This window comes from Mastacembelus armatus, chromosome 7, assembly GCF_900324485.2.
Source record: "Mastacembelus armatus chromosome 7, fMasArm1.2, whole genome shotgun sequence".
Classification (NCBI taxonomy): Eukaryota; Metazoa; Chordata; class Actinopteri; order Synbranchiformes; family Mastacembelidae; genus Mastacembelus; species Mastacembelus armatus.
In genome coordinates, this window is record NC_046639.1 from 17,487,679 (window position 1) to 17,772,327 (window position 284,649).

At 43.2% G+C, this 284,649-nt stretch overlaps 11 protein-coding genes and 2 long non-coding RNA genes across 26 annotated transcripts; 9 read left to right on the forward strand and 4 right to left on the reverse strand.

The window, feature by feature from the left end:
- Positions 1–732: 732 nt before the first annotated feature.
- plxna3 (plexin A3) lies at positions 733–81,913 on the reverse strand. Its single transcript, XM_026331907.1, has 38 exons — positions 81,665–81,913; positions 63,570–64,009; positions 63,270–63,460; positions 62,383–62,930; positions 61,773–61,937; positions 58,057–58,239; positions 30,462–30,602; positions 29,702–29,802; positions 28,487–28,610; positions 28,227–28,383; positions 27,917–28,016; positions 27,578–27,692; positions 24,582–24,782; positions 19,848–19,944; positions 19,158–19,348; positions 18,755–18,903; positions 18,558–18,678; positions 17,857–17,993; positions 17,601–17,771; positions 17,409–17,502; positions 16,424–16,543; positions 16,115–16,234; positions 15,892–16,035; positions 14,252–14,486; positions 13,600–13,742; positions 12,902–13,057; positions 12,576–12,676; positions 12,373–12,439; positions 11,955–12,101; positions 11,144–11,303; positions 10,242–10,345; positions 9,687–9,783; positions 9,532–9,609; positions 9,042–9,154; positions 8,099–8,268; positions 7,805–8,017; positions 7,117–7,267; positions 733–6,816 (listed from the first exon to the last, which is right to left on the reverse strand). Exons 2-38 carry the CDS (start codon positions 63,884–63,886, stop codon positions 6,721–6,723), a joined length of 5,718 nt encoding a protein of 1,905 aa, XP_026187692.1. The 5' UTR covers positions 63,887–64,009; positions 81,665–81,913; the 3' UTR covers positions 733–6,720.
- Positions 81,914–90,701: 8,788 nt separating this feature from the next.
- ptpn18 (protein tyrosine phosphatase non-receptor type 18) lies at positions 90,702–103,058 on the reverse strand. Its single transcript, XM_026333419.2, has 16 exons — positions 102,894–103,058; positions 99,770–99,878; positions 99,564–99,640; positions 99,062–99,157; positions 98,577–98,615; positions 98,194–98,262; positions 97,585–97,647; positions 97,175–97,317; positions 96,580–96,646; positions 95,913–95,990; positions 95,397–95,495; positions 94,136–94,179; positions 93,058–93,174; positions 92,704–92,876; positions 92,035–92,193; positions 90,702–91,919 (listed from the first exon to the last, which is right to left on the reverse strand). The coding sequence occupies exons 1-16, from the start codon at positions 102,963–102,965 to the stop codon at positions 91,846–91,848; spliced, it is 1,479 nt and encodes a 492-aa protein (XP_026189204.1). The 5' UTR covers positions 102,966–103,058; the 3' UTR covers positions 90,702–91,845.
- A 967-nt stretch (positions 103,059–104,025) lies between these two features.
- gripap1 (GRIP1 associated protein 1) lies at positions 104,026–133,536 on the forward strand. Of its 4 annotated transcripts, XM_026332201.2 has the most exons (30): positions 104,026–104,166; positions 106,195–106,261; positions 106,801–106,862; positions 106,996–107,022; positions 107,232–107,339; positions 107,546–107,708; positions 107,921–108,087; positions 108,792–108,831; positions 108,963–108,986; positions 111,206–111,276; positions 112,819–112,866; positions 113,030–113,061; positions 113,243–113,290; positions 114,382–114,481; positions 114,650–114,727; positions 115,812–115,904; positions 117,140–117,274; positions 117,582–117,677; positions 117,798–117,908; positions 118,231–118,332; positions 118,458–118,571; positions 119,538–119,615; positions 121,932–122,027; positions 122,836–122,892; positions 123,138–123,237; positions 124,488–124,618; positions 125,224–125,340; positions 125,725–125,818; positions 129,330–129,502; positions 130,986–133,536. In XM_026332201.2, the coding sequence occupies exons 1-30, from the start codon at positions 104,119–104,121 to the stop codon at positions 131,064–131,066; spliced, it is 2,661 nt and encodes an 886-aa protein (XP_026187986.1). In that variant the 5' UTR covers positions 104,026–104,118; the 3' UTR covers positions 131,067–133,536. The 4 variants fall into 4 exon arrangements, with proteins under 4 accessions (XP_026187986.1, XP_026187985.1, XP_026187988.1 ...); XM_026332200.2 differs by lacking the exon at positions 108,963–108,986 and having other exon boundaries at positions 111,110–111,276; XM_026332203.2 differs by lacking the exon at positions 108,963–108,986.
- Positions 133,537–160,068: 26,532 nt separating this feature from the next.
- Positions 160,069–195,441, forward strand: kcnd1 (potassium voltage-gated channel, Shal-related subfamily, member 1). The gene is made up of 8 exons (XM_026333650.1): positions 160,069–160,625; positions 163,475–163,720; positions 165,982–166,694; positions 186,224–186,386; positions 187,299–187,382; positions 188,700–188,795; positions 189,624–189,874; positions 190,182–195,441. The coding sequence occupies exons 1-8, from the start codon at positions 160,470–160,472 to the stop codon at positions 190,387–190,389; spliced, it is 1,917 nt and encodes a 638-aa protein (XP_026189435.1). The 5' UTR covers positions 160,069–160,469; the 3' UTR covers positions 190,390–195,441.
- Positions 195,442–196,306: 865 nt separating this feature from the next.
- LOC113146179 (suppressor of tumorigenicity 14 protein homolog) lies at positions 196,307–210,928 on the forward strand. Of its 2 annotated transcripts, none has more exons than XM_026333493.1 (19): positions 196,307–196,783; positions 200,406–200,568; positions 201,278–201,408; positions 202,116–202,186; positions 202,694–202,887; positions 203,824–203,859; positions 204,121–204,349; positions 205,110–205,246; positions 205,525–205,622; positions 205,711–205,811; positions 206,014–206,147; positions 206,373–206,477; positions 206,744–206,851; positions 207,016–207,132; positions 207,757–207,882; positions 208,003–208,186; positions 208,301–208,572; positions 209,417–209,553; positions 209,892–210,928. In XM_026333493.1, the coding sequence occupies exons 1-19, from the start codon at positions 196,325–196,327 to the stop codon at positions 210,051–210,053; spliced, it is 2,964 nt and encodes a 987-aa protein (XP_026189278.1). In that variant the 5' UTR covers positions 196,307–196,324; the 3' UTR covers positions 210,054–210,928. The 2 variants fall into 2 exon arrangements, with proteins under 2 accessions (XP_026189278.1, XP_026189279.1); XM_026333494.1 differs by lacking the exon at positions 196,307–196,783 and adding an exon at positions 199,223–199,606.
- An 8,321-nt stretch (positions 210,929–219,249) lies between these two features.
- On the forward strand, positions 219,250–225,411 carry LOC113146101 (polymeric immunoglobulin receptor-like). 5 transcript variants are annotated; one of them, XR_003297315.1, is made up of 8 exons: positions 219,250–219,355; positions 220,283–220,585; positions 220,721–221,056; positions 221,276–221,320; positions 222,976–223,074; positions 223,395–223,435; positions 224,033–224,214; positions 224,345–225,411. XR_003297315.1 is itself a non-coding variant. In XM_026333376.1 (7 exons), the coding sequence occupies exons 1-7, from the start codon at positions 219,316–219,318 to the stop codon at positions 224,162–224,164; spliced, it is 996 nt and encodes a 331-aa protein (XP_026189161.1). In that variant the 5' UTR covers positions 219,250–219,315; the 3' UTR covers positions 224,165–224,295. The 5 variants fall into 5 exon arrangements, 2 of the variants coding, with proteins under 2 accessions (XP_026189161.1, XP_026189163.1); XR_003297314.1 differs by having other exon boundaries at positions 224,396–225,411; XR_003297316.1 differs by lacking the exon at positions 224,345–225,411 and having other exon boundaries at positions 221,233–221,320; positions 224,033–224,133.
- Positions 225,412–226,610: 1,199 nt separating this feature from the next.
- On the forward strand, positions 226,611–232,830 carry LOC113146100 (polymeric immunoglobulin receptor-like). Of its 2 annotated transcripts, XM_026333374.1 has the most exons (7): positions 226,611–226,760; positions 227,982–228,284; positions 228,420–228,755; positions 228,939–229,064; positions 231,514–231,612; positions 231,937–231,977; positions 232,574–232,830. In XM_026333374.1, the coding sequence occupies exons 1-7, from the start codon at positions 226,721–226,723 to the stop codon at positions 232,697–232,699; spliced, it is 1,071 nt and encodes a 356-aa protein (XP_026189159.1). In that variant the 5' UTR covers positions 226,611–226,720; the 3' UTR covers positions 232,700–232,830. The 2 variants fall into 2 exon arrangements, with proteins under 2 accessions (XP_026189159.1, XP_026189160.1); XM_026333375.1 differs by lacking the exon at positions 228,939–229,064.
- Positions 232,831–235,142: 2,312 nt separating this feature from the next.
- LOC113146102 (uncharacterized) lies at positions 235,143–236,797 on the forward strand. The gene is made up of 3 exons (XR_003297317.1): positions 235,143–235,543; positions 235,867–235,907; positions 236,561–236,797. It is a non-coding gene; the product is annotated as an uncharacterized LOC113146102 (long non-coding RNA).
- Positions 236,798–239,812: 3,015 nt separating this feature from the next.
- Positions 239,813–257,651, forward strand: LOC113146097 (uncharacterized). 3 transcript variants are annotated; one of them, XM_026333370.1, is made up of 8 exons: positions 239,813–239,970; positions 242,823–243,125; positions 243,261–243,596; positions 243,823–243,906; positions 254,135–254,218; positions 255,104–255,256; positions 255,580–255,620; positions 256,272–257,651. In XM_026333370.1, exons 1-8 carry the CDS (start codon positions 239,931–239,933, stop codon positions 256,401–256,403), a joined length of 1,173 nt encoding a protein of 390 aa, XP_026189155.1. In that variant the 5' UTR covers positions 239,813–239,930; the 3' UTR covers positions 256,404–257,651. The 3 variants fall into 3 exon arrangements, with proteins under 3 accessions (XP_026189155.1, XP_026189156.1, XP_026189157.1); XM_026333371.1 differs by having other exon boundaries at positions 255,227–255,256; XM_026333372.1 differs by lacking the exon at positions 255,104–255,256.
- On the reverse strand, positions 250,763–251,174 carry LOC113146095 (uncharacterized). Its single transcript, XR_004463121.1, has 2 exons — positions 251,052–251,174; positions 250,763–250,831 (listed from the first exon to the last, which is right to left on the reverse strand). It is a non-coding gene; the product is annotated as an uncharacterized LOC113146095 (long non-coding RNA).
- A 1,948-nt stretch (positions 257,652–259,599) lies between the features above and the next one.
- LOC113146098 (polymeric immunoglobulin receptor-like) lies at positions 259,600–265,383 on the forward strand. Of its 3 annotated transcripts, none has more exons than XR_003297312.2 (8): positions 259,600–259,728; positions 261,031–261,333; positions 261,469–261,804; positions 262,029–262,112; positions 263,083–263,241; positions 263,565–263,605; positions 264,252–264,433; positions 264,564–265,383. XR_003297312.2 is itself a non-coding variant. In XM_026333373.1 (7 exons), the coding sequence occupies exons 1-7, from the start codon at positions 259,689–259,691 to the stop codon at positions 264,381–264,383; spliced, it is 1,095 nt and encodes a 364-aa protein (XP_026189158.1). In that variant the 5' UTR covers positions 259,600–259,688; the 3' UTR covers positions 264,384–264,514. The 3 variants fall into 3 exon arrangements, 1 of the variants encoding a protein (XP_026189158.1); XR_003297313.1 differs by having other exon boundaries at positions 264,615–265,382; XM_026333373.1 differs by lacking the exon at positions 264,564–265,383 and having other exon boundaries at positions 264,252–264,514.
- Positions 265,384–265,469: 86 nt separating this feature from the next.
- Positions 265,470–273,776, forward strand: LOC113146096 (uncharacterized). Its single transcript, XM_026333369.2, has 8 exons — positions 265,470–266,977; positions 269,965–270,267; positions 270,403–270,738; positions 270,925–271,041; positions 271,362–271,487; positions 271,668–271,705; positions 271,779–271,940; positions 273,289–273,776. The coding sequence occupies exons 1-8, from the start codon at positions 266,938–266,940 to the stop codon at positions 273,484–273,486; spliced, it is 1,320 nt and encodes a 439-aa protein (XP_026189154.1). The 5' UTR covers positions 265,470–266,937; the 3' UTR covers positions 273,487–273,776.
- A 2,734-nt stretch (positions 273,777–276,510) lies between these two features.
- Positions 276,511–279,630, reverse strand: LOC113145803 (bryoporin-like). The gene is made up of 3 exons (XM_026332887.1): positions 279,501–279,630; positions 278,180–278,332; positions 276,511–278,089 (listed from the first exon to the last, which is right to left on the reverse strand). Exons 2-3 carry the CDS (start codon positions 278,323–278,325, stop codon positions 277,633–277,635), a joined length of 603 nt encoding a protein of 200 aa, XP_026188672.1. The 5' UTR covers positions 278,326–278,332; positions 279,501–279,630; the 3' UTR covers positions 276,511–277,632.
- Positions 279,631–284,649: the final 5,019 nt, after the last annotated feature.

The following is a 284,649-nucleotide window of genomic DNA, read 5'->3' on the forward strand; positions in this document are numbered from 1 at the left end:
TGCTCAGGCCTGAGGAACCTTTCAGTTCAGCTGGTTTGTTAAGCATAGGCTCTTTTTACTGAACTTCATCCTACTAAACGAAGCCTCGCGATCCAACACATGGAACGGCACCCAAATGAACAATCCGCCCCCCAAAAACTAAGACACAAGATCCAGAATGAGCGGTGCTTCTCACCAGGTGGATCGTGGACCCAGACAGGGACCGACTTGGTGAGACCTGGGAGTTTGGTGTGACTTTATTCAGAAAAGTGCTTAATTAGAAGGTGGTGGATCCTGATCCTGCAGCAGCTGAGAAGCATCTGCTCAGATTAAAAATTAGAACAACAGCAATAATTAAATACGGTACAATAAAACACATCTGACTCCCTGTTTAGGTTCAGTGGGGGGGGGGCGTGTCCAGTGACTTACTGTTGCTATGGTACAATGAAGCTCGCTGGGATTCATCTGTCAGTCAACCAATCATCTGTCAGGAGCCTGCAGGTGTGGGAGGGGCTTAACAAGAGGCTGTCAACTGTCATTGATTTCCAATCAGGGATCAGTACAACTGTACCTGCACCTGTAGACGTTTAGGTGCTTTTCATCTGAGGCCCCATGAGGCCCCCACTCATTCCAGATGGACTCCCACCTCCGGATATAAAATGGGATTTTCATATTTCCCAGGAATTAAAAATAAAATTTCAGTTCAACAACCTTCTGTCAGAAAACGTCAATTAAGGGCTTTACAAGCTCAAATAAATTCAAGCCCCATTTATTTCTGAACATTCATTCAATCCCAGTGGGTGAGATTGACGTAACATGGAATTATTCTAATTTCTCATTGTGAACCAATGGAAGGTTGACTGATTTCCACTGTGACCTGTTTCAGAAGTATCAGTGTGTTTACACAGGGACATTTATGATGCTGCCACTGGTTTCAAATGGGAGACAGAACAGTTCTCACTTCAGTGGGGGGTTTTAGTTGATTACAAATTTCATTTAAAACTGAGGGGGAGAAACCAGTGGAACCAGTAAACATGCCAAACCTTCACTGAGAGTACTGTTTTGTTTTTTTTTTTAAATATATGACAAAAAATTAAATTTTATACCAGTGGCAGAGCCTTGTTTTCCTGCTGTTTTCCCATCTCTGGTCTGAAAACATCGTCTGGAAGGAGAGTCAGAGGAGTCGTATGATTCCGACTGTTGGGTCTGATTGATGGTTCTAATTGCTCAAATTGATCGATCAGTCCACGGCTGTTCAGTTATGGACAGATCACTGGGTCTGATCATGGACAGGATGGGAAATGACCAACCTCAGTTCAACTCTTCCTTCATGTCTTCTTCACCAGATTAGGGGACCCAGCTCCACACACATTAGTCTGTTAATGTGCATTTCAATCGATCAATAAACAGTTCTTTGCTGTCGCTGATCACTGATGACATCTAAAGGTTTCGGGCAAAATGTCTGACCCTGCACTGACGGACCTGATCTCAGGAACTACCAGCAAAATTAAATGTTTAAACTACAGAACAAGCTGATCACAAACCAAAGGTAACTGATAATCTGTCTCCCAGCCTGCAAATGGATTTGTTGTGTGATGACTGGTAAAACGTGTGTGTGTGTGTGCAGTAAAAATCTGATCTGAGCTCTTAATCTTCAATTCTGTACAAGCTAATAAAATCGTGTACATCCTCCCACAATAAATATAACTCATCGTAAAAATAAATTAACAAATAAAGAAAATGATCAATAAATATCTCACTGGGGAGAAGGTAAAAAAACGCTGAGCTGTCGCTGTGTGTTTGTCAAAGTCCTGTTTGCTGTTCCAGGAATTAGACCCGGCCCTCTACCTGTAGGCTTGTTGTCCCAGCTGTGTGTATGTGTGTGTGTGTTTGGAGGGTGGATATGTGTGTGTGTGTGTTTGGAGAGTGGATATGATGCTAATGTGTGTGTGTGTGTGTGTGTAAACAACACTGAAACACACACAATCACACGTCGCTTGCTGCCCCAGTGGAAAATCATCCCAACATCGATTAGCTCAGGTTCAACTGAAACTCGTTGTGTTCACACCCTGTGTTTACCTGGAGGACGACAGGGAGATTCACCGGGGCCCAGGACAGAAACTGATCAGGTCTATACTGCTGCTGAGTTAGAACAAAAACATTGAACCATGTTGACTCAGCAGTCAGACCATCAACAGACACCACCAGACAGGCTGCTGCTCTGTTCCTGCTTCTTCTCTGGGAACAAGGTTTGCTTCTTTGGGAACAAAATAACTGTGCAGGTGTTTTTAAGAGCTTTAGCAGAAGCCAGCTGTAACTTCATCATAGGAACTGTTATTTTATTTGTTCCCAGCAGCCACGACCCGATTTCAGTTTCACATCTTCCTGTGGTTCATTTAATACACGAGTGACTGAAAGGTTTGCCAGGTCCCAACTCTCCCTCCTCCCTCCTCTCGGGCCTTTCCCTCCTCGGCCGCTGTGATGGATGATGTTGCCTCCGTCTTTCTCCCCCCTGATCAGTATTCTCCCTCCCTCCTGCCTTTCCCCTTCCTCAGTATTCCAACAGCATCTCTCTCCATCTCTGGTCCTCCTCCTCCTCCCTCATATTTCAGCATGCACAATGAGCCTCCTCTTCTCATCCTCCTAACATTTAATCCGACCCTGCATTTGAAGAACATTGGGTTTTCCTCTTCTTCTACATCTTATGAACCACAGACCCTCAACATCTCCTCTTTCTTTCTTTTCAGCATGCAGGAGTTTCCTCCTCCTCCTCCTCTACATTATCTAGGCATCATCTCTGTCCCTTCCTTTACGTTCTCATCTTTCTCCCCGTCTTCCTCCCCTTTGCTCTTCAGCATGCTGATAGAAACTGTTCTGCTTCTCTGAACTCCCGTCACATTGCACCCACTAAAAGGTGAACTGATAAAAACGGCGAGCACGACGTGCTGAATTCGGTCAGCTTGTTGCCTCTGTTGACTTTGGGTCTAAAGGGCAATCGGGGATTTTTACTTTTTAAAAACAGAGACCAAAGAGCCGATCGGAGATTTGAAAAGTGTCAAAGATACAGATCGGACGATTTAAACAGCGCAGTTTTAAAGAGAACAATTTTAATTGAGCTGCAGATAGCATCAGTCATTTAACGGCTGAGTTTCCACTACAGCAGCAGCAGGATGACACACACACCCACACACACACACACACGTGGGGGAACAGTGGCATTGGTGTGGTAGTGGCTTCCCTCCCTGTTCTATAATTAATCATCTAAAAGGCAGTCATTTATCAGGACCCTTCCTCATCTTCCTCCTCCCTCCTCCTCCTCCGCTCGGGTCCTTTTGGCCCCCAAGATTCAAAAGACAGTGAAACAACAGCAAGAAAGAAACAAAGGTGCTTTGTAGCTTCATGGCATCGCAGAGAGCCGAGAGAGAGACGCTCGAGCTGTGGCAGAACATTTTCACAGCGCAGAGCTGATGGTGTTTTAGACTCATTAACTACAGACCATTGTACAGAGCCCAGAGTTCGGGTGCTAAAATAACCTTAACAATATTTGATGTGGTAAACTGTATGGAAGAGCAGTTTTATTACTGGTGGAATAAAGGGAAAGTGAAGGTCTTTTAATTTGAAGGAAATGACTCTGTAGGCCGTCTGCTTGTACCAGGGCCCTACCCTGAAATTAAGATGTGACGCCCATGAAGTATGGTGACACCACGGTCCGAGGTAACGCGTGAACAATCACGTTTGGGGGATGTGTTCTGTCAATTATTACCGTTAACCTGAACTAATGGGAATGTTCAAATCGCAAAGCTGCGTGCACGGTCTGCTACTCAGTGTGCACTTTCATTTGGTACATGGTAAGGGAGGGCCGCCACTGAATCCGAACCTTTTCTCAGGCTGTTCTGGTCTGATCCGTTCGTTCTGGGAAGTTCTTCACTGTAATGGACCAATTTGTCAGAGAAATCAAACAGTTTTTAATCACATTACTGCTCTGAATGGAGGCGCTGTGTACTTTAAACCTGCTGAGCAGAAACTAGTTAGTGTCTTTTCAAAACCACCATCAGCCATCAGGGACATTGGAACAATAAATATGACCCAGTTATGCAAAGTGAAAATGTTCGACACAGGAAAAAAAAAAAAAAGGAGGGGGGGGGACAGCATTGCCAAGTTACAAACTCCATCCAATATTTAACTTTCATTTAAACAGATAAGAGCGTTTCACACTGGGCTTAGTTTTTTGACTTACACTTGCTCTGAACTCTGTCTGTGCGTTTGTTTTTAACGTAACTATGCTCCAGCGTCCGGGTGGACGAAGGTGCAAGTCCTCCATTTGCACCCGAGTTCAGAAAAAGGTAAAGGCTGTAGAAATGAGACTGAGCCGGCAGTGTGGAAGCACCCACGTCTGTCTTCAGGATGTTTGAGTGCAACAAGAGCTCATTAAAACAAAGACTCCATCTGAAGCTGCACATGCAACAATTCAACCCCTTCAACCTCCACCCAAACCTTCAGGCCGACCCTCTGTCCAGCACATTGCAAAAACAAACGGTCCAAACAAACATCCAGTACCAAAAAGTACAGATTGTTTCTCCACCTTTGACATGCAAAGCTGAGATGCACTAAAGTGCATCTCCTTCAGAGTTCAGACAGAAATCCAGTTAAATCCAGTTTGGTCCAGTCCACTCTGGGCTCTGGTGATGGTGTGAGGATAAGGTGGGTCGGGTCTCGGTTGGATCCATCAGTCCGTCTCCTGGCTCTCTATCTTTCTCCAGACTCTGATGTAGAATAACGTTCAGCTTTATACAAGTTCAGCTCTTAAAAACCCAAACTGTCAAAAAGTCACAAAGTTCGTATTACATGTTAACATCTCAATATTTCTTTTTTTCCTTTCTTTTTGTTCTTTTTTAACTTTTATACTTTATCATCATCACTATTATCTTTCTTTTTTTTTGTTGTTTACAATTACGGCCACAAGTCTTAAGTGTTCTTGAGTCCGGTCCGGTTCAAACTTGATTCCGGTTTGTTTTTGATCTAGGTTTGGTCCAAGTCCGGTCCAGTTCTGACATGATCTGGTCCGGTCTTTACATGGCACTGGGCTTGTAGCTCTGCACAGTATTTCCCCCTGGGCACGATTAGCATGGCGCTGTAAAGCATGGCTGTATGTAGGTGTATGTGCAAGGTCCGACAATAAAGAGATCTGCACCAACCAGCATCAAAGTTTACCGACTGGTGCTGAAGCCAGAACTCCATTTCCCAGGTCATTCTCGTCCTGGAAAATGCAGATCAGTCACTTTCGGAAGTTCTTCACTTCCAAAAATCAGCAAGTCAACCTGCTCATTTACAGACCTTGCCTGTGTGCCTGTACTGGAATGTATTTAAAACATAACTCTGTATTCGTTGCTATTAATATCTACTTCATTGTTCTGGCAAAATCCACAGTCTTAAATGGTCGGGCAGTACATTACTAAAGAGTCTTCCTGGCCAATAGGAAGGCCAGAGGCCAGCATGACTGACCAATGGTAGAGCAGGGTTGAGGGGGACAAGGAATAAAAGGTGGAGTGAAAAGGAAAGAAGGGAAGGGAGGAACAAGAAGGAGGTGAAATTCTGAGGGGTTGAGGATAGAAGAAAAGGAAAAGATGATGGTGGGAGGCGAGGGTGGGTTTATGGACACAGGTACTGGTCGGTCAGTAGGCATTGGGCTCAGTGTGCTGTGGTACAGAGTGATTGTCCAGAGAAAAAACATTGAGCGGTTATTTAAAACAGAACTTAGAAACTTCTAGATCCTGACAAGTCTAAGGTCAAGTTAAACGGTCTTGAATCACAGAGTCCCCGTTTCTTGCTCGTCAAAGATGAATTCCTGCCATTTTCCACCTGGCTTCCACAACATTTGAGACTAATCTGTGATTTCAAGGTCAAGTCATCAGGTGGGGCATCGGTTCACTTGCATCCTTCTTCTTTAAAGCTTGAAACAACCTTACCAATCCTTTGCAAACAGTTTAAGGTTGGGTCAGATACCTCAAATGAGGACTTGACTTTGACGCTTCCATCCTTAAAGCTTCAACTGATCTTTTAACAGTCAATCCAGATTGTTGCACACAAAGGGTTTCAAGGTGAGAACAAAAGAGTCCAAAGTGATGACATCAGTGAGAAGCTTCAAACTTCTGCAATTAGCTTCAACTTGACCGTTTAGCCAGATTCTTCCAAACTACAGTGAGGCCTTTAAGGTAAAGTCAAGCCTGTTGTGATTTTGCTGTGATTTTCTGATCACTAGTTGGTTTCTTGAGCCATCAGCTCAGACCAAGCATTTTATTGACTCAAGCTTCAGCCTAGTGTCCAGGTCCATCTGAGGCCACACACCCCACGCTTAAACCTGCCGTGATTTTCAGCCCGAATCCAAACGGGCAGAGGCATCTAGAAGCTTTGTGGTTTTTTGCCCCGAAATGACTCCATTGCATTTTGAAGTCATGTTGTAAATGTATTGAAATTAGTTTGAAAACTAATTTTCTGCCCCAAAACCCACCGAACGGAGGTAGTTGGGGTCCCAGCCAGTCAGTCTTTATCAATCAACACATAAATAACTGAAGGACTGATTGCAAAAGGGCTGGAGCTGTGAAGGTCAGTTCGGTCCTACATGGAGCAGTTTAGCTGACTGTTGAGAAAAACAAAATCCCCTCACTTCCCTGTCCCCAGTTTTTCTTCCCCATCCCCCCATCCATCTTTAAGTCCATCGGTCCATTCGTCCTTCTCCTCCTCTCAGCTGCTCCCTGACATCAGGTTGATGGCTTGCTCCAGTTTGTGCCTCAGTTTGTGTTTGCGACAGTACCCGTCCCGGTCCAAGGCTGTCAGGATCTGTAGACACAGGAAACATGAGACACTGTAGCTAGAAAGAAATGACAGTATATTTGCATACAGTCTCCAACATTATGATGAACATGTGTAGTCTCCATATTCAGACGTTCCTGTTGTCTGTTCCACAACAGAGCTGAATGAATCCCAGACTATTAGTCGTTACTCTTCCCCGGTGGAGCATCATCTAGCGTGATGACTCCAGGCTAATCACTGAGTTAGCATTAGGCCTTTTCCACACCTGGACTCTAGCAACTACTGAAAATATATCAGTCAAACTGAAACACCACCACCCCCCCTCACCTCTTCCTTGTACTTGTTGATGTAGAAGTAGAGCTCACTGAGTGCGCTCAGAGTGTTGAACTCATTGCCATGGAGACGGGACTGCTCAACCAGGTAGGCATCCATGTCTTGATCGCTGATGCTTGGCATCTTTGCAATATCCCTGTAGTACCTGCAAGACACGCAACAGGATAATGTGCAGGTTTAAGGTTTGTTCATCCAGGGAAGTCTCTAATACTGACGTGTAACTTTGTAACAGGAAATTCTTTTTTAAATGAACACTAATTCATATAATTTCAATAACTATCTGACCACTTGTCTTGTTGATGGAGTTTAACTGAAACATTACTGAGCCCCTCACAAGCGCTAGTTAAAGTAGATAGCACTTCGTTAGGGTTGCTTCCTGTGTCCTGTGTACTTTTATCTTAAACGTTAGCTACTGATGTGTTAGCAGGCTACTCTTAGCTCCTTGACTTCTTTAACCAACTTATAACAGTTAGCAGGTTAGCAGCTGAGAGCTAACTATCTGTTCACCTAGCTTTTGTAGTTTTGTTTCACATACATAAATTAATTGTTTGAATCCGAATCCGGCTAGCTGCCACTTCTCCAAGCTCTCACTGTTTAGTTTTATATATTTATATTAGCTATTTAGCCTATTAGCGACCACCATCCACCAGCTCTTATACTTCTCCTTTAGCATTTTAGCTACCTCTCCACCCAGCTCTTGTAGTTGGGGATGTCTTTAGCATAGAGCAGCTTGTTGGACGGAGAGTCTTTGCCGAGTCGGTGCTCAGACGTCGAGCAGGAGTCCATGAAGGTCTGAGCGACGACCGACAGGCAGGCGTCAGTGATGCTGCTCTTGTGGATGTCAAACACGAACTGAGGATTTTTAATGACGTTCACCCAGAACCTGAGAGGAAGGCTGCAAACACGGGAAACATGGGTAAATTGTTGTCCTCAGTTTTGTTTCAGGAGTAAAATCTTTACTTTGATTTTCTCTCACCAGTTGCTCTTCCAGGTGTGTCGGACATCCGGGTCGCTGATCTGTCGTTTGTCAGCCTGCTCGTCCAAGAAGTCGAACATGTATTTGATAGCCAATGGGAGCGCAGAGCCGCGGTGGGCGGTGCTAAACACTGTCTCAAACAGGTCGTCCACAAACTTCTGCAGCGTCCCCTGGTGGTTGGGAGCACCAAAAAAATTGTATACAATATTTAAGCAATCATGTTTCAAATGACTATATACCCTAATCAGAGAATAATTAACAATTATGTGCTTGTGAAGGTGAAACGGGACTATGTAAAGGAAAGATCTTTCTCACACAAAAATAAATAAAAGACGCCCAATAGTGTTGATGCTTTAAAGATAAACTGCGTATCTTCGGTAGTAGTGTTTTAAGAAGGTCTGATTTTTTAAGGGTTTCAGTCAAACGGCGACAGCCTGAGAAAATTATGTTGGTGTAGAATGCATATAGCAGCCGCACACAGACTTTGATCCACAAAGATAAATACCACAACAGGAAACCTGTTGGATTTTCACATTAAATGTCTTCTATTAATTTAAATGAAAAATGTGTTACTGTGTACTGTGTTTTGTCTCATGGTGACTGAAGTATTGCATGAATCACAAAACTAGCTAGAAGCATTTTGTAGTTTTTGTCACATTAATAATTATTTACTTGTATAATGTGTGGTGGTGTTTGTGTAACTTGTGTATAGCTGTGTGATTTTTTTCTATTTAAACTTGTGAGCCTGAATGCTGTATGCAGACTTGTGAGAATTCCACACGGGCAGCTCTGAGGACACCAGACTGACACTGTTGATGCGAAGTTCCAAGGACCCGACATGAAAGTGAAGGACTGTTGTGCCGTGAAGAGGCTGGAACATCTGTGCTGATGTGACCGCTTGAGCTGAACAAAAAGGAAACAGCGTGTTGTGTTTGTGAGTCACCTTGGTTGCCAGCAGTCTGGTCAGGTAGATTTCAGAAACCATCTTGCTGCCTCGGTCTCCTTCTCTCTGGTCGCTGTGCTCGTGATTCTTCACCAGATGCCACAGTTTAGTTCCTGAAAGCACAAAAACATGACACATGTATAGCACAGTACACACTATGACTGCTCGACAGAGGAGGAGGAGGAATTCAGATCCTTTTCTCTGGAACTTTTAGACATTTATTTGATGCTGTACAACACTGTCAGTACATAGGACAGTTGTACTTTACAGTGTTGTGCAGTGCTGTGCTTATTATGTCTAGATCCTTTCAGTTAGTGCCAATTTCTGACTGTTTTTTGTGAATATATTTTTGCACTATTGTGTATGTATGTACCAGTATGCATATTTATTTTCTGTATATAATAATAAAGTGATCCATCATTGTAACACACTGTACAGTATTTCTGGAGCCTTGTACTACTGGCTTATACTACTGCTACTGCTGCAGTACCTGTCTCCTGGTCAGGGGTGATCATCGGGGCTCTGGATCTCAGGCTGTCAGGACTGCTGGATGTTCGGAGTAATGACTCTGAGAACATAGAACGATACGTTATCTCCTGTGGTTCGTGACAACATGATAAGATTTAAAGTGAGTGTGTGCTATACCGTATCTGCTCAGGGATCTGGTGAAGGTGAAGGAGTTGGCGATGTTGTAGGCAGAAACCTGCTTCTGGACCAGCGCCACCAGAGAGCCGTCCGTTACCTACAACACACAGCCACACATCAGCTGGTCAGCCCATTGCTTCATCAATCAGCTGACTGACTGTCCACTCAGTTGATTTTTATCCACAATCTGAGTCCACTCTTGTCGCTGCCAGAGCTGATAAAGCAGCAGAGCTCAAGGACCAAAGCTACACAAAGTTAAATTCAGACAGTTCTGAAAAAGTAAAGTGGTGTGGACACAGGTCTGGCAATCCCTGCACAGATGACACATTTAAGTTTGGGTAAAGGAATTTCCCAAAAATCTATATTCAATCTTTAAGATCTTTGTATTAATCTTTAATCTGAAAGTTGTAGACACTTGACATTGCTGCCAAAATCCAATGAAGTCTCACAATGTTGCGACTGCATTCCTGGGAGATTCTGACTTTAATCTTAGAATCGTATTTTATTAATTTATTTCTGAGGCGCTAAACAATCCGAATGCGTGTTCATGTGTACCTGGTAATGTGCCAGTGTGTTCAGCCTCTTCCAGTCGCTCTCTATCTTAGTGGTCACATCTTCATCCTGCAGGATGATCCTGGTCAGTCTGCCCTGACGCCACTCTGAAACAGATGAGACAATGACAAAGACAATGACAGAGGGCTGAGTCAGGACTGGACGAATGGACATTTGGGCACAGGTCTGCTGTGAATATGGGTTTTGTCCTAAAACTGCAGCTGGGTTTAACAGTTTATAATCAGGGGTTCTGCAGCGTGGACCAAGTTAAAGTTATGACTTAAAATAATGACTTGTAATAACACAGAGAATACCACTTATCCGAGGCCGGGTCACAGGAGCAGTAGCCTAAGCAGGGTTGCCCTGGACACTTCCTCCAGCCCTCCCGGGGGCACACCGAGGCGTTCCCAGGTGTAAGGCCAAGAAACTGGCTTGGGAACGCCTCGGTGCTTTCTCCATCTGCTGCTTCCAGTGTGTCCTGGGTCTTCCCCAGGGCCTCCCCCCGGTGGGACATGCCCGAAACACCTCCCCAGGGAGGTACCCAGGAGGCAACAGATGCCCAGGCCACCTCAGCTGATTCCTCTCGATGTGGAGGAGCAATGGTTCTACCCTAAGCTCTTCCCAAGTGACCAAGCTCCTCACCCTATCTCTAAGGGAGCGCCTGGCCACCCTGCAAAGGAAGCTCATTTCAGCCGCTTGTATCCAAGATTTTGTCCTTTCAGTCATGACCCAAAGCTCATGACCACAGGGGACAGTAGCTCCTTCTTCACCACAACACAGACCAATAAGCTAAACCAGGTTCTGGATTCACACACATTCAGCACATTCATTGTTGCTGTCAGTCTCTGGATGGGATTTGTAACACACATCGAATCAGCCGCAATATGAGTTGCGTTTGTTCTTACCGAGATCCATGTCGTCGGCCTGAGGTCTCTGAGAAAACGGGATTCCTTTGTAAACGGCGTCCAGCAGTTTGTCTTTGACCTGAGTCACCGTGTCACAATTCAACACCTTCACTGGCACTTCCGTCCCAGCCTCGCCCTCCGGAGGGATACACATCAGAGTCTTACAGAGGGAGAGAGGGGATGGAGTCATCTGTCTGCACAAAACTTTATTACAGTGTTTGTGTTTGTCACCATAGTGAGAAAAGCATCATCCATCATTATCATCGAGCAACAAGTTATTTTTATCCACTGGCAGAGAAGAAAAAGAGGAGAAAAAGACATCACAGCACAAAACAAGTCACACAAACATTCATTTGCATAGAAACACTGAGTTATGGTCTGTGATTCAGTGACTGGTTGCTTGTTCACAGTCAGAATGGTTTATCAATAACTAATAATAATTATCAGCTGACAGGAGGGCAAACACTGAACATCAGTCACACCTTTACTGCTCAGTCCAAGTGATGGAGCTCGACAGCAGTTAATCGGACATTAATCCTTTCTAATACCCTTACTCCGCGTTTATTACTGTAGCCATGACGATAAGGCCCAGCCTACTGAGCCAATGCTGAGCTGCTGGAGCCAGGCCTGTTAACCTACAGCTTTACTCCTCATGAGTTTCATCCAAAGCCATGGAAACATTTACACTTTCATGTTTTTGGGCCACTTCCTCCTGTGCAGCACAAAAGATGTGAACTGAACACCCGACTGCTCCAGATCTCAGATGCAATGAACTGGACTTCAGTTTGTCTTTATTCATTGTGAGTGTTACCAGCTGTTTGTAGTCAATCTGCTGTCGGATGAGTTTGTCCTCGCTCAGAGAGTAACGTGCTTCTCCCGTGATGGCGTCGATCGGCCCTTTCTCCATCTGCTGCTTTATGGCACAGTACAGCATGAAGAGCGGCTCCCCGGCACATTCCTGGCAGACAGACACATTCGAGCATGTCACACCAGAGTCCTGCACCTCCACACCTTAATCCTGAAAACTCAGTCGCAGCTGTATTTCGCCAATCCCCTTCATTTCTCATGAATAAATTAACTGCAGCCCTGATCTGATTGGTTACGGTCAGAGGAGAGGAAGAGCTTAACGAGGTCAATGAGGGGGAGGATGATGGAAGGATGGAGGAAAGGGAAAGCTAGAGGGGGAGGAAATGAAGGAGGGAAGGGGAGGAAGGATGTGAGGAGATCACCTTCAGAAATCGGTGCAGCAAGAAGGTGAACCAATTTGTCAGCATCTTCTCAGCAACAGACTCCGTCCTGAGCACACAGAGGTCAAAGGTCAAAGGTCCTGCTCTAATACTACCAAACTTTAATTACACTTAATGTTGAAAATGTACATTTACATTTAGGCTGTTGCGTCAAAGTACATGTGTAAAAGTAAAGGTGCACCGACCTCCGCAGCAGCAGTTTAGGATGATTTCTGTTCTCCAGGTTTTTCTCTATCAGATCGGCCAGCAGCTGCTTCAGCACCACGGTGGCATATTCCATGCGTCCCTGAAATATCAGCATCAAATCTATTACCTGCAGACCTACTACCCCGTTATTAACTTTCTACTACCAGGTACTATCCACTACTACAAACCTATTAATCCGTTACTAACGGATACTATCTGCTACTACAAACTTATTAACCTTGGACTACAGCCACAGGTATAATACCAGCTCTCTGTAATTATTATCCAATGCCACATATTACCAAGCTCTGTACGAGACAGGTACCTGCAGAGCAGCCATCAGCAGCGAGGCCACATTTCCCCGGTCTCTCATGGAGAAGGACCTCTGAGCCTCCAGGGTGTGGATGAAGGTCAGCAGGAACATCTTGTTGTTCAGAAGCTGGCTGAAGAGACGCAGCGCTTTCTCCACGTTAGCTGGAGACTGAAGCATGCAGGTTACAGTCAGTATCTGAAAACCGCTTGAAATAACTCATAGTACTGAATAATTAGTGTCCAGCTCTAATTTTCAATAAATCTAAACCAGGAGAAGGACTAAAACTGCAGAACAAAGTAAAAGTTCTTTGAAAATAAAGATTTGCAGGGAATTAAGTCAACAGAAACACTCAGTCCACAGAGACTAGAGCTCCAGACCAAAACAAAACAAACAAACAAAAAAAGTTCTGCCATTTTTCATCAAATTCGTGGAAATCTCTCCACCCGGGGACTGATCTATTTCATACCTAGGTATTGGAACCTGAGAAAACCTAAATCATAGTTGTGGAGGCAGAAAACAGAGGCTCAGTGGCTCCGGGCTTCCTGCTGGGTTCATTTAATTAAAACTGCATGGATGCCCAGACCCCGCAGATCCCGTGGAGGGTTGATCTGTTTCACTGCGCGGAAAGTTACTGGTTTTAAAACAGCTCTGGTGATTTCTGAAGCAATGCTGTAATTTTCTGTGTTTGATGCTATCTCTGTTGTACGTACGTCGAGCTCTTTGAGGACCGGGTGTTCTTCAATTCCTGGGAACATGACTCTCATGGTGTAGGTTCGATACTCCAGGAAGGGAATCTTCACTCCGTCCATGTCATTGGTCAGCTCCTGGATGTCGGTCTGCAGCTCTGCAAAGGCTGCAGGGAAAACAGAACCAGTCGGTGAGGATGACGCAGTGGTGTTACACACTGTCCACTTCAAATACAACAAATCCTACATTAAAGCTCCTTTTAATCTAATTGTAAACTGGTGTGACTATCAGAATAAACTGAATTTTGCATCAGCTGCTCAAATAATTTACTGACTGTCTGGTTTAGGAAGTGTCAGTCTGAGAGTTAATTAATAATTAATTAATAAATCATCTTGAATTTTGAGCTGTAGTCCACTTTTGGCATATGTTCATATAAATTATGAGAAGATGACTTTCTTTAAATGAAGTAGATGCTCATCATCTACTCATTCTTCTCTTTTTTTTCTGCACCTTATTTCCTCTTTATTCTTCCTCTGATTCCTTGCTGAACTGGACATACAGCGAAGGAAAAGTCTCTAAAATAAAACACTCCAGCAGCAGCTTTGGGCTGTCTGTAGAAAAAAAGTGTTTTAGGGGATCTTGGGTTTTCAGGAGCTACACTACAAACATACGTACCCTCCTTGCACTCTAGAGCCACCCGGCTCTCCAGGTTGTCCATCTGCAGCTGGAGGCGTTTCAGAGTCCGGTCGGCGTCGCGGGTCTTCCTCTTGTAGGCGATAAGCACGGCGATAATGGCTATGAGCAAAACACCCCCGCCTGCTCCAATACCGATGATGGCGGGCAGCGTTAGGGCGCTGTCAGAGTAGATATGGAGCATCCCTGGGGAGTACTCCAGACCACCAACCATGATCTCCAGAAACAGACACAGAGGAGGTCAACATGAGAGCCGAGCTGGAGTAAAAAATAAAAAACACCCAAACATCCTCCGCACATTTACCTTTTCATTTCAGCCTCACGTCAATCAGAGAGTGTTTTTTTTTTTTCTTACATACATCACCATTTTTCTCTCCAGGTTTGGGTCTTTTATCTTCTTGTGTGTATTAATTATTAGTTGTCTGTTGTATTAATGTTTTATTAAACTGTTTCCTTTCTGCAGGTCATAAATATCGATACTACAACAGATCAGAGCTCACATGACCAAACTGCTGAATAAATGATGAAGATGAACTGAAAGAGAAGTGAGGAACATGACATTCTCTATTGATTAGTAATCCATAGCTTTAATAATGTATCAATAGTTTGTTTGGTAGGTTCATTGATGCAAACTTCACATCACTGTGTTCACGTCTTTCTATGGTTGTTAGTTTTATAATGACAACAATTCTTCTGTAAGTGTAGAAACGTCCTCACAAGGACACGAACGTCCTCACAAGGACAGAAATACCTGTGTGTGTGTGTGACCTGTGATATCAGACCAATTACCCATGACTCCCTGCAGCTGCGCTTAATGACTGTCACCTTTCTACTGTAAGGACCTCCTCCTTCCCTTTTCTTCTCCTGTTTCACCATTTTTTTCCCTTGTCTCCTCCCTCCTTTCTTTGTCTCCTCAGTCCTTCTCTGTTTTCTTTCCTCTTTTCTTCTCATTTCATCTTTTATTTGGTTTTCAGCTGTATTTTCTTTGCCTGTATCTTTTCCTCATGGTCTCTCCATCTCCACCCTCCTCTAACTTTTCTCCATAAACCCTTCCATCCACCCTTCTCTCATTTTCTTCACTTTCTTCTCCTCTTCCTTCCCTTCTACCCTCCATTTCTGTCATCCTCTCTACTTCCAATCTGTTCCTCTCTGTCCTTGTTTCCTTTCCTTCTCTCTTTCCCTTATTTCCTCTAAACCTCCCATTTTACTCTCGTCCCTTTCCTTTATGTCCCTTTCATTTTCCTCCTTATGCCTCGGTTGATTCTCCTCCACTTCCACCTAATTCTTCTCTTCCTCATTTCCTCTCCTTCATCTCCTTCTCTCCTCTTATTTTACCTTTATTTCATCCTTTCCTCTTTTCTTCCCATCCTTCCTTCGCTCCTTTCCTTGTGTTTTGTCCTTGATTCCTTGCCCTTTCCTTGCTTTTCTCCTGGTCTTTCACTCTTTTCTTTATTTTAGTTCCTCTCTCTTTTCCCCTACTTTCTCATTTTTCGTCTCCACTCTTTTCTGTCCAACTTTACCATTTTCATGGACTGATGTTTCAGTTTTTTTTGGTGTGAACTAATCATTTCAGTCTCAGACAGGTAAAAAAAAGAGAGCAGAGTTTAGATACCATCACTCACCAAGACTCTCTGTTCTCCGGTGAGATCTGGAGAATCACAAAGCAGCTGGTTCTCTGACACGGTCAACAAGCAGGGGGACTCTCCAATCAGGACTGTGTAGTTCAGACGGTTGTTGCCGGGAGCAGGGGGGATCAGGTTTTTACCCTGCAATACACAAACACACCTGTTAAGGCATCTGACATCTCAGATTCTTCATCTAAACTTCCTCTGGGTTTTCTCTCACCTTAAGGATAATGGGGGACCCTGGTTTGACCTCAAGGATACCAGAGTTCCCCAGGGGGTCAAAGGTTGGGTTGGGGTAGTGTGTAAAGGGGGTGGAGTTCAGGACCAGCAGAGAGGACACCTAGATGGGACCAGAAGATTCACAAAAAGTCAAAATTTGTTCTTATATTTGTTCTTAAATCAGCAAGGAAAATGTATTAACAACAAGCTAATTCTTCAGGTTTCACAGCTGGATCAGTGCTCATGTCTACTACTGCAGCTTCTGAAACCAGCGATATAAACCACTGCTGCTGTGGGGTCTGTGTGTTACCTGGTCAAAGATGAAGCCGAACTCGTCAGGACGCAGCGCCCCCTCTGGTGGGTTGGGTTTACTGTAGACCAGACCAGGAGCCAAACATGTCATGGTGCTGTCGTTGACCACAGTACAGAACTGAAGAGGAAACACAGAGGTTTGTTGAGGACATAATGTATGGGTACTATGCCTGGTTGGGAAAAACTGTCCAGTCCAAAGCTAGCATTAGCTGACTAAGTAGTAAATGTGTCAGTCCAGTAGAACACTCTGTTTCCTGCTGATGTGATATAAAGCACCAACGTTACACAAAGCTCCAATTCCTCCCAAATTCAAATCACTGTTTCCCACTTTTAGCTGCAGAGAGCTCCTCCATGACTGGCTGTTGGTGGAGTAATAATAGGCCTAGAAGCATCCCAAAGTCTCTGAAGTTTTAATGTCCCTCGTGAATCCTTTAATGTTGGGCATTTGCTCATACTATGTCTGATCTGAAGTTTTTATTTACTTAAATTTGTATCTGCCACACTGTTAACACTGTGAAGGTTATTAACTTCAATTATTGATCTGATCTGAATGTAAATTTAACTCAAACTGTGTTGATAAGATCCTCTAAAGAGAAGATGCCTCACTCTGTTGGAACTACAGAAACAGTCCACTCTGGTTGTACAGCAGAATTACAGAGTGGGGCATCTTTCCTCACAGATGATCTTTGGCTGAGTACAGGCACAAGCTGACACCAACCACCAACAGACAGTTTTAATCTTCTTCAGTAGTTAGATCCTCACAGAGTGAACATTAGTGACAGTTGGACCTGGTGTCATTACAAAACACAGTAAAGTGGTTTTAGATCAGGTTAAATGCTGATCCATAAACCTCACCCCGCCTGGGGACTGAAGATGAAAATGAGTCCACCATTTTGTTATTTGATGATGACCGAATGAATGAAGTGAAGAAAAATCAGTATGCCTGTGTGAAGTGTGAGGGGTGAGGTTCATGTTTTTCTTACATTATTTGTTTCCACTCCTCCGTACTTGGCCCTGACTTTGGGTTCCTGGATGGTCAACAGGTTGGTTCCTGTTACTGTGATCACCGTACTGCCACTGTACGCACGCACACACAGACACACACACAGGTTATTAATCAATACTTTGATTGATTATCTCTGAGGAAGGCTTGGATGTGGATCTGGGGTATTTACTTGAGGATGGTCCAGTTTGGCTCGATGCTGCTGATGGTTGGGTCCTCAGTGTAGATATACTTGGTCTCAGAACTCATCACCTCAGCTCTGTCAATCATCAGACGTATGGGGGCAGGGCCAGAACCCGACAGGGAGGCCGGCGTTATGCAGATTATTTCCCGATTGGATCGTCTGGGAAAAGTACAATATTCTTTAATAACGTGTTTATTTATTAAAATATGAATTTACAAACCGGAGTGGATAGATCCAAACTGACTTGACAAACAGACACTCCTCCTTGTCAATATAGACAGTCACGGTACTGCCGGCGTCCAGGTGTCGACCCGTTACCGTCAGTCTGGTTCCCCCAGAAACAGGACCCCTCTCTGGTCGGACCCGACTGAAACTTGGGCTCTGCAGGAGGAAGAGAAAACATAAAGATCATCATATTTTGTTTTTTGTTAAAAAGGAAAACTAAAATTTACACAGGGATTCAGTCTTTGCTGTGGCTAAAAGAAAAAAAGGTTTGTGTGAATCAAATCAAATGTTTTGAAGATGCCTGTGATGTTTCTGAGGTGATAACTTTAAAATGAACTGGTTTTACTACTGTGCTCACAAACATTAGTCGTGCAAATAGAGGTTCAGGACTCTCAGGCTCAGAGTGATGGCTGTTTTAACGCTGAGGGACCAGTATGCCTGTGGACCGGGATGAATAAATTCATCTTAATACTCTAAATAAAACATAATACAGTTAAATCTTAATCTGTGTTTAGTCCACATGTTTTCCACTAAAATTAGAATAAAAACCGGACAAAGCTAAAAATTGTGCCAAAGCCAACGTTCTACAATCTCTGAAAATCTGTACTGATGTCAACTACTTTCAAACATTTCATTCTTGATTGGTCTCTGCAGATGTGTGTTGTTTCAGCTACCTGGAGGTGAGTTTGAGGTGAGTTCTGTGAGTGCTGTGACACTCACCACGAAGGAGTAGGTCTGTGTAGACAGGGTTCGATACTCGGCGCTGCAGACCCCTATGCAGAGCTCGACAGGACCGCCCGGGGAGTGAGGGAGCAGGGCTTCGGCCATGTCGCACACGATCCTGCAGAAACACGTGGTCAGAACACGCCTGCAATGCGCTCTCTAATGCACACACCAACATATGAACACATACTGACTTCTCAGCGCTGATGTACTGCGAGGGGACGGGGTTACAGCGGACTCCCGCCACCTGCACGTGGGAGATCTCCTTCACCTGCAGACCCAGGTTCTCCCCCTCGATCGTCACCCGCGTCCCCCCCTCCCGAGGTCCTGTCAGAGGGTCAATCTGTGTTGGGGGGGGGGTGTCAAGAGATCAATCAATGTGTGTGAACAAATAAAAACTTGTAACCATAGTAACTGTACACAACACAAAGATGGGAATTCAGTATATTTAGAAGGTATAAATATGGAAAAGAGAAACATGAGACCAAAATAATGTAATAATAATGTTTTTGTGAGTAAAACAAAACAAAAGATGAAGAAAATATTTTCATTGTCATAAAAGCAGAAGCAGGTTTGAACAGTAACACTTCCGCCCACCTTGCTGATGCGTGGATGGCTGCAGCGCAGGTTGTGTCGACCGTGGTGCATCCAGTTCTGTTCGGGTGACGGACAGTGTTGTCGCAGGAGGCACTTCCTGGTTTCTGTGCACCAGCCGCACTCGAAGGGGGGCGGAGCTTTGAGACACTGACCACAGCTGGAGCGCTGAGCCTCACACTTGTACAGCAGAGCTGGCAAACACAGCACAGACACGTTTGATTACAGAGTCCACATCCATCAGGAAAACAAACATGGTATCATTGCAACAAAACATTCACATTTTCAAAAGTGACAAAAGGCGGACTTTTAATTTTGATTCTGTTGATTATCACTTTATCTGATAAGTGCTTTAGGCTACAAAATATGCACCAACACTCAAAAGACCAAAATATATTTAGATATTCAAGCGGAAAACAAGCACTGGCCTACTGCAGGACCAATGACTTAAATGAAATGACTTAATAATTGATCAATTATCAAAATAGCTGCTAATAGTCCAGCTTGTTCATTGTCCATATGAACTGCATAGTGCAATAGGAGAAACCACATGTTTCTGGAGACTGTGCAGAATAAAATGTGAATGAACAGTATTAAATCACTTAATGACGTGAAATTTGTTTCCTCTTCCTCCTTAGCGACCGTGAACGACCCTTTCTGAGGTTTTTTTGCGTGCTCCCGACAAACGTGTACCTTTCATAGACGCCGGCTTGTCGATGAAGAAGTCTCCGTCCCAGACGATGGAGAAATCCACCGAGAGATCTCCAGCTTCGTCCCCTTCGTACCAGTACTACAGACACACAGACAGCGTCATTTAAATAGTCTGACACTTTTTAATTGGGAAACACAAAATTCAATTTTGTGTTAATTAGGATCTAGAAGCAGGAAGACATTTTAATTAAAGGAGAAGAATTAGAGGAGACATAAAATATAGCGGGAGCTATAACTGTAACAGGGAGGGCAGCTTTTCAAAAACACAGCCAAAGTCAACTTCATCATGATGAGCCACAGTCGATATGTTTAATAAATGGAACAAATGTATTGATAAAGTATCAGCACAGATCAGTCTTTATGGCACTGATCAATATTTTCTTTAGCTTCACCCAGGAGCCGTCAGAGTTTAAACTGAAGTCCCTGCAGGTCGATGTTGAATTTACTGATAAACTCACTATGGACACTCGGTATCTGAGACCTGCCAGATGTGGAAATTAGCGACAATTGTGCATCCTGTTCATACAAACCACATTCAGCTCAAGCACAACATATTTTCTGTTTGAGACCGTACTGATTCGTATTTTTTTTAAAAAATAGAGGCAACAGAACTTTTAGTTATTGGGAAATTATCTGTCTAAGACTGAAGTCGAATAGTCCATCAACACAAAAACAACTGTTTTGGTAACTGATAACTCAAAAGTTTGATAAAATTGATTTTTTTTTTAAATTTGAGCATCTTAAATGAGAAAATTTGCTACTTTTCTTCATCATGTGTCGCAGTAAACTGGTTATTTTTGGTTTTGGACGTCACCTTCAGCTCTGCGAAGTTGTGTTCAGCATTTTCGCACAGTTTTTGATATCAAAGAAAAGAAATTGGCAGATTAATCAATAATCAAAATAACTGCTAGTTGCTTTTAGCTGCTGTACATCTATAGTACAGCACTCAGGGGTCAATTTATTAGGAATTATCAAGGTCACAAACTGCAGCCCCCTGAGTGTCATATTGAAATATACAGAAACTCCTCGTCCTCGATCAAAACATCAGCTGAGAGAAACCTCATAGAAGAAAAGGTTTAGTTTATTTGAAAAGCCAAAATGATATGAAATCATCTGTGAAAGAGTCTGAGCACAAACTGAACATTAGCACCATCAGGAAGGAGGATTTACTGTAGCCACACACATTCACAGTGCAGTGGTGTTGTCATGGCGGATGCAGGTTGCCATGGTAACCGTACAGAGAAACAATATAATGGATTCAGGGCTGATGGGAACCTAATCTGCCCGCAGGTTTCCATGTGTCTTGCCTCAGAAAAACAGTGACTATTTATGGACCAAAAGGTTCAGCTGTGTCTTTCTGGTCCTCATGCTGTCAGAGGCCCGTTTGAGGGTTCACACCTGGTTTTAGGTTGAGGTTAGAAGCAGGTTTAGGTCGGGGTTAGGGTTAGGGGTGGGGAATGCATTGTGTCTGTGAGTGTCCTCACAAAAACAGAAAGGCAAATGTGTGTGAGATGTCGGATGGCAAAGTCATTTTTGCTGAGGAAACTGAGGCGAATGTGACTTAATGAAATTCGTTAATTTCAGCCCAGGCCTGTGGTGTGGTACAGTGGGTGTTTTTGCTGAAGTAAGGTTGTACAGCTGCCGTGTGTGTGTGTGTGTGTGTGTGTGTGTGTGTGTGTGTGAGTGTAAGTTAATGAAATGAGCAGCAGACCAGAGCCATTAAAACACATTGATTTTCAATCTTTCAGAAAACACAACTTCTCTCTACTTTCACTAAACCTTTGTGTGTGTGCGCGTGTGTGTGTATGTGTGTGTGGGGCATCGGATTATCTGGTCGTGCGGCCCAGGAATGTTCTCTCAATGATGGTTTTAAATTAAAATGTGTCCACAGAACCATATAACAACATGTAGAGAAACCCACAGGGCGTTCTTCATTAACAAACTGTTGATATTAACATGATTTTTCTGCAGAGCTGCAGGAATAACACATTAATAACTGTGTGTGTGTGTTAAAGTGATGACCGCACAGCTAAAAAATGTGGCCAACCAATGGTGTGTGTGTGTGTGTGTGGCTAATGCCCTGAATTTCCATTAAAGGCAGCAGCTGAGCCCAGCTCGCCCATCAGGCTGCTGACCTCTCAGGAAGAACGCAGCTCCTGACGCCAAAACTGAACCAGCCTCCATCTTTACTGAAGTACTGTTCTTCACTCCATTTGTGAGGTATTTGTACTTAACTTAATATTACCATTTTGTGTGACTTCATACTTGTAAGTTCACTACATTTCAGAGACAAATCTTGTACTTTTTATTGCACTACATTTATCTGACAACTGTATTTATGCTTCCAAATGAGACGGCAAATTAAAACAACAAGGAGGTTATAAAATAGCTAAAATATGAGCTTCAACAATGCAGAATCTATTTTAGAACCCTCGTTACAGTTAGGACGTTTCTGACTTAGTGATTCTCTCTCTTGCCTCCATTCATCATCTCAGCCTCCTTCAGATTTACCTAAAGACCGACCTGTGAAAAAGAGAAAACCAGCTGCACATTTCACATGAATGTACATGATATTATTAGATTCTAATTATGAGTACTTTCCATACTCCTGGGTAGCTTGTGAATTACCAGGGATTAATAAAGGTTGATGATTTTGTATTTTGTTTGATATATCTAGTTGAGATGTGCTGTTCTGCACAATGAAGAACATTTGGATGCTGATACTCCAGTTTTGAGTGTGTGCATCCATCATCGCCATGGTAACCCCTGCCCGGTCAATAGGCCTGTTGCTATGGAGCTTGAGGTGTGTGTGTGTGTGTGTGTGTGTGTGTGTGTGTGTGTGTGTGTGTGTGTGTGTGTGTGTGTGTGTGTGTGTGTGTGTGTGTGTGTGTGTGTGTGTGTGTGTGTGCGCGCGCGCACGTGCATGCGCGTTGCTCTTCAAAAGCTGATGAACTCCAACATGGCTTCCTGGTGTATGCTGAGCTCCTCGTGAGCGCTGGTTGTGCACGCTCAGTACGGCACCAGTGGGGCAGGAGGTGAGATTGCAGCAGTGACTCGACAACGGTGAGGCTGACACACAGATGCTGTCTGGCTGAACTTCTGCCGAGGAGTAAATCTCCTTCACATGCAGCCTCATTTTTCAGCTCTCGTCGGACCAATGCTAATGCTGCTATTACTTTCATGATACAGTTTGTACTGGAGCTGTTTTTGGCACCAATAATATTCCTACTATATTTGCTTCTCCTATATTTAGTACTAATACTAGCGCTGCTTCCTGTACTACCTTTGGAATTAGAAATGATACTGCTGTTACTTCTTCTACTACTACTTTTTAAGTAGAGCTCCAAACAGCTCTGTGATTGGCTGAACAACAATGCCTGAACTACTGACTCCCACTAACTTACTTTCTACATTCAGTTCTAACCACATTAAACTGTGAATCCTGTTTCTGTCTGCAGGAAACAAATACAGACCTTGTGCCTTTATTTTGAAGGCTGAGCAGCATCTGTGTGAAGAATGTAAAGACAGTAGGAACACTGTCTTTGTGTGTGTGCTGTTGTACTTAATGACTACATTCCTCTGGGAGTATTAACTTAATTAAATGAAGACACTGACCATCTGTATGCATGTGTGTGTCTGCATTAGTAACAATATGTCAGAGCATCATATGTTTGTATGTGTGTGTGTGTGTGTGTGTGTGTGTGTGTGTGTGTGTGTGTGTGTGTGAGAGGCGTCTTCGGGACGGGCTTGCCGACAGGAAGACAGATGATGAACAGGAAATGAGAACGAGCAGACGGACGACAACAGTTGGTGTGTTTGTGTGTTTTCTGAATTCAGGCCGGCGGATGGTGAGTGTCGTCTCGGTAAATGACAATAATCAATCTGTGGGGGCTGTGTGCCTGTGTGTGCATATGGCCATACACGATGTTTCTGCACCGTGAGGAAGATTCTGCAGCCTGAGGACATGTTTTGGTCACACATCTTCACACCTGGTTCTAGGTTCAATTTAGGACCAGGCCAACTGTTGTGTCTCTGAACATTGCATTCGTCTGGATCAAAAAGTGTCCCTCAAACGCACCGCAAAAAACACTCCAGTCAATGGCCTATCAGCACTTAAGTTTGGCACCTGGGGATGGGAAATAGCTCTCCACACCGGCAGGGGGTGGTACTCTGTCCTGGTTATTCAAAAACGGACAGTGTAAGGAGGCCTGATGTGGGCTTGGTGTGTCAGGGGCCTTGGATTTAGGGCTGGGGGATGTGAATGACAGTCCTCACAAAGATAGAAGTACAAGCATATACTAGCGCTAATTGAATTGGATACATCAGTACGAGTTGTTGACCTGAAACCTAACCTTTGACCTCTGGATATCATCAGGTCACACACAGGATCAGGGGTGGGGGGATGGTGGGCATCAGGGTGGAGAGTCAAATGTTATTTCTGCTTTCACTTCAGATATGAATACATGTAATACTTAGAGTACTACTACTTTCATTAATAATAATACTGCTGTTATTTTTACTGCTACCATTACTGTTAATGCAGAATCTACTACTACTACTGATACTGCTCTGCAAACACTGTAAATACTGCTACTACTGTTGCATGTACTATTACCACTAATGATACACAAAGAAAACTACTTCACTATCTAACACACAAAGTACCAGCACCTGTCTAGTGTGGAGCACTGCATGCTGGGTAGTGTAGTGGCTCACCGAGGTGTTTTGACACTGGATGCAGGATGAGTTGAAGCGGACGGCAGGAATTCGTTGGACTTTGCCCTGGATGTTAAACACACATTCGTAGTTTTTCTGGCCCGACTGAGGCTGGGGGAGGTTCCGAGCTCGCAATGTGATTGGACGAACCATCCCAGCCGGGACCAGGATGTCAGAGGTGGGGAGGATCTGAGGGCATCCCTGCAGAGAGAGAGAGAGAGAGAGAGAGAGAGAGGGAGGGAGAGGGAGAGGAGAGGGAGAGAATTACAACACAGTCAGTATTAAAGGTGCAGCTCCCAACAATCGACTGTTTCCCAACACATCCAAACTGAAAACGTCCAACTATCCTGCCTTAGACAAAAATCTGCCTCAGTTTCAGTTTCAGACAGACATGGATGTGAAGGAACAAACACACAAATTAGCAGATTTGATGGAAACAGCAGGACATTAATGGGATGTGGACATAAACTTTATTTCCACACCACATGGTGCCTGTTCGAGGACCATGTACTTGATTATCATCAGTATTAGAAAACCCCCACAGTCTCCGCCCCCAGCCACTGATGGACCTTTGTCAATGTGTGTGTGTATACACATCTTTCTGTGGTTGTGTGGACACGTTTTACTCTGATACCATTCTTGTGAGGACATTTTGGCTGGTCTTCACCGCTTCAAATGTTTTTTTAAGGGTTAAGACTTGGTTTTAGGGGTAGGGTTAGAATGAGGGTTAGATTTAGGTTATGCATTCAGTTGTGATGGTTAGGCTCTAGTACAGTGAGACATGACTGTGGATGAGTGTGTGCTGTAATGGACAGCTGGTGACAGATCTGAGCTTGGGAACTTCCTGCTGGAAAGACACACACACACAAACACACAAACACGCACACTGTGGGTGTGCCTCTCTGTTGGGTAAAACCTTCATTAACGAGCGTTGCCACAGTAATTAATTGCCTTGTGACTGACAGGAAGACCATTAGCTCCACAGGAAGTGGACCAGTGCTCAGTGGATGCCGGCAGCACCTGTGGAGACTGTGTGACAGTGTGTGTGTACTGATTACAGTGTGAGGACCAGTCTGAGGTTTATACCAGGGATGTGGGGACATTTTGGCTTCGTGACACGCCTTCTACCTTGAGGTTTAATAGCAGCCAGCACCCCCTGGCAGCTCTAGAGGTGTGTTTCACCTTCCAACCAAAGCTTATTGTTATTGTTAGTTGATTGGTTTATGAGGAATCAGGGCTTAAGGAACAGGAACAGGAACATTACTACTGCACAATAATTGAAAAACAGAAAAGGCTCACTAAGAATTATCACAAACAGAAGCAGATAGAACTCAAATGTTTAATTCTGAAAAAATTTTCCTACAAACTTTAGAAATGTAATAAAGTCCACAGTTTATTACCTCTGCCTTTCCTCTTTCTGCTGACATATCAATTTTATTTTCAGCTTCTCTTTATACTTTTTCATCTTTAAATCATCTTCTCGCTCTGTGTTTCCAAAAGACTTTTCATTTGAAGGCCATTTTCACCTGGCTGAATATGGGTTAAATAGAAAATTAAAAAATTGTCTGTCTCCTCCTCTTTTTCTCTCCTCTTTCTCCTCTGTCCCTCTTTACTTGGACTAATTGCCTGGTAATTAACATTAATTGCTTTGATTGGACGCTTTCATGTCAATTAAGTGGCTATTCATCTTCCATTAACTAATTAGCCAATCAGAGGTTGTTACTGTCACCCTGTAATGACACCGAGCACCAATCACGTCAACGAGATGCCCAAACAACTCGATCCCCGCTCGCTGTCGTCCCCTCTAACGAGATAAGGAGCAGACAGAGAGCAGCTCGTTAGTCGCAGGGTGTCTGTTACCGCCTGACATTGGCATCAGTATGAGCCTGCTTTCTGAAGTCACACAGGATGGGATTCACCTGCCGAAGGCCCTCAGGGAACAGTGCCTTCCATCAAGTTACATTAACACCTTCTAAGGCCCGTTTCAGGCCACTGTGAACACAACCTGAGAAAACAACTGAACACTCAGGTTGATGTGCCCCGTTTTGCCTTCTGACCCACCTTCTCATGAATTCTTTAGCTTTTCTACACTGTAGATTAAAAGCGATGACATCAGAACAGGTTCTTCTGCTGCTGAACAGAATCCCTGTAAAAAGCTTCTGTTTGATCGCCGATCGTCCTCTCAGGTGTCCTTTCTGAAAACCGGTCTATGCAGCTGAATTTTAAATCTCAGATGTCACAATGTCCTTGAACGCATCAGCAAGTTTTAGAGATGGTGTGTGTGTTACTGCCCTTCATGTTGACCTGAAGCTTTACTGCTGTTTACTGAACCATGTAATGACAGAGAGGGAGCTGCTCTGACCTTCGTGCTCTTCACTGTCAAAGCAAAAAAAATGATGGAAACGCTGTGGAGAGCCAAAATACCTGTATTAACAAACTCACAAACATGAACAAAGTGTAAAAAGAACAGATGTCCTGGCCCATCCACAGCTGTATCAGCTAAAAACAGCTGGTGCTCCTCACAGCCATGAGAACTCACCCAGGATTGAGGACGTACGCCGCCGATGTCCACAACGGTAAAAATAAGACTAGTCCAAGTAACACACTTCTACAGTGTTTGCCTTTGTTGAGAGCACACAGAGGAAGATCTCAGAAAAAGGAAAACTACTCTCCACAACAGTCCAAAGAAAAGAAAGAACTCCTCTCTATATGCAGATAATACCTTGATTTATTTCTCTGTTTTGGTGAAATTCTGGTTGGAACTGGTGAACTTTGATTGGTTTGGTGTTTCTCTTGTCAGATGTTTACATGTGGGTCCAGACCTGAAGTTTAAAGGTCTTAGTCTAATTATTTGATATGTGTAGTCTGAGCCATGTGTAGTCTCTGTACATCAGCCAAACAGCTAAAAGCTGGCCAGCCGAGCCAGAAGGGCTGGACAGAGCAGTATTCTGCAGACGGAAACAGAGACAGGACAAACATGAAGTGAGTGTATGTACCTCGATGGTGCTGACTTGTCCCTCCAGGAAGGAGCAGTCCTGCAGGTTGTTGGTGCAGACATGACGGTATTTACACCAATGACACGGAAACAGGCTCCTGACACAGGAAGTACACCTGAGACAGAGAGAGGGGCATCAGACCTCACTTGCTTATCTTAGAAGGTAGGAAACATGGCAGGAAAGGAAACAAGGACGGGAGAGAAGGAAGGAGGAGAGTAAACAAGAAGAGGAAATAAGAAAAAGAGATAGAGGAGACAGGAGAGGAAACAAGGAATGAAGGACAGAGCAGAGAAAGAATTAAGATGAGGACAGAGGAGACGAGGAGATGAGGAGACTTACGAGCTGAGCACAGAGCAGTTGTAGTAGATGAAGTTGGTGGAGATGAACTGAAGCCCAGTTTCTGTGGAGCGAAGGCTGAGCTGAACCACACGTTTCTCTCCTGAAATCAATAATCAATGATCAATAAAAGATATCACACTACGATAAATAAGAAACATCACAGTCGAACAGCAAACGTGAGAGAGAAAAAGGCTGAAAGACTCAAAAAGCTCAGTGTGTGTGTGTTGTACCGTAGACGTGTGTGTGTCGCAACTAAGGTGTGTGTATGTTTGTTTGTGTGTGTCGTAGCGTAGGTGTGCGTGTGTCATACCATAGGTGTGTGTGTGTGCCGGCAGGTCTCTGAGAGACGGTGACAGACAGGTCACCTGATCTTTGGCCACCACCTGTCCGGGAGTTTCACTCAGGTCCTCAAAGACACAGGAAACGCCGCCTGACAGCGCCGGCACATTCTGCACTTGGACGGTCACCTGGACAAAAGAGATAAATGACATCACCAGAGGTCAGATGTCAAAGGCTGGACAGAAAACAGCATCAGATGACCCAGGGCTCGGGCTCCTGCAGGTCGCCTACCTGTGTTGCCGGGGAGGTGATGGACATGCTGCTCGGGGTAACGGAGATGTTGACGCACTGGTCCAGTCGGGTGTTGAAGTGCTGAGGCTCGTCCCATTTGTCACATGCTTCCTGTCTGGAACACCTGTAGGATGACAATCAAAGGTCACTGCATGGTCACACAAATGTATTTTTCTTATTTTTGAAAAAACATTATTTTTGTTTCAATATAACTACTGTTATTGATATTATTGGCTAAGTTCTGTTTTTACTGGAATATATTTGCTGATGAATCACCTGGGAAATGTCAGGAAATGGTTAGAAAATGTTCATCTTAGTCTCCCAGAGAAACAAACAGATGCAGTTCACAGTGAAAGAAAAGCAGAAGGTTTTTGCTTCGAACTTCAGATTTATCAGCCGGTGAACGGAGGCTTTTACTTTGAAGGGAATGCTAATTGGTGCTAATTTAAAGAGGAACTTCCTGTACCTGCCTGGACGCCGAACATCAAAGACGCCGTGACGCCGACTGAGCTCGTGTGAAGCATTTATAGAAACAGTAATGACGCCTCATGGGAACACACACACATACACACACACACACACACACACACACACACACACACACTTCCTGTTTCTTCTTCTTTATTTATGTTCTTCTGTAATATCTGACCTCCCACTTCAGCTGCTCTGTTTTCTCCTTCACTTCATAAATACATGTGGCCAAAGGTTTGTGGACAGCTGAGCACAGGTAATGGTGTGTTTACATGTGCTGTAAAACGCGACACAGTAGATTAATGCATCTTTTCTCGTTTGATTAATGCAGATTTCTGATTTTCACACCATGTTGCCTCAAGAACATGAACAGAGTTCACTCATTACATTTTTAAAGAAGCAAAACAAATTCCCAGCATGCATTGGTTTACTTAAACACTCCTAAATAAGTCCTTTTGACAATAACAAGGGACAGTGTTGAAAATAACACACACAGACACACTAACACTGGAATAGCACAGAGTCCTCACACGTGTTTGAGTCCCTAGTTTCTAGTATTTACATACTATTCTATAAGTTTCTGTCTTTAGCACCAAATTCGCTCTTTCTGTTCGTGTTGTTCCAGCCTGAGGGACGAAAACCAGAAGGTGAAGTAATTTCTGTTCGTGTTAGTGATGACATCTGTGCTCTGTGTACGTAATAAGTGAACGTTAGCCACGTTAGCGGCTGGACATAAGCTCTTACTTGTTGAAGAGGACACACCATCCACAGTGAGGGTCTCCTGAGCCCAGGCAGTCGGAGCAGCTGCTGTACTGCTCACAGCTCTCCACTGGGAGCCTGCTCACCTGAGACACACAGGTTTCCATCAGACAGGTAGGAAATTTATTCAAAAGGTAGGTGCTTTCCTAAAACATGGGGGGCTACATCGAAATACACACAATCACCACACTTCTACTGCGAATCTTAGAAAACATGAAGTGCAGACGTACAAATAATAGTTTCGGTTTTATTGTGATATACATATTACACTGACGTGAAATTGATGTTGTGATTGTTCAGCCTATAATTCGCGAAGTCACAGGGATCCCTCCCACATCATTTATTTGTGTGTGTATGTGTTTGTTATCTCGGTGTGATTTGGTGGTTTTCTGCTGACAGTAACACAGCCGGAGGCCTGTGTGTAACACATCTGTCTTGGTTTTGCAGACAGTAAGTCACTGTGTCAGTGTGTGTGTCGTATCATTTACCCAGAAGTCATTGCAGCAGGGAGACAGTAAACACAGAGGCTGCTCTGTCTATGTCTCATTCAGATGTTCACACATGAATTCATTCATTGTCTCTCTCTCACACACACACACACACACACACACACACACACGCACACGTAACTGCAGTGCCTCGATAATGTCTTGAATAGAATGATGTAAATATATAACATCACATATCTAATTACATTATCAGAATTTGGTACAAAACAGGAACCTGTCCTTTTCTTTTGGTTTACCTGTCTGTCACTCAGCAGGTAGATGTACTGGTGGTCTGGACTGAACACCATGTCCCTCAGGATCGGCTTCCCTTCCACCACTGTCACCGTCTCGTACAGCAAAGCATTCTGGGCCGGCGGCGGGATCCCATCCACACGGATCTGAAACACACACACACACACACACACACACACACACACACACACACAGGGAACAGCATGTTGGTCTGATATAACACTGTAGAAAACACACCTCACAGAACACAAAATGACACCTTACTAGAAAATATATTAGTGTTTGGATAAACTCAGCTTCAGTTGGAACAATCAATCGAGCATTACATCAACAGCAATCCAGTCTGAAATTTCTGGGCTAAAGCAAAAGCAATGAAATATGCCACACATTTTTCAGATTGTTCATTTAACTGAAACTAACAATAATCATGTGTGACAAAGTTAATAACATAAATACGAGGCCCATCTTTTCCGAAACCCAGCTCTGCTCTGCTGTGAGCAGAAGCAGTGGATTTGGACTGACACACAAAACCAAAATCAGCGGCTGCTGCCTGTAAAATAACTGATTTGATGCAATAAGATGAAAAATCAGGAGATTCTTTCTCGGTGGAAAACAGAAATTTCATAAGAATCTGCAGCAGCTGCAGAGATCTCTCACTCTGAAGGAAAGTGTCGGACCATTTCTGATTAGCATAAAAACAGGCGCCATTTCACAGCCATGAGACCGAGGAATGGGATTAGGTTTTACTGGAGAGGAGGGATGCTGCTGCTGCTGGTGATGATGAGGGTGATCATGAGGATGACGACGACGATGATGATGGTGTGTGAGTGTGCAGCATTAAATGCAGCAGAGAGCTGATGAAGAGACGAGCAGGATGTTTGAAAATGTGGAGCGACTAAAATAAGATTCCCCCAAATCTCCCCAAATGTCCCACCTCCCTCACTGTGTCTGACCCAGAAAAACACCACAGAGGAAGAGGAGGGGGTGTAGGAAAGACAGATGGGGGGAAACTGAGACGAAGGAAGGAAAAAAGGAAGAAAGAAGGATACAAGGTGGGAAACAAATACATGCATAAAACCCTTAGGAGTAAGGACAAGTAGGGAAAGGAAGTGAGGACAAATGGTAGGAAGGAAGAGAATAGGGAGGAGGGCAGGAAAAAAAAAATTGTGTATGTGTTTTAAGTAATTCATGGTGAGTCATACAATGCAGGATGAATGCAGCTTTTTATTTTATTGCTTTTACAGTAAATATGAGTTTTTAAAAAAAGTAAAGGGTTTAGCTTAGCTTAGCATAAACACTGGAAGTCGGGGGAAGGTGCTAGCCTAGGACCATGAAAGACAACAACAAGGCTAAAGCTCCCTTTCACAATGTGGCTATTTTTGTTTTTTTCTTGCTCCGTGGGAAAAATACACATGACAATGTTACAACCTGTATGGACCTTCTATTTGGGCCTTTTATTTTGTGAGGTTTCCTCACTTCCTGTTGTCCCTAGTGTGTTTCCCCTAATTTTAATTCTCTGTTCTGATCATCTTGTGTGTATTTATACCTGCCACTTGGCCGTCACATTGTCCAACTCCTGTTCCCGTGTTCCCTGATTGTTGTAGGTTTTGCCCTGTTTGGTCTCTGATTTGGCTGATTCCCTCTGAAATCACCTGGACTCTGTCTGTCCCTGCCTTGGACTCTGGACTGAACTACACTCCAGACATGGACTCTGTTTCGTCTGTCAGTGCTTGTGTTTCATATTCAGCTCCTGGGTGCTGTGTTCTCACTCCCTGGTATTAACAGGTCCCTGTCTCCTCGTCTCTGTCCTGTCTGCACCCAGGTCCTCCCCTGATATTGGCTACACAGCCCTGACACACAACTTTAAATATGACACACTTGCACAGATGGGTTTGGTGCTTCAGCTTGAGACTGACTGCTTCCCCACTATATAAATTTTACAGATTGCACCTTTAAACGTGTGGTTTTAGCTCAGATCTGTGTGTCTGCTGCAGTGTCCTACTTTCACACCTCCACCCTCGCTCTATTGCTGTGTGAGCGTCCATGAAACACGATTGTGTATCTGTGTGTGTGTGTGTGTATCGCTCATCAGCTCTAATTAAGATCGGCTGCTTAACGAGCAGACAGCTAATTAACACACTGAGAACTCAGAACTGCACACTCCTCCTCCTCTATCCCTCACTCAGATTTCTCAAACTTTATTTTTATCTGCACCCCCTCCTTTCCTTCCTTCTATCTGCCCCTCCCTCTGTCCTTTTACTATTTCCTTTCCTCCTGCCTGCCCTTCTTACCTCCTTTTTTGATTCCTGCCTTCTCACCTTCCTTCCTAACTTCCCCTTTTCGTTCCCTGTGTTCTTCCTTCCCTCCCTCCATCTTTCCTCCCCTCTTCTCCTTCCTTCCTTCTTTTTTCCCCTGATTCCCACTTTCTCTTCTCTTCCTACCATCAGTCAGTCAGTAACTGAATGAAGACCTGCACTGAAGTGATGATGACCATGGACACTGACTGAAAGAACAGAGGCCTGTGACTGACGACATTTGTCAGAAAGGCCTCATGTGACGGAGGAAGTGACCTTTGATTCCCGGCTGGTATTCAAACTGTCAATACCTGCTTTGTTCTGTGTGTGGTAGTTAAATCAGCACATTTCCAATGGAAGTTCTGAATGGGATTCTTGTAATAAACCAAAATTATCGCCGTGAGGTAAGATGTGACTAAAATCACATCTTAAATTTCTAACACAGGTGGACAGCTCAAGTTGTTATTGTCACATGATCCTGTCAGCAAATGAAAAGAAAAGGATTGATCTGACAGTCGGTGCACGTCTGACAGCACACACACAAAACATCTTTTTATATGATATTTGGAACTTTAATGTCTAATCAATTAAAATTGTTTTATACACACACATTCAGCTTTAATGCTTCTGATGGCCAGCTGTCTTGTAAAAATAATACTCACAGGTAATCTGTTGATTTAACAGCTGTCTTTGTTCTGCAGAAAGCTTTTTTTTTTTGGAACTTTCATTGGGAATTTGCCGCTTTAACATCTGTAGGACTTTTAGATACTGATTTATTTTAGAATCAACTATGATCACACTGATTGGATTTCCATAAAAAAAAAAAATTAGAACATCAGTTAAAAATTCTGCAGTTAAAGACATTTCAAGTCAAGACTCTTATTTTAGTAGTTGTGTTCATCCTTCCTGTTGCGTTACAACAGAGTCACGACAAAACAAAACAATTTTAGTGTGAACATCTGCTGTAGTGCCGAGACGTTTTCTAGATGACCTCTGACCTCAGTGCTCATGTATTTTATAAGGCATATAATTACTCATTTTCTTTAACAAATCAGTCTGGACACAAGTCCCAAGGTCCAGAATAGTGTTGTCTTGTGCAGGCTTATTTTAGTTCACTGTGACAGAAAACAGAGACGCTGCAGAGGGTTGATTTTTCTTAAATTAGCAAAGAATTTAAGTCAGAACCTCCATTGAAAATCTGCTAATTTTAACTCTGAGACAGTCTGTGGCGACTGCTCCGTGCCTGGTTTCGGTTTGTGGTACAAACTGAAGACCTGCAGCAGCTTCTACATTTCAGAAAACCAATCACACTTTTTCATTTCCATGTTTATTCTGCTCAACTGGTCAGCTATTACTGGAAACCTGATATTAGCGCACACAGGCCTGCAGCCAGCTGCCTGAAATTCCACTGTAATTCAACACCTCCGAGTGTGTGCGAGTTCGAAATAACTATTAAATGTGTGGTCCAAGCTTCCAGTTCACCAGAGATAAACCAACTCTATTACTGATTATACTGACAGGGTGTATTATCAGCCTTAAACACACACACAGCAGCTGTATGATCAATGGCTCTGATAAGTGATCTGATTAGTCACACACACACACACACACACACACACACACACACAGTCACTAAGTACTATTATTACTTGTTCAGTGCGGCCCCACTAACTGTCAGTGACTATTAACGCACTGCAACATACTGATTAACGCGCTCAGACACGCAACATGGCCAAAAATATAAGGACAGTTGAACATGCACGATAGTGTAACATGTGACTGTGACAACACGTGCATTTATGTGTTACTGTAACAGGCTGCATGCTTTGATTTTACTCAGATGACCAATATCTGCTGCTTATTTTATTTATTCATCAAAAATCCAAGTCAGAACTTTCATTGGAAATCTGCTAATTTGAATCTCAAGTTTTATTCCTGTATGGAGCCAATTTCCTTTGATCATTAAAAAAAAACATTAAGTAAAGATGAAGTCTTTTTTCTATACTTTTTATTTCTATCACTAATTTTAGATCAGAATTTCCCTTAAAAATCTGTTGACTTCATTTTTTAAGTCTGGAGCACCGTTTATGAAAAACACCTAGTGCAGCACATCCACATGATTTTTTTATAGGAAATCAATCACCAATTCTGCTGGTTTAAGTCTATTAAGAATTTTGTTGCATAATGATAATTTTAACATGAACAAATTCCAGTTCAAAATAAGTCAAAACAATCCAATAATTCACAAGAAAATATAAAAGTGAGCATGCAAAAAGTCTAAATGGGCCTTTAGCTTTGACATTTTCTGTTTTCATTTCATTTTATTTCAGATTTTTTGCTCTTTGTGTTATTACAGTAAAGACCTTGAGCTTGTTTTTTTTTTTTTTTTTTGTAAGGCAGTCTTGTTCTGTCAGACACATTAGTGTCTGTTAACACACTCATTGAGTTCTCATTCAATCTGTCTGCCGCTCTCTCATTCACCAACACATCACAGCCGCCTGGACCTCCTGAAACTCAACACGCACAGGCTGTCTGTTAGCACGCTGCGCTCCGGTTTCATTCAGCTGCTGCTGCTTCTCTGCTGCAGACTCCCCTCTCACTAATGTGAACAAATTTGAAAATGATGTTTTCCTCAAGTTTCCCTTTGAAACCGAAGAACCCTGACAACAGAGGCGCCGACCGTGCAGCTGAGGCCAAGATCTGTGAACATCTCAGCTGGACATGACTGTTTCTACGAGACTCTGTTAATTAGTCGAAATGATGTCGTTGAACTAAAGCTACGTCCCATGCTTGCCGTCTTTAAGCTTCTTCAACAGTCAGAACTTCCACTGGAAATCTACCGATTTTATTTTCATTGGTCTTTCCTCTGTACAAAGTTGATTTTCTATTCATCCAAGAAAAAACTCATTGGAAACCACGACTTAAATCTGTCTTTCTTCTGTATTCATGCCGTTTTCACCATTATTTCCCTGTTCTGTATTTGTCAAAAGAAAAATTTCTACTGAAAATATTCAGTCTCTACATCTTTCTTGTTTTAGCTCTGACACATCTGCCTACGTTTCTTTCTTTTAACCAAAGATAATGTTTAAAGACTGAGTGAGAACTTTTTTAGTGAGGTAGTTTTCAAGAATTTCAGGTCAGAACTTCCATTAGAAATCTCCTGATTTCATGGTAATGAGTCTGGTCTTTAAAAGTTAAAGTTTATAAAGTTTAACTTTCAGAAATCTTTCTTCTGTGATGAGCTTATTTTGTTTATCACGAACCCTCAATTAAAAACTCTATGACTTTACACGCCTTAGTGATGATATCGATCTTAGTTTGTTTGTTTATATCAAGAAAATTCATGGACAGAAAAGTGCCTCATCTGCTTTTTTTATTCCTCCGAGTTCAGTGATGCCTGACTCATTAGCGCCACCATCAGTTCAAACAGTTCAACAGCTCTGTACCTCTGTTGTCATGACAACTGCACGTCATTAAAATGGGGTGAATATTAACCATAAACTGGCAAATAAAAATAAAAACATCACCTCCTAATTCTCATCTGACACCAGACAAAGCGGAGGACTATCGTCTCCATTTAGCTCCTTCACACAGACGCTGAGCATTGTTCAGTCAACCATCAGACCCTGAGGGAGGCTGAGGAGGAGGAAGGGCAGCGAAGGGTAAAACTGGCAGGGGGGAGGCAGTTAAGCTTATTAGTTCCTCCCCATCCCCCAAAACACACAGACACACACAGTGCAGACAAGCCTGAGCCACCAACTGATGGTTTTAACCCTGAGGTGCACAGACACATTCGTTGCCTAAAAGTGACACATGAGGTGAAAGCAGCACACGCACTTTCTATCTTTCTACTCAATGAACAAATAAAACCACTTAGGGTTCTGTGGTTAAAAGAGGTTTCCATATCTTTTTATTTGAATTGTGGCAGCTGTGTCCATTCTTCCTATTACAGTTTTACAACAAAACAGGTTTCTGTGGTCAACATCTGCCTCAGTGCAGAGCTGCTTTCTACACCAAACAGTGGAAAGTGGGCTTTCACCTGACAGTGGAGTACATTTATTTTCTTCAGCAAACCCAAGTCAGGACTTCCATTGGAAATAAGCTGATTTAACGATGTTGAGTGTCTCTTCTGTCCTGAGCCTGCATGCCTGTAAAGCCCAGTCAGAACTGCCTTTAAAAATCTTCCCATTTAACTCTATTAATTCGTTTTCTCCTTGTTTTCGTTATTTATCAAAGAAAATAAGACAGAACTGTCTTGGAAAATGCACTGGCAATAAAACCCATTCTCAGTGTGTTTAAACAAATCCAAGTCAGAACTGTCCCTGAATATTTGCTGATTTTACTTTATAAAACCCATAAGCTCTACAAAACTTTATTTTTAATTTCACAGAAAATCCAAGTCAGGATTATCACTGGAAATATGCTGAATTAACTCCATCAAGTCTTTTTTGTCCTGAGGAACAACAAGGTTTGAATCTATGGATGATATGTTTTTCTATTCATTCTATTTGAAGCATGTTTCCAACAAAAACACACAAATCAGAACACTCACTGGAAATCTGCTGATTAAACTGTTTCTTCTCTATGTAGAACAAAAATCCAGGTCAGAACTTCCTTTGAAAATCTGCTGATTTAAGTCTCATTAGTCCTCCATGTTGAGGGAGCCGTTTTCAAGAACATCCAAGTCAGAGCTTTGAGAGGAAATTTGCTGATTTAACTTGACACGTTAAACAAGCTCACTCCAGAGCAAGTGTGGCATTTATTTCTTTATATTTAAATGATTAATACCTTATCAGGAGTTGTTGAATTAATAACTGACAGATTAATAAATTAATAAACCGCTTTCAAAATATGCGACCAGGACTAAGAGGACTGGGAGTATCACATTAAAACCCTCTAAGGCTCTGACACCATCACCATAGTAACAAATACACATGATAAAATAGATATTATTTAACCATTTACCCCCTCAGTCCTTCCTGTATTGAGTGGTAGAACAAGAGAGTCTCCAGTGTCTTTGGGGAGCTGACAGATTTGCTCGTTCTTCAATTTTCTCCCTGGTAACGGAATAATAATGAATCCACCTCTGATTCTCTGTGTGTGTGTATTTTCTGCAGTGTGCACATGATTTTTCCTTGTGTGGCCTGTGGTGATGCAACAATATCTATCCTTCAATATGTAGGGCAGCTGTTGGCGGGAGGGGCGGATGATGAAAAAGGGAAAACAGACAGAGGGGGGAGAAACTAGGACGGGAGACAAACAGGAAATGAAATCCTGAAACTTTTTGCCTGAATTTTCTAAATTGAATTATGACCAAAAATACAGGTTTCCCAGAGAGAAAAAAACAAACAAACAAACAAAAAAACAACAGATTTTTCCTTCAAAGTATTAAACCACGTAGATAGGTAAACACTGTACTTTAGCAGGACTTCTACCAAAAACAAAAAAACCAGGAAAAGCAGGAAGAACCCTTTCATATGCACAATGTCCAGACCAGTGTGAAAAACCTAGTGAAGATAATGCTGGTCACTTACCACAAAAGTAGAAAAACACAACGTGCACAAATGCAAAAACCTATCACTAGACCATAGAAGAAGTAGTTGTGGTACAAAGACACATATCAACAACATGACTGAGTTCCACAGGGATCACTACTGGTCCCACTTCTTATTTTGTTTATTAAATAACAAAAACAATCATCATACTTGTAGTGGCAACACACATCTATATATCTGTGCTAAAGACACAACTGATTTCTATTTTATAATCTGATCATTTAAATGTTTTTTCTACTTACTAATTTCATAATACCAATATTTCAACATTACATGTGACAGAAGTGGAACTACAGCTGATAGTACTGTGTGCTGTTAGCAGATTATTAAATCGATAAGTGTGATGAGTCAGGTTCAAACAGAATTAGAAAAACAGATCAAAATACTGCAAAAACCCATAAAAGCTCAGAAACAACTCCAGCTGACCAGCTGGAGTTGTTTCTGAGCGGTACGGTGACGAGGGAAGAATTTCAGTGCACTTTGTTTTGGCAGAGCTTGTGTTATTGTTGTTGTGCAAGACATAGAAAGACAAAGAGCAGAGCAGCTCTCAGCGGTAAATACATGAAGTATCCACTCAACCCAAACACTGTGCATATGTCCTGTACTGATAATACTGCTTAAAATACTATTAGTAGCAGTACTACTAGAGTTTTTTGTGGTTTCCAGTGGTTTCTACACTGTGGGCCAGGACCTGAACATGATTCTGAGGGTCACAAGATGAATGTTCATGGAAACAAAATGCAAGGAAAGAAAAAAAAGAGACCTGCCTACTGTTTATGTCTCCGACTTTATCTTTGCCTTTGTGTTGTGATATTAAAGGTGTTTTTCAGGCAACTGAAAGTTAAATATTACAGCTGTGCAGACAGGTGTGGCCTTTCTATCACGGCAATTCTGTATTAACTGATGGACTGACATCATTCTTGGCTGCTGAGAGTTTTAAATGGTGATGTGTTTGCAGATGCCGCTGCACAGAGACCCGGACTCACAGTGTCTTGAGTGGGAAACTGCAGCACACGTGTCCAAAGCGTTCTGCGTGGCCAAAATTAAATCAAGTTAAATCAAACTGTGCCCATTAAAAGATGCTGAATCAGCTGAATTGGCTTACATTGCTCCAGCTGTGACTGGCTGGGCTGCACTGGGACAAAATGGTTTTAACTCCAGTCCTGTCCAAACACATCGAGCTGCCAGTAAGCTTGTTACTGTCCACCTGCTGCCTGAACATCCATCAGTGTGTGGGCAGAACATGCTGAGCGTCTTTGTTTGCTCAGCAGTAACTCTGTGCTTGTTCATAGTGTTGGTGCTGAGCCTTATTGTGCCTACTTCTATGTCACTGTGTGGACAAAGTCTGATTTCATACTGTACTGAGGACCTTTCTGCACCGCGAGGACGTTACTGCACGGTGATGAAATTAAATTTACCTTCCACACTATTGCTTTTTATTTAAATGTCTCATCAACAGTAGCAGAATTGACTGTGATTAGCTGTTGATTGCAGTGAACCCATGGATATACAGACAACTGTCATTGGATTACTGTGATACTGAAGGAAACTTAAAAACAGCAGGATTCTGAATGAGGTTCTGGAGTTTTGGAGGATTCATGGACGTCAGAAATAATAAGACCCTCAGGAAGTGGAAGTCACACTGAAGTGGGCCAAACAAACATATTTAAGAGCAGAAAATAGAACGAGGTTGTGGCCCGGACCACTTCACTGTATCTGAGTCAAAGACCTTTGGTTTTTCATTTAGCGATAGAAGGAAACTGATGAAATCGGGCCGTTGGAGACAGATGTCTTCACACTGAGAGATGCCCTCAGACCAGATTTAATTCACAGGATCTGTTTTCTTTCAGCAGCTTTATCGAACATCCACCACAAACGTCAGCGGCCACAGCTGCTACCAAAGGACTGGGAGACATCCGAAAAATAGAAACACTGCTCAGTGACTCTTTGACTGACTGATTGGTTGTGGTTATAGTGGTAGAGTATGAAGTAAATGCTGTTAGCTGCCATTCACTTCTTTCTTTGTTCGAGTCCACTGTTTTTTGGTCAGATTTGGATTTGACAGCAGACAGCGGTGAAGTCAGCCATACAGAACCAGGTGAGACGCAGAGAGAGAGGCAACAGAAAGCTAATTAATTTCTGCAGGAAATAATTGTCACTCATTTCAGTGTGTGATGAAATACGAGGCAATAAGACGCCGTGTCTCTGAAGTGGGTCACGACGTTTCACGCTGGAGGAAACAGTAATTAAAGGACAGACCGCTAACGAATCGACTGAAAACATCATCAGTTACTTCAGTCACAACACTGTTGGTGCAGTTCTGAGGGGCGAATGTAATTTACTTTAGAATTTAGACTTGATACTGCTTCATACACTGCACATAAGAAACTCATACTGTACTTTTTTTTTAACTGCATTACATTACATATTGTTTACAATGTGGAAAATCAGGTGTGCTGGATTCACTATTTGTGCTGGCCCAGAACCACTGGATTATCTGTGAACTACTGTGACACTGAAGAAAAGCTAAAACATTATTCTCTGTGTGTGTGTTACTGAGTTAAAAATCCCATCCACAGACTGACAGCACCGAGAGGGGATGATGAAACTAACTTCCTGTTGTTTTGAAATCACCTGTGCTTGCAGGTAGAAACTGCTAACATCAAACATATCAACTGTTACCTGCAGCAGGGAGAAGGGTCTGTTCATTTGGAACACTGGACCTGTGTGTGTGTGTGTGTGTGTGTGAGTAGGAAATATTTCTGAAACACACACACACACACACAAATCCTTACTGGACCTTGCTGGTCTCACTGGTGAACATCTCTGAATCAGGCTGCTGCATGTCTATCTTCACTGTCTTCTCTCCGTGTTTCCTGGCAGTGTGACCCACTTTCAGGTGCTTGATGGATTAAATCTCAGCACTGCAGCTTCAAACACTTTCTCCATGTTCTTCTCCTCCTCCCATTGTACCTCCTCTCTCCCTCCTCCTTCTCATCTCTTTCCTGTGTCCTCCTCCTGATTTTTTTCCCCCATTTGTGAAAGATCCTCCCATCGCTCATCATCTTCACCTCTTTGCGTTTCTCTCCCTTCACCCCTCATCTTCACGCTTCCGCTTCTTCAAAAATGTCTTTTCTTCTTTTACTCCTTTGTTTCTCCCATTTCCTTTATTTTCTGTCTCCTCTTCCTTTTCTATTCCCTCCTCTTCCCTTTCCCACTTTCTCCACATCTTCCTTCCTCCTGCCCTCCCCCCTCATCTCCACCCCCTCCCCGGTCTCCTCCTGCTCAGATCCTCCAGCTGAGCTGATGATGCTGATAAATATGATCATCACATTTCCTGATTACTGCTCTTATTCTTCTTCATGACTTAAAGATGTGAATAATTCTGGTGCCGACACAAACAGCCTGAAGAGTAACTGCTGCTGCTCGCCGACGCGCCGTGCTTCATAAACTGCTTCTTTATTGCACTTTTTCTCCAGCGCTCAGATGCTTTTCTGCCAAATATGCTGGAAAATGGAAACTCAGTCATGCAAAACTTGGATGTATTTACTGAACGTGAACAATCTCTGGCTCTATTAACACAGTTCTCTTGATTATTCACACAACATGCACACAGACAGCATGACTTGCAAAAGCATTTACAATAATTCTTCGGGATAAAATTTCATAAATCTGCTTAGACACCATGTGTAGATGCGTGCTTTTATTCAAACTAATCGACTGCGCCTGATTACCGCAATTTGCTGGAAATAAAAAAAAAAAAAAAAATCAGACCCTGTTTTGAAGTTGAAACCAAATCTGAACAGGCAGATATGAACCACATATTTACAGATCCAGTGTGACTGACACTTCCCAAGGACAACAAGGTCTCTGGTGCTTAAAATAAATGTCAATAAATCTGCTTAGAAATCAGAGAAAGAGAAGACACTGCTTTTACCCGCAGAACTTCGTTCAGAATCCTGCTGTTTTTAAGTTTCCTTCAGCATCATAGTAACCCAGTCACAGTTGCCTGTATATCCATGGGTTCACCGCAAACAGCAGCTGATCACAGTCAGTTCTGCTGTTTAATGAGACACCCTGACTAAAAATAAACAAACAAGGGCAAAAAAAGACGAGCCTGCCTCAGCTAATTTGCTGAATCCATGACTTCTACATCCTGCGAAGCATTATCAGAAATACAATTTCAAAAACATTGATTACCTTTCAGACAAAATAAATAAATGGGTAAATAAAAATATAGACTGTACATGTAGTTAAATCTGTTTTTAAATGTATAATATTTGTACAACTACGATATTTAGTGAGCCTGAAAGTTCATCATTGACCTTGGAAATAGCTTACATCTGAGAGGTTGAAACTGTAATAATAAGCCTTAAATAATGCATTATCATAATCATTTCTTCCAATTAACAAATGGGTTAATTAACTACTCGCTTCACTAGCTGTGACATTAGAGGTCACACACACACATTAAAATACAGCCAGGTCGGAAGGGGGGCACATACTGGCTCAAAATCCAGACTAGATCACAGTTTATTCTGGACCCAACCACTAGTAAAGTTTCTTCTGCTTATTTTCCATAACCATAAGTAACAAACTGTTAAATAACACTAATTTGTTGCTGGGTTTTGTCATTTCTTTGATTCCAAGATCCAAAGGCAGAACAACATCTGGATTTACCTGATTGTATCTGTGGACACAAATGTCTTCGGGGAGACACATTCAGTTATTCCCAACTTTCTCTGAGCTCAAAGTCAAAATATCAATACGGCGGCTGCCATCTTGTTTGTGTGACACATTTTCCAACCAGCAGTGACTGGAGGCGGAGCCACAGGCCACCAATCAAAGCTGTCAATCATCTGAAATCGAGCTGTTTTTATAACTTATTAAAAACAAAGTGATCACAAATGACACTTGTACACAGATTAATGTGATCATTGTGTTTGATTTCCACTTTGAATTTCTAGCTTGGCTCATGTCCCATCCACTAACATGGAAGGGGCGGGGTTTATGACCTTTATTAGAACCAGCCACCAGGGGCGATCGACTTACGGCGTCCTCACAATTTTTGTTTACGGTTGGTGTGGGACAAATGTGACATCTGGTTCATTATTCAAAGCTGAGTCATCGTGAACGTCCTTATGAACGACCGGGGTCAGACCTGAAATCTGCACATGACACCACACAAGGATTTCTAGGAAATTTAAAGTGAGAGTGTTGTTTTTCAGTGTCCAGATTTAGGCTGGGTGTGGCAGCACTGCCTCACCACACACAGACACACACACAGTTATAGGAGAACTTGTAGATGAGCCATAAAGGAGTGAGAGAGGACAGACAGTAGACCTGTTCCTGTTTTACTGCTGTGTGTGTGTGTGTGTGTGTGTGTGTGTTTCTAACACACCTGTTCAGGATGACATAGTGGTCCTGGTACTGGAACCAGTCTGAAGCTGTGTGACTTGCTGTGGCCATACTGATAAGTGTGGCATATCCCTCCATAGCTACCAAATGCTTAAAAGTGTCACTCCTGTCCTTCCTTTGTCGTACTTCTTTGACACTGCATCATATTTATCAGGGTCAGTGTCTCTGACTCACAATCAACAGGCTGTGTCACTCTGTCATTCACCTGGTGATGGACACATGGAGACGTCACTGATCCACAGAGTCCAGGTGATTTTGGCCTTGCAGCTGTTACAGAACTAATTTCTTCAGGCAGAAATAAAGCAACTGCATGAGACTGGACCGAAGGTGTTCAGGTTAGAAGCAGGTTTAGGTCGAGGTGAGGCACTGTCAGTGAGGGTCCTCTCAAAGACAGAAAGGCCATTTGTGTGTGACGTCAGGCTAAGACACGTCCTTTGGGACAAATTTTATGGATTTTGCTCTAAAACGTTGTCAATACAGAGAGAGGGAGACAAGAGGATGAGACAGAGAGAGGGATGAGGGTGAGGAGGACAAACAGGAAGAGAGAAATGAGATGAAGTCATTTCCCAAGGTGAGGGGGGGCACACACACACACACACACACACACACGCACACACACACACCCAATGCTGTGATAAACTGTGTGTGTGTGGGATAGTAAGTATTTATCTGAGACTCCCGACTGAGAACCAGGAGTCATTTATCAGCTGCAAGGACACACACAATCTTGTTGTTTCTGTCTCTGTGAGGACCCTTATTGACATCGCCCCCTAACCCTGACCTGAACCTGGTTCTAACATGAACCCTAAAACCAGGTCTGACCCCTCCAACAGCCCTTTGACATTGTTAGGATCAGATGACCTGTCAAAAACCAGTTCCAGCAGCTGAGAACAACTCCTCTGGAGGTCTACAGCCTAGACCAAAGAGCTAAACCAGGTACTGGATTCACACACATTACGCTGAGTGGGATTTGGACTCGGTGACACAGAATCACTGACTTTTTTTTTTTTTTTTTTTTTACAGGACTATTTCACAGTATGTAGCAGAAAATTATAGCGATCAGTTGAATTTTGTGACAACCCCAAATCCATAAAAGCTTGGAAACAGACATGCGGTGCCCAGGTGTTTGAAGGTGCCTCCTGAACACCTGCATTTATTACAGTGGCAGCTAAACCATACAGAGACGGGGGAGTGAGTTACGAGTCACTGCATTAAATAATTACAGGAAACACACACAAACACACACAGAGCACAAGCAAAGGCCTGGAAAACTGCCACACACACACACACACACACACACACACACACACACACACACACACACACACACACACACACACACAAGGGTCAAACAGTCAGGTAAACAGAGTAAATCATGACTGTGCTCCGCCGCAGGTTCAAAGCTGTTAGCAGCGGCACTCACACCAAGTCGAGGCGTATGCATGGGCGAACTGGATAAACATGACAACACAGACGCACTGTGGCTTGGTGCCCTTATTCAGTAGATGAACTATCTCCAGTGACTGAAACAGCAGAACGTAGACGGACAGGACGACATCAAATCTCCACTCAGTAATCCAGCTCATTGTTCAGAACATTTATTTTAACCCTGGTGAAATCACAGGATGGATCTCATTATTTCTGTTGTCCCTCCAGAATAAACCTCCACAAATCCACTTAGTAATCAGAGAAACAAGAAGCTCCAGAACAGCAGCAGCTGCTAATTCAGCTACTTTTAATTTGATGTGCAGTCGTGGTAAAAACTGTACATTTTGAGAGTCATCACTCTGTACAAGCTGAACACACAGATATGATACGTATCTGTATTTTTTTAGATTTGCTGTGACTTACACTTTGTGAGAAAACCATTATCTCTGATGTCGTCAAAGAATAACTGTTCAAGAAATCCTCCCTGTACCTGAAGATCCTGCCTGAGACTCCAGCTGTTTTTCGTTTTTCTTCATTGACGGGTGCCTGTACACCCGCGGTTCACAGAGAACTCTACTTCTGATAATGGAGATAATTTGACAGTATATACTAAACCAGGGCTCATGGGATAGAGCAGAATTACTGACCAGCGCTGTCGCTACGGCAGCACACGTGATGCGCCTTCACAAGGTCTCGCTCTCCTGCTGGTTTTACATGTTCCTGTCACATTGGCTCCCGACAGGCCTTTGTGTTGGTGTCAGCATGTTTCCATCTGTCAGATTAGCAAAAACAGTTCAGACTGTATGCTCAGCTGAGAAAAAGAAAAAAACTACAAGGCCAAGCAGTTGTTTGACTTAAAGGTATCTCCTCAGTGTAAGCTACAGACATGCACATATATGTTCCTCTGTATGTGGTAAATGAGGCTATTTTTAGCATATGGGTTGATCCCATCAACAGGTTTTTCACCACATGCTGCACAGAAGCAATAGAGACTGAGACACACCAACACCAGCTGCTGTCACCAAACCACCGACGAATACCTTGGACTGCTCAGTAACATGCTATTTAGGACATATGCACCTTTAATAGGGAAACTCTTCCAAAAACGATGGAAAAAAACTCCGACCTGGACACCATGATGACTAAAACCTTCATCAGTGATCAGCACAAAGTCCAACACTCGTACATTATAGCTCATCTAAACTGAACTGCAATGGACGGGACATTGGATTGCACCAGGCGCAATGCATCCTGGGTGTTGTACGACTTTTCACCCTAAGAGCTTTTGGGACTTCGACGTCTTTTTTTTTTCCTCTCATCTGTGGAACAATGAATTATTCCTTTAAAATAACAGCACATTACTCTGAATCTGCAGGTCCAGTGACAGAAGTTCTGTCAGTGATCTACAGGGTGGGAGTTTAACCAGTGACAGCAGGTTCTGACTTCATCACAGGAGCTGATCTGACATCTGCTTTTAACTATAACATCTGGAAACAATCACACACACACAGTTTGTACTGTAAGTTGACATTTTAACACCTCATTGATTCCTGTCTCCAAAGCCTGACCCCCCCATTCTTACAACACACAGAGACACACTCACACACACACGCATACGCACGCAGCATAATGGCCGAATTATTATGGAAATAAAACAATGTTCTGGATAAAGTACACGCACACACACACACAGACACACACACAGACACAGGAATATACAAGCAGGCAAACAAATGCAAGCAAACAAGAACCCAACCTGAGGCAAAGGCATCAATAACCACACACCCACTCCACAGCCTCTCAGTCACCCTTACACAACAATGCCTCCACTTGCCAGACACAACCATCAACCCAGTTTAACCAAGAGCCCCTGGCACTGCGACACACACACATATATATATATACACACACACACACACACACACACACACACACACACACACACACACACACACACACACACACACACACACACACACACACGGTGGTGGTGGAAGGGGAATTTATGGGTGGCTAGTTGGCCCCTGACAGCAGCAGCTCGTCCAGACAGAGCCATAAATCTACATCCAGGCTTCAGCGTCGGCCTGTACAGCCTGATCTATTTAGAGCCTATTAGAGGGAGGGAGGGTGGTGGAGGTGGTGAGGGAGGAAAGGGGGGGGGGCATCAGGCTGCTGTTATCAGGCTGAGACCTCATGTCACAGACAATGACTTCAGATTATTGTGACTAAAACCCAGAACAAAAGCAGAAACTGGAGGTAGGTGCGTGTATGTGAGTGTGTGTGTGAGGGGGTCCCAGTGAGACTGGGGGGGGGGGGGGGGGGGGGGGAGTGGGACAGGTGTACACAGGTGTTCTGAAAACAACAGGAAGTCATTTGCTGTAGTTTGGCTACTTATCAGCACAATCAAACAGCTGCAGCAGTGGCACAGCTCATGGATGGCCTTTAAAACAATTAGCAGCTGTTTCTGGCATAAAACTATTAAATATGGATACACAGAATGTGGTTATCTCTGACATGCATCACAAATAAACAGAAATCTGCTTAGAAATCATAGAAAACAGACTGGCCTCAGAGCTGCAGAACTTCATTTAGAATCCTGCTATTTTTAGCGTTTCTGCAATATCACAATAATCCAGTGATAGCTGTCTGTACTTCTGTGGGTTCACTGCAAACAGGAGCTGCAAATTGTTAATTCAGCTACATGTCTATGCATTGTGTTATTTTTAAAAGGCTCCACAACAGTAATCTTTGCATAGCTCCTTGTTTGTCAAAGAACTGTTTGGAAGAACTCACTTTAAAGCTCTGAATAACTCAGAGCCAAAATACATTCTACGTTTCTACAAAGTATCCAGACCTCTCAAGGTGATGCTGACAGTTTCCTACACATGTTTTTACTTTTCAAGTGTTTGGAGACGAGATGACAGCACAGTAAGGGAGGAGGGAGAGGAGTAAATAAACTTGGAAAGAAGGCGTGAGCGTAAAATGTCCTCTCCTTAAAGAAACTATGTGTGTGTTTATTTTGCTTTGTGTTGTTTACTTGGAGGAGGAAAGAGGAAGCAGTGGTTGCTGCATGTGCCCAGTGGCAGACAACTTCACAAATGCTCACCATGAAAGCAAAGTCTGGGAAGACAAGGGCCTGACCAACATCCATAAAGCTGCAAACTTCCTCTCAGGTATCTGATTGGCTACCTGTCGCTATCATCAAATCAGGAAGGGCGGGAGGCGAAGGAGGGAATTGGCGTTGATTCCTCAGTTGCTGCAGTAACCGCCAATTGTTTCTAATCTAATTTAGAGCCAATTGAAACAAAAACACCAGCTGGTCCTTAACACAGCGCAAACATGGAGGGGAAGTGTGTGAGCTTACGTCTTTAAATGTGTGCCTCTGTGTTTCTTCATTGATGTATATATAGATGTGTGTGTGTGTGTGTGTGTGTGTGTGTGTGTGTGTGTGTGTGTGTGTGTGTCTCATGAGCACAGGTGTACGGTTTCCTCCTCCAATCACACACCAATCAACCTCAGTTAATATCCAACCAAGAAATCTCACTGCTTATTGGCTAATTTGTTTGTTGTTTATATTGGCGAATTCACACTTTAATTTCTTCTCACTACATTTAACCAATCAATGGCCCCGCCCAACTGACAAGGCACTGTGATTGGCCGAGAGCCTGCAGTGACAATTAATCAGAGTTCCCCACAGTTCAGGTAGTCTTCTAACGATGATCCAGAAACAAAAAAAACAAACAAACAAACAAAAAAAAACAAACAAGGTGAGACACCACCTGAGGGAGCAGCCACATCACTGCTCAGTGCTTCTCCATCCATCTCGATCAGCCAATCAGATTTCAGATCGATTGCCCTCCAGCCAGCCATTGGTTGAAGTCTTTTGTATAGAAATCCACCTGCAGCTAATTTATCAACGTGTTGTCAACTTTTTTGTTAAAAATAAATGATCAGCATGTGTTAAAGGCTCATTTAAGCTGCGTCCTTGAACGCACCATCTCACAACAGTCTCTAGGCTTTAAAGGAGAAGTGTCTATCGACCTCCGTTGCAGATATTTGGGGAGACAAGGACTCACGTAGAACAATGGAGCTTTCCAAATACACATTATTTAAAAACACTCCTACCAGACTGAAAAACAACTGGAGGAAGCCTTTAATGCAGGTGCTTTCAGGAACATAATAAACGGGACTTAAAATGTAAGAAGTGATCACATTCTTGCATTAAATTCAGGTCAAATCTGTCTCCATGTCAGCAGATCCATCTCTAAAAGTAATGAGTCAACATCCACTGGTGAAGACTGCGTGATCTGCAGGTGAACTACCACAGCTGGAGGATGAAGCCTGTGCAGAAGTAGCTTAAAGGTCAATGTCACTCACAGCTGCGAAATGCTGGCACTGAAAAATCCACCGGAGTCATGTTCAAAAACCATCTCTGAACAAACACTAAGTCGGGAGATGTTATGGTATTGGTCTCTTAATCCAGAGCCTCTAATAAATTGGACGTTGTTGCTGCATTAATCGGATGTTTGGGTTTAAGGAAACTTTGATGATTGACAGGTGTGATTGACAGATGACTGCTCTCTCCAGCTCCTGGACTCAGTTTTTACCAGACACACAGTTGGACTGGATCCTCAGAGCTGCTCCAATTTTAATGTTACCTGGCTGTTAGCATGGTTTAGCTAACTTAAGCTAATGTTAACATTGAGTCAGTGTATATGCTTGATTAGCATGACTATGCTAATCAAGATATGTCACTGTATCTGCTGCACAGGTGGAGTTTTTGTAGGTTTCCACAATAACTCCCATGATCCTATGAATAACAAATCTGGACTTTGAACCTCAAATCATTTTATAAAGCACAAGAGTAAACACAGGTGTACAGATCCTTCCCAGGAAGATATTTCAGCAGGTGAAGGTGAAGACATAGGAGTGTTAAATGTGCTCTCCACAGGTGAGATAAGCAGGTGCAGTCCTGTGACATCCCAACAAGCGTCAATCAATAATCTCTAAATGCTGCTTCACTGCCTCTCACACTGACTGAGGTTTGGTTTGCCTCCAGAATTCAGCTCCGCACTAAAAGAGAGAAACAGGTGCCAGGCGTCTCCTAATAATAATCATCTGTGTGAATCTAAATCAGCAGATTAATTTCCCTCTCTGGCTGTGAAAATCCATTCCCCTGTCGCTGCCGGAAAAGCAGGAAAAAAAAAAAAAAAAAAAAAAAAAAACGAGCGAAAGCAGAAGATGATGTTGGGGAGAAGCAGGTGCAGGCAGCTCGGTTACAAACAGACATTACTGTTATTAGAATAAAAGCTTTAATTCCCCGTCGCCTCATTAGCCAATAATGGCTCCGCTCCCTCTGAATGCCACAGCTGATTGGCTGACTCATCTCTGCTAATTCACTTTGTGCTAATGGAAAAGAGGAAGAGGAGGAGGAAGTCTTCATTTTAAGAAAGAAAAAGCTTTCAGTCTGCAGAGATGAATAAGAAAACAATATTTTATCATTTTTCCTGTTTGACACAAAGACGTGAGCCACACACCAGCTGCAGACATGGGCCCCAACTCAGGGAGGGGTCGAAATGTAGAAATGTCATACACAGAATATCCATCTGACATCTGTTTGAAAGCCTTATTACCCCCATCCTGTTTCGTGCACAACCTCTGAAAATGGTGTGCCTAAATTAATGTGAAGCCTAAAGGATCTTGTTCATGTTCCTGAAACCAGAAAGCAAAACAAACTGGAGAATCTCAAAGTGATGATGAGCTTGTTTGTTGGACTGATGCACAGTAAGAATCGCACTCCACAAAAAATGTAAGAAATCATCGGTTTTCTCTGCACGTGCCCTTATGACAAAACAAGCGATCGATTTTTCTGTGATATTAGCATCTTTACGTGGCTTACGCTTTGAAGGTCCTGAAGTGTTGTGCTCTCAAATGATGTATGTCAACATCCATCTGTGCCATTCAGCAGATATGACGGAGCGGATTCACTTGGTATGTGGGTGGGCCAGCTGAGTAATAGAACAACAGCCAGGGGTGCCGAAACAGGGCGTTCTTGTAATAATTCCTCTTGTTTGTAGCAGGTGTTGCCTTCCAGACAGGCTGATGTGACAGGGGACAGGAGTGGATCCAGGTTAACAGGCTGCATGTTGCTAATGCAGCTGTTTACTGTTCATGTATCAGCCTGTTCATCATTGTTCCAGCAGCAGCAGACAACTGTCGCTGATTCACTGTGTAGGGATAAAGTTTAAAAATGTGAAGACATGACAGAAATGTCTGCAAACAGCCCAGTGCATCCAGCAGCAGTGACTGTGCATAGAACAGAGTCAGGACCATAGTGAGTGAGTCCAGCAGACGTTCAAACACACCGTGCCCTGTCAGGACTCCTGCAGGGACAGATTCCACCAAACCCGACTGACGAAGCACCACGTAGAATGCAGGACCCATCTGACACAGACCTGTGGAAAACCTGCTTGAAATCAGCAGCATGGATCAGACGGAGGCCTGATCAAAGTGACTGGAAATTGAGAAGAAATGGCTGCCACTCTGTTGGTTGTTGTCATTTTCTGTCTCTTTCAATCTGAGGCTCTTGCCCCAATGTAAGAGGGGTGGGGGCCATTCACATGGCTCTGCCAAGGGGCCTAATAGGTGTCTTTAGACTGGCTCCTCATGGGTGGTTGTCCCTAAAACTGCAGATCCAAAAGTGTCTTTTGTGGAGTTAGGCAGATTCTTGTTAGGAAATGAATGTAACTCAATATAATGTCCCCATGAGAGATGAAAACGTGTGTGTGTGTTGGGAGGTGTGGTCACTGCAGCGTATCTCCTCTGCTGCCTCAGGCCTGTTTGTTTTGGCAGCAGAACAAAGACCTGGCACACACACACACACACACACACACACACACACACACACACACACACACACACACACACACGTTTCTTTGTGAGGACCTTTATCAACATACGCCCCCCAGCCCCTGACACTGATCTGAACCTGGTTCTGACCTGAAGTTGGTTCTAACCTGAAGCCTAAAACCAAGTCAGAACACTCAAACAGGTGTGAGGGTCCGACAAAGTGTTCTCATGGTGCAGAAATTCCTCATAAGATGTAAAACTCCCACGGGTCCTCACAATGATAATCATACATGTAACCACACACACACCCCAGCTTCCTGTCGCCTTGTTTTCTCCTGATGTGCTGATGACATCACCCCCTGTGAGCCAATCAGCTATCAGATCAGCTGATAACAGAATACTGACGGACGGGAAACCCATTATTACAGTTGCCACAGTGACGACTATTACTATACTACTACTACTACTGTTGCTGTTGCTTTGACTACTATTAGTACTACTGCAAGTGCTACTGATATTACTAATACTATCCAAAAAAACTGCTACTGTAACTATACTTAAAATACTACATCTACTACAGTTACAACTTTCACAACAACTACTTCTATTAGCGACTGTACTGCCATTACAACAGCTGACTGTTACTACTGACATATTACATCCACTACTGCTCCGACTAGAGCTACTACTAATATTAAAACTTGCAGTACTTGTACTTGTACTGATGATATTATTTTAGAACATCTAATTGACCACTGACCAGGGTACATTTGCGTTTTCAGGTTTTCTGCGGCTGTGTTAGCTTATCGGTGTGACCTCTGATTTGGATGCCAGTTCAACCAAAAATGCATCTTGAAACATTCGACAAACAAATGAGGCAGAACGATGGTACAGCACATGAAACCTTCTTGTAACATTTTTGTTTGTATTCTGATTAAAGAAAAGAGATGCTAGAGACGTGCTAATCAGTGGCTGGGGTTTTTGCTAGTGTAGTTTTGAATTAGCTGTGCCCAGACCTCATGCTATGCTATAACCAGAAATTGAATCGAAGTTTTAGATGTTCTTTATTAGAAGCTATTAAACAGGTTTTACTGACCAGGGACCATTCGAGCTGAGAATGTGATCCAAGAATATGATTTTTGCCCCCATTAAAAGTGGTTGCATTGTCTCCTAAGGCACGAACCCACGGTGTTAGTTTGACTATGAGGACGCATCTTTACATGTACCGATCTTTCAGATGGGTCATTAAAAATGTTTTAAATCTTTGAAGATACCAGCTCATTTCTGTTGCTAGGAACCGAAAGACTCTGAGCCCAGCAGGCCAGGCTGGTTTAGGCGGTATTTTTTCCTTCAGTGTTTTTCCACTGAAGTCCAGCAGCAGGCTGAGCGTGTTGCTGGGACTTGGGCCCAGTCGGCCTCCTCTAACAACATAATCACATCAGCTCCGACTGTCGACACACCGAGCTGGCAGCATGATTTCTGTCTCTCTGGAAGCTTCACAGTGAAACCTGCCGGAATCGCATGACTCTGGCTTTTAAGTACCAGCTCTGAATGTTAGAAAATGATTTAGATTTAGATTTCTCTTCTTCCAGACTGCCCTGATTTCCGTGCATTTCTACAGTCAGCTCTCACTGTCAACTCAGAGGACGCTTTCATTTTGGGTTTGCTTGTTGACTGAGACTCTGTTCATGTTGATGTTTTTAAGATGGTCAGACCTTCCATACATCACAGGCCATATTCACTCTATGAACCGTGCTGAAGTTTGCGAAGGAGTTAACCTCTGACCTCTGGGAGGGTAAATTAGGCACAAAGAAGAAAAGATGGGAGAAACAGACACGTGTCAGATTCCTGAAGAGAAATGACAGAAAACCTGCTTGGAAAGTCGTCGATTTGAGCTCATTTCTGGCTCTATTTCTCAATAAGACTTGTTTCCTTCTGTTCTTATTTTATCTTGTAAGTTTATGACTTTGCTTTAGTCCACATTTTAAAAAGCGATTTCTTAAAGTTACAACCTTATTCCCTGAAAGTCAACAAAGCCTTGGCCACAGTGAGGCAGAGGAGGGAGGACAACAGTGACAGATGGAGGCAAAGCAGCAGAGAATCTAAGTTACGACTTGTTGTTTTTCCGTCTCTGTGAGCACACAGCGAACAGTGAGAGTGTCCATGTAAAACGGACCAGGAGGACTGACAGTACCGCTCTCTGTGGTGGGTCTCCACCCATCACAAACTAAGAATTATGGGCTCTTCCTGCTTCACTGGTGCCTCGCTGAACTTCTAGTGTGTGCTTCTGTTTTACATATCACTCTTTGTGATGAACGCACAATGAGTCTTAATCAGCGCACGCTGTTCATCTGCATGTCTTATTGTGTGTTTAATGTCATAATAGTTTCCTGATGATGTTTTTGACATTACTATTGACTGCTTTCAATGAGTTTTATTCTTGTATTTGTATTTAAAGGGTTGTGTCTTCATTACCAGAATTGACTGTGAGAAGCTGCAGTTTGCACTGAATCATCGATGTACAGACAACTGACACCGGATTACTGCGATACTGAAGAAACTGAGAAACGGCAGAATTCTGGATGAAGTACTGCAGTTGGGAGGAGTGTCATTTTTGCCTGAATATAAGCACGTAAGTATACAGGCATGAAAGGTACGCGACGAAGCATTGGTATTCCACCCTGTGGGACCAGATCGTGTTTCATTGAACCAGCAACATGGAAGAATAGCGGGAGAAACCAAGACAGCTCTTCTGAGCTCAGAAACCTGGTGCAAATATCAGCTGGTGCTGATGAAACTGCGACCATCAAGGTAAATCAGTGCAAAAAAACCAAAAAAACAAACAGGTGATTTAACACTGATCGTCGTGTTTTGTTGTGTCTTATCTTTTACAGATGAGTTGAAATGCTGCAGCCTGCGTGCTTCCATTTTCACACTAGTGGATGAAATGCTTTTGAAAGGAGAAGAAACTGACATCTGTGGAAAGACTGATTCAATTCAGCACTGATTAATCAACTGATCATTTTTGATCAATTATTTAGTTTATGAAAAAAAATTTTCAAATATCCAGAAACTGTTTAATTTGATATGTGACAGAAAAAAGCAGCAGATGTTCAGAGGCTGAAACCTGTACAACCATGACATAATACACACAATTTATTGATTGATAAGATTGACTGTTTTCCTGCTTAGTGACTACACTGATCCACCTCTGCAGCTGTAGATGAACTGATGTGAAGATGCATGTGTGTGTTTCAACACGAGCATAAAAACTGAACTCAATCCATTTCGGTTTCTGACGTTATTAAAATCGACACGTTGCGGTTTTATTTGCAGGGAGCGTCTGAGGTTCACATCCTCCAGCAGGTCAGTAAATGGTCTGTATTCTCTACGTTCACTCGTTCAACAGATGAAGCAAAGTCAAAGTTTGAAAGTGCATCACCATCCACCATCCACCCACACGGATCTGCATCAGCACCATCGTTTCAAACCCGCTCTCACGTTTGACCACACAATCATCTCCATTTCCAGCCTGTGAACGATGGATTTTAATTGCCTGAAAACTAAAAATGGAGGCCGGGTGATGTGAATGAATCCACTCGGCGTTCGCCCCGCTCACCTCTCCTCCCACACAGCTGCTGCTTTAATATTCACCCACATGGGGAGAGGCTCCAGTGAAAGCCGGCCTGGCAGAGCGGCGGAGGGAGAGCGGAACGGAGGGAGGAACAGCCCGCGGTGGAGCGTGGAGTGAACAGATCGGTGGAAATGGCTGCTGTGGGTTTTACATGTTGGTGTGAGTCGGAGTTGGCACTGAACACTTGTTTCTATGTTTAGTGAAGCCTCCTCCTCTGCTGAGAGCTGCTGCAGCAAACGCTGTGTGCCGCCAACCACACGGCTGGAAACGGACCTGGGTTAAAAACCAGCCCGAGCTCATCAGGCCCGAACCTCAGCACCAAATCCTATTCACGAAGGACCACAGTCAGTCGTTCCAAAGACTTTCGTGCAACTGATTGAGCATTAGTGCTGAAAGCATTAACAGCTCGGTCAGAAAAGAATCAGTTTGATTATTGCTGCTGATTTTATGAAGTAAAGACTTCATGTGAGGTTAAGTAAATAAATCTACTGACTCCAACGAGCTGCTCCTTTGTTTATCTCACCAGTTCTCTAAGCAAACCTCTCCTCAGCAGCTCTGTGAAAGTATCTGGAAACTCTTGGGCCAGTTTAGTGTGAGACCTCATGAATGGGGTAAACACAGGACAGTCAGGACAGAACTTCTGCATTCCCCGTCACTGTGGCTTTTAAATAAGACGCACAGAAATGACGTCAAGCAGAAGAAGCAGCAAAAGAAAAAAAATTTCCAGTATCCGAGCTCTATCAAGAGTCAGACGGGTCGTGATTCCTCTGGGTTTTTTTTTTTTTTGGCTGTTTCAATGCAGTTTTCACCAAAATGTCTGTTTTCTGTCAGGGCTGTTCAGGGGCTGGAGGACTCACAGCAGGACAGCCTTCAGAGTGCGAGCTGTCCTGTCCTATGGGCCTCCAGGCTGGACTTTAAACAGCACTTCAAACCACTGTTAGTGAGCTGTACCCAGACAGCGGACGGCAGCTCACACTCTGAAGTCCTCTTGAGGGGACAGAGTCTGTCCTGCTGCGAGTCCTCCAGCTGCTGCAACAGCCCTGAAGGAGACAGAAAACAGACATTTTGTGCTGCTAAGTGGGACATTTTTCTGACAGCAGCAGACAGCCGGGGCGTCTGCAGCTCTGGGAGATGAAGCGATGCTGTCGGACGAGCCGAGGACGTCCCCGCATGTGCTCATGTTTCTGGCTCGTGTCTCAGCGCCCCTCTGCTCTTTATCTGTCCTGACTGTGGCTAATACTCCGAAATGAACAGGCTGTTTGCTGTGTCATGAAGCCCAAACAGCGTTCAGCTTATTTTCAGCTCCAGATAACAATAATAACAACAGCACCGCGGGCAGACAGCGCACATATGGAGGAATGGCGAGGACGGCTTTTAGTAGCAGGAGAAAATATGTAAGAGAAATGAAATATTTATGATCATTATTATTATTAATCACTGCCTGTCTCCTGATTCTGATTCCAATCAGTAAAACTCAGCTGATACAGGTCCAACAGCAGCCCCCGTTTATCCCGCACTGCAGCTGTGTGCAATACTCAACTCCTGGAACCACTGGAATCCACATGCTGTGTTCAGAGTCGGGGTCTCTACTGACCCATGGGTCTAGATGGGTCTAGATGGGTTTATACTGTCCCTTAAAGATGCTACATTCTAACATTCTAACTTCATCCTTTCAGAAATTCAAAGTTTGTATGTGGAAAACAAGAAGTTATTAAAAAAAAAAAACGAAAACTCACTAAGATGGTGGAAAATGAACAGCAAAGTGTCTTGAGATGATTTTATTGGGGTTTGGTGCTAAACAAATAAACTATATTGAGATTTCCCAACCGAATAAAGCTGAACTGCACTGCAGACTGTGTGTGATATAACAGAATAAAGGTTCAGAGAAAAGAAATGATGCCAGCAAAGACAGTGGTCTGCTCGGATCAGCTGAGAACCAGGTGTGATTACGTGGCACCATGGCGAATCCGAACCAACCAGACAGAAACTACGCAGCTCCACGGCTGCCTGGCTCGCCCCATCCACACAGCCCCCGCCGACAGCCACTTTCTGACAGCTTTAACAACAATTCGGCCAAAATCGTAGTGACTCAGGACCGTCTACAGTAACCTGAACATCAACAAAGACGTGATCAAACCTGAGAGACAAGCAGGAAAGAAACGACACAAACTTTCTTTCTTTCCTGCAGACCGAAGAGCGACAGGAGCCCGCAGTGATTTTAAACATGAATAAAACAATTTTCTCTGCATCTTCTCTCCTGTAAGTCTTCGAACGGAAACACTAGAAAGCAGCTGAAATCCCAAAAGCTATTTTAAAACATTCATGCAGTCGGCAGCTCCCAGACACACTTTTTCATTTCCCACTTATGAAATACCCAGAATGCAGCAGCACCACCTCCACCAGCTGTTTTGCCTCCTCTTACCTTCTTCAGCTGTCCACTGCGGGTTCCCACAAACACCACCGTATGCTCTCCGTAGGTGTAGGCGGCCACGGCGCCCATGCCCTCGGTCCGGTCCTCGTACAGTGGGTTTCCTTCGATCACCCGCAGGCCTCCGAGCGGCTGGTTCAACACCAGGCCACAGAAATCATCCCCGATCTGCTTCGGCTGTGAGGACAGAGGCGATACGACGGTGTGTTTTATCGACCTATGGCTTTGAACATTTTTAATCAAAGAAGCAGTTATTTTCTAACACAGCTGTTCATCTTTTGAAGAGTTTCACGTCCAGAGTGTGGTATACTCAGCGTAATGTGTGTAAATCCAGAACCTGGTTTAGCTTATTGGTCTGTGCCGTAGACCGCCATTGTTGTCCAAAAACTATTAAAAACTCAGCAGGGAGCCACACCCCTGCACTGGCTCACATGGTTCTTCCTCATCAACAATGGGAGGCCGTCTTTTTCCAAAAACCACCTCTAATCTAATTTGGTGTCATGGACTAACTATCCCTGACACCCACTCTGAACTGGGACAGGCTGGTTTTCAGTAACCCCTCACTACTGGAATGTGCTGTTACAAGTTGAAGTAACAGGACGTGTTCACACGGATTCAAAGGACTGGATCAGCGTGGGAGCCAATCAGGTTGATTCCAACAGAAAAACAGTGGTTTTCTGTCCCGCTCCACTACATGAAAAACCTATCATGGGCATTATCATGTGACTTCGTGACATGAATACAAGAATAACAACATGCAGAAATCACTGAGAGCAGTCCATTAGAGACACTGGCTCCGCATCTGGGGCTGGTTTAAATGCATGTCACACATGTAAGTCTCGTAGACCGCCTGGGAGCTGTTTCTAAACGTAGCTGTGAACAGGGAGGAGCAGAGCCGTTACCGGGCCCACACACACCCTGTCATTACTGGGTTATGGCCCTGATGCATCAGAGCAACAGAACCGGGACACACAGAAATGTTCGTTTGACCGAGATCAGCTGATACTCAGATCAGGTTTCAGGAGTATCTGTCAAGTCCTGATGTGAGTCCAGTCACAGGTTTAATCTGGGTCTGAATGCAGCTGCTGAACATGAACATGTTTCTCTCGCGGTCTGATCCAAATGCTGATTCAAAACTATAAAACCGATCAGCTTAAATAATATATCAGCTCTGAATGAAAGTTTAACTGGAGTATGTGAAACCTGAAACTGATGCGATGAGATTCTCCAGAGAGATGTCTCACTCTGCTGGAACTACAGAAACACTCTGGATCTCATTTCCCTGATTTTATCCCTCCTCGGTCATTGTCCGACATGGACACTGTACAGGTCCGCCATGATGAATGACATCATAAAACTCTTTCTGTGTGTGCCCTGAGGAGTGGGGAGGCTGCCTGGAGCAGAGATAACTAAGGACACACATGTGCATCCCGTCTGTTACAGACTGACACACCCCTGTATTGGAAATCAGTTTGTTGGGATGCTGCACATTGAGGATCGGGGGAAAGGACGTCTCTTAAAACGTTTCCTGGCTCCTCTGTCATTCAGTCTTTTATTTGCTTCTTATGTGGGCAGGACTAAGACACAAAGAAGGAATCACAGATGCAATTGGTGGAACTGGGATTTACCCTCATGGTCCATTCTGTTCTACAGAGCAGAGCTTCTTCGTGCACAAATAATCTTTGGCTGAGTACAGACACTGGCTGCAGAGACGCTTTAACCCGACAACAGACGACTTCACTTTTGACCTGTTATTAGCTCCTCAGAATTAGCAACAGCTTGACAGACTGTCACTCTGGAGAGCAGCGTTGTTCTGGCTGGTTTTTGGGAAAAGATGGGCCTCCCATTGTTGGTGAGGAAGAACCATATAAGCCAGTGCAGCGGAGTGGCTCCCTGCTGTGTTTTTAATAGTTTTTGGACAACAATGGAGGTCTAGGACACAGACCAATAAGCTAAACCAGGTTCTGGACTCACACACATTACGCTGAGTACACCACATTCATTAGTGCTGTCAGTCTCTGGATGGGGTGTGGACTCAGTAACACACACACACACACACACACACACACACTGAATCAGCTGCTGTGACCTTTAGCTAGAGATACAACACACACACACACCCACTGGACAGACTGTTACATGAGGTGCAAACAGACAACCTGCTGGCGACGCTTAATGAAAGACAAACACACACAGACACACTGTCGTGCTGCTAAAAACCACAGTTTCTCTAATTTTTCAGCACAAACTTATTTTTGATTGAACTTTTTTTGCAAATACACAAACAACAGAATCTAATGCAGCACATGAAACACAAAAAGCAAACCAAAAAGAGAGAAGAGAGCTCTCGCTCTCTGCCGTGGGGTTATTCTAGGTCGGGGGTAGATGATCACATCAGTACAAACACTAGAAAGGGGCTTTGTCATTGTCCATCCAACAGCTATGCATGAACACACACACACACACACACACACATACACACACACACACACACACACACACACACACCCTGCTGTTTTTGATAAAAGAAGAAGGTCAGAGCCTGGACATTCACCCCTCCTCCACCCTCTCTCTTTTAGTTTACCCTCAAATCTCACAGACACACCCACACGTGCGCGCGCGCGCACACACACACACACACACACACACACACACACACACACACACACAGGGCTGGTTAGTTGGTTGGTTAGTTGGTGGGTTTGGTTTCCGAGGGCAACCCCTGCCCCTCCTGCCGCCCGCCCACCATCCCTTTCCCAGTTCCAAGCTCGGCCCTGAACTTGTCTCCTGGCGGGTTTCCCTGCTCGGTTGCCATGGTTACCACTGCAGGCCATTACCGCCATGAATAAGAACATCATCTACCCCCGACCTGGAATAACCCCACTGCAGAGAGCGAGAGAACGACAGGAAGGTTCCTCTCTACTTCTTCTTGTATTTTGTGTTTCATATGCAGTGTTAGATTCCGTCGTTTGCGCATTTGTGCAAATAAAGTTAAAGCAAAATAAATCTGTGCTCAAATGTCAGAGAACGTGTGGATCTGTGCAGAGCAACAGTGTGTGTGTGTGAGCAGCCGCCTGAAGGCAGCCCGTGGCCACACGATGTAACGTCTCCACTGAGGGACGGAAACAAAACCAGAAACTGAGAAGGAAGGACAGACTTCCCTCCATTGCAAACGTCGCTGCTTGTCCTTTACCTCCAGGACTTTTCTACCGAGTTTCTGCATTGGTTGAAAGTTTTTACTTGTTTTAAAATATTTTATCTTGTACCAGCAAAATCATCGACTGCACTCGTCTTTGCTCTTGTTGCTGACAATCTTTTTTTACATTTTTGGTGCAGAGTTTAAAGAGAGTGATGGAAACGATTCAGATTTTTGACTGAGAAGAAGGAAATACAAAAATAAAAGATAAAAATTTACACATTACAATGATTTAAGAGGAACAACTGAGACAAAGAAACAGATCGCTGCAGAGAGAAATCTGCAGAGAGCTGTGGAAACGAGGACAGAGAGAAAAGAGAATTTTTTAAAAAATACATTAATGTACCTGCTGAGCCATAACTCAGGCTTCAGGTGGCATCAGATCCAAACCAAGTGTTGTACAAGGTGAAAATGTGTTGTTACTACAGGTTTACCTGTCTGTGACTGTCAACTTCACTCTGACGTGCATTCAAATGTATTCAGTGTAAACAGTCTTCTTCATGGTGTAACTCACCGTGTGGATGCAGGGCAGCTCCTTGTTCAGTAACCACGGTAACGAGAGGCGGCCCTCTCCACGGTAACAGGAGCGGATCCTCTCTCTCATGGCCATGTTGATGTCGTGGAGGGTGAACAGGCAGAGCACTGTCTCTCTGGGTGGGTTGGAGCGATTCTTCTGACCCTGAAAACAAAAAACACAAGCTGAGTCTGAGAGACGCCGGATGAAATCCCAGACGCAGCAGGTCACTGCCACACACATCACACATCAGGCTGTGGACAAACATTTCCTTTCTAAATAATAAGAAGGGAAAAACAAATGAGTGCATGAGACAGAAGAGTGGGAGGACAGGAAAGAAAGGACGAAAGAAACAGGACACACAAAAAAAATGTAAATAAAGAAACAACCTAAACAAACTTACAAAGAAAACACAAACACATAAAAGTGTGGATATACATGTGGACAAAAGAAATACAGTTACAAAAATGAAAAAAAAATGAAACAAAAAAAATAGAACAGAAAAAAGAAAGAGGAAGAAAAGAGAAGATGAAATAAGAAAAAAATAAAACAAAGTTGATGAGAAAATGAAGAACAAAAGATTAAAACGAACAGAAACTGTTGACATTACCTGAGAGAAGACGACAAACAGGACGTCATCGTCCTCAGACAGGCCGAGGGCGTGGGCCAAGCGCTGCCCCGGCTTCTGTTTGTAGGCGGCCTGGACCAGCCGGTACTCAACGCCATCTTTGGTGCAGCCCAGAGGAAACTCCACGTACGAGTAGAACTCGGTGTCATTAGAGCACATCCTGACGATCTTTGACGTGAAGAACTTCTCTCCGCCGGCATCCATCTGCGTCAGCTGCGTGTCAAGCTGCAGCGTCAGGAAGTACACATACGTGCGGCTGGAGAAGCCGTAGACATAGTAGATGTCGAAGGCCGGATAGAGAGACAGTGTGTCTGACGGGATCTTGATCTGTGAGGAAACAAACTCGTCTTGGTAGACCAAGGAGAACATGTTGACGCTCTCCTCGTCTGCCACCAGCTTCCTGCTGGACAACGTGGGGAAATACTCTGACTTCCCATCGATGGCGGCGCCGATAAAGAGTCGGTTCCCTCCCTTCACCGGCTTCTTCCTCTTGGGGTCGGCCGTCCAGTCATCCTCACCAACCACCACACCTGCAGAGGACGAGTCAGAGCATGTGGTTTCAACTTGAACCCAAAGTGCAGCTACAAAAAAACTCTAGCTCTTGTGTGTTAAACTGGGCTAAACATGACCTGTACTGATCTCTGTACTGGACACAGTGAAAATTCCCATCAAACCTTTTGACAAGACGAGCAGAAATTTACTTTAGCATTAGTTAGCAGTTAGCTTTAGTGCCATCCCAGTGATTAACTTAAACCTGGGCTAGCAGTTAGCTGGGTTAACTCAGGATCACTGCTGCAGGTTTGGAGCCTTCCTGCTAATGTTCTACCTGTTTAGAAGTATCAGTCTCCACCCCCTCAACCCCAGTTTACCTGCCATCCCATCAGCCTCTCTGGCTCCAGACAGGTAGTGCTCCTTGCGGTGATGAGGTTCTCCCAGTTTGAAGAGATCCTCCAGTCTGAGGAACTGACAGACACCCTGCCAGATGGACCCACAGGCCACCAGTCTGTTCCCAGTATAATCGACCAGTAAGAGCTTATTGACGTTATCTGACAGTTCCAGTCTGAGGGCAGATAGACACACACAGGTGAGACGGGTGCAGATAGACAGAGAGGTGACACAGGTGTATACAGGTGTAGACAGATAGACAGGAGACACAGGTGTATACAGACCGATGAGCGCAGGCTCTGACGCTGGGTGGAGGATAACACTTGGCGTTGTCCTCCACAGGTCCGGTCATGTGACTCCTCAGCTCCGTCAGATTGGCCGACAGCTTCAGCACTCTGTTGACAGCGCCAACGAATACCTCACCTGTCCTCCGGTGGATGGTCAGGTGGGTGAGGGAGGTGTCGAAAGCTCGGTACACCGCCCTGCCCGACGTCACGGAGGGAGGTGGAGGACCAGCCGGAGCTGAGAGGAGGGGGGAGGAGAAGAGGAGGAGGGAGAGGAAGAGGAAAACAAGGAGGATGGGAGAGGAAGAAAGGAGCATGGTGGACAGAGAGGCGAAGGACGAGGAAAGGATGGAGGGAGAGAGGAGGAGAGGAAGGGAGGAGGAGGAGGAGCGAGGAGCTGGCTGCAGGTCTGCTGAAGAGTCAGCTTCACTGGGTCATGACTGCAGAGAGAGAAGCACATAATCAGGAAACCTGCTCAGGTTTCACACCATCATCATCATCATCATCTCTACAATCAGTATGTGAATCATCATATGGTATTTATACAACCAGTCCATAGGTGGTTTATAGTTTCTACAGACTGGTTTCCAGTTTACAAGCAGCAGAAATAGCTTTTATAGAGACAGAGAAGCCGCTGCTGGAAAACTTTTTTAACACTAAACGAGGCTAAACATAATGCACTGGTCCACAGCGAGTGGTCCACAGGGTGTCCTGCTGTTTCCATGAGATCTGCTGCTAGTGTGTTTGTTCCTTCCCATCCATGTCTGTCAGATTAAACTGAAATGTGAGCCACGTGCTACAAGAGGAACAACAACGTCATTTGTGCACAATTTCCTCCAAAGCTGCTTGATCCCATATCTTCCTTCCAGTTTGGCTCCATCAGAAGCTTCTCCATAAATGTCCAACAAATGTGAAGTGTCCTGGTCTCTCCACTGCCCCCCCTCCTCCATGTGGGTTTTTCCCCACACTGAATGATGACAACACATGGACCACATGGATTCTGATCTGACCGTTCTGACAGCGCTCACACACTCACACATTGGATACGAATCAGATCTAGGTCTCTGCTGTTTACATCAGTACAACAAACAGACCGAGACCAGTCTTACTGTCTATTGTATGTTTTTATGTTGCTTTGTGTTTAAAAAGTAGGATTCTGACCTGGTTAAAATGAGACTACAGTCAAATATTCACCAGGTTCCTCAGATCCTTTACCTGCAGTGTGACCAGGAGCTTTAAATCCTGCAGACAGTATTATTTACAAGAAGCTCTCTAACAGCACTGAGTGTAGAGATTAGCTGTGTGTGATCGAAGCAGATAGAGTTATTGATCTGTTTCCGTCTGTCTTCTCACTGATTCTCTCATAAAGCGTCAGCAGCTCCAGCCACACTGAGCTGGACGGAGACTCCACTCTCCTGCTGGCAGCCATTTCTATTCTGTTTACGTTTGACTGACAGCTCTGATTACACACACACACACTCACAGAGGTTATCTATTGCTGAGAATGTTTCCACCAAAAACCCAGTGAAAGGCTAAAACTCTGAGCTGAAACCAGAAACCAGCTCGATTTTAATCTACAGTCACAGAGAAAAAGACAAAATGGAGGATTTTCTTGCTCCGGCGGAGCAGCGTTTGTGGTCGCCCTGTGCATGGTCCACAGTAAAATGCCTGCTGCATATGCTGTGAGTGTGGGCGTCCCAGTGGGAATTGAACCCTCAGCTGTAGCAGTGCTGCGTATCATCTCTCCCAGTTTTCAGCTCAGACACATTAATCAATACGAGAGAAAATGAGAAAGCCAACGTGGAAACAGAGCTGGATTCATTTTGTCTCTCTAATGTTTTTATTTCTCCTCTCTCTGTAAAGTTTCCATTTCTCCGCCGTTCAGATCTTTCACGCTGATTAGTGCGGGCTCACGTCAATCAAACCTCTGAAGTCGATGAAAGACAAACTGCAGCATAGCAGAGAGAGCCCACAGCTTTGTGGCCACTGATGTCCTGGGCTGGGTGGGACAACTTGCAGTTCCCCTGTTTCATTCGATTTAGCTAATTATATATAAATGTAGTATTATGCATACTTGCAATTAATGTTGCCATCTTGCATTTGTGGGTCATTGTTTTGTGCCTGGTCACATTGTGCCTCTTTCCACATCTTTTTGTGGTCGTTTGTGTAATTTGTCTGTTTTTGTGTTTTTCTCTATGCAGTCGTCTCGTTTTGCGTCTATTTGTTTTATGTCTCTGTGATGGTTTTTCCCCCTCTCTCTTTTGTTTTCCATGTGTTCGTCTTGCGTGTCTCTTCATGGCCATTTTGTGTCTTTGTTATCTTGCTTTTTCCTTGCGGCTATTTTGCATCTCTGTAGTCGTTTCTTGTGTCTTTGCATCCCTTTTGTGCTGATACGTGGAGGTTCGGCTCAGTTTGAATTACCGACGTGTTCATTCATATGATGTATGATTGTGTACCGTGTATCTGTATCTTATGTATGATTTTCTTGATGTTCCCAGCGTTCACTGATTCCAGAGAGAGAACTCGGACACATCGTTCAGAGTGAAGGCCCATTTTGTCGTCTTCTGATGTGACAGCAGAGGAAGAGAAGTCAGAGCTGGAGTCTGAATGGAGGGATAATAAAGTTTTCACTCGGCATGCAGACGAGAGGTACAGTAAGCCGAGTCCGACAATTAACCCTGTGACACACTCGGAGGGGAGCGCACACACACCGGAGTGCACAAAGAGGCAGTGAAAGATCAGCACATTAGTTAATTAGCCCGCTGAGCTGAGGGTGAGCGCAGAGACGAAAGGTCGACAGATGGACCAGAGAGAGTGTGTGTTACTGTGAGTGTGTGGACAACAGACAGCTGGGCAAAGCAGACAGAGTTTCTCTAAGTGGACTAGGATTTCAGCGGGCCATCCATCACACCGGGAACCCACGATGTGTGTGTCTACGTCCTTTTAGGGCTTGCGTGGACACATCTTTGTTCGAAACCACAGTACAGTCAATCAGCATGAAGAGTTCTGTGTTAAAGACTGAGCAAAGACAGAGCATCGATAATTCTAAAGCTCTTAAGTCAGCATGTAAAAAAAACTATATTACTGTGTGCAATATCAAAAATGGGAGCGCAGAAGAATCATAAGGTAAGAGCTACAGTTAAGAGAAAAAAGAAGGAGGAAAGAAAATCATGGAAATGACTTTGTCCTTTCTGTCCTGCATTCAAAATCCTAAATTAGTGTCATCAGCAAAATGTACGTATCCAGAATGAAACCACTCAAACGCAAAATGGGCCCTGACTTGCGATGTAGACCCTGAAGCCCCCGAGAGATGATTTATTTCTCATAGACCACTTTCTTTCTTATTTTCTGCCTTTTTTCGGGCCCTGTCTTTGTGAAGTTACTGTGTATCTGTGGTCATTTTGCATCTTTATCATTTTGTGCCCATTGGGCTCTCTCACTAATCCACCCATGTAAATCCCTGAAGCGCTCACCCTCAGCGTTTCATGAAGTGACTGTGTCTCAATGGGACGGGACTTGCAGAAGACAGAACCTGTCAACAGCTACATTAACCCTCCCCAGCAGTGATTCCAGACGGACGGCTGAGTCAGTTTACAATGATATAAAACAGAGAAAAACAGCTGATCCTCACACCGCAGGATATTTGCTTGATAGATATCTTCTGAAAATGTTGGTTTCTGTCAATCATCCAATTGATTACTGCGCTGTTTGTTTCAGCGGGAACCCTAATGTGTCCTGTCTCCTCTTTCTCAGTCCATCTCTGAAGCAGACCACCCTGAAGCTCTTCCCACCCAAACCAGCCCTGCAGCCTTTTCTACCCGGAAACCGCAGCACAATGCGTCTTTGTTGTGTGTTTATTGGAGCCTGTGATTCAAACAGAGCCTCAGTCAGAGCGATGGAGGGGGTGAGAGAGGGTCAGGGAGGGGGACACGGATGCAGATGGAGGTGATGGAGGGGGAGGAGGGGTTGGTTTAACAGCTCCTCGGTGGACGGAGACGCAGCAGCTCCAAAGATTAGAGTGAGGTCTAACACTAACCCTAACCACTTCCAAAGAAAGGTACGTTTAAAATACACAAACTTTAATTGAAGCATAATAAAATATAGAATTGATAGTAAATGAGGATAAAGATCATCAGGACGGAGTTTTATCCAATCTGCAATTGGGAATAAATCCTCTGGGATGTTTAAATCTTCTCTGCTTCATGTCTCCTCAGCCTCTAGAGGGTCTAAAGAGTCCCCACTGACTCCCACCATAAGCCCCTCCTTCCTTCTTTGCCCCTCCCATCCCCATCCTATTTCCTGGAGCTATGACACGAACTACAAATGCCAGGTTGGGACAAATGTCAAAAAGGCAGCCTCCAAGGTAAGATCCACTGACTTTTGGCTGATGGAAAAACGTTTCTTCTAACCTTGGCTAGGTGGCAGGCGGGGCTCATTTCTGGAGCGGACTTTGCCAACACAGGGTAGAGAAGCTGGAATAACAACAGAAGGACTGTAGGTAGCAGAGAATCATGGAGGGGGATAGTATAGCTGAGAGACACCACGGCCTGGCTCTGGTTACCTGCAGGTACCACACTGGGTGGAACATCCTTTTCATCTTTAAGGGTGCATTCACACCAGCCCTGTTTGGTTCGATTTAATCGAAAGTCCAGTTCATTTGGGGAGGGGTGAATGCGCAATTGAACTCTGGTCCCCCTAAAAACATAACGATTCAAGTGAACCAAAAGCAGGAAGCAGAATACAATACAGGGCACTGTGGGTAAACAAAACCTAAACAAGCGTGTGTGTAGAATGCTCGCCATCTTGTATGTTGCCTAGAATATAACGCATTTATTCAAAAGGTTTGGCGAGGTGCAGTGTGAAACTCGGACCAGCTTAAGAGTTAACAAATGTTGCAGCTTGGTCTCCAATCGAATTGCATCTACCGGACTATTAGGTGTGAAAACGACCTAAGAACTCAGGTTTTCTGATCCAGTCTGAACCAACTGGTCCCAGTAAGACTGAAATCAAGACATTAAGACCAGTTGGTGAGTCTCTAGTATCCAGTGTAGTATATTTAGTTAAAATGTTTACTTTATGAGTAAAAATAATAAATGAGTAATGTCATTCCAATGAAAGTTATTCCATCACTGCAGCTCAGTTATCCTACCATTCAATGGCCCATTATCACTCATTATCTGACTATAGTTACAGCTCAGTAGGTCCCTCCTCCACCTACTAGGTTAATCAGTAGGTCATTAGTATTTCACAGACAATAATAAACAGGCAGCGTTCCTGCTTTACACACAAAACTACAGAAAAGACTGAAGGCTTAAACATCTGGGGAAACTCTAATTGTGACTCTGGGTAATGATGTTCATGTTGTTTATTTCCAAACTGATGGATCCAGTTTGCTTTTTAACTGGGTTTATGCTACTGGAGGTCTCCCACATACCACAGGTGCACAGCTATCCATGATAACAAGCTGCTGCCCTCCTGGGAGGTGCAGGAGGCCTCTCTGAACCATAATTAAGGCAGTGATAACAAGTGATAATGGCCAGGAAATGTTCTGACATCATTCAAATCGGATACTTGCAGTTGGATCAGTAAACCCGAGGCCTGTCGCAGTTCACGTTCAACTGAGGAGTCCAGACCTCAGCCACCAAAGGTTTGTTTCCAGCATGTGACCGAGGCTGACGTTTCAGGTTAGACATGTAAAATACCTGAAACCTGGAAAAACTGATGGTGTTTAATTCTGCAGGCCCAGTCAGCATCTTTGTTCCTGAACTTTCAGCCATATGACACGGTCTTCCTCAGTGGATGTTTGTAGGGTGTCACCATACCAACATGAGGTGTGAAAGTCACAGCTGAAAGCTCGGGAGAAGCCAGTCATTCGCCCTTGAGATGGGACTAATATTTCAATATGCAGAGCGAACCTCAATGGTAAATGCTGCTATATTTCTGGGCCTTTAATTTATTACATGTAAATTGAAGCTGACAGCTAAAATGTCACGTGTGAAATGATCCATTAACATGTTTATATGTGAATTTCTCACAAGAACTAAAGTGCCGCATGTTTCTGTAACAAAAAAAATGACAGACTAAGCCTTTAACTGTGACCCATGAATGAGTGTCCACTTTAAACCAAGACCATAAATTGAATAAGTTGGCTTAACAAAGGCTGTGATCTAATTTGGTTTGATTGTTGTGTCACTTCCTGTAATTACATAAACACAGTCGACTGTAAACCGCTGTGTACTTTAATACGTCCACTTTAATTTTACTGCATCTTCCTCTCAGCCGGCCTCTATAATTACCAACCACTGTAAACTCTCTGACTCTGCTATTAACAGCTACGACGCTAACGTGCTAACAGCGTGAGCACTTCACTGCCCGTTTGTAAAAGTGAGCTCCACCCTGCAGCTGACGGCACCGGCTGCTTGTGGGGGTGAACAACAGCCACTAAACCGAGGTGCTTAGTTACACACTGTGGTGAGGTGGACACAGGAGACCGACTGCGCAAACTATTAAACCACAACGAAATATTAAGTACTGGGCGTGACTGGTTGTAAAAATATGACTCAGAATATCGCCACAAATAAATAGTTAAAACCCAAAGATGCTCCGTGAAAGTGCAGAATCATCAGGCTTTAACACAAATGCAGATACTGACTGCAGTTGCACAGACTGACTATCCATTTCATCATTCTTGTGAATAAGTGTCCATACATCCACTTAAGAACCATATACCGACATATGCCTTCATTCAAAAGTAAACCACTACTCCATTCTGCTGTAACGTGCAGGAAAACGTATGAAAAATCAGTTGCTGTCAGAGTCAGGACATGAAAACAGGAACCACAGTTCTGCCTGATGTACCCTTTACAACGCTGTCATTATCTCTCATTTCCAACACAAACAAATATCGATAAATCCTCTGAGAAATCATTGAGATACAGCTCCGTCCTTTCAGCTGCAGAACGTGTCAGAGAAATCTGGTTTTATTCGACATAACAGGAATCCAGTGATCCGGGAGCTGCTAACAAAGAATTTGGCATAATTATTTCTCCAGAATTAAAACAAATATTCCTAAAAAGCTGGATTTATGTTGCAGCTCACAGTGCTGAATCTATGGCAACATTACACCCGGTTGATTCACCATTTATGATCATTTTGCGCTGCAGACCTGTCCTGCATTAAACAGCTGCTTCTCTTATCTAGCACAACCTCTCCAAGAGACATATGGTGAACAAAATAATAGAAACCCCTGTCAGTTTAACAGCTGCCAAAACAAGCTACAAAATCGGTTTGTTCTGATGTGAGGACTTTGAATGCAACAGCAGCCTCAAGACTTCGATTTTAATTAACCTGCGATTGTCTCTCAGTGAAATCAGTTCTGATGTTCGCCACTGGCGCTGTAGCAAAAACCCAAATCATCACAGATCCATTAGCTCCGAGCCTGAATAAAAACAGTCCATCTAGTAGGCCTCCATCATGACCACAAGGTCTCAGACCACACACACACACACACACACACACACACACACACACACACACACAGAGTATTTGCTATTGTCAGTTTATCATTTCATTAGAGGGAAATGCTGTTTATCACGCTCTGATGGTGGCTGAAGTCTCCTTCTATTTAATGGATCAGCCGAAGGAAACCAGAGACCCCGAACATCTAAACACGTCTGACCCTGAGCGGTTACAGAGGCAGCCATGCTGGAGTAGAGCTAAACAAACGTCTTTCAGGCTGCTGTGATCTGATTGGTCGAGATAAAACAGGTGGGACAACAGAGCCACAAACAAAGGAGTTGACAGGAGTTGCGTGAAGTTCTGGAAATAAATATGAACTGTTGAGGGCAGGAGGTTCAGATGCTGTTAAGAGAATAAATAGACACTTTGGTCCTAACTCAGGTTTCCCAACCCCAGTGTGGTACCTTCAGGTAACCAGAGCCAGGCCGTGTTGTCTCTCAGCTACTAATATCTGCTACTTCTGACTGAATAATAAATGATCTTGGTAGAAAAAAATACTGTACATGATCCGTCAGACTTTAGCCAGTCCTTTCCTGGCACACGGAAGCAGAAGTTCATATTTTGGGTTCGCAATGTAAACACACCGTTCTGACAGGAAACACATTCATCATTCGGATCTGGGGACCTTTGACCTCTGTATACATCATGGTTGCAGTGAACAGTGAGGCAAAAAGTCAAAACGCAGTGAGTTCTCATGCCCGACTGGCGTGTCACGCTACATTTGACTGTGCTGAGGACTATATTTCTCCTGAGCAGAGGTCACGACGTGAATGTTGACGGGATACATTAACCAAGACTGTGCTGGACTTCATCCATCATGAACACAGAGCAGATGAATGGACATGATGCTTTCTGCACAGAAACATGCCTGTGAGCACTACTGACTGGCCCCAGTCCTGCATGACCTAATCTAAAAACCAACTCATTGGCTGAGCAGCACATAGAGCACACGACTGATCAGCACATCTACCCATCCTCACTTTAATGGAGTCTAGTGCATAGAGGTGCACTGTTGTTACATTGGGACGCCACCTTTCTACAGGTAATACTGTGAAATTTGAAACTGCCAACAGCAGCTGAGATAAAAGATGATGGATGTGGGGAGATGTAAGACTAATCAATAAGGAAAGTTACAGCAGACATGTAGAAGCAGGAGGCTTGTTTATTTTTAAATCATGTGACCATTGCGCCTGTATGGACTAATGATCAGTTTGTGTAGCGTACATGATTCCCCAATTAATAATAACTAATAACAACTGGTAACCTGCAGCAAACCAGGACGTCTGCGGACTGCCTGTTCTTACTGACTGCTTTTTCATCTGCTTAACATTCCTCTGGTTTCTAACTGGGCTGCCGTGATTGGCTCAGACACTAACGAATGAAATTAAATTAAGGAGAAGAGGCTGAATTGCTAATTTAGTGAGACTAAAAACAGAGACGACCTGTCCATGGTCAGTGAAAGCAACACACTACAACACGTAGTGAGAGGTTGTGAGTTACAGCTACAGGACACACACACACACACACACACACACACACACACACACACCAGGCTCTAACACTCAGGCAGCTGTGCTCTACATGCTCCTGCTGCTGATGTGCAACAGTCTGAGCAAAAATGAAAGGAAACCTGGGGATCTGTGCTCAAAGCCGATTCTTTTTTCTGCTGTAACCTCGGGCTAAATAAACGGCTGGTTAATGTTTCTCACTGTAAAGGCATCCACTAATTTACTGGTTTATCTGCTAAACACATACGCAGCTGAGAAAAGTCAGGAAGGACAAAGGCATATAAAGTTTGTGAAACAGATTAAGCTGCCAACAGTAATTTTAACTACCAATAGAAAGCTGATTATTATTATTATTAATCACAGAATGATGTGACACATATTTTCTCTGACAAACAGTGAAATGTTCTGCAAAAATCCAGCGATATTCAGTTGAGATAAAACAGTGAAAGCAGAAGTAGGTGGAGGACATAGTTTGGTGTTTTCACAATGATTCATTTTACCAACAAGCTATTTCTGACTTGAGCCAGAGGTCATATGCACAGATATTTCATAACTGATATTACTGCACAAAATAAAAATTCAACTTGTAGAGGAGTAAAACGTTCCACCCAGGCCGTGGGAGCGGTTACAAACTGCTTCGCGTGATTTAATGTGGATCTGAAAAAACTGACGCTTTACTTTGAAGAATGGTCTGTATTCATGTAAAATATACACGCTGTGTGATAAATGAGCTGAAACATGCAAAAACACCGGTATGCTCCTTTAAACTTCATGCATTACAGGATTTTATCTCCCAGCTGAGACAGAAAGGGCTCAGTGTGCGAACCTGAAATCCGGGTGTTTTGAGTGGAGCCGGCGCTCTCCTTGCGTCTGATAAAGCCCATTTACCCGACGCCTTAAACTGCGACATTAACAGCAGCTGTTCTGAAGCCTGTGAAGCGTGTCCAGAGCAGGGCGGGAAACGCTCCACTCCTTCCCTTCCATGAGACGCTGGGATTCAGCTCCTCTCAATGTGGACAAACTGCTGTTTTGACTTCCAGGCTCCTGTTTGTTCCAGTCCAAGGGGGCACTCTAAATGTTCATCAGGTCTGGTTTCTGTTGATACTGGGACATCTGTTGATAGAGCTTATGTCTTTTTAACAGAGTTATTTCCCACAGCAGAAAAACACAAATGAAACCAGAAGACAAAACAATAAGCAAACATGCGCACTGTGAAAAAAATCCAAAAAGTGTGAGTGTGATGGTTCAGATGTCAGAGGACGCGACGGCAAAAGCAGCCGCGTGAAGCGAAGCTCGGAAACATCCATCTGCTCCTCTGAAAACACTTAAAGTGGAGCAGAAGTGCTGAGGGCTTTGCAGCTCTTATTTTGGAATTTCTGGCCCTTCGGTTCTGCAGTTCTGAGTGAAGAACAGCAGGCTGAAGAGGGACGGACTAAAAATAAGAAGTGACTGAGACTTCTGCTGTGTATATCTGATGTAAACAGATCGCTCAGTGCCGGGATCAGATCTGGGACTTTAAAACCCACGGCTGAATCTGGATCAGAAAAGGTCTGTCAGCTGGTCACATGTCACAGCAGTGGTAAATGATCTTATATAACACTTTTCTCCACGCTAAACTGCTTCTACACTATTTGTCCATTCACCCATTCGCTCACACACTGATACACCAGGGGCAACTTGGGGCTCAAGACACTTCAACCTGTGCACCAGGGAAAGCCAAGGATCAAACCACCAACCCTCTGGTTTTATGATCGACCTGCACTACCTCCTGAGCCACAGCCGCCCCGGAAAGGTGAACTACTGGTTCTGCTCTCTTGTTCTGCTGCATAGCAGTAGAACAGCTGGGTCCTGTGACCCCATGTGTGATGGGCCATATGCCTGAAATGACACAGAACTAAAACTGTAAAGTTTGTCGGTGGCAGAAAAATGTACCTGATCATCGAGAGCATTGTGTTGGCAGAAAAAGATAAATATACCATGATGCAGAGGTTTTGTTTTATATAGAAGGAAGAACAGAGCATGCTTTGTATCTATAGCAGTAGGGGGTAATGATTGTGCTGTGATTTATTCATTCAAAACTGAGATGGACTTGTAAAACCCGTAGAAAACCTGCAGCCTTTCCTTTGAGCTTCTGGTCTGAAGATGTCCTCGAGGAACACGCTGTAACTTAGCAACTGGCGCAGTTTGTTTTCCGAGTGGTCCCAGAAAGAAGCAGCTTTTCAGGCTCTGCAGGCTCCGTCTTTAAACGACGCCGTGGAAACACAGTAAGAGCCCAGGTTTAAAATAGCAGCTGAGGCCCAAGAGTCAGCTGCTCTGAGGGGAACTCAGCATGTCAGATTATTCCACAGGTGAAAATCAACTTCACAGCTAAAACCATTGATGGATCGTTGATCATGTTTAATACTCTGCTAAATGATCCTTTCACCTTTTTAACATCTTCCACAAAATATCTACCAAGCTGACTCCAACCCACACGGCTGCTTTTCGGACGACAATGGAGGTCTACAGCACAGGCCGATAAGCTAAACCAGGTTCTGGATTCACACACGTTATGTTGGGTAAACTACATTCATTGTTGCCGTCAGTCTTCGGGTGGGATTTGGACTCAGAACCAGAAGATTCAGTGATTCAGAAGATTCAGATTCAGTGTAACAGAAACACTGAATCGCCGTCTGCTGTATATGACATTTGAATTAAAGACTTTCCACTGATTCGTTATCTGAGCTCTGTGACCTCCTCCTCAGTCAGTCCAACATGGCGACGTGTCTCCAGTCCCGTTCGGCCTTTCTGAGCTGATTATTAAACATGTCTGGATAACATCTCTGAGACTGAGAGCTCAGACGGGTACGCACTTTGTCTCTAATGATTCACAAAAAGCAAACAGAGACATTCAGGGCAGAGAAGTCTGAAGGTTAAACAGCCCAAACTGGCGATAAGGAACTGAAACGTCCAAAACAGCCTGGGTATCTCCACCGAAGAGGAACAAACTACTGCTTTTGTATGTTTTAATTCATTTACTACAAATCACAAGCTTAACATTCCTGTGGACCATTAAACTAAAGGCTCTGCTCTGTCTGAGCCATGTTTATACAGCGGCGACCATGAATCCCCAAACCGAGCAGGAATGGAAACTCTGGAATCTGTACTCAACGTGTGGAGTGGTCCTTTAAAGGCTATACAGTGATGTCCAACACACACACTACTCAAAGGATAAAAACATACTAACACACACTAATGAGCAAGGAGTAGAAGTTAGAAGTCCAGTCCAGTTCGAGGATCAGTCTAGTTCGTGTCCTTTCAGACAAGTAAACCGGCCTTTCCAGAGCCGGGTCAGTGGAACAAATGGAAGAGAATAATGGCAGGAAAGCCGCTTCACCTGCTGATACACTACTACTCATCACATGACCAATAACACATGTATGGGTTTGACCCAGCTGCTCTGAGGACCAACACACTGAGGAGGCTTTGAGGAAGGAAGTGAACAGTGTGTGCCAATTGTTTCCTGCCTGTCTCTCACCCCATCCTGAGTGTGTGTGGACATGTCTTTCTATAGCTGTGTGGGCACATTAAAGCTCAAAACCATCACTGTGAGGACGTTTGTGCATATGGTGTGTGGTCCTCACAGCTTCAAAGGGCTATTTGAGGGTTCAGACCTGGTTTTAGGGTCCGAGTTAGGACCAGGTTCAGGTCAAGGTTTGGGAAGTTCAATAAATGCTTTAATAAATAAATGATAAACTGTGGGACCAAATAATCGTGATTATGATCTTTTCAATAATCAAGCAGACCTAACCCCTACAGACCTACAGCTGCCATGTTCAGTTTCTGGTTTTGGGTTGTGCTGAGGGGTCACTGGCCCCAGGGCCACAGCCTCCATCTGAAGGGATTTAACATTTTTTGTAAATTGAACTACTATAAGGAGACTGAAAGTGACCACAAACAACAACCTGAGTGTGACTGACCACAAACAGACAGAATACAATAAAGACAGAGTTCCAAAATGACCACACAGAAGACAGAATACACCCACAAAGACACGAAGAGACGCAAACCAACAAAGACTTTCAACCTGTGGCTGTTTGCTGAAGTTTATGTCTGTAGCCTGCAGCCTGTTATCTCATGACCTGTCTGTGAGGTCATGTCGCCGTTCAGTAAACGTTCTATTTCTCTGGTAACAAACTGAATCATCGAGCCTTTTAAAAGACCCTGGTTCTGGAAAAATTCAGCTTCTTCATAGAAAAGAGAAAACGCTTGTTGGAAAGAAGAGTTTCCAGATTTCACCAGCACTAGGTGGTCACATCTGAACACACACACACCATAAACACACTACTGACGTCACTGCTACAGACGGACAGACTGTAAAACGTCTTCACAGAGACTCAGGGATGAAACACTGCAGGCTGAAAATACCATATCAGAGTCAATGCTGCTGACTCAGCCTTTCTTCAGCGCTGACTCTATTACTGACTCAGCATATATGTGTGTGTGTGTGTGTGAATGTGTGTATTTTTAATTGTATACTAATAAACCATGATGTGTGAATGTGTGTGTGAGATAGGATGCTTCAGGTTAAACCAAAGATACACATGCAGGTGGCATGTTGAGCTGATGTCACCCGAATTATAATGAAGCACACATTGATCAATAACCTATGACAAGCAGCCCTGGTGGATTTCCAGTAGCAGAGTAACTGGGTCGTTCTCCAATTCTCTCCAGATCTGTGGCTTCTCTCACACTCACACACACACTCACTCACACTCTCACACACACACTCTCACACACACACTCACTCACACTCTCACACACACACTCACACACACACACTCACACACACACACTCACACACACACACTCACACACACACACACTCACTCACACGAGACCAGACTGCCACTGGTGACCACAGAAGCAGATGTATGGAAAAAGTGATGTGTGATAGATCTGCAGGCAGGAAAGTGAAGCTCAGTGGGGAAACACGTCAACGGCTCCAGGATCTGCAGCTGAGTCGGATACATCACCACAACAGAGCGAATCAAGCAAATTATATGATCCATCAAAGGCCGAACAGACACTTTCTCCTGAGGAACAACAATAACGCTGGTCAACAACATTCTGCCCACAGTTTAATAAATGCAGGTAACCACAGTCAGGCCATGGTGTCTCTCAGATATCCCCCCCCCATGATTCTCTGCTACCTACAGCCCTTCTGTTATTATTCCAGCTTCTGTGTTGGCCAAGTCCGCTTCGTAAATGAGCCCCGCTTGCCACCTAGCCAGGGTTAGAAGAAGAGTTTTCCCAAAGGCCAGTAGTCATTTCCAACAGCCAGCCATGGAGGAACTCTCTGCAGCTAAAAGTGGGAAACAAGAGGTGGCGTTCTTTAGCACAGACAAAGAGGGGGACAAAGAAAGAGCAAAAACCAAGATTAACATGGTTTTGGCTTTTTCACATGGAGAGTGTTCAAAGCAGCCAAAAGACTCACATTGGATTCATATGTGGCCTTCTTCCTTCTGGATGTGTTAGCATCTAAAGCTAACCTGCTGGTTTTGGTAGCATTAGCCACCTAGCATGGTCATGATTGGATCTTTGGATTGAATGAATTTGGGAGGAATTGGAGCTTTGTGTAATGTTAGTGTTTTGTGTCACATTAGCAGGAACCAGAGCGTTTTACTGGACTGACACATTTACTCCTTAGTCAGCTAACGCTAGCTTTGGACTGGACAGTTTTTCCCAACCAGGCATCCGTAGTTCATGTTGTAGCTTTAAGAAACAGGACGGGAGGGGAGGGGCAAAGAGCAGGAAGGAGGGGCTTATGGCAGGAGTTAGCTTGGACTCATTACACCCTCTAGAGGCCGAGAAAACATGAGGGGGAGCGGCTTTAATTAAATTAATTATCACAGTCTGATTTTTGCCTGTTTGGCTGGATAAGCTACATCAAATCCAAACTTTATGACTCAGAGAATCAGGAGATCAGTGCCAACACTGTGGACCAACAGGGAGGAAACACTAGATGCTCTTTAGGCTCCCTGCATAGTCAGAGCTGAAAAACAGTTTTATCTGTTCCCAGGTATAAACAGATCAAAAATCCTTTTTCTTCCTTTAAAAACATCTAGATGGATTTCAATGGATTTCAGAGCACAACACAGGCAAAAGCTTCTCACAGTAAAAGCAACAAGAAATGTTCTTTTATGTAGCAGACCCTAGCATGTAAACAGTTCTGCTTCTTCACCAACACTCATTTTCAGCAGGTGAGCTGAGTGGTTACCTATAAACAGAGGCGTCCTCAGACCTCCCTGGCTGAAAATCCCTTAAAGACTCAACCATCACAAAACAAACTCAGACATTCCCAGAGCTCAAAACAAAGGAAATAACTAAATTACACATTTGATTTTTGAACACCCTAACCCTGTTATTCTGTCCTTTACCTTAGTGTTCACCTGCTCAGCATGTCAACTGTGTAAGACTGGGATCAAGAGTTTTTGATGGTTTCAGAAACTCCCCCTCATCAGCATCCCTCCATGGGACACTGGGTCCCTAGCTGCTCTGCTCAGGTGTGTTTCAGTTTGTCCTGGACTCACAGGCTCCTTTCTGTTCCTAACCAAAGCCCAAAGCTCATTGTCAGTGTCATCATGAACAACTCTGACCCAGAACTGGTACAGACTCCAAAGTGTTTTCCAAACCAGAGCTTCTACCACACGCCTGATTTTCTCTGTATTCTGACAACAACAACCAAACTTCCATCTGGACCACGTTTGTGTCTCCGTGACCCTGGTTCAGTTTCACTGCTGCTCATTTGGACTTTTGGTTGTAAAATGTAGAGTCAGTTTTCAGCAAAGACCTAGGTGATGGCTGAATCAGAAGAATTGGAGCAGCTTTTATTTTGGAGCTGGTGCACCCAATAATCAATCACAGAAACGACTGACAGACTGACCAGGTGCAGCTCTTCATCCAAACCATCCCTTATGTTTTAATAAAACACACGTGGTTATGTGACTGTGTGCACACTTTGCTCCACTGCTGCTGCGCCTGCTGCTGATAATGTTATTGACTGACCCAAATATGCGGCTGGAACGTGCGGGGTAACAAAACAGCTGCACGCGGCTCTCGTTCACACCTTGCTGTAGCACAGCGTCGTCCTGAGGTGCAGGTGAGGGTGTGAACACACCTGTAAAGCCTGAATCCGCATTACAGCTCATTTCTCCATCCAGTCCCGTCTGTCACTGTCAGTTGGCCGATGGATCATGAACCTAACAGCGCAGTGACTGGAGTCTTGTGCTGGTCTAAGCTAAAGATCAGGTCGGTCTACAGGGACAGCTTATGATGGAAAAAAGACGATGAAAACAGTTTTTTTTTCTTTTTCTTTTTTCAACTTCTGCTTGAAAATGTACTGAAACGCCTGATCGAAGTTTCCATACTTTTCTTATTCCCGTTAGATCTCATCCCATTCTCTCTAGCTGCATGTTATTTGATCCGGAACCTACTGGACCTGCTGTCTCGGTGCACAAGTTAAATAAAGTTTCATTTGAACTCTGAGTTTATTGAATAAAATGTCAGAATCAGTAAAACAAAGATGTTTTTCCATCTGATCTGAGGGAAACAGAAAATTCCCACAATCCAATGGCTTTTTTTTTTTTCTTAAAATGATTACCATGACTAATGACATCGATTACCATGACTAATCAAACGATGATCAATCAAAACACACAACTGATCATTACTTTCCTTTCCATCAATGAATAAATTCAGAACTTCAGCTCTGACCTGAAGCTGAGTCTTTTCACCTGCACTGTACAGCTAATCACCAATCGATCCGATTATTGATAAGCTGAACACGCTGCTACTCTGGACTGTTCGTCCACACACACAATAAATCTGCTGCCTTTATTTATTCACCTGAGTCTAGATCCATGAGATCAGTAAGATTATTGATGAGGTTATTGATGAGGGAGCACACATCCCATCAGGTATTGATTACAGGATTGATGACTTGAAGTCACAAGGCAGGATGTGTTTTTGGAGTTTGGTGAAAAAAAAAAAAAAGATTATAATGTTGAAATAGAGACATCACTGATCAGGTCTACGTTTGTCTAGTATCATTTTAATTGATTAGCACGTGACTGATTTGGTTACATGTGTTCTTCTGATCAATGGAGTCAGCTTGGAGGTGAACTAAATCTAATCTAAAAATCATGTCGTCAAACTGAGTGGATTCCTGATTGATGACCTTCCGCCTGGATGGATATGATCACGTAGTATCGATCACAGCGGGATTAACACGATCGTGTCTTTGGATCGATCCCGGCCGGTTCGGCTGGGATCGATCGATCGGTTCTGTGAGCGCAGCTGATTCGGAGGATGGAGGCTCCTCTTCAGCACATGGACGGACGGATGAGGGCAGATTTAGGAAAAAACACTCATCTGAATTTTGTGCGCTAATCGCGGGCAGCAGCTCGCGGTTTGTCCGCAAAGGTCGGAGGAACGTCTGCGCGCTTTTCGGCGACTCGGCTCCGATTTTAACCGTTTTTCTGCTGCCTCCCCCCTTTGTTCTTTAATGGATCGGCGTCTGGAGCCTTGCTACCTCCCAGACCCCCTCCCCTCCTCGCCCCCTACATCCCCCCCCCCCCCCCCCCCCCCCCGAGCCACACGCTGAAAAACAGATTTGCAGCCACAAAACGTCTCTTTTACGCACCGAATTTACTGTTGAAACTGGCGAAAAACGCAAAACGAACCTCGGCGCCCGGTGCACACACCAAGGCCGAGCGTGCCTCCCAAATACCCCGAGGGGAAAAGCAGTCCTACCTGGGGTATCAACCCCAGCCCTCACTGTCTCGCCCCACTCACTACGAGTGAAAACAGTGGGGAAAATGGCATTTCACGCGTAAAAAAAACACGGAGCAGCAGCGGATAGAGATGATGCGGCGGGGAGGCGAGGCGTTTTCCCCCAAAACATCCACACACATACACCCCCCACCCACCATCCTGCTAACCCCAGCTCTGCCACCCGGACCAGGAGAACTAACCCCTCCAACCTCCCGTCTCCACCCAAACAAAAACTCCAAAACCCTCGGAACCTACCTGGACGGAAACACGCAGAAAAGTCCACTCGGTTATTTAAATCCACGGTCCCACGCGCTGCTGCCTTTCTTCTTCTGCTTCTTCTCTTCACGCACAGAAACCCAAGTGAGCGGAAAGCAGGTGTTGGCAGCGGGAGGAGTCCGGACAGGTAAAAATCTCATGCATTAAAAAGCGAAATAATAATCCGGAGTAGAAAGATCGCAGAGCAAAACAGCGTGGTGCGTCTCCCCCGCTTCATACACAGCCTACTTCGGCTTGGCTCGGCTCGGTCTGCCCCTGCTCTGCCACAGCCAGCCCCCCATTTGGACCGTACCACTCTGCACCCGGTTGGGAGGGGCAGACTTTATTGTAGAAGGCAAATAAAAGCGATGAGACCTCGATGAACCGTCTCTTCGTTCGGACTGAAAACCTGTTTTGTCCACCTAAAGGACAACTAAAAAATGCTGGTTTGATGAAACACGACTAGACGGTGTGTGTCATCAGAGAAACAGATGTTTCACCACTGCCCGCATTGCGCTTTGGTTCAGTCCAGTCCCTTAATCTGCTTGGGTTTTTCCTCCCAAAGCCAGATGTGAAGAGAGAGACTGAGTGGGAGACATAAGCGCCCAGTGAGAGAGACCCAGGGAAGATGTACAGGACAGATACATAAACACGGAAAACTCAGGACATGCTCGAAAATAAAGGAAGGTGAAGAAAATGGAGACAGAGACATTGAAATCTAAACATACTACTCAATACTGTAGTAGACAGTAGTAGTAGTAGTAATAGTAGTAATAGTATTTTTACTGTGTAGCAGTAGTGTAGTGTTAAGCAGTACTGGAAGAAATACACAGCTCCTTTACTACAGTAACAGTAGAAATATCACAAGGTTCCTAGTAAAAGCCCTGCACTCCAAATGTTACTGCAGTAAAAGTCCAAAAGTATCAGCATCATAGTCTCAATCTGAAGTAACCAAAGTAAAAGTAGACAGACACAAACAGACAGACAGACACAAACAGACAGACAGACACAGACAGACAGACAGTGTGTCTGATTTCTGAGCACTGGACAAACTCACACTGCTTTTTTTGTCTGTCTGTCTGTCTGTCTGCCTGTGTCTGTCTGATTGCCTGTCGGTCTGACTGTGTCTGACTGTCTGTCTGTCTGTCAGGCACAAACAGACAAACAGACACAGTCAGACAGACAAACACACAGATAGACACAATCAAACAGATAGAAGTCAAACAGAGGCAATCAGACAGACACAGTCAGACAGACCGATAGACAGACAGACAGACAAAAAAAGCAGAGTGTGAGTTTGTCCAGTGCTTAGAAATCAGACACATTCAACAGTCAGGACTTTCCTAAATACTGAGCAGCTGAGCGTGTCAGTTGGGTCAGAGGAGCATCCTCACCGCCCACATGCTGCATCAGTCTAACACTTAGAAACATTGGCCTCAGTGTTTTGTTGCACAGGTGATTCCTGGGTCTTACCTGTGGCTAACAGTTGCCCACAGCTTCACATTACCTGCACTCACATTTCTCTTCCTGTGGCTAAAGACATGTATTACTACTTTAATAATACTTTACCTGATAAGGAGGCTCTGGGGAGACAGTGAACTGTATCCCTTACACTGTCCATTACTGAGCAAAGTGACCACATTAGTATAAGGACTGAGCAGAGGAGGATTGTTGTGTGACATAAAGTGAACCGAAAACTGAAGGTGAAGAGAAACTAAGCGGACTCAGTGTTTCCAGCAGCTGCAGCCTAAAATAACGTGGACTCAGGGCCGGGTTCAGGTTCAGGTTTAGACTGGGGCTGGATCCTGCAGGCGCACGCTTCACCCTGTAATCATCTCTTAGTTTGACAGTTCTGGGTTTCTCTGTCTCTGTAATTTTCTTAATTGAAGCCACTCGAGGGGTCGAGCCCTCTCCTCTTTTCATCTTCGCCTTTACTGTTCTTTCCACTTCTCCTGTTTCATCTCCTTTTACTTCCTTTCTTTTTCTTTTTGCTGTTCTTCTCCCTTTAGTTTTTCTTTGCTATTATATCCTCTCCTTTCCTTTACTGTAAAAGTGTTCCTGTCCTCCTGGAGATGAAGTTAGGAGAGAGACAAAAAAAGAGGAGGGTGTAGAAACAGAGGACAATATGGGAGGAAGGAGAAGAAAGTACAAAAGGGACGATGGATGGACGGATTGTGGTGTGTGAGCTGAGAGGAGAAGAAGAAGACTGTGGTTTGTTCTAGAAAAAAGCAGAAACCTCATCAGAGAGATTCAGTGAAACAAGTTGTTTATAAAATGATTTCATCTCAGAGCATCTGTCTGTGTTTGCCTGTGATGTTCTCTGATCAGATCTGGGCCACTTGCATATGTGGTCCTAGATCCGAGTCCAAACGGAGCCAAAGCCATGTCACTGACAGACATGGATGTGAAGCATCGACACACAAACAGTAGATCTGGTGGAAATGGCAGGACATTGAGTTCTGGGATGTGGACGCAGTATAAACACATCAATGAAAGCTTTGTTAGTGATTCACTCGGCTACAGAACCCCAGGTATTTCACCTAACCTGGATCCAAACTGAATCCACATGGAACCATGAATCAGAACTTCTTAAAATAAACTGTGATTTACAACTTAATCATGTTTGAGTATAAAAAAAGCAGTGTCCTGTAACTTTCTCTTTCTCTGCCACCAGTCTTGTTTTTCTCTCTATGTTTTTTGGCAGTTTTTGCTCCCCTCCCCCCATTTTCCCTCACACCTCACCTCCCCCTCTCTCTCGCCTCTCTCTTCAGTGTAAATGGATGCTGATCACCCGTTAATCTCTTTAAGTCGGCGTGAAACAGCCAACATCATGCATGACAACGGACCTCTGTGTGTGTGTGTGTGTGTGCGTGACAATGGGCTTGTGTTTACGTGTGTGTGTGTTGCAGGACCTAATGCATGTTTCCTTCTTTCCATCCCTGCTACTATTACAAAACACATCTGGATATGAGTGCAGCTGTTGGTGCAATCCTGAGTGAAGTTTACGAGGTAGAAGCCACAGCAGAGAACAAACTCTGTGTCTCTGTCTTTATTTTTACATCTCTGAGGTTTGTCTGTTATCGAGCACACTCTGTGTGTGTGTGAGAGACATAGTTTTATTATCCAGAACCCAAACACACTGAAAGCAGAAACACACTGATCACACTTGTGTCCTTCTTAAACCCCTTTCTTTGACAGCTGCTGTGAAATCTGCAAATCACAGTGAAAACATAAAATTTACTTCACTTAACCTTAGTATTATAAACTGCACACAACAAACCAAATAGTGAACACAGCACTGAGATCGCCTCAGTTTCTTATTTCCACCTCCAGCAGGGAAAGACCAACCTGCTGATCTGTGTGCACCAGTGTCTCCTGCTGAGTCTCAGCCCATTGTTTCCTCACTTTGAGCTCTGGCTTTGGTCTCCACCACCTCCTGAGGGAAATCTCTGGCTTGGCTCTTTAGCTGCTAAATGCGCCACTGTGTTCACCAGCTCATCTCTAACTGCGAGTACATTTTCACTGAAGTAACTCAGCAAAGGCATATTTCCACAGGTCCTTTAGGAACACACCTTTTGTGTAAAGTAAAATAGCCTTTAGTCACAACAGAGGACTGAAACAGAGAGAAAAAATGGGTTTATTGAGACATAGTCGTAGACACTGCCACTTCCTCATGAGCCAATACTAAAGATTGGTATCAATGCTGATTCAGCATATTGTAAAGAACCGTATCGGCTAAAAAACACTGATTAAAATCTTGTCTTTAATGAACTTTACAGTGTTTATTCACCTAAGCCTTCGAGAGTCATCACAAATTAATTACTCCCTGAGGAACAGAAACTCAAAGTGTCTCTGAAGCTGGTGTCTGTACTCAGCCAAACATCATTTGGCAAGCGACTCTTCCTGCCTTCAGACACTGTAAAAAGTGACAGTCGTTCTCAGCCACTAGAGCTGGTTTTTAGAAAAAGATGGGCCTCCCATTGTTGGTGAGGAAGAACCATGTGAGCCAATGCAGCAGTGTGGCTCCCTGCTATGTTTTTAATAGTTTTTGGAAAACAATTAAAGTCTACGGCACAGACCAATGAGCTAAACCAAGTTCTGGATTCACACACATTCATTGTTGCTGTCAGTCTCTGGATAGGATTTGGACTCAGTAACACTGAGTCACCGTCTGCATCCTTAGATGTCAGTGTCAGTGAACTGTGAGCAGCCTCGCAGACTGAACTCAGGACAAAAAGTTCTGGTTTGGGTGATCCTACCTCTCTCACTTTCAGGGGACGGGATGGCCGCCAGGCGTGGTGCTGAGGAGGTTGCCATGGTTACCGCTGAGCCTCTCTCTGACCTGATTGTTAAAAAAAAACAATGAAGGGAAAACTTCAAAGAGGAGCTGCGCAGTTGCCTAGCAACACAGCTCAGCCTCTCTCACGCACGCAAATCACTATCTGTCGTTTTTCATCACTCTATCAGTCCGTTCCCATCTCTCTCTCTTCCTCACTGTCCCTCCATCTCTCTTTTTTCCATTAACTCTCTCACACTGTCGCTTTCTTTCTCTCTCTTCCAGCAGTCCATCATCAGATTCCCACTTCTCTCCATCTCTCCTCTCTCCTCACTGTCTCACTCATCTAACGTTACTCTCCTCTTTCTCCCTGTCGTTCTCTGTTGGTCTATTTTTCAGTCACTCTTTCCAACCATCAGCTTTAAATTTTCAATTTGTTTCACTGTCATGACCGAAAGACTTTTCTCAGGTTAAAGCAGAAAAAAGGAAAACAGTGAATAAAGATGTTAAAGTTGTGTGTTATACATTTAATATTTCTGGACAGGTGGGTGCAGGTTGACTTCACATGTCTTTCCCTGCACCGACTCTTTACAACTGCACATTACACATCTTTGGATCCTAATATGTTTCAAGCAGCCAACTTAAGGGTATAGTTACAGATTTTGGGCAATACATTTATTCCTCATGTCTTAAGGTGATGATGTATCATATTTATTATGATGAATATAAAGCACCTAATTAGCAAGAACTAGAGCCTTCTACTGGCATGAGACATTTATTCCTTAGAAAGCTTTGAACTGGATAGTTTGTCCCAACCAGGCATCCTTAGTTCCCGGTAGTAGCTTTGTCAAACATGACAGGGTGGGAGGGGCAAAGAGGGGGAAGGCGGGGCTTATGGTGGGAGTTAGTTTGGATTCATTAGACCCAAGCTAACAAGCCTATTACAGCTGACCTTATCCTACATGGCTGTACATTGTCAGATCAGACCAGTTTTGCAGCCATAAAATCTTTCACAAAAAAACTGTAATAACCACGAATCCAAGCAGCTCACGACTTTTTAGCTTCATGATTAATGAATTTTTCACTGTATGAAAAAGAAGGAAGGTGTTTCCCTACATTTTTCTAGTTCACAATCTTGTTTTTGTGGCTGCTTGAAAGGAGAAAGCTGCTTCACAAAGGTGTGTGATCTGGTAGGGCAGGACAGTCTTCAATAAATGCTGACTGACAGAATACTGAGCTTTAATGCACAACAGAAATGATGAGAGCGGCTGTTGAAGTGAATGAGCTGTCAGGATGAGAGCCCCAGTAACCAATTACTGAGAATCGCAGATCTGATCTCTAATCCAGCCACAATAATTATGCAGAGGTGCATGAAATACGCACATGAAAGCAGCTCATGAGCCGTCAGAAATAATAAACACTCCGTGTGTCAGGCACACCTGCATTTAAACCTGTAGATGGCATGTTATTAGACATGAAGTATTTCCAGGATTATTCAGTTCTAGTTATTGTTCCCCTATGATTTTAACGCTGGATCTAAGTCTCCGACAGTTGTTCCAAAATGTTGACACTTGTATTGGTAACATTTTAACCTGAAATCTGGTCATTTATTTATTTTTGTGCTTGTGATCAATAAAATAGAACTTTGGTAATTCAAAGTGAGCTGGAACATGCTAACAGGATAATATGGGGAGGATAAGAGTGAGCTCCTAGCATTAGCAGGTCTAATTAGAGGTGAATAGTTATGATGTACATGAACAAGATTTATTCCTCGGCAGAGGCAGTAAACGCAACACACAAGTCCAGCAATAACTCTGATGAAGTCAGAGCGGACGCACATATTCAGGGTGATGAACAGTAATTACTTTAACAGTGATAAACAGCAGCATTACTCCCACACACAGCAGAGAGTCCGTCTATAGAAGCAGCAGCTCAGCTACATCCCAGGTGTCCACAGGTGACTCGAATCATGGAAAGGTCCGACATATGGAAGAAATGCACTGTGGTTACGGCCTGTGACAATAACTTTAGCAGGGGTTTTTAAAAAGTACCAAAAAAGTGATTTATGACCTCAAGCTTGGCACCTCATCGCTGAGGAAACGCACGAACAGCTGCAGGGGAGTTGGTGCTGTGCTGACCCACGGACACTTTTCCAAGAACGCAGCTCTCAAACTGCCAAAACTGGCGGATGAGGAGGCCGAGTCTGTTCACAGAGGACACAAATAAAAAGAAAATTCACGTAATTTAATTACAGGTAGATGTCAGGTTGTATCTGGTTATTTGAGGGTGAAGTTACTCTTTAAAAATCTGAAATGAACCTTTAATATCCACTTGTGCTCCATTAAATTCAGCACTCTCCTCTTTCATCCCTCTATTTCTGTCCCCTCTCTCTCTCTGGATGCCTGTGGTCTCTGCTCTATAGCAAGAGCCAACACCCAGGACTGTGTGTGTGTGTGTGCATGTGTGTGTGTGTGTGTTGGTAACTACTGGCAATAAGTGGCGTGTGCTTTGTGGTAAAGTAGCTGCACACACACACACACACACACACACACACACAGACACGCATTTTTGTTGTATGTGTTTTATTCTTTGCAACCACAGGACCTTCCTGTACTCCCATCATGCTTTGCTGTAATCATACAACTCACATGCACGCACATACTCGTACTATCTTTACGAGGACGCTCATTGACATAATGCATTCCCTGCACACTTCCCCTAACCTGAACCATCATTTTATTCAGAACATGTGTCACCACATCATCAGTGGTGGAAAAGAACAATTGAAGGTATTTGTACTTTATTTGAGTATTTCCATGTTGTGCTACTTCATTCTTGGACCTCAATACGTGTCCGAAACAAATCTTGTACTTTTTAGTACAAGTAGTTATCCATCTGATAACTTTAGCTCCTTTTTCATCATTTTAGTGTGCAGGGAAAGACAGTGGGGTTTTGACAGCTTCAGATCAACTGAAAGGTTATTGCTTTAAGGTGCTGACATTCCACCGATATCTTTAGGAGATTTAATTAGTTGGAAAAAGCATCAATGCAAAGCTGGAATCGCAGGTCAACTATTCAGATATGTGTTTTTTTTAGGACAAACATGAGATCTTGTAGAATATGATGCATTTGTGCTGATGAAGCTGAGTTCATGGTTTTCTTTAGTACCTTGATTCTGATCTGATGAAGTCACACTCCTACACTCCTACACACACACACACACACACACACACACACACACATTCATTTTCAGTCCTTAGGGGTCTTTATATTAACTTACATTTCCTTGACTTTTCTCCTAACCTTAACCATAACCAGTACCTGCTTAACCTTAACTGTTCCCTTAACTAAAACCTGATTTATGTTATGATTGCTGGCATCTGGTCTCCATAATATGAGTGTGTAAAATGGTTTTGGTCCACACAAGTACAGAAAAACATGATCTCTCTCACACACACAGTGACCACAGTGCATCTGTGCCAAAGGTTTAATTGAAACCATCTTCTTCGTCTCTGAGTGTGTGATCCTTCGCCTTTATACTGGTCTGGGCTCTGGATACTGCCCTGCTGTGTGTGTGTGTGTGTGTGTGTGTGAGAACCAGTTTTCTCTCCTCTGAAATGAAGCTGAATCTTCCTCATCATCATCACAACTACACACTCAGACTTTGGGCCTCCTGCTGGTTTCGTGTTGCTCTGTTGCCTCCTGGTGGTCAGCTCTGAAGCTGTGGAGTGAAACTCCCTGCAGAAACTAAACTGGATTTACCATAGTGTTTAAAAGTACAAGTTTGTATTTAAGTGGAAAGTAACAGTAAGAATCTCACAAAGTCAGGAATAAATACACGACTGTAGCACAGAAACAGAGCTGAGTGTGTCTCAGTTTGTTCTGTGGTAATAATCAGACCATCCATCCTTTCTCTGTACTGCTTAATCCAATTCAGTGTTGCTGGGACCTGGAGTCAATCCCAGCATGCAGTGGGTGAGAGGCGAGTCCCACCTGGACAGATCTAGACCTAGCAGCCTATCACAGTCAGACACACACTCACAATTTAGAGTCACCAACCAACCTAACCTGCATGTGTTTGGACAGTGGGAGGAAGCTAACCTGCTGGTTTTGATAGCATAAGCCACCTAGCTTGATCATGATTGGACCTTTGGATTGAATGAATCTGATTGGAATTTGGGAGGAATTGGAGCTTTGTGTAACGTTAGTGCTTTCTGTCACATTAGCAGGAGCCAGAACGTTCCACTGGATTGACACATTTACTCCTTACTCAGCTAACATCAGCTTTGGACTGGACAGTTTTTTCCAACCAGGAATCCGTAGTTCATGTTGTAGCTTCAGGAAACAGGACGGGAGGAGAGGGGCAAAGAGCAGGAAGGAGGGGCTTATGGCAGGAGTTAGCTTGGACTCATTAAACCCTCTACAGGCCGAGGAAACATGAGGGGGAGCAGCTTTAATTAAATTCATTATCACAGTGCCTGTTTGGCTGGATAAGCTACATCAAATCCAAACTTTCTGACTCAGAGAATCAGGAGATCAGTGGAGATATGAGGGTGAGGAATGTAAATGCTTCCTCCAGTGTTTTCACCTGGTTGGTTCAAGCAGCCTGATCTAGATAATGCATCCAGAATCAGACCTCCGGTGAGTCAAACAGACTCATAGACAGACCTTCAAGGACAATAATTCTAAAAAACTCTGGCACACGATGAAGAGGATGACAGGAATGTCTTCCACTAACAAAGTTATTCAGATGGACAATGATTTGACTTTTGCAATGTTTTATCTTGTTTTGATACAGGTGACACGTTAAAACAATGTGCAGATCTACTTAAAAATATTACAGTGACTGATGCGGATAGGATTGTCAGAACTGTGGATGAACTCATGAAAATCTTCCAGAGGATTAAGTTAAGGGAGGCCCCGGACCCTGACTTCAGCGGTGCATTGGTTTGGAAATATTTCACCACAGAGTTGGCTCCTGTCTGCCAACCTATTTTCCAATGTTCCAGTGATCCTCATATTATACCATTAGACTGGAAGACATCTACCATTAAAGCTCTTCCCAAAAAACAATATCCCCAGGAATATAATGATTACCCACCAATAGCAGTTATATTTGGCATGATGGAATTTGTGGAAAAAATAATGGTCTAACATCTGAGAGAGGCATGGGAAAACACGGCTGATGATTTTCAGATTGCTTATAAACCAGAAGGAAGCTCAGAAGACGCAGTGCTGACACTTGTGCATCTCATCTACAAACATGTGGATGAGCTTTAAACTTCTGTTAGAGCCTCTTCTTGGATTTCTCATCTGCATCGATCCAATCGACCTTGACTGACTTGGAGATAAAATGTTTCAGTTTCTTACCAGATTCTAGTTCGTAAAGCTCAGCGATTGACTGTCCTGTCCAATCAGAACTGTTTGGGCCTCAGGGCTGTATTAGTTATTTCCTCTGTACACTGCTGATTGGGCTACCTGCCATTGAATCCACTTCTTATGTAAGAAGTGGAATTAATAGCCGGTTCTTATGTAATTGTATGTACTTACAATAAAAGCACTGCATGGTATTTCCAAAGTGAATTATTTCTTACGTGCTGCGGTGAGTTCAGACTGTCTTCAAAAAACCACAACAGACCGTTTCCTACATCGCTCAACCCAGATGTTCCATTCCAACATCTGGTAGACCATCCAAAACACTGTATTAATAACACACACACGCTTGCACTGAAAATCAAACTTTTAAATTATTTATAAAAACAAACACATACACACGTTTGACATGAAGACCTGATAACGTACACATTCAGTCAGCAGAAGAGACAACAATAGGTGCGATGTTAATTCACTGACTGAGGCCAATTTAATTCAGTACTAGAAACTAGTTAAGTCCACTTTGACCACCTCATCTTTCTAGTCGGCTCCACTCAGCAGGAGGATCTCTGGGTCCTTTTGGTTTCTGAATACGGCAATTAAACCCTGAAAATCAACACAATTGCGTTAAATTGCAGGAGTAACACATGGTCCACAGCAAGTCATCAAATATGTGGACTGTTTCATTACAGGTGAGGACCACATGCTCAGGCGTACTGACCGATGCCACCAGGTGAGCAGAAGCTGGTCACGTCTGTCGCTGAAGGGGAGAAATCTTCATAATCACTGTTCGTTTGTGGGAGATGTTCAGCTGCAAGAGACGAGAGGTCACAGATTTCTCTTTCCACTTCTATTGATCCTGTTTCTCTTACTTTCCACCCTAACACAAAAAGATATTTTTAACATTGTTTTGGACCATGGGTGATGATGGGTCACCTGAACTCGTACACATACAGCAGGAAGAATAAACGTGTTGCTATTTGTCTGCAGCTTTGTGTGATTTTCAGCATGACAGTTAAAGTGCGTTGTGCAGTAAAGCTGGACAGGTTCATATCAACAGCTGAGAAAAGCTGCGCGTTATTTCTGGTAACAAAGGTGCTATGAACAGCTCTTAATGTTCGACCATCAGAAACAGAATTTATGTGACTGTTCATTCGCAGTGTGGTCAGTAATTAAACGGCAGTGTGTAAGATATAGAGGGATCTAGTAGCAATGGTGGAACTCAAATAAGTACATACTCAAGGATATATACCACTAAAGCTAGTGGGAACACACCAGGGAGAACAGGAAGTACAGAAGCATAACAAAACAAGAGTCCAGCAACAGGAAGAGCAGCCAAGACCAGGAAGAGCACCCTGGACTCTGAATTATCCTTCCTTTCCCCTCCTACCTAACTGTGGCCCCTCTCCCAGCCTGGGATTGGCTGGTATAGCTGTGTCATAGATGGGTGTGGCAGAGAGCGGCAGGGTGTGCGGCTTAGCCCGGGGTTTGATGGAGGTGTAGAGTGGAGATGCTGCTGCTCCTGCAGGGTCATTATCGTAGTGGTGGATTGAGGGCAGAGTCCTGTGGGCAGGACAGCAGGTTAGTAAGCAAGTAGTGGCCGTAAAATGGATCGTGACATACAGGTGTGCAAATCACACCTACAGTTGGTTGTTGATGTGCAAAAAAAAAGTAAATCCAACCCTTACAATTAAACAAATCCTTCTTTGAATGTTACCACACTTCGCACAAGTTGTTTCTTTACCTCGTCGAACTGGGCAGGGCTATATCGTCATAGGCGGGGCTTGTTGGAGGTGGCTGTGGATGTTTGGGCTTATTGACCACAGCGTACGTGTCATTCATGGCAATCTGCTCTGGTAACCTGTAGCCAGAGAAACTCGAGTTTAATGCAAAAGAAAACTGAGAAACTGGAAAATATTCACAGTAACTCTTTGCTGTTTTTAACATTTTGGCTTGAAGGGTGAACAATCAATCTCTTATCGTCATTCATTTTCTGTCATTTGATTATTTAACACCCTCCATTGGGCACTGTGTCCCTGGCAGTTCTGCTCAGGTGTGTTTCAGTCTGTCCTGGACTGTCAAGCTCCATGATGCATTGCAGAGGTGGTGCCACACGTTAGAAGCTTAAGGAAACAAAGTGAGATGGGTGTAAAGTGTCACACATGCTGCTGCATTTTCATATCTCAGCAGGAAGTCCTGCTGTTCTCCACTTCCTGCTCCAGCCGTTGCCATAGTTACCAAGTATAACCAGTGTGGGTAAACCATACCAGCTGACTGGCCCAGTATGGTCGGCCAGGAGGTTGACTGCTTACACACTCATCTGACCAATCTCTCCTTTTCCCTCTTCTTCTCTTGTTTTCTTCTCTCCTTGTTTCCTCTCCTCGACTTTTTCTGCCTTCCTCTTTGTTTCTCACCTCCCCCTCCTTTCTCACCCTTCCTCTCTTCTTACACTTCCCTTTTCTACCCCCTCCTCAGTTTCTAAATATTCTCCTCCTGCTTTCATGATCTATCACTTCATCTCCTCTTCTCACCTCTCATTTCCATTCTTGATTCATTCAATTCAATCCATACCTCATCGTTTCTTCCTCTACTTTTATTTATGTTCTCCCGTTTTCTCTCATTTCTCCTCAAAACCTGTTTCTCTTCCTCCTCTGCCCTCGTTCTGCTCAGTTTCCACGGTAACATGGTGACATATGGGGATGGAGGAACGGGAAAGGAGGCGAGAAAGTGTTAATTTAACACGATGGAGTGAGACATCCTGTCTGTTTGTCTCTTGGCACAGGGATATAAACACGCGGACAGACAGAAACACACACACATACCTGTTGGAGGAGGAAGCCAGCGTTGTGCCTTTCGTCTGTGGTTTCTTCAGTTGGTCAAAAACAAAAATCTGAAGTAAAGAAAATGTCTTAAATTTTTTTTTTTTTTTTCAAATTGTTCATCCATCCAGGTTTAATGACGACTTAATGGCAGTATCAGGAGCTGTGGTTATATCCAGCTGGGGAGCCCCGATAAAAATGTGATATGGAAATAAATCCATGCACTGAAACAAACCCAGGCTTTTCTCTTGTACTTTTCATATTTTCAACAATACGACGGTGAATCGTTTAAACCATTCAGCAGTGTGAGATGTGACTGGTTTACTCTGCTTTCTAACGGCAGGCAGGCCGCATTGATTTCACAAGAGCTGATAAATTGTAATTGCAAAAATTTTAACCCTTTCTACCCAAGGGTCTCAATCTCAGTGAGACGACATCATTAAAGATGACTCGGTCCGGAGAGACAACTGATATTTTCTAACTAAATATTCTGCTCTGGTCCTCTCAGCTCCTAATCCTCTTGCTTCAATTTAAAAAATATCTAGAATGTTTTTAGTTGTCAGTATAATCATTTATTTCTGCAATACTGACTTCATTGCCAAGTTCTGACTATTTGATGTTGAAGTTAAATAAAGACAAAGCTAAAAGGACAATGCAAAGTGTCATGCTAGAGGTGGATTTCCCACAACCTGGCAACCCAAAAGTTGATCTTAACCTGGTATAAAAAAAACCATCAAAGTAAATGATTTACTTGAACAAGACAGAATCAACCATTACATTTAATAAAGTGACATAATAATTGAGAACTTTATATACCTTTAATTTAGATAAAGGACAACTGGTGGAAGAGAGCAGAACGTTTGTAAAGGCCAGTTTCTCGTTTGGATTGAGTCATTTCTGTAATCCTGTCATCTCACCAAGCACAGGTCTGATATTCTGGCTCTACTCTAGAGAGTGAAATAACACCCACGGATTAATCCAGAAAACTCGGGTGTTTGCTTGCAGCGATGATGTAGGTCTGCAGGTGAATGTGGTGGTTTTGCTGAAATGAACCTACCTGTCAGCGAGTGCCCTTCATTAGCTCCACGTTAGTTAAATGTTGGTCAGCAAACCCTTGTTCCTCTGTCTGTTCTCAACAATCTGCTGTCAAAGCAGCTGCAGCAGCTGATTTACATACAGGAAATCAGTGTTGCTAAGCTCTTCCTCTTTGTCAACTTCCTCTATCGCTTGTTTATTCACAGTTGGCAGCTAACGTAAATGTGACATTTACCTTAGACACGTTACTGTAGAGCTGATGCTCGGGCAACTGCAGGACTTGTTCCAACATACAGGCGACAGTGGTGAAGATGAACTGATACTGATCCTGCAGAGAAGAAGAAGAAAGCTGTTGTATTTGCACTGTCATTTTTTTTTTTTTGTTTATTTGGTGGTTACTCCTATTTTCTTTTTTTTTTTACCTTTCCTTTAAAGCAAAGCGAAGTGAAGCTCTGTGTTCTGCTTATTTCACAATCGTGCCATTTTTGATCTTATTTTGGGGAAGCATGTGTGTCATCTGTGCTTTTGAAATAAAACTGTCACTTGCTATAAAGAGTGATCAGTTCATTGTGCTGGTTTTTACTGTGCGCACAAATACTAAAGGAAAAGACAGAGGACTACAAATTCAAATGGCAACTTTTTATTAAGCATAACTGAAATCCAGTGGTCTCTCTGGATATTTGTTGTTAGCTGAACAAAACAGCACAGTGTCTCAAAAGCGTCTTCATGCTGTACAATCACCTACTTTAGTCTGGACTGCCGACGGTCTCTGTCTCCTGAGCTCCAGGACGATTTTCATGATGCTGAAATCTGTTGTGATCTGCTGCAGAAGCAACAACACACACCATGGTGAAATAACACACACCACGCTGGAACAACACACACCACATTGAAGCTCTTTTGGTCGACAGACACGTAAATCAGCTTTTTGTACAACCCACGATCAGGAGAATGAGCCATTAAAAGGCTGCCAGGCCAAAAGTGAGGGCATTCAAGGATATGCACCATGTAAAGCTTTAAAATCTAAACACACTTGTTCAAGCACTACACTTAAGTACAGTCTTGAAGCTATTTATAGTTTTATAGGAGTATTTGCATTTTTGTGCATTTTGCTCTCAGAGCCAAATCTTGTACTTTTTATTGCACTACATTCATCTGAGTACTTCCTGTAATACTGATAACAGTATCCATCCATCATCTATACCCACTTATTCCTATTTATGGTCACAGGGATCTGCTGGAGCCTATCCCAGCTCTCTTTGGGTGAAAGGCAGGGGTACACCCTGGACAGGTCACCAGTCCATCACAGTGATAACAGTATCAACTGCACTAATTCTCTCCATACTCTTCAATGTTGCACTGAAGTGGTTTTGTAGTCACGTGTTGTGTTATCATGTGTTATCATGTGTTACCTTGGTAACCAGCAGCTCATAGATGTAGTCGAGAGCGCAGATGACTCCTGTCCTCCCACAGCCTGCGCTGTAACACACACACACACACACACACACACAGCAAATGTAGCATGCATGCTAGCTGTGCCATCATTAGCATGTGTTAGCTGCTGCATATTCACAGCCTCCTGCATTCTGTGTGTGGGTGCGACGTGTGTGTGAGATCAGCTGCCATATGTGTGCTGTGGCCTGTTGAATGTTCATGACCATCTGACCTGTGATCTGCACTGCTGGCACAAACAAGGCCTGGCAAAGATGTGGAAGCAACAGCGGCTTAGAGGACGCTGCAATTTGTGTCTATGTGTGTGTGTCTGCGTCTGCGTGTCTTATTGCATGTGGTTGTGTGGACAACTTTAAGTTCAGTAACATCAGTGCAAGGATGTCGGTGAGGACATGTTGTCTGGGCCTCACCCCTTCAAAAGGCCTTTTGAAGGTTCAGACCTGGTTTTAGGTTCAGGTCAGAACCATGCTCAGGTCAAGGTTCAGGTGTGGGTATGGCGGATGTGATATGTCAGTGAGGGTCCTCACAGAGCCGGAAGGATGTGTGTGTGTGTACCTGCAGTGTACCAGCAGAGGCGAGCTGTGAGCTCCCTGACTCTTTCGGACTCTCTCCAACAGGTCCAGGACTCCCGCAGACTCATAGGGAATGTCGTGATCTGGCCATGACAGAAACTGATACTGTATCACTGCCCGGCTGTCCTGAAGGAGTAGGGGGAGGAGGAGGCGGAGGAGAAGGAGGTTCACACATTGAATATTTTCGACATCAAGCACAGGCACAGTCCAACATTATTCCATAAAACAGGGACTTTCAGCAGCTCTACAGGATCTGTTTCCACAGTTTGTGGTTCTGTCTGCTTTTCAATGTTTTTAATTATAGTATAATATTCATTATTTGGTCCATATTTATATTAACATTTCCTCATACATCCCAATCTCATCTCATGTCATACAGTGTGAAGATGTTACCTGCTGGTATGTGACTGACAGAGTTCTGACCAATATGTCTTCATTTGGATGTGTCTCCCCCTGCTGCAAACACACAGCAACAACACATTTTAAACAGACCAACCACGTTATCCCTGTGTAAACTTAGTAAAAACAAACCTCTGTCACAGAAACACCAGTGCTTTGGATTTACACCTTTTACACGTGGACAGACTTATGAGCCACAGTGACATACAGCAGAATACTGTATGTCACATACAGCAGAATACTGTATGTCACTGTGAGTCTTTGTGGCTATTGTTTGTTGTCTGTGTGTAGTTGCTCCATAGATTTTTTTAGTCCTCATCATCTTGCATCTTGTTGTCACATTTATGGCCCATCTGTTTTTATTTAGCATCTGTTTGTGATTATTTTGTGTCTTTTCCGAGTCATTTCATATTCTTATTAACAGTCACTTCAAACAGATGAGCCCCTAAACCCTTGGCCCCCTAAATCTGTTTTTAAAAAGCCCATTCAATGATCCCTGTCTAATAAAAAAAAAAAAAAAAACAGATATTCTTTGAGCCTTTACTTTAAACAATATTTATCAGCAGCACAATGCATTTTACGCAGAGGTTGGTTTATTCTTACGTTGGAGACAGTAAAGGGTCCGAATGCAGTCGACTGATGAACTGGAGCCCAGTAACACTCACACTTCTTCTGCAGAGGACAAAATATCAGCACAGCTCATTGTTAGCAAAGACACACTCAGCTTTAACACCAGGGACAGATCTTTTACGTAAATATTATCTAATATAAAACTATTTGTCTGTCTGAAAAAGAACATATGTACAAAATAAATCTTTGCTTATAGTAAACACACCAAGTTGCAAATGTTCCTGTTTATGACCAAAATTATGATTTTTGTCATAATTCAGACTTTTTAAATTCAGGAATCTGTTTCTTTTCTCGGCACAAAGATCAGTGAGAAGAGATGATATTTGTGTGTTTCGGTTGTTGCTGTTTGTTTTTACCTTTCCCATCTCGATCTCTTTGCAGGCCATGACTATCACCTGGAACACACACACTGCCAGACATTAGCCGGCACCAGTATTCTGCTGTACACATTTATTTTGGTCAGTTTCCTGGAACATGACCTTAAATGAAAAATTCTAAATGTTTGTTTTGAAAAATATGCAATCACACACATATACGGAAAATCTACACTACTATAAAAGGATCCACTGGAGCTGTTTGATGATTGGCTCTGATTTTTGTTCCCTTATCCACCAAACACAGGTCAAATATTTTACCAGGACGACATAAGAGCAGTATTCGTTCTGATGTTTATTGTGTATTTATGATGTTCTGACCTTTATAATGATGATGATAATATATTGTCTTTACATATTTGTATTTCTTGTAGAAGCTAATAAGGAGGACTGATGTGTACAGTTTTATGTATATATGTGTCTCAGGCTTATTCATGGACATGAACGTCCGGTTTTGAGTGTCTGACCTTGACATCCTGTTGCCAGATCATCCTCCAGAAATCCGTCACAGTGGACCTTAGAGGACCCTGAGAGGCGATGTACCTGTGGTTTCCTATCTCCCCCTGCAGGACAAACACCGGCATTACAACAATAACCATCCTCAAGCCCCCAGATACTTTCAGATAAAAATAGATGAAAGTTAAGTTGCTCATAATTCATATCCTGTATGAATTAACAAATATTTTAATAAATAAAGTGATTGCTGTCATTAAGACATCCATTGTGAACGTGGCTGACACATCATAAAATACTGAACTCAGTTACTATCTCTGCCCCCTGATTTCTGTAAGACCTGCTCCTTCTATTGCTCTAATAACAGTGACTTAGTGTGCTGCTGATGGCTGCTCAGCTGGTTGTCAGACTGTTAACGTCTGAGTGCTGTATAAAACACTGAGTGGGGCAATCTGTGTCTTTATCTTCTGAAATGAAACATTCGCTAATAAGGACCAAACCAGAAGCAGCGGTCACCTCGATGAAGCTGGCGTTGATGTAATCAGAGTCAGAGTCTGTGGTCCCCAGAGAGAGCACCACCCGAGATTGGTCATCTACACACACACACACACACACACACACACACAAATGTGACAAAATAAACCAAAAGTCAGTGAGGATGAAAAGAAGGACACAAGGGGGAACTAAAGGAGATGAGGACACATAGTAGGAGGTGTTCGTACATGGCAGGATGTCTTTGTATCTGTTCTTCTTGATGTTTTCCTTCAGAGCTCCGGCCTCAGTGGTCAAACCCAGATTTCTCTTTAACACCGCGGTCTGTGAACGCACCGCCTGTCACACACACACATTATTATTATTATGTACAAAGAGTGGGACTCATGTGAGCCAGTGCAGCAGTGTGGCTCAGTGCTGTGTTTTTAATAGTTTTTGGACAACAACGGAGGTCTACGACACAGACCAATAAGCTAAACCAGGTTCTGGATTCACACACATTACGCTGAGTTCACCACATTCATTGGTGCTGTCAGTCTCTGGATGGGATTTGGACTCAGTAACACACACACAGTCACTTGAGTATTGAGCTTTTTTCTTCTCACGCGATGTTGGTCTTTATATATAAACACCTGTAGTGATAAACTATTTCTGGGAGATTGGTTTGTACAGGTCAAGTTCATTAAAGTCTCTTGACCGCATGAATATGTTTGAAATCTCTAATTTTAGACTGATCACTGCATGTTTTTTTTCTAACATAGCGAAGTAGACACCGTATTAGCTCGGGACTATTTTCAGCACCGGATGAATCCTCATGTGGTCTGTAGTGAGTATTAGCAGCAGCAGGTGATGTGCGTGGGACTGGGTCAGAATAAAGGTCCAGAGCAGGTTTCTCTTTCAGTCTTGAGGCTTTCTCTGGATGAGCTGTTTCAGGAACAACAACAGGAAGCGTTACAAATAGACCAACCTGAGTGAGCGTCTGCACACAGAATGAGGAAGCAGGATTATTGACTAACCTCCCCTGCCGCACAGGAACAAACAGCCAACCTGTGTGCTCACCTTAGCACACAAAGAGTGTTTGTCTGATCAGGCCCTCTGCTGTCACTACAGTCACTGCACTGATAACGAGGACTGTGACACCTCAGGTAACTGACATTACAACAACTACCTGCTGCTGTGTTTGCAAACCGAAGAACTACCTCAGTTTGTTTCTTCATCTAATTTTGACAGTTTGTAGGAAACAGGAAATGAAAATGACGCAAATTGGTACAAACTGGGCCAGACAAGGGGAGATGACATAGATGAGTTAAACCGGAGTTTGTTGCTGTGGTCAAACTGAAACTGAGGCAGGTTCTCCTCCTTTAAAGCCTTTTCACTGTAAACATCCAGCTGCAGAGTTACTTTAACTCTCTAAAGGCTCAAACCACACCTCCTGTCCAAAGTGCTGTTTCTACATGTCCGTGTTGTCCACAAAGGGGTCCACTTAGGGGGACTCAGAGCCGATGTAAAACCTCAAATCTTTTATCAAACATTCAGCTAGCGAAGCAGCAGAAGCAGACACAGCTGTATAATGATGCTGCAGGTTTTATTTGTGTTTCTTTTATGTGGTCCTTGCTTGAAAGGCGCTACACAAACACAACTATCATTATTATATGTGATTATATAACACAATACAGACTAATTCAAATATTTCAATTTCCTCTTTCTGCCCCTCCACTGCAAAACCTTCTGCTCTATTATAAACCTGTTGTGCCTATTAACATAAGAACCTTTATAAACTTGACATCTGTGGAAAATATGCACATGATCAGATACATTTAATCCTGCAATCATGACAGATGAACTATTGAACAACGCTCTGTGTGCAGCACTTTTAACTCCTGCGGATCAGGTGTTTATCACAGAAAGCTTCTTTTAAAATCAGGTTCTGAGTTTGTTTTTTTAACTAAAATACAAATTAAGATTAAAAAAAAATATCTCAAAACGACAGTCATATATATAGATACTGTATATACATATATGATGTAGACATGAGAAAGGAAGAGAGACAGGCTGAGCTAAAGTTAATCAGCACTGATATTTTAGACAGTTGTGGTTTAGTGTCGCTGCATGTTGGGCCACAGATGTCCGGCTGGTATCAACGTGTACGGGCCACAGGCTGATGTGTTCACACAGCGACTGTTATATTCACACTGACTCAGCATTGGTAGTGTCTGTGCGACAGCAGTGAAGCTTCTGCTGTGAACTTCCACAAAATACCTCAGCAGAAGTTGTCTTGAAAAAGGAGCAGTCACTGTATATTTTCTGTTACTATGAGAATATTATCATATTATTAGGATTTCTATTATAAATTAATGTGATATTTTGACTGAATAAAGTCACCTAAACGCCACGTTAGGAGAAGATTGAAATTTCCCCAGAAAAGAAATGGGGGAAATGTTAGTGCTCAGACGCGAATCATGGTTTGAGATTTTTGTATCTCTTTGAATCTTTCACTATTATGAGGCTTTAACGCCAAGTAGGCCTGATGCAAAATGCTGAACATACTGCTTTCAATAAACAAACCACTATGTGAATAGTGGACAACCTGTTCTACCGCCTGAGTCACATGCTGCGCTCACCTTATTTTAACTGTATTTCCAAGGAACTGAGTGGCACAGCTGTTAAACACCAGCTTCCAACTTTTCTCTTCTTTCAGTTTTGTGAACAGTGCCTGAGTGTAGCGTCAACCACCTATCATGGTCCGTAAATGAACAAACTCATCTTTATCTACAGAGGCATGCCCTGCCCCAATATGGGAGAAGCAAACAGGCTTATTTTCCATTTTTGATCCTTTAGATGAAAACCTCCTGATGGATGAATGTCGTTAGAGCCAAACGTTGGGCATCGTCAGTGGAATGTGCAGACCTCATGTTTGTAATAAAACACCTTAATTTTCTGAATAATAAACAGTAGCAGCTTTCTCTGAGAAGGTAAGAGACAGTGGATGAGCAGCAGGAAAAGAGTGGAGGAGTTAATAATCCACAGAGGATGAGCAGGTGAAAAGCACCGAAAGATATCAGAGGCCACAACATACAGACATTTGCATGTTAGCTGAGTGGACATCCGCACCAACCGCAGCCCTGAGCCCAGGATTACTCAGATCTTTCTGAGCTCATCCTAACTTTAGAAACCCATTTATTCTGAATTTATGTGTTTCATTAAATATTTGACAGTAAAATATCAATGTGTTAGTCAAAGGAATTCTCTGAAACCCTGCTAATGTTGTGGATTATTAACTGACCACTGACCTGTGGTTAGAGCTGAGTTTTCCAGAGTGGTTTTCCAGAGACAGAGCTATGAAAACAGACTCACGTTGTACTCCTGGTTCAGACTCTTTGAGTCCAGAGTCTTCAGGGTGGACAGCAGTGACAGCAGAAGCTCCATGTTCTTAGATCATCTAGCAAGCATCAGAAAACATCCAGCACCTGAGCCGATCTCCTCTGACTGTGGCTACAGTGTCACCGGCCAAATCTGAAACAGAAGTGACACTCTCTCTCTCTCTCTCTCTCTCTCTCCCTATGTGTGTGTCCACTGCTCTCTCACTCTTCTAGTTCTCTCTGTAGCTCAGTGTTTTAGTTCTCCATGTTTAACAGTTAATAATTTAATAGAAGACAATTTAAACACCTCTCTGTGAGTACTAGAGAACAAGGAGGAAGTGTGAAGAAACTTTGAGTGGTAAAGCTTAACATGCCACGGTGCATCACAGAGCTGCTCCCTTCCTCAGGGCACAAAATGCCTTATGAACCACATTCGCAGCACTTTACACACTGTGGACAACCAGGTACTGCTGTGTGACTCTGGAGGCAGCACAACGACATAGATATACTAGATCTGTGGTTACTAGCCGCATTTAGCCCAGACATGGACATCAAAAATCCAAGTAGCCTACATTTAGACCAGTACTGTACTGCAGTCCAGTTCTTAGGTATTTGTACTTTGAGTATTTCCATGTTGTGCTACTTCATCCTTGGACTTCACTGCATGTCAGAGCCAAACCTTGTACTTTTTCCTGCTCTACATTTATCTGATAACTTTAGTTCCTTTTCAGAATGAGACGAATCAAACAAAATACAGTCTGCAGTCTACAATGTCTGTGTAAGAGACACGTTACATCTCATTGGTAACAAAACAGCAGTTTTGTTAAACATAGCAGCTAGATCAGAAAATGACTGGTGTCAAACCTCTCCTACATCCTGTTTTCTATGCTTGGGGATAAATACCACAAACATTCATGTGAAATGGGCCATTCTGCACAACTTTCTCTGACTTTTGGACTTTCACTGCAGTAGCATTTGGAATGCAGGACTTTTACTTAAAACACAGGATTATTACATTGTGGTATATCGACCCTTACTGCAGTAAGGGACCTGAGTACTTCCTTCCTCTTACTGCTGTTAAACTAGGAGACAGGCTGTGTTTTGTTCTCGGAAAAAGAGTCCGAGTGAGACCTCTATCCTGCCTCCTCTTCTGTGCTCTTCTCTGTTGGCAGCGTCGTCTCCTTCGCTAGCTTAGCCTGCTAGCTGGCGCCCAGGTAAACATGGCTATGTCGCAGGCTCTGTCAGAGGAGGAGTTTCACCGTATGCAGGTAAGAAAAACGAGGTGGCTGATGTTTCAGGTTGATGTGCTCACACATAGTTAGTTGTCAGGGCACCTGTCGGTACGACGGCTAGGTGCAGCATCACCGTTAGGAGCGTTAGCTCATCGATGCTAGCCGTTAGCGTTTAAAGGGTGGGGGTAGCTAACGGTGATCAGCGTTAATTTGAAAATGTCCGGAGATGTCACAGCCGGTGTCACCTCGGTTCTGAGTGATACCGAACTGAACAAGACGATTCTTTCACTGACACCAGCTACAGTTTGCTAGTTAGCGTATAGTTAGCTTTCATGCTGCTAACCCAGTGTGTAGCTATGGTAGTTAGCATCCACGGGATAGTCACGGGGTCTAACGGCTTGTTCATTCGCGGTGGCAGGGTTTCCTACCGTCAACGGAAAGTTTCAGCTTTAGCCACGTAAATAAAGCTCCGTATACATCGACCCGGACCCGGTGTGAACCGGGGCACAACAGGCTGAAGGTGCATACTGTTGTTGTACTGTAGGTGCTGCATACTGTTGTTGTGCTGTAGGTGCTGCATACTGTTGTTGTGCTGTAGGTGCTGCATACTGTTGTTGGGCTACAGGTGCTGCATACTGTTGTTGGGCTGCAGGTGCTGCATACTGTTGTTGGGCTACAGGTGCTGCATACTGTTGTTGGGCTACAGGTGCTGCATACTGTTGTTGGGCTGCAGGTGCTGCATACTGTTGTTGGGCTACAGGTGCTGCATACTGTTGTTGGGCTACAGGTGCTGCATACTGTTGTTGGGCTGCAGGTGCTGCATACTGTTGTTGTGCTGTAGGTGCTGCATACTGTTGTTGGGCTACAGGTGCTGCATACTGTTGTTGTACTGTAGGTGCTGCATACTGTTGTTGTACTGCAGGTGCTGCATACTGTTGTTGGGCTACAGGTGCTGCATACTGTTGTTGTGCTGCAGGTGCTTCATACTGTTGTTGTACTGAAGGTGCTTCATACTTTTGTACTGCAGGTGCTGCATACTGTTGTTGTACTGTAGGTGCTTCATACTGTCATACTACAGGTACTTCATACATCATTGTATTAAGTCTATATGTCTAAAGTCTAAATCCCTTTGAATTCACATTAGACTGAACGCTCACAAACTAGCAGCACCTACACTCAAAGATTCTCAGGTTGTACCGACCTCTGTGTGTGTGCGTGCGTGCGTGTGTGTGCGTGAAGCAGCTCGACTTCGTCCTCTTCATTATTTAAAACCACCACATCTTCAGTTTCTCTCCCGGTTCAGTTCATTTGGTCCAAACCAAAGAAAACAATTATTTGCAGGTGTTTTTTTTTTTTAGTTTGTTTTGGTATCTTTCCTCATCAGATGAAGAGAAATCAAATTTGCAGAGCTTCCAGGCTGTACGTTTATGTTCCCTGAGAATTAACAGATTAGAAATATTATTAGACATGTGGAGATGGGAGGAAATAGGGGTGTCTTGAGAAATATTCCAGGGCTTTTCTGTCACGCATTTTTACTGCTTGTTACACTGAGCACGAAACAAACAACAACAGTAACTTTATCTGACTTTCCTCTGATTGGTCAAGATAAAAATGTGCATGTAACTGAACATAACCACGTAACCTAGAAGAAGAAGCCAGTTTAGCAGTTTCTTAAAGCTCAGTGTCACTGTCGGCCACTTGATGGTGGTTCTAGAAAAAGTCCAACTGGTTTTCCAAATTTTTTTGAGAAACGAACTCAGCTCTAGCGTGCAGCAGCACCTGCTTCTTCTGCCTCACATCGACGTGTGCCAGGTATTAATTTAGATCAGTTATTTATAGAGTTTCAGGTTGGTCATATTGACAATGGTCACACCATGATTAAATCACTGCCTAATATATTCCATTGTTAGCTGTTTACATTTCACTTTGGTCACAGGCCAAATGAGGTGTTGGCGATTCTCAACACAGCAGCTGTCCCACTCCTCACCTTAAATGCTGGACTCAGGTTTACAGTGGAACACAATGTGCAGTGATATAAGGTGATAATGTGTAATGTGTGTGCAGGCCCAGCTGTTGGAGCTGCGGACTCAGAACTATCAGCTCTCTGATGATCTCAGGAAGAACACAACAGGTAAGCTGAAAATGATGATGAAGATGATGATGATGATGATATTTGGGTTTTTATTTGCAATTTTTTTTGTCAGGTACAGGAAAGTGACACAAATGAGACAATAACAATGAGATAATTTCTGTAAATATCCTCAGAAAATAAAAACAAGACAAAAGCAAATGGCCATAGCTGTTAAACAGACTTCTACTACTATATACAGACACCAGCTGGGCTGTAACAACCAGCAAAGGCTGGCAGCTGCTGCAGAATCATTTTCATTTAGTACCTGAACTTTCTTTGTGTTGAGTAATGACAGATGGCGCAGGTGCAGCGACCACCATTTAGTCTCCTTAATGGCATAAATAATTAATCTGTGTTTAAACAATAAATGGTTGAAACTGCTGATTTAGTCAGGTTAAACAGCACCTGCAAACTGTTCACTTTTCAAGATTAATTGTTTAGTTTGTGGCTAAGTGTTATGGATTAATTATTGATCAGTGATGTGGTTGGCGATAAAGGAAATAATTGGTTGCTTGTTTAATGATGACACTGTGTTTCAGAACTGAACGCCGTCCGTCAGAAGAGTGTGGTTTTGGAAAGAGATTTTGTCAAAGCACAGAAGGTAAAAACATCCTCTGTTGTTAAGAGTTTATGTGAAATTAATTAATGCAATTGTTTTATCTAAATGTGAACGGTTCAGTCTAGAAAATTATATATTGATTGTTTATTCATCACAATTTATTATTTTTTTTCAGGCTCTCAATAAGAGTAAGAAAGCTCAGGTAAGTTTTATAAGGTTCATGTGATTGCTCAGCGCCCCCTGCTGGTTATCACCTTTCTACAATTTTCAAGAACCTGTTTTTACTTTTCTGATTTACTCATTTATTTAAGGTTATGTCTTTTAATATTTGATGGTGTAAATTTACTCATTGTTTTATTGAGAATATGAGCTCTAAGTGCTTATTGTATGGTTGGCTGTTGGTTTGTGTAGGAGGTGGATGCATTGCTGAGTGAGAATGAGATGCTTCAGGCCAAACTCCACAGTCAGGAGGAAGACTTCAGACTACAGAACAGCACACTGATGACTGAACTCTCCAAGGTAGCGCTGACACCTTTACTTTAACCAGAGAGATTGCAAATCTGTTTCCCATGACATGGCCTGAGACGGCAACACATCGAACATGAAACTCATCACCTTTTTTTTTTTTTTTTTTTTTTCTTGTTCGACACATCTCATGTCTGTGATTCCTACTGAAGATAAACGGCCTACCCTCACGTTGTAACGTAGTCGCTGTTTGTATCCAGCTTTGTACACAGATCGAACAGCTGGAACAGGAGAACCAGGGCCTGAAGAAAGGAGGAGTTTCTTCTGTACCTAGCCCCCCTGCCAACACCAGCTCCAGTCCTGTTGATGGAGAACTGCTCCGCCTCCAGGCTGAAAACTCCACCCTTCAGAAGAAACTGAAAGGTGTGTTGTTTGAGGTTGTTCTGCAAGCGGTGCCGATTCTCACAGCAAAGCCACTTAAATGAAGAACACAAGGGAGATGTATCAGCTTATTATCAGCTGGCAGTGAAACCAGAACCCATGGTAGATGGGAATGCATGTTGGATAATTGTGCAGCTCGAGAAGACCCCTACAGGAGCAGCATGATTGTGATCTCAGGTGTGATTCTCTTGCAGCGCTCCAGGAATGCCATGACAAAGAGCTGCAGAAACAGGCTATCACCCAGGGCAACCAGAGTGCTACCACAGAGACCGACGGGTCTGCCAGTGCCAACGGAGTGTCTGAGGTCACAGGAGATGGGGAGGAGCCAGCAGCAAAAGGAACCAGTGAGAGACTGGAACAGGTGACTAAATTTTGATTGAATTGCAGTGTCAGCAGACGTAGCCCCTTAACAGCTGTAGCAACATCTTTGCAGTGAATCTGCTGAGCAAACTCTGTTACTGTTGTTTACAAGTTCTCTTTTGACTTTAGAGAAATTTATCTGGTAAAAAGATCTGGTGGTAAAAATATTAGGCATCATCATCTTACTGCTTAGTAAAATCGACTGTTCAGATTGAAAAATATGGCTCCTGTTTGATTTGTGTAGATCTGGAGTAGTTTATATATTATTCTGGTGAGAGTAGTGTGGCTGAGAGCTTCCCCCTGGACTAGACAGACATGGGCACGTTAATTCTGCAGAAAAGCATCAGTTTATCACATGTGGCACATCTGAGCAACTGCAACCTGACTGCTGCTTCTGCTGGTCAGCAGTCCTTCCCACTCCCTGAGTGGGAGAGAAGTGATTGAGGATAAAGGTGCATCCTGAGAACAGACAGCATTTTAAGTCTTTACACAGGCCAAGCTGCTTTACATAGGCCAAAACATGTTAGGGCAGCAGTGGGTCCGTCTGTAAAATGTCAGACAACGGTGGGAAATCCCTCAATGATTTTCCACAGCCCATTAATGTCTTCAAACCTCTAAAGATGTTTAAATGATATAAATCATGTACAAAAATATATTTAAATATACATTTAAATATGTCATCAGTTTGATTCTCGTTTGTGGCAGATGGAAGCTCAGCTGCAACAGAGAGAGAAACAATTACATGGTGAGTTTCGATTATCATTATTATTATTATTATACCATCTCCCTTAAGAAGAATAACTCCTGTTCTTCCATGTGATGATGATGATGAAATAAAAAATAAAGCAGGGCTGGAATGTGCCTTTTTTTTTAAAGATTTCAAACATGCTGGTAATAAAGGTAAAAAATTGCCTGTTTTTTGTTAATATTTGCCTTGATTTAACTAATAATTTCAAAATGCTTCAGTTATTGTTGTTATATGGATTTCACATAATGAGAAACAGGAGTTATTTGCTTTCTGCTGATTTGGCTTTATTCTTTCCAAACTCAAACCGTTCTGATGAACTTTTAAATAATCACACTGGAGTTTATTCTTTCTGTGTTTGATTGTGTCTGATTGGTAAATTGTCAGACCAGTTTCATTTTCTTTTCTTTTAAATTACACATGAATACACATGAAGAATTAAAGTCATGCAGCCATTTTTTTGACATTTGGCTTTGAGAACAGTCTAGTTTATATCAACTTACAGCAGAAGTCTGGTGTTATTCTGTGTTTGTCTATATTATTAAATTATCATTATTTAAAATGTATTAAATCTCATATGTTAGGCAGTTTCAAATAAAACACCCCTCAGATGTAAAGCTGTATTTTTAAATTTCATTTTCTGAAGCAGCTGCTCACTGTAGTTTTATCAAACAGGAGGAAATGGGTTATTAGCTGGGGACTATCTTCAGCAGCGGATGAATCCACATTTGGTCTGTGGTGTGTGAGTGTGGGACTGGGTCAGAATAAACTCCAGTGTGTATTGATGCTGAAAAGCAGCAGTGTTACAGTTTTAATGGTAAACAGTGGAGCTTGGAGGTTTGGGGATGAGGGGATTGGTTGGTTTCTGTGGACCGTGGCTTTATTGTGGCACAAATGAATTGGTGTTAGCTTTGTTAGCGGGACATTCAGAGCTGGTTTGACTTTGCACCTGAGATTTAATGATTCTAAGAAAAACTTGAATATCACCCGAGTTCAGCTTTAACATGCACAGTGCACCGAAGGATTGTACCTCAGTGAAGAAAAATGATAACCAGGCTTCATTTGCACATTAATTTACTTCACCTGCTCACTAACACTTCTAACTAACTAACTCTTATGAATTTCCCCCATGGGGGATGAATAAAGTATCTATCTATCTATCAGCTTCATTAAATCCTTAAAGGACCAGGCTGGATTGTACAGTCATCATTCAGTTTGTTCAAAATAATCAACCGAAACATGAATCCACCAGTTTTGCCCTTTAAGGTGCTTGTCGCTGTAAATTCTCAAATATGAGTCTTTATTTTAGCTAATTCCACCTCTCCTAAAACGTTCCTGTGTGGGTTTTTATTTGAGAATTTCTGGTGAACTCGCAGCCTGTCTTTATTCAAGCGTAGAGCAGCTAGCTGGCTCAGAGCAGACACACACTACAAGCTGAAGAACAATGTAAACATCAGCAAACCAAAGGATAAAGTGGCGAAGCTGCAAAGCCAAAACCAGTTTGAAGAAGAGAACTTAAATATATTAGATATACTTAAGTCTCCAACAAAAACGTCGTATCAGCCCCAGACCAGGATGAGATCAAGTGTTTCCATTGCCAATATTTTCCTGTTGAACAGATTATTAAAGGCTTTTTGTTAAAGGCAACAACCATAAACTTTTTACTGAAGTCACATATAAAAAATGGCATTGGTTAGGTGCTGAAATGGAATTATTTTATCTGCACCAGCACAGAAAAATAATACCCAGCTCAGTTCTGCCTGAGATAAGGCTTGTGAAGACCTCAGTGTTTATTTGAATTCAAAGTATATATTAGAAAAATCACAACATGATGAGACAAAAAGTTAATCTAATTAGTCATAATCAAATGTATGCTTTATTCTAAACCAACAGAAGTTTTCTGTACATTTAGTATTTCTTACTGAAACCTTGTGCATCCGAGCACATTTCAGTCGGAAATGTTCCTTATGGTAACATCAGATGAAGTGAGTCATTGATCTGTTTTGTGAAATGTTAAATGGCCCTTTCACAGCTGGACAAACAAACTGATCTGCATGTCAGAGCTCAGATAAACTTGTGGTCAGTGAATGCCCCACACATACCAGTTACACAGATGTTTTGCAGTCATGTTTGACTTTGCAGCTGAGCCAGAAAATGCCAGATTCTGACCTGGTCCAAGGCCTCCAGAGAAAACCCTCCAGACGTGTAGCGAGAGGAGCTTGTGTAGTGTGTGTCTGGCCTAACAGACTGCCCCTGCTGTGTGCGGCGCCCCCTTTAGGCCTGTCAGAGAAGAGCGTAGAGAAGATTGTAGCTAAGCAGGCAGCGCTAGGCTGGTCGGCTGCTCTCTGTCCAATAACTCACTGCTTTGGACCAGAGCTGGAGATGGCACTGAACACCGAGCAGGAGGAGAAGAGGCTGCTGAGGGAGCAGATCAACAACCTGGAGGTACAAATACACACACAGTACACGCACTGAGCTAGACAACACACAGTCTCAGGTTCAGGCAGCTTCACAACAACATGAACAAACTGCAGGAAAACACTGCTACAGGTTTTTGATGAACCTCATTCATTACTGAGTGTGTTCAGTAATGAAAAAGCCGGCCCAGTATGTAGTTCAGTGCTCTTTTCCTTTCACCGACATTTTTAATCTTTTTACAAAGATTATGTACACAATAATGTGTTTTGAGCCAGTTAGACATTCCGCCTGTGGCCAGTGTACAAGAAGTTAACGTTTAGCTGTTTTTCCTGTATTTATATGTGGTGCCCCTACATCAGAACATCCTAGAATATGTCATAAATGAATCCAAACCAGAGGACCTCATGACTCCACTCAGTTCTGAGGGACTGATGTAGCTCGGGTCTTTCATCTGGCCCGTATAATCAGGTCAGGCCTGGGTCTGTTGTCCTGGGTCTCAGGGCCTGTATAAATTTGACTTTATAACTTTACATTTGTGTATTACTAATACTATTATTATTGTTGCTGTTTTCCACCATAGCTGCCCTTTATCTGATTGAATTAATTGATAGGGCATTGATCCTCTTGCCCCCGCTGGTCTTCTGTGTTCGGGAGATCAGGTCTCATTATCGCTGCATCCCCCTCAGGTCAGATCTCTGTTTTTTCAAAATTAGCTTTGCACCCTGTGTTTTCCACAGGCCCTCCAAACGTTACGCTGATACAGAGCTTTTATATTCACCTGGGATTAAACCATATTCCAAGCTGAACTGAACCAGCTGCTGGTGGTGAAAATAAAGCAGCCACTGCTCATCTGCTGCCTCAGCTGAACACAAAGGGCAGAAAATAATGAGAGAAGAGCAGTGGTGGCAGATGAAATGGCCTCATGTTGTCAGTGAAAGAGGAAACTGATTAATTGATGACAAGAACAGAAGAGGCAGCTGGGGAGCAGCGTTGTCCTTTCCTTAATGTTCACTGAGCACCAGCTGCTGGAGTCCTGTTTTAATGGTTCTAAACTTTTCAATGTAAACACACCAAAAGATAATTAGTCATTTGTTCTTTGGATTTATCAGATGCCACAGGTTTGACACACAATCAGAGAAACTTTTAATAATCTGAGACAGACTCGTCACCTTTGAAAATGAGATAAATGTACCATTAGATTGGTAATGTGTTGCTGATTTATTAAAGAATGCCCTCTGTGATATCACATGTAGAGACTAAGCAGGCCCAGTGCAGCCCAGACTATTAGAAACATCACTGCTAAAACCGAAGTGTCCACACAAACTGTTGACAGTTTTCTGCCAGGCAGACTGTTTGGCAGAACAGCTGTTGGTTTGACTGTCCAGGTGAACAGCGTATGAAGCAAAACCTGTTTCTCTGTTCAGTCTGAGCTCTTTATAGAGCTCTTTTCAAATGGGTCCATTCATAGGGTTTGATGGATAAATGTGAACAATAAAATTTAAACAACAAAACAACAAAAGTTTGTGTTTATTCCCTGGACTGTGCTGAACATCTGTCTCCTGCCTGCAGGCGTCCAAACAGGCTGAAATCACCAAACTGCAGGAGGAGATAACAAAGGTAAACTTCATCAGACAACATGAAACCTGACAAGTTTGATTGATTCATTTATAAATGTTTGGGGGATCCACAACCTGTGGATTTGAACTGCTTTGTAACAGCTGTTTCTGACGAATGAGTAGCAGCTTTTAATTCAGATTACCTGCCTGTGTCTCTCCTCCAGCTGTCCGACAAATTAAAGAAGAAGCAGGAGAGGTGAGACGCCTGGCTGCACACACTCTTCAGCAGGGTGTGGGAGCTCCAGCTGACCTCCTGCAGGCGGTGTACAAGTCAAAGGAACATGTGTACCAGTCAGGCAGCTGTCAGTGTTCAGTCTGCAGTGTAGACAGAACAGGCACCCATGGGTGATGACATATGTGTATTTGTCTTTCTGCAGTTTTCAGCGTCTGCAGGGAGAGAAGGAGGCTCTGTACAACGACAGCAGGTCAGAACTGCAGTTACACTGTTGTACTACTAACACTGCTGCTGCTACTTCTGTAATATTTCACCTACTATGGTTACTGCCAGGGTGGACTGTAACTCAGCCCTTTATGTGCCAAACACTAAAAATGTCCTTAACTCCCTGTCACTTGAGAAAACAGTGAAAAAGGACATCTTATTCCCAAAAGCACTCAAGGTGAAAAATCCTACAAGACCCAACTGGCATTGCGCCTGGTGCATCCCAATGTCCCATCCATTGTAGTTCAGTTTAACTTCCTCTTGACGAGAGATGAGCTGTAATGGATGAGCACTGGATTTTCTGCTGATCACTGAGAAAGGTTTGAGTCATCATGGTGTCCAGGTTGGAGTTTTTTGTCAATTGTTTTTGGACGAGTTTCCAAAGAGCTCTGCACATAGGTCATACAGAAGAAAGATCACTGTTACTCACTGAGACACACAGCTGACACACAGCAGGCTGGCTGGACGTCAGTGACGTCTATCTTTATTAAATCCTGGATTTTTACTTTCAACGCAGTATTTCTTCACTGTAATATTACTGTTTTTACTTACAGTAAGTAACAGAACTGAATACTTCTCTACCACTGGTTGTCACTTCTGTTACTGCTGATACTGCTGTCACTAGTACTGCTGCAAATTGTGTTATTTCTGCTACAGTTTCAAAATTTTTTTTGTTGAAACTGCTGCTTCTACTACACCTCCACTATTACCACTATTGCTGTTACTAGAAACACAGCTACATCCTGCATGTCTTTCTGTGATTATGCAATTGCTGCTACTGATACTATTGCTATTTCTAATGTTACTACTGCTGCTACCACATAAACCAATATGACCTCTACTTGTATTCTACTTGCTGTCTCTAAAACACTTTTAATGCTAATGCTAATACTACTACTGCTAATACTTCTAAAACTGCTGGCATTAATGCTTACTCCTAAGTTACTGCAGTTTGTGTAATGCCAGTAATGCATCTGTTATTGCTGCTATGACTAACTTCTATATAACTTCTACTACTTCTTTACAGTTGCTGTTAGTAACAGTACACTTCCCTCTGCCCATTTTATTTCTATGTAGAACAAAAATCGATGAGATCAACCAGAGGAAAGAGGAGGAGTTGAAGGCCGTGAACAGCCGTGTCCAGAAACTGCAGTCAGACCTCGCAGCAGCCAATCAGGTCAGATCTCAGTAACACATGACCCCTTGACAAAAGTTCCAGCCTCCACTGTAACTTTACTTTTCTCCCAGTACTTGTAAAGATTATGATAGTGAAGCTGTGACTCTATTGCTGCTGTGCTGTAACTTTAGGCCTAAAATGACTGACGCAAGTCTGTATTTGGTGCAGGTGACAGCCGAGCTGAGAGAGCAGCTGCAGACCAAAGACAAGGAACATGAACTGGCCCTCCATGCTCTGAAAGACCAGGTAACACACATACACGCACACACCTAATGAGAAAGACGGAAGAAGGAATCAAAGATAAAAATGTGGCAAAAAAAAAAAATCAGGAAAAAGAAAAGACATCCAAAACTAACGGTGACCAGAGAGAAGAGTGGAGGCAGAGAGCACTAGCATAAGAGTGAAGGGGTAATGGAGGCTGGGGGAGGGAGGTGCAGTTAGTGGGATGGAGGAATAAAAAGTGCCAACAGTGATTCACCTGTTGGTACCTGATGTACTACTGGGCAGGAGGCTGTGAGCCTCAGACACACCATCGCAGAGTTCAGGTATGATTGCACGTGAGACCATGTCTACCTGTTTTCACTCACTGCATCATGCCCTACATCTGGTTGGGAGTGAGACAAACAGCTGGCAGATAAGATTATTATTTTATGGTTGAGATGTCATCTGACAAAATCACTGCTGTGTGATCGGCCACATCCAAGTTTAATATGTACGATCACTGAAAACAGTCACAGTCGAAAGTTTTCTTTTTAACTCCACTGGTCTGTTAAAGTGCGGAGCGCCTATTACACCTGTGCAGTCTGCAGTTTGCCTAATCAAACTACTACCATGCACAGACTGAACTGAAATGTGAGCCACGTGCTACAACAACAATATCATTTTTGACGAGATGTGGTGGGATGAGTTTTACAAAAAACAGTGACCATGGAAACAGCTGCTCTGTTCTGTCACTTTTCTGTGAAGATGGTTTAATCTATGCTTGTGAGGAGGGAGGGAAACAGAGCTCGATAAAGATTTTTCTTTCTCAGGCCTTTTACTTGGTGGGAAAAATACAAATATGTCTTCCAATATCACTTTGGTATTTGAACTGCTGCTGGAACTTTGAACTGTTCTGCCGGTTGCTTTGTGTTTCTGACCTGCCGTTTCTTCCTCTTTATCCCTTTTTCCTTCTTGTCTTTTTCTGGTTGTTTCTTTTATTGCCGTTTTTGTTTATATTGATTCCTTTTCACTTTTATTGGTTCTCTCTTCTTTCCATCTCTCTGTGATTTTGGTTCTTGGTGTCCTGTTTTCCCTGCTGCCCCCTGCCTGTGGTGCACTGGTACTGCAGGCAGCCAGTCAGAGTGCAGTCAGTCAGGAGCAGGTGGACAACATCCTGCAGGAGAACGATGCTCTGAGGACAAACCTAGCTGCTCTAGAACAGGTAACAAACCTAAAGAACGTTGTCTGGAGAGTTTACTCTGAAATAGAACAGAACATCGTCAAAACCACACAATAGTTTTCTGAGAAATAAACTGGTTCATAGATCACCGGCTCTCTAGAATCCTAGAGGCTCTAGAACAGGCCATCCTGGTGAAAATCGACATACAAACTATGACTCTAGAATAAAGTATTGTGAACTGGTACCACTGGAACAGTTAAATATACACACACATATGTTTGCAGATGGTGGACCTGTCCAGATACTGTAAAAATTTTTTTTTTTTTTTTTTTTTTTTTTTTAGCCCAGCTTCCAAACCCACTTGCCAACTCAGATGTTGAAGTGGTGTTGGTGAGAGAGCACTGTTATTGGCTGTTCAGCTCAGTGAATCAGTGTAGTATCCAACTCAAAGATCAATGGCTGCCAACAGCAGCTTCACCTGCAGCTTCTTCTCCTAGTTGTTCTGGATTAGAAACAGCTATAAACTGTCTGTGATGTGAAAATGGTCAGCAAACGCTGTTTTGGTTATGCTTTGTATATCTGGAGTATAGATCTTCCACTGTCCCGCGAACAATACAGGCTACCACCCCCTGCTGGTATGGAGTGGTGTTTCCCCTCGCACCAGTTCCTTATGTCCTGGGTGGCCCCTGGCTGGAGTCTGTGTGGTGCATTCAAAGAACATTTTTAGGTCCATATAAAAACCACATTTAGAGACACAACAGTTGGCCTTCATCGCTGCTGGGTCTTGGCTCTTGGCTCAGTGTATCTCTGCATTAAACCCTTAATTCTGTTTTAAATAATAAATGTTGTAAAGATTGAACCTTAAACTGCTGCTGCTTCGAGTACCAACAGAACATTTAGTAATGTCTAAAATTCAGTTTTCAGGACATTAAATTAGAAAGCAGTCAACTGTATGAGTCAGACCTCTCCATCTGCTTCACTGACTCTGACTAGTTCAGTAGATACAAGACGCTATTGTTATCTACTGAACAGTCCAAATGGCTTTAAATAAGATCATTTGTTTTCTATCATTCGACATCCTCCTTATCTGTGTTTATCTGCGGGCCTCACACTCATGTACTGTTACCCACTATCCCCTGCCCTCTGTGGCTTCACTGCTTGTACTAATCTACTCTCACCTGTACTTGGCTGTATTACTCATCTGTAACCCCCATCATAAAACCCTGGTGTCTGTTGTGTTAAAAGCTGAAGGTAAATAAACTTTTTGAATCGCGTAGATCCAGACGGTAAAGACGCAGGAGATGAATCTGTTACGTGAGCAGCAGGAGGCACTGACCGCCGAGCTGCAGCAGAGACGCTCTGAGCAGGAGAGTCTGTTAGCTCAGAGAGATGACCTGGACTCCCAGTTGCAGGTGACGCACACATCAATACATGCACTCAAGTAGCAGTTCCTTAGGAAGACCAACAAACTATTTCCTGCAGTGGGTGTTTTATATGTGCATGAAATATAAATAAACAGAACACAAACACTGCAAAATGAGGTGAGATCCATATGAAAACACGTCCAGCAAAATGAATATGTTCTAAACCTAAATTCAGTTTGTCGTTTTGGCACCACTGTCCATGCTAGTACAAAGTCCAAATCAAACACATTTTAACCATACAAAGCAGTTCTTACTATCTGTGTTTCCCGTCTCTTTTTCCTTCCATTTTTTTCAGGAGTCGAGTTTTGCAAACAGGAAGTTGTTGGAGCAGTTAACAGAAGAAGGACAAGAGAAAGAGCGGCTGCAGAGAGAGCTGGATGAGGCGAAGAAGGTACGCACACACACAAAAAACACAAGCATCATCTCATGTCTACATGCCACATACACGTGAAGGCGTGAAGCCTGTTAACAGTCATGGTCAGCACAAAAATAAATCCATGTGTGTGAGCAGACAGCAGAGAAAAGGAAGGCCATGCTGGACGACATGGCCATACAGCTGAACCAGGAGAAGTCCGACCACAAGGAGGCGCTGTCTGACCTCAAACTGCAGCATGAGAAGGAGGTGAGACACTCCGACTCTAGGGACCTGCTGCGTTTTACTCTGACTGCAGGGACTCATGGTTTCTGTTCATGGGTAGAACTCATACACCATCTTTATTTTCTCTTTTATTCTGTTTTATTCCTTTAATCTCATCAAATTTCCTGATTCCTCCTTTCTTTTATACCTTCTTCATGTGTGTTTTCACATTTTTAAAATGTGTAGGAATATGCACCAGAATAAAATGTCAAGTATTTCACTGGTTTTGTGTCCTCCCCTCTCCTTCTCTCCTCTCCTTGTTTCCTCTCCTCATTTATTCTCCTTTCTTCTATTTGTTTCCTCTCAGGTTCTTGGGGTGAGGGCTCGGTATGAGAAGGAGCTCAGAGGACTCCATGAAGACAAGAATCGCTCAGAGGAAGAGCTCCGACAGCAGCTTCGAGATGAAAAGGTATGGGGGGGGTAAAATGGGGGTGAAAGAAGCACAGTAGTGAAGGAAGTGGAGAAGACAATCCTCATGTCTTCTGATGTCCGGTCTGTGTGCACTGCAGCTTTATTCTCTGTGTCTGTTTTCAGGCTCGTACAAAGGAGCTGGAGGGTCTTCAGCTGAAGGTGGACGAGCTGCAGGCTCAGGTCCAGTCCATGGAGGGAACCAAAGGCTGGTTCGAGAGACGACTCAAGGAGGCAGAGGTCAGTCTGACAGTTAACTAGTTACCTGCCTGACTGGGTCCCTAAACATGCTGTTTTGATATGAACTGAAATAAAATAAGGTTTTCTGAGGTGAGCCTGGGCTTCAAATGTGGGAAAAATTGCAGCAATCACAACTAAACATTTTTCAGTTTACACTCGGCCGTAACATTCTCATCCCATTCTCATCTCAATTAGTCATATCAACACCAGCTAATCCCCAATATAGGGAATTTGTGGTTGTTGACAGTGCCCACTCAGATTTAAAGCTTCCTGAGCAGTGGACCTACTGGAACCCTTTGTCTAGAGTAGGTCCTCGTTTGGTTTCCATGGTGACAGGAAACAGTCCAACCAATGGTGTTCCACTGATCTACAGGTGGCGGTAACGTGCCAGGACTCACTGCAGAGAAGGCAAACACTGTCAGCTAATTAACATGGATGTAAACAAGGCTGGGTTTTAAATTTGTTCTAAGTATTTTTAGTTTGTTAGACCTGAAGGAGTCACACAGTCTGTTTCACTCTGGATGTAAACACAGAGCAGCTTCAACACATGGAGAAATTAATCCACAGAGCTCCATCATCTTGTCAGTCTAATCCTAAATGTATCTGATATTATTGGATTATTGATGCATTATTATGTTCATCACTTTAATGTTGCAGCTGGTAAAGGTGGAGCTAATGTTAACTAGCATATATACTTGAAGTACTTTCCATATTGGGTTGCTTGTTGAAATCCAAATGTTAAGTAGCACAAAATCGAAGTACTCAAGTAAAGTACATATACCTGAGAACTGGACTGAAGTGCAGTGAGTAAATGTATTGAGTTACTTTCTACTGCTGGCATTTGTCAGCAGCTTTGTTTATTTATATGACTGTTTATTTGACTGACTGAAACCTGTGGGTGTGTTTGTGTCTGCGTCTGTGTGTGCGTGTGCATGTGTGTGTGTTTGTCTGTCTGTGTGTGAGCAGGAAAACATAGAGAAGTTGTCTCTGGAACATCAGGACAACGTCGAGAGGCTGCAGAGAGAACACACACATCAGATGGAGGTACACACACACATTTTCAGGAAGCTTCTCTGAATATAAATATATGTGTGTGTGTGGGTGTTTGTTTATGCATGCTGTCTATGGAGGTGTGCATTGTGTGTGTTGACTCTGATCCAGCTCTAATTGAATGTGTGTTTCTAATTAAAGCGTAGTCGTCTCCATGGTAACATGCGGAGGTTAAATCGCGTTAACGGTGGATCAGAGTGGAGGAGGTCCATGTGAACGCTGATGGTCTGGTACTGACTGAGCAGTCACACAGACTGTTGGAGCTCAGTGCACAGACAACACTCAGCACGGACACAAAGGACACACACAGAAAAGGCTTGTGGGTCAGAGCGCGTCGGAGCTTTGAGGGTCACCACGTACTGTACAATTCAGATGGTGAAGATACTTATTAACCAATCTGCACACAGTTAGTCCAGGTGCTCCGCAGCTTGTCCTCAGACTGTCTCAGTGTCTCTGTCTTCATGCGATCCCAAATGGACTCCATGATGCTGAGACCAGTGCTCTGCTGCAGGACTCCTGCTTCTCTTGCTCTGAACCCAGTTCTGTAGGCCTCTGCTGACTCTGGGTAAGGCTGCAAGCTCAGTCTGGGGCCATAACATGAAGAACCAGAACAGATAATGAACCTAAAACTTTTGCACAGAACAAGATGACAAACAAACTCAGAGCACATTTCTGAAGCCACCTGTTACCATTAGAGTCTGACACAAGCCAATAAAATGCTGTGCACCATGGGACATTTCTCTGTGGATGTAAGGAGCTTTTTCAGCCAATCAGATTAAGCGTCTGGTGTTTTGTCTTCAGAAATTCCTTTGAGACTGACTTGACTGATGCCTGTTTCTGTGTGTTATCTGCTGGATGACAGAAGCACCAGGAAACCACAGTGGCAGAGTTAATTAATGATGGAGGAAGTCTAATTAACAGGCAGGTCGAGTGTTAGGCAGGTAGCGTGTGTGTTGTGACTTTGAATTTCAGTTGTAAGGTGTCTGAGTGTTGTGTCTGCACTGTTTTAACCGCTTATAAGAAAGAATCATGTTCATTTTAAGAAAGATATTTGTTTCTTTTGTTCTTCACTTAAACTAGTTTCAGATTCAGTTTCAGAAGTTAAAAGCATTGCATCCTAAAAGCATATGAACAGTCTATCTGGAGCAAAGCACAGAATTTCCTAAAAGGCCTTAGAAGCTATGGAAAGGTATTATATTTGATTTACAAAATGTAATTTAAGTTTTAAATCTTGTCTTTTGGCTGGTTTTGATGGAAAATTATGAAATGTGTGGCGCGTGTGTGTTGTTGGGCAGTCAGGAGACTTTTTGGAAAAACATGAATGAATAATTTTTAATCCACCTTCCCCATCACAATCTGCAGCATTCACACCTGTTTACTGTGTTTCTATGTAAGATAGTCTGAAGCTCGGTCCTGCCCGATGACCTGTATGCTTGGGTTTGAGACGTTAAAGAGAATTAACAGATTGTAGTTTTCCTCCAGAACTACATGTTTTTTCGGTCGGCCACCTGCGGGTGTTTTAATGTAGATTTTAGTTGAATTAATTACCAGAAGAAGATTAAAAGAGAATTAAATACATATTTTTTTCTAAATTAATCCCCCAGTCAGACGGATTAAGAGAGAGGGGGCATCACTGGAGGTTATTTAAATATTTCCTTTAACTTTTTTTCCACCAGAGACCAGAGCAAGAGAAGTTTCTGAGACGGGTCACTCGTTCACACTGAATCCACATCCCAGAACTTACTGTCCTGCTGTTTCCATCAGATCTGCTGTTTGTGTGTTTGTTCCTTCCCATCCATGTCTGTCAGGAACATGCATCCAGCTCCGGTGTGAACACTGTTGAGCTCCTAAACTGCCACCATGCAAAGACTGAACAGAAATGTGAGCCACGTGCTACAAGAAGTACAATAACGTAATTTGTGCCACAATCAAATCACACAATTTCCTCCAAAGCTGCTCGGTTCCCATATGTTCCTTCCAGTTTGAATGTGAAGCGTCCTGGTTTCTCCACTGCCCACCCTACTCCATGTTAGTTTTTCCTCACACTGAATGATGACGACAGGTGATATGTGCAGAGGAGGGAGACGTTAAAACAACCACATGGATTCTGATCTGACCGTTCTGACAGTGCTCACACACTCACACATCAGATCTAGGACCACATATGCAAGTGGCCCAGATCTGATCTGAGAACATCTGATATGGTCTGTTCACACTATGGGAACATCAGGTCTGTTGGGGTGGGGTTGAAACTGGTTGAACTTCTGCTGTTTCTGAAACCATATCCTCTCCTCCTGGTGTGTCCTGCAGCAGAAGCAGTCAGAGATGGGAGGGTTGCAGCAGCAGCTGGTGGAAGTGGAGAAACAGAGGGATGAACACAGCAACGCCATCGAAAAACTCAAGCAGGTAACAGCTGCTGGGAGACGTGCCGCACACACTGCAGGTTATTGTGAATTAGTCCCACTTGTCCTGCTGTCATGAGGACTCTGCAATCCAAATGTGGAATCCCCCGCTGAAAATAGTCCACAGCATATTTGGATGGTTTGGTCTTGGAGCTAAGGCCCACAGACAGTAGAAAAATTGAGATAACACCAGACCTATAGTTTAGTTTCTCAAATACACATCATGCACAATTTACATTAGTATTTTTTTTCCAGTACATGCTGTGACATGTTCATGGTTTGCATTTATTTCTGCATTTTGTGAAAACAGGAAAATGCCGATACTTTTGACCTTATACAAACCAAAACACCTTTATCCCGGTACCTCAGGCTTTTGTGACTGGGACTTGCTGTTGACAGGTTTTGAGCAGGCTCTGTGAAAGCTCTGATGTGACGTTCACTGCCCAGAAAATGTAAATGGCAGTGTTAGATTATTGTAGTGAAGGGTAGAGCTTTAAAGGTGACGGCACCTGCCTACATAGGAGACATGAGGAGTGGGTTCCTAAATTCTGCAAAACTCTTTTTAAAACCAGGCACTGAAGCATCTGTTTAGACTTGGTTCACATAGTTTCACTTATTTTTCTTTTTATTGTTGGCAGCTTTGCACTGTCCGCTGCAGTAAATAACAATCAGAGACTCTATAGCAACATGATTATAGGTCGCAGAAATCTGCAAGCTCTCTGATGGGGGTGTTTAAGCTGCATCAGACCAGATAATTGTTTGGATGGTTGTTTCTTCGTTGTGTGTGACCTCCATCACTCTGTCCTCGCTAGGAGCTGAAGGACACAGTGGACGGCCAGAGGATTTTGGAGAAGAAGGGAAGCGCGGCGGTGAGTTAAATGTTTCCCTGACAGATGGATGGATGGACTCTGAAGTGATAGACAGACAGACGGACAGGGGGGATGCAAAGACAGTAGAATTTGAATAGAGATGAGACAGAGAGAATATATTTTTGCAGAGTAATTTAAAGGCAGTCATGCATGGAAAATAATAATTAGAAAGTAAATCCATGACCGCATATGTGCGTGTCTGTGTGTGTGTGTGTCTGCGTGTGTGTGTGTGCGCCTATGTGCAGCTTAAGGATTTGAAGCGGCAGCTGCAGCTGGAGAGGAAGCGAGCAGACAAGCTGCAGGAGAGGCTCCAGGAGATACTGACCAACAGCAAGACCAGGACAGGTACATCCACACCTGAACCGTGACGCAGACGGTTTATTTTAAGGTCAGAAGTGACTCCAGTCTGGTCTGTGCTTCATCACGTTCAGACAAGAACAGACAAACGAGATGGTGCTTGCTTGGTCCATTTTACCGAGGACGCCTTGGGAGCGTGTGTGTCCTAAGTGGCTGGGATGTGATTGTAATGTGGCCGATGGGTCTGATAATCAACGGCGTGCTAATCCTGCATCAGGGGGGTTCTGGCTCAGCCCGGAACCTTCTGCTCAATATTTAATGCAGCTCTCTGATTCCCAGAGCTGAGGTGGACACAGTGGCGTCTGCTGGCAAAACACACACACACACACACACACACACACACACACACCTGGGCAGCCAACCTCCATTAAATATATTTTTCAATTTTTTTTCCCCATTCAATGTTGTTGCATTTCTATTTGTGAATTTTTTTCTTGGATTTTTCTTTATTTAACAGTCCTTCAGTCACACTGTTTACTCATTGTGCGTGCTCACACACACTCAGCAGTGCAAGGCAGTCCTCAGCTTCATGTATAATCTATGAGCTCTGATAAATCTTTTAAAAGGCTTTTTTGCGCAAACCTGAGAATCAGACATTTTAAAGTAGCCCACTTCTCTCTGCTCCTGCCTTAAAGGGATGGTCTTAAAGGGACAGGCTGGCACAAGCAGCTTGTGCCAAATTTAAATGGAACAGAGACAATGCTGCTCCAGCATAAATCAGCACTGTGCAGGTCTCTTAAAGGGACAGTCCAGAATCTTAAAGGGAGAGTCCGGACGGGTCAGAGCACAGAGCGGTGTTCAAAATCCACATTTATCAGGGTCATTTATCACTTATCAAGTCTGCCAAACAACCACCAAGTCACCTGTTCCTAACAGTCAATGGTCCTTTTCTTAAATCATTGGTCCTGCTGGTTCCTGTAATCAGTTGCGGTTACAACAGACAGTATATATTTTAATGGGATACTTCTCTGACTTGATGGGACACTGTCCGCTAAAGAGGTGCTCCACATAATTATAGAAGTAGTTTGTCTTTAAAAGACCGAAAACTTGAAAAATTGAGTTTTTTTGGCATGAGGTAGAAATATAATTCGAATCTCAGACCATGTGACTGAGACACCAGTGCGTCGTCTGACTGTCGCTCTCACGCATTAGTCTGTTTTGACGCAGGGAGATGCCTTTATAGTTTTTAGTTTATTTTCTGCAACATCCATCATGATCCTCTTCTTTTCTGCAATCAGGTCTGGAGGAGCTGGTTCTGTCAGAAATCAGTAGTCCCAGTCGGACTCAGCAGACCGGAGACTCTTCCTCCGTTTCCTCCTTCTCCTACAGAGACATGATGAAGGAGGTGCCACCAACCAGTCAGAACAAGGTGGGTGGAGTGACCTGGAAAACACTGTGTTGCTATTTACTAAACTGTATTACACATGGTGCAGTTCAGCTGCTTGTGATGCGAAGCGTCTTCCAGTATTATCCATTGACAGTTTCAGTTGAAAAGGCAGCAAATTCACTCCTGCAGGAGGAGATGGGCCTGTGCCTTGACTGCTCTCCTCCACTAACACTCCCTCCTCAGCATCATGTGACCTGTTGTTGGGGTCTTGACCTCCCTGTCTGTCTGTCTGTCTCCCTGTTATAATAGGGAGACACTGGTAATGAGCTGACGTAGTGGTCAGATGTTAGATTTATGATTTTGCACCTTCTCTTCTTCTGAAGAGTCTGATGTTTGTCTGCAGTTATTTTTAACTCCTTTATTATCATAGTGATGCTGTTTCTATTGATAGAAACACTGTAAATAGATCTGACAGTCCACTGACAGGTCAGTCAGCTCTTTGGTTTGGTCGTCATCAGAAACAGTATCCTGTGAGTCATGAGATGTTTGAGTGAAAGACTGGTCCCCATCCAAACCTGCACCTGTAAACCTCATGACCTGATAATGGATGAATCCCCCACTCTCGTAACATGTTGTGTGTGTGTCAGTCTGGAGGAGGCAGCCCTCAGTCGCAGCGCCCAGCTGATCTGTCTGATGACGAGGTCGGGGAGCTGTTCCAGCGACTGGCAGAGGTCCAGCAGGAGAAATGGATGCTGGAGGAGAAGGTGGGTGATCACCTGTTTCATCTGTTTGTGTCCAACCTGAAACAAATCTTCACTGTTTGTGTCTCAGTTCTGCGCTTCGTCCCATGAGGTAACAGCCAGGTCAACAATACAACGTTGAGCCCGTTTTAGCAGATTTCTGTTTGTTGATAATTATTTATGACCGCAGCCATATTCAGTATTTTTGCTGGTTCCACTGTGGACTCAGGGCACGTTTGCTGATGCTCATGTGTTATGTGTTAGCTGAATGTCAGAAACCTCTTAGATTCTCATGGTTGATAACTTTCTAAAGTTTGATTGGTTTTATTTGTGTGTAAACGAGCGAGTCCATCCCACTGTCCTATAACAGATGTTTGATTGACAGCAGACCATTTTCTTCTTCTCCAGGTGAAACATCTGGAGGTGAGCTGCTCGTCAATGGCTGAAGACATCTGCAGAAAAAGTGCCATCATAGAGACTTACGTGATGGACAGCCGCATAGGTAACAAACAAACACACACACACACACAATGGTATCATGGTGACATATTGACACTGACCTCTGCTGTTCTGTCTTCTGACATCACTTTGTACATTTTGTAGAACAGTTACTGTAAACATTGTAAAACTGATGATGTGGTTGATGAGTGAGATAAATGTGTGGAACAAACTGGGCGGCAAGAGAAAGTGCGTCAGTCAGCAGAAAGTTCCCCGGCTCAGCATGTCGTTTATCTGACAGCGACACTTTAATCTGCTGCTTCAGTCGCCCTCACACGCAGGTTTCCACCGGATTTGTCTTTATACATTAACATGGCGCGTTGTTGTCCGTGAGACTATGCCAACTTTCGGGTGAAATCGTCTTCAGGTGGTGAGTTCTTACATTTCAAATGTGTTCTCTGTGGTAATACCTTCGAACTCTGCTGCGTCACTGCTGTTATTTTTAGCTGCTTTCCTCTTTTATCACCATCATGCTGAGTCTGTGTGTGTGTCTTTTACTGACTCCTCTAATTATCCGATGATTTGTTTGTCTATTAAATCCTTTCGACTTTGTGCAGGGTCCCTGCAGACGCCAAAACACTACACGTACAAAAACTGCATGTTAACCCAAACTCTGACGCTTTATTTCTTCTTCTCGTAAAGATCTTTTTTTTTTTTTGTGAAAATCAGAACATTAAACAGGGTAAACGGGGCAAAATGTTAAGAAAGAACCTCCTTCCAGAATGTCCATCGCAGTATGCAGAGCTTATATGATGGTGGAGGCGCCAGAGGACATATTTATTAGGCTTCTTCAAAATGAAGTATCAAATCTAATCTAATCATTGAAAATATTGATTAAATACAGATCTGATGCACTGGAACAAGTGTAGATAATAAACTCAAACCACTTTGTTTTTTTCACAAGCTGCTTTGATCCAAATACAGAAGGCTCTGGTTCAAAATGAAAGTGGAGCTTCTTTCCTCACAATCAATCTTTGGCAGAGTGCAGACACACAGCCTGACAACAGAGAAGTGAGATTTTGTTCTGTCATTGGAGGAGCAACAACTGCTGACAGATAAATTAGGCCTTTGCCTTTTTAATCGGAGTTGGCGCCAGCTAAAGTGAGGAGCGGTTACCTGAAGCTTTTCTACACTCAGTTTTTCTGATCACTGAGGGTGAGAACAGGTTAACTAACAGGTTCAGTAGTGTCTGACATTCTAATGAAAGCAGGTTTAGGTGCTTAAGCCAGGGTTTGCTCCTTTCCGATCTCTGTTTTTCCTCATGGCAATCTGCGGCACTAATGGCTTTAGGTCAAGTTCCTGGGGAGATGTGGACTAGGTGTGGCCCTCAGAAGAATCCCCAGAGATGTTCATCTACAGATGAAAGCAAGGTTTCTGTTGGGCGGGTGTAGTCTGGAGCTGGAGGTGTGACAATGGATATGTAGTTTTTTTTGGGGGGGCTGCCCCTGCTCCTGCAGCCTCATGACACCGGTGAACATATTGCAGCAATGTGCAAAACTGTCATTAAGACAAAGAGCAGCTGCTTATATGAAATAATACGTAAAGCATAATTTAATTTCTGTTCTGTGATAGTTTTAATGACTTCATAGTTTTGATGACCCCAGTTTAATGTAGAAAGTAACAGAAAAGACCAAGTGCAGTATGAAATATTAAACAGAAGCAGATACACAGAGTCCAGTGTGCAGGAGACAGCTCAGCTCTCAGTTTTACTGCCCATTAGATTTACCATTAGTACAGTGTTAATGGGAGTGGGATGGAGGAGGGGGGGTTAAACCAGTCGAACATGAAATTGAAAACAGCAGGAGAGACAAACAGAACAATGAGAGAAGGGATGAAAGAAAAGTAACTGTACAGCAGATTTCACACCGATAATTCAGTTTTACATTGTTGAATTTTTAGATGGGATTTATCAAACCTGAACCAGCTGGTGCCCTGCAGTCACCAGAGACTGTTACCTCTGGTCATTCAACATCTGACACACAACACAAGACATCACGGTGTGCTCTGGGATACAGTGATGGACGTCAGTGTTGATGTCCAGCATAAACTTAAATTTTCTTCAGCCACCGCTAGTGAACATGTTTAGGAAATAATTTTGCAAAAACTCATCTAAACGTTTACTGAGAAAGGCTTTATACATTAACACGTCGGTGGAAGTCACCTTATCACTCGGGCGCCACAAAGATGAAAGAACAGACAGCTGTTAGCTGTTTGAGGCTCCAAAACAAACATGCAGGTAAAGAGAGTTACAGCTGTTAAATGTTGATACCACACACTCAAAGTCAGCATCTAGCTCTGTGTGTGTGTGTGTGTGTGTGCGTGTTACTCACGTCTCTGACTGCAGGCACTCAAGCACAACACTGAAAACAAAAACAATCGTGAACAACAAACAGTGAAGGACAAAAGTGTTACGTCTGTCGAACGACAAGCACTCGGACTGATCACTGGTCAGTTTGTGGTTGATTGAAGGTTTTCTCATAATGACAATCAGGTGCTGATTCATGTGTCAGCTCAGGAGTCCATGGTGACGTCTCCACGTCTTTAGTGCAGCTCAGTTTGTAAATTGATGGATAGTTGAGTAAAAAACAATAACTGAACAATATTTTTAAGTAATGGCAATGTTCAGATTTCTGTTTCTGCTGAGTAGGTAACAGGAAACTTCCCTCTTTCTGTAGGACCTGGAGGTTTTGTCCCAGGAATTAGTCCGTCTCAGTAAAGGGAGCAGTTCAAGTGGCTGTGCAGCCGGATCGGGTTGACACTATCACCTGGATCCAACCATCCATTCCGTGACGACTTAAACTGCGTGTGTGCGCGTGTGTGTGTGTGTGTATACAGCACCATAAAAACCTTGTCAGCTCAACTTCTCTGCTGTTTTTTTTTTTTTTTTTTTTTTTTAATCAGTGTCTTTCTTTCTCTTCCATCAGTGTTTTCCTCAAATGTGTTTAGTCTTGTTTTTCAATTATTGTGGGGTCCCAAAATTAGGAGCCTGCTAACATTGCGGGGACTCACCTTCCTTATGAGGACCAGAGGCTGGTGATTATGATCATATAACTCAGATAATCAGAGTTTTGAGCTAAAGACTTCTTTTCAGACTGAAGTTAATTTAGGGTCAGGCAAGTTACGATTCTGGTGAGAGGAACTGCACCTCATGTCGCAGAATAACTAAAACCCTGTCCGAGGTTTTTTTTTTTTGTGTGTGTGTGTGTGTGTCCTTTTCTGTCTGCCTTTCCTCTCATCTCCTCCCCAGTTTGTTTGGTGTGACTGCTGTTAGTTTGTGTCAGTCGGCTCTGGCACTGACATGTGACTGACAAGTGGCTGCAAACTAGACCAGTCAGGTGCTCTGTGAGGCAGTTGTCCTCTCAGAAGGTGTGTGGTCAGAGCTGTGTGCTGCTGCAGCCTTGCCTCCATGCAGCCTGTGGAAACATCTCTGTGGAGCAGTTTGTAGCTGTAGGGTCTAAAACAGATCATAGTTGACCAATGCACTCAAACAGTAAATCCCCTCCTCATCTTCTCAGATGTGTCAGGTGGTGCTGTCGGAGGTCACGGAGGCTCTCAGGGAGACAGAGGAGGTCTGGGTTCGGTCCTCAGAGATTTGGTGAAACCAGGAGATGAGAATCTGAGAGAGATGAACAAGAAGCTGCAGAACATGTTGGAGGAACAACTGACAAAGAACATGCACCTGCAGAAGGTAACAAACACACACACACACACACACACACACACACACACACACACACACACACACACACACACACACATGTTCTGCACCTGGTGAGAGTGACTACCGCTCCATACCAGCAGGGGGCGGTAGTCTGTATTGGTTATTCAAAAAGGAAAAATGGAAGACCTATACTGCAGATATACAAAGCATAACCAAAGCAGTGTTTGCTGACCATTTTCACACTACAGATGGTTTATAGCTGTTTCTAATCCAGAAAATGTTTGAGAAGAAGCTGCAGGTGGCGCTGCTGTTGGCAGCCATTGATCTTTGGTTGTGCAAGAAGAAATGAAGAGGTAGAAAGAGGTAAAAAATAGGGAGAAACTGCACTGAGCTGAACAGTCAATCAGAGCGCTCTCTCACTGCATGGCTGATTGTTAAATGAGCCTGGCGCACAGAGGTCTTCTTTAAAGTCCATCTGAGTTACAAAATGTATTTAGGACCTCCTGCTCACAGGAAAGTCAGTGACACAGGCTTCTTGTGTGGTGAGGTGCTAAAACATTCCTCCCATCAGGACACTCCAATCAGGCATCAGACGGTAACACAGGGTACCAGTGGAGCCAGTTTACCTGCTCCTTTCTGCCATGGCCAACATGGCGAGCAGCTGCCCTTCAATACATCGCAGAGCTGAATGTGACGCTGTTCTAATAGCTGTTATTCTGCCATGTGAGTGTAATGGTATGTTTTAGTTGCATTTCACTGATTATAGGTAAAATATATAAAAACTGAAATGCAACATCAGCCGCTGACTATAGTTTGTTTTAATGAAAAAAAAGAAAAACATTCAGTTGCTGCGACAAATGAAGAATCCTCAGATTCAGTTTCTCTTAAGGGACATGGACTGAACACAGCAGTGATGATGTTACAGCCAGAGGTTTCTGGGTAATGTAGTCCACACTGTCAGAGAAGATGTACCACAGCATTAAATTGGTGTGTGAAATGAGACAGTGGCGGGAACTGTTGCCGTGACGACTTAAACTGGCTGCAGCGCTCTGGGGTGGCTCCACATCAACTAACGACCAGGACACACAGTCGGTGTGCAGCTGAACAGTTCTGATACTGTCCAGACATTACTCTGATGTTAAACCGGTTACTCACGTCTCTGACTGCAGGCACTCAAGCACAACACTGAAAACAAAAACAATCGTGAACAACAAACAGTGAAGGACAAAAGTGTTACGTCTGTCGAACGACAGGCACTCGGACTGATCACTGGTCAGTTTGTGGTTGAAGGTTTTCTCATAATGACAATCAGGTGCTGATTCATGTGTCAGCTCAGGAGTCCATGGTGACGTCTCCACGTCTTTAGTGCAGCTCAGTTTGTAAATTGATGGATAGTTGAGTAAAAAAACAAAAACAATAACTGAACAATATTTTTGAAAATAAAGTAATGGAAATGTTCAGATTTCTGTTTCTGCTGAGTAGGTAACAGGAAACTTCCCTCTTTCTGTAGGACCTGGAGGTTTTGTCCCAGGAATTAGTCCGTCTCAGTAAAGGAAGCAGTTCAAGTGGCTGTGCAGCCGGATCGGGTTGACACTATCACCTGGATCCAACCATCCATTCTCTTCCTTCTCACTACTGTTATTCACCTCAACTGGAAAGTGTTGGCTGAGCTCAGACTAACACCTGGAACCAACCTCTTATGATTTCATCATTTCAGTCTCCCTGCTGGGCTTTGACTAAATGCTGGGATATGTCCACCTTGTGTAAGTATTAAAAGTGCAGAAGAAGAAACTAAAGGCCAGGAAATGGAAAATCCTGATAATGTTAAGGTGGGTTAAGCTCATTTATGTTGCTACTGAATGTACTGTAATTACACTGCACCACTCTGCTGAGTCCTGACTACAACCTGGAACTTCTGTAACTGACTAAATGTTGGTCTCTATGTATTAAGATTGTGATGTTTGTTTATTGGCTCCTGGCTATGTCCTGGATCACAGATGCCCAGCTTCTCAAGTGACTGACTTGTTTAATTGATTTCTATGTGCAGCAAGTAACTTGTGATCTGACTATTTCCTGGGCTTCCTGTGGGAAAAACATTCACCTTGTTACTGGACCTCTGGGGCTTCAATTGAGTTTGAAGGTTCACTCTTCACCTCAGAAATAGTTTGCCAAAAAAAAAAATTTTTGTCATCAGGTCAACTTACATGTTTCTTGCCTGAGCTTTCAGTCAAATGTCTTGGTCTTCAGCAGCTGCTCTTTGCTCTTTTTTTCTGGATGAATTTTTTTTTGTCATGTAACCAAAATTTCCTCTGTATGTTCGATGATACAAACAGTGTCCATGGCAAATGAGTCAAGGCCAGCTGTAGATGGAGGCCATGGGATGTGGCTGAGAGCTCTGCAGAAAAAATGTTAAAGGAACAGTTTTTTTTCCCCCTCCACGACTCCGTTAACAGAGCTGATCACGTGAAGGTTTCCAAAAAATAAAGTCTCATTTTTTGAATTACAGTGGAGTCACGTTATATCAGACCCCTCTCTCCTCCCCCTTAAATCTACCACGCACACTGAGTCTTGATTGAATATGTTGATTATATAGTTCATAACTATATTATGTAAAGGTTTAAGAGAAATAAAATGCAGATTGTCACTGTGACCAGACATCAGTGATCTGATTTAAAGAGATTAACGAAAACAGAAAAATCACATCCAGGACTTTGGCCTGGTCTTAGTCTGATTAGTTCAGGTCTGGTTCCCTGATCAGAGGTCTGTAAGCTGACTCCCTAAGCAGCTGTTGCAGGTGGACATCCCATTAACTGCCTGACAACATCTAACAATGCAGATCAGTTAGAAAACTAAAATCATGCTTTCATACACTGTCATTTAACAGTGACAGGGCCCAGACTATTCTCTGGATTTTCTGACTTATACTGTGATTAGAGCTGTTCATTTAGGGATTTAATTAAGACATTTTCAAAATGTCAGAAATGCATGTAAGTTCCACTATATAAAAATCACTATTACAAAAAATGGGTAAAACTCAATCATAGAGACAGGCTAAAATCAGTTTCATGTGTTATTTAGTTTCCTCATTGTTTTGCATTCAGGAAGATGAGAGATTAGGGGGAAATTTCTTTTAAAGTGATTCACTGCTTTTAAATATTTTAGTGAAAATTCGTAAAAACCTGAAGATGACGAGTTTTAGTTGTAACATGGTTTTTGCTTTGACATAAGTTTTTTTTATTTTGGCATTTGCACCTCATATGCAGCACTCTAACTGGAATGTCTAACTGAAGATCTGTCTGCTTATTATCTCCTGGGACATGTCTATGTCTTGGATTATAGGAACTGTCATTTTTCTTACACTATCATTTTTTGAAACTTTCCATCCTCATTAAGGAAACCAAATGGTGCAGAAAAAAAAGTTTAATACTTTTATGACTGAGCTTCAAACAGCACATCTTTCATTATTTTTGATTGTATCTTTAAATCTACTTTTCTGTGACTGTATAAAACATGGATTTTGAACACTTGTCTGCCTTTCCTTTTCATCTTGGACTCTGGATTTGTTGTTTGCTATGCCTGGTTATGTCCTGAATCACACTGCACCAGTCTGGATATCTGACTAAATCCTGGACTTCTTGCTTGTGGCAGACTGTTTATGTTGTTACCGCCTGTACATCTCTGCTTTGTTTTCTTGTTAAACTGCAGCGTGACTTGTTTACAGCCGAGACCTACTGGTTAATTTTGGAAGGTGGGGGTCAAACTGCACAAGATTGAATCTGAAAGCCACAACACCCTCCACCCTCAGTCAGTCATTATAAAATATCAAAATTAGTTGAGCTTCACTGATCACAAGCAGACTGACTGTCTGACCGGGATCGGTCTATGTGCTGGGCAGTGACTTGGCCTTTTGCTTTGCTTCTGTTTGTAATGTTTAAATCTGTACATATCCTCTGTGAAACGACTTCTAACTGTACGAAAAATCAATGCACCTATTTATGAAACTGATGATCATGACGCTAATTATTGTAACTACCAGAAAATATCATAAACTATTGTCCAGAGACGCTGTGTCTGTGGTTTTCTGTGCTTTTATTCTGCATGTTGGCCTGAAAGATGCTGAAGAGACAAAATGCAATGTAATATTTACTGAAGTCAATCATGATTCTGGCTTGGTCTGTATCCTAGACTATATACTTGAAGTGGAAAAGGAGAAAGTCTCTTTACTGTTCATGTCTAAAAATTAACTGCACATTTTTCATTGAACTCTGAATCTGCTGAATTTCAAAAAAATGGATTGTTTTGTCTGCAGGCGTCAAACTATTCGGACATAAAGACATCAACGCCATGTCTCTGTCTATGTCCTGGACTGGATTTACTGGAACACATATGGGTTGTGCTCAAATTATTCTCCTAAACCTTGAATGGAGTTTGGTTCTTCTGTCTAATCTCTGCACTGACCCGCTGAGCACAGGGAGCCAAGCACTATGAGGAAGACTCACTCACACCAGCCTTCCCACAATCCTCTCTATTACTGTTTCTTTCAGAATAAAACTCTTCCTGCTCTCAGAAAAGTTTAGAGATGAAGGTCGGGCTGGGGGCTCAGCACTAATTAGCTGCTTGCTACTTCCTGTCCCACAGCGAGAGACAGATTAGAGAGGTGACCGCACGCCGTTGATGGGGTCCGCCATAACGAGATAGTGCCTGACTGGCCAGGCCGAGGGTTAATTAAAAAGAAGGAAGTGATGAGTTCTTTCAAACGTGGTTTTAATTAAAAACATAGCTCAGAGAGCCTGCCCCTCACCTGTCTGTCTGTTCCTCACCTGTCCATCTCTCACCTGTCTGTCTCTCCACCACCTGTTTGTCTTTCACCTGTCGTCTGTCCCCCACTTGTCCGACTGTCCCCCACATGCCTCTGTCCGCCACCTCTCTCACTCCCTGGTTTTAACTCATGTGGTTGGTTTCCATTTAACTTCTAGATGGATTTGTTTGTTTAGACGTTGAGCTGTTTATATGCAGATGATGATCTTCATTACAGCGTGTCTGTTTCCTTTTCTGTCAGTAGGTGTTCACAGTAATTTGCCACCTGCCTGCATGAATTCAGCTCAGTCACTTTGATTTGACGTCTTTCACCCCTTGACTCTTCAGCTCTGACGAACGACAGAGAGAAAACAGATCCCACTGATGGAGGAGTTTCACCTTCATTTCTTTTTTCATTTTAACTCCAATTTATATCAACCCAGCTTCAACAACTGAGTGGGTTTTTTTTCCAGATTTTTGAAGGTGTGGACTGAAAGTAAAGGATGACATGGAGAGGAAGAAACACGAGCAAAGGAAAATGAGAAATGAAAGAAGAGAAGAACCAAAGGAGGGAAGGTAAAAGGAAAAGGACACAAGGTGATCAGAGAAATGTGAGGAGGGGTCAAAAAGAGGACAGAGGAGATGGAAGGAAAGAGAGAAGGGACAGGAGTGACAGGGAAGAGGAAGAGTTCATGAAAGATTAGATGAAATGAGAGCAGGGGAGACAGGTGAGATGTGATGAAACAAGAAGAGGAGGTGAAACAGTAGCAGACTGGAATAGAGGAGGTGAAAGGTGAGGAGGAGACGGGAGTGATGGATCACCAGTGGGGCTGTCACTTTTTATTTCCAATCCAAATTCTCTCCCAACATGGGACAAAACATGATCATTCAATGTGTAAAGACGTGCTCACGTCCAGATGTCCTGGCCACCCAGGTGGTGTTTCTCCATCACACCAGTATTTTGACCAATGACGTGATCAGAGTAAATTAAGGACAGTTATTTGAATTAATAATTAAACAGCAAAACTGATGGAGTTCATGTAAAATTTGTTAGACCAGACTTAACGTTGGACACGTGACAGTTGGAACAATCTGACACATTCCCTCTGTGGAAACAGCAGCAGCCTTCAGCAATGAAAAACCTGTTACTGAATAAACCATCAGCCTCTGGTTTTATAGCAGATAATACACAGACATTTTCGACATGACAGGAGTGATGTGTCGTCACTGCAGCTGATGTTGGTCCAGCTGCTGGAAACAGTTGCAGGCAGGAATACTGTCGCACCAACTCTATTAGTGCAGGACGTCTTTTCAACGTTTACAGTCCCCTGAGAAATGTATTGAAACAGAGCACAAAGTGTGACCTGCACACTTCACCTTCATGCTGATTAAATCCAGTCTGCTGTGTGTCAGCTGTGTGTCTTTCCTCTGTATGACCTATGTGCAGAGCTCTTTGGAAACTCTTCCAAAAACAATGGAAAAAGAACTCCAACCTGGACACCATGATGACTCAAACCTTTCTCAGTGATCAGTAGAAAATCCAACGCTCATCCATTACAGCTCATCTCTCATTAAGAACTTGATGTTAAGCAAACTACAATTGACGGGACATGCACTGGGTGCAATGCATCCTGGGTGTTGTAGGATTTTTCACCTTTTCAACCTGAACATCTGGAGAAGCTTCTGTAACTAAGACGCACAGAAAACTGCGTCTCCACCTGCAACGTTTGGAGGGAACCAGAGAACCAGTGCGCTTATTAACAAACTCCAATAAGCTCCACGTGGTGGTCATGTGATCTGTGGGGTGGGGAAGAGAGGCATCCACATGTCTCTCTGAACAGGGGAAACCAGGGGGTTACCATGACGATCCCGACATGGCTGACAGCGGAGGGGAGAGTGGAGGTGGAAGTCGGTTGCAGAGTTTAAAAATTCAGGAGTTTTCTTCAGCAGAGGTCGGCTAAATATAGCCTGAGCGTGATGACAGAATCCGTCTTCACCACTGAAATCAACATGTACAACAACACACACTTTACTCTTCACTCATCACTACTGGGAAGGACAATGAACACAGTGTGTGTGAGAGCAGTAAACACATCACCAGAGAGGATGTAAACACGGAGAGGAGAGGTTATTAAAGGCATCATAACAAAGGGCATTCAACAAAGCACCAGGACATTGAATACATCACCAGAGATGACAGTCAGCTCATCACCAAAGGAGATAGTAAACACATGATTTCGAAGGACAGGGTATGCAAAGAAGTGTCATCATGATAGAGGACAGTAAACACATCAGTGAGAACTCACTTTGAGACAGTAAACACGTCACGAAAAACATGGTGAACGCATAATTCCAAGAGTTTAAAAAAAACAAAACCTTCACTGCATCAGACATTTAATGCATCACTAAGAGGAGAATCAATGCATTGCAAAATATGCATCTCCAGGCAACACAATAAACATACAGCTAAGACAGTAAACACACCATGAAGAGGATGGCAAATGAGAACAATAAGCAGCTCAGTAGACGGAACAGTAAATACATCACAAGGGACGACAGAAAGCACATTTCCAGAGAAGACCGCCAGGGAAACAAGTTTGTGGAAGAAGACAGTAAACGCATCATGAGAAGGGACGGTGAATGCAAACGCAAGGAGATAAAAGCAAACAGTGAACATACTGGTGGAAAATGCAGTGAACGCATCACCATGTGGTGTTTTGTTTTGTGGTTTGTTGTTTATTTCACTGAAGCCAAACTTTGGACTCGCCGCCTTAAACGGACTGAAGTTATAGCTGACTGTTCACAACGCGCACACACTCTGAGTGCAGGTGGGCCCCCAGGGGCCTTAGGGTATTGATTGGACTCTGAGTGTGTGTAATGAGAGCCGCTGTGTTTGTTTTTAGCTTTAGAGTGGGAGGAGAGAGATGTGGCACTGCGGCAAGACACACACACACACACACACACACACACACACACACTAATGCACAAAGACACACACATGCACAAAGACCGCACACACACTAATGCACAAACAAAGACACACATACACTCAGAAATGTACATCTTTATGCAGACGCACACACACGGCGTGGGAGGCTGTAATTGAGAAGAAAGAGCCTGAGGTCTGATTACACCACACTCTCCACTTTTCTTTTTCTTTCTGTGTAATTTGTCTTTTGTTCATTTCTTTTCTGTCTCAGCTCCATTAGTTTGTTCTTTTATACCTTTCAACCTGTTTCTCTTTGTTGTGTTTGTTGTTCTCTCTGTTTTCAGCCACAGTGTGTTAGTGTGGTGTTCATTGTTCAGTCAGTCTTCCACTTCGGTCCAGACTGAAATTTCTCGATCTCTTGACTAATGGAAGCAGGATGTATTTATGGTCATTTTAAGTCTTTATTATGAACTACAGAGAGATGGCTGGAAATCATGGAGAGCGATGCTGTTTAGAATCTGTAAATCCATCTTCAGAAACAGTCCAGACTCCTCTTGTCCTTTAGCAGTTGTTTCTGAAGTTATTAACATAAAACCTACATTATTCATGAGCACCTGCACTGATTGGCTGGGGTTAATGACACCTGTTCAGCCGCAGCCAATCAGAATAGAGATCATAGACTGTAAAGAAAGATGGCCAACTTGACAGCTCCCAGAAGGTTGCAGTATAGGTCATAAGCCCCGCCCCCTCCATGTTCTGTCCTTTTAGGTCGACACTGATTTGTGTCCAAGTGTCTTTTTCTGATCAGTTTGTTTTTATTAAGTTATAAAAACAGCTGGATTTCAGATGATTGACAGCTTTAAATGGTGGCCTGATACTGTGGCTCCGCCTCTGGTCACTGCTGCGAGGAATGTGGTTGGAGATGAGTCACAAAAGCAAGATGGCTGCCACTGAACATTTGAATAGTGAGAGAAAGTGATGACACATCATCCGTCTTTATCTACAGACTATGATGGACAAGAACCAGTCTGATCCAGAATGGGGAGGAGAGGAACATGCTGCTGTAGACAGAAGGCTTCACTGGATGTTTCAGAACAGTCGCTTAAGTTTCATAGCAGGCACTTTTTAAAAATGTAGCCGTAGACAGCTAGCTTCTCTTTAGCCTCGTGGTTGTATAGCTGACACAGCTGTATTAGTTTGTGGTGACATGAACCTGTCTGCAGAAATCACAGCTGCAGCCCTTGTCTCAGTTTGTTGGCCCAGCTCAATGTGTCGTCGGTTCTTTTGTTGTGTTTTCAGACATCAGCGTCACACTGACCCACATGCCGGGTCACATAACCCTGGTCTGTTTACCCGGCTCACCCCTCTCTGTCTATGCAATTGTTATGTGATCTGATTGGTTTTAATGAGGCCTCATTGGTGCAGCGGGATCAGGTTCCTATTATAAAATAAACCTGCTGGAACACATACCCAAACTTTACAGGTCACTAAAAAATATATGGTAAAACTAACACGAAGCCAAGATCCTCCCTCTTTAACCAGCTGTTAAGTTGAGACCTGAACTGATCGACCAGACAGGCGTCTCTGTTGGAGTCATTGGAAATATTTGTTAAAAAGATCAATCGAAACAGTTTGGATAGTTTAAGAGTTTTCCAGGTGACCTTAATGCAAACTTGAGGTCCATATATAAGACAAAAGGTCTTGGTTGCTAAAACTATTTTCACGTGAAATGTGACTAAACCGTAAGAAATGAGGGTGATGGCTAAACATGAAAAGTTGTTTTCTGATTCGTTACTGTCAGATCACAGTTCACAAACCTGATCAAAACAGCCTAATAGATTAAATTGTAAGGCAAATAACCTTTAAATGCGGCCCGCCACTATCTCGTCTCCATCGGTGCAGCTGACAGCTGGTTTTTGTGTCTAGTAGAACCAAACGCCGCGAGCCTCCCAGCTGGCAGACAGGACTTGTTGTTGTTACGTCTGACAGCCAAACACAAACTGAATCTGGGGCTGAAGCCAAAGCTGGGCAGCTCAGAGACAGGCTGGCAGCTCGGAGTGTCACTGACTGATGCACAGGTAGATAAGGACGACAGGTAGACTGATAGACACACTCTGAACATAATGAAGGTGCCAGTGCCTGAAAAAAACAGTGGCCCTGGAACGCCTCACACACACACGCATCCACAGCTGATCAGAGAAGCAAGACAATTAATCACATAGGGGTTAAAATAAGCTCATTTAACCCTTTAAAAGCCAGTGTCATCCCCGTATTGATTTCATCACTTTTAATGTTGCAGCTGAACGTGAGAAACGCAGCATCATTTTATCTCACTAATCACGAGAGCAAATTCTCACCCCAAAAAAACAGAAATTCCTTTTGATCAGAATCGTGCAGGTCCTTTTTTTTCTTACATGATGTCTAATTTTGGAGGGATGGTTGGAGTAGATATGGAAATGGAGTGCAGCAGCGTGATTCAATCATTAAAATCCAAATGAACGTAGGACTGATGAGCGGAGGATCATTCAGTCAGTTCAGCAGCACAGACTGATGCCCACAGCCACGGTCGAGTTACATCAGGAACACACAGAGATCTGAACAGGGAGATGCACAGGTAGATAGTGCGGGGAGGACAGATGGACAGGTGAAGTGACAGGTAAGACTCAGCACACACACACACACATACGATCATGTTGCTGTGGTGTGTGGCAGTACAGGCTGATATAAAGGAGGGCAGGCAGGCACAACCAGGCAGTGTCAGGTTTCTACAGGCCCCCAAAGTTTCCATAAACACAGACAACGAAAGACTAAAAGCCCCCACACCATCACCTGTTCCACCGCACCTCTGTTGGTACACTTCCTGTCAGGGTAACAGAGTTCAGTCCAGCGACAGCAGCACAAACCGCAGCCTCCAGGTGAATGAACGTTAGCATGTTCATGAAGGAGGATTTACTGCAAAATTGTTGGATTAGACTGACTGGGTGCGACACAGGGGTTCCTAATAAACTGACTGTGTCCGACACGGGTGTTCCTAATAAACTGACTGCGTCCGACACGGGGGTTCCTAATAAACTGACTGCGTCCGACACGGGGGTTCCTAATAAACTGACTGCGTCCGACACGGGGGTTCCTAATAAACTGACTGCGTCCGACACGGGGGTTCCTAATAAACTGACTGCGTCCGACACGGGTGTTCCTAATAAACTGACTGCGTCCGACACGGGTGTTCCTAATAAACTGACTGCGTCCGACACGGGGGTTCCTAATAAACTGACTGCGTCCGACACAGGTGTTCCTAATAAACTGACTGCGTCCAACACGGGGGTTCCTAATAAACTGACTGCGTCCGACACGGGGATTCCTAATAAACTGACTGCGTCCGACACAGGGGTTCCTAATAAACTGACTCTGTCTGACACAAATATCTGACATCTTTTTATTTAATTTTTCTATTTTATGTTTTTATACAGTCTTTCTCTCATCACCGACTCTCCACATACAAATCTTAGACTCATTATGCTTTCCACTGGACTCAGTTCTAAACAACACACGGTTTCTTAAAGCCTTAAGTTCTTAAAGCCAAACTGCTGTCTTCCTGCTGTCATCATTTCTTTTCTCCTGTGATCCTGGTGACACTGTAAGACATCAGGACTGGTCTCTGAGGCGAGCCCTGTTAAGGACCTGGATTCAGGTGGAAGCATGTTCCATCAGCTCTGTTCATCCATCCATCCATTATCTATACCCGCTTATTCCTTAACCAGGGTCACGGGTATCTGCTGGAGCCTATCCCAGCTCTCTTTCGGGCGGAAGGCAGGGCTACACCCTGGACATCCTGGAGTCACCAATCAACATGCATGTATTTTGGACTGTGGGAGGAAACCGGAGTACACAGAGTAAACCCACACAAGCACAGGGAGAACGTGTAAACTCCACACAGAAAGGCCAGGTTGCGAACCCAGGACCTTCTCACTGTGAGGCAACAGCGCTAACCACTCCCCACCGTGCCGCCCATCAGCTCTGTCATGTAAGTAAATATACTGCACATACAGTGTGTGTGTGTGTGTGTGTGTTTGTGTGACAGTAGCTGCTCGGACAGGAAGGAAAGTGTTGTGTGTCTCATGCAGCTGCGGTCGGATCCTGAGGACGACAGTTTAATTATAGAACAAGCATGTCAAGATGATATCGGCCTCTGTCTGAGCACCGGCTCACTGTGTGTGTGTGTGTGTGTGTGTGTGTGGTGGAGTTGTTAACTATAGATCCTGATGATCTGAATTTCTTTTTTGAACATGCTAGTTTGTTCTGACACACTGCGGAATTGCACCTGTTTGTTGAGTTCCAGAAAGACCTGCCTGGTCTACGTGGCTAAAAATAAACGCCTGGACAAGTTTTTCTAGGTCTTCTTCTTCAGCTATAAACTATTTATTCTCATTACACTGGTGTAATGTAGGTCTGAGTTCAAGAATACACCGAGATTTTGGAACTGGCTTGGACAAACGTACCACTGCACTAATCACAGACCCATGATTATAATGAGTGAATATATTCTGACATTTTTAAGATCCAAATCTGAATACGCTCATAAATTCTAAATCAAATCCAGGGCAGGCTTTAAAACTGAAAGATAGAAATGAATTTAAAAAAAAAAAACTTTAGCATTTCAATTTGAGAGTTTCTCAGTTTAGGTGAGTCTCTTCTTTCTTGTTGACAGTGAAGTGTTCATACAGATGTTAGCTTAGCTTAGCTTAAAGAGTAGGGGAAGCTGCTAGCCTCACTCTGTCCCCACAACAGCTGTGCACATTGTTAGTCACATGACTAATCAGACTCTGGGTTCAAGAATCGACCTACAGCCTGACAGGAAGGATGACCCTGCTAGCAACTGCATGAAGACTTTGTTCTAATGAAATGTATTAGTTGAAAATGCTGCTGCAGGAAGTCCGGCAGGCTTGGACTTCCTGTTCTACACGATGCATCTTCATAAACTGCGTCCTTCAAACCTCAATGACCCTGAAGTGAGTTGAGTGTGTTGAATGTAGTGTAAGGTGTGTGTGTGTGTGTGTGTGTGTGTGTGTGTGTGAGGTAGAGGGTTGCGTGAGAAGGAAATACCGACGCCCTCTCTCTAATATAAGCCGAGGACCAGCTGAGCTTCTGCACACAGCAGCGGGTTAACTCTCAGCTTGACTGTGACTCAGACACACACACACACTTTTTTATCTTTATGATGATTCCTTGGAGCATGAAAACACAGGAGGAAATACACCTGTTTTTTGTAATGAGAAGTGAAAAGGAAAATCTACTGCCTTATTATTAAAATGAAACAGGGAAATATGTTTGGTCACATGATGATTCCTGCCTCTGTCCCGACTGGGTTTCTGGAAGGGGGCATGTTTTAGCAGCTTCTGCTGTTGACATGCAGCGTCAGCCTCAGAGGACTGCTCCTTCATCCTTCTCCTCCTAAGACACTTCCTTCCTTCACTCTCTCCCTCTGTTAGTGTCTCTCTCTATCGATCCAAACCTTTCATCCTTTCCTCTTCCTTGTTCCTGTGCTCTCTTCCTCTTGTCTTCCTCCATCTCTCTCCATCTTTCCACTTGACTGTCTCCATCTTGCTCGATTCCTCCCTTCTTGTTTCCTCCATCTTTCTTCTCTCTGCCTCTCATATTGCTCCTCTTGCTTTTAAATACATAAATACAGACATACCCAGTCACGCTGCTCCTCCTCCCCCCTCTCGTTCCGCTTACCGTCTTTTTCTCCTCCACTCCATCAATATATTCTCTCCTCTGTTTTACGATCCATACTTTTTTCCCCCTTCAGCTTTTAAATGCAGAACTTTCAGTCTGAATTCAGCCCATTCTGTGTGAGTGTCTCATCTATCATGCATGAGCGTTAAATTATAAACCCTGGGTCACCGCACCGCCCACAGCCAACATCCTCTGCCTCTGAGAGAAAGAGACAAAGACAGAGGAAGAGAGAGGGACTTAAGAGTGGATGGGCGTCAGATCTGGGTGGTTTATCCAGTCTTCTTGCTGTTCTCCACTGTACCTGTGGGGTAGAATTAGGCCACAGAGCTGCTGGACTCCATCGCTGATCCTGCAGAGCCCGCAGAGTCCCAGAGTCAGTTTTAATACTGGACTGTATACACCAGATAGGAGCAGTAATAGTCTAACATGTAAGATAATAGGATGTTGAACTGATCCACTGTAATTTATCTTTAAACAGCAAAAACAAGCCAAAAACTGAAACCTAGATTTAAATATTTCTACACACAAACATACGTCCAGTCACTGAGGAAAGAAAAAATTGAATTTGCTTTTCACAGATACATCCAAGGCTCCTGAGTTGGTCCTCTTTAGACCCACCTTGTTTGGCCCAGACCTTCAAACTTTTCAGTTTAGCCTGAATTAAAAACGCAGGTGTGGAAGGTGCCTGGGGGTATCATTCAAGATCCAACTCGACCATCTATCCATCTATCCATCTTCTTCCGCTTATCCGGCGCCGGGTCGCGTGGGCAGTAACCTAAGCAGGGATGCCCAGCCTTTTCTCTGGACACTTCCTCCAGCTGTTCCCGGGGGACACTGGGGCATTCCCAGGCCAGCCCAGGGACATAGTCCCTCCAGTGTGTCAACCATGGTTTGTTTTTTTCTACTGTCAAAACACATTTTTGATACTTGAACCAATTACAGGAAGTTGAGTCAGACTGCAATAGTCCAGTCCGTTTGTTGGTTAAAGTATGATGTGGAGAATCAGGAACCAGCTCAGGTGCAGGAAGGTCACTGAGCCTCCTGTCTCTCAGGTGAGGCAGCATGAATCATTCAAGGAGAAGGAACTCCTATAAATTAGACATGAAACAAACTTAGCTGCTGGCTACATGCTACATTAGCACCAGTTCCTCTGCAGGGATCCACAAACCCACCTCAGGGTTTAATTTCTATCTAAAACAAATGCACTGATTGGTTAAAACCCATTGGACTGGTTGTTGTCGGCTGCACAGAGGATGGAGCAATAGGTCGCATTATGGTTCTTTTCAAAATAACGTTATCTTTTCATACTCCTTAATGTCCAGAGAAAAATAAGCTGCACTTCATACACCATCGTTACATTATACTGTATACATCCACACAGTCGGTGAGTTTATTAGATTTTCCCTCTGAAGGCTTCAGACCAGACTATTAGACATGGAGGACGGAGATGATATTGGACGGGGATGACGGAGCAGAGTCGTGTTTGTTGATGAGATGAGTTTTAAACCTGCCACTGATGTCGGGCAGTGACTCTTTGTTTTGGTGGCAATCGAAGAGCAGGTGGTTTTTTTTTTGTTTTGTTTTTTTTTGGACAGATCAGTAGTATCCCCCCAAAAATATAAAATCACTCTTACGAGAAGACACAACGTCAACATAAGCCTGAAACATCTAAACTCTGAAAACACTGACCGGTGATTTGTTTTATGATTCTATTAGTTTCTACAAATCCCAACCGATATGCTACTCAGTGCTCACAGCAACGTCTGGAGCTGGTTTTTGGAAAAAGATGGGCCTCCCATTGTTGGTGAGGAAGAACCATGTGAGCCAGTGCAGCGGTGTGGCTCCCTGCTGTGTTAGTTTTTGGACAACAATGGAGGTCTACAGCACAGACCAATAAGCTAAACCAGGTTCTGGATTCACACACATTCATCGGTGCTGTCAAGCTCTGGATGGAATTTGGCCTCAATATCACACACAGAATAAGTGACTGCCTTTATTTTAGATAAAACCAAAATCAAGAGCAGGTACCAATGAGCAGAATCACAACTGGAACCACAACTGATGACATTTGAACACACCCAGCAGTTTATCTCAGGGCCCTGGGCGTCCTGTGTGAGAACGTCATGGGGCTTGGATGCTCCAACTCAGGGTTCTTGGCTGAAAGAAGGAGGTCAGAGGGGACGGATGGAGGTGAGACACTTCACACAGAAAGGGCCCTTCCAGGTTTGTGGAACCTTCTTGCTGTGAGGCGACAGTGCTAACTACCAAGCCCCATGCTGCCCCAACTGCAGTTATCATCAGTGACAAATGTCTGTGTTTTTCTTCTCTTGTGTTTAGCTTTTTAATTTGTGCATTTGAGGGCCAGACATCACGTGAGACTGGGGCTTAATTCTGAAAATAGATGGTCTGATGTTTGGATCCAAAACCCTGTTCGTGTGAGTTTCAGTTCCTCTTTAAATGAATGAAGCCAAACTTGAACAGGTGAACCGGTGTGACAGTTTAATTGGTGTGGATCATTTTCTGGATGAATCTGGTTTTGACACATATTAAGATGTTTTGAATCCAGATTCATTGGTTGAAGCAGCTGTTTTGTTGCTGCGAGTTGGATTAATCTGTAGCTGATTTTGCAGCTCTGCCTGAACTGGACCCACCTGAGACTTTAGTAAGATCAGATCCTTTTAAAGCTCTCTGCTGAGTGCACCCCATGCTGTTTTAGAGACTGGTTGTGTCATGCAACAAGGGCGCCTGTTTGTACTCGAGCCAGGGATGTTGGGGTTACCCCGACATGCACTCTCTTCCTTCATTAATTATTTGATCCTTCCTGCAGAGTGGAGGCCTGTACCGGCGAGTGGTGTTAGGTCTAGAGCAGAGGAGGAAGGTACCATGTTAAGGTGGATTCACAAAAACCTGTATTCATCTGCCACTACTGCACCTTCCTGTGTGGACAGGTCAGCCTGTCGGACAACCTTGCTGCAGGATTTCAGATTTTTGTAGCTTTGTGTAGAAGTTCAAGATATTCATAAAAACAGGGCTGTTATTTTAAACCCTGATGGTGTTGGTTGACCAGTCAGTTAACTGGTGGGTTAAACTGGAGTGTGGTCTCCCCTCTGCGAACTCTGAGGGACATCTGGGAGTTCCCTGTTTGTCTGGTAAATGTCAGTCCACTCAGCACCGCTGCCTATATATAGACACTACGCACACATATACCCCCGGGGGCATATCATCATTCATGTGTGTTCATCTGTCCTCCCTTTTTTCTCTGGATTCCTCCAGCTTTTCTGTCCTCCCTCCTCCTGTCTTCTCAGCCTGCACTGGGCCACTCTGAATTATTAATGAGGTCTCCCACACACACAGTAAGAGTCTCCTCTTACGATCAATACGTCCACAAAAAGCCTTTCCTCTGACCCTCTCTCCTCTTATTCTTCTTTTACTTTTCTTCTGTCCTCCAATGAAGGAAAGACCTGTTCTGTCCTGTGGCACTGTGCTCAGTGATGCTGTTGGTTTAAAGCCCGTTCTTTTGAATTTCTAATCTGTCCGGTCTTCACTCTCTCCTCACTGGTGTTATGGTAAATGGCTGCTGGTTGGGGATCTTGGCCAAGGACAGGGGCATCTGGGAAGTGAACTATCTACTTTGAGATCAGTGGAAGACCTGCTGAACCTCCTGAACACAGAGGATACATTAACAGTTAACAGTTGAATATTTTAGGAAACATAATCTTAAGTCTCTAAAGGCTTTGAGTGAGCTGAGAAGATATTAAGTTCATGTCTGTGTGTTAATGAGAAACTCCACACCAAATTATTTTTTTCTACTGTACACGTAATCACATAGATGCTGGCTGGCAAATTGTTTCAACACTGGGCATTTTCCCAGGAAAACACATAGTGAGTAAACAAAGACTGCCTCAAAGACACACAGAATGACCACAGAGAGACTCACGGGGACCACAGAGAGACTCACGGGGACCACAGAGAGACTCACGGTGACCACGGAGACTCACGGTGACCACGGAGACTCACGGTGACCACGGAGAGACTCACGGTGAACACGGAGAGACTCACGGTGAACACGGAGACTCACGGTGACCACGGAGGCTCACGGTGACCACGGAGAGACTCACGGGGACCACGGAGAGACTCACGGGGACCACGGAGAGACTCACGGTGACCACGGAGACTCACGGTGACCACGGAGAGACTCACGGTGACCACGGAGAGACTCACGGAGAGACTCACGGAGACTCACGGTGACCACGGAGACTCACGGTGACCACAGAGAGACTCACGGTGACCACGGTGATTCGCGGTGACTACAGAGACTCGCGGTGATCACAGAAACTCGTGGTGACCACAGAGAGACTCACGGTGACCACAGAGACTCACGGTGACCACAGAGAGACTCGCTGTGACCACAGAGAGACTCACAGTGACCACAGAGACTCACAGTGACCACAGAGACTCACAGTGACCACAGAGAGACTCACAGTGACCACAGAGAGACTTGCAGTGACCATAGAGAGTCACAGTGACCACACAGACTCACAGTGATCACAGAGAGACTCGCTGTGACCACAGAGACTCACAATGACCTCAGAGAGACTCGCGGTGACCACAGAGACTCACAGTGACCACAGAGACTCACAGTGACCACAGAGAGACTCGCCGTGACCACAGAGACTCACAATGACCTCAGAGAGACTCGCGGTGACCACAGAGACTCACAGTGACCACAGAGACTCACAGTGACCACAGAGAGACTTGCCGTGACCACAGAGAGACTCACAATGACCACAGAGAGACTCGCCGTGACCACAGAGAAACTCGCCGTGACCACAGACAAAATCCCTTAAAATTAAGTGTCTGTCTGGATTTGAAGAGTCATTGAAGGTAGTTTGCCCCCCTCCCTAACAATTATCTGATAGCTGAGGTTAATTTCATTTTTTGACCCTTACAGTTGGAAAGAGTGGCTGACACAGTCAGTGGGACAGCTAATGCTAAAACATGTTTGGTTTTGATGTCATCTTTAGTGCAGGATAAGAGCAGGAAACAGCTGTTGGATCTCCATGGACTCACTCACCTGTGTGATGGCTATAACCTGGCACACTGGATCCTATTTTTCCTGCAGTGTGACTGAAAAATGTGTGCACTGACTCTAAACAATGAAATGTATTCACATGGATTCAAATTGGAAATAGAGTCTTAGTCCAGATGAAGTGGTGAAAAATAGGTCACATAGCCATGAAATGCTGCTGACTTAAATGCTGACATTAAACTGTTTCTTCTCTTGGACTAAAACATGAACTGTGGTTAACAGCCATTTAAAAATTGTTTCTTGTCTCATTTCTTCTGTTTTCATATTTTTTGATGGGACTTCTCCCTCCTCTCTCCTCGCTTCCCCTCCATCCATTCCTTCTCCGTCTTTATTTCTTGCTTGTCGGCTTTTCATCTCTCTGGTGGGAAAATTGAGCTGTAATTGAGTTGACTTATGCTGTATTGGAAAGACGGGAAATACACACGGGCAGTGGAAAAATCAATGGTTAATCCGGTAGTGAGGGGGGCGTTCTGACTCAGGGGGACAGTTTGTTTAGGTCCCCCATTACAGCAACATTCCCCAGTTGAACTTACCACAGCCATGCTGATGAGAATGAAGGGTGAGGCTTCATATATCTGGTGTTGATATGAACTAGTAAGTTAGTTAGCTGAGCTAAACAGGTATTCACATAACTGCTGTCCTTTCATGGGATTATGGGATGGCAATAGTGCCCGTCTGCTGGGTACAGATGTGCATATTTTGTTATACTGAAAATCTTTGCTGCACTGACCCAGACCTGATGTTCCCACAGTGAGGAACAGTCCAAGATGTGTGAAGGGACATGGACTCATGACAGCAAATGCACATGTGCTGTGTTTGTAACACCGAGCTTTAAGAAAAACAGACACAAGTCAACAGTGAAGCCCAGAAGAAGAGAGCAACTCGTCGTGGCTGGAATAAAGTCCTCTGGGCCTCAGGGCAAAAAATGTGTTGCTGGGTTTAAAAGTGTTGACAGTACATGGTGGTTTAATTACTTCCATGGAAACCAACTAGTTCTCTGGAGCTGTGGTGATTAATTTGATTAGTCTCATAGTTCCGTATATTTAACAGTGTTAAATTGTGTAATTTTCAAGAAACAAATCTCCAAAGCCCTCTGGTACCAGCTTCCCACTTTTTTCTCTGACTGTAAACTCAGCAGTTTTGCGTTTCTGACTGTAGCCACGTCAATATGTTTCCAACTCTGTCAGATAAAAAATCGAGGAATCTAAAGTGCAGCAGGAGGAAATGTATTTGCCTAGTTTTCCAGTGAACGAAAATAAACAGCAGGTGGATGGTGGGTGAACCACAGACCTGAGTCCGACTCCACAGACCTGCGGCTTGGGTGTGGGTTAGCCAACCACATCACTGTGGTTAGGGGAAGATGGTTTGGGTGAAATGGTTTTAAACCAGGCCGCCATATTTCTCCATCCTGAACCACAGAGGTTTCACAAAGCTGCAGGCGCTGCAGGTTTTCAGACAATAATAAAATATATTAAATATTAGAAATAATAATATAGAAAATATAAAATGAAGAAGAGTCCAGCACCACAATAAGTCTGAAGGACTCAATATATTTGATATCTCCATCCGTGGACATGATGTGATTGATCGGTTCTCACTGGGACCCATTTCCTACAACATGCCTGGTTTTTGGGTGAACTGACCCTTTAAGGATTAATTCGAGCAGAACTGAAGCTTGACAGTAAAATGTTGTCACCACAGTGGCATTAACCTTTGACATGGGGCAGTCATGACCTAATGGATAGAGAGTCGGACTTGTAACCCCAAAGTTGCGGGTTCAAGGATTGCCGGTGGGTTGGAGTGAATAGCCAGTGCTCTCTCTCCACGACTCCACGACCGAACCCTCAACTGCTCCCCAGGCGCCTCAGCATTGGCTGCCCACTGCTCCGGGTGTGTGTTCAATCTGAACTCCAAACTGTCGTGTTCAGACTCAAACTAAACAAGATTCATGAGCAAAGTGATGATTTTATAGGAACAAAAATATGCAAATAAAGTTGGAATTTAATGAGAAAGAAAGAAATGAAATCATCAGAAAATTGTGATTTTGTAAGTAAAATGGTTTGTAAGTCAAAAAGCACCAAGAAGTAACCTTCATGACACATTATTATCATTGTTGTTGTTGTTACAAGAGTACGGTCTGTACTGTGCAGAACAAGTTATGATTCTGCAAACAAACGGGAAATGTTCCAATACTTTTCTGACTTGTTGAACTTTTGTGAATAACTTCTGTCTGATATTCTGCTCTTTTTTTTTTTTTTAACGTTTTTTTCCGATCAGGTTTCTGTTTCTTCGCTTTTCTCGTTCCTGTTTGTTCTGTTGCAACAGATGCAGTGATGCCTCTCACTGTTTCCTTCTCTCCTCCTGCCCCCTGGAGCCGTGTGTGCAGAGCGAGTGAGGAGGGACAAGAGGAAGAGAAAAGACAACGAACAGAGAGAGAGAGAGAGAGAGAGAGAGAGAGAGAGAGAGAAAAGGATGGGAGGGTCGAGCAAACAAATGGGATGTGGTGGAGCTGGAGAGAGAGTGTGAGCAAGCGAGCATGTGTGTGTGTGAAAGAGAGAGAGAGAGAGAGAGGTGGGATGACAGGAGATGTGGCTGTTGCCGCGGCAGCAGAGCAGGACAGACCTGAGACAGTAAAACAACACTCATCCTCCTTCTCTTCTTCTTTTCTCCTTTTTGTTATTAGTCCCGTGTTCCCCTGCGTCCACCTGGCCCGGTTCCACCTGGAAACGTTGCCTTCCTCATTCTCTTCTTCCTCCTCACCTTCATCATCATCAGCTGTGGTAAGTAGGATGAAAACTGCTCCAGTTACAGCGCTACTGCTGAGAATAGAATAAGAAGGGAAGAGTAGAAGTCGAGCGGAGAACAGGAGCAGGATGGGATGGAGGGGGAGAGGGGAAGAGTTCAGAGAGAGGAGAAGAAGAAATAGATTCACAGCAGAAAACAGAAATTGTGGTAGAAAAGAAGAGAAACCTGTTCACGGGAGATTTAAAAGAAAAGTAGAATAAGAGGACACAGAGGAAAGAATAGAACAGAGAATAGAACAGAATAGAATAGAACTGAACCACTTGGGTTGAGAGCAGCCACAGCAGCTCACAAGTGAAAAAGAATAAAGACTATAACCACAGAAGTGTGTGTGTGTGTGTGTATATGTGTCTGTGTGTTCACAGATGAGTATGTACATGTGTGTGTGTGTGTGTGCACCAGTGTGTTGAGGTAATTGAGTTGTATGAATTAGTGATGATGTTTTGTATTGTCTGCTATTAACTGTTACAATAACCAACACATGTACACACACATACACAGAGGTCATTCATATTCACACCTGCTGTTTCACAAGCAACTTAACACTTTTTCTCGTCCGTCCTAATTAAATTCTCTAACGGTTTTTAATTTATGTTTAAATCTGAATTTATATTTTGTACTGATTTTTTTTTTCTGAATGTAAATGATACAGTTTGTACTGAGACCTTTTTACTGCCTTAACAGTAGAAATACCTGAGTAAAAATCTGCTGTAAACTCTGCTCCGCTGAGAAACAAGTCCTGCATTTCAAATGTTACTGCAGTACCAAAGTATCATCCTCCAAATGTACTTGAAGTATCCAAAGTAAAAGTAGTCATTGTGCAGAATGGCCCATTTCACATGAATGTATCTGATATTATTGGATTCTAATTATTGATGCATTATTGTGTTCATCACTTTAATGTTGCAGCTGGTAAAGGTGGAGCTAATGTTAACTACTCTATATACTTCTAATTTGAAGTATTTTCCATACTGCTGGGTAGTTCGGGAATTTCCCACCAGGGATCAGTAAAGTTTGATGATTAGACTGTATTTTGTTTGATTCATCTGATTCTGAAAAGGAACTAAAGTGATCAGATACATGTAGAGCAGAAAAAAGTACAAGGTTTGGCTCTCAATAGTTTTATTTTTAAAAGTTCTCAATAGTTTCTTAAAGCAGTTGCCACTGTAGCTTTGATCAAACCAGCAGGAGGAAACAGGTCATTAGCTGGGGACTATTTTCAGCGGTGGATGAATCCACATTGGGTGGTATAGTGAGTAGAAAGCAGGACGGTGTGTGTAGGACTGAGTTGGAGTAAAGTCCAGTGTGTGTTGATGCTGATGGAGGAACATGGCAGCAGTGCAGCAGAGTGAACACTGATGGTTTTTGCAGTTTTGATGGAACGTTCAGGTAGAAACTGGACTCCAGGGGTTTAAACTGCAGCATTTGCCTATTTTTGGTGTATTTCACATCAAAAGGTGATGGATTAAAAGCAGGTGGCAGAAGTGTTTAATAGTTTTGAAATGTCCAAAACCCCCCCCCAAAAAACAGACTAAACCTGCTTAGTTTAAAGAGTTTATACAGTAATTCTAAAACCTCTAGGGTCCAGGGTTCTTTTAAAAAGCATCTTCAGGACAGGACACAGGGGAAGCTGTTAGCCTGTAGGTCTGTCTGAAGAGAAAGTCTATGTGGAGCTGTGCAGCTCAGCTGCAGTAGGACATGAACTCCCTTGAAAACATGATGTGCAAATTATGGGGTCTCTCTCCTCGCCACTCTCCATGCCACCATGGCAACCTGATCTCACCCAAATGCATGCCAAAACACTCTGGAAATACTGTGCAGTGCGTTCGCCCACTGCATGCTGGGATTGGCTCCTGCCCCTCCACCCTGGATAGCAGGAAAAGGAGGTAGATGATGGATGGATATGATTATTAACAGGAATAATGTAAGATCAAACAACATCAGGTGCTTTGTAATCCTGTGTTGCCGTTCACACACAAAGGTGTCCCTGAATCTGGATTAGTGGCTGATGCGAGTATCTGTGAAGACTCTGCAGTGAAGGCTGTGGGCTGACGTCCAATGTGCGACTTCCTCACCTCTGTTTGATATCACTGACACTTTTCTTTTCAGATTACATCCCGTTGGTGGAGTCAGGATATATTTGCGTGAGCACAATAACTTTTTTATAAAGAAAAATTATAATGAACATTTCTTCAACGAGGCAAATTTGATCTCGGAGCAGTTGTGTCTCCTGGGTCTGTCTGACCAGAGAGCTGTGCTTCCTCTTCATCGACCAGGGCCCAAAATTCTGTTTTCTGTTGCATTGATCAGTGATTGAGACGCGTAGTTGTTGATGAACGTCACAAACGGCAGAGCGGAGGCAGCAGGACTCTGATTTCACGTTTACAGAAAGGTATCGTCAGATCGGCAGCAGATCAGGTTGGATCCTGTTTCCGTTTTTAAAGCAGTCATAAAAATATGGCCACTGTAACATCTATATTTTAGAAACAGTAAACAGAGTTAGTCTGTCAGCAAAATGTTGTTTTGAGTTCATTTTTTCTAAGGATCCAAAAGACATGAAATGACTGAAAGTGGCCCTAAAACCTGCAGTGCTTTGCTCTAATGTTAATATGGTAATCTAAGTCATTTTCATTACAAACAGAGTAAAGTGATAAAAACAAGCCCTCATTTTATGGGGACGAGTCAGTATTTCAAGTATAAGGCTTAAATTTTCTGGAGAAAAAGTGAAATCACGTGAGATAATTCTGACAAATTATTTGATAAAGTCATTATTATGACAAAGTAAATTCATTAGGAAAAACGTTGAGACCATCTACAGAAATTTACAAATTGTCAACGTAAGAAAAAAGTCAATAAACGCAAGAAACTTATAAATGATCTTAACCCCAAACTGATGAAGTTATTAAATATTCGTCGTTTTCAGGATTTTCATGGGTCTTCTTCAGTTTGATTTTCCCCATATCAACACAAACTAAATGCAGCTTTATGTTAAAAATTGTACTTTTGCTTAACATTTATTTTATCATAAGGGTCTGGATGTCAGCACATTCAGGCTGGAGACCAAGGCAGCGTTTCCTCACTAACTGTTAAATGTCAGATATTTCTCACCTTCCCCCCACAGTCCAAAAACATGTATGTCAGGTTGATTGGTGAGTCTAAATTGCCCATAGCAGTGAGTATGAGTGTGTGAGGTTGTTTGTCTCTATGTGGCCCTGTGATGGACTGGTGACCTGTCCAGGGTGTACCCCTGCCTTTCACCCAAAGAGAGCTGGGATAGGCTCCAGCAGATCCCTGTGACCCTGGTTAGGAATAAGTAGGTATAGATAATGGATGGATGGATAGATATTTCTCACCTCCCATGTATTTTCCTGCACTGAACTCAGACACGTGACACCAAAATTCAGTTTATTTGTATAGCCCCAAATCACAATACAATCATCTCAAGGCACTTTACAAAAGCCCAACAAATCCCTCATGAGCAGCACTTGGTCACTGTGGAGAGGAAAAACTCCCATTAATGTGAGAAACCTCCAGCAGAACCAGGCTCAGTTGGGGAAGCCACCTGTCTCGACTGGTATTAAATAATGCTCTGAACTCAGACACACGACAGCAGGAACAGTATTAAATAATGCTCTGCCTATGTACTTCATTTCATAATCACAAACAGATGAATGTCGAAGGCTTTTTATGAACAAACACAACGATCCTGAACCCATTAGAGGACAATGTCTGCCAGGTTGGTTTGAAGGGTTGTGTTGACTGATGGGAAATGAATAAGACATGAACAGAGTTTACTCTGCAGCCTGGATGGAGGCGATGCAGCTGACCTCATTATACGCTGCAGAACCTACTGTCACTGCTCTTTTGCGCTCAGCTCATTGGTCAGTTTCATCTTTTAATCTGAAAACGTTCAACTGTAAAACTGCTTGGACTGCATTTGTAAAAGCTTTGTCCGTTTCGGTACCTGGGAAGGTTTCAGTCTTTCACTCAGCAGGCAGACAGGAAATTCACAGACACACAGTCATAACCATAAAACCAGCAGCCGTCCCATTACCGGAAGCTTCCAGGGCTGAAGCCGCAGCAGCAGCAGCAGCTCGGTGTGAGGGAAACGGTCCCAGAGCTGTGGATTGAAAGCATCAAGTGGATGCTGTGAATATCTAATGTCTGCTCAGAAACACATGATGTCAGCAGGGATTCCCACACACAGGACGGACACATAGACTTACTGGAAGCCTGCAGGCAGACTCAGCACAGAGCCGAGGCTAAAACTGCTGTCAACACTGCACACATGACCAAAAACTTCAGCGTTTAGCCCAACAGGTGAGAAACAATAAGTGCACAACTCTGAGAGAAAGTTCAGTCTTATTAAAAACATCAGAAGCTCAGGACATTCTTCTGCTAAGACAGTCACATTATCACCCCTACAGGTGGCAGGTCCTCCAGCTGAGTCGACCTGTACATGTGGCAGGTCCTCCAGCTGAGTCGACCTGTACATGTGGCAGGTCCTCCAGCTGAGTCGGCCCGTGCATGTGGCAGGTCCTCCAGCTGAGTCGACCTGTACATGTGGCAGGTCCTCCAGCTGAGTCGACCCGTGCATGTGGCAGGTCCTCCAGCTGAGTCGACCCGTACATGTGGCAGGTCCTCCAGCTGAGTCGACCCGTGCATGTGGCAGGTCCTCCAGCTGAGTCGACCCTTACATGTGGCAGGTCCTCCAGCTGAGTCGACCCGTGCATGTGGCAGGTCCTCCAGCTGAGTCGACCCTTACATGTGGCAGGTCCTCCAGCTGAGTCGACCCTTACATGTGGCAGGTCCTCCAGCTGAGTCGACCCGTGCATGTGGCAGGTCCTCCAGCTGAGTCGACCCTTACATGTGGCAGGTCCTCCAGCTGAGTCGGCCCGTACATGTGGCAGGTCCTCCAGCTGAGTCGACCCTTACAGGTGGCAGGTCCTCCAGCTGAGTCGCTGAGTCGGCCTGTACAGGTGGCAGGTCCTCCAGCTGAGTCGGCCCGTACATGTGGCAGGTCCTCCAGCTGAGTCGACCCTTACATGTGGCAGGTCCTCCAGCTGAGTCGGCCCGTGCATGTGGCAGGTCCTCCAGCTGAGTCGACCTGTACATGTGGCAGGTCCTCCAGCTGAGTCGACCCGTGCATGTGGCAGGTCCTCCAGCTGAGTCGACCCTTACATGTGGCAGGTCCTCCAGCTGAGTCGGCCCGTGCATGTGGCAGGTCCTCCAGCTGAGTCGACCCGTACAGGTGGCAGGTCCTCCAGCTGAGTCGACCCGTACAGGTGGCAGGTCCTCCAGCTGAGTCGACCCGTACATGTGGCAGGTCCTCCAGCTGAGTCGACCCGTACATGTGGCAGGTCCTCCAGCTGAGTCGGTCCGTACAGGTGGCAGGTCCTCCAGCTGAGTCGACCCATACAGGTGGCAGGTTCTCCAGCTTGGTCGGCCCATATAGAAACTATTCATTCAGGTTTGCGAAGAGAAACTAGTTGGTCAGGGTCAATAAGAAGATGCAACAGACAGTATCAAATGACTTGGCAGTTGATAACAACCCAAGTCCTCTGCTGTGGAAAAGCAGTCGCTGCTGAGAAATCTCAGTCTGGGCCAAAGGGCTGAACCAACAGACTCATCATGTTTGAGCCTCACCGACTGTAAGACACACAGAAATAAAGTGAACCAATGCAGCACGGCTCAACAGCACGGTGTCTGTATGGCGCCTCATGTGCAGCTGAAAGCAGCTTGTGCCCACAAAAATCCCCCCCCCCCCATTGGAAATTATTGTAACTCACTGAAACGTAGATAGAAAGTGTGTGTTTGTGTGTGTGTGTGTGTGTGTGTGTTCCTGCTACGTCTTAATGTAAAAAGAGCAGGGCAGAGGATGCCTGTCTGTGTGTGTGTGTGTGTGTGTGTGTGTGTGTGTGTTTAGTGGTAACTGAGGCAGGGCGGCTGAATAAAACCAGTCATGCTGAAAGTTAATTCATAATTTATCATAAGACTCACAGTGAGGGCTTGACTGAGGCGGGTCAGGAGCAGGAAGGTGTGAGAGTCTGTGACACAAACAGTTTCAACGTGAATGTCCACATGTTGGTCTAGCTGTGTCCTGCCCTGTTGTCAACCTGTGGTCTGTATTTAACCAGGGCCACAGCCGAAACAGAAACATCCAAATATTCCTACGTGCTTTAGTGACGTTTTCAGCTGCATTTAACATTTTGTGACTTAACACATGAATTTTCTCATGTGATCATAAATATTTTCTTTTGAGAACCAGTCAAATAGCTTGTAGGAGACAGAGCTGTGAAAATGTCTACTTGTTGTGGCAGCACAAGTACGACTGACCACAGGAAAAGTACCTTAAGTAGGAACAGTATTAAATACAACTTGTAAACTTCAGGACCTTCATTAAAATTTTAAATCAGATTCTTAGAGTTTGTAAAGACGGAGCTACTGAGGCTGGAGGTTAAACCTCCTGAATCAGACTCGGTGATTCAAACCAAACTTGAAGGAAGGAAAAGTTTAACTGCTCCTCCGTGGACTTCATGCAATAACCTATGACAGTAACTTTTAATCTGACAAAGAGCAGCTTCACTCGAAGCTTTATTGTGGCTGCTTTATTGAATGAAGGTCAGGGAGGGAGAAGAAATAAGGAGCAAGACCGGCTGTGTTTTTCCTCAGAAGACTGAGAAACATCTTTAATAACCTGCAGTTTTCACCTTAAACACATGAACATGGTTTCAGCTGCAGGCACAGAACCCTTAAACAATAAGACTGGAGTGTTTTCATGTCCGTTGTTGATTATCTACAACACAAGAGACATCAAATCACTTTTAGAATTTATTTACTTCTGTGCTTCATCACTGGTTTTTTAAGCTGCATCCACATTCCAGCTGCTGTTTTCTCTCCACTGACTCAGCCCCGATGTTCCCACAGTGTGAACAGACCAAACCAGATGTTCTCAGATCTGTGCCACGTGCGTATGTGGCCATAGATCTGAATCCTATCGATGTGTGTGTGAGAACGGTCAGATCAGAATCCATGTGGTTGTTTTAACATTTCCCTCCTCTGCACATATCACCTGTCGTCATCATTCAGTGTGGGAAAAACCAACACGGGGGAGGGGGTGGGCAGTGGAGAGACCAGGACGCTTCAGAATGTTGGACATTTATGGAGAAGCTTCTGATGGAGCTGAACTGGAAGGAACATATGGGAACAAGCAGCTTTGGAGGAAATTGTGCACAAATGACGATATTGTTCTTCTTGAAGCACGTGGCTCACATTTCAGTTTAATCTGTACAGTAGTTCAAGGCAAAACCACATAAAGTATTTGAGTGAAACCAGTCCTGACCTTGACCCTTAAAGGATAAGTCTGATATCCATTAATCCTAAATACTACTAACCTGTACCTGTAACATTTAGACCTCTGCTGTTATCCACTAAAATCTTCCCTGACCAGTGTTTCCTCATGTGTGTGTTTGATGACAGCTGTAGGTTGGAGGTGAAATATCTGGGAGGTGTTTTTCAGGAAGACTGACCCGTTTGTTGTGAGTCTGAACATGAGATTTATACTTTAAGCATCATGTTACTCTGCAGTGTCCTCGACTCCTCCTCCTCCTCCTCCTCCTCATTTCCTCACGTCTGTTCTCTGCTCTCCTGTCTTTCCTTCTCCTGTTTCAGTCTCCTCTTTCTTTCCTTCCTCCCCCATACACACCTGAACTTGTACCCAGGACCTTCTCTGTGTTTGCAGCTACTTTCTTCATAACTTCCTGCGGTTGGCTGGAAGTGTGGAAAAGGGATCGGTTTTAGGAAAACTCATGAACTGATGAATGTGGTTCAGAAACATTTGATGTTTCCTGGAATAAACTTTGCTTTTCTCTTCTCCCTCCTTTCCTCTTCTCCTTTCACCATCTTTCCTTATTTCCTCCTGATTTTCTCCCCCTTCTCCTTCTCTGCTCCTCATTATTCTCCTGTTTTTCTTTGCCTCCCTCCCTCAGTTCTTTCCTTCTTTCAGTCACTTATTTCTCCCCTTCATCCTTTTTACTCTCTTCCTCCACTTGTTCTCCTTTTTCTCTTCTCCCACTTTCACTTCTCTTGTTTCTCACCTCTTTCCCATTTCTCCTCTCCTTTTTCCTCTCCCATCATTTCTTTCCTGTATTCCTTCTTTACCCCATCTCCCTTTTCCCCCATGCTTCCTTTCTCCTTGCCTCCTCTCCTCACTTCTGTCCTTCTGAAACTTTCTTTTTTTCCTTCTCCTTTTTACCTCTGATCCCTTTGTCTCCTCACCTCCTTCCCATCTTTCCTCCCTCCGTCTGTTCACATGCCTCATTTCTTTTTCTCCTTCCCTTATCTCCTCGTTCTTACCCTGAAACAACTTGTTCTTTTCCTTTTCCCTCTCTATTTTAACCTCCTACTTTTCCTCCTCCACAGTGTTTCTTTCTCCACTTTCCTCTGACAACTTAATTCCTCCTCTCCTCCCCCCTTCCCCGGTTTGTCTCTCACTCTCTTTTCTGTTTGTGTGTTTTCTGGCAGGACAGCCATACATGGACATGGACTAAGGACGCCTCCTTCCTTCCTCGTTCTCCAGAACCGAGCCGGTGTCTCTCCACCACTAATGTTTCGCCGACTTAAACAGGAGAGAGACGGAGAGAGATAAAGGAAAAAGCAAAAAGAGGAGAGGAAGAGAGAGGCTGCAGATCCATAATCTCCACAGCAGAGAAACACTTAGAGGGAGGGAGGCAACACAGGCAATTCTGTCTATCTTGCAACTTCAGGGACCATCATCACAATTTAATAAGAATTTGAAAGGCTGCAGCGCTGCAACAAATCTGTCTTCTAAGGGAGGCAGGGCGGGCGAGAGAGCTAGAGTCAGACAGACAGAGAGAGAGGGAGAGAGAGAGAGAGAGTGGAAGCAGTGAGGTGGAGGCCAGACGCAAATGTGTTAGCACTTTCCTACCTGGATTTATATCTTTTTGCTTGGTGTGGTAAATCCCAGCAGCAATAAACCTGTGACGGCAATATCAGAGCATAACCTTCTTATTATTTTAGCATATTATTTATCCTCCTGTTTCAAAGCTGCAGAGAGTTTTCTGTCAGGAGAGTCTGTGTTTAAAACCCGAGCATTTTGTTTAGTGCTCACAGGCTGAAAGTTTTTCATCTGCAATCAGAACAACAGCAAAAAAAAAAGGAATATTTCAGCTCAGCCCCGAGATTCCTGAGAGCTTCCCGTTTTGAAAAGTGTCAGGTTTACTCTGAGGCGTGTCCCACAGGGCAGCTGCAGCTGTGCTTTTATTTTGGAGAGCAGAAGGAAGGCTCGGTCCACTCCTGCCAGAAGGACGTCTGAAACTCACCAGAGTAAAGACGGGCCACGTACCTGTCAGATGCATCGGCTTTCCTGGTTTTTTACAGCGTTTTTTTCATGGCTTGACACCTAACTGCCCTCTGACCCTGCCCTTTTCCCCTCCTCCCCCATCCTCACCCATCAACATGTCCGGCCACCTTGTCTCTGGCTGCCCCGACCGCTCGAGGAAATCAGGGCAGGAGAAGAAGTGAGTGAGGACGTAGTGAAGGCACTTACCTCCTGTCCTTTAGCTCCGTCCTCCCTCCGGGACACAACTTGATTCTCTGCAGGTGGGACTCCCTGATGCAAGATGGCGGCCGGCGTAGCCACGTGGCTGCCGTTTGCACGGGCGGCGGCGGTGGGCTGGCTGCCACTAGCCAAGAAGACGATGCCCAAACCTCCGGTGGACAACTCGTCTAGATCAGATGAGATCCTGTATGTTAACGTCAGCGGGGTGAGGTTCCAGGTGGGTGTCTACTGAGCAGGGTCACAAAATTTAGTTTTTTAAAAATGGGTGTGGCTAGTGTTTCTAGAAACTGTGCGATTTAAGTAAAGGTCACCGGTTATGAATGTTTCCCCACCCATCCCAGCCCAGCGTCTGTAGAAATTACATGAATATTTAACGTGTCTGTAGCTTCTGATTTATGTGTTTATGCTAATGCACGAAGCAGTTTGACTGTTATGTAGACAGATGACTGCACAGAATATATCCCCACTGAAAATATCTTCTCGTGTGTATGATGAGGGGGGTTTTCCCTCCCACAGCTCTGCTGGATGATTCTGTTCTATGTCAGCGTTTATAAAAGCAGCGATTTGTGTCCACTGAGCAGAGGGATCCACACTGGGAGTCCCGGAGAGCTTAATGGACGTCATTCCCCATTTTTCTACCTCTCTTCATTTCTCATCTTCTGTCAGCTCTTAAATGACGGCAGAAAATCCTAGACTGAGCGGGCTGTGCTGCTCAGTCTGTTCCTGTAAACAGGGCAAAGTTCTGTTTACCTTCAGTGCTTCTCAGCAGAGCTCAGTTTGTGTTGAACAAATGTGTTGAATCTGTTTCCTGCCCCATCACACATTTGCAAAGCTCATTACAAAAATACTCTAACATTATATGCATGCATGTTTTTTTTTTGTTTTTTTGTTTTGTTTATCTCAATCCGTTATTGGTGTGTTGCTTCTTCTTTTTCCCCGTTTTCCTTGGGGGGTTAGTTCGTAATGAGCAGCTTTCTTGTTTCTAAATGAAGACACAGGGTTGCAGGTACTTTGGTGCTTTGGGTGAAATTTAAATTTACATTAAGCCCCCGCTGGCCCACTTTGATGGCAGGAAGCCTCTTTAATTTTGTATTTCTAGAACTGCTTCAGCAGCAGCTTCATATACAGTGCGATTACAGACGTCTGTTAATGATCATTCTGTTGTAATCACTCTGCCTTAAGTTGAATTTAATTGTTTAAAAGAGCAGATTTCTCCACATCCACAGTTTTAAGAACAACACCAGGGGATAATGTGGACAATAACTTTCATTAGATCACCCTCTACGAATGACACCGAAGTGGTTCTGTGTCCACTATGACTCTAATGTCAAACCACTCTTTCTTCATCTCTGCTTTTAGCTTAACTTTATTGTCTGTGATGTTTGTCTGCCTCGTCTTTCTCACTTATTACATTTGCCCACAATCAATCCTCCTCCATTAAAGCTACAAGGCTTTGAGAGGAGACGTGCGTGACCCTGTGTGGTTATTTGGGTTTGTTTCTCTATGCAATACAGCTGATTTGTGCATAAGTTACATACACAAACAGCCACAGTCTTACACACGTTTGAGAAGCACTGCCTGTCTTGTATGTCCAGGGAGAGTTCATGCACAGATTAAAACATTTGTCTTTGGCATTGATGAGCCTGAAGAGTGTATGAGATGACTTTGAATACTACACAACCCATGAGCCTCAGAGGAGCTCCAATATAAAGAGCTGTCCTGCACAATATTTGGAATGCTGTGCGGCTGCAATCAGGAACTGCTGCAAGATGTTTCCTAAAATCCAGATCATTTGCATTTCTCGGTTTATCCAACAGATTCTGCAAAGGTTAAACCACGACTAGAAGCCTGCCAAGCTCTCTGATTTGATATTTCTTACCGCAATGTGCTCGGGGACTCCTAAAGCTGTCGTAGACACTGGCTTGCACAGTTGCCTTTGTTAAAGAAGTGACGATATTATAAGTTTAGCATCTGTCCAAGAGTTTAAAAATACAGTCACATCATCTACGAAGAAAACTACAAAGGCTGTAGATTCCAGAATTATTCTTAGAAATTCACATGGATCCTCATGTGCTTCAGCTCTGCTCCTACTTCTACAGCTAAAAGCTGTAAATACTGTGTGTCTAATCAGCAACTGATGTGCATTTGGGCAGAAATAATAACAAAATGGCTCCATAACAGAAATGGATTTGGGTGGCTTTCTGCTGTGGCTGCAGAACTTGAAGAAAGTTCTTGTCAAGTATCGGAGTTTGTCCTAATTTTTAAAAACCAAAAGCAGCAGTTTAAAGTTCCAGTAAAAAATAGGGAACATACAGTAACGTTTGCTTTGAATGCAGAATGCCAAACAACAACAGTGGCATTACATATTTCACTGTTACCGTCTGTTAGTGATGCTTCAATGCTCCCATCTCCTTCAAATGGAACTTGTGTGTTTGTGTTTTTAACATGATGTGGGAAGTTTCACGCTCTACATGACAGGTACTGAAGTGGTTAAACTGCCTTGTTCTCATGGTGCATCATGTTCCGTGTTTTAAACTACACAGAGAAACAGCTGGCAGTTACAGTTCTGGATGTAAACAAATAAGTAAAATTTAAGATCTGCCTGGTGACCTTTCCAGGGGAATCTGTAAGAATTTATAATGTGGGAAAGAACAATCACCATTAAAATCTCTTACTGCAAAACTTTCCAGTTAATAGCACACTACAGATGTTGACAGCTGTTGTAGTTAGTCGTCTGACACCAAAATCTCTTTTCACTGAACTTGAGAATTCAAATTTCAGTTCAACCCTAAATGTCAAAGTATGTCCCAAAAACCTCACTTTTCAGAAAACCTTAATATAATGAAACATCAGTGGATCCTTTATGTGGACCCAATCAAATGCAGAATGTAAAGTGTCGTTAATTACAGCTGTTCTGACTGTTTTCCAGCTGTCGTGATGTCTGCATTGTTGAGAGGTTTGTAATTCAGTGCCATGGATGCATGAGGGTCACATGAGAACCAGGTTTAGATTCTCAAAAGTTAAAAGGGTGTTTTTTTTTTTTTCTTTTCTTTTCTGTTGTTCCAGACGTGGAAGAACACTCTGGATCGATATCCTGACACCCTGCTGGGCTCTTCAGAGAAAGAGTTTTTCTACAATGAGGACACGCAGGAATACTTCTTTGACAGAGACCCCGAAATGTTCCGGCACATTCTGAACTTTTACCGCACTGGGAAGCTCCACTACCCGAGACACGAGTGCATCCAGGCCTTTGATGAGGAGCTGGCCTTTTACGGCATCGTACCGGAGATCATCGGAGACTGCTGCATGGAGGTAAAGCTCCTCTTTCTCTGCTGGTTACTGTCTAGTGAAATAAGGAACTGCAGTATTTGTTTGAAAGGCACACGTAATCACTCGCACACTCATTCAGATCTAAAATACACCAAACTTCCAATGTGAGACTTTTGTGACATGGTGCATTATCCTGTGAGAAGCGGCTGTTATTTGATGGTATACTGTGGCCATAAAGTGATAAACATGGTCAGCAACAATCCTCAGATATGATATGACAATCAAACCAGGATTGATTGGTGTTGAGGGGCCTGACGTGCGCCAAGAAAACTTTCTCCAAACCATTACAGCACCACCATCATTCTGGACTGCTGACACAGGCAGGCAGAGTCCATGTACCCAGGTTGTGGAGGCCAAATCCTGCCCCTTTCATCAGCAAAACCCGAGATTCATCAGATCGACGAGCTATTCTGTGCTCACGTTTTGATAGGTCGTGCTACCTGGTGCGTTTCTGCTCAGCACAGTTGTACAGACTGGTTACCAGTCTGGGAGTTCTGGTTTGATCCGATCAAAAAGGTGTTTCTCTAATAATAAACCATGGGTCTGCTGTGTGTGGAAAAGGAGCTCAGAAGTTTCAGAAAGACTCACACCAACATCCACATCAATCAGATCAGGTTTTATCTTCAGAGCTGTGTCTGCAGGATGTGCTGTAGAATCACTGGCTGATGTTGTACGCAGCACTTATGTGGATGCTGTGACCTTTGACCTTTGGCTCTTCCTAATGGCCACTGGCTGTTCTCATTAGGTCTCTCTGGAGTAGAGCATGATCTGCTAAATGACTAAAGTGTAAAAGCATTGATGGATCTGTGGGGGTTACTAACCAGCACTGCTCTCAAACTCCATTATCAAACTCAAACTCATTAAGGCAGCAGTGATGAGCCCTCTGAAACTGCAATCTGATTTGGGTCTTTATTGCTACTGATTTTGGCAAGCTCCGCACCGGCCTTCAGGAGAGTGATTTCTTCAACAGGTCGTAAACAAGTCATTTGTTCCCTCCTCACTCCCTGAGCAACAAATCACCTTCACAGCTCTTTACATTATCTTTCTTTCACATCAGCTCTGTCTTCAAAGGCTTTTATATCTTTATAAGGAGCCTGTCCAATGACTCACAAATGAGTAATTGTTCTGTATTTCCTCAGAGTTGGCTCACAAATGTTGATTCAGCTGTGAGAGCTTTTAATTTCAGGATTTTTTTTTTAAAACTCACTCCACACTTCCCCCACAGTTTCCCATGAGAAACAATCCATTTTTATTTTTGCTCCTCTAGTAATTTCACATCTCCTGTTGCTTTTCTGCTGCTTTTCGTCACATCCACCAGCTTTTTGACCGACTGCTCGTCTTGGGTTCCCAGCAAACTGTTCTGAGGAACCTTTAAATGATCTGCCACACCAGTTTATTAGTCGGTGCGGTGATCGCTGGCTGTGGGCCCACTTTTAATTTACTCCCAGTCTTAGCTCAGAATCTTGTTAACAGCTAACAGACAAAGTCTCAGCTGTAGTTAAGCTTAGCGAGCTGGAGCTAATTGCAAAGCGTCCATTGAAAAGAGGCAGCTGGAGAGAGCTGATGTTGCTGCAATGGCTCATTGACCATCAACATTTCATGGCCACATCTGTGACACTTCACTGGTAGTTTGATGTTCCCAGTCTTTACCAAACCAGCTAACAAAGCAAGAAGCTAACATGGTGCTGTTATAACAGTGCTATAACAGTACTAATGCTAACATACTTTAAAGGGTCATTCCACAAATTGCTTCTAACAGATGATATATTAATTATTAATTAAAATACATAAGCTTGGACTAGCTACCTCACCATGAATAAAAAAGAAATAAATAGCTGATGCTGTTCAGGACAATACATGTTATTTATACTGAAGTGGAATAAATGGCACTAAATGAGCTGCGCAGTAGTTTTATTTTTTTTTTACTGTTATTGCAGTTTAGTTTTATCACCACCTTTATCAATGCTTTGCATCAGCAGCTGAAATATAATTCCATTGTGTTAAACTGTGGCAATAAAGCTGATTCTGGATCAGTGGTTGAGAAACCACCACTTAAATAACAGTTAGCTGAATATTAACCATTAGATTCAGTTGTGGTTTTCTTCGGCACATATTAATCTTTGCATCTCTTCCTTCTGAGCACGTTCAGTCAGGGACGTATTGTGAGTGTAAGTGTTTTAACAGCATTAACATCGTTGATGATGATAAATAAGTTCCTCTCCCTTCCCTTCCGCTCCCTGAAGGAATACAGAGACAGGAAAAAGGAGAACCAGGAGCGTCTGGCAGAAGACACGGAGGCCAACGAGGCAACGGACGCCCCTCTCCCTCCACACAGCACCCAGAGGGAGCGTCTGTGGAGAGCTTTCGAGAACCCCCACACCTCCACCATGGCGCTGGTCTTTTACTACGTCACTGGCTTCTTCATCGCTGTCTCTGTCATCGCCAATGTGGTGGAGACGGTCCCCTGCCGACCCCCCAAAGGTCATGTCAAAGACCTTCCATGCGGGGAGAAGTACCATCTGGCCTTCTTCTGCATGGACACGGCCTGTGTGCTCATCTTCACCTTCGAGTACCTGATGCGTCTGTTCGCCGCGCCCAGCCGCTGCAAGTTCATGCGCTCGGTGATGTCGGTGATCGACGTGGTGGCCATCATGCCCTACTACATTGGCCTGGTGATGCCCGAGAATGAGGACGTGAGCGGCGCCTTCGTCACCCTCCGGGTTTTCCGTGTCTTCCGGATCTTCAAGTTCTCCCGACACTCGCAGGGTTTGAGGATTTTGGGCTACACGTTGAAGAGCTGCGCCTCCGAGCTCGGCTTCCTGCTCTTCTCCCTCACCATGGCCATCATCATCTTCGCCACCGTCATGTTCTACGCTGAGAAGGGCACCAAGGGCTCCACTTTCACCTCCATCCCAGCCTCCTTCTGGTACACCATCGTCACCATGACAACGCTCGGGTAAGTGAGCATCAGTTTACTGTTGTGATGTCTGACACTAAACACATCTTATTTTGCTCCTGGTGATTGTACCACTGTTAATTCCATCACCATGACAACGTGTCCTCTTCGCTGTAATCTCCCTGTTTTGTGTCGGGACACGGATCCATCATTGTTATTGGTTATGGAGAGTTTACCGTCTGTTTCCACCATAAAAACAGATGAAGTGTGAAAAACCGTGTGTGTGTGTGTGTGTGTGTGTGTGTGTGTGTGTGTGTGTGTTTGTGTTTGTGTGTGTGTGTGTGTGTGTGTGTGCCTCCCACTCGTTGCTTCTCCTGTACAGTGGTGTGTCTTCAGCCTGCTGCCGCCCACACACGCTCTTGGCTGGCATGTGGATGGAGTGTGTGTGTATGTGTGTGAGGGTGCTCTGTCTTCACCCTGCAGCTCTGCAGCACTGATCTGTTATCCGCTGCTCAAAGGGCCTTTGCAAACATCAGAAACAGAGTGAGTCAGGAATCTGCCATAAACTCTGACCGAACCACACACACACACACACACAGCATCTCCTCTCTATAGGCCTCTAAACTCCTACCTGTCTGTGAATGGAGAGAAAGAGCGAGAACATGTTGAGTCAAAGGGTGTGAATGGGAAGGTGTGAGTTGCAGTGAATGACTCAAACAGCACAGTAGTAAATACAGAGATGCAAACATTGATGTATTTCAGAGGTTGGCTTCTTTTATTGAATGGAGAAAGAAGGATTTCACAGAAATTTAGTTTAGTTTAGATTCGGGGGAGTAGGGCAGCACAGTGTGGATGTCGGTTTCCATTGTTGTCTTTGAACTCTGGTCCTGTTCTTGTTCTTCTTACAAACAAATCATGTGGACTGACAGGTTGGACGTTATGATGAAGGTTAATAACCATAACCAGATTTCATGGAAGTGCTGATGATTGACAGGCATGATTGACAGGTGGCTACTCTCTAAACCACCCCTCCCCCCTCGGAGTTGGACATTCAGAGCTTCTGTGTTTCTAATAAACCTCGTTGTTTCCAGACAGATGCTTGGTACAACACATTAGCACATCTACACATGTGTCTCTGCTGCACAGCTGGATTTGCAGTGTTTTCTCCATCAGGTGAACTTGACTTTACTGTCATCGAACACAACTTTGTGTGTGAACGTTTCGCGAGTGCTGGGATCACTTGACAGTGATTCTCCATTTCTCTCTCCTTGTTTCCTCTCAGGCTTCAGGTCCATTAGTTATCAGCAGGGAGAGGCCGGTCTCTAAATGGATTCTCCAGGCAGCAAAACACAACCCAGGCTTTTACCGCCCTTCTCCTCCTCCTCCTCCCTCTGCTCCCCGGTTAGTCTCCGTTTCCTTCTCGGGACTGAGCCTCCCTCCTGTAGCTCCAGAAGGAAGTTTTGCTTCCCCAGTAGAAAGATCCACATCAAGTCAACACATGAACCAACCCCTTGTTTCCTGTCACAGCCGTCACACCGAGTTCGATCTTTGTCGTCTCTCACCGCCTCTCAGGTGTTACTGACTGGATTGTTAGTAGTAAATGATTCCACAAACTGTCCTGTTCCAGTAAAATATTGATTTGGTTGATTTGCAGAACACACAGATCCAGATGTTGCAGATGTTCAGTGGGACACCTGTGGGACAGCTCCAGTCTACAGGCCTTTAGGTTTAGGCCTGTTTAACCTGTAAAAATCCTGCTCCTTTCTAAAAACCCTTCCCGGGACATGTGCAGTTGGCTACAGTCCACAACAACCAACAAAAACAGAGGGTTTGTAAATATTTAAATTTAATAAACATTAAAACGCTGTTGCTGTTTTAGAGCACTCAGGAAGTGCCGAAGAAAATAAAACTCTAATCTGATCATTCAAATGACTAATCCTGCCCAGGTGATTGTCTTTGGTGTGAGCCCCTGTTCCCTGCTGTCGCGCCCAAACACAGTGAAGCCACAGAGCTACGCTGCACCCAGCATTTTCCCTCATTCCAGCTCTGACGTTCAAACATGACAGAACCACAGCAGCCTTCATGTGTGCTGTAACACACTTGACACGTGTTGGATCACGCTGTCTGAGCTGATTACAGCACTGTGGCGGTTACTTTACGAATTATTTCAAAATATTAATTATCCCATCACAGAAATGGTAAATGAGTTTCTGAGGTTTATTACAGAATAAAGACGACGTCCTGAGCTCTATCAAAGCTGTCAGGACGTTTTTAGCTTTTACTCTTAGTTTTTACTCTTAATCTGATTCAGGATCAGGCCAACGAAGATGAGTATGCGTGTAAATGAAAGTGTATAAAAACAGATTTGCCTTTAATCTGGATATGACACATGAAATAACAAATGCCGCACAGATTCAGTCATTTTCTCATTCTGTTAAAAGCAGAACACAGACGTGACTGCTGCTGTTTCCACATGAACCCCAAAATAAAACATGTCGAATGTCTGCTTCTAAAGTGCCTGTATAGAAGGAACTCCAAAGACTGATGGGTAACGTTTTTTTGTTTTTTTTTGTTTTTTTTGTGGTTTATCTTAAAACAGTTTTTTGATTTTTCTTTCATCTTCACTTCTCACTTTCTCCTCCTCGTCATCCTCCTCTTCCAGCTTCCCGCTCCTCCCCTCCCTTTGTGCTCCAATCTGCTCATTTGTTTCTCTTATCGCTCTTCTTCATCATGCTGCTTTTATTGCTTTGCTCCTGTGTTTTATCACAGTGCAAATAAACTGGAAGTGGAATCAAAAACCTATTTTCAGCCCGTCCACAAGCAATATATGCGTTGGGCAGGAGTGGGAGGGTCGGGGGGCGCTGCTGCTGCTGCTGCTGCTGCAGGGAAACCAGGTAGGCTGTTTGTGTCGGAGCTCCTGTTCCTTCAGGTGGACTGATAATAACGTTTCAGTTGAACAATTAATAGTTGGTTTCACAGGGGAAATCTTTCATTCAGCCACCGATGAGCTAAAATAATATTTTGATGTGCAGCTGGAAACACAGGCTGGTACCAAGCAGATAAACTAGAATTAGGATAAATAAAATACATAATGACTCCGCAGTGCAGTTTCAAATGCAATAAATGAAATGATTAGCCATAAAACTCAATTGAAAATATTAGAAAAACATAGTTTGGTATAAAGTACCAACACTCTGAGGATCTGTGGTCGTACATTGGAGGATTTTTTATTTGCAACGATGCTGTGCTGAATATATTTTCTTTAAACGCCTGTCAGACTGGGCACCTCTTTGCTTTTCTGCAGGTTACGCTGCCTCACACTGGGTCAGCAACTCTTTTTTTTATCTGGGATGTTTTCTGTGTATTCCTGTCTCTGTGTGATGAACTGAGGCAGCTGTGCAGGAATTCATCTGAAGATCGTTTTGATGGAGAAGGTTAAAGTCTCTTCTCACCTTCCCTTCGTGAGCGCAGGTTTGGTCTCCTATCGGTGTTCTGCGGCTGCTGCAGAGCACTTTACCGTTAAACATTATTTATAAGTAGAAGAGGGGAAGCAGCCATTTCCTCTGGATGCTCACAGGTCGAGAGCGAGAGCAGCCAGCGGCCTGATAAAACAGTCGGGATGGAATTATAGGGCCTGTGAATGCATGGATCCCATAATGTTTTAATAGACAGGGAAGAGTAAAACGTGACAGGAGGTAGAGGTAGAAAAGAAGCCCAACAATCAAATCAAAGAAGGGTGTTACAGAAATAGTCAGATGATTTGATGCTGTAAAGTTTCACGGTTCATCGCCTCCATTTCCCATCAGAGGACTGCTCCTGCTAATGGAGTGGAACACAAAATGGCTGCTCAGACCCTCTTCAGACCATCAGACATCTGCAGAGAAATCCGTGATGGAAGTTCAGTTCAGAATAGGAGTGTTCTTTTTCTCTCCATCCATAGTCCTGCTCCAGCTGTGGCAGGGGTCAGCCAGCACTGTCAGTGAGCTCTGCCTTTGGTTTTTGAACAGACATGATGGTACCACACCTGCAACATCACGGTGACAACAAACCTGCAGGAGGCTGCACCTCAGAAACTGTTCCAGCATTTGACCGGTAGTTTGATTCCAACAATCACAGCTGTCAATCATCTTGTTTTAATAAGCCATTAAAAACAAAATGACAGCGTGATAATATTGACCTGAAATGACAAATTCATAAACATTAGAAAAAAGTAGGAGAAGTTTAGTTCAAGCACCAGGACAGACACAGAGAATGAGTTTAAGCTTAAGCTAATTAACTTACTATCTTAATAACTTACTAATTTACTAACTTAGCAATTTACTAATGTACTAACTTACTAACTTAAACCCTCCACCAGACCATGAGCTACATTTGGAAAAGCTGAGCTGAGCTTTATCAGAATGAACTTTGACCTGCACGTCACTGCTGGTCCTTCATTACTTTCCAAGCAGTCTCGTGAACATAAAATTTCTTCAATGGGGTTGAGTTGGTACCAGTGTTTCAGTGATAAATGAACCCTGGGGTTTCATGGCCTCAGTGCAGCAGAGGGTATACAGCTTAGTCATTAATCCCTCTGAGGCTGGTCTGTAAGATAAAAATCAAAGCACTGAAGGTATTATCTGAAGAAGCTTGACTTCCTCTTCTTCTCTACCTAACTGGCAGACGGACTTTAATCCCTGCATCACGTTCGATCCCCACTTCAGTATTTGTCAAGTTAATCACCTGCAGATTGGTCTGTTTGTGTAGACTACAGCTCTATTACTCCTCCACCTTTTTATTATATATCGACATCTGCAATAACAATCAGCTCAGTAATGAGTCTGTATGTAGCTTGGACATATGCAACTATTCATTTCTGAACCGCAGACAGACACTGTTGCAGTTACTTAGTTAGGAAGTTAGTAAATTAGTAAGTTAGTAAGTTAGTAGGTTAGTACATTAGTAAATTGCTGAGTTAGTAAATTGGCAAATTATTAAGTTAGTAAGTTAGTACATTAGTAAATTGCTGACTTAGTAAATTAGTAAGTTATTAAGGGCTCAACTGTCTGGGTACTCTCCAGAAACCTAACAGAACTGCAGAGTCCCCTAGTCCCCTTTTCAAACCCAGCTGTTGTTCCCAGATTGGTGTACTATCCCTTTAATGAGAATACAGACAAACTGGCACTACTAAAGATTATTTTTAAAGGAACCAGTTTTCAGAGGCTTGCATGCAGACTGAGGTGCAGTAACACTGGGGAGATGGAAATAAAAGAGTGTGTGTGTGTGTGTGTGTGTGTGTGTGTTTGGGGTGGGGGGGCGCTCATGTGATCAGCAGGTCAGGGTGTTGCTGATCTATGTGACTGTACATCTATCCTCTCGTCCTGTAATGGAGCGAGAACTCCCCCCACCACTGATCCATAATGGGAGAAATCAGCGGCGTCTCTGTCGGTGGAGAGCTTCTGAGGGCCACAGTGTGCAACCGATCAATAACCTGCGATCGATCGGGCTCTGGCAGTCGTGCTATAATGAGTCACTGATCTATGCTGCTCTAGATCTATGCCAGAGTGGAAACTACTTGTTCAGAGCGGATCTAGCAGAGTACAGCTGTGCTGGAGTAGATATTTTTTGACAAATTTTGATAAAGAGTGTAATCTGAGTCCAAATTGCCTTCATACAAACTGATACAAGCTGATGTCATGTTATGTAAAAAATGATGGACCAAATATTCAACCTGCTCCTCAGAGGTCAGTGATGTTTCATTTCCATCTTCAGTAGAAGCTCAGACTCCCCCCGTGTCATTGGGCGTTGCCATGCTGCACAGTTCTTCCAGTGTGTGTTATTTGGGATGCACATCTGTCTGACTGTGTCTGTCATTGGGACATGTGTCGAGTCATGACCTCTGACCTCTGAACTGGTTCTTACATCAGGACCAAATCTTTCCTCCGGCTGAACTTAACTGAGCAACAGGAATTGAAAGGCCGGCGTGTTTCTTTTCTCCTGGGGCATCATGGGAATGTGAGTCTAAACATATGCCCTGTGTGTATGTGTGTGTGTGTGTTACATAACAGGTCACACTTGTATAATAGAGCACCATGACATTTCCACAGCCCAGGTCGTTATGTAATATGGTAAATATCACTTTATACTAATTACCAGAATATGTAAAATGAGACACACTGTACAATTTTTATTCCATAAAAATCTACTGAGCTAAAAACCATCTTCACTTCCATCCAGTGTTTGTTTTAGTGGCTCCGCGACAGAAACACGTCCGGAGCAGGTTGGACCCAGCTACTTTGTAAAGTCAAGTTGTGTTTTCAGTTTTTTCTGCGGCTGCAGTTTTTGTCCTGTTTTTACATCGAGATTAAAGAGCGAGGCCTCAGGTTCATCGTTTCAGCACTGAAGTAACAATGTTTGGGATGAGTTATATTCGTACCTGTCGATACGCAGAATATATGTGGAAAAGTTTGGCTTAATGCAGGAACCCATGTTTTGGCAGGAAACATTTTGTCCTCTGTTAGTGAGGAGAAACCTCCGACCTGCAAATCCTCCATGACATTTGCAGCTTTGTGTGTGTGTGTGTGTGTGTGTGTGTGTGTCTGATGATGTTAAATATTATTCACACACAGGCGATAAACATGTTGTTTTGCACAGCATCACCCTGTGAACTGAGCTCAGCACCCACAGCATGTCCTGCTGTTAGAGACCAGTCGGTCGTCAATCCACCTCTGATTCTTCCTCTGACTCGGTCCCAGACTCAGATAATTCTCTAAAATATAAAACAAAATGCAGTATGTGTCTGAACTGAGAATAAAAACACCCTTCACACTGTCCCTCAGCATCCCCAGGATATAATTTATCTTGTTGCGTGATAAGGAAATCCTGGTTTCGTCACAAATCCCCCAACACACACACACACGCACACGCACACACACACACACACACACACACACACACACACACACACACACACACACACAGACCCACACACAGAGATATGTCATGTAAAAGACCTGGGGTGGTTGCTCTGTCTTTCTCAGGATGTCATGTTGTTCATTTTAAGATGTGTCATGTGAGGGCCTAATTTTTAGCACTGCTGTGGTTCTGATCCAAGCAGGATTACAGTGCAGGATTCCTGGGGTCGGTCCGCTAGGTTTCAGGATTAAGATTAAAACGGAAATATTTGAATATCAAACTCGCCTCCTGGGATTTGAAAGGTGGCTCTGAAATATAAGTATGTTCTAAGAAAAATGAATTCTTTAAGCTGTGCTCGGACTTTATCTGTGACCGAGTCTGGTCTTACTGACTGGTTTAGTTTGACTGCTGGAGTGATCAGGATACAGCAGCATCCAGACATTTATTGTGACATTTTGACATAATGACATAATAATATAAAACACATACTAACACACACTGTTTGGTTCTGATATAATGCTGATGTAAATGTCCATATATCCCCCTCAGAAACAGGGAAAACATGCTGCTTATACTTGCAGAACTTCATTCAGGATTCTGCTGTTTTAAGTTTGGTCATTGAGAAATCTGCGTAATTGAAACTTTACATTTGCACAGAGGATGAGGGTTGTGGTGTCGCTGCTTTAGACTAGTCAAGCTGAGGTACCATCAGGTCAGGAATGAATTAATTCAGTCTCATAAAAACTAATCTCAGATTTTGCTTTTCTTAAAACAGACAATGATGTTTAAGGTGTTTAGTGTCACATACACAGTGGAGGTGATACACACACACACACACGAGTGCAGATGATGGGAATACTGTTCACTTTCTGGGAACAAAATCAAAGTTCAGCATTTTCTGTCTGAGTCTTTTCTCTGCTCATTGTAGGTTCAGTACTTTCCCCTGGGACTAATGGACTGACTCAGTGTGAAGCATCTTCATTAACCTAAGGCCCAAATACGTTTTTCTTGATCTGTTTATTCTTGGATGGTTCATAAATTCATTAACAGCTCGTGGGAATAAATCACCAAATCAAATCGATTAGACCGATGTTATCAGGAAACAGCCCTTCATTTTTCCTTTCTCCGCTCTGTTTCTCCTAGCCTTACCTCATCTTTCTCCTCCTCTCCATCTTCATCCTCCTCTTCCTCTCCTTCTCCTTTTCCTCTCCTCCTCCTTCTCCTCTCCTCCTTCTCCTCTTTCTCCTTCTCTCCTCCTCCTCCTTTTCTTCCTTCTCCTCCTTCTACTTCTCCTACTTCTCTTCTCCTCCTCCTTCTTTCCTCCTTCTCCTCTTCATCATCTTCCTCCTCCTCCTCCTCTCCTGACCCTTTTGCTGCAGCTTCGCTCTCTGGCCGAGCGAGACTCAGATAAACTGATTAAAAAAGAGCAAGAGACAGAGTGAAGGAGAGAACTTTTCCTCTCATCAATTATTTCCTCTCACCGTCTGAGTGCATCCTCCCCCTCCTCCTCTTCATCCTCCTCATCCTCTCATTCTCTTTTTTACACATTCCTTTCCTCTCATCCTCTGCTCTGTCATCTCCTCTCTTTCCCCTCATCATCCTCATTCCTTTCTCTCCCTCTTTTTTTTAATTTTACCTCCTTTCTTCCTCCCTCCTTCCTCCCATCTCACTCCTTTCTCTACCTCCCTGTCTCCTCCATCATAAGTGGATTAAAACACTGAAAACAATAGACGCGTTCGTTCTGTCACGTGTGTGTGAAGTAAAAATAAACTCAGAAATGTGGATTATGCAAAATGAAGAAATACGACACATTAGAGACAACGTGAGCATCTTCCCAGCGACAAACAGACGAGTAAATAATGGAGAGAGTGGCAGGAAGGAGAGAGCGTGGGAGATGTAAATACAGGAGAAGATGAGAGGGCGAAAATAGGAAGAGAGCGAGAGAGAGGCAGCTTTACAATAGAGAGAGAGAGAGAGAGAGACAGAGAGCTGTAGAAACAAAATGAGCGGAATTTATTCTGAGCTGGACGAGTGTTCGTCTCCCCGAGGCCACTAGAAACACAGTACCGGACTGGTTTCAGTGTTAAACAATACGTTTAGGTATTTTAAGACTGTTCAAACCCCTTGAGGCATTTTTGTGGAAATTCTGCCAGAAAAAAAAAGAAAAAACATTGCACCATCAACTCTACAGAGGAGTCTCTTTATCTGTTCTATAATTCATATATGTAAATGCATTATTGATCAGGATGGGAATGACAAAGATCCTGCATACTATAGACGTCTGTTGTGTGTGTTATTGATCAGCTTTCTGATTTGATAACAGACTTATTTATAATTGCTGACATGATCTTACACCCAGTAGAGTCCAAAACGTCATAAATCTAATATTTGGATTTTTACTGATAAATATGATCATACTAAGTAAAAGCACATGAATTAGACAAAATAACAAAAAGGTTATTTTAAGAACAGAACCTTAAATGCTGATTATACAAATTTTCATCAGTACATCAATATACACATTTACATTTTGAAGCTCTTTATTATTTACATGTGTTATTTAATTGACCACGGGCCTCCATGGCACGTTACAGCAGTCAACATGCTGCTTCTGTGTTTTTTTTGTTTTTTTTTGTCAGCTGTTACCTGTTTGTTTTGATGCGCTCCGTTTTATATGTTGAACATAAAGTTGGTCCAGTGTGATCCACAAGCATTCAGCACAGTATGTTATTTTGGGAATAGTCTCCCAGTTTCACAGTTTTATTTTCAGTGTTTGGAGTCTAATATTAGCCCTCCTCAGCTTCTTGCTCACATGTCAGATTGATTTGTAGTTCCTATTTTTATTCCAGGCTGTGGATCAGAGAACCTGCTGTGTCACAGGGTTGAGTCTTGGTCCGGACACTGTTTGGCTTTCTCAGCTGGTGTGGGTTTGTTTCACCTGCAGGTAATGCCCTCAGCGACGTGCATACCGAGAAAAGGGGAGTTTTGTTGGCAGTAGGATTGCTGACATGCAGTGGGCTTGTGGTCTGGATGTCTTCTGGGTCCATTATCATCTCTTATGTTTTATTCACATCTAGTTATTGTATTTGCACCAGCCTTACCTCCGGTTTGTTGCTGACTCGCTGATACAAACAGTGCAGTGTCATCAGCGTATGTGAGGATGTGGTTTGTGTCTGTAAACAGTGTGTCAGCAGTGAGCTCAGCACACACACACACACACACACACCTGTGCATTACCTGCGTGTGGTTTGAACATGATGGTTGAGCCTGTGGTACACAGTGGTCTGTTCCTCATCTCTCCCTTCATTTCCACTCGCCTATGGTTCATGATCAGTTACAGTGAAAATGGAAGGAAGCACAAATCAAAACGTGTAAAAACATCAGATTCTCTACTCACTGCCGTCTGTTTTTCTTATTCAATGAAATCAGAAATCAGTTGATTATTTTTTTCTATGTTTATGAGTGTTGGATTATTATTATTGGAAAAACCAACCCTGGAATTCGTAGATTACACTAAAGACACCTGCTGTGAGCTCTTGGCAACAAAATGGTGATTAAAGTAACATAAAGTTATTTTTTTTGATTTACACAAACACATCTCAAACACCTGTAATACAAAAATACATTCATGCCTTGAAAACACTTTTTCGGAGGAAAGGAAGGCAGAGTCCAGAGTTCTCAGAAACAAAAATAAAAACAGTAACAGAAAAATCACCTTTAACATGATGAGACCTTGGACTTTTACAGAGGTGCTTTCAGAACAGCAGCTGAAGCTTGAGATGAACTTTGCGTCGACGTAATTAGATCAAAGTTGGATGAGTGCGTGTTTTTGTTCTAGCTATTCTACTAATGTAGTGCATTTCTGAAATGACGTCACAGCCTCAATGCTCTGTCCGAGTGTCTGCAAACTGCAGATTTAAATAACACCTGAACTGCTCTGATGTTGAAAATAGACTCATACTCTGACATTTATTGTTTCTGTTCTTTTTATTCTATTCATCCGCTTTTCCATTTTTTAAACCTTTTTCTTCCTTTCCTTTGTATTACCTTTGTTTTTTCTACTTTGTCATGTCTTATTTAAGCCCAGTATGCTGACTTAATGCAGAAATAAACAGCTTCAGATTTTGAGCTGCCTGTTCGACTGGAGCTGGTTTTTGTTACATCTGAAATCTCCCTCTCTGGTGGGGTGGAGCAGTGGTGCAATGGTGCCACGGGTTGTGGGTTTGAGCCCCAGGGCCTTTCTGTGTGGAGTTGTCCCCGTGTCTATGTGGGTTTTCTTCTCCCACAGTCCGAACACATGCAGGTTAGGTTGGTTGGTGACTCTAAATTGGCCATTGGTGTGTATGTGAGTGTGTGTCTGTCTCTGTGTGTCAGCCCTGTGATAGACTGCTGATCTATCCAGAGGGAACCCGCCTCACACCCACTGTATGCTGGGATTGGTTTTAGGCTGATACATTGCTAACAGACTGGAGCTAAAGCTAACAGGTCTCAAGTGAAAAGTCTCCATCCTGACTAGTTCAGGTGTGGAAGTGAAGAAACTTTTGTGTGCTGCAGTTTCGTGCCAGAAAACCAAGCAGAAAAAAGTGAACATGACTTTACAGAATTCTGTGTTTTAGATTTTCATGTCATGTCTATCATCATAGGGCCACTGTGAGTTATCTGGTGACCCCTTCTCTGGATCTGTCAGCAGCTTCCAGCCTCATGTTGACAGTGATATTGTTCAGACCTGAATTATACTTAAGAAACACAACTTTAAGAAATAAGGAGAAAGCAGGAGATTTAGGAGGACGAAAACAAAAAGAGGTGATACAATAAGAGAAGATGGGGGAGAAAGGAGGCAGAGGCAGGATTTCAGATCTCCTTCAGCAGAGGAGGAGAAAACATGGAACAACCATCCCTCCTCCTGCAACTTTCATCATTACGTCATCAATTAAACATGGCCGTGGATTACATTGGGGGAGGAGGAAAGAAAGGGAAGGCAGGGGACAGAGGGAGAGCTGATGGAGGAGGTAGGATGGAGGGGAGGAGGAGGAAAGATGAGGAGGAGAGCAGGGAGGCTTTTAGCAGCCTGCTGTAACCCAGAATAGAAGTTTTCGAAGAGGAAAAACAAACTGAGCTGAGGATCAAACTCGTCCGATCGATACTGGTGTCCTTGTGAAGAACAATCCCAGTCCAAACTGTTTGGAGGCAGAATTTGCCCTGAAAAACCTTTCACAGAGTCCACGTGATGTTCACTTGTTCCAGCTTCTCCCTCAAGAACTGAGGCACTTCAATTTTTCCTTAGAATTCAGTTGCAGAGTGCACTTTAAGAAATCCTCTTGGTCTTTTCCTTCAGGCAGAGATTCAGTGTGTGTGGTAGATTAGCTTAGCATAAATACTGGAAGCAGGGGGAAGCTCTTAGCCTCTAAACCAGTTAATGTGTTAGATCTCAATTGTTTAGTCTGCACTGAGACAGAAAAAGTCAAAAGACAGTTCCTGCTGTTGGTCCTCCTACTGCAGTAACATTAAAAATACCACAGAGTATAAATACTCTGTTCCAAGTAAAAGTCCTACATTCCAAATATTACTGCAGTTAAAGTCCAAAAGTACCACCATCCAAATGTACTTGAAGTATCCAAAGTAAAAGTAGTCATTGTGCAGAATGGCCCATTTCACATGAATGTATCTGATATTATTGGATTCTAATTATTGATGCATTATTGTGTTCATCACTTTAATGTTGCAGCTGGTAAAGGTGGAGCTAATGTTAACTACCTTATATACTTCTAATTTGAAGTACTTTCCATACTGCTGGGTAGTTTGGGAATTTCCCACCAGGGATCAATAAAGTTTGATGATTAGACTGTATTTTGTTTGATTCATCTGATTCTGAAACAGGAACTAAAGTTATCAGATAAATATAGAGCAGGAAAAAGTACAAGGTTTGGCTCTGACATGTAGTGAAGTCCAAGGATGAAGTAGCACTACATGGAATTACTGAAGTAAAATAAATAATTCCTCAGATTTGGACTGAAGTACAGTACTTGAGTAAAAGTACTGAGTTACTTGGTATCACCACTGACTTACTACACATGATAATGATGTATAGCAGTCGACGTCATTGGTGCTGTCAATGTTCCTGTCAGTCCCATATCTTTGTGCTGCTGTCAGAAGGAATAAGTCAGTTCCAGTAGGGATGTGGGCAGCTGACTCCTGATGTTGGCTAAAAAAATCTCTGTGTTCACATTGTTCTGCTCTCAGGCTGGAACAAACAAACTGCAGAACCATCAGAAGGTTACGGCCTCTGTCTCTGAGATGTTGTGAAATTCTGTGGAGCTCAGATTTTTCTTCTTCTTCTCTGGTCGCAGGGATCGCTCTCAACTTTAATTGTCCTTCCTGCTTTCCTCTTTAAACTAATTACCATTGGCTGTCTCTTCGTCTATTAGATTGTGATTGGCTGGCGTCCGTCTTGCAGGTGAGAGATAAGGATCAGGCTGGACGCTCGATTGGCTGACTTAGCTCTAATGGATTCCTATCAGCTCCAATCAGGAAGCAGCAGATGACCATCTCTCTGTCTGTCTCTGTTTTTCTACTTTCAGGAAAATTCAGAAACTGTTCTTTAAATGTGAGTCGCTGTTTCTCTGTGCAGGATGACATAATCCTGACTATGAAATATTTAACACACTGCGAGAGCAGCTCAGAATAACCAGGCTGACCTGGGCCTCCTGAGAGTTTGCCGCCCTTTTGTGAAACCTTTATTTATTACAACGGTTGACTCTGAAGCTCGGGGGTCAGATGACTTGCTCAGAGAAGAGGCTTGTCAGCAGATTTTGGTTCAGTGTGTCTGTGAAAACTCCAGTCAGTCAAGGGAAGGACATTGTGGAGCTGAAGTTTAGGTTTTCTGCTCACAGAAACTTCTTCCATATTTATAAGTCAGTGTCTGACAGTCAGCTGAGTCCAGATCCCAGGCCTGAGTGTCCTGCTGTTTCCATTAGATCTGCCGTTTGTGTGTTTGTTCCTTCCCATCCATGTCTGTCAGGGACATGTATCCAGCTCTGGTGCAAACACCACTGAGCTCCTAAACTGCCACCATGCACAGATTGAACTGAAATGTGAGCCACGTTCTAAAAGAAGAACAACAACGTCATTCGTGCCACGGTCAAATCACACAATTTCCTCCAAAGCTGCTTAGTTCCCATATTTTCCTTCCAGTTTGAATGTGAGGCGTCCTGGTGTCTCCACTGTTCCCCCTCCTCCATGTTGGTTTTTCTGAATGATGACGACAGGCGATATGTGCAGAGGAGGGAGACGTTAAAACAACCACATGAATTCTGATCTGACCGTTCTGACAGCATCACATATCGGATCTAGGACCACATATGCAAGTGGCCCAGATCTGATCTGAAAACATCTGGTTTGGTCTGTGGATTCAGTTTAGCTACAGGTTTACACCTGCGTCCATCCCTGACCTTTGTTGTCTTCATCTCCTTCCATCTCACTCCTCTGGCTGCGTGTCAAACTCCCGCTCGATGTGTTGTCCTTCTCTCTCCTGTCCTGCTACAGGACGCAGACTTGGCTCCAGCAGCTGCAGATAATGACCTCAGGAGCAGGGGGAGGAGGAGGAAGAACGGGAGATGTGAAAGGAGATAAAGGAGAGAACAGAAAGGGCATGAGAGAGGAACAAAGTAAATGAGGATGGAGAATATAAACTTTCTCCTTCCTCTGTGTCTCCTGCTAACCAGCTACAGGCCCTGTTATATTGCCATCCATTATTTAACATTAGCAGACACACACACACACACACACACACACACACACACACACACATATACACACAGTCTGAGCTGCTTTAAGCACCTCTGCAGCCACAACCTCCGACATTTTAAACAGTAACTTAGCTCTGAGCTGAAAGTGCAGTGACCTCTGCTGGTCAAACATCAGTCTCAGCACAAATTTTCACTGTGTTGGAAACAAAAAAAACTAATTTGCATTTACATAAAATACACAGACACACACACACCTTACAAATATAGAGTTACAACTCCCCTGACCTCACTCCTTCAGCTATATAGTTAAAAAGAGTCTGTTTTAGATATTTGAATGCATTAATTCGTGTGCGTGTGTGTGTGTGTGTTTGTCTTCAGGTCAGAAAAGATAAATCAGTTAAGATCGAGTTAAATAAAGTTGGGTTAAATATGAATTTGTGGTGACTGTGTATGTGTGTGTGCGCATGTGTATATGTGTACTGTGTGTGTTGGCATATGTTTACAGCACATATGGGGTTTGTGTGTGTGCATGTGTGTGAACTCTTGACCTTTTCTTCTTCTGCTTTTATTTTCACACAGATTTTCTCAGTTAAGCATAAAAATAAATTTACAATTTCAGTCAAATCCTGTCCATCACACACACACACACACACACACACAAACACACTGAGCATCACAGTTAATTTACAGGCCATTAAAGGTGCATTGCGTGTAATGTTTGGCTGCAGACAGAAAGCTGCTGCAGATTTACCACTGCTCTCTGATAGTAAAAACACACAAACAGCAGCAGGATGCTTTATGGCTGTGTGTTTGTGTGCCTGTGTGTGTGTCTGTTAGCATTAAAAGTGGTAAAAGCTAAAAGTGTCCAGGGTTATAAATGAAAGCCTTGTTTTTGTGTCTCTGAGGTCCTTGATGTTCAGGTGTTGTTTGTATTGTGCTCGCCCACGCCAGTCAGACTTGTCGTGGGTAACATTTAACATTTTTAAATAATTAAAAATAATTTGACAATGATTTTTAAAGGACTTCGTTTGAGTCACAGGTTCAGGGTCAGCCTAGTTAGCACAAAGGCTAGGATTTCTTTTTAATTCCTAAAGTCTGATGTAAAAACCTGCAGGTAACTTTGACATTTATCTGGAGCCGACTCTGCCAAAAGACTGTGAGTAAAGCCCCATCACCTCTCTACGTCTGCCAGTGATCAATATAGAGAAATGATCCACTGATCGGTAAATACAGCACAGTCCCAGTTTTAGTTTTTCTGATCAGATCAATATGTGGAGCTCATGAAGCTACAAGCTGTAGATCAGGAGCTTCAGAATGTTGCAATAATCAATAGTTTGCATCTTCTGCTTCTCAGCTCATTTTCAGGCTGGAGCTAAAAAATTGTCAACATTAATCCTGCAGCTTCATTAACATTGATCCATTTAGTAGCTGCTACTGAAAAACTCACTGGAACGTTTATTTAGACTTTTTTTTTTTACTCTTCAGCAAATAAAGTCTGAGGCATTTCCCAGTCATTGAGGCTTTTCTCTGTTGAGGGTCACACACCGGCTGTACTGGTTCAGTGTTAGAGCAGCTGTGTAGAGGAAAAGCTTTACCTGCTGTTTCTGTCTGATCTGGTGTCAGGTCACTGGGATTCTGTTTGATGTGGGTTAGGCTGTTTGCTCCGCTGAGAGCTGAGCTATTATAGGATCAATGAGGCTGACAGGGACACACAGAAATATAGGAGGTGAAAAAATAACATGTTCAATAGAATGCAGCAGAACAATCCTGCTATAAATACTGCGCAGCCTTTGGGAAGCTGGTTTCGACTCCTGTTATTTAAGACTCGTAGTTTCTTTTTATGTAACTGAATGGATTGACTCAGTTTGTCACTATGGCACAAAAACGTGAAGGACTTATTTCCACTGTGGTCCTCAGGTCGATCCTGGACCCTCAGCTGACCTGAACCTGAAAGTGTTCCTTTGGCTGAACTGAACCAACAGTTGCTGCCGAACTGAGATGTTGACCAATCAGAACCTTTTTCAGCCTTTTAGACCCAGGTAATCTATACCCGGGTCAGGATTTAGGCCCAGTTGAGGTCCAGGGTCCAGCACATGACGTCTTTCATTCAGCAGTTATTTCAGTTCTGTCATGCCTCCTCCTATACTGATCCACTCCCAGCTCCCACTATCCCTCTGCTGAAGGCGCCAGGGGTCCAAGCTCCCTCACATCCCAACACACTGACATTCAGCAGGTTCCTGCCAGAGATGGACTTCAAGCTCTAAAACCCAGCATGCAGAGCTTTTCTCACTACTATCATCCTGTGGACATGAAGCTGAGAGCCTTTTTTCTCTGCACTGTTTCCTGGTGACTTTTCTGTGGACGGACTGAATAATAGTATTAAAGAGTTAATAAATAAATGTATATGAATGTAATGCATAACATTTATAAATAGATTCAACTTTAAAATGAGATTCTTCGTATTTGGAAGAGCAGCAGGTTTCACGGGGTCGTGCAGATTCAGTAAAAAGTGATGCTGCGCAGCTTCCAAATGAACTTCACAGTTTCAGAAAAAGTAAATGACTTTACAGATTTGAGCATTAACACGGCAGACGGGCCATGGCCTCATTTTCTAAAGGACTGAGACATAATCCAGCTCATCACCTGCATATCTGATCCAGCATACAGCCTGAGGCCCCTGGAGTTTAATTCCACAGTGAGAAGTCATTTAATCACTAGGAAAACAATGTCTGGACTGATCTGACTTAAGCCTCTTTCAGGAAATATTTTCTAAGGAAAAGTAAAGCAGCAACCTTAGCAGAGAGTTTGCTGGTTAGTGCCCAGTTTGCTCCCAGTTTGTTGGATGAGCTGCTGAGTGCAATGAAGCTGAAACCAAGTCATTTCTAGGGACTCATTATTTTGAAATCGCAGCTTCATTACTGTCAAATAGATTTTTGCAAATTCAGAAATGAATAAATTTTTTACATTTCTTGCATTTTTTGGTTGGATTTCTAATTTTCCAAGGAGAAGAGATATTTCTTTATGTTAACGTCCTGACGCTGATATTGGTCAGAGAATTTGCAGGTCTTGAAAAGTCTGAAAAAACAGGATATGCAGTCTTTTAATTTGGCTTTAGCTGCCAGTGAACACCACAGGGGTTCTGCTGTGCTTCCACTGTGGTTCTGCTCTGGCTCTGCTGTTTGCTGCAGGAAAACAGACACGGAGGTTGTGGGTCTGTGTTGGTGGGTGGGGACACTGTATTGCTGGGTTCTTACACTTTAACACACAGGCCTGGATCCACCGGTGGAACGTCATTATCCAACGTTACCTATATCTGTGGAGGGAGGGAGGGATTGTCTCGGCAAACAGCAGATAAATCACATGAAAGGCTGTACTATGACTGCACTGGATGTGCACTGTCCCTGGCTGGTTGTAGGGAAGAACAAAGTAAATCTGTCTGCCCTGGAGAGGGGAGTGGCCAGTTACATGCAATCAAACAGGTGCACCTGTGTTTATGGCCTGAGAAACTCAGAGACCCTGAGTCAGTTCAGGTTTCCTTCTTTAGTTCCTCTCATAGGCTCCAAACACACTGAACATTTGTATTGCATTCATGAAGCTTCAGCTTTTTGAGGGGTGGTGGTGCTGCACTCCCTCCAGCTCTGTGTGAAATGATCTCATCACTTTCTCAAACACCAACAGGAAAACATGTGACTGGGCTCAAATCAACATCTGTTAGTCCAGGTGCTCAGCAGGTAGGTTGTCCTCAGTTAGTCCAGGTGCTCTGCAGGTAGGTTGTCCTCAGTTAGTCCAGGTGCTCAGCAGGTAGGTTGTCCTCAGTTAGTCCAGGTGCTCAGCAGGTAGGTTGTTCTCAGTCTGTCTCAGAGTGTCTGCATCTTCACTGATCCCAGACTGACTCCATGCTGCTGCAGGACTCCTGCTTCTCTGCTCTGGACCCAGTCTTTAGGACTCTGCTGCAGGTCCGGGCTCAGGGTCAGGCTGCAGGCTCAGTCTGGAACCATCACATGAAAAACCAGATAGTATCTTTTGCACAGTTCAGGGTTTTGAGAAACTGGTCTGTGACAGTGAATCTGAGCAGACTGAAGTCCAGGCTGATCAACAGTGATGGAGTTTGAATCTCCAGCAACTGAAGTCAACAAACTAATCTTTTAAATTTTTATGTTTATTTTCTGATCATCACCTGATCAGAGTGAGAACAGAAATACACAGTGTGTGTCCTCAGCTGTGGTGCAATGGAAAACCTATATAAAAACACACCATCAGACAGAGACAGGATGGTGGCTTCGTAATGTTGTCGTTCAGTGAGATGTGGATCGGTGCAGCAGGAAAATGTTTCCTTCTCACACAAACCACCCTGGACTCCTGCCCACCCCCTAATCTCCTCCTCCTCCTCCTCCTTGACCAGCTACCTTTGATTTATGGCTCTGTGCAATGAAAGGTGAAGGCTGCACAAGGCAACAACCACACACCTGTGTGTGTGTGTGTGTGTGTGTGTGTGTGTGTGTGTGTGTGTGTGTGAGATGAAATGCAGCAGTGGAAGATGAACATTTTTCATTTATATAAGTATAAGGATCAGTATGAAAGTGTAGAAATACTCCTGCTTTAAGAACTGTACTTAAGGAAAAGTACACAGTATACAATATGCAAAATACCCCAAATAGAAACACTCATTATGCAGCGGCTCATTCTCAGAATAATTGGTTTTAAATTACTGTGTTTTGCATGAATGCAACAGACTGTTATTACTTCATATACTGATCCCTGTAGGATCCCTGCTTCTTTACCTTCAAAATACCTTAAAATAATCGGTTTATATTTTAATTAATGTGAATTTATAACCAGAAGTTATATAAAATGTTGAATATTTGCAGCCGAAGTGTAGTGGTGGTACACATCTGTATGTGAATCCTCTCTGCTCTTCACTGAAGATGTGCTTGCCTCCTTTTGCTGCAGGTACGGGGACATGGTTCCCAACACCATCGCCGGGAAGATCTTTGGATCGATCTGCTCCCTCAGTGGCGTGCTGGTGATCGCACTGCCTGTGCCCGTCATCGTGTCCAACTTCAGCCGAATCTACCACCAGAACCAGAGAGCGGACAAGATGAGAGCACAGCAGGTCTGAACCGTTTGTGGAAGTCCGCGAGTCAAAGGTGCAGTCTGTAAAATACGGCTCTGTGGAGAGTTAGTTAATAGACTTAATACCACAACACAAACACAAAAACAAGCAGTACTGCGAACAGCAGGGTCAGGTTCCTGCACAGCCTTTTCTAAAATTTGTTTTCAGGTTTTTTAAAACATCCAATGTATGTGGCCCGAAACCAGCAGTTCCAAAAAGTGTCCGCACACTGACAGTGGATTTATTTATAATAATGTGAATAAAAGTGAATATTTTAGCCAAAGGACACACTAGACAGGCCACATTTCTCCTGGGGACTGGGAGAAGCAGGGATGGGCCCAAATATCAGTCTTCCTGTTATTTTCTATACACAAAACACAGCTCGTGTTGTCAGTTGGATTTAAAAAGGCCAGCAGGACAGCAACACTTTGTATTGACCTGCGATTTTATTATTCTTACTTACTGTAGTTTCCAGACGTCCTTTTCAGACGTGGAGTCATTATTATCTTCAATATTATTATTACTGTTTCATCTACCTCCACGCTAAGTAAGCTGGTCTTGAAATTTAACACAATAAATATGATTCAAACCTTAACAGACATCTTGAGAAGAAGCAACAATGCAGCTTAAACTCGTACATGTGAACCAAATTGTGCTGGTCCCTCTCCAAGCTCACACAGTAAAATTTTACTGAATGCACCTTTAAACACACAAACTCGTACAACAGCTAAAACTGGCAGAACTGCAGTTCACTCAAAGTGTCAAGTTTAAGGAGAGACACACAAATGGAGTAAACTAAAGTAAAACTTCGCTTTAACCTTAATGCTCCAATTCACCGCCTGAGTGAGTGTGTGTGTCTGTGTGTGTGTGTGTGCTGACGCTGCTGTTCTCCTGTGTGTTTCTGTCCAACAGAAAGTGCGTTTGGCTCGCATCCGCATGGCAAAGAAAGGAACAGCCAACGCCTTCCTCCAGTACAAAGAAGACCGAGGGCTCGGGGTGAGACGCACACACACACACCCATGATCGTATTTCTATCTTGGTGAGGACCATCCAAAATGTCCTCACAAAGGCAGAAGTGCGAGTACACCCATACGTCGAGAGCAGGAAGATTTGATCACAGTCATTAATTCAGTTGGAGGCTTAGAAAAGGAGTGTTTGACAGAGTTAACACGTAACTACCACCAATTTCAAAGGTTACATGACTTCCTGTCACTCTAAATGCACGCCCCTCAGCAAACACAGCTTCTCCAGTGTCTCTGAACCAGACCACCTGAGTGGGCGGGGCTACTGCCTGGTCAGTCTCACTGTGGCACCATATCACTTCTGGACACCTGAGACACCTGTGTCTGTTGCCCCGCCCACTGATTTGCACAGTGCTCCGACTGCAGCAGAATGCAGATAACATGAACTCTGATTATTACCAACAAGATCAGGAGTCACAGTTTAAACCAGGTGGGGATGAAGTTATCCTCATCATATAAAATACAGGGACTTGAAATCTTGGGCTGATTCCTGATTCTGATGTCAACTTTTCTTCTCATTTTCATAAGATAACAAAGACGCCTGTCAGCTCAGCAGATCTGTTCGTTCATTCCAGCAAGCAAAACACCGTATTCTCCGGGGATCAATAAAGTTTGATGTTTAGACTGTATTTTGTTTGATTCATCTGATTCTGAAAAGGAACTAAAGCTATCAGATAAACGTAGAGCAGGAAAAAGTACAACTACTCTGATGTAGTGAAGTCCAAGGATGAATCAGTGCTACATGGAAATATTCAGGTAAAATACAAATACCTCAGAGTTGTACTGTAATACAGTACCTGAGTAAATGCACTTCATTACTTCTCACCACCTATTCAGTTTGTACCAAATGCTGCTGGGTTTCTCAAATAAACTGGGAAAAGCCACCATGTGTCCCAGCTCTGGCCCTTTGCACTTTCCCTGTGGCCTTTAGAAATGCAGGTTCAGCTGTTCCCAGCTTCACCACTAACAGGTCCATCAGAGATGCTTTTTCCCAGCAGCAACAGGGTCAGGAGGGTGGAGGGATACAGTTCCTCTCTGTGGGGTGTGGAGGCTAGGACTAGCCTGGGAGGAGCAAGGCTGATTAAAACCCTGTGCAGTGTCAGTGTGTGTCCAGGCGACTGCTGGCATCCATCAACCTGCACAGTAACTGCAGCTGTTTTGTCTGCATAATATATCACATCTTAACATTGAACGTGTTATGATGTCTAATAATCTATTTTAGTGAAGGCAGCAGGAGATGTATCTGTTCTGTGCGTGAATGTGTGTTTCTGTCTGTGCTGTGCGTGTTCAGGAGCAGGACAGCGACAGCACGGCTCTGTGTGTGAAGAACAGATCAGCGTTCGAGCATCAACACCACCACCTGCTGCACTGTCTGGAGAAAACAACGGTAAGGATCCTGCAGCAGCCCTTTACATCAGCAGGTCCCTTAAACCACCCCAGGTTTCAGGTTCTCTTGACTTCTAAAGCTTTCTAAACCTGACCTATAAATCAGCCAGGCTGAGATATCAGAACCAGTGTATATGGTTATTTCATGTTAAAACCACTTCAGGATGTGGTTTATGTCCAACACACTGTAGAACGTACTGGAATCAGCTTCTCGTGTTTACTTGCTGTGAAAATAGACCTTTAGTTCATTTAAAGTTTATTCCAGTTAGAACCTGTAATTTTTATTCTCAGACCTTATTCACATACTTTGTTCTGACTCCATGATTTGAAGGTTTATGAGATGAATGAAAGTGAAAGTGAAAAAGTGAAAGTGACTATTTTTGTCAAGTATGGTGACCCATACTCGAAATTGTGCTCTGCATTTAATCCACAAGAAGTGCACACACACAGCAGTGAACACACACACACCTGGAGCAGTGGGCAGCCATAGCTGCAGCGCCTGGGGATCATTTGGGGGGTTTGGTGCCTTGCTCAAGGGTCTCACCTCAGTCGTGGTATTGAAGGTGGAGAGAGCATTGGCTATTCACTCCACCCCACCGACAATTCCTGCCCGTCCTGAGACTCGAACCCGCAACTTCCGGGTTAGAACTCCCTATCCATTAGGCCACGAACTGAGTCCAGCTCATTTAAATGGAATTTTAAAATTTAGCAGATTTCCCAGCATGCACTGTGTCAGATGCAAATCTTCATGATGGAAACTTTCTGTGTAGAGACAGCACAAATCACTGTGTTTCACTCTGACTTCACTCCCCCCTCATTCTGCTCTCAGAACCACGAGTTCACTGACGAGATGACCTACAGCGAGCTCTGCATGACCGAGTCCGTCGGCTTCAGGACCAGTCGCAGCACCTCTCTGTCCAGCCAGCAGGGGGCGCAGAACAACTCCACCGGGTGCTGCCCCCGTCGGGCCAGGAGGAGAGCCGCCATGCGATTGGCTAACTCCACGGTGTCTGTCAGCAGGGGCAGCGTCCAGGAGCTGGACACCCTGCACATCAAAACTACGTCCATACCGTCGCAAACGTAAAGAGAAACGCATCTAAATACACAGCTGCAGTGCTGATACAGACACAAACACACACTGACACACAAACACACATTGCGATGACCAAAATCAGAGTCTGGTGTTCAGCAGATGAGCCACCACCAACAAAAATCACTCTAAACTTAAAAGTTTTTTCTGAGTTTCAGTTTCATGAGTATGCAAAAAGTGTTGACTGTTTAGAAAATATGAGCAGTTACTGTAGAAGGCATCACTGCAACACAGCTGCTGTTTTTGCTTCTGCTAGTCTCCTGTCTGCATCTTTATTCTGTTTCTTTCTTTCCCCAGTCGGTCCAGTCTGAACGCCCAGGCGGACGACTTGAAGCTGAACTGCGGGGAACAAGATTTCACCGCTGCCATCATCAGCATCCCCACACCCCCCGCCAACACACCTGATGAAAGCCTCCCCCCATCGCCCGCCCCCATCCCTGGCATCCTGCGCAATGCCCGGGCCACCGCCTACACCCATGACACCTTTAAAATCTCTTCCTTATAACCTTCGACCACGTTTGTGTCCTCCCCCATCACCCGTCCCCTAGTGAACTCTGAACTTTTGTTTTTTTGAAGCCGGGGCACTGCTAACTGAGACTACTCAGATGGATACTGGTTGCTTTCCCTTCCTCTCCCCCTTTTTGTGGGTTATGTGTCATGAAATGGAGACAAAACGGCGTCTCATGTAGGAGACAACACAAAGCAAAGCAAGTGAACAAAAAGCCCCCCCGCACAAGTTGGACTTTGATCTTTGCACAAATCCTGCAGAGTCGTCCCCCTGGTCCGATGGAAAAGAATGCAGGACTCCCACCGTCTGACATTCAACACCGACATTGATGGGTGGCGCTGTTTAATTTAACCAATGACAGCTGAGGGTGGTGGTCCTGTTTTTGGTCTAAACTTTGTATGAATGGACTGTGTTGACGTGTTGGTCTGGCAGTGAATTTGAGGGGCTCCTGACTGTTAGAGGATCATTGAGACTCAGCTGGTTTTGGTCCAATTGATCTGATCTAAATAACCTTCAGAGGCCATGACTGAACATTTTGTAAAATTTGGGTGTTGGTTGTGAGAAACAGGTGACGAGTATCTGACCAGTCCTGCTCCTAAAATGATAAGTACGGATTGTCAGGTCAAACCAGGAGCATTTCTTAAAGATAAGTTTGTTTTTTTCCAGTAATATATGTAACTCTCAAAGCCTGATTGCAGAGAAAATACTCCTCAATGAACCTTTGGACCTTTTGAGCTTGAAAGAAAATGTTGGAGATTTAAACTCCAACAAAAAGTTTTTCAGAGGACCAAATGGAAGAAATCCTCAGAGTGACTGCAGAAACCGCTTCAGGTCACATGCTTAAGAAAATAAAAGTCATGAGTGAGAATGTCTGAGCTGTTCTCAAAGTCCAAGAGCTGGAAAAGTGTCTTCAAACAATGATTTGGAAGCTGCTGAAATCGTGAATCTGACACACAAACTGACCGAACTGATCTATACTGAGCCTCAATACTGTTCACACGACTACACTGAGCTGACTGAACCTTTCAAGGACCTGAAGCAGGCTGAACTGAGCTGGTCTGAGCAGAACTGGACTTTAACCTCAAACTGTGGAGAGGAGGGGGTTACATGAGGGGAACCTGGACCAGATTAACCTGGTCCTGTATGAACTGTGTGTAGCTCAGAAGTGTTTCTCAGTAAAACACTGACGCCCAGACTGGGAACGAAAGCCTTTTACTTTTCAAATATGCAACAACAAGCAGGAAAATAGCATTAACAAATGAACAGAATAATAACAAAACAATGTGTGTTTCAAAACTACAGTGATTATTGCAGGGAACAAAAACGTAAAGCAACTAAGAAATCCATTTGTTATGTGATCTTTTCATTAAGAGAACATAACTATTCTGCAATAGATTTCAATGGGAAAGGAAAAGCAACGCAAAAAGCTCTAACATTAAATTGTCCCGATGACGTGCACTCTGGGAACCAAAAGGCCGAAAGAGCCACATGCGGACATTGGCATGTTTCAGAATTACTGTCATTTACTGGTCATTGGTCCTCCCTAAGGTCAGAACCTCTAGAACTTCCCATGGAAAACACATAAAAGATATTCATCAATCTTGTGTGCACAAAATTTTATCCTCACTTTCACTGATCAGTTACTATTGCAACATTTTAGTCACAAGTCCACTTCTTTGACCTTAAGTCCCACAATGACAGTGTTGACATTTGGAAAAATGAGTAGACAACCATAAACAATCCGTGTGGAAGCTCAAGCTCATTTTAAGTGGGTCTGTGTTCCACTGTTCTCAGGCTCTCACTGTGTTTTTCTGTACCTATACTGAGATAAATTAGCATGCTAGAGTAGACAGTGTATCTGAACACCTCCTCAGCTTTATGTAACATTAACTCCTACTCTGTGGGAATACAGCAGCCATAGGTCCTGCACGATTGTTCTTGTTGACTGATAATGACCAGTGTTTAAACCGAAAAAAACTAATCTGGAACTGCTGCCATCAGCACGTTAGCTTGTTGCGCTAAAATGAATCCATGTAAATCTGTTGCATCAATATCAAATATTATGAACTCTGACATGCAAATTTGCAAATTTAAAAATAATTGGTCTTGACCAACCCTGTTAATGTGTGTTAAAGTGTGTTACTGCAACTCATACCTTCTGACCAAAGCAATTTTCCCACTGAAAATAATTATAGAGAAGCCTGCATATTTTTTCTGAGCATCATAAACCCTGCAAAATATTTTTTATTATTTGAATTTCAGTCAAGGAGCAACTTTCATAGAAATAGTTTGGGTGCCACCCTGTGATCCAGTATCCAGTTCTTATTCTGCAGCCATGTTCTGGAGCGGCTAGCTTGGAGCTGCTATCAATTATTGGTGCTACGATGCCTTAGCAGCTAACATGTTAGCAGTTAGCCTACCGTCCACCAGGTAGCTCGGTGAACAGTCACTATGCCCAAACATCTAGCTCCACCTGATTTTCAAGCACAAACTGTGAAATCTCATATTATTGTTGATAGAATTACGATTATTGCAGTGCAATTGCCACCGCAGGTAACTAGACACTTTTTCACCAAAAAAATCACTGAAACACAAGTGGATTTTATTTTCCTCTTCAAAATTTAGGTGTTGGAGCAGCTGATAACAGCAGAGCACAGTATCTTCACAACATAATCTCACCCCAACATGCAATAACACTCTATATATCTGATGCAGATTTCACATTCAATACGTAGACCTAGTTTGTTCCAATTATGCTACTGTAGGACATGGTTCTGATTAGGGCAGAAGATCAGGTCAGATGTCTTGAATGAGAACACATATCCACTGAACTTGTTTTAACTACATATTTTTTTTTCCATTGCATGTTATTGTACACACTGGAGTGAGATCCAGTTGCACAATATTTCAGTGATTTGGAAGTGAAAAGGTGTCTATCTATATGAAATTCGTCCAAACGGGATTAAGAAATAGTTTAAATGCTTTTAGATTCCAGCCTGTATTGTAATGGCATCTTGACGGTTCTGTTTTTTAACATTAACAGCTTCTTCTGGGTCTCCTGCTGATATAATTGGTGTATTTAAAATTGAAATACCATCACAGTGTTGGCAGCTTTTGTGTTTTAGCTTCAACCCAGACAAATGTTTCACTTCAAGTTCCAAAGTCCCCCAGACCTGAATGTTAGAGCTCGTCACAATGAGATAGTTTAGGGAGGCATTGCTGAGACAGAAAAAGGACTAAATTAGTGACTTCAGACATTCAGCCTGGTGGTTTAATTAACAGGATCGGGGAAATCCAAAGTCTTCCTGTTGTTCCAGACACAGTGTGACGGCCCCGCTGCCAACTACACACCCTGCAGCTGTAGTTTTCATGCCTGTAAAATATGAAAACGGTTCCTAGACCACTCTGAAACATCCACCCACCATAGGAATGAAATTTATTCCCAAATAGATCAAATATGTGTTGTTCTATGTTCACGTGTCTTTAATATTTCCCAACTTTCACCATTACCTCTATCAGCAGAAAATGTGTCATAGCTTTAGCTTTATGCTAACGTTAGCTAGCTGCTACATGACGAGGCAGCAGCACGACTTGATTTCAGGCATTTAAGAATATTCTTCAGCCATTTCTTTTCTCATTGCAGGGAAAGTGGCAGAATGGCAACTGAGCTGAGTTTAGATTCAGATCTGGTCACTGCAGCTTATAGAGCTGAGGAGGAACCAAAGTTTGGACCCCGGAGACGCATTAAGCGAGCCCCTGAGAGAAACACTGGTTTCATTTTCAGGTTCACCCCTGTAAAAAAACACATCACCTCTACTAAAAACTACACGTCCTTTTTAAAGAGTGCACGCCATCGGCCACGTGACTGTAACTGTGAGTATTTTGGCGAAGCATTCCCTCGACCAATCAGAATCAAGTGTGAGTGACGCACAGACAGGAGACCAGACGTACATACTGTAACATATTTTGTATCATAAACTTTCACCTGCATCGTCCAATCAAATCCTCCAGCCAAAAACAGAAAAAACATAAAAAAAGAGAAAAGAGATGACAGTCGTCGGGAATCTGACGAGAGTCCCTCCGTGCATGAGCCTCGTACAGTAGAAGTAGCACTACTGATCATAGAAATTTATCAACCATAGCAGGAAAACAAGAAAAAAACACAACACAATGGGGAAAAATCTCATCATCCATTCTTTTGCATGACTCTTATTTTGTTCTCTATTAGTCGTTGGTTCGTTTCCCTCGTCTCCCCCATCCCCCCCCCCGGTCCCCAAACTTTTCAAGATGAGTGTTTGCACCACGAGACGTGTACATCAGATTAGAAATAAAAGAGACTATTAATGAACTATTGATTTGAAGAATAAAATCATTCAGGCATGTTCCTCGCCAGGATGCAAAGAGTGTATGTGTGTGTGTTTGTATGTGTGTGTTTGTGTGTATGTGTGTGTGTCTGATTGATGAGCAGTCACTAATATGCATGGATACCGTTATAGGTATTTTATCTGTTTTCTCTGGTGGGTTAAAGAGAAACCACTGAGAGAGGAGGCTGAACACACTGTCTGCTGTTTATTTCATCACTTTCTACTGACTTGTTTCCGCCTTTTTACAGTCATGAACTTGGTTTTTCCAAGTCCCTCCCTCGGTCTGCTGCTGTTTGTGTCCAGAGAAAACCAAACCACAAGTCACAGAACCAGAATTAATCTGTACATGTGAAGGAGTTTTTGAGCTAAATCGTCATGTTAAGTTGCTCTTTACCTGTTGAGGGTCTGAGAACATCTGAGACGTAAACTGGCCGATGTTTATCTGAAGTGGTGATCACGCAGCACATCACAGATTAAGGACAACAAACTGCATTAATGCAACAAAAGTGGTGAAGCACTGTGTTCCAAGAGGAGGAACAAACGATAAACTGTCCAGACAATCAGCAGAATTTCAGTTTTTCCATGTAGTGAACCGACAGTGGTGTTCAGTCTCAGAGGGAGAAGTGATGAATGACCGAAAGAGAAAACAGTATTAAAGCACAGAGGTGTATATTCCATTCCACTAATAAAGACAACAAAACCAGAACCCAGAGCACTGTGGTTTTTCTAGATGTTTATGGCGGTCACAATGTTTGTAGACTTATTTTTTTTTCCTCAAATATATAAAAAAAGTATCATTCCTAACCTTCCAAAAGCTGTCTGACTTTGGAGGACCTAATTAGCTAACATGCTCGTCACCAAGAGAGAGGGTCCGTTTGTTGGGTCTAAAGGCCTCTGCCTGCTTTCAGCTCTAACTTGGTAGGTAGAGCAGAGGGTTCCCCATCTGGCAGTCTCATCAACTCTGTCCCAAAGTAAGAGCCAAGAAATGTTTCATGCAGTATATGTATATAAACTTCTTTGGCCAAGCATTGCTTTGACAGTATTCTGATTAGTCCAGGACAGCCTTTTTGTGTTAGGTAGGTCTCAGGAATCTTAATCCTTTCTCACACCTTCACTTCTCTTGGCTTTCACTAATGACCCACATGGTGGGAAACCAGAAAAACTCATTGTGGCCTCCACAGACCAGCAGATCACAGATTTGATCCAGGTTTCTGATATCAAGATATGATGTTGCACAAACACAGGAAACTGATTATAACACAGTCTTGTTTTCATGCAGACATACTCTTAATGTCTGTTGGAAAACCATAATTTCACTGGTACTATACTATGTTTCTGTAAACACATAACCACTGTTATTAGTGATATACAAAATAGGTGTTGTATTACTGCAGGCATTGTACAATGTCTTTAAGGTGTGAAGGAGTTTGCACAATGAGGTATTTGTATGTGAGGAGGAGGGTGTCTGCTGTGCAGGAGTCTTTCTGCAGCAACAGGAAAAGCTCAATTTCCTGTTGATAAATTCAGATGTCAAATGCTGCAGACCTCATTCAAACCATTCAGCCAACATGGAGAGCCTCAAATCAACACTGAGGCAGTTAATTGTATTGATTCCTAAAACAGTTCCCATCTACGCTACACTGATCATGATCTTTTCTTACCATGTCATACTGGAGAAGGACATGCTGTGCACCTGCAAAAACCAAGCCAGAGACTGCGCCTTATACATGACCCTACCGGCTGTTTTGATTTTTGTCCTGCTGCTCTGGATGGACGCATCCTTCCAGAGAATTTCCATATTCATTTTGAGAAATTGTGATCGCAGGTTCATTTGGATTTCATTGAAGCACATTCTCAGAGCTTTCTTAGTTGGTCAGCTGTGGGTGGCCTCTGTGCTGATGGATGGAGACTGGTTTGCCTGCTGTTACTGTGACTACACCGCACACCCAGAATTAGCCTGCAAAAACAAGAGCGAGCGCACATCTGTGGAGCGAACAATCATGGCTGAGCTGATCAACGAGTCCAGGGTGAGTGTTTACACTAACTAACCTGGTTATTGATGGTTTTTTACAGACGACAACCAGGCACATCAGTGTTAGCAGAGAGACCACATATTCTCTCTTTCTATGCATGTTTATAGTAATACAATGGATAAATGTTGTTAATGTATGAACATACCTGCAAGTGTTCATGATGATGAATTTACCCTCCAACATATAAAATTTATTTAAATACAAAATTAAATTTACTTTATTTAAACAATGTCCAACTCAACCAAGAACCGCATTTAAAGTGTGGTATTACATTTACAACCTGTTATTATTGTCACCATACAGTACCTGTTGTCTTTATTTGACAGCAGAAGACATATAAACAGGAAGTGGTCTCATGCTTGACACTTCCTGAGGCATGAGGAAGTTCTAAAAATTGAACTGCAATCGTTGTGGTTTGGTGTGGCCATTATGTTATGTTAACCTTTTACTTTTTTTAACTGCAGTTTTTATACTGTCTCATTGTTACACAGATATGAGATCATATAATGCAGGATAAAACACCTTCCTGTGTCATATCACTAAAATGCTAGATGTTAAAAATGTTAGCATTTGTGTGCTGGAATATAGATTATCTGATCTGGGAACACATGCCCCAAATAGCAATCTCAATGCAGCAAAAGTGAAAACGTGATTTTCAGTTAAGACTAATTGCATGAAGAAGGTTATAGAGAAGCTGTGAACACTGCAGCTTCCTCAGCTTTGGCCTGAGCTTTGTACCTTCACATCAACAATAGAGAAACCACAGGGTGATATTTGATAAAGATGGAAAAGGTGCTGAAGGTTAGTAACAGCTGCAGACCGGCAGAAGGACTATCTGTCAAACTGGTGTTTCAGCAATTGATTACACAGATTGGAGTCTAACTCAGTATACAGCATCCAATAGAAAACTGCTGCTAACAAATAGCAGGATAACACTTTACCAAATGTCGTGACAGTTACATGAAAATAATTTTAATGTATTAGACAGAACCAGGGTCCTGGTATAGAACCCTGAGGCACATCCACTTATCAGTCTTTAATTAATGAACAAGCACAGATCAAGTGCTGAGAGAATAAAGGCAGTTTTGATTTCTTTCAGGTCCGTGGCTTGTTTGTTCTCCTCGTTATCACTGTGGTCACTCCTTCTATCTTTGTAGTGGCTTCTTGTCTGCCAGCGTCATGGAAAAAATGTTTCAGCAAGAACACTGTTCTATTTGATGAGATTATTTTGGAAGTGGAGAAAAATCTGGTGACAGAGAGACTGAGAAAAGCTGCACAGGAAATGCTAAGTGAACATGTCAATGCCTGTGTGACTGAAGAACAATGGGGGAAATGTTTTGACATTGGTAAAGATTTTCTGATTCTGAACAAAGAGAGGAACCATCCCTCACAAGTAGAAGAGCCATTATGTTCTACAGAACTGACTGATACTCATGCAGTATAACTTTAGTCCTGTGAAGTTTTTTTTTTTTTTTTTTGTATTTTCAGGATTCACTGCAGTGAAACCAAAACCAATGCCAGTCTAGCAATTTGCTTTAAACCAAATTAACTTAACTGATATCCAGACATGGCATATGTCAAATTTGTGCTTACATTTTCAATGTGCAGTTCTGAGGATGCAGGAGATGCAGAACCAGGTGACTTATTCTTTGGGTGAATCTTTTCAAGGCTTTCACTTCTCTCTTTAGCCAATATTATTGATGTTTTTAATCTGCTGAAGAATATTTGTTTGTTCTGATTTTAACATGATTTGCTGAATGTATTATTATTTTTTGTAATAACCTTTGTTTTATGAAGCTGAACTTTCATACAACCTGTATATTTTCATTTGAATAAAATCACTTTTAAACTTTTTTCATTTTAATAAAAATGATTATTAACGTCCAACATGGCAGCCCGTAGGGTAGAAATACATAAACAAACAAAAACAAGACGAAGTAAAACTCTGCAATGATTACAAACCTGTCTTTAATGATAATAATAACTGATTATAATAATAATATCTGGTTTATTTTAAAAAGCAAATGTGATTATTTACATTTGCACACAGGTAATATTCAATTTCCTCAGTTACACCTTTTGTTCATTTTTAATGATAAATAAAAAGTAATTTTTTAACAGAATTGGAAAAAAACGTTTAAAAGAAAAATTATCATGATTCCGTTCTAAATTTTAATTTCTAAATCATCATTTAGAAAATAAACTGAAGCATGATAAATCTCTTTATGTATTTGTCATTTTAAGTTGATTAGTTTTTAAAATGAATGAATGAATTTATTATTATTATTTATTTTATTTATTTAGGCTGTTATTGCGGTTGAACTCCCCAAACCGAGCCGGTTCTGTTCCGTTTTCTGCGCAAAATAAACAAACAAACAAACAAAACTCGGGACTGGGTGTGGCGGTTTCAGTCACGCAATGAATGACGGGAAAATCTACCTGCCACAACAAATCTCCTTCATTAAAGCGTCTTTGAACTCTGTTCAGGTTGCTGGTTTCCTCGTTCTTGTCGCCAGAACCGAACTCCGGTAATAAACCGTTTAAACCGGCTCTGACCTGAAGCCGAGTTCATACTTCCTAATCTTATATCGGTATCGGTTTTCAAAAAGGCTTTTCGCTATATTTCCGTCTGTACCTGGCACCTGGCAGACTGAGACACCTGCCGCCGCTCACCTGTCGTCCCCATGTAGCTAATGGCAACAGGTGAGGAAACGCGGGATAAAGTGGGAGAGATAAACGGGACAGAAACCGGGGACCCAACGGACTTTGTGTGTAATGGACGCGCTGGATTCAGGACAAAAGTTCAGTCCCAGACAGGTGAGTGCACTACTTGTATTATACACCTGACTGTGACGTCAGGGCTTTGCCATTGTTATCTGAGATCCAAAACAGAAACCAGACTGAGAAACTGGTTTCATCTAAAATCGATGTATGGTTTCTGTACAACAAAACAAATTTAATACGTACTAACACAACAACAACTACAATAAATAATAATAAAACATTTGTAAGAGAAGAAATAATGAAAGATGCAGCCATATTCTTTAAATCTGTTTCTTAACTGACTGATTGATTTAAATGTTCTGACAGTAACATTAGGAAACATTCTTAAACAGCAGAAACGTCAGGAATTACAATGCAGAAACACTTTAGTACATGGTCTCAGTGTTTCCCTGCTGTTTGTAACAGAAGCCTGACTGTAGCTTCACTATGTTACACTGAAAGAATCTAAACTAATCTAAACTAGCCTGCTGGCTGTTTACTAGCTGTGGCAGTGTGATGCTGAAACTGTCGGTGAGCTGTTTTTCCTGAACCTGTAAACCCTGATGGTTTGGATGTACAGATTAATGCCATGAGCTGTAACAGGGTGTGGTTTGTATAAGCGGCAAAGACGTTCCTGCTTCAACAGGTTCACATGAGGTTGCAGTCTGGGTTCCTTCCGCAACACTGTCTACTCAGTTTGGGTTTAGTCTTGGGACGGGGTGGAGGCTGGTACCTGTATAAGCCTCCTGTGTATGCAGGGTGTTGTTCAGTTGTCAGAATATGAGCAATGAGCGGGAGGCTCAGTAACAAAGTGACAAATGAACACACTGACCCCACCCCCCTCTGTCTGCAGGACGATGACTGGGACCAGAACATGGAGTTCTTGCCGGCTGCGGACTCCCAACACCTGGAGAAGAAACCGGGCCAGAGAAAGGCCGTAGGGCTCGGAGTGGGCCTGGTGCTTGCAGCCGCAGCTGTGGCTCTTCTGACCGGACTGCTCGTCTGGCACTATCACTGTGAGCTGCTTTTTACTAACCTTTATTTAAACAGTAAGGGAACAATATGACTCCACGTCCTAATCACACATTAGCTCACAGCTGTGACCGAGCAGCTGATATCAGGCTGCAGTGAAAGAGACGGTGCCAGGTCATACCTGTGCACATTAGACTGATCCGTGCGGTAATATCCAGCTTCTACAGGCTGTGAAGAGAAACTCTTAAAATCCTGACTTCTTCTTCCCTGATACAGATTCAGATAAACTCTGAGCAGCTCACGTCTCTGAAGACTATAAATGTCATCATCTGTTGGCTGCTTAAAATGTTTTATGATGCTTTTCGGTAGCTGCTGACACAACAAAATGAGTTTTAGTGATAATGAAAATGATGGAGGGTGGGGGATGTGTCCTCCTGTCCTCTGGGTTCAAACCCACGGTGTGTGCAGTTGTTTTTCCTATTTCTGCTGTCAGACTGAATGATTATGACATTTCATGGCAGTACATACACTCAGATTGGACCAGCAGTCAGTACCAAGCTCTGCTGCAGAAATATCCTTATATGAATACCACAGATCCAGGTTAATGACTGTGCTGACCTTCAGATCAGAGCTGGACCCAGTCCAGCGCAGAAATGACATGTGTGAACTGAAGCATTGGACTGAAGGTGTTTGGATGTAAACAGCAGTGCGGGATGTGTCAGCTGACTGACCGTCATTCTCTCTGTCCTGCAGTGCGCAGCGACGTCAGAGTGCGGAGGCTCTACATCGGCTCCATGGGGATCATTAACCAGCGCTTCCTGCCAGCGCATGAAGACCCCAGCAGTGAGGAGTTTACTAAGATGGCCTCTCTGGTCAGCCAGCAGGTGAGATCTCATACATCCCCAAAGCATCATGGGAGTTCTCCACACCTGTACAGGCTGCTAGGTGAAGGCATTGAGCTAGTGTAATGTTCCCACCCTAGGTTACAGCCTTAGACTCTAGACCAGGGTCTGGGTTTCACCCAGTTTGATGCATCTAATTGTTCAATAATTGAATAGTTTAATCTGAACATTAGATCATGATTGTTAATATGAAGAATATACATTAGGTGTGTTTGTTTATTTACCAGTGTAGTAAACATAGTGCAGTGTTGGCCAAGAAGATGCACGGGTCACAGATTTACTATCTGAAGTTAAGAAGGAAAGTAGGTGACTGGACCTTCTTTGGGTTTGACCTTTGATCGGTTTCTTGGATGATTCCAGTTTCCTACTTTAACACTTCAGATCCACTGTGGCCGGGACGAATGAGAATCTGCATACGCGTTGCACAGTGAGCAGAAAACACTGTACAGACCATCTTAAAACTGTTTGTGCATCTGACACCAAAGCTGCTCGACAGAATGCCAGAATTTGACTTATTGGGAAAGAGAACAGACCTGTTTAGCTGCCAAACAGGAGCTGAGAGTCTGAAACCCTCCTTCTGACCTGTCATATTACCACTGACACATCTGCTTTGTGGCTTCCTCTGTTAGCTGCTCCTTATGGTGATGACAGCAGACAGATATAATGTATCTGACCTTTTTCTCTTTCAGCTGAAACTCATTTACTCCAAAAACTCAGTGCTGGACAAATACTTTAAAGGCTCCACGGTCCAGGCCTTCAGGTATGAACCACATTAGAAAACACTTTAAGATCTGTAGGAACATCTGTCATATGTTTCAAAGTAAAATCCTTCCAGGTTATTTTCTTGTTTTTGGTCACTAAGATGTTTTAATGTGAAATGTATGTACAGGACATGTTGATTAACACTTTGGTAATTTCCTGTAAACCACAAAATGTGTTTTTTTTTCTTTCTCTGTTTATGGACTGAACACACATCAATCAATTCCTCCCAAATTCCAATCAGATTCATTCAATCCAAAGGTCCAATCGTGACCATGCTAGGTAGCTAATGCTACCAAAACCAGCAGGTTAGCTTTAGATGCTAACACATCCAGAAGGAGAAGGCCACATGTGAATCCAATGTGAGTCTTTTGGCTGCTTTGGAAAAAGCCAAGTTCAAAACCCTGAGTTCATCCAGCTTTAAAGTTGATGCTGCTTTTCTCAGACTTTGCCTTTTCACCATCAGCTGCCTTGTCTGTATGAATCCTTGTTTGTCTTCTTGCCGTAGTCAGGGGGAGAATGGCGGTGACAGCGTGGTGGCATATTACCAGTCAGAGTTCGACGTCCCTGTTCCTCAGCAGGATTCACTGGACGAAGCGATGGAGTCTCTGGAGTCTTTGGCAGAAAGTCAGCGGGGCCGACAGGGACGAGTGCTGCTGAGACCCACCGACGCTCTGACTGTCAACAGTGTCATGTCCCGAGGTCTGAGAGCTGCACACCTGGGTCTTTACATGGGAACATAAGGGTCATGTAGTTCTGCTGCAGATTTACTGCAGTGTATCTAAAAATTGGCTAATAAAAATATTGAATTCATCCTCTTCCTTGATGAACATTTTATTTATGTAAAAGTACCAAACGGTATAAACTTAGAGTGGAGAATCCATATTGCATGCAATTAAAGCCATATATAAAGCTTTTTAACATTTGACCTCTAGTTAATCTGACAGGATCTAATTTTTATTTAAAACCAAATGTTTCAGCTTTAACTATTTAGTTTCACTGGTGCTTCTAGATAATCATAATCTAACAGAACACACTGGGCCAATGCAAAACTAATCTGATCTGGAATAAGGTGGAATTTTCCTTTAAACGCAGTGAAGCACTGATATTTGTCCCACAGAGAAAATGAGCACAGAGTCCCAGTGAGTCCAGCGTTTTCACTGATGTTACCTCATTAGTTTGACTTTGGCTCAGGAGGTGACCATGATCAGACGTCGCCAGCAGGTGTCAGAGTTACACCACAGAAGAAGAAAACATCTTTTCAGATTCCACACATAGTTCAGATACTTAGTATGTACTGGATATGATCTTAACTATAGTGGCACATAACTCATGTTTTATTTATAGCTTTTCTTTCGGTGTGTGACAACAGTAAACACATTGTGTTACCCATCCAAAGGGCAACACATAGTTTGTATTTGGAACAGAGACAGAGCTGCAGTCTTCTCTGGGTCCAGCATCAGGAGCTGCTGAGCAGAAGAGCAGGACTGAGGCCTTGAGTAAAAGCTTTGGGCTTGCTCAGTGTGAGGTTTAGCTCAGGACCCAGATGTTCAAACTGAAGCTGACCTGTGGATTTTAAAAACAGTTGTGATGCCGTTTTAGTAGTTTGACTTTTTTTCTCTGTCTTTTGAATCACAGCTATTGATCCACGCATGACCAGGAGCTCTTTACTTGGTGAGAACGGTTCATTTCTGTTTCACATTTCAGGGATTTATTCAAACAATCGTTCTGCACGCATTTGAATTAGTAAAGCAGCTCAGTTCAAAGATATTTAATGGACTGTTCCATTTCATAAAATATTTAAATTACAAATCAAATGTATAGAATCTATTTTTTCTTGGTCCCATTTTGTCTCCTCCTGGTATTCTTAATAAACCAGGGGCCTGGTTGAAGGTCTTTGGAGTTAGTCTGGAACAAATTATTTTCCGTTTTCAGACCGAGAGACCTTCAACATCCACGTCAGTGAAGCAGGAGTCATCCAGTCCCCAGGGTTTCCAGACTCTCCATACTCACCTAACTCCTACCTGCAGTGGAGGCTGCGGGCTGACCCCGGTCATCGAGTCGTCCTCGACTTCCACACTCTGATCCTGGAGGATGACTGTGAGCAGGACTTCATCAAAATCTATGACTCCCTGGCTCCGATAGAGCAGCTTGCCATGACTGAGTGAGAGACCAACTTTATTGTCAATCATTAAACAAAAGAGGTTTTATTTCAGTTTTCACTGCGTCTGTTTGCTGCTCAGGACGATGTTTGTTCAGTTTCACACGACAGGGAAACTTTCTCTGAGCACAAAGCTTCGCACAGATTTTGGAATAAATGGCTTAAAGACGACCGATCAGAGCGAGGGTCAGGGTGAAGAAGGAAGCATCTTGTTTCCAGTTAATACAAGATCAATATTCACTTGTTCAGAGATACAGAGGACAAAAAGTTGATTTTTCTTTTTTAACAGGTTAAATAAAACCACGAGTTAGTTTAATGTTCAGTCTTTTAAAATGTCCTTTTCTTTATCCTGTTCCTGCAGCAAATCTCTTCACGCTACAATGCTACAGCTACATCAGTGTTGATGTGGTCATCAGATCGAACATGTCTTTCCCACAGAAATTTATTTAAAATCCGTTTTGATTGGACCTTTGACAGCGTTACGGCTCTGTTCTGTCCAATAAATGGCCCGTATTCTCCGCTGTCACCTCCACAATGTGACGAAGCCAACACCTGGCTCAGTTTGACTAAGAAGCATTAAAAGCATTTCTGTTGGTGCTCCGACCAGACGAACAATAACCTGCAGACTTTCTGAATCCCTGACAAATCCTAGCCGGGTGTTAACAGGCAGCCGCCTGGTGTCAGTCTCAGGCTGTGGCTGAAGGCAGACAGATCTCTCAGCTTTCACCTGAGCATTCAGCCTGTGTTTCTGTGGTCTCTGCAGACAGTGTGGGTACCCTCACGGCTCCCTGTCCTTCCTGTCCTCTGGAAACGTCATGTTGCTCACTCTGGTCACCAGCGGGCAGAAGAACTTCCCCGGCTTCAGAGCCAACTACTCCCAGGCGCCTCTGACCGAGCAAAGTACGACGGGCATTACCACAGTAACTCAGTCTATAAACTGGTGTGAAAACATCTGTGAACGTCCAGCCAGAGCTTTTTTTTTTTTTTTTTTTTTTTTTTTTTCAAATTCATGATTGATATTTCATTTCTTAGTATGAGTGTGGAGCTTTTTTGTTCAGTTTTAAGAGACTGACAGTGTTATTCAGTGTTTATTTCAGTATGACCTCTGACCCCTGACCTGTTGGCTTTTCGGTGTAAGTGATGTTAAAAAGTGTCTCCGACTTGTCCTTGTTGTCCAGGTTGTGGCGGTAAACTCACTGCAGACAGAGGCTCCTTTAAGTCGCCTTTCTTCCCTTCCAACTATCCCCCGCAAACCTCGTGTGTCTGGAACATTGAGGTACGTTTTGACGAGTCCTCTGCTGTGGCTGCAGTTCCTGATGTCATTGTGCTTCCTAACGTTTGTCTTCATTTCATTTCTATTTCAGGTGCCAAAAGAAAAGTTCGTGAAGGTTCAGTTCAAGAAGTTCCTCTTGGGAAATCAAAGTAAACAGTGTCTCGGTGATTATGTTGATGTCGACGGTCAAAGGTCAGTTTTGTTTTTTTTGTTTTTTTTTTGTTTTTTTGTCCCCCCCCCCCCAGAAAATCAGAAAATGACCTGCTCGCCTTCATCTGCCTGTTGGTTCTTAGATACTCAGACTCTGATTTGTAAATGACTTTAGTGATTTCTGTGAAAATTCAACAGCTGGCACCTGTCAGACTAACTGTGCATCAACATCTTTGTGTCACAGACTGTGCGGCAGGAGGTTGAACAACCCCGTGATCACCACCAAAAGCAACATGATGTCCATCAAGTTTAACTCAGACTCGTCGTTCGTTGATGAGGGTTTCGTCGCCGAATACGAAGCCTTTATCCCAACCAACCGTAAGGCTGATTCATTAGAACGCAGTGAAAACATGGGAGCAGTGGTCTGAATGTTCGGCCCAGTCTCTTAAATCCTGATCCCTCTCTGAATCTGTTTTTAGGCTGTTTTTTTTTTTTTTTCTTTGCATGTCTGAGTTACTGATATTATTCCTGATGTTATTCCTGGTGTTATGCTATCCCTGCTGCTATTTCTAATGTTATGCTGTTTCTGATGTTATTGATCAGCTTGTCCGGGGACGTTCCAGTGCACCAACAACCTCTGCATCGATAAGAGCCTGCAGTGTGACGGCTGGAACGACTGCAGCGACGGCAGCGATGAGCTCAACTGCAGTGAGTGCAAACCATTAAACAAACCCTAAATTGTCTGAGGGGTTGAGTTTTTAAAGTGGAAGCTCACTCTTAGCAATGTGATCCAACTCCTTCTTATCTTATTTCTTGTCTTATTGGGTCCCCAGACCACCGTGTGGATTAAACCACCAACAGTCGGCACTTTTTCCTGAGCAGCAGTTTTGACCTGTATTCACAAACAGACAGAAGCAGACAGTGCTGAAAGGTGCAAAAACAGATTTTAGATTTTTCTCTGTGTCCCCGCTCAGAATGTGAAGAGTCTCAGATGCAGTGTAAAAACGGCCACTGCAAACCAAAGTATTGGAGTTGTGACGGGTTTGACGACTGCGGAGACAACACGGATGAAGAAAACTGTGGTAGGTCAATAATCTGTTCACCTCCCGATAAGGAAGCACTTTGCTTACTTTTGAAGCAGGGTGTGTGTAAAAATGGGAACATGGTGATGATCTTCACACAGCAGGCCCTATTATTTACACACAGTCTCCTAAGAAAAGGTCTCTGATTTTCATTTTCTTTGTAGTAATATGCAAACCAGGGGAGTTCTCCTGCAGAAACGGCCACTGTATCCCACAGCGTCTGGAGTGCGATGGAAGAGATGACTGCTTCGATGGATCTGATGAGTCTCAATGTGACCGATGTAAGAACCTACGCTGTTTGCTCTAATAAAAACCTTCAGCTTGATTAAGACACAAGGACAATCAGAATTACTTGTCAATGAATTTTAAAGTTTCACATTGACAGCGGTATTGAAAATAGAGACAGCTACTTTAGTTACTCCTAGAATCAAACATAACAATGGTGTGATGTTTAGAGGTTCAGAACAGATGAACTACATGAACTTTAGCCGCTCACATTGTTTTCATGCTGAACAATAGAACGTGTTCACACACGTCACATATATCTGCCATAATCTGTAACTAATGTTGTTTGATGCACTTAGAACTGGAAATGTTTAAAGGGGTGGTTAATATTTTATAACATGTTTAGACCTGTGAGAAACAGAAACGGTCCCTAATACTGAAGCTCCTAAACACTCATCTTACATTTCCCACAATGCAGCTCTCTTTCATTCATTTCCTCACCTGGTTAAAAAAAAAAAAAAGTGTTGGATGTGTTGTCTCTGAACTAGTCAACATCTAAATAAATGAGTGAGGTGCTGAGGTGTTGTGACAGACACCAGGTCGGTTCTGTGTCAGTGGGCCTGTCTTAGGCTGGTCCACTGCCCCGTGTCTGTGCTGACAGTGTGTGTCTCTGTGCTCAGCTGTGGTGCTGCAGCAGTGTTCAGAGTTCACCTTCCGCTGCAAGAACAGACGCTGCATCAGCAAAGTGAACCCCGAGTGTGACGACAAGCAAGACTGTGAGGACGGCTCAGACGAGGAGGACTGCCGTACGTTTACTGCATGCGTGCACACACACACACACACACGCACACACACACACACACATATATACATACACACAGCTGACAGCAGTGTTGGCACTTCTTTGTCTCTGTGTGTGTTTTCAGAGTGTGGTATGAGGCCGTACAGAACCGCTCGTATTGTGGGCGGTCAGGCGTCGAGGGAGGGCGAGTGGCCCTGGCAGGTCAGCCTCCACGTCAAAGGCACGGGTCACGTTTGCGGGGCATCTGTGTTGAGCAGCCACTGGCTGCTGACCGCTGCTCACTGCGTCCAAGACAACGGAGCAAAAAAGTATGAGCTCGTTCATCTGTTCGGACAGTCAGTCCACTGACTGACTGTCCCCCCTTCTTCCCCTCAATACTGCACCGCCCTGACTTCTGACCCCTTTCATGTGTGTGGATGCAGGTACTCGCAGGCCGACCAATGGCAGGCCCTGCTGGGTCTGCACGTGCAAGGTCAGATCAACGAGTGGACCGTGAGGAGGAACATCAAGCGGATCATCGCTCACCAGGACTACAACCCCCATACCTACGACAACGACATCGCCGTGATGGAGCTGGACACCGAGGTCCCCCTCAACCAGAACATCTGGCCCATCTGCCTGCCTTCCCCCACCCATGACTTCCCTGCAGGCCAGGAGGCGTGGATCACTGGCTGGGGAGCCACCAGAGAGGATGGTGAGCAGCAGCCAAACAGCAGCGTAATAATTGTAATAAAAAAGAAAAGAATGTGGGTGGGCCCCTTCCTCTGCTGTTTGATTGACAGGTGATGAGAGAAGAGCAAAAAAGATAGAGGTGTAAAACGACTTTATGATGACAGCAGTTTTTAAAACTCAAACGGCTGTGGCTCAGGAGGTTGGCTGTGAATGGAAGGGTTGGTGGTTTAATTCCTGACTTCACTAGTCCACACATCATTTCACACTCTGCAAAGTGTCCTTGGACCTCAGGGTGTGTTTGTGTGCACAAACAGATGAATGGGGAAAAAGTGTGAAGCGCTTCAAATTCATTTGTGTATATAGAAATAAGGCAAATATAAAGTTAAAAAAGCACAATAATAAATGTAAAAATATATCAAATCTCGAACTTAAAATGTGATAATTAGCCTGTCTGACCCCACATACCCCTGGTCTCTTCTGAAAGCTAAGTCCACATTTTACAGCCAGAAAAGTCCAAATGAGCAGCAGAGAAACAGAACCAGGGTCCCAGAGACACAAAAATGGTCCAGATGGAAGTTTTGTTGTTTATGTCAGAATAGAGAAAGTTAGGCCTGTAGTAGAAGCTTGGGTTTGGTGTGACTTTTAAAGATTGAAGTTTGGTTCAGTTCCTGCTTTCACAGATTTAGGTTTGGGGTTTTGTACTTTTAACACAAGATTAAATGAACTTTAAACTTGAGTTTAATCCCATTTTACTGCAGTGCAGCAGAGCTTTAAATCGTCTAAACCTGGATGAGGCATTACATTAATGTGAAATCCAATCATCTGCTTTCGACTTCTTTGTGGTGTTTGGTCACGATGTCCAACAGGCATGGCTGCGACAGTCCTGCAGAAGGCGGAGGTTCGGATCATCAACGGCACGGTGTGCAAGAGCCTGCTGGGTGACGAGATTACAGACCACATGCTGTGTGCCGGAGTGCTCAAAGGAGGCGTGGACGCCTGTCAGGTACAAACACATCACATGACTTATTAACACAGCATGCAGCATCTGGTTCTGGTATCAGGAGAAGGTTTCGGGTGCTGTGAGATAATCTGACAAACCCTGTGAATCTCATTGATTTCATATTGATTAGAGAGTCATTTCATGCTGTCTGAAAACAAGCAGGACAGTGGCCCTCGAGGACTATAGTTGGCCAGCCCTGCTCTGAGCTGTCACTCAGAGCCGCAGAGATCAGGAAAACAACGCTGTCTTTGGCAAAACTACATATTAATATTAACAATGAAACCACCCTGAGCTGAATTACTGTCTGATCACTCTGTAACGTTCCTCTGTGACTCTCTCAGGGCGACTCCGGAGGGCCCCTGTCTGTCACTGGCCCCAGTGGGCGAGTCTTCCTGGCCGGTGTGGTGAGCTGGGGTGATGGTTGCGGTCGCAGGAACAAACCAGGCGTCTACACCCGAATCACCAAATACCGAGGTTGGATAAAGGAGAAGAGCGGAGTGTAGTTGCAGACTGATAGACACGTTCTACAGATGTTTGAGACTATAGGTGAATTTTAAAATAACTGGCTCAAAAACAAATAGAAAGACTCTGTGTTACATGGAAATATTAGTTAACAGAAATATTTTCAGCTACTTATTTTTTTAAGTAAATATTTTCAAGTTGTGTATACATGTAAACTCCTATGTTTGTGTGATCGTGGTGAATTCTCTGGGATTATTTAGTTTATGGAGGAAATTTTAAATTTTAGTTCAGTTTTGTGATGAAGCACTTCACTCCTTTTTAAGTTGTTAACTTTGCTGTAATAATGATAAATACATTCTCAGGGCAAAAGGGAAATTCTAAAATAATGATATTTCAGTCTGTTTGAATGGTTTTGGATTTTGCTGTAGCTCATCTCAAACAAACAAATCCAGAACTTGTTAACTTTGCTGTAATAATGATAAATACATTCTCAGGGCAAAAGGGAAATTCTAAAATAATGATATTTCAGTCTGTTTGAATGGTTTTGGATTTTGCTGTAGCTCATCTCAAACAAACAAATCCGGAACTTTTGACTGCTACTTAAGTATTTTACTGTGATCAGGACTCAGCTGCGGACAGCATCCGCTGCTTCCACTTTGTGATTATTTTATTTATTTTTTTTTATTGTAAAGATGAGGAATCACCTTCAGCATATTCAGCATTAAATAATCTTACGTATGTAACTGTACTGATTGTGAAACTGGCTCAGGTGTATCTAATTTGATTAAAACTGTAAATGTTTTATATTTAAAAAAACGAAGAAAAAAAAAACATTGAATGTAACACATTTTAGTGTTAAATGGCAAATTCCTATTTAAATGTACCTGAATGACAATGAAATACCTCTTACACTGAATTGTATTGTTTTTTTTTTTATTGTACAGGCTGTACATTTAACTTTATTTTCAATTTCTGATAAATTGTGATGCACCAGTAGATTTGACAGATTAATCACTAATTTGTATGTTCATCTACATTAATTGCATGATTGTATTTGTGTATTGATACTTTTAATACAAAGACATACAACATAGTCATCTATGTTTTAGAAAAAAATAATACATGCTTGAAATGTCTGTCATGATCAAGTGAAATGTTTTTTACAGTGTTTATTGTCTACCTTTCATGAAGGAGATCCACAGGGAACCACCCTGGGTCCTCCAGAGATTTGCAGTAGCTTAAGTAGTAGTAGTAGTTTTGCTGAACTATGTTGTCAATATTCTACAAAACTACACAGTGATGTCACGTTTAAAAAAACCTTCGAATGTTCTTTGAAGGTCTCTTATGCATTTTTTAAGTAAAACCTTGTTTAATTTTTTTTTTTTGTTGCAGAAACATGCAACAATCTGTTGAGTTTCAATTTTATAAATATTGGACCAGATCTTGGTGTTCATCAATATTAGTGTGGATAAGTTTCAATAATAATCTCCTCAAAAATGTATATTTTATCAGGCTGCAATAGAGAGAAGTTTAACCAGCACAATTGTAAAACAGCAGTTGTTTTTGCATTTATGTTTTTTATATTTACAGTGGTATCTTCATTTATACAGTGTAAGGTAACAGCTGGGTCAACAGCTTCCATATCTCCCCATGGTTTTGTCCCTGTTAATGTTTCAGTAAGATTATGAACATGAATTCACTTTTCCAGTTTTATATTTTTGATTTTTTGTGTATAGAAAATGAAACTTAAGTGTACATGGTGAGTAAAGGAGGGGGCCAAGGATTGAACCTTCGGGAACACCACTGCTCATTAATAATAATAATAATAATAATAATACATTTTATTTCATGGCGCCTTTCAAACTCTCAAGGTCACCTTACAGAGAGAAAAAGGAAGCATACAGCATGAAATACATAGAGTGCATTAAAACAACAATAAAATCAACAATGCATTAACAGAGGGCCAGAAAGTAAAGGCAAAAGTGCGGAGCATCCAGGAGGTGGGCGATGCACAGCAAAAGCAAATTGAAACACAGAAACCCAGATGACAGAACAACAAATATGAAACAATATGAGACAATATGAAATAGGCAGAGGGTGGTAGAACATCACGGGCTGCTTTGAGAAGTTAAGACAGTTAGGTGGAAAACGCTATACGGAACAGATACGTTTTGAGTGATGATTTAAAAGTTGATAAGTCCGGAGACGACCGGATGCGATGAGGGAGAATGTTCCAAAGGCGGGGCGCAGTGTGGCTGAAGGATCTAGCGCCCATGGTGGCCAGGCGCACTGTAGGGGTGCAGAGGAGAGTGGAACTGGAGGAACGGAGAGTACGAGGCGGAGAATAGATGTGAAGTAGATCAGTGATGTATGGTGGGGCAATAGAGTGGAGGGCTTTGTAGGTGAGAAGGAGGATTTTATAGTTTATACGGAAGGACACAGGGAGCCAGTGAAGTTGTTTAAGGACAGGGGTAATATGATGTGAGAATGGAGTTCTGGTGATGATTCGGGCAGCAGAGTTCTGGACAAGTTGAAGTTTATGAAGTGATTTGAGAGGTAGACCAGTGAGGAGTGAGTTACAGTAATCCAAACGAGAGGTGACAAAGGCATTAACGAGTATGGCCGTGCTATCGATGGTGAGTGAAGAACGGATGCGGTTTATGTTACGGAGATGGGAGTAGGCTGACCGGGTAGTGGTATTGATATGCTGAGTGAAGGAGAGAGTACCGTCTAGGATGACACCCAGGCTTTTAACTTGGGGGGAGGGGAGGACAGTATTGTTGTCAATTAAAATGGAGAAGGTGCTGGTTTTAGAAAGGGTGGATTTGGTGCCCACGAGGAGAATTTCAGTTTTGTCGGGGTTGAGTTTCAAAAAGTTATGGGTGAACCAGGATTTGATATTATGTAAGCAGGTAAGGAGGGAGGGAGGGGGGAGGGTAGAAGATGGAGCAGCAGAGAGGTAGAGCTGGGTGTCGTCTGCATAACAGTGGAAATTGATGTTATGTTGCCTAAAGATATGTCCGAGAGGAAGGAGATAAATAATGAAGAGGAGGGGCCCCAGGACAGAGCCCTGGGGCACGCCACAACTGACAGTAGAGGGCTGGGAGTGGAAGTTCTGGAGATGGACGGACTGGGTGCGGTCAGAGAGGTAGGAGGTGAACCATGAGAGGACCGAGCCGGCTATGCCGATGGAAGCAAGGCGATGGAGGAGAATATTGTGCGAGATGGTGTCAAAAGCTGCAGTTAGGTCAAGGAGGATGAGGATGGAGACAAGGCCAGAGTCTGCGGCTACTAGGAGGTCGTTGGTGATTTTGACCAGGGCAGTTTCAGTGCTGTGAAGATGGCGGAAACCAGATTGAAAGTGTTCGTATAAGCTATTGGCGGCAAGGTGGGTATGGACCTGGTGGTGGACAACTTTTTCAAGAATTTTAGAGAGGAACGGGAGATTGGAGATAGGGCGGAAGTTGTTAAGGTTTGCAGGATCGAGGCCAGGTTTTTTTAGGATTGGTGTGATGATGGCTGTCTTGAGTGATGGGGGTACGATACCAGAACTGAGGGAAGTGTGAATAATGTGGGTAAGATGAGGAAGGAGAGAGGGGAGACAGAGCTTGACGAGGTTGGTTGGTAGGGGGTCAAGTTTACAGGTTGAGGGTTTGGATTTGAGGATCAATGAAGAGATAACGGTGGTGGGTGGAATGATAAAACTCGAAAGCGGGGAGGATACTGATAGACAGGGTAGGGTACAGTGGAGGCAGTTCGCAGTGTCACAGATGGGGGGAAATTGCTGGTGTATATTTTCGATTTTTGATGAGAAGAAATCCAGGAAGTTATTGCACAAGGTGGTGGAGAGTGAGGGGAAGAGAGGAGTATCGGGAGGGCCCAATAAATTTTTGACAGTGGAGAAGAGGGAACGCGTGGAGCCAGAGGCGGATACAATAAGAGAGGCATAGAAGTCAGATTTTGTTTGGGTAATGGTTTGCTTGTACTTCAGTATGTGGTTTAGGTATAAGTCCTTGTGGGTGGATGAACCGGTTTTTTTGAAGAGACGTTCAAGGCGACGGGCTTGGGTTTTGAGGAGGCGGAGTTCGGGGGTGTACCACGGAGCAGAGTGCGTAAAGGATACAGATCTAGTTTTGAGTGGGGCGAAGTTGTCGAGTAGATTTCGTAGCTCACGGTTGAAATTGGATAACATGTTGGAGAGGGACGGTGTATAATTAGAACATGAAAGGTTGTTGAGAGCAGCAGTGAAGGAGGGGAGGTCGATGTTCTTTAAGTTACGGAAGGTGATGGTGCGGGAGAGGTGGGTTTTGAAGATAGGTAGTTTGGAGTTAAAGCAGACTAGTTTGTGGTCGGAGAAGGAGGTGTCGAGGGTAGAACATGACTGAGCTGTGACGCCAGAGCAGCAGACTAAGTCGAGGGTGTGGCCTAGAGAATGTGTTGGGGAGGTGATGTATTGTTGGAGCCCAAAGCTGTCCAGACAGGAAATGAAGTCTTTTGTTGTGGTGTTGTTGGGATTGTCGAAGTGGATGTTAAAATCACCAAGAAGAATTATGTTGGCTGACAGAGAGATGAGGTTGGCTAAGAGGTCAGACAGTTCATCCAGGAAGGTCGGGTTGGGTTTTGGTGGGCGGTAGATAGTGGCCAAGAAGGTTGGTGTGTGACCGTGAATACGTGCTATGAGAGCTTCAAAGGACTGAAAGGTGACAGTGGGGTGGATGGATATTTTGTATTTAAGGTTGAACAGTATGGCGAGGCCGCCACCGCGTCCCGAGAGGCGTGGATGGGTGAGATATGTGAAACCAGGAGGAATAGATTGATTAAGTTCAGTGAAGTCGTTGGGCTGCTGCCAGGTTTCAGTTAAGCACAGGATGTCGAGATTGTGTTTTAGAATAATGTCAAAGATGAGGGATGCTTTTTGAGAGAGGGAGCGAACGTTAAGTAGCCCAAAATGAGTGTTATGGAAAGGTGTAGAGTCCATGTGTCTGGGGATGTTAGCTAGAACAGAGTGGTTGATCAGGCGTATACCAGGTTTCCTCGGCTGAGGTCGGGAGGATGACCAGATGGAGGGGATTGGTAGTATGGAGTCAGATAGTCAGGCTTGTGGGACAGAATGGACAGGTTGTCCAGTGTTAGCGTGTGGGGTACAGTGAACTGCATGTTGAATGTTGGTGGAAAGTATATGGGAGCCCAGGCGGTTGGGATGCAGACCATCTCCTGCAAAGAAGGCAGGTCGGTTCCAGAAGAGGTTGAAGTTGTCGATGAAATGGAGATTGTAGGACAGGGAGACAGACTTGAGCCAGGTGTTGAGATTGAGGATTCTGCTGAAGCGGCCAGAGCCTCTTCCAAACGTGGGGATGGGACCAGACATGAAAATAGTCTTACCACAGTTGCTTAGGAGGTGGAGGAGAGAGAGAAAATCCTTTTTAGTTAGTTCAGACTGGTGGAGTGACGTGTCACAAGTTCCGATATGAACAATCACTCTAGAGATGGAAGACGGAAGTGTTGGCAGTAATCCAGGAAGCATGGCCAAGATGTCTGAGGTCGTAGCTCCAGGGAAACAGTGAGTAGTGGCGTTGAAAAAGCGTACATTCCTTATAGTTGAGTCTCCGATGATTAACGTGGTTGGGGGGAAAAGGGGGCGTGGAGAAGTCGCCAGTAGTTGGCCGTTTGAGTCCTGTCGTCTTGTTGACTGGCGGGGAGGCGGGGCGGTGACATCAGGTGCTGAGGTGGAAGATGGAGGCGGCAGTTCGGTTGGTCCGTAGCTAGGGTGCCCGTGAGTGTGCCTGAGCACGGCCTCGCGAAGGATCCTACGGCGCACTGATGTAGTAGCTGAGCGGGATGGAGACTGTTTTCCGCCGGGGCAACGGGCTTCGCGAGGAGCACTTGGACTAAGGCGGGGGCAGCGGGTGTCGTCAGAGGGGAGCGAGAGCAGGTGACGGCGCCGAACGACATTGGCGGGTGACGGGTGTTGTTGGGATACCGGAGCGGAAAGATCCGGTACGTGATTGGCAGATGAGACAGTATGTAGGTCTGGAGTGGGAGAAGACAGAGGTGCAAATCGATTGGAGAGGTCTAGGGAGGGACGCGGAGACCCGTGGTGATATTTTTTCCGCCCACGAACCGCAACCTCGGTCCAGGAGGACCGAAGACATGGTGTAGAAGAGGAGGAGGGTCGTGGACAGGTTGACGGGTCCCATGGGGCAGTGTCCTGGAGAGTGAAGGTAAGTGTGGAGATCTTCCTCGACTGCTCGAGGGCAATGTCCCTGAAGCTAGTCAGTATGGAGTCTTTCTGTTGGAGATCGTGAGAGAGGCGGCGTATTTCCTGCTTTAATTTGGTGATTTCATTGTTTGCTAGGCGGAGTAGTAGATTGGCATTGTCCGAGTTGGTATTGTCAGGTAGTGTTGGCGTTGTTGTTGTTGTTCTTGGTGTTGATGGCGTTGTAGGTGCCTCACTGATTGTGTCGGTCGCCATCTTGTCGGTCATATGTCTCTTCGTATATTTATGGATTATAATGATGGCCATGCAACATCAAATCATCATGTCATATGACCTATGAACTCACCGGTTTGTATTTAGAATCAAAAACAATCTACTCAAGTGTTTTTCTTTTCAGTTCTAACCTTCTGCCCATACTCTGCACGTAGGTTCACTGCACTAACACCTCCAATAAAGGCTGGAGAAAGATGTTGGCCTTTTAGTTTCGGTGTTTACTGGACACAACTGCAAAACTATAACAGCGTGGGACTGGCTATAAATCTTGCAGGTAGAGAGATGCCATGCATGTATTAATCTTTCAGGTCTACCACACACACCTTTCCACAGACCTGTCTGAAATGGGATGTTTCCTTCCCAGAAATGTAAGTAAAGAAATTTAGTAGTCGAGTCCAATGTCTTTGCTGATGTGTAGCTAGCTAACATTACAGATCCACACATGTACCGGAACGCCAAGTGTTGTAACGTTAACGTGTAACTATATCAGTTGTTTTCGTAAAAGTTCAGTGAACAAGCCCAAGTTTTTAGTCCGAAAGACGCATTGCCCTTAAGAAAAGGTCATAAACCATCGTCCTTCACTTCATTTTCATTCCGTTTGTATCCGGTTGTTTTCGCCGTTTGTTTACCACAAATAGACAAACAGACAGTAGACTTACATTTGCTACTTTCCTTCTGATTCAATTTTATAAAATCCTAAATCTCTCTAAACTGTAATGTTAGCTTTTAATGGAGCAGTCACCGCTCGTAGTTTTTGTTTGTCCCTTGATGGTGGTGTAGAGTTTGAACCACTCTATTGCAGTGCCTCTGATCCCAATATACTTTTCAATGTGATCCATAAATTTGTGTGTCATCTGCATAACAGTGCTATTGAACATTGTGAATGATACAGTGGGTACGGAAACTATTCAGACCCCTTTCAATTTTTCACTCTTTGTGTCATTGCAGCCATTTGCCAAAATCAAAAAAGTTCATTTTATTTCTCATTAATGTACACTCTTGACAGAAAAAAACAGAAATGTAGAAATTTTTTCAAATTTATTAGAAAAGAAAAACTGAAATATCACATGGTCATAAGTAGTCAGACCCTTTGCAGTGACACTCATATTTAACTCACATGCTGTCCATTTCTTCTGATCCTCCTTGAGATGGTTCTGCTCCTTCATTGGAGTCCAGCTGTGTTTAATTAAACTGATTGGACTTGATTAGGAAAGGCACACACCTGTCTATATAAGACCATACAGCTCACAGTGCATGTCAGAGCAAATGAGAATCATGAGGTTGAAGGAACTGCCCAAGGAGCTCAGAGACAGAATTGTGGCAAGGCACAGATCTGGCCAAGGTTACAAAAGAATTTCTGCAGCACTCAAGGTTCCTAAGAGCACAGTGGCCTCCATAATCCTCAAATAGAAAAAGTTTGGGACGACCAGAACTCTTCCTAGACCTGGCCGTCCAGCCAAACTGAACAATCGTGGTAGAAGAGCCTTGGTGAGAGAGGTAAAGAAGAACCCAAAGATCACTGTGGCTGGGCTCCAGAGATGCTGTAGGGAGATGGGAGAAAGTTCCACAAAGTCAACTATCACTGCAGCCCTCCACCAGTCGGGGCTTTATGGCTTAGTGGCCGGACAGAAGCCTCTCCTCAGTGCAAGACACATGAAAGCCCGCACAGAGTTTGCCAAAAAACACATGAAGGACTCCCAGACTATGAGAAATAAGATTCTCTGGTCTGATGAGATCAAGATTGAACTTTTTGGTGTTAATTATAAGCGGTATGTGTGGAGAAAACCAGGCACTGCTCATCACCTGCCCAATACAATCCCTACCATGAAACATGGTGGTGGGAGCATCATGTTGTGGGGGTGTTTTTCAGCTGCAGGGACAGGACGACTGGTTGCATTGAAGGAAAGATGAATGCGGCCAAGTACAGAGATATCCTGGAAGAAAACCTCTTCCAGAGTGCTCAGGACCTCAGACTGGGCTGAAGGTTCACCTTTCAACAGGACAATGACCCTAAGCACACAGCTAAAATAACAAAGGAGTGGCTTCGGAACAACTCTGTGACCGTTCTTGACTGGCCCAGCCAGAGCCCTGACCTAAACCCAATTGAGCATCTCTGGAGAGACCTGAAAATGGCTGTCCACCAACGTTCACCATCTAACCTGACAGAACTGGAGAGGATCTGCAAGGAAGAATGGCAGAGGATCCCCAAATCCAGGTGTGAAAAACTTGTTGCATCATTCCCAAGAAGACTCATGGCTGTACTAGCTCAAAAGGGTGCTTCTACTCAATACTGAGCACAGGGTCTGAATACTTATGACCATGTGATATTTCAGTTTTTCTTTTTAAATAAATTTGCAAAAATTTCTACATTTCTGTTTTTTTCTGTCAAGATGGGGTGCTGAGTGTACATTAATGAGAAATAAAATGAACTTTTTTGATTTTGGCAAATGGCTGCAATGACACAAAGAGTGAAAAATTGAAAGGGGTCTGAATAGTTTCCGTCCCCACTGTATGTTCCATTGGCAGCACAGATAAACTTAACAGGGGGTCAAGGATGGAGCCTTGGGGAACACCACAGCTCAGTGGGGCTGCTGATGAGTCCCTGCAGTGCCCCTGATCCCAACACACTTTTCAATATAATCCAATAAAACAGGATGGATAAAAGATCTTTAGTAACTTTATGACGGGAGTTTCAGTTCTCCAAGGTAAAACTTGGTGTAGAGGGGAGGAGCCTGGCACTGAGTGGACTCCATCATTTAGAGAAGTGAGAAGTTCCTGGTTTGTCAGTGAAGAAGAAAGACAGGAGTCTCAACATGAAACCTCTTCACACTTTGGTCAGCCTGTACTTCCTCTGTGAGTATGTACGCTTAGTTCTGACCTTTCTACCTTTATCACGTTTGGTTCGTGGCATTAAAGGTGAGGATCAGTCAGTTGTGAGCTACGCAACAGCTGCTTCTTTTCCATCTCACCATTAGTTGTTCTCACCATCACTTCACCAACCTTTTTTGTCTCAGTGTTAGGGTTAGAACTTATCGTAGTCCAGGGTCATCTTTTTGGATGCTTATTTCATTGCCTATTCAGGCCCAAAGAGCAGGTCTGACTGAGAGGTGCTGTCTGTTCTGAGAAATGGGAACTTGGCAAAAGAGAAGATGATGAAAGTCGCTGAACTGTGTCTTAACTTTACATGTTTACTAATGGTGACACACTCCATTTTCGTCAGATTTAGTGGGGTCTGAATTATATGCTTCCCTTTTTTGTTTATAGAAGTATATGTCTTTAGCAAAAAAAGATAGCAACTATGTGTAACTGCAGTATATCAGATACTGGTCTGGATAGAAAGATATGAAAACTTCACAGTTTGAACAGATTCTCTTTTAATCTGACAAGCAGGTCAAAATAAGTTCAACATTAATGAAATAAACACACTGTCTCACATACACACACCACAAAAGGAACAGAACTGAATAATATGAACTCAATAACAGTGGTTTAACATAATTTCTATCCTTGGGGCATGCTGGAAAATCTCTCCAGTCTACCCACACACTGGTATGCTGTGTAATATACTATAAATGTACACTATAATTTTGTTCTGTATGTCTCTGATAAGTACACACAAAGTAAACTAGTATATTTTCCTAATTTAAGTTTAAAAGAAGTATACTCATAGTAAACTTGTTTAAAATTCTTTTTTATGAGGGCAGTCACTGACTGGGTGAACTGGGCAGCTCCCAGTGTGAAGTACAGGTATTAACTACTGATTGTTGACTGTCTCCACAGCTCTGCAGGACAGAAGCACAGCACAAAGCACCACCTATATAGGAACTACAGGAGGACAAATCACAGTGAAATGTTCTGAGTCTTTTCAGACAAGCTGGAAGACGTTCTGTAAGGATCCCTGTAATGGGAACATTCTCATCCAAACTACTGATGTCAGAGCTCACAGCGGCAGATACAGCATCAAATATGAAGGAGGACATTTTTCTATGAACATAACTGAGCTGATCAAGTCTGACTCAGGACGGTACAGGTGTGGGGTGTCATCAGCTCCATATGTGGACTTTGGAATCACTGTTGTAGATGGTGAGTTTCTGTGAACTGGTGCAGTCACAGACTGGGTGAATTGGGAAGCTCCCAGTGTGACTGTGGATCACATTGCTGTGGTCAGACTACAGTACTGTAAATACAGATAGTAACTCTTGTTTGTGTTTCCAACAGCACTGCTGGAAGGAGACTACGATCCTGCAGGAAGGCCCATCCACACCAGGACTGGAGGAGATCTGACTGTTGCATGTTTCTTTACTCAATCTGGAAGCAGGAGGTTGTTCTGTAAGGGACAGTGTAATGGAGGAGACGTTCTTGTTAGAACAGAAGGTGACTCAGCTACAAGTGACAGATACAGCATAGAATATACAAGAGACTCTGGTAGAGGAGTCTTTCTGTTTGTGACCATCACACAGCTGAGACAGTCTGACTCAGGATGGTACAGCTGTGCTCTGCGTAGGACTTTGCGCCGTGACTCATCCTGGGAATTTAACATCATTGTCACAGACGGTGAGTTTCTGCTGCAGGATCTTTGTACCATTTACTGACAGCTGCACTTTGAACACCTGAATTGCCAAACATGTTTTAAAGTGTTTTGCTGAGTATTTGAAAATGAAAAACTTATTTCAGATGAGTTTTTCTGAAGCAGCGTAAAAGCTCAGGAATCACCTCGTCCCTCTCTTCAGGATTTCTTTGTCTCAGCTGGTTCTGGTTTCTATGTGTCCACAGCTCCACACGAGACTCCTGGACCTTTGTCAGCATCCACAGCTGGAGGTACGTCAACATGTCATGTCTGACATATTGTGGATTACTATCTCAGACAAAAAGCTTCACTGTAACTGGAGGATGAAGCTTTTTTTTCAGTTTCAGCTGATTTTCTTCCAGCACCTAGAAACCTTCTCAGGCTCGTGAACAGACGACAGTTTAGCTGTTCTGTTATTCCCCTCTCAGCTACTAGAGCTTAAATGAATAAATACTACATTTCCCATAAGCCTCAGGGACTGTGGAGAGGCTATGTTTGTCCCTCAGGTGAATGTGTTCATGTCTGTGTATGTGCAATAGATTTCAGGTTATTTCTCTTAGGTACTATATTAAGATATATAAAACAGAGAAAATTACATATTTGAAGTGGGCAGAGATGATTAACAGCTTTCTGACAGCTGATGTTTTCCCAGTTCTCATTCATGCTGGTCTCAACCAGGTGTCCAGGTAAAGAGATCTGAAGCCACTTCATGGTTGGCTCAATCAAATCTCACTTTAATGCAGCAGATGTTTTAAGAAGCTGATGTTTAGTGTAAAAACCATATGACCATTTGTTCTGATCACAGTTCATTTAAAACCACATGCACATTACAGTGTATTTGACTCTCAATGACCAAAACACTCAAACATTCATTGACTTTACCAACCATATTTGTTAGGATAACAAATGGAACTGACTTTTCTTCCTTTCTGTTTGTCAAGAGGGATGTGTTGGATTTCTATGTAAAATGCCTTGAGATGATTTTTTTTTTGGTGCTGTACAAATGAATTGAATTGTGCTGATGTCGCTGACTTGGAAACATCACAACAGGCTTTGTTTGAATAAATATGAAACTTCACTAGTTCAACCACTTCAGCTGACCTCAGAAGGATATTTAAAGCCTTATGGTCTATTCAGGTACATCTAGGGACGGTTCTGGAATGAATTTCATGACAATTATAATACTTTTATAAGTTTTATTTTAAATGAGTGTTTTTGGATCACTGATCGACCTCTGGTCTGTATCATGTCATCTCTACACACGCATTAGTGCCATTCTTCTTCATGTTTGGGATTTCAAAGCATACCTGGTTATTCATGTCCCTGTGTGATTTTCAGACTAGCACATTTTCTGATCCAGTATTTTTTTTTATCATTTTCTTCTTCCTTCATTAATAAAGCCATTCAAGATTATACCACAGAACTACTTATCCCATATCACACCCCTGGACCCTCACCATCTCCAGAAGAATATCTTTTATGTTCTGAGATCTAGACTAGTAATCCAGGTCGACCGTGTTTTTGTTGTAGCAAAATATTAAATGTTCTTCTTCTGTTGATTTTTTCAAGAAAATACTTATTGACTTATTTATTCCCATTTTATTGTTTCCAATTTGTTGTTAATCTACATTTATTTTACTCTGATATTGTCTGGTTTTATTTGTGTTTTATTGTATTTCGGGTTACATCTTTATGTTGGATTATTGTCTGACAATTATTACTGCCACTGGGTGTCAGCCAACTATAGCATGTCCCTGCTGTAATAAACTGCTGGTACACAGGGTCTTTTTTCACAGGGGTTCAGTCAGTCAGGGGTTACTTCAAACCACTGGCAGGACGTGTGCATGCTTATGTGCCATGACACTGACCAGGATGTGTGGGTCTAAAACAATGTGTTCTACCTCAGATGTTCTGCTCACTGTGGTTCTGGTTCTGGTCATCGTTATCATCCTCTCATCCCTGGCTGTGCTGATAGTTTGGATTAGGAGGCGTCCCAGGCCCTGTGGTGAGTCATCAGGAAACACACAGTATTAACAACTAAACCTTCTCACCAAGAGCCGAACATTAGATCCTTAGAACCCTCCTCTGATTTCGTGTCCACTAATGAGCCTATTCAGTCCAGGTGTGAAGTCAAACCAACCTGGAGAATAAACCATCTCTGTTTGATGAGGATTTGTTGTTGTGGAACTACAGTCCCCACAGTGTTTGGTTGTCCCTTCAGGCATCATGGTTATTTTATGGCTGCCTGTCTTCCTTTTGCTTTATCACAGTACAATTGATCTTCCAGCATTGTTTGCACTTTCAATAACTTTGTGTGTTGGACAGGTTTGACCACCCGAGGAAACCCAGACAGCACAAACATGCAGGTGACTTTTTTTTTTTTTTTTTGATTCGCTGCTTCCTCTCACCGCTGCTTCAGTAAAACAGTCAGACAGCTCAGTTTGCAGAAAGTTGCAACCCAATACAGACACAGAAAAATGTTTCTGCACATGGAGACGCCAACAACAAACAGTAACAGTGCTGTGGAAACATTTAGCAGCACAACAATATTTTTCATTTTCAGCTTTTTCTGTTGCTGAAATTCTGGTTTTTAACAGTGAACATAGTGATCATGTCCTGAGGATTTGTACCAGGACAGATCCTGACATGTTGTTTACTGATTGGTGTTGACTAAAATAAATCCAATCAAGTGAGGATTCTTTCATTACTGTACTGTTTGAGCTGATTCTTATTTCAGTGTCCAGTGTTCAAGGAGAGACGCTGCATCTGGAAATGTAGCTCAGCTCGAACAGAAACAGTTGCAATGCACTTTCTTCTGTTTCTAGTATTTTCAGCTAAGTAGAGAAAGTTGGTCTTGTCTCTCATGTACAAACCTGTTGGCTTACTGACCTGGAAACAATTTTAAAGTCTCTCACTGTTTTGAGCTGTGCTTTTATTCTGTCAAATGTTTGGCTGTTTTGTAGATTGACAGCTTGGATTATGAGAACCAACCTCCAGTCTCCACAGGCGAAGCTTTCACCTACCTGAGCCTCCACCCAGCTACCAGGGACAAGGACCAGATCTACTCCACTCTCACACAGACAAAGCACGCATGAAGCTTTGTGGTTCTGTACCTGGAAGACTCAGCGTGGTCGGTGTAATATTGGTCAGATTGATTTTTCCAGTTCCATCATCAATAATCAAAAATTGAATTCGATTTAATAAAATCTGACTTTCTATCTGTGAATGTGAATTTATAATTATTCATGCTTTTTCTGCTGCTTATCTGAAATCAGTGGCAGTAGGTTCAGCAGGTTGTCTCAGATGTTCCTCTCATTGTTATCCAGCTCCTCCTGGAGAAGCCTGAGGCACCCACCCCCTGGCCAGGTTAGATAGACAGTCTCTGCAGCATATTCTGGGTTGGCCCAGGGTCTCCTACCAGGTGGCCATGCCCAGAAAAGCTTTAGTGTAAGTTACCCTGGAGGATCCTACTCAGACACCTGACTCACCTGGCTCTTTTCAAAAGACGTTTGAGCTCCTCATCCTCTGAGACTGAGCCCTGAAGCCTGACAGGGGAAACTCATTTCAGCTCAGTCTCTGGCTCACCACCCACAGCCCCTGACCACAGGTGGATGGCTTAGCTGATAAACTGTAACCTTTGCCTTCCAGCTCAGCTCCAGCTCAGAACTGTGACCTGGAGACAGTATTTAGCTCACACCCAACCCAAGCCCAGCAATCCACTGGTTATCCAAATGCTACTGGGCTCATTGGGCAGGTCTAAATTCTACAGCAGCAGAAAAGTGGGTTCAGTTTTCCAGTTTTGCGTTATTGACTTTTACATGAAAAATCAAGCAGACATGAAACTGCAGCTCAATGGGAACATACCTGGCTGCAGAAAACACAGTGTGTGTTACTATGTCTTTAGTTTCATGATGGATTCTTGACTTCCTGTTTTGGACATGGATTTTGTTTTTCACGTGCTAAGATTGTGATGATGTGAAGATTGTGGTGTGTCACACTGTCTCGTCACAGCAGCAGGTTGCAGATCTGAACACTGGTGGACCCGGGGCCTTTCTGTGTGGAGTCTGCATGTGTTCCCTGTGTCTGTGTGTTTTCTCTTCCCACAGTCCAAACACATGCAGGTTAGGTTGGTTGGTGACTCTAAATTGCCCGTAGATGTGACCTGCCTCTCACCCACTGCATGCTGGGATTGGGTCCTGCCCCCTGTGACCCTGGATAGCAGGAAGAATTGATAGATGATGATGTGTGTGAATCTATAATCAGTAGATGTTTCTGTTCAGTTGGCTTCCAGTGTTTTATTGATCACTGCTCATATTCTTAGAATAAAGTTGATCTTATTATTCCAGGCAGTTGTTTATCAGGCTGATAGAAAGACATTCTATCAGCTCATAGTCAGTGAATTGGTGATAAACAAACAGATGATACTGAGTTTAACTTTTCACTCACTGCTGTTTGTCCTTCACTTCTGACTGTGAACACTTGTCATTTCCTTTTCAGTCAGAGACGCCTCAGTTTCACTTTCATCAAACTCTATGACTGTGTTGCTGTTTCCACTGTTTTATCCATTTAGAAGCCCAGCACCAACATAGCTTCTTAAAACCTCACGCAGTGGACCAGTAAGTGAGGACAACCAGAAGTGAGGATGCCTAGAAATAGCACAATATGTACTGGTCAGTCCAACAGACCACTGGTTGCCACACAAACCTAATGACAATGCATGTATTATCGTAGGAAAGCATTAAACCAGATAATGTGAGGAGTCAGAAACAGCAGTGTCAGTGGAATGCAGGTGGTAGTCTGTGGATCAGGGAGGGGAGAGATCTTAAAGAGCTGAGAAAGAATGGTTTGTTTTTTCAGTTCCAAAGGAAAGGTTTAGAGGTTTCCAGCACAGTGCTATAACTGACTGGTCCAGCAGGTGGCAGCAATGTAACAGAATATGACACAGGTGAGATGTGTGTTCAGGCTGGTTGATTTGACAGATTCCTGTCTGCTGAAACTTTTCTGCCTGAGGACACGAGGCTGAGCTCTGTCTCTGTAGTTATGGTCCAGACCATGGACTGCTTTAAATCGGTTAACTCTTAAAGGTATTTATACAGCCGACTGATATGCAGTGAAGAGAGGGTTAAGAAAGTTGATATGATCATGTCTGTAGCAAGCATGAGATTATTTTTTGTCTTAACCCTGAAATAAAACGACAAGAAGTGAACCAAGACAAAACTAAAATGCTATGTGCTTCTCATGATCTGATCAACAGAGAAAAGTCCTGACTACTGAGATGTTGCTCATTTGATAAAGTCATGACTGAATGACTTATTTCTTTTGGTTATTGCAATGCCTCTAGATGTAGATGTAGACATCTCTTGGTCATAACCTGTCAATACACCTCCACTTACCAGTCCCCCCTGATCCTTTGGGAACACCACAGCTCAGTGGGGCTGCTGATGAGTCTAGTGCAGTGCCCCTGATCCCAACACACTCCAATAAAACACGATGAATAAACGATCTTTAGAAACTTTATGATGGGCAGTTTCAGTTCTGGGTTAAAACCTGGTGCAGAGGGGGAGGAGCCTGGAGCTGTGAGTGGACTCCATCATTTAGAGAAGTGAAGAGTTCCTGGTTTGTCAGTGAAGAAGAAAGAGAGAATTCTCAACATGAAACCTCTTCATACTTTGATCGGTCTCTTCTTCCTCTGTGAGTATGTCCACTCTGTTCTGACTTTTCTGTCTTTATCATATTTGGTTCATGGGGTTAAAGGTGAGGATCAGTCAGCTGTGAGCTACACAAAAGCTGCTGCTTTTCCATTTCACCGTTAGTTGTTCTCACCATCACTTCACCAACCTTTTCTTTTGTCTCAGAGTTGGGGTTAAAACTCACCATAGTCCAGGGTCATCTTTTTAGATGCTTATTTTATTGTCCATTCAGGCTCAAAGCTCAGGTCTGACTGAGAGGTGCTGTCTGTTCTGAGAAATGGGAACTTGGCAAAAGAGAAGATGATGAAAGTCGTTGAGCTGCTGTGCTGTGTCTTAACTTTACGTGTTTACTGACGTGACACACACACACACTCTCCATTTTCGACAAACTAACTGGGGTATGAGCAGAGAAAAGGAGAAGACAAGCTTACCAAAAATAAATATACTTAAAGTTTATTTTATGGAGTAAACTAAAATGAAGTTTCAGTCATAAGTATACTAATATCAATGTAGCAGTACTCTAAGAGTACCATTTAAGACCTCTTGGGACTAAATTGGCCAATTGTTCATACCTAAAAGTATTTTTTTATTTATTATGTATAAGTGTAGTAAAGTATGAGTACACAAATTGTTTATATCTATGCACTTCAACTGTACTGTGTATTGAACCTACTGGAACCAATTATATGCTTCCCTTTTTTTTTGTTTAAAGAAGTATATGTCTTCAGCAATAAGACATAGCAACTATGTGTAACTGCAGTATATCAGGTACTGGCCTGGATGGAAAGATATGACAACTTCACAGTTTGAACAGCTTCTCTTTTAATCTGACAAGCAGGTCAAAATAAGTTCAACATTAATGAAATAACAATCACATACGCTGTCTCACATACACACACCACAAAAGGAACAGAACTGAATAATATGAAAATACACACTTTCTATCCTTGGGGCATGCTGGGAAATCTCTCCAGTCTACCCACACACTGGTATGCTGTGTAGTATACTATAAATGTACACTATCATTTTGTTTTGTATGTCTCTGATAAGTACACACAAAGTAAACTGCAGTATATTTTCCTAATTTAAGTTTAAAAGAAGTATACTCATAGTAAACTTGTATAAAACTCTTTTTTATAAGGGCAGTCACTGACTGGGTGAACTGGGCAGCTCCCAGTGTGAAGTACAGGTATTAACTACTGGTTGTTGACTGTCTCCACAGCTCTGCAGGACAGAAGCACAGCACAAAGCATCACCTATATAGGAACTACAGGAGGACAAATCACAGTGAAATGTTCTGAGTCTTTTCAGACAAGCCAGAAGACGTTCTGTAAGGATCCCTGTAACAGGAACATTCTCATCCAAACTACTGATGTCAGAGCTCACAGCGGCAGATACAGCATCAAATATGAAGGAGGACATTTTTCTGTGAGCATCACTGAGCTGATCAAGTCTGACTCAGGACGGTACAGGTGTGGGGTGTCATCAGCTCCATATGTGGAGTTTGGAATCACTGTTGTTGATGGTGAGTTTCTGTGAACTGGTGCAGTCACAGACTGGGTGAACTGGGAAGCTCCCAGTGTGACTGTGGATCACATTGCTGTGGTCAGACTACAGTACTGTAAATACAGATAGTAACTCTTGTTTGTGTTTCCAACAGCACTGCTGGAAGGAGACTACGATCCTGCAGGAAGGCCCATCTACACCAGGACTGGAGGAGATCTAACTGTTGCATGTTCCTTTACTCTTTCTGGAAGCTGGAAGTTGTTCTGTAAGGGACAGTGTGATGGAGAAGACGCTCTTGTTAGAACGGAAGCTGACTCAGCTACAAGTGACAGATACAGCATAGAATATACAAGAGCATCTGGTAGAGGAGTCGTTCTGTTTGTGACCATCACACAGCTGAGACAGTCTGACTCAGGATGGTACAGCTGTGCTCTGGACAGGAATGTGCTTCCTGCCTCATCCTGGGAATTTAACGTGATTGTCACAGATGGTGAGTTTCTGCTGCAGGATCTTTGTACCGTTCCCTGACAACTGCAGTTTGAACACCTGAATTGCCAAACATGTTTTTAGATTTAAAGTGTTTTGCTGAATATTTGAAAAGGAAAAACTTATTTCAGATCAGTTTTTCTGAAGCAGCGTAAAAGCTGAGGAATCACCTTGTCCCTCTCTTCAGGATTTTTTTGCACAGCTGGTTCTGGTTTCTATGTGTCCATGGCTCCACACGAGATTCCTGGACCTTTGTCAACATCAGTCCCATCAACATCCACAGCTGTTAAAGAGCAGCAGCACACCGATGGAGGTACAGTATTGTTCAAAATAATAGCAGTACAATGTGACCAACCAGAATAATCCAGGATTTTAGTATATTTTTTATTGCTACATGGCAAACAAGTTACCAGTAGGTGCGTGCAGTAGATTCTCAGAAAACAAACAAGACCCAGCATTCATGATATGCACGCTCTTAAGGCTGTGCAATTGGGCAATTAGTTGAAAGAGGTGTGTTAAAAAAATAGCAGTGTGGCATTCAATCAGTGAGGTCATCAATTTTGTGAAAAAACAGGTGTGAATCAGGTGGCCCCTATTTAAGGATGAAACCAGCACTTGTTGAACATGCATTTGAAAACCTGAGGAAAATGGGTCGTTCAAGACATTGTTCAGAAGAACAGCGTACTTTGATTAAAAAGTTGATTGGAGAGGGGAAAACCTATAAAGAGGTGCAAAAAATTATAGGCTGTTCAGCTAAAATGATCTCCAATGCCTTAAAATGGAGGGCAAAACCAGAGAGACGTGGAAGAAAATGGAAGACAACCATCAAAATGGATCGAAGAATAACCAGAATGGCAAAGGCTCAGCCAATGATCAGCTCCAGGATGATCAAAGACAGTCTGAAGTTACCTGTAAGTACTGTGACAGTTAGAAAACGTCTGTGTGAAGCTAATCTACTTTCAAGAATCCCCAGCAAAGTCTCTCTGTTTAAAAAAAGGCATGTGCAGAAGAGGTTACAATTTGCCAAAGAACACAAAAACTGGCCTAAAGAGAAATGGAGGAACATTTTGTGGACTGATGAGAGTAAAATTGTTCTTTTTGGGTCCAAGGGCCAAAGACAGTTTGTGAGACGACCCCCAAACTCTGAATTCAAGCCACAGTACACAGTGAAGACAGTGAAGCATGGTGGTGCAAGCATCATGATATGGGCATGTTTCTCCTACTATGGTGTTGGGCCTATTTATCACATACCAGGGATCATGGATCAGTTTGCATATGTCAAAATACTTGAAGAGGTCATGTTGCCTTATGCTGAAGACGACATGCCCTTGAAATGGTTGTTTCAACAAGACAATGACCCCAAACACACTAGTAAACGAACAAAGTCTTGGTTCCAAAGCAACAAAATTAATGTTATGGAAGGGCCAGCCCAATCCCCAGACCTTAATCCAATCAAGGACTTGTGGGCTGATATCAAAAATGCTGTTTCTGAAACAAAACCAAGAAATGTAAATGAATTGTGGAATGTTGTTAAAAAATCATGGAGTGGAATAACAGCTGTAAGGTGCCACAAGTTGGTTGACTCCATGCCACACAGATGTGAAGCAGTTATAAAAAACTGTGGTCATACAACTAAATATTAGTTTAGTGATTCACAGGATTGCTAAATCCTAGAAACAAACGTTTGTACAAAATAGTTTTGAGTTTGTACAGTCAATGGCAGACACTGCTATTTTTTTGAACACACCCCTTTCAACTAATTGCCCAATTGCACAGCCTTAAGAGCGTGTATATCATGAATGCTGGGTCTTGTTTGTTTTTTGAGAATCTACTGCACCTACTGGTAACTTGTTTGCCATATGGCAATAAAAAATATACTAAAAACCTGGATTATTCTGGTCGGTCACATTGTACTGCTATTATTTTGAACAACACTGTACATCTAGGGACGGTTCACGGATGAATTTCATGGCAATTATCATAATTTTATAAGTTTTATTTTAAATAAGTGTTTTTGGATCGCTGATCGACCTCTGGTCTGTATCATGTCATCTCTACACACACATTAGTGCCATTCTTCTTCATGTTCGGGATTTCAAAGAGTACCTGGTTATTCATGTCCCTGTGTGATTCTACCCTGGTCCTGGTTTCTGAAGATATGGCTGTCACATCTTTCCTGAGATGACATTTTCAGACTATCACATTTTCTGATCCAGTATTTGTTTTTATCATTTTCTTCTTCCTTCATTAATAAAGCCATTCAAGATTATACCACAGAACTACTTATCCCATATCACACCCCTGGACCCTCACCATCTCCAGAAGAATATCTTTTATGTTCTGAGATCTAGACTAGTAATCCAGGTCCACCATGTTTTTGTTGTAGCAAAGTATTAAATGTTCTTCTTCTGTTGATGTTTTCAAGCAAATATTTATTGACTTATTTATTCCTATTTTATTGTTTCCAGTTTGTTGTTAATCTACATTTATTTTACTCTGATACTGTCTGGTTTTATTTGTGTTTTATTGTATTTTGGGTTACATCTTTATGTTGGATTATTGTCTGACAATTATTACTGCCACTGGGTGTCAGCCAATTATAGCATGTCCCAGCTGTAATAAACTGCTGGTACACAGGGTCTTTTTTCACAGGGGTTCAGTCAGTCAGGGGTTACTTCAAACCACTGGCAGGACGTGTGCATGCTTATGTGCCATGACGTTGACCAGGATGTGTGGGTCTAAAACAATGTGTTCTACCTCAGATGTTCTGCTCACTGTGGTTCTGGTTCTGGTCATCGTGATCATCCTCTCATCCCTGGCTGTGCTGATAGTTTGGATTAGGAGGCGTCCCAGGCCCTGTGGTGAGTCATCAGGAAACACACAGTATTAACAACTAAACCTTCTCACCATGAGCCGAACATTAGATCCTTAGAACCCTCCTCTGTTTTCGTGTCCACTAATGAGCCTATTCAGTCCAGGTGTGAAGTCAAACCAACCTGGAGAATAAACGATCTCTGTTTGATGAGGATCTGTTGCTGTGGAACTACAGTCCCCACAGTGTTTGGTTGTCCCCTTCAGGCATCATGGTTATTTTATGGCTGCCTGTCTTCCTTTTGCTTTATCACAGTACGAGTGATCTTCCAGCATTGTTTGCACTTTCAGTAATGACTTTGTGTGTTGGACAGGTTTGACCACCCGAGGAAACCCAGATGGCACCAACATGCAGGTGACTTTTTTTTTTTTTTTTTTTTGATTCGCTGCTTCCTCTCACTGCTGCTTCAGTAAAACAGTCAGACAGCTCAGTTTGCAGAAAGTTACAACCCAATACAGACACAGAAAAATGTTTCTGCACATGGAGACACCAACAACAAACAGTAACAGTGCTGTGGAAACATTTAGCAGCACAACAATATTTTTCATTTTCAGCTTTTTCTGTTGCTGAAATTCTGGTTTTTAACAGTGAACATAGTGATCATGTCCTGAGGATCTGTACCAGGACAGATCCTGACATGTTGTTTACTGATTGGTGTTGACTAAAATAAATCCAATCAAGTGAGGATTCTTTCATTACTGTACTGTGTGAGCTGATTCTTATTTCAGTGTCCAGTGTTCAAGGAGAGACGCTGCATCTGGAAGTGTAGCTCAGCTAGAACAGAAGCAGTTGCAATGTACTTTCTTCTTTTTCTAGTATTTTCAGCTAAGTAGAGAAAGTTGGTCTTGTCTCTCATGTACAAACCTGTTGGCTTACTGACCTGGAAACAATGCTAAAGTCTCTCACTGAGCTATTGCTTTTATTCTGTCAAATGTTTGGCTGTTTTTTAGATTGACAGCTTGGATTATGAGAACCAACCTCCAGTCTCCACAGGCGAAGAATCCACCTACCTGAGCCTGGACCCAGCCAGCAGAGACCAGATCTACTCCACTCTCACACAGACAAAGCACGCATGAAGCTTTGTGGTTCCATAACTGGAAAACTCAGCGTGGTCTATGTAATATTGGTCAGAATTAATTTTCCAGTTCTATAATCAATAATCAAAAATTGAATTCGGTTTAATAAAATCTGACTTTCCATCTGTGAATGTGAATTTCTAATTATTCATGCTTTTTCTGCTGCTTATCTGAAATCAGTGGCAGTAGGTTCAGCAGGTTGTCTCAGATGTTCCTCTCATTGTTATCCAGCTCCTCCTGGAGAAGCCTGAGACACCCACCCTCTGGCCAGGTCAGATAGACAGTCTCTGCAGCATATTCTGGGTTGGCCCAGGGTCTCCTACCAGGTGGCCATGCCCAGAAAAGCTTTAGTGTAAGTTACTCCGCAGGATCCTACTCAGACACCTGACTCACCTGGCTCCTTTCAAAAGACGTTTGAGCTCCTCATCCTCTGAGACTGAACCCTGAAGCCTGACAGGGGAAACTCATTTCAGCTCAGTCTCTGGCTCACCACCCACAACCTCTGACCACAGGTGGAGGGATCACCTGATAAACTGTAACCTTTGCCTTCCAGCTCAGCTCCAGCTCAGAACTGTGACCTGGAGACACCGTATTTAGCTCACACCCAACCCAAGCCCAGCAATCCACTGGTTATCCAAATGCTACTGGGCTCATTGGGCAGGTCTAAATTCTACAGCAGCAGAAAAGTGGGTTCAGTTTTCCAGTTTTGTGTTATGGACTTTTACATGAAAAATCAAGCAGACATGAAACTGCAGCTCAATGGGAACATACCTGGCTGCAGAAAACACAGTGTGTGTTGCCCATGTGTTTAGCTTCATGATGGATTCTTGACTTCCTGTTTTGGACATGAATTTTGTTTTTCACGTGCTAAGATTGTGATGATGTGAAGACTGTGGTGTGTCACACTGTCTCCTCACAGCAGCAGGTTGCGGATCTGAACATTGGTGGACCCGGGGCCTTTCTGTGTGGAGTCTGCATGTTGTCCCTGTGTCTGTGTGTTTTCTCTTCCCACAGTTCAAACACATGCAGGTTAGGTTGGTTGGTGACTCTAAATTGCCCGTAGATGTGACCTGCCTCTCACCCACTGCATGCTGGGATTGGGTCCTGCCCCCTGTGACCCTGGATAGCAGGAAGAAGTGATAGATGATGATGTGTGTGAATCTATAATCAGTAGATGTTTCTGTTCAGTTGGTTTCCAGTGTTTTATTGATCACTGCTCATATTCTTAGAATAAAGTTGATCTTATTATTCCAGGCAGTTGTTTATCAGGCTGATAGAAAGACATTCTATCAGCTCATAGTCAGTGAATTGGTGATAAACAAACAGATGATATTGAGTTTAACTTTTCACTCACTGCTGTTTGTCCTTCACTACTGACTGTGAACACTTGTCATTTGTCATAAGTGAGGACAACCAGAAGTGAGGATGCCTAGAAATAGCACAATGTGTACTGGTCAGTCCAACAGACCACTGGTTGCCACACAAACCTAATGACAATGCATGTATTATCGTAGGAAAGCATTAAACCAGATAATGTGAGGAGTCAGAAACAGCAGTGTCAGTGGAATGCAGGTGGTAGTCTGTGGATCAGGGAGGGGAGAGATCTTAAAGAGCTGAGAAAGAATGGTTTGTTTTTTCAGTTCCAAAGGAAAGGTTTAGAGGTTTCCAGCACAGTGCTATAACTGACTGATCCAGCTGGTGGCAGCAATGTAACAGAATATGACACAGGTGAGATGTGGGTTCAGGCTGGTTGGTTTGACAGATTCCTGTCTGCTGAAACTTTTCTGCCTGAGGACACGAGGCTGAGCTCTGTCTCTGTAGTTATGGTCCAGACCATGGACTGCTTTAAATCGGTTAACTATTAAAGATATTTATACAGCAAGCGTAAGATTATTTTTTGTCTTAACCCGGAAATAAAATGACAAGAATTGAACCAAGACAAAACTAAAATGCTATGTGCTTCTCATGATCTGATCAACAGAGAAAAGTCCTGACTACTGAGATGTTGCTTATTTGATAAAGTCATGACTGAATGACTTATTTCTTTTGGTTATTGCAATGCCTGTAGATGTAGATGTAGATGTAGACATCTCTTGGTCATAACCTGTCAATACACCTCCACTTACCAGTCCCCCCTGATCCTTGGGGAACACCACAGCTCAGTGGGGCTGCTGATGAGTCTAGTGCAGTGCCCCTGATCCCAACACTTTTCAGTGTGATCCAATAAAACAAGATGAATAAATGATTTTTAGAAACTTTATGATGGACAGTTTCAGTTCTGAGTTAAAACCTAGTGCAGACGGGGAGGAGCCTGGAGCTGTGAGTGGACTCCATCATTTAGAGAAGTGAAGAGTTCCTGGTTTGTCAGTGAAGAAGAAAGAGAGAATCCTCAACATGAAACCTCTTCATACTTTGATCGGCCTCTTCTTCCTCTGTGAGTATGTCCACTCTGTTCTGACTTTTCTGTCTTTATCATGTTTGGTTCATGGGGTTAAAGGTGAGGATCAGTCAGCTGTGAGCTACACAAAAGCTGCTGCTTTTCCATTTCATCGTTAGTTGTTCTCACCATCACTTCACCAACCTTTTCTTTTGTCTCAGAGTTGGGGTTAAAACTTACCATAGTCCAGGGTCATCTTTTTAGATGCTTATTTTATTGTCCATTCAGGCTCAAAGCTCAGGTCTGACTGAGAGGTGCTGTCTGTTCTGAGAAATAACTACTTATCCCATATCACACCTCTGAATCCATATCATCCACCGCTGTGGTTCTGGTTCTGGTCATCGTGATCACCCTCTCATCCCTGGCTGTGCTGATAGTTTGGATTAGGAGGCGTCCCAGGCCCTGTGGTGAGTCATCAGGAAACACACAGTATTAACAACTAAACCTTCTCACTAAGAGCCGAACATTAGATCCTTAGAACCCTCCTCTGTTTTCGTGTCCACTAATGAGCCTATTCAGTCCAGGTGTGAAGTCAAACCAACCTGGAGAATAAACCATCTCTGTTTGATGAGGATTTGTTGTTGTAGAACTACAGTCCCCACAGTGTTTGGTTGTCCCTTCAGGCATCATGGTTATTTTATGGCTGCCTGTCTTCCTTTTGCTTTATCACAGTATGAGTGACCTTCCAGCATTGTTTGGACTTTCAGTAATGACTTTGTGTGTTGGACAGGTTTGACCACCCGAGGAAACCCAGATGGCACCAACATGCAGGTGACTTTTTTTTTTTTTTTTTTTTTTTTGGTTCACTGCTTCCTCTCACTGCTGCTTCAGTAAAACAGTCAAACCCCAGAGTGACAGGTCAGGTTGCAGAAAGATAGAACCCAAGACAGACAGAAAAATGTTTCTGCACATGGAGACACCAACAACAAACAGTAACAGTGCTGTGGAAACATTTAGCAGCACAAATATTTTTCATTTTCAGCTTTTTCTGTTGCTGAAATTCTGGTTTTTAACAGGGAACATAGTGATCATGTCCTGAGGATTTGTACCAGGAAAGATCCTGACATGTTGTTTACTGATTGGTGTTGACTAAAGTAAATCCAATCAAGTGAGGATTCTTTCATTACTGTACTGTTTGAGCTGATCCTTATTTCAGTGTCCAGTGTTCAAGGAGAGACGCTGCATCTGGAAGTGTTTCTCAGCTAGGAAAGAAACAGTTACAGCGGCTGAAGTTTCACTTTAGACAAAAATGTAAACAGAAACCAAACCATAATGCACTTTCTTTTGTTTCTTGTATTTTCAGCTGAGTAGAAAACATTGGTCTCGTCTATGTACAAACCTGTTGGCTTACTGACCTGGAAACAATGTTAAAATCTCTCACTGAGTTGTGCTTTTATTCTGTCAAATGTCTGGCTGTTTTTTAGATTGACAGCTTGGATTATGAGAACCAATCTCCAGTCCCCACAGGTGAAGAATCCACCTACCTGAGCCTCCACCCAGCTACTAGGGACAAGGACCAGATCTACTCCACTCTCACACAGACAAAGCACGCATGAAGCTTTGTGGTTCTGTACCTGGAAAACTCAGCGTGGTCTATGTAATATTGGTCAGATTGATTTTTCCAGTTCCATCATCAATAATCAAAAATTGAATTCGCTTTAATAAAATCTGACTTTTTATCTGTGAATATGAATTTGTAATTATTCATGCTTTTTCTGCTGCTTATCTGAAATCAGTGGCAGTAGGTTCAGCAGGTTGTCTCAGATGTTCCTCTCATTGTTATCCAGCTCCTCCTGGAGAAGCCTGAGGCACCCACCCTCTGGCCAGGTCAGATAGACAGTCTCTGCAGCATATTCTGGGTTGGCCCAGGGTCTCCTACCAGGTGGCCATGCCCAGAAAAGCTTTAGTGTAAGTTACTCCGGAGGATCCTACTCAGACACCTGTTACGCCCCAGCCTAGGGGTTGCCGGAGCGTAACACGATTGTGGAGTTTTCCTCCAAACCTCTTCCACTCTCAACAAATACGAACTAGACGAACTACAATTAACACGAATATTTATTCTGTTGAAACACAGAATACAATACAGAAATGTACAACACAAACAAAACGCTCCGTGAGCCCTACGATAGTATACGAATACAGGAAAACAAACACAAACGCTAAATATAGCCCTATGGTATCAAACAAACGAAAGATCAAATAACAAAAACGCTAAACAGCCCTATAATATCAATCAAAAGAAACAACACAAAATCACAGGTCGCTAGCCTGGAAACTCCTAAAACAAACAGGAGAAAACAAAACACAAACGTAACCTACGAATCTAAATATTTCTAATCTAAACAACGAAAATCCTATCAATACTAAGTCCTCTAAACGAAACAAAAACCTAATCTCTAACTAACTAATTTACGAAATCGAAGTCTTTATCAAAATAGCTGGGAATGGCAAAGGTGGGAGAAATAGCTCTCCTGAACAGTAGTCCGTGGGCTTCTTATCTTCCTTCCGGGAAGTGTTGGACCAATCCCGGAAGTCCAATCTACGTCCTCGAGTCCACGCCCACTCCAGCATCCGATACACACACATACACACACTCGAAATGGGGAGGGGAGAGCCAACAACACACAACCACACACCCAATGACCCCTAGGGTCATAACACACCTGACTCACCTGGCTCTTTTCAAAAGACGTTTGAGCTCCTCATCCTCTGAGACTGAGCCCTGAAGCCTGACAGGGGAAACTCATTTCAGCTCAGTCTCTGGCTCACCACCCACAACCTCTGACCACAGGTGGAGCGATCACCTGATAAACTTTAACCTTTGCCTTCCAGCTCAGCTCCAGCTCAGAACTGTGACCTGGAGACACCGTATTTAGCTCACACCCAACCCAAGCCCAGCAATCCACTGGTTATCCAAATGCTACTGGGCTCATTGGGCAGGTCTAAATTCTACAGCAGCAGAAAAGTGGGTTCAGTTTTCCAGTTTTGCGTTATTGACTTTTACATGAAAAATCAAGCAGACATGAAACTGCAGCTCAATGGGAACATACCTGGCTGCAGAAAACACAGTGTGTGTTACTATGTGTTTAGTTTCATGATGGATTCTTGACTTCCTGTTTTGGACATGGATTTTGTTTTTCACGTGCTAAGATTGTGATGATGTGAAGACTGTGGTGTGTCACACTGTCGCCTCACAGCAGCAGGTTGCGGGTCTGAACACTGGTGGACCCGGGGCCTTTCTGTGTGGAGTCTGCATGTGTTCCCTGTGTCTGTGTGTTTTCTCTTCCCACAGTCCAAACAGATGCAGGTTAGGTTGGTTGGTGACTCTAAATTGCCCGTAGATGTGACCTGCCTCTCACCCACTGCATGCTGGGATTGGGTCCTGCCCCCTGTGACCCTGGATAGCAGGAAGAAGTGATAGATGATGATGTGTGTGAATCTATAATCAGTAGATGTTTCTGTTCAGTTGGCTTCCAGTGTTTTATTGATCACTGCTCATATTCTTAGAATAAAGTTGATCTTATTATTCCAGGCAGTTGTTTATCAGGCTGATAGAAAGACATACTATCAGCTCATAGTCAGTGAATTGGTGATAAACAAACAGATGATACTGAGTTTAACTTTTCACTCACTGCTGTTTGTCCTTCACTACTGACTGTGAACACTTGTCATTTCCTTTTCAGCCAGAGACGCCTCAGTTTCACTTTCATCAAACTCTATGACTGTGTTGCTGTTTCCACTGTTTTATCCATTTAGAAGCCCAGCACCAACATAGCTTCTTAAAACCTCACGCAGTGGACCAGTAAGTGAGGACAACCAGAAGTGAGGATGCCCAGAAATAGCACAATATGTACTGGTCAGTCCAACAGACCACTGGTTGCCACACAAACCTAATGACAATGCATGTATTATCGTAGGAAAGCATTAAACCAGATAATGTGAGGAGTCAGAAACAGCAGTGTCAGTGGAATGCAGGTGGTAGTCTGTGGATCAGGGAGGGGAGAGATCTTAAAGAGCTGAGAAAGAATGGTTTGTTTTTTCAATCTGAAAGGAAAAGTTTTGAGGTTTCCAGCACAGTGCTATAACTGACTGGTCCAGCAGGTGGCAGCAATGTAACAGAATATGACACAGGTGAGATGTGGGTTCAGGCTGGTTGATTTGACAGATTCCTGTCTGCTGAAACTTTTCTGCCTGAGGACACGAGGCTGAGCTCTGTCTCTGTAGTTATGGTCCAGACCATGGACTGCTTTAAATCGGTTAACTCTTAAAGGTATTTATACAGCAAGCGTAAGATTATTTTTTGTCTTAACCCTGAAATAAAATGACAAGAATTGAACCAAGACAAAATTAAAATGCTATGTGCTTCTCATGATCTGATCAACAGAGAAAAGTCCTGACTACTGAGATGTTGCTTATTTGATAAAGTCATGACTGAATGACTTATTTCTTTTGGTTATTGCAATGCCTGTAGATGTAGATGTAGACATCTCTTGGTCATAACCTGTCAATACACCTCCACTTACCAGTCCCCCCGATCCTTGGGGAACACCACAGCTCAGTGGGGCTGCTGATGAGTCTAGTGCAGTGCCCCTGATCCCAACACACTTTTCAGTGTGATCCAATAAAATAGAATGAATGAAACATCTTTAGTAACTTTATGACAGACAGTTTCAGTTCTCCAAGGTAAATCCTGGTGCAGATGGGGAGGAGCCTGGAGCTGTGAGTGGACTCAATCATTTAGAGAAGTGAAGAGTTCCTGGTTTGTCAGTCAAGAAGAAAGAGGGGAGCCTCAACATGAAACTTCTTCACACTTTGGTCATCCTCTTCTTCCTCTGTGAGTATGTCCACTCTATTCTGACTTTTCTGTCTTTCTCATGTTTGGTTCATGGGGTTAAAGGTGAGGATCAGTCAGCTGCGAGCTACACAATAGTTGCTTCTTTTCCATCTCACAATTAGTTATTTTCACCATCACTTCACCAACCTTTTTTTTTGTCTCAGAGTTGGGGTTAAAACTTACCATAGTCCAGGGTCATCTTTTTAGATGCTTATTTTATTGTCCATTCAGGCTCAAAGCTCAGGTCTGACTGAGAGGTGCTGTCTGTTCTGAGAAATGGGAACTGTGTGAAAGAGAAGATGATGAAAGTCACAGAGCTGCTGAGCTGTGTCTTAACTTTTTGTGTTTACTGACAGTGACACACACACTCCATTTTTGACAAACTTACTGGGGTCTGAGCAGAGAAAAGGAGAAGAGAGGCAATGAAAACATAAAATGATGTGGAGCTTTGACACAGAAACAGGAAGACCAAAAAGTGATGAAAGAACATAACATGTTAAACATGTTAAATCCCACATTCACACCCACTGATACTCAGACTTACCAAAAATAAATATACTTAAAGTTTATTTGATGGAGTAAACTAAAATGAAGTTTCAGTCATAAGTATACTAATATTAATATAACAGTAGTATTTTAATTATTTTAAGGGTACCATTTAAGACGTTTTGGGACTAAACTGGCCTTTTTTTTGTTTTTAAAGTATACTTTTAGGTATATATTAGGTATAAGTGTAGAAAAGTATGAGTACGCAAATCGTTTATATCTAAGTACTTCAACTGTACTGTGTATTGAACCTGCTGGAACCAATTATATGCTTCCCTTTTGATTTGTTTATAAAAGCATATGTCTTTAGCAATAAGCCATAACAACTATGTGTAACTGCAGTATATCAGGTACTGGCCTGGATGGAAAGATATGAAAACTTCACAGTTTGAACAGATTCTCTTTTAATCTGACAAGCAGGTCAAAATAAGTTCAACATTAATGAAATAAACACATACACTGTCTCACATACACACACCACAAAAGGAACAGAACTGAATAATATGAAAATACACACTTTCTATCCTTGGGGCATGCTGGGAAATCTCTCCAGTCTACACACACACACTGGTATGCTGTATAGTGTACTGTAAGTGTACAATGTATAATTTTGTTTTGTATATCTTTAAGTACAGTGGGTACGGAAAGTATTCAGACCCCTTTAAATTTTTCACTCTTTGTGTCATTGCTGCCATTTGCCAAAATCAAAAAAGTTCATTTTATTTCTCATTAATGTACACTCAGCACCCCATCTTGACAGAAAAAAACAGAAATGTAGAAATTTTTGCAAATTTATTAAAAAAGAAAAACTGAAATATCACATGGTCATAAGTATTCAGACCCTTTGCAGTGACACTCATATTTAACTCACATGCTGTCCATTTCTTCTGATCCTCCTTGAGATATTTCTGCTCCTTCATTGGAGTCCAGCTGTGTTTAATTAAACTGATTGGACTTGATTAGGAAAGGCACACACCTGTCTATATAAGACCTTACAGCTCACAGTGCATGTCAGAGCAAATGAGAATCATGAGGTCGAACGAACTGCCCAAGGAGCTCAGAGACAGAATTGTGGCAAGGCACTGATCTGGCCAAGGTTACAAAAGAATTTCTGCAGCACTCAAGGTTCCTAAGAGCACAGTGGCCTCCATAATCCTCAAATGGAAAAAGTTTGGGACGACCAGAACTCTTCCTAGACCTGGCCGTCCAGCCAAACTGAGCAATCGTGGGAGAAGAGCCTTGGTGAGAGAGGTAAAGAAGAACCCAAAGATCACACATGAAAGCCTGCATAGAGTTTGCCAAAAAACACATGAAGGACTCCCAGACTATGAGAAATAAGATTTTCTGGTCTGATGAGACCAAGATTGAACTTTTTGGCGTTAATTCTAAGCGGTATGTGTGGAGAACACCAGGCACTGCTCATCACCTGCCCAATACAATCCCTACAGTGGAACATGGTGATGGGAGCATCATGTTGTGGGGGTGTTTTTCAGCTGCAGGGACAGGACGACTGGTTGCAATTGAAGGAAAGATGAATGCGGCCAAGTACCGAGATATCCTGGAAGAAAACCTCTTCCAAGAGTGCTCAGGACCTCAGACTGGGCCGAAGGTTCACCTTTCAACAGGACAATGACCCTAAGCACATAGCTAAAATAACAAAGGAGTGGCTTCGGAACAACTCTGTGACCGTTCTTGACTGGCCCAGCCAGAGCCCTGACCTAAACCCAATTGAGCATCTCTGGAGAGACCTGAAAATGGCTGTCCAAAAACATTCACCATCCAACCTGACAGAACTGGAGAGGATCTGCAAGGAAGAATGGCAGAGGATCCCCAAATCCAGGTGTGAAAAACTTGTTGCATCATTCCCAAGACGAACTCATGGCTGTACTAGCTCAAAAGGGTGCTTCTACTCAATACTGAGCACAGGGTCTGAATACTTATGACCATGTGATATTTCAGTCTTTCTTTTCTAATAAATTTGCAAAAATTTCTACATTTCTGTTTTTTTTTCTGTCAAGATGGGGTGCTGAGTGTACATTAATGAGAAATAAAATGAACTTTTTTGATTTTGGGAAACGGCTGCAATGACACAAAGTGAAAAATTGAAAGGGGTCTGAATACTTTCCGTACCCACTGTACATACAAAGTAAACTGTAGTATTTTCCTAATTTAAGTTTAAAAGAAGTATACTCATAGTAAACTTGTTTAAAATTCTTTTTTATGAGGGCAGTCACTGACTGGGTGAACTGGGCAGCTCCCAGTGTGAAGTACAGGTATTAACTACTGGTTGTTGACTGTCTCCACAGCTCTGCAGGACAGAAGCACAGCACAAAGCACCACCTATATAGGAACTACAGGAGGACAAATCAAAGTGAAATGTTCTGAGTCTTTTCAGACAAGCTGGAAGACGTTCTGTAAGGATCCCTGTAAGAGGAACATTCTCATCCAAACTACTGATGTCAGAGCTCACAGCGGCAGATACAGCATCAAATATGAGCGAGGACATTTTTCTGTGAACATAACTGAGCTGATCAAGTCTGACTCAGGACGGTACAGGTGTGGGGTGTCATCAGCTCCATATGTGGAGTTTGGAATCACTGTTGTAGATGGTGAGTTTCTGAGAACTGGTGCAGTCACAGACTGGGTGAACTGGGAAGCTCCCAGTGTGACTGTGGATCACATTGCTGTGGTCAGACTACAGTACTGTAAATACAGATAGTAACTCTTGTTTGTGTTTCCAACAGCACTGCTGGAAGGAGACTACGATTCTGCAGGAAGGCCCATCCACACAAGGACTGGAGGAGATCTGACTGTTGCATGTTCCTTTGCTTTTCCTGCAAGCAGGAAGTTGTTCTGTAAGGGAGAGTGTGATGAAGGAGACGTTCTTGTTAGAACAGAAGATGACTCAGCTACAAATGACAGATACAGCATAGAATATACAAGAGAGTTTGGTAGAGGAGTCATTCTGTTTGTGACCATCACACAGCTGAGACAGTCTGACTCAGGATGGTACAGCTGTGCTCTGGACAGGACTTTCCTTCCTGCGTCATCCTGGGAATTTAACGTGATTGTCACAGATGGTGAGTGTCTGCTGCAGGATCTTTGTGCCATTCACTGACAGCTGCACTTTGAACACCTGAAGTGCCAAACATGTTTTTAGATTTAAAGTGTTTTGCTGAGTATTTGAAAATGAAAAACGTATTTCAGATCAGTTTTTCTGAAGCAGCGTAAAAGCTCAGGAATCACCTCATCCCTCTCTTCAGGATTTCTTTGTCTCAGCTGGTTCTGGTTTCTATGTGTCCACAGCTCCACACGAGACTCCTGGACCTTTGTCAACATCAGTCCCATCAGCATCCACAGCTGTTAAAGAGCAGCAGCGAACAGCTGGAGGTACGTCCACATGACATATCTGACATATTGTGGATTCTTACCTCAGACAAAAAGCTTCCCTGTAACTGGAGGATGAAGCTTCTTTATGGCAGTTTCAGCTCATTTTCCTTCCAGCACCTGGAAACCTTCTCAGGCACGTGAACAGACGACAGTTTAGCTGTTCTGTTATTCCCCTCTCAGCTACTAGAGCTTAAATGAATAAATACTACATTTCCCATGAGCCTCAGGGACTGTGGAGAGGCTGTGTTTGTCCCTCAGGTGAATGTGTTCATGTCTGTGTATGTGCAATAGATTTCAGGTTATTTCTCTTAGGTACTATATTAAGATATATAAAACAGAGAAAATTACATATTTGAAATGGGCAGAGATGATTAACAGCTTTCTGACAGCTGATGTTTGCCCAGTTCTCATTCATGCTGGTCTCAACCAGGTGTCCAGGTAAAGAGATCTGAAGCCACTTCATGGTTGGCTCAATCAAATCTCACTTTAATGCAGCAGATGTTTTAAGAAGCTGATGTTTAGTGTAAAAACCATATGACCATTTGTTCTGATCACAGTTCATTTAAAACCACATGCACATTACAGTGTATTTGACTCAATGACCAAAACACTCAAACATTCATTGACTTTACCAACCATATTTGTTAGGATAACAAATGGAACTGACTTTTCTTCCTTTCTGTTTGTCAAGAGGGATGTGTTGGATTTCTATGTAAAGTGCCTTGAGATGATTTTTTTGGTGCTGTACAAATGAACTGAATTGAATTGTGCTGATGTCGCTGACTTGGAAACATCACAACAGGCTTTGTTTGAATCAATATAAAGCTTCACTAGTTGAACCACTTCAGCTGACCTCAGAAGGATATTTAAAGCCTTATGGTCTATTCAGGTACATCTAGGGACGGTTCTGGAATGTATTTCATGGCAATTATAATGTGGATTGCAGATGGCACCTGTTCCTCCTGTAGCACTCACCTGTCTCCACAAGATAGGACATTCGAGAAGAGCTGGAGTCTACTGTTTTTGACCATCCAGCTTTGTAAGCACAGGGTCTCCCAAGTTCAGTGGAGGTAGAACCCTTACTCCATTCCTATGGCTATAGTAGTAGGCTTTCTTCTGCTTGGCTGCAGAGTCGGCCTGTCTGATCTTTTCCTCATCAGGCCAGTTTGGTTTCAGGATGTTCTGCAAGGTGGGCAAGGTGGTTTGTTTTTTGCATACCCATCAGTTCTGCTGGACTAACTCCTGTCAAAGAAGTGGGTGTGGCTCTGTAAGCCATCAGGGAAAGGATGAGTGATGAGTGATGAGTGTGATGTGCGTGTCCCTTCAGCTTTAAAAAGACCATGTGGTTGCTAAAACTTTACATTCTTTTGCTGTTCTGTGGACTGTCTCTCGTACTACAGGCGGGAAACGAAACTAGTGCTCTGTGCGATGGTGCCCTCCCAAGGAGTCGCAATTGGAATTCCGGTTATCCATTGATGGTGTCGTGCAGCCACCAAATATCCCACCGGAGCTTTGTCATGCAGTCGCCAAACATAAACAATCCCCGGAAATAGGGGAGGGAGGAATATGCCGAAGACTCAAACGTATGGGCCTGCAGGACCGTAGCAGGCTGCCACGATCCGGTGTTCTGTCGGGTCTTGCTGCTTTGTCGAAAAATGCTACCGCAGCGCGAATCGTTAGCGGACTCTGTCGCTAAAAATGAATCAGAAACGCTTGTTTACTTGTCTTTACGGAATCCTGGCTTAATGACTCTGGTCGAGATGAAGATTTGTCGGTGAGGGGGTTTGGTGCTCCGCTCAAAATGGATCGATTACTGTCGTATTTTATGAAGAATACTTCTGTACTCGTGAGTTCTCTGAACACAAAACGCTTTTATTATTCTCCAGCCCCTATTCCACACACCGTGTGTCACCCCCTCATGTACCCCTCACTCCTCATTGGTTCCTCCTTACACTTAGTCATATATATGTTCCATTATACACGACACCACATCTCCCCTTTTTTAGAGAACAAAGGGTAGACTACCTTTGTCTCACCAGACCTTAGAGGATTATTCTGCCTCTTTTGATGAAGGCCTGTTCCTATCTAAATCCTGTAGGAAAGAAAACGTTATAACAATTAACTCTTATTACTCAAATACACTTAAACTGTCTGAACTATTCTGTACCTCATTCAAGTTTCTTAATGTGCAAAACATCACCATCAACTCGTTCCTATTCACATACATAAAGCAATATCAGACCATCTTTATGTTAGAGCTCCTCTTTCCATTTTTCTCAGTTCACAGATTCAGTCTATCTGGTTTGACTATCGCTCTCCCAGACCTGGTCCTCGGAGTAGCTGTCACACCAGATGCCTTTGAAGCTATTTTCTCAGGTGATACAGAAACTTGTTCAGTGATTGTCTTTGGCCGTTCCTGTTGCTCCAAAGCTGCTCCTTCACTTGTATGAGTGTGTAGAGGTATCAGATGCTGACGATTGCGTCTCACCACACCATTAGGTACATCCACCAGATACGACCTTGGACTGGTGTGATTCTGCAGCACAGTCCCAGATTCTTTAGCATCAGTGATCCATACGTGCTCTCCTGGTACCAAATCACTGAGAGGTCTTGCACGATGTCTCCTGTTGTAGTATTCAGTATCCATTATCCTCTTCTCCTTCTCCTTACGAGCAAAAACATGCATATCAGGCAATGCTGGGTCCAGCTGGGAGGGAAGAGTCGGCACAGTGGTACGAAGACGTCGCCCCATAAGCAGCTGAGCCGGACTGAAACCACTCTGGAGAGGGGTAGCTCTGTAGGCGAGCAGAGCCAGATAAGGATCGCTAGCCTTTTTCAGGAGACCTTTCACTGTCTGTACTGCACGTTCAGCTTCTCCGTTACTTTGTGGAAACTTTGGACTACTGGTAATGTGATTGAACCCATAAGTGGATGCAAAATGAGTGAAATCTTGACCAGAAAACTGTGGTCCATTATCTGACATCAGAACCTCTGGAATCCCATGCCGAGCAAAGATCGACTTCAGATGAACAATGACATCAGTTGACTTAGTGTTAGATAGCTGTGCAATCTCAACATATCTGGAAAAATAGTCAACCACAACCAAGTACATTTTCCCTCCAAGTACAAACATGTCGGTCCCTAATTTTTGCCATGGTCTTTCAGGGCACTCAGATGTCATGAGTGGCTCTTTAGGATTCTGACGCTCTTGAATACATGACCTGCATTTGAGCACCATTTCACTGACCTGCTGACTGAGTCCTGGCCACCACACAGACTGACGAGCACGTTCTTTGCATTTCACCACACCTTGGTGTCCTTCATGCAGCTTCGCCAACACCTCATTCCTCATAGTGGATGGAATCACAAGCCTAGTATCCTTTAGTAGCAATCCATCTTGCACCGTGAGTGTAGCTCGTTCCGGCCAGTAGCCTCTCAGTGCAGGTTCCTGTTTTGCATACACCGGCCATCCATCAGCACACAGTTTCATGACACGAGAGCAGATACTATCAGCCTTCAACTGCTCTTTAATGATTTCCATATATGTATGGCTAACAGGTAAGGTTTCTACCACACAGTCCACATATATGTTAGTGCTTTCCATCAACTCCAGTTCGGCTTTGGACATGTGAGAGTCCACAGGCGAACGTGACAATGTGTCAGCTGTCCAAAGTGACTTTCCTGGTACATGCACAATGTAGTAAGAGTACCGCATGAGTCTCATCCTGAACCGCTGAATTCTCAGAGGTAGAAGATCTAATGCTTGGTCTCCAAACAAGCTGACAAGTGGTTTATGGTCAGTCTCCAAGCAGAAATGTTTTCCTAGGAGGAAATCTCGAAATCTTTCACATGCCCAGGTTAGAGCCAGTCCTTCTTTTTCCACCTGTGCGTAGCGTTGTTCAGTTGGAGTAAGTGAACGTGATGCATAGGCCACAGGCTTCCATTTATCTCCCCACTGTTGCGGAAGAACGGCGCCCAAGCCATATGACGATGCATCCGCAGACACTTTTGTCTGTTTGTTCGGGTCATACATGGCCAGCACCGGAGGAGAAGACAGAGCTCCTTTCAGCGACTTAAACGACCTGGCCTGATCCACATCCCAAACCCAACAGTTTTTCTTAGAGAGGAGATCACGAAGTGGCTTGTCTTTTTCTGCCAACTGAGGGATGAACTTCCCCAGCTGATTCACCATGCCAAGAAAACTCCTCAGTTCACTTACATTAGTGGGCTCTTTTATGGCTTTGATGGCCTCTGTCTTTCTTGGGTCAGGTCGTATGCCTGAGTCAGAAATGATGTGACCCAAAAAGACCACCTCACTCTTGGAGAGTTCACACTTATCCACATTTAGGGTGATTCCCGCTTTTTCCAGTCTTTGCAGCACTGCATGGAGTCGAGTGTCATGTTCTAATTGATCCTGCCCCCACACCAGTAGATCATCTATGTGGCAAACCACGCCTTCCAGCCCTTCTGTAACTTCCGCCATCATGCATTGAAAGTGTTCCGGCGCTGAGGCAATGCCAAACGGAAGACGGTTGAAGTGGAACCGCCCAAAGGGGGTAATGAATGTGGTAAACTTTGCTGAATCCTTGGTGAGGGGTATCTGCCAAAACCCCATGTTGGCGTCCAGTTTACTGAACATTTTAGCACCAGCAAGTGTTCCAAGACTCTGTTCTACTGATGGCAGAATGTATTTTTCACGGCACACATACTTGTTCAAGCCAGTTAGGTCCACACACAAACGTACTTTTTTGCTGTCCTTCTTGGGCACCACTACCATGCCTGCGCACCAGTCAGTAGGCTCTTCCACACGAGTGATTACGCCCAAGCTTTCCATGCGCTGAAGCTCCTCTTTGACTTTCCCCATCAATGGTAGGGGAATCCTCCTCGGGGTCTTCAACGAGAAGGGCACAGCATTAGGTTTAAGCTTAATACAATAGGGTTGTCGAACCTCACCTAGGCTGCTACATAGTTTGGGGTAGCTTGACATTAGAGTCTCCATGTCGATAGTGTCAACACGAGCTAACAGACCAAGAGCTACAATAGCTGGCAGTCCGAGCAAAGGCATAGTCAGGTTTTTGACCACATACACCTTCTCTGTAATCTGCTTTTCTCCTTTTCTCAACTGAAGTCTAACAAACCCTGTCACTTCCAGTGGAATTCTCCCTGGACCCAATAGAGGTCTCTCTGCCCTCTGAAGCACCGGCAACTGCGCATTGTGAAAAATGTTGGCAAACTCCTTCTGTGAAACTACAGTGACATCTGCTCCAGTGTCCAGCTTGAATGTGATATTTTTATCCATCATTCTGATTTCCACAGTCCATGGATCAGTATGCATTGTCACAGAACCAAGGAAGAAACTTCCCTCCTCTTCCTCAATGCCATGCACAGCCTTGCTTGCAAAACAGACACGTTGGTAGTGGCCTTTTTTTCCACAGGTACGGCATTTAGCATCCTTAGCAGGGCACTCCTGTCTAGGGTGAGGCATGCCACCACATTTGTGACACTGCGGTTCTTCAATGTTTTTATTCCGACTGCTTTGAGGCTTTGCTCCGTCGTATTTCGATCTGCTGAACTTTTGCTTTGCTTTCTGATGTCTGCCTTTAAACAGTCTGTCCACAGAGTTTACATCTATCAGTTTTACAGCACTAGCATCACTCCTCAATGTAGTTTGCTGTTTTTTAATCTCCTCTGATTGTCTTGCCATATTAATAGCTTTATCCAGGTCTAGGTCTTTTTCCATTTGCATGCGTTCTGATAGCCGCGTGTCGACCAAGCCTACTACAATCCTGTCTCTGATTAGCTCGTCATGTAGTGCTCCATAGTTACAATGTTCTGCTAATGCATACAGCGCTGTGACAAATGCATCAACTGTCTCATTTGCTCCTTGCTTGCGCATATTAAATCTTGCACGCTCGTACACAATGTTCTTTTTCACTACGAAGAATGACTGAAAGCCGTCTCTTACTTTAGCGTACTGACGCTGATCAGCTTCACTGAGTTTCAGGCCGCGCAGAACGTCATCTGCTTCATCTCCCATACAATAAATCAAAGTGTTTACTTGATTTTCCTCAGAGCTGGCTGCGAGATTACTTGCTTGCCGAAATCTCTCGAATCGACGTATCCATTTTGTCCACTCAGTTGGTTTGGAAAAATCAAAGGGCTCCGGTGGTTGGATGCTAAAAGTAGCGCTGGGAGTGCTAGCCGGTCTGCTAACTCCTTCCTCATTCTGTTCATCCCCACTGCCGCTCATTTTTCCGCTTATTCACCTCTCGTCCCGTTTCAGGTAGACCTCGTCGTTCGACCCACGTTACTGTTGCAGAACTTCTGACACCATGTCGTATTTTATGAAGAATACTTCTGTACTCGTGAGTTCTCTGAACACAAAACGCTTTTATTATTCTCCAGCCCCTATTCCACACACCGTGTGTCACCCCCTCATGTACCCCTCACTCCTCATTGGTTCCTCCTTACACTTAGTCATATATATGTTCCATTATACACGACACCACAATTACCAGAGATCACCAAAAAGCAGCGTGGTGGTGGCGCCTGCTGCTATATTAACAAGAGGTACTATAACACTGTTGTTGTTCGAGAGGGGATCTGCAGTCCCAACACTGAATTGTTGTCTATCTCTCTTCCGCCATTTTACTTGCCGCGTGAGTTCCAACAGCTGTTCTTTTACGATTGTTTTCATTCACCCCGCTGCACAGCTGATTGGTGACGTCACGCATCGGCTAGACACTATATGCCCAGACCCCCTGAAATTTATCCTTGGGGATTTTAATCATAGTCGTTTTAAGGAGACTCTGTGTAGCATTCCCAGCTGAACCAATGCACTTTACTCTCTGATAACTGATGTTTACAAAAGCTTTTATTCCAGGACACCATCGAAATCCACTTTGATTGTAAAACACCGTAAGAGCTGATTGAAGACAGAACAAAACATACACTAATTAGACATTTGCCAACTAAAAATACACAACATGCATAAATCTTATTATCTATAATAATATGTATGCATATGTAATTCAATTATGCTAACAACCGACTGTTAACTACCTGCTTAGCGTTAGCCCATAACTTCAATTAACCATAAACGTAAATTGTTTATAAGTCGCTAAATAAAAATGTGAAAACGATACCTTGTGCCCTTTATCAGCCAGGTGCTAGAGAAACCTTTTTAACTTAAGTTATCCAAAATTGAACTTTCATATATTCAGTGTAGCGTACTTCTAATTTCGGCGCGACCGTGTTCACCCTCACCGGAATCGCCGTTTTATTTCCTGTATCCTGGATTTCAAAATAAAGGCATGTGTGGTATAAAACGTACCCAAAAACCAACAAAAATAAAAGTTCACTTTAAATTTGTCCCACATTGAGTCTCTATCATGCCAACATATTTCAATAAAGTGTTCTTCAGTAATATTTGGCTCCATTTAATAATAAAGTCCTTTCTTGAGAAATCTTTCATGGAGTAGTCTTTGAAGCTACACCGCCCTCTACTGGAGGATGCGAAGATGCCAAGCTAATTCAATGAATGGGGGGTTTAATGGTCATTTACACTCTGAAAACATATGAGCAGTATGTGACCTGCACCACTACACAGGAACACTAGTCTTGATTTGTGTTATGGCTCAGTGAGGGGCGCATACAAATCATTGTCACTGCTTCCCCTTGGATCATCCTATCGCAACTGTGTGTATCTCATGGCCCGGTACATACCTGCTTTTAGGCGCCTCCCTCGAGTAGAGAAATCAGAGAAATGCTGGTCGGAGGACAACATCTCTACTCTTAGAGCCTGTTTTGACTGCACAGGTTGGGACTGTTTTTCTGATGCATGTGATGACATTAATGAGCTGTGTGACTCTGTTTCTTCTTGTATCACATTTTGTTGTTGATTCCATTATCCCATCTAAAAAGGTGGTTAATTTTTCCGAATAACAAACCTTAGGGTGAACAAGGATTTGAAATCAATCATAAACAAAAAGAAAAGGACCTACTGTGCTGGTAACAAAATGGAGAGGAAGGAGGTTTCCAGGGAAGTGCGTGGTGAGATTAGGAAGGCTAAGCTCAAATATAAAGATAAAATTGAAGCTCGATATAGCAGTGGAGATCTCAGGGCAGCTTGGCAAGGCATAAAAAACATGGCCTCCGTTATTGAACAAAATAAAAATAGAAAATCTATCAGTGTAAAGGGAGTGGACAATTCAGATTTACCCAGTGTTTTTAAACTCATTCATCTCTAGGTTTGAAAGGTCTGACATTTCAAACAGCATAACTGCTTGTAAAGAGTCTCTGAGAACTGTTAAGGAAATTATGATTTCCCAGGAACAAGTGGAAGTCTTATTCAAGAAGGCTAAGACTGGGAAAGCTATGGGTCCAGATGCCATTTGTGGGCGCACCATGCATCACTGTGCCGCCCAGCTCGGTGGGGTTTTCACTAGACTCTTCCAAAACTGTGCGGATCTCAGTCAGATTCCCACTCTTTGGAAGTAGTCGACGGTAATACCCATTCCTAAATCGAATAAGTAGAACGAATTGACTGAGTTCAGACCAGTAGCACTTACATCACTTGTTATGAAAAGTTTTTAGAAATTTTTTTTAAATTATATTTTGTCCTTTACAGAAGGTAGACTTGATCCACTGCAATTTGCCTACCAATAAAATAAGGGTATGGAAGATGCTAAACTCTTTTTATTAAACTCCTTGTATAAACACCTTAAACCCTGGCACTCTGGCAAGACTTTTATTCGCAGACTTTTCTTCCACATTTAATAAAATGCAGCCTCATATCTTGATCCAAAGACTTGCTTCTGATTTTAATTTCCCTGACCAGCTTCTGATGTTGATTCTGAATTTTCTCACTAGCAGGGTCCAGCAGATTTTGGTAAATGGGCGGAAGTCCACACCCTCAATCACAAACACAGGATCACCCCAGGGCTTTGTGCTGTCACCACTTTTGTTTATAATGTATACAGACAGCTGCAGGTCCTCTCAGGAGAACAGGTTTTTAGTGAAGTTCTCTAATGATGCTGTCCTTGTGTCCTTACTCAAAGGTGCAGATACTGACCATGGCCTGGTTCTAAAGGATTTTGTGCAATGGTGTGATGAGAACCACCTTGACCTCAATGTTCACAAAAGATATGATTATCGATTTTAGATGTAACGCAGCACAGGGGGTTAGTGTCATACACGGGAAAGATGTCCAGATTGTGGACACATACAATTATCTTGGCACCTGGATTGACTCTAAACTGAAGTTTGACACAAACACAGACTCCATTGTTAAACAGGCTCAGCAAAGGATGTACTTGGTGAGAAAACTGAACTCTTTTAATGTAAAAAGGAGAATTTTGACATTTTTTAATGGTTCTTTTATTGACAGTCTTCTCACTTTTCCTTTTATATGTTGGTTTAAGGGCTTGTCAATAAAAGATAAAAACAAACTTCACAGCATAGTCAAAATGTGCTCCAAAATCACTGGAGTCAATACAAATACACAGTTTCTATCCTTGGGGCATGCTGGGAAATCTCTCCAGTCTACCCACACACACTGGTATGCTGTGTAGTGTACTGTAAGTGTACACTGTATAATTTTATTTAGGATATCTTTGATAAGTACACACAAAGTAAACTAGTATATTTTCCTAATTTAAGTTTAACAGAAGTAGCACCACCTATATAGGAACTACAGGAGGACAAATCACAGTGAAATGTTCTGAGACTTTTCAGACAAACAGGAAGACGTTCTGTAAGGATCCCTGTATCGGGAACATTCTCATCCAAACTAATTATGTCAGAGCTCAGAGCAGCAGATACAGCATCAAATATGAAGGAGGACATTTTTCTGTGAGCATCACTGAGCTGATCAAGTCTGACTCAGGACGGTACAGGTGTGGGGTGTCATCAGCTCCATATGTGGAGTTTGGAATCACTGTTGTTGATGGTGAGTTTCTGTGAACTGGTGCAGTCACAGACTGGGTGAACTGGGCAGTTCCCAGTGTGACTGTGGATCACATCTTTGTACCATTCACTGACAGCTGCACTTTGAACACCTGAAGTGCCAAACATGTTCTTAGATTTAAAGTGTTTTGCTGAGTATTTGAAAATGAAAAACTTATTTCAGATCAGTTTTTCTGAAGCAGCGTAAAAGCTCAGGAATCACCTCGTCCCTCTCTTCAGGATTTCTTTGTCTCAGCTGGTTCTGGTTTCTATGTGTCCACAGCTCCACACGAGACTCCTGGATCTTTGTCAACATCAGTCCCATCAACATCCACAGCTGTTAAAGAGCAGCAGCACACAGCTGGAGGTACGTCCACACAGGGTCTGACATTGAATTGGGCAGAGATGATTAACAGCTTTCTGACAGCTGATGTTTGTGCAGTTCTCATTCATGCTGGTCTCAACCAGGTGTCCAGGTAAAGAGATCTGAAGCCCCTTCATGGTTGGCTCAATCAAATCTCACTTTAATGCAGCAGATGTTTTAAGAAGCTGATGTTTAGTGTAAAAACCATATGACCATTTGTTCTGATCACAGTTCATTTAAAACCACATGCACATTACTGTGTATTTGACTCTCAATGACCAAAACACTCAAACATTCATTGACTTTACCAACCATATTTGCTAGGATAACAAATGGAACTGACTTTTCTTCCTTTCTGTTTGTCAAGAGGGATGTGTTGGATTTCTATGTAAAGTGCCTTGAGATGATTTTTTTGGTGCTGTACAAATGAACTGAATTGAATTGTGCTGATGTCACTGACTTGGAAACATCACAACAGGCTTTGTTTGAATCAATATAAAGCTTCACTAGTTCAACCACTTCAGCTGACTTCAGAAGGATATTTACAGCCTTATGGTCTATTCAGGTACATCTAGGGACGGTTCTGGAATGAATTTCATGGCAATTATAATAATTTTATAAGTTTTATTTTAAATGAGCATTTTTGGATCACTGATCGACCTCTGGGCTGTATCATGTCATCTCTACACACGCATTAGTGCCATTCTTCTTCATGTTTGGGATTTCAAAGCGTCCCTGGTTATTCATGTTCCTGTGTGATTCTACCCTGGTCCTGGTTTCTGAAGATGTGGCTGTCACATCTTTCCTGAGATGACATTTTCAGACTATCACATTTTCTGATCCAGTATTTGTTTTTATCATTATCTTCATCTTTCATTAATTATAAAGCCATTCAAGATTATACCACAGAACTACTTATCCCATATCACACCTCTGAATCCATATCATCCACCGCTGTGGTTCTGGTTCTGGTCATCGTGATCACCCTCTCATCCCTGGCTGTGCTGATAGTTTGGATTAGGAGGCGTCCCAGGCCCTGTGGTGAGTCATCAGGAAACACACAGTATTAACAACTAAACCTTCTCACCATGAGCCGAACATTAGATCCTTAGAACCCTCCTCTGTTTTCGCGTCCACTAATGAGCCTATTCAGTCCAGGTGTGAAGTCAAACCAACCTGGAGAATAAACCATCTCTGTTTGATGAGGATTTGTTGTTGTAGAACTACAGTCCCCACAGTGTTTGGTTGTCCCTTCAGGCATCATGGTTATTTTATGGCTGCTTGTCTTCCTTTTGCTTTATCACAGTACGAGTGACCTTCCAGCATTGTTTGCACTTTCAGTAATGACTTTGTGTGTTTGACAGGTTTGACCACCCGAGGAAACCCAGACGGCACCAACATGCAGGTGACTTTTTTTTTTTTTTTTTTTTTTGATTCGCTGCTTCCTCTCACTGCTGCTTCAGTAAAACAGTCAAACCCCAGAGTGACAGGTCAGTTTGCAGAAAGATAGAACCCAAGACAGACAGAAAAATGTTTCTGCACATGGAGACACCAACAACAAACAGTTACAGTGCTGTGGAAACATTTAGCAGCACAAATATTTTTCATTTTCAGCTTTTTCTGTTGCTGAAATTCTGGTTTTTAACAGTGAACATAGTGATCATGTCCTGAGGATTTGTACCAGGAAAGATCCTGACATGTTGTTTACTGATTGGTGTTGACTAAAGTAAATCCAATCAAGTGAGGATTCTTTCATTACTGTACTGTTTGAGCTGATCCTTATTTCAGTGTCCAGTGTTCAAGGAGAGACGCTGCATCTGGAAGTGTTTCTCAGCTAGGACAGAAACAGTTACAGCGGCTGAAGTTTCACTTTAGACAAAAATGTAAACAGAAACTAAACCATAATGCACTTTCTTTTGTTTCTTGTATTTTCAGCTGAGTAGAAAACATTGGTCTCGTCTATGTACAAACCTGTTGGCTTACTGACCTGGAAACAATGTTAAAATCTCTCACTGAGTTGTGCTTTTATTCTGTCAAATGTTTGGCTGTTTTTTAGATTGACAGCTTGGATTATGAGAACCAACCTCCAGTCCCCACAGGTGAAGAATCCACCTACCTGAGCCTCCACCCAGCTACTAGGGACAAGGACCAGATCTACTCCACTCTCACACAGACAAAGCACGCATGAAACTTTGTGGTTCTGTACCTGGAAAACTCAGCGTGGTCTATGTAATATTGGTCAGATTGATTTTTCCAGTTCCATCATCAATAATCAAAAATTGAATTCGCTTTAATAAAATCTGACTTTTTATCTGTCAATGTGAATTTATAATTATTCATGCTTTTTCTGCTGCTTATCTGAAATCAGTGGCAGTAGATTCAGCAGGTTGTCTCAGATGTTCCTCTCATTGTTATCCAGCTCCTCCTGGAGAAGCCTGAGACACCCACCCTCTGGCCAGGTCAGATAGACAGTCTCTGCAGCATATTCTGGGTTGGCCCAGGGTCTCCTACCAGGTGGCCATGCCCAAAAAAAGCTTTAGTGTAAGTTACCCTGGAGGATCCTACTCAGACACCTGACTCACCTGGCTCCTTTCAAAAGACGTTTGAGCTCCTCATCCTCTGAGACTGAGCCCTGAAGTCTGACAGAGGAAACTCATTTCAGCTCAGTCTCTGGCTCACCACCCACAGCCCTTGACCACAGGTGGATGGCTTAGCTGATAAACTGCAACCTTTGCCTTCCAGCTCAGCTCCAGCTCAGGGCTGTGAACTGGAGACAGTATTTAGCTCACACCCAACCCAAGCCCAGCAATCCACTGGTTATCCAAATGCTACTGGGCTCATTGGGCAGGTCTAAATTCTACAGCAGCAGAAAAGTGGGTTCAGTTTTCCAGTTTTGTCTTATTGACTTTTACATGAAAAATCAAGCAGACATGAAACTGCAGCTCAATGGGAACATACCTGGCTGCAGAAAACAGTGTGTGTTGCTATGTGTTTAGTTTCATGATGGATTCTTGACTTCCTGTTTTGGACATGAATTTTGTTTTTCACGTGCTAAGATTGTGATGATGTGAAGACTGTGGTGTGTCACACTGTCTCCTCACAGCAGCAGGTTGCGGATCTGAACACTGGTGGACCAGGGGCCTTTCAGTGTGGAGTCTGCATGTTGTCCCTGTGTCTGTGTGGGTTTTCTCTTCCCACAGTCCAAACACATGCAGGTTAGGTTGGTTGGTGACTCTAAATTGCCCGTACATGTGACCTGCCTCTCACCCACTGCATGCTGGGATTGGGTCCTGCCCCCTGTGACCCTGGATAGCAGGAAGAAGTGATAGATGATGATGTGTGTGAATCTATAATCAGTAGATGTTTCTGTTCAGTTGGCTTCCAGTGTTTTATTGATCACTGCTCATATTCTTAGAATAAAGTTGATCTTATTATTCCAGGCAGTTGTTTATCAGGCTGATAGAAAGACATTCTATCAGCTCATAGTCAGTGAATTGGTGATAAACAAACAGATGATACTGAGTTTAACTTTTCACTCACTGCTGTTTGTCCTTCACTACTGACTGTGAACACTTGTCATTTCCTTTTCAGCCAGAGACGCCTCAGTTTCACTTTCATCAAACTCTATGACTGTGTTGCTGTTTCCACTGTTTTATCCATTTAGAAGCCCAGCACCAACATAGTTTCTTAAAACCTCACGCAGTGGACCAGTAAGTGAGGACAACCAGAAGTGAGGATGCCTAGAAATTCCACAACATGAGCTGGTCAGTCCAACAGACCACTGGTTGCCACACAAACCTAATGACAATGCATGTAATATCACAGGGTGTCCGCGGATCCTTAAAAAGTCTTAATTATCTTAGTTTTATTAAAACTAAGGCCTTAATTAGCATTAAAATGTCTTAAATTCGCGTTTCAAAGGTCTTAAAATGAAATCTAACCGACCCCATAAAGAAGATTTTATTTTCACCTTGAAGTCAGTTTAAAAGCCTTTCGCGTATTTGCTACACAGAACGAAATAGGCAGAACCAACTAAAATACGCGTTTGAGGGGAGTTCATTTAACACATGCTTTCCGGCAGCTCGTGAACTGCGGCAAAGTTTCAGCATTAGTCTTTTGCCATGGGTAAATGTAAATTTAATGACAATTGGTTACAAAACCCTAATTTTGCGCCGTGGTTAAGTCCAGTTAGTGGCAACGTGTTCGAGGTCCGGTGCAGGCTGTGCAAAAAAAAATTAAAACTCGGGAACAATGGGTAGGAAAGCTTTGGAGACCCACATGCGGTGTGAATAAGACAAAGCGGTTGCGGAAACCTGTCGGAAAACACCTGGCGTTTTATTTTTGTTTTACTCAATAAATCAAACGGTGTGTAAACAGTTTATATCAATAAACAGTGTGTTATGGTAATTGGTTGTATTGTGGGATGTTTTATTTTATTTCTAAAAAAAACTGGTCTTAAATTTCATTCAGCGTGGTATTAAAAAGGTCTTAAACAGTCTTAAATCTAGCTCTTAGAAACCTGCAGATACCCTGTATCATAGGAAAGCGTTAAACCAGATAATGTGAGGAGTCAGAAACAGCAGTGTCAGTGGAATGCAGGTGGTAGTCTGTGGATCAGGGAGGGGAGAGATCTTAAAGAGCTGAGAAAGAATGGTTTGTTTTTTCAATTCCAAAGGAAAGGTTTAGAGGTTTCCAGCACAGTGCTATAACTGACTGGTCCAGCAGGTGGCAGCAATGTAACAGAATATGACACAGGTGAGATGTGGGTTCAGGCTGGTGGATTTGACAGATTCCTGTCTGCTGAAACTTTTCTGCCTGAGGACACGAGGCTGAGCTCTGTCTCTGTAGTTATGGTCCAGACAATGGACTGCTTTAAATCGGTTAACTCTTAAAGGTATTTATACCGCCGACTGATATGCAGTGAAGAGAGGGTTAAGAAAGTTGATATGATCATGTCTGTAGCAAGCATGAGATTATTTTTTGTCTTAACCCTGAAATAAAACGACAAGAAGTGAACCAAGACAAAACTAAAATGCTATGTGCTTCTCATGATCTGATCAACAGAAAAAAGTCCTGACCTCTGAGATGTTGCTTATTTGATAAAGTCATGACTGAATGACTTATTTCTTTTGGTTATTGCAATGCCTGTAGATGTAGATGTAGACATCTCTTGGTCATAACCTGTTAATACACCTCCACTTACCAGTCCCCCCTGATCCTTGGGGAACACCACAGCTCAGTGGGGCTGCTGATGAGTCTAGTGCAGTGCCCCTGATCCCAACACACTTTTCAGTGTGATCCAATAAAACAGGATGAATAAACGATCTTTAGAAACTTTATGATGGACAGTTTCAGTTCTGAGTTAAAACCTGGTGCAGATGGGGAGGAGCCTGGAGCTGTGAGTGGACTCCATCATTTAGAGAAGTGAAGAGTTCCTGGTTTGTCAGTGAAGAAGAAAGAGAGAATCCTCAGCATGAAACCTCTTCATACTTTGATCAGCCTCTTCTTCCTCTGTGAGTATGTCCACTCTTCTGACTTTTCTGTCTTTATCATGTTTGGTTCATGGGGTTAAAGGTGAGGATCAGTCAGCTGTGAGCTACACAAAAGCTGCTGCTTTTCCATTTCATCGTTAGTTGTTCTCACCATCACTTCACCAACCTTTTCTTTTGTCTCAGAGTTGGGGTTAAAACTTAACCATAGTCCAGGGTCATCTTTTTATATGCTTATTTTATTGTCCATTCAGGCTCAAAGCTCAGGTCTGACTGAGAGGTGCTGTCTGTTCTGAGAAATGGGAACTGTGTGAAAGAGAAGATGATGAAAGTCACAGAGCTGCTGAGCTGTGTCTTAACTTTATGTGTTTACTGACGGTGACACACACACACACACACACACACACACACACACACTCCATTTTCATCAAATTTACTGGGGTCTGAGCAGAGAAAAGGAGAAGAGAAGCTTACCAAAAATAAATATACTTAAAGTTTATTTTATGGAGTAAACTAAAATGAAGTTTCAGTCATAAGTATACTAATATCAATGTAGCAGTAGTATACTTTTAAGGGTACCATTTAAGACCTCTTGGGACTAAACTGGCCTTTTTTTTTTTGTTTATTTTTAAAGTATACTTTTAGGTATGTATTAGGTATAAGTGTAGTAAAGTATGAGTACACAAATAGTTTATATGTAAGTACTTCAACTGTACTGTGTATTGAACCTATTAGAACCAATTAAATGCGCTCTTTTTTTGTTTAAAGAAGTATATGTCTTTAGCAATAAGACATAGCAACTATGTGTAACTGCAGTATATCAGGTACTGGCCTGGATGGAAAGATATGACAACTTCACAGTTTGAACAGTTTCTTTTAATCTGACAGGCCCATAGAAAGCTGAGTCCAACCACAACCAAACAACAAAGGGCAGGGCATGAATCACAACAGCAGTTTCACTGAGGGAGCAGGTCAAAATAAGTTCAACATTAATGAAATAACAATCACATACACTGTCTCATATACACACACGCAGCAAAAGGAACAGAACTGGGGCATGCTGGGAAATCTCTCCACTCTATACCCACACTGGTATGCTGTATAGTATACTGTAAGTGTACAATGTATAATTTTGTTTTGTATATCTCTGATAAGTACACACAAAGTAAACTGCAGTATATTTTCCTAATTTAAGTTTAAAAGAAGTATACTCATAGTAAACTTGTTAAAGCTCTTTTTTATGAGGGCAGTCACTGCCTGGGTGAACTGGGCAGCTCCCAGTGTGAAGTACAGGTATTAACTACTGGTTGTTGACTGTCTCCACAGCTCTGCAGGACAGAAGCACAGCACAAAGCACCACCTATATAGGAACTACAGGAGGACAAATCGCAGTGAAATGTTCTGAGTCTTTTCAGACGAGCTGGAAGACGTTCTGTAAGGATCCCTGTAAGAGGAACATTCTCATCCAAACTACTGATGTCAGAGCTCAGAGCAGCAGATACAGCATCAAATATGAAGGAGGACATTTTTCTGTGAGCATCACTGAGCTGATCAAGTCTGACTCAGGACGGTACAGGTGTGGGGTGTCATCAGGTCCATATGTGGAGTTTGGAATCACTGTTGTTGATGGTGAGTTTCTGTGAACTGGTGCAGTCACAGACTGGGTGAACTGGGAAGCTCCCAGTGTGACTGTGGATCACATTGCTGTGGTCAGACTACAGTACTGTAAATACAGATAGTGACTCTTGTTTGTGTTTCCAACAGCACTGCTGGAAGGAGACTACGATCCTGCAGGAAGGCCCATCCACACCAGGACTGGAGGAGATCTGACTGTTGCATGTTCCTTTGCTTTTCCTGGAAGCAGGAAGTTGTTCTGTAAGGGAGAGTGTGATGAAGGAGACGTTCTTGTTAGAACAGAAGATGACTCAGCTACAAGTGACAGATACAGCACAGAATATACAAGAGCATCTGGTAGAGGAGTCTTTCTGTTTGTGACCATCACACAGCTGAGACAGTCTGACTCAGGATGGTACAGCTGTGCTCTGGGAAGGACTATCCTTCCTGCCTCATCCTGGGAATTTAACGTGATTGTCACAGATGGTGAGTTTCTGCTGCAGGATCTTTGTACCGTTCACTGACAGCTGCACTTTGAACACCTGAAGTGCCGAACATGTTTTTAGATTTAAAGTGTTTTGCTGAGTATTTGAAAATGAAAAACTTATTTCAGATCAGTTTTTCTGAAGCAGCGTAAAAGCTCAGGAATCACCTCGTCCCTCTCTTCAGGATTTCTTTGTCTCAGCTGGTTCTGGTTTCTGTGTCCACAGCTCCACACGAGACTCCTGGACCTTTGTCAACATCAGTCCCATCAACATCCACAGCTGTTAAAGAGCAGCAGCACACAGCTGGAGGTACGTCCACACAGTGTCTGACATATGTAATTTTTCTCTGTTTTATATGTATAAAACAGACATAAAATGAATGTTCCTTTATATATAAAACAGAGAAAATTACATATTTGAAGTGGGCAGAGATGATTAACAGCTTTCTGACAGCTGATGTTTGCCCAGTTCTCATTCATGCTGGTCTCAACCAGGTGTCCAGGTAAAGAGATCTGAAGCCACTTCATGGTTGGCTCAATCAAATCTCACTTTAATGCAGCAGATGTTTTAAGAAGCTGATGTTTAGTGTAAAAACCATATGACCATTTGTTCTGATCACAGTTCATTTAAAACCACATGCACATTACTGTGTATTTGACTCTCAATGACCAAAACACTCAAACATTCATTGACTTTACCAACCATATTTGCTAGGATAACAAATGGAACTGACTTTTCTTCCTTTCTGTTTGTCAAGAGGGATGTGTTGGATTTCTATGTAAAATGCCTTGAGATGATTTTTTTTGGTGCTGTACAAATGAACTGAATTGAATTGTGCTGATGTCGCTGACTTGGCAACATCACAACAGGCTTTGTTTGAATCAATATGAAGCTTCACTAGTTCAACCACTTCAGCTGACCTCAGAAGGATATGTAAAGCCTTATGGTCTATTCAGGTACATCTAGGGACGGTTCTGGAATGAATTTCATGGCAATTATAATAATTTTATAAGTTTTATTTTAAATGAGCGTTTTTGGATCACTGATCGACCTCTGGTCTGTATCATGTCATCTCTACACACGCATTAGTGCCATTCTTCTTCATGTTCGGGATTTCAAAGCGTACCTGATTATTCATGTCCCTGTGTGATTCTACCCTGGTCTTGGTTTCTGAAGATGTGGCTGTCACATCTTTCCTGAGATGACATTTTCAGACTATCACATTTTCTGATCCAGTATTTGTTTTTATCATTATCTTCTTCTTTCATTAATTATAAAGCCATTCAAGATTATACCACAGAACTACTTATCCCATATCACACCTCTGAATCCATATCATCCACCGCTGTGGTTCTGGTTCTGGTTCTGGTCATCGTGATCACCCTCTCATCCCTGGCTGTGCTGATAGTTTGGATTAGGAGGCGTCCCAGGCCCTGTGGTGAGTCATCAGGAAACACACAGTATTAACAACTAAACCTTCTCACCATGAGCCGAACATTAGATCCTTAGAACCCTCCTCTGTTTTCACGTCCACTAATGAGCCTATTCAGTCCAGGTGTGAAGTCAAACCAACCTGGAGAATAAACCATCTCTGTTTGATGAGGATTTGTTGTTGTGGAACTACAGTCCCCACAGTGTTTGGTTGTCCCTTCAGGCATCATGGTTATTTTATGGCTGCCTGTCTTCCTTTTGCTTTATCACAGTACGAGTGACCTTCCAGCATTGTTTGCACTTTCAATAATAACTTTGTGTGTTGGACAGGCTTGACCACCCGAGGAAACCCAGACGGCACCAACATGCAGGTGACTTTTTTTTTTTTTTTTTTGATTCGCTGCTTCCTCTCACTGCTGCTTCAGTAAAACAGTCAGACAGCTCAGTTTGCAGAAAGTTACAACCCAATACAGACACAGAAAAATGTTTCTGCACATGGAGACACCAACAACAAACAGTTACAGTGCTGTGGAAACATTTAGCAGCACAAATATTTTTCATTTTCAGCTTTTTCTGTTGCTGAAATTCTGGTTTTTAACAGTGAACATAGTGATCATGTCCTGAGGATTTGTACCAGGACAGATCCTGACATGTTGTTTACTGATTGGTGTTGACAAAAATAAATCCAATCAAGTGAGGATTCTTTCATTACTGTACTGTTTGAGCTGATCCTTATTTCAGTGTCCAGTGTTCAAGGAGAGACGCTGCATCTGGAAGTGTTTCTCAGCTAGGACAGAAACAGTTACAGCGGCTGAAGTTTCACTTTAGACAAAAATGTCAACAGAAACCAAACCATAATGCACTTTCTTTTGTTTCTAGTATTTTCTGCTAAGTAGAGAAAGTTTGTCTTGTCTCTCATGTACAAACCTGTTGGCTTACTGACATGGAAACAATGTTAAAGTCTCTCACTGTATTGAGCTGTGCTTTTATTCTGTCAAATGTTTGGCTGTTTTGTAGATTGACAGCTTGGATTATGAAAACCAACCTCCAGTCTCCACAGGTGAAGAATCCACCTACCTGAGCCTCCACCCAGCTACCAGGGACAAGGACCAGATCTACTCCACTCTCACACAGACAAAGCACGCATGAAGCTTTGTGGTTCTGTACCTGGAAGACTCAGCGTGGTCGGTGTAATATTGGTCAGATTGATTTTTCCAGTTCCATCATCAATAATGGAAAATTGAATTCGATTTAATAAAATCTGACTTTCTATCTGTGAATGTGAATTTATAATTATTCATGCTTTTTCTGCTGCTTATCTGAAATCAGTGGCAGTAGGTTCAGCAGGTTGTCTCAGATGTTCCTCTCATTGTTATCCAGCTCCTCCTGGAGAAGCCTGAGGCACCACCCTCTGGCCAGGTCAGATAGACAGTCTCTGCAGCATATTCTGGGTTGACCCAGGGTCTCCTACCAGGTGGCCATGCCCAGAAAAGCTTTAGTGTAAGTTACTCCGGAGGATCCTACTCAGACACCTGACTCACCTGGCTCCTTTCAAAAGACGTTTGAGCTCCTCATCCTCTGAGACTGAGGCCTGACAGAGGAAACTTATTTCAGCTCAGTCTCTGGCTCACCACCCACAACCTCTGACCACAGGTGGAGGGATCACCTGATAAACTGTAACCTTTGCCTTCCAGCTCAGCTCCAGCTCAGAACTGTGACCTGGAGACACCGTATTTAGCTCACACCCAACCCAAGCCCAGCAATCCACTGGTTATCCAAATGCTACTGGGCTCATTGGGCAGGTCTAAATTCTACAGCAGCAGAAAAGTGGGTTCAGTTTTCCAGTTTTGCGTTATTGACTTTTACATGAAAAATCAAGCAGACATGAAACTGCAGCTCAATGGGAACATACCTGGCTGCAGAAAACACAGTGTGTGTTACTATGTGTTTAGTTTCATGATGGATTCTTGACTTCCTGTTTTGGACATGAATTTTGTTTTTCACGTGCTAAGATTGTGATGATGTGAAGACTGTGGTGTGTCACACTGTCTCCTCACAGCAGCAGGTTGCAGATCTGAACACTGGTGGACCCGGGGCCTTTCTGTGTGGAGTCTGCATGTGTTCCCTGTGTCTGTGTGTTTTCTCTTCCCACAGTCCAAACACATGCAGGTTAGGTTGGTTGGTGACTCTAAATTGCCCGTAGATGTGACCTGCCTCTCACCCACTGCATGCTGGGATTGGGTCCTGCCCCCTGTGACCCTGGATAGCAGGAAGAAGTGATAGATGATGATGTGTGTGAATCTATAATCAGTAGATGTTTCTGTTCAGTTGGCTTCCAGTGTTTTATTGATCACTGCTCATATTCTTAGAATAAAGTTGATCTTATTATTCCAGGCAGTTGTTTATCAGGCTGATAGAAAGACATTCTATCAGCTCATAGTCAGTGAATTGGTGATAAACAAACAGATGATACTGAGTTTAACTTTTCACTCACTGCTGTTTGTCCTTCACTACTGACTGTGAACACTTGTCATTTCCTTTTCAGCCAGAGACACCTCAGTTTCACTTTCATCAAAGTCTGTGACTGTGTTGCTGTTTCCACTGTTTTATCCATTTAGAAGCCCAGCACCAACATAGCTTCTTAAAACCTCACACAGTGGACCAGTAAGTGAGGACAACCAGAAGTGAGGATGCCCAGAAATAGCACAATATGTACTGGTCAGTCCAACAGACCACTGGTTGCCACACAAACCTAATGACAATGCATGTATTATCGTAGGAAAGCATTAAACCAGATAATGTGAGGAGTCAGAAACAGCAGTGTCAGTGGAATGCAGGTGGTAGTCTGTGGATCAGGGAGGGGAGAGATCTTAAAGAGCTGAGAAAGAATGGTTTGTTTTTTCAATCTGAAAGGAAAAGTTTAGAGGTTTCCAGCACAGTGCTATAACTGACTGATCCAGCAGGTGGCAGCAATGTAACAGAATATGACACGTGAGATGTGGGTTCAGGCTGGTTGATTTGACAGATTCCTGTCTGCTGAAACTTTTCTGCCTGAGGACACGAGGCTGAGCTCTGTCTCTGTAGTTATGGTCCAGACCATGGACTGCTTTAAATCGGTTAACTCTTAAAGGTATTTATACAGCCGACTGATATGCAGTGAAGAGAGGGTTAAGAAAGTTGATATGATCATGTCTGTAGCAAGCATGAGATTATTTTTTGTCTTAACCCTGAAATAAAACGACAAGAAGTGAACCAAGACAAAACTAAAATGCTATGTGCTTCTCATGATCTGATCAACAGAGAAAAGTCCTGACTACTGAGATGTTGCTCATTTGATAAAGTCATGACTGAATGACTTATTTCTTTTGGTTATTGCAATGCCTGTAGATGTAGATATCTCTTGGTCATAACCTGTCAATACACCTCCACTTACCAGTCCCCCCTGATCCTTTGGGAACACCACAGCTCAGTGGGGCTGCTGATGAGTCTAGTGCAGTGCCCCTGATCCCAACACTTTTCAGTGTGATCCAATAAAATAGAATGAATGAAACATCTTTAGTAACTTTATGACAGACAGTTTCAGTTCTCCAAGGTAAATCCTGGTGCAGATGGGGAGGAGCCTGGAGCTGTGAGTGGACTCAATCATTTAGAGAAGTGAAGAGTTCCTGGTTTGTCAGTCAAGAAGAAAGAGGGGAGCCTCAACATGAAACTTCTTCACACTTTGGTCATCCTCTTCTTCCTCTGTGAGTATGTCCACTCTGTTCTGACTTTTCTTTCTTTATCACATTTGGTTCATGGGGTTAAAGGTGAGGATCAGTCAGCTGCGAGCTACACAATAGTTGCTTCTTTTCCATCTCACAATTAGTTATTTTCACCATCACTTCACCAACCTTTTCTTTTGTCTCAGAGTTGGGGTTAAAACTTACCATAGTCCAGGGTCATCTTTTTAGATGCTTATTTTATTGTCCATTCAGGCTCAAAGCTCAGGTCTGACTGAGAGGTGCTGTCTGTTCTGAGAAATGGGAACTGTGTGAAAGAGAAGATGATGAAAGTCACAGAGCTGCTGAGCTGTGTCTTAACTTTTTGTGTTTACTGACGGTGACACACACTCTCCATTTTTGACAAACTTACTGGGGTCTGAGCAGAGAAAAGGAGAAGAGAGGCAATGAAAACATAAAATGATGTGGAGCTTTGACACAGAAACAGGAAGACCAAAAAGTGATGAAAGAACATAACATGTTAAACATGTTAAATCCCACATTCACACCCACTGATACTCAGACTTACCAAAAATAAATATACTTAAAGTTTATTTGATGGAGTAAACTAAAATGAAGTTTCAGTCATAAGTATACTAATATTAATATAACAGTAGTATTTTAATTATTTTAAGGGTACCATTTAAGACGTTTTGGGACTAAACTGGCCTTTTTTTTGTTTTTAAAGTATACTTTTAGGTATATATTAGGTATAAGTGTAGAAAAGTATGAGTACACAAATCGTTTATATCTAAGTACTTCAACTGTACTGTGTATTGAACCTGCTGGAACCAATTATATGCTTCCCTTTTGATTTGTTTATAAAAGCATATGTCTTTAGCAATAAGCCATAACAACTATGTGTAACTGCAGTATATCAGGTACTGGCCTGGATGGAAAGATATGAAAACTTCACAGTTTGAACAGATTCTCTTTTAATCTGACAAGCAGGTCAAAATAAGTTCAACATTAATGAAATAAACACATACACTGTCTCACATACACACACCACAAAAGGAACAGAACTGAATAATATGAAAATACACACTTTCTATCCTTGGGGCATGCTGGGAAATCTCTCCAGTCTACACACACACACTGGTATGCTGTATAGTGTACTGTAAGTGTACAATGTATAATTTTGTTTTGTATATCTTTAAGTACAGTGGGTACGGAAAGTATTCAGACCCCTTTCAATTTTTCACTCTTTGTGTCATTGCTGCCATTTGCCAAAATCCAAAAAGTTCATTTTATTTCTCATTAATGTACACTCAGCACCCCATCTTGACAGAAAAAAACAGAAATGTAGAAATTTTTGCAAATTTATTAAAAAAGAAAAACTGAAATATCACATGGTCATAAGTATTCAGACCCTTTGCAGTGACACTCATATTTAACTCACATGCTGTCCATTTCTTCTGATCCTCCTTGAGATATTTCTGCTCCTTCATTGGAGTCCAGCTGTGTTTAATTAAACTGATTGGACTTGATTAGGAAAGGCACACACCTGTCTATATAAATGACCTTACAGCTCACAGTGCATGTCAGAGCAAATGAGAATCATGAGGTCGAAGGAACTGCCCAAGGAGCTCAGAGACAGAATTGTGGCAAGGCACAGATCTGGCCAAGGTTACAAAAGAATTTCTGCAGCACTCAAGGTTCCTAAGAGCACAGTGGCCTTCATAATCCTCAAATGGAAAAAGTTTGGGACGACCAGAACTCTTCCTAGACCTGGCCGTCCAGCCAAACTGAGCAATCGTGGGAGAAGAGCCTTGGTGAGAGAGGTAAAGAAGAACCCAAAGATCACTGTGGCTGAGCTCCAGAGATGCAGTAGGGAGATGGGAGAAAGTTCCACAAAGTCAACTATCACTGCAGCCCTCCACCAGTCGGGGCTTTATGGCAGCGTGGCCCGACAGAAGCCTCTCCTCAGTGCAAGACACATGAAAGCCCGCATAGAGTTTGCCAAAAAACACATGAAGGACTCCCAGACCATGAGAAATAAGATTCTCTGGTCTGATGAGACCAAGATTGAACTTTTTGGCGTTAATTCTAAGCGGTATGTGTGGAGAAAACCAGGCACTGCTCATCACCTGCCCAATACAATCCCTACAGTGAAACATGGTGATGGGAGCATCATGTTGTGGGGGTGTTTTTCAGCTGCAGGGACAGGACGACTGGTTGCAATTGAAGGAAAGATGAATGCGGCCAAGTACAGAGATATCCTGGAAGAAAACCTCTTCCAAGAGTGCTCAGGACCTCAGACTGGGCCGAAGGTTCACCTTTCAACAGGACAATGACCATAAGCACACAGCTAAAATAACAAAGGAGTGGCTTCGGAACAACTCTGTGACCGTTCTTGACTGGCCCAGCCAGAGCCCTGACATAAACCCAATTGAGCATCTCTGGAGAGACCTGAAAATGGCTGTCCACCAACCTTCACCATCCAACCTGACAGAACTGGAGAGGATCTGCAAGGAAGAATGGCAGAGGATCCCCAAATCCAGGTGTGAAAAACTTGTTGCATCATTCCCAAGACGAACTCATGGCTGTACTAGCTCAAAAGGGTGCTTCTACTCAATACTGAGCACAGGGTCTGAATACTTATGACCATGTGATATTTCAGTTTTTCTTTTTTAATAAATTTGCAAAAATTTCTACATTTCTGTTTTTTTTTCTGTCAAGATGGGGTGCTGAGTGTACATTAATGAGAAATAAAATGAACTTTTTTGATTTTGGGAAACGGCTGCAATGACACAAAGAGTGAAAAATTGAAAGGGGTCTGAATACTTTCCGTACCCACTGTACATACAAAGTAAACTGTAGTATTTTCCTAATTTAAGTTTAAAAGAAGTATACTCATAGTAAACTTGTTTAAAGCTCTTTTTTATAAGGGCAGTCACTGACTGGGTGAACTGGGCAGCTCCCAGTGTGAAGTACAGGTATTAACTACTGGTTGTTGACTGTCTCTACAGCTCTGCAGGACAGAAGCACAGCACAAAGCATCACCTATATAGGAACTACAGGAGGACAAATCACAGTGAAATGTTCTGAGTCTTTTCAGACAAGCTGGAAGACGTTCTGTAAGGATCCCTGTAACAGGAACATTCTCATCCAAACTACTGGTGTCAGAGCTCACAGCGGCAGATACAGCATCAAATATGAGCGAGGACATTTTTCTGTGAGCATCACTGAGCTGATCAAGTCTGACTCAGGACGGTACAGGTGTGGGGTGTCATCAGCTCCATATGTGGAGTTTGGAATCACTGTTGTAGATGGTGAGTTTCTGTGAACTGGTGCAGTCACAGACTGGGTGAATTGGGAAGCTCCCAGTGTGACTGTGGATCACATTGCTGTGGTCAGACTACAGTACTGTAAATACAGATAGTAACTCTTGTTTGTGTTTCCAACAGCACTGCTGGAAGGAGACTATGATCCTGCAGAAAGGCCCATCCACACCAGGACTGGAGGAGATCTGACTGTTGCATGTTCCTTTGCTTTTCCTGGAAGCATGAAGTTGTTCTGTAAGGGAGAGTGTGATGAAGGAGACGTTCTTGTTAGAACAGGAGATGACTCAGCTACAAGTGACAGATACAGCATAGAACATACAAGAGCATCTGGTAGAGGAGTCTTTCTGTTTGTGACCATCACACAGCTGAGACAGTCTGACTCAGGATGGTACAGCTGTGCTCTGGGAAGGACTATCCTTCCTGACTCATCCTGGGAATTTAATGTGATTGTCACAGATGGTGAGTTTCTGCTGCAGGATCTTTGTACCGTTCACTGACAGCTGCACTTTGAACACCTGAAGTGCCAAACATGTTTTTAGATTTAAAGTGTTTTGCTGAGTATTTGGAAAAAAAAAAACTTATTTCAGATCAGTTTTTTTCAGGATTTCTTTGTCTCAGCTGGTTCTGGTTTCCCTGCATCCACAGCTCCACATGAGACTCCTGGTCCTTTGTCAACATCAGTCCTGTCAACATCAGTCCCATCAACCTCCACAGGTTTTACAGAGCTCAGCAGCCACTCTGAGCAGCCGCACACAGCTGGAGGTACGTCTGATTGTTGGTTATTATCTCAGATAAAAAGCTTCACTGTAACTGGAGGATGAAGCTCATTTTGGTTCCAGCACCTGGAAACCTGCGGTAGGCGAACACATGACATTACAGCTGTTCTGAGGGTGGGTAAATTGTTGTCTGGAACTGTTATATGACTTTACAGCCAATCAGAAATTAGTATTTCCCATATAAGGCAGGTGAAATATGTCCCACTCCAACAGAGACTGATCAGACCGTTCATGACAAAGTCTCACCTGCAATTTGAATAATAAATGGTTATATTTGGGCCTCGTCCACCTGACGGTCTGGCCCAGGGCCCACAGGAAGTGTGATGTCAGAAGTGACTCTGCTGTATGTGGGCCTGACTCTGCTCGGCACTGTGCTGCTGCTGTCTCTGGGTGTGCTCCTTCTCTGCAGGAGGAGGTTTGCCCAACACAAAGGTGAGGCAACAGGAAACACACAACCACACACTGACATATGTGGTGTTTGTAAAATCAACTGAAATAATTCACTTACAACAGCGTGTGTAGTCAGAGGACAGAAAAACAATGAGCACATTTTAAACCTGTGTCCCATCTGCCAACTTTGAATTGAATCAGTGTCACGGTTCTGTGTTTCAGACGCTCCTGTGGAACCACAGTCTGCTCCAGTCACAGAGGTGAGTTTCAGCATTTTCAAATTGTGGAAGCAGCTGAGATCGATAGAAACCATTTCCTCCTCCTGTCCGGCAGCACATCCAAACGGACCAAGACTTCAGAGAGCAGCACAGTCGAGGCAGAGAGCCCCCTGTGGAAATCTCTTCCATCTACACTTACGCCAAATACACCGGACCAGACGGAATCGAAGCTGACCACGAATACAGTTCTGTCCCTGCAGCCTGGCCTCAACACGAGGTAAGACCAGTTAGCAAACAGCCACAAAACAGTCAGTAAACATTCAGGAAACACTTGGCAAACAGCTAATAAACAGTCAGCAATCAATCAGGAAAAAGCCAGTAAACATCAAACAGCCAGCAAACACAGGAAACAATCAGCCAACACTCAAGAGACCACCAGGTCAACAAACAGCCTGAATCCTATAAAACTCGACTTTGATTTTTAGATGTTTTACAAACTTTTTAGTCCACACCTGAGAATTTCTTTCATAATAACTTTCATTTTGGTTAAATTACAGTTTGTTGTTGCTGGATGTGGAAAAACTAGTAGTTTCAAAGGAAACTACATGTTTTTCTGAAGTCAGAACCAGAAGAAAAGAAAAACAGCATCTGGACTTTGGTTAATGGTCCAGGCTGGATCACTGCTGCTGCCCCTGTTCACCTGTTCCCATGACAGGGAATTAGCATTGACTGGTCCATGGAAACCATGGTCACTACAGCTCGTCCATAACAAACACCATTGCCGGAAGTAAGTCAGACAGTCCCAGTGCATGTCGGAGTCCAGCAAGGCTGCCCTTTGTCACTGGTTCTGTTCATTATTTTTATGGACAAAATTTATAGGCACAGCCAGGGGCCAGAGGGAGTCCGGTTTGGGGACCACAGGATTCCATTTCTGCTTTTTGCATATGATGATGTCCTGTTGGCTCTATCGAGCCAGGACCTTCAGCATGCACTGTGGTGGTTTGCAACCGAGTGTAAAGCGGCTGAGATGAGAATCAGCACCTCCAAGTCCGAGGCCATCATTCTCAACCCAAAATAGATGGCTTGCCATCTCCAGGTCAGGGGAGAGATCCTGCCTCAGGTGGAGGAGTATAAGTATCTTGGGATCTTGTTCGCGAGTGAGGGAAGGACGGAGCGTGAGCTTGACAGATGGATCGGTGCATCGGCAGCAGCAATGCGGTTGACGTACCAGTCCATTGTGGTGAAGTCGGCTCAGTTCTCTATTTACCGGTCAATCTGCGTTCTGACTCTCACCGATGGTCATGAGCTCTGGGTCATAACCGAAAGGACAAGATCTCGGATACAGGCGGCTGAAATGAGCTTCCTTAGTAGGGTGGCCGGACGTTCCCTTAGAGATAGGGTGAGGAGCTCGGAGTAGAGCTACTCCACATCGAGAGGATCCAGCTGAGGTGGCTCGGGCATCTGTACAAGATTCCTCCTGGACGCCTCTCTGCGGAGGTGTTCTGGGCATGTCCCCACTGGGACGAGACCCCAGGGAAGACTCAGGACATGCTATAGGGACTATGATTGGTAGAAACAGACACTCTGCCCTTTAACCTTTAACCTCTGTGTGTTTTCTATGTCAGGCTGAAGATGACCTCAATGAACTCACCTACACAAAGGTGGATTTCTCCAGCAGGACAGCCGGCTCGCTTCACAGTGCCCCCCGTGGTCGGCAGGACGACGTCATCTACTCTGAGCCCCGGGTGGCAGCGAACTGTGATTCCAGCCAGGCCGGAGACGATCCGCCTCTGTATGCCACTATTGGCACCTGTCAGCTTTAACTGTAGACATGGGCGTAAATTTCATTTAACAGTGGGGGGGGGGGCAATAAATATAAAATTTCTCATGAGCTATTTTAGCAATATTTTAGCATGGAGACTGCGCCATTATGGTTATTTTCAAAGTTTTTCTCAGGTTCAATGACAAAGCAGATTTTTCTTCAAAACTATTTATTGCATTGTTTGTTATGTTGTTTACAGTCAAACCATCAACATACAATAAAATTTAAACATGACTATTGTGAAAAAATATATAAAATAAGTAATGTTTTGTAACAAAATCAATTATTAAATAATCAATTTACAGTAACTGCTCTATGTAAAAAAAAAAAAAAATCTGCAATTTAAAGCAAACTTACATTAATGAATGGACACTAAACAAAAGTACCAAATGTGTTTTTCCTGGTATCACTGGGCCCCACAAACTCTTGGCATATGTTGTTTATGTTAAGGTTGTCAAGCTTGTCTTTGTGCAGATTGCAGACTATTAAGTCTGTCTTGGCCCATAGTAGCCCTTAGCCATGTCTTTAATCTCCGCAATGCACTGAAGCTCCTCTCAGCTTCACATGAGGACACTGGAACCACCAACAAAAGGACCTCAACTTGGTCAAACAACCCACGCACCTCCACTGGCATTCCCCTTAGGATCTCTGCTGCCTCTCTACTAATTTCTGGTGAAAGAGAGGCAACTGTACTGCAAGAGTACCTCTGTGCAACTCAGGGTACTTATCTACTGAATCAGTTAACAATCCAGTCAAAAGGACATTCTCTAAGCTTTCCAGAGACTTTAGACTGTCTTGGTTGAAACGCTCACCAAACTGAACCTCCACACAATCCAATACTTTGAAGAACTCTGCCCTGTAATGGTCCACTGCTTTGCCAGCAAAATGCCTTGAATTTGCTGTCTCAATAGGGTCAACTAATTCGATGCAGTTTACCAATGATGTAGCTTCCTCGTACAATTCAAGATAGCTCTTGTCATTTCTCTTTCCCTGAAGGTAGGATCATACACAATCTACTGCATCCTGCATACCAGAGACAGTCTGGGTCTTCTTCTGCAGTGAAATGTTTAGGCACTCAAGTTCTCCAACAACAGCAGAAGCAAGTGTAAGACCCAACAGTCTTACCTTTACTGAAGTGCTCAAATAAGCCACTGGCAGTTGAAGCTGTCCTATGCACATTTTGCCATTTCTTCTAGACTAACAAGGACCCGCTCATACTGCCCTAGCACAGCTATTATAGCAGAATTACGCACAGTCCACCTGGTTGGACATAAAGGTTTCAGTGTGATGATGGGTTCATTTTCAGAGGTAACTATGTTTTCAAACATTCTCTTAAATTTTCCTGACTGGTTGAAAAGGATGCCTAACTGATGGACCCAAGAAAGGCAGTCCCGGATCATTGGGGAAACTGAGCAGCCAGCCTGTGTGATTAAATTGACACAATGTGCCCCACAACGCACATAGAGGGCTAATGGCTGCTGCTCCCTCACTACTGCCTGTGCATCACTGTACTTTCCTGCCATGTTGGAGGCACCATCGTAACTTTGCCCACGTAAAGCAGACATTGGCAGATTAAGCCTCAACAACACATCAGTAAACATTTTGGCAATGCCTTGGTCTGTTGTCTCTGATAAACTGTACAACCCGATAACCTCCTCGTGTGGCATAAGGTCATGGTCCACATAGCGCAGACAGACACTTTCCTGCTCAATACCAGAAATATCCTGGGTGCCATCAACTATTACAGAAAACTGAACAAGGGCTGGAGACGTAATCTCACTTGCAATCCCTTGGGTTATTGTATTGGCCATAATGTTCAGGATTTCATTCTGCGATTTAGGGCTTACATATGCAGTGGCACGATCTGTTAACCATTTCAATAAAACTGGATCATCCACTTCTGCCCTAAGTTTTATGAGCTGATACAGATTCCCACATTCTTCAGTATGGCCTCTTAAAGATTGTCCTTGCCTTGCCACATGCCGCACAGAGCTAACAATTTTCCTCAAGCAATGTCTTGCCACCTCCTGCTGTTTAGGCCATGCACTAGATAACTGGGCGCTGATTGGGTTTGGCTGATGTGCAGTGACAGTCACATAATGTTGGTGGGCTTGAGAGGTCTGGTGTGCTGTAAATTTTTCAATGGCTTTCTTCCAATTTCTAAAGCCTGTACTAACGAAAGCAGCATCAGGTCTATGACCTAAAGAGGACAGGTTTGAAACACCTTTGCTGCAGTAAAAACATAAGACCCCTTTCACTGATGGACTGTAATGTAGCCATGGAAAGTCTTGATACCATTTCTCTTGAAATGTCTGACTTATTTGAAAGTATTTGTTTTTCGATACACTGGGGAGGTGGTAGGTAGGTACTGAGATCTAAACTAAAAACTGTGCTCCCTGTGCTGGTGCTGGCAATATCGTCTCTTTGTTCTGCTGTCTCCGGCTCCCTCCCTGGTTCTGAATCTGTCCCTTCCTCTACTCTCACTGTCTCAGAACAGACTGACTCCTGAAGCAGAAAAAATGCAGGAAAAGATGTTTTCCATACTCATAATAACTAACTAACATTCTTAAAGCCAAATTGCCTTGATATGTGAACTTGTTGTACTTATTTGGCGTTTAGGTGCACTGAAAAATGATCTTATGCCCATTTTTCTTTTCTCTGTCATTTTATCTATGACACTGCAAGGCAAGGCAAGTTGATTTATACTATACCACATTTCATACACAATGGTAATTCAAATTGCTTTACATAAAGAAAGTAAAACTATCATAAAAAATAATCACAACAATAAAAACAAGGAATTAAAAAAGGTTTAAAATTGTATTTAAAATTAATTAAGACACTTAGAACAGAATAGATATTGATTATACAAAAAAATACAGTGGGGTCACTTCGCTTTCTTTAAAGTGAATAAAATACCCTACTTACTGGAGTTCAACATTAATTGAGCCGCTGCCACACACCTGACTTGAACTGGGAAAGCAGGCAGTGGGCCAAATCACTGTGAGGAAGGGGAGGGGGAACTCAACTGTTTTGTACGTTTATCATCATAGTCATTATTCTCAATAACCAGTGAAGTCTGATGCTTATCAAGCAATACATGATAAATCTATTACACGTTTCCTGTTTACTTGGCAAGATATGTAAATTCATCATAGTGCAATTTTGTCATATTACAACTTATCAAAAATGCTCTCAATTTGACATCTACAACATCTTGACATCACATACATCATATTTGACATAGTCTGCACTTAGGGGGACGAAGGCGCGCTAGGCGCCTGCGACTGCCCCAGCCGCGGAAAGGAAGGGCCCGCGGTGTCGCGTGCGCTTCCTCCCGATTGATGGCAAAGCGACCCTCAGACATATGTATGTCAAAACACACAAAATCCTAAATACTGACTCTAGTCATTTCCTGTTGGGCGTGGCTATAGCAATGTATGTACAAAAAATGTTGGTCCTGGGGAGTTCCATAGACCTACCAAGTTTGGTGTGTGTAGCTGAAGTTATGTGCCGACCACAAGACCATCATATCAAAATGAATAGACAAGACAGGTTAAAAAACCATTCTTTCTGTTACCACACGGTGGCGCTATGTCAATTTGTTATGTTGCACATATGTACATCATCATAGTCATTATTCTCAATAACAAGTGAAGTTTGATGCTTTTCAAACAATGCATGAAGAATTTATGACACATTTCCTGTTTATTTGGTGAGATATTAAAAGTCATCATAACATAACATAACATTTTATCATATTATCATAGTTTTCGTCCATGGAAACCAGCTCAAAAATGTCCCCGTTCAGCAGCAGGAGAAAAACAACAACAACAATAATCATCCTTCCAGAAACCATAGGCCACAGCCTTCATTGCAGGTGCTCAGGCCCTTATTAGGGGGTGATTTCAGACACAGCTAAGTTCAGCTACTGGACAATGCTATTGTCTCCTTGCAAACAACTACAGTATCACATAATGAAGGCCTCACTAACTAAAACAGGTCTAAAATGTTAATGCTGAAGCTTCATTTAGCAAATCACTAGTTTGAACTCATTAGTCACAGCACTCTGAGATTTTCTTTGAATAAAACATGTCAATGAAGTGTGACTCATTTTGAGAGTTACACTTGTGTTGTGTTCTCCTGGTTATGAGCAAAGGTAAAGCTGTGGAGAAACACAGCACATAATTTTGTCAGTCACCTGCAGCTTCATGACAGGTTGGTAGGCATCTGACATACTTGCCCTTATGGTGACATGTTTGCCTTCATAAATCAGACATGGGTCACTGGCTTTACCTCTGATAAAGGAGCTGTCTTCGTTATAATACATATTATAATAAAGATCACGATCACACTCTTTGCTCTTATCAAAGACTCCCACTGCATACCAGTTTGAGTACTTATTGAAGTCATAGGGCACAGAGAACATGACAGCAATTTTCTCTGTGTGCTGGTTTGTATCATTGTGCAGGAGCTCATAAGTGAAGACACCAACAGATCCACGTGCTGTATGAGGAGTCTTGCAGAACTGGATCATGTCAGATGTGGAAGACTCAATGAAAGGTGATGGAGGTACAGCACAGCCTCCACTCTCAAAATACATCCTGTGTGTAGAAACAGTAAAGCAGTTATTGCTAATCAAAGATCACCTGGGAACGTTGCACTTACATGGCTGAAAGAAATGTGTAAAATACCTTGGATTACAGAGACTGTAGCGTTCACATTTGTTCTTAAGCTCAATGGTGCACTGGCGATGTGTCGGAGCAGCTTCACCAATTGCACTTCCAATAGACACTACTGCACCAATAACTCCAGATGCTGCCCCTGCTACATCAGCCATGATGGATCTGTTCAAAGAGAAAATAATGTACCATTCTGTTGTTGAAAGAGGTGGAATTAAAGTGATGATGTGTGCATTCTTTACATCTTAAGGATATTAAGAATATCTGAGTAAGCTGAATGCTGAGTAAAAATTGAATTGAGGCTTTAAGTTCAAGTTTAAAATATAATGAACATAGGTATATGTTCATAGAAATCCAATATAAACCCAATATATTCTGTTTGAGTAAAACAGAGTGTTAACCTCTTAATAAGTTCTTATTTTGACAGAGAGCCAAAAATTACACAAGAGACCAGGGTGTCTTCAAAAGAAGACTGAGATGGGCCCCCAAAGGTGAGCTGATGCAATACTCACACCATGTCACACAGAAGCTTTAGGCTCAGCCACACACATCAAATATATTTTGGGTCAAAAATCCCAACAGACCTTTTCCCTTAATTTAGGGAAATGTCCTATTTTAAGAGATGCCTACAACTGTTAGGGTCTTCTAGGAAGGGAGTTTCTGTGGGATTTCTGAGTTGGAGTTACAGACAGGTTTGTGAGTTCCACCAGCTCCGGTCAGCCGCACAACAGACCCACAAGAGAGGCTATGCTGCTGGGGAGACATGCCAAGGAACAATATTCACGCTCATCACTGAAGACACCATCCATTATCTATATCTGCTTATTACTATTTAGGATCACAGGGATCTGCTGGAGCCATCCCAGCTCTCTTTGGGTGAAAGGCTGCCAAGAGGCTGCACTACTGACTCTGTTTAATTCAAATATCTGCTTGTTGCATAATAAATTAGGTCCACATGGAAAGTGTCACAAACTGAATTATTGTTATATGTAAAGTTACAGCAAACACGTCAAGTTGTAACTTATGACTCAGATTTAAGCAGAACCACTTTTCTGACAGATAAATAAAAACTGTGCAACTTGTTTACTGTTCAGCTGTAAAACTTCAGGCCTGCTGTCAGCCTGACAGACAATCAAAGAAATATAGTGGTGCAGGTACCAGAGCCAGGTAAAATACTTTAGCCAGCTTTGTTAACAGTTCTAAGTAAAACTTAACATGCTCAACTAAAGTATCTCAGTCTGAAATACTTATAATCATTAGCCTATAGAAACACTAAATCTAGTAAATTAAACATTATGTTGCAAAAAGGTCAATTGTTTTCTTTCTTTCTTACCTTGTATGAACATGTCCGAAGGATGTCTGCAAGGTTCGACTGTCAGACCGGGATGTTCCCCAGTTTATATAGTTGGAGGACTACGGGTGTGGACACATCCTGTTTCAGAAGAATGTAAGTGAGCAGTTCTAAGTAAATGCTGAGAGTACTGCTCTCAAATATTAAGTTTGAGATATTTATGAACTTTATACGTCGTCAGAGAACCCATGAAATGAAATAAAGTTATGTGCACAGATCAGTAGGAAAGTGAAAGCTGGTGGAAAGTACCAGGAAGACTGAGTGAACAGAGAGAAAGGGAAATACCTGAATTAAAATAGAATAAGATTTGGGAAATTAAATTGATGGGCAGGTCAGAGTCACGTGGGCCTTAAATTAAATATTTTCCAGCAACCATAACAACTGTTATTATAAGAAGGAAGCTACTGTTAACCAGTGTGACTGTATTAGTATCTGTAGTTCAGGCCTATGCAGGTCTTAGCGAAGGGGCAACAGGAGGAACATTGGGATGAAGGTAGTGAATAGCTGGATCTGTTGTTGGCACCAAACAAGTTGGAGTGTGATTCATAGTAAACTGCATTTATGTTTGACCTGTAGTGTTAGTCTGGACAGCCAGACAGGCTGTGTCCGAATGTCCACCCTAGTCTCTAACCCATCAGTCACTATATAATGCAGCACTATATAGTGAACTCAATTTGCTATAGGGCCCTCTATATCACTATATAGAGCCCTGTATAGTGATATAGAGGGCTCTATATAGCGATATATGGGGGCCTATAGCTAATTAAGTTTGTACCTATATTAACATTCAGGCACAGCTGAAGAATTAGTCTGGAATCTCTTTAGTGGAAATCAATTTCCAGGGGGCGGGCCAATGGATGCAGAATAAACCAATCAGAGAAATGAAGGATATGACACGAGCAAAACTACAGTGAGACCAGCGAATGTTGTAGAGACACTACTACAAGCTAGTTGTTATTTTTGTTGTGAAAACATTAGAATACATGATGTTATCACCTGTTGTGTGCATATTTTTGATTGGAGTAAAGAGCAAAAGCCACTTGTAGAAAGATTTGTGGACTTGGGACTGGCATTGAGAAATGTTGCAAACGACACAATGCGTTTACAAGGTTTGTATAAGTCTGACTGGACGATGAGCGTAAAGTCTGCCCATTTGCAAATAAATGGCTGTGATTGGCCCGGCTCTTTTGAGGCCAGAGGAAAAGCCTCCATATGGCAGGGGGCCCAGATTCTTTCGCTAAGAAAGGAGTGGGTCCTGGCTGGCCAGGCTGTAGTGTTGTTGTCACAGTTAAATAAGCAGATAAACACAGAGGGCTGTGTAGAGTCTTCACTAAAAGTAAAGTGAATCTGTTTTTCAGAAAAATGCAGGGAATGGATTTTGTTTCTCAGTGACCTGTTCATGGAGGTTTGGTGTAAAACCTTTGCTCAGGACTCAGACTTTTAGAGGCATTAGTGAGTCCACATACCACTGAAAAAGATGAGAAGAAACTCTTATTGTTGACTTCCAGATGGATTTCTGTGACAGAAGTAAACTCCAATGAGAATATATTAATCATTGGTTATGGTTGGAAACATCAATTCATCATTTCTGCTGAATAGTTTGTCTGAGTTGTGTAGAAATAGCTGGACATGTAGCAGCTAAATGTTACTGTGCCTTTAAGGAAGCTTCTGTTTTGGAAACAAACAGGAAACAGAATGTATGGATTCTTAATGAAAATGTTGTAAACCTCTTTATTCTGAAGTCTGTGAGGGTCTGATGGGACATTTGGAGCAAAGATTTTATGGCATGACTATAAATGACTAAAGCTAATGGTATGATGGTTGCGATCCAGGTCCTCCCGGTGGAGGAAAGACCACCAGCATCTTGTGTTTGGCCCGAGCTCTGATAATTTCTTGTTTTCATTGTTATGCAGACAACACACTGATATACCTTCCCTTGAGAACTGGTGACCTCAGAAGCCTAGCTGTTGCTGTTTAAGGTCTCAGGGATGTTAAATGTCAGATGGTACACTACTTTTTCCAACTTTACAGCTCAAAAACAGAAATTTGAATGTTCAGCCCCCAAAACCTCACAGCTCCATCTCTTTGGGTCAGCTATCCACTTATCAAAAACCCACAGCCAAAAATCTAAATGTAATTTAGATATAAATCAGATGCATTTTCTGGTGTGGCTGCTAGTAAAGTCCCAGTCACACCATAAAGTGGTACTGTGAAATCATTAAGTCCCAGTCAGTAGTTTTATGAATGAGTTTATTTGTCATTTAGCAAACTCAGAATGACACTGAATGCAAACATTTTGCTCTACAGGATCAAACAGTTGTTGAAGCTCTGTTGCCAGTTTGTCACTGAAATGTGATTTCAATAAGAAGACCAAACCAGTCCCAGCATGTCTGTGGTGTGTGTTATATACAGGCAAGGCAAGTTTATTTATATAGCACAGTTCATCACAGAGTGCTTTACAGAAATAAAAGACAAGTTGAAAATACATAAGCAAGAATCAAAATAAGAAACAGCAAATAGTGAAATTAATATTAAAGGAAACTGAGTGCAGATACATCACTTTGGATAAAACACGGTCAGTTGTCATGTTATATGACACGCTAAAAAGAAAGGTTTTTAGCTTGGACTTAAACATTGCCAGATATGAGGCTTGTCTAACATCATCAGGAAGACTATTCCAGGTTTTAGCTGCATATGACTGAAACCCTGCTTCTCCCTGTTTAGTCCTAACTCTGGGCACGCGCAGAAGACCTGTCCCTGATGTTCTCAGAGTTTGAGATGGTTCATATGGCATCAACATGTTAGACATGTAATGTGGTGCTGAGCCATGAAGAGACTTATACACAAGCAGTGCTGTTTTAAAGTCTATTCTCTGAGAGACAGGAAGCCAGTGCAGAGATCTGAGTCCATGATTACCCCTAGATTTCTAACTTGATTTTTAAATTTTAGAGAAAGAGACTCGAGGTGACTGCTGACACTTTCTCTTTGTTTCTGAGGCCCAAAGATGATTATTTCAGTCTTGTCACTGTTTATTTGGAGAGAGTTGTTTTGCATCCACAGAGTGATCTGTTCAATACAGCTGCACAGTGAGTCGACTGGTATTTTACTTTTTATATTTTTTCCAGGTTTACTCCGGGTACTCCGGTTTCCCTCCACAGTCCAAAAACATGCATGTTAGTTTGATTGGTGACTCTAAAATTGCCCGTAGGAGTGAGTGTGAGTGTGTGGTTGTTTGTCTCTGTGTGTCTATATGTGGCCCTGCGATGGACTGGTGACCTGTCCAGGGTGTACCCCTACCTTCCACCCGAAAGAAATCTGGGATAGGCTCCAGAGGATCTGCATGACCCTGGTTAATGAATAAGCGGTTGTAGATAATGAATGGATGAATGGGCCGGTAGTTGTTCAATACTGTGGCATCAAGACTGCTCTTCTTCAGGAGAGGCTTGATGACAGTAATTTCAAAAAGTAGTATGATCCAGTCCAAGTGGGGGATTTTGGCAGTGTTTACATCGCCAACTCTGGTCAGCCGCACAACAGACCCACAAGAGAGGGTATGCTGCTGGGGAGACAGATACTGGGGAACAATATTCATGCTCATAACTGAAGACATCATCCATTATCTATGTCTGCTTATTACTATTTAGGGTCACAGGGATCTGCTGGAGCCTATCCCAGCTCTCTCAGGGTGAAAGGCAGGGGGACACCCTGGACAGGTCACTGCGGAATTCTGGGCTCATCCCAAAACTAAGTGTTCCCTTGACAGTCTCTACTACAGGACCTGTCAGCATAAGGACTCAGAAACTTCTCCATAAAATAAGGTACTGTTATTTCCTGGTTTCGCCAGATAGTCCCCACTCTGAGAGTATTGACTGTCATTACTCTCACTCTGGGCTCCTGGAAAATAAACTTAAAAGGAATCAGACCTTCACTTGGAAGTGAGGCATACCTGCGGTGATTACTACAGAAAATACTTATCTTAATTCCCTGCTTGCATTACAACTTACCTGTGACTTCCAGGTAAGCAGTACTTTCTAAGACTTACCTGTATTATTTTGATTTCCAAGCGTACTGCAGAACAGTTACTTGTGCCTCTTTCTTCTCTGGCAGTTCCCCTCTCAGTTATCTGGAACACTTCATCTAGTGGAATGATTAAGTGTCCCAGAGGCTGCACTACTGACTCTGTTTAATTCAAATATCTGCTTGTTGCATAATAAATTCGGTCCACATGGAACGTGTCACAAACTGAATTATTGTTATATGTAAAGTTACAACAAACATGTCAAGTTGTAACTTACGAGTCAGATTTGAACAGAACCACTTTTCTGACAGATAAATAAAAACTGTGCAACTTGTTTACTGTTCAGCTGTGAAACTTCAGGCCTGCTGTCAGCCTGACAGACAATCAAAGAAATATAGTAGTGCAGCTACCAGAGCCAGGTAAAATACTTTAGCCAGCTTTAACAGTTATAAGTTAAACTTAACATGCTCAACTAAAGTATCTCAGTCTGAAATACTTATAATCATTAGCCTATAGAAACACTAAATCTAGTAAATTAGACATTATGTTGCAAAAAGGTCATTGTTTTCTTTCTTTCTTACCTTGTATGAACACGTCTGAAGGACGTCTGCAAGGTCCGACTGTCAGAGATGTTCCCCAGTTTATATAGTTGGAGGACTACAGGTGTGGACACATCCTGTCTCAGAAGAATGTGCCTTTACAAGTAGTTATAATGTGACTGCAAGAAGGAAGGAATGTCAGATAAAAATGTTAATAGAGTTTTTGGTAAAAAAAAAAAAAAAAAGACCAAGACAAAAAGAGCAGCAGCAGACAGTGTGTGGTCTGCCAGCCTCAGTCTGATTACGAGAATGTCATGATGCTGATTATGAGAAAAGAAATCTTTGTTATGCATCATCAGGAATGTGTAGTGGTTTATCAGACCAACAGTCCACATCCATTTTAGTCCATTTTAACCAGCCTGTCCCTCTTTATGCTGCTGCAAACTCTGCACCCACTTTAACTTGTTGCCTTGGAGCTGTCTTTAATCAAACCAACTGTTGGGTTCTTTACCTAAGGACTCACTACTCTCAAGAAAGACAGCAAACGTTTGCTTATTTCTTGCAGCAAGGAGAG

Bases quoted from the DNA above. Each gene is read 5' to 3' on its own strand.
- LOC113146101 (XM_026333376.1), top strand. From the start codon at position 219,316: ATGAAACCTCTTCACACTTTGGTCAGCCTGTACTTCCTCT. The intron at 219,356-220,282 runs GTGAGTATGTAC...CTGTCTCCACAG, and splicing joins GGTCAGCCTGTACTTCCTCT to CTCTGCAGGACAGAAGCACA. The intron at 221,321-222,975 runs GTACGTCAACAT...GTTCTACCTCAG, and splicing joins GTCAGCATCCACAGCTGGAG to ATGTTCTGCTCACTGTGGTT.
- LOC113146098 (XM_026333373.1), top strand. From the start codon at position 259,689: ATGAAACCTCTTCATACTTTGATCAGCCTCTTCTTCCTCT. The intron at 261,334-261,468 runs GTGAGTTTCTGT...TGTTTCCAACAG, and splicing joins TGGAATCACTGTTGTTGATG to CACTGCTGGAAGGAGACTAC. The intron at 263,242-263,564 runs GTGAGTCATCAG...TGTGTTGGACAG, and splicing joins GAGGCGTCCCAGGCCCTGTG to GCTTGACCACCCGAGGAAAC.
- LOC113145803 (XM_026332887.1), bottom strand. From the start codon at position 278,325: ATGGCTGATGTAGCAGGGGCAGCATCTGGAGTTATTGGTGCAGTAGTG. The intron at 278,090-278,179 runs GTATTTTACACA...TTCTACACACAG, and splicing joins TACAGTCTCTGTAATCCAAG to GATGTATTTTGAGAGTGGAG.
- plxna3 (XM_026331907.1), bottom strand. From the start codon at position 63,886: ATGCTCCTTTCTTCCTCTCCCATCCTCCTTGTTTTCCTCTTCCTCTCC. The intron at 18,904-19,157 runs GTGGGCGGAAGT...CCCCCAACACAG, and splicing joins GCCATCCACGCATCAGCAAG to ATTGACCCTCTGACAGGACC. The intron at 10,346-11,143 runs GTAAGAACAAAC...CATCTGTTTCAG, and splicing joins GGCCGACGACATGGATCTCG to AGTGGCGTCAGGGCAGACTG.
- kcnd1 (XM_026333650.1), top strand. From the start codon at position 160,470: ATGGCGGCCGGCGTAGCCACGTGGCTGCCGTTTGCACGGGCGGCGGCG. The intron at 186,387-187,298 runs GTCTGAACCGTT...TCTGTCCAACAG, and splicing joins ACAAGATGAGAGCACAGCAG to AAAGTGCGTTTGGCTCGCAT. The intron at 187,383-188,699 runs GTGAGACGCACA...GTGCGTGTTCAG, and splicing joins AAGAAGACCGAGGGCTCGGG to GAGCAGGACAGCGACAGCAC.
- LOC113146179 (XM_026333493.1), top strand. From the start codon at position 196,325: ATGGAGAGCCTCAAATCAACACTGAGGCAGTTAATTGTATTGATTCCT. The intron at 201,409-202,115 runs GTGAGATCTCAT...TTTCTCTTTCAG, and splicing joins CCTCTCTGGTCAGCCAGCAG to CTGAAACTCATTTACTCCAA. The intron at 208,573-209,416 runs GTGAGCAGCAGC...GATGTCCAACAG, and splicing joins GGGAGCCACCAGAGAGGATG to GCATGGCTGCGACAGTCCTG.
- LOC113146096 (XM_026333369.2), top strand. From the start codon at position 266,938: ATGAAACTTCTTCACACTTTGGTCATCCTCTTCTTCCTCT. The intron at 266,978-269,964 runs GTGAGTATGTCC...CTGTCTCTACAG, and splicing joins GGTCATCCTCTTCTTCCTCT to CTCTGCAGGACAGAAGCACA. The intron at 271,488-271,667 runs GTGAGGCAACAG...TCTGTGTTTCAG, and splicing joins GAGGTTTGCCCAACACAAAG to ACGCTCCTGTGGAACCACAG.
- LOC113146100 (XM_026333374.1), top strand. From the start codon at position 226,721: ATGAAACCTCTTCATACTTTGATCGGTCTCTTCTTCCTCT. The intron at 229,065-231,513 runs GTACAGTATTGT...GTTCTACCTCAG, and splicing joins GCAGCAGCACACCGATGGAG to ATGTTCTGCTCACTGTGGTT. The intron at 231,978-232,573 runs GTGACTTTTTTT...GCTGTTTTTTAG, and splicing joins CAGATGGCACCAACATGCAG to ATTGACAGCTTGGATTATGA.
- LOC113146097 (XM_026333370.1), top strand. From the start codon at position 239,931: ATGAAACTTCTTCACACTTTGGTCATCCTCTTCTTCCTCT. The intron at 243,126-243,260 runs GTGAGTTTCTGA...TGTTTCCAACAG, and splicing joins TGGAATCACTGTTGTAGATG to CACTGCTGGAAGGAGACTAC. The intron at 255,621-256,271 runs GTGACTTTTTTT...GCTGTTTTTTAG, and splicing joins CAGACGGCACCAACATGCAG to ATTGACAGCTTGGATTATGA.
- ptpn18 (XM_026333419.2), bottom strand. From the start codon at position 102,965: ATGGAGCTTCTGCTGTCACTGCTGTCCACCCTGAAGACTCTGGACTCA. The intron at 92,877-93,057 runs GTAAAGAAACAA...TCCTGCCCACAG, and splicing joins GCCCTGCCCAGTTCGACGAG to GACTCTGCCCTCAATCCACC. The intron at 91,920-92,034 runs GTCAGTACGCCT...GTTGATTTTCAG, and splicing joins CTGCTCACCTGGTGGCATCG to GGTTTAATTGCCGTATTCAG.
- gripap1 (XM_026332200.2), top strand. From the start codon at position 104,119: ATGGCTATGTCGCAGGCTCTGTCAGAGGAGGAGTTTCACCGTATGCAG. The intron at 106,262-106,800 runs GTAAGCTGAAAA...ACTGTGTTTCAG, and splicing joins TCTCAGGAAGAACACAACAG to AACTGAACGCCGTCCGTCAG. The intron at 117,678-117,797 runs GTACGCACACAC...GTGTGTGAGCAG, and splicing joins AGCTGGATGAGGCGAAGAAG to ACAGCAGAGAAAAGGAAGGC.